Source organism: Phocoena phocoena, chromosome 20 (genome assembly GCF_963924675.1).
Source record: "Phocoena phocoena chromosome 20, mPhoPho1.1, whole genome shotgun sequence".
In the NCBI taxonomy this organism is placed as follows: Eukaryota; Metazoa; Chordata; class Mammalia; order Artiodactyla; family Phocoenidae; genus Phocoena; species Phocoena phocoena.
The window spans coordinates 13359650-13636369 of record NC_089238.1 but is presented as its reverse complement, the minus strand read 5'-3'; the positions used below and the strand labels follow the sequence as shown (position 1 = coordinate 13636369).

The window sequence follows — 276720 nt, the reverse complement described above, 5'->3', positions numbered from 1 at the left end:
AACTGCCCTCCATCCCTAGATGAGCTTTTCCCTCTTCCTCTTTATGCACCTTCAGGCTTCTATACCTGCACAGGATGTATCTGGCACCCTTGCTTGTGAAAAGCCACCCAGTTCTCACCCTTTATACTGTGTTCGCCCTGCTGCATTCTCTGCTGTGGTGTCTGGCAGTTCCCACCTGGCTGGCTTGAGCTTTGTTTGGCCGCTCTCAGGTGTTTGTTTCAGTTGAGACATAATTCACATTCTGTACAGTTGACCCATTTAAAGTGTACAATTACCCCCTCAGGGTTTTTGTTTAAAAGATTGTACATGAAGCTGCTCAGGAAGCAAGGACACAAAGCAGTCAATGATCCCCAGGGCTCTCAGCTTGGCAGGGCATTGGATAGGCTGTTGCCAAACCTCGGCAGCAATGAGGTGCTCCCGCCTTGATGTTGTTTTCAGTTTTGGATCATAAGTGGATCACGTGTGGGTCCTCTCCATCTTGTCTTGTTTTTAGCAGTGCTGCCTCTGGCATTTGACAGCCATGTGGATTGGGCAGAAATATATACCAAAGAACTCTTCTCCTTCTGTGTCTTCCCTGGGCCTTGTTGATTGCGTTTGTTTTGTGACCTTTGCACATTGTCAAAAGTACCTGTTCCAGGTGCACACCCAGCTGGTTCTGGTTGATGTGTTATATGGACAAAAGGTGCCTGGGCCTATTTTAAAAAACTGATTTAGTAAAGTATTTACATACCATAAAATCACTTGTTTTAAGTATACAACCCAGGGCTTCCCTGGTGGCGCAGTGGTTGAGAGTCCGCCTACCGATGCAGGGGACACAGGTTCGTGCCCCGGTCCGGGAGGATCCCACATGCCGCGGAGCGGCTGGGCCCGTGAGCCATGGCCACTGGGCCTGCGCATCTGGAGACTGTGTTCCGCAACGGGAGAGGCCACAACAGTGAGAGGCCCGCGTACCACAGAAAAAAAAAAAGTATACAACCCAATGACTTTTGGTACATTTACAGAGTTGTACAACCATCCCCCCAATCCAATTTTAGAACATTTCTATCATGCCCAAAAGATCCATCCCTGTGCCCACTTGCAGTCGCTCTCCGCTCCACACCCCGAACACCAGGCAAACACTAAACTACTTCCTGTCTCTATTGATTTGCCTTTTCTGAACATATCGTATGATTCCATTCATCTGAAGTATCCAGATAAGGTACTTTTTTTTTTTTTTTGGTTGTGCTGGGTCTTAGTTGCGGCTCATGGACTCCTTAGTTGCGGCAGGTGGGCTCCTTAGTTGTGGCATGCAAACTCTTAGTTGAGGCATGCATGTGGGATCTAGTCGAATCTGGGCCCCCTGCATTGGGAGCGCGGAGTCTTATCCACTGTGCCACCAGGGAGGTCCCCAGAGAAGATACTTTCTAACTGGTGATTTCATTGACGGTTGCTTGCAAATTAACAGAGCATTTTTTTTACTTCAGAGTATGCTTTTTCTGCTGTACTAGTTACCTGTGATTTATTGGTATGTGTGTGAGTTTCTTGGGGTGTTTGTTTTGCATAGCACCAACCTTTTTTGTCCATAGATAGATGTTTTGTGGAACATTTGGTTTCTTGCCCATCGTTGTGAATTATTTTGGGAAACGCAAGAGAAGCACAAATCCTGCTCTCTGTGCTTTCGAAAGGCATCCCCTAGTTGGTGAGGTAAACCTAGCAAACATGAAAACAACTAGGGAGGAGTAAATGACAGCATATAACCAAGTTTTGGGCCCTAGGATGTTTTTATTTGAGATGTTTATGAAGCGCCCTGTGCTAGGCCCAGGGCAGGGTGGAATGCCCTGATGCCAGAAGGCAGAGATGTAGGAGGCCAGGGTGTAGGGAGAGGTGATGTGGACTCGTGGTGCCAGGAGGGGGTGTTATGGTGGTGCAGAGCACACGTTGAATCACATGGTCAGGTTACTCCCTTTCCAAGTTGCTTTCAATCCTCCTGATTCCTCCAGGAGAAAGTCTCATTCTAGTGCAGGTGATACCTCCAGCACTTGTTTATCTGTCCCTTTTTAAGAGAGAGCAGATATCTAGGCCTTCTGCAGGCAGATCTGTCTGGCTGCAATTGTAATATTGTTCTGTTTTCCTTGTCCTAGAGTGGGGCCAGATTTTAGGACACCTTGTAACCCAGCCCATCTTGGTGTGCTCATATTGGGGGAGCCATCATAAGCGCCGAAGCAGAGGAGTGACCTTAGTTGTCTCTGGAAGGTTGGCAGTTGGGGGAACTAACATTAGGGAGCTTCTTTCTGAGGCTCTTGTGGTAATTTGACTATGAAGTGGCCTATCCTGGCAGAGAGTAGACAGGAAAAGTTAGGAAAGGTCCTTCTGTGGGGCGCTAAGAGCACCAGACCGTGTGTTTCCTTCCTGACCATTGCCAGCTCTGGGCTTTCTTTTTTTTTTTTTTTTTTTAATTAATTAATTAATTAATTTGTGGCTGCTTTGGGTCTTCTTTGGTGCATGCAGGCTTCCTCTAGTTGCAGCGAGTGAGGGCTACTCTTTGTTGTGGTGCACGGGCTTCTCATTGTGCTGGCTTCTCTTTTTTTTTTTTTTTGGCGGTACGAGGGCCTCTCACTGTTGTGGCCTCTCCCGTTGCGGAGCACAGGCTCCAGACGCACAGGCTCAGCGGCCATGGCTCACGGGCCCAGCCGCTCCGCAGCATGTGGGATCTTCCCGGACCAGGACTCGAACCCGTGTCCCTTTCATCGGCAGGCGGACTCTTAACCACTGTGCCACCAGGGAAGCCCGCTGGCTTCTCTTTATTGTGGAGCACGGGCTCTAGGCACGTGGGCTTCAGTAGTTGTGGCATGTGGGCTCAGTAGTTGTGACTCGTGGGCTCTAGAGTGCAGGCTCAGTAGTTGTGGTGCACAGGCTTAGTTGCTCCGTGACATGTGGGATCTTCCCAGACCAGGGCTCGAACCCTTGTCCCCTGCGTTGGCAGGTAGATCCTTAACCACTGTGCCACCAGGGAAGTCCCAGCTCTGGCCTTTCAGTGCTAAGCTCCCCTTGGCCCAGTGAGACGGGCACATATCCAGAAGGATCCTGCAGTCTGGTTTTTTGCCTTTGAAAGTCCTTTTTCTATACTGGATGTGTGTGTGTTTGATAATGGGGGCAGGGACCAAATCAACACGCAACTGAAATTCAGTTCAGTCTGGTGGGTTGGTGTCTTTGTTGTTAGATGATGCCTTCCTATACAAAGAAGGAATCACTAGGTAGGCCTGATGGCGACACTTCAGAAACAGCTCACAGAGGAACTGTGCTGAAACTTAAGGCTCTGGTTCTCCTCTTGGGGCTCTGGAAAGCTGTGGGCCTTCTACAGGTCTGTGCATGTTCTGTCTTGCCAGAATTGCCCTGCCAAGCTAACTGGTCTCTGGTTGGTTGTGTTTTAGATTTTTGCCGAGTTTCGAAGAGTGTGGGAAAATGCCGGGCCTCCATCCCTAGGTGGTGGTACAATGTCACTGATGGATCCTGCCAGCAGTTTGTGTATGGAGGCTGTGGAGGGAATGACAATAATTACATGACCAAGGAGGAGTGTCTTGCAAAGTGTGCTGATGTCACAGGTAAGACAGTGCTGTTGGGGAAGTTTTATTATCTAGAGACACTTTATTAATTGGGACATTTATAAAGTTCTTCACTGCTGAAACTGGGAGACGTTTTTAAAAGCAGAAGAAACAGGCACAGTGTGAAGGTCGCCCACACGGTGGTTTCACAGCGGTATCCTCCCTCCTCTTCCCAGAAAGGGGAGAGTAGGCCGCAGACTGGAGCCAGGGGAGGGGTGACAGGACTGCGTCTTCTCCCCAACTTCCCTTCTCCCACTACTGAGAGCAGGTCCCATGCCAGGCCTGGTATGAGCAGAGTCCTCCAGGTCTCCTCGGATGGGCTGCCCTCCTTGCTTCCTGGGCATTTGGGTTATTTTTACCTTTGGGACAAATGACTTGAGGAACTCACCCAGCCAGCCAAGTTATGACTAGTTAAAACTAGTCATAACTAGTTAAAACTAGAACATACTTCTGAAATCCATCCTTCTCTCAGCCTTCGTGAGGGATTCTGTGGAATCAAGATAATGTTGACCCCGAGAGCCTCCCAGTGTAAATGAAAACCTAAAGCCCCACAACAGTGTACACCAGCTCTGAACGGAGCCTCGAGGGACTCCTTGAGACCTGATGGCAGTGCAATATTGGCCCTCTGGGGCCTGATCCTTCCTAGGTGTTCCAGAGACCCGCGGATTGGGCCAGCCAAACTGTCAAAGATTTTCATTGGCGATTTCCTTAACATTGTTCCGGGACTCCTTGCATCCTTTCCTGACAGCTTGGCGGGCAGTGTTTAGACTCTGGATTATGATTCGGTGTCAGAATGTGCTGGTGCCCTCAGCGCTCACCACACTGGCTGTAATCTCTCTTGGCTTTGAACTCTGCATTCAGAAATCAGATAAGCTTATTAAAGTTGTGTGTAAAGAGAGGAAGACAACAGTGGTCTTGGCTGTGAACTGAGGTTTAAAACATAATGCACAGACACACAAGCCCAGCAGTGACTGAGTGCCTTGAGGAACATTTTATTGATCTTTGTGTGCCCAGTGCCCGGAAGGCGCTCAGCAAGTGTTTGGAGAGCCGAGGTGGCTGGTATTAGTTTTGGATTGTACAGATGAGTTCCTCATCTGTTTTGGGGCGGGGGTGGGGGGGCAACTGGCAACCTTACCAGATGGTGATGGAGAAAAATACCGTTTATTGTATGTGGTTTTCCGCCATCAGCTGTGATCCAGTGTCAGGGAAGGAATTAAGGGGAAATGTTTTTTGCTACCTTTTCTGTCCTTTTCCAATCAGGAGTTGACAGTAGCAAATGTACATGCCCTTCTGGTTACTCCTTGGTTTCTCAGGGGGAAAGTTAAATTTCAAGAACACAAGCAGTGGACAGTGGGCATTAAGGCGGGATGTCTCTGCAAGGAGCCACAGGGTGTAGTGTTGTGCTGGGAGAAGGCAGACAGCTATCTTCCTAGAGGTCAAGCCAGAGTCTGGCCCCAGCCTTGACGTCCCAGAAAGCTCATTTGCTGGCACCCGAGCGTGGCTGCACTGCACAGCTCCTGAGGCGTTCTCTTTGCCAACATATTTTCTCCCAGGCAGGCTAGCTCTGTGGAGAACCAAATGATAATGAGAATGCCAGTTTATTAATTAATTATAATGAGAACCAGAACCACCAAAGGGACCAGACACTTCTGTCCCTGTGCCTGCACCCTTAGTTTGTGTAGGCAAACCTCTCAGCGACATTCCCAGAACATTGCTTGTTGAGGGGAGAGGCAGAACTGGAGGAGCTGGTTTGTGATGGGAATGTGTAATGGCATCAGGTTAGGCCAGCCCCACGCCTCTGCACAAGGGAGGGTTCCTCCCTCCTGGACCCTGCCAGCGCTCCCTTTTTTGCACTTGCACCCACGCTCTTAGCTTTGTGTGTGTGCAAGATAAAATATACATAACGTGGGCTTCCCTGGTGGCGCAGTGGTTGAGAGTCCGCCTGCTGATGCAGGGGACACAGGTTCGTGCCCCGGTCCGGGAGGATCCCACATGCTGTGGAGCGGCTGGGCCCATGAGCCATGGCCACTGAGCCTGCGCGTCCGGAGCCTGTGCTCAGCAACGGGAGAGGCCACAACAGTGAGAGGCCCGCGTACCACACACACACACACAAAATATATATATATATATATATATATATATATATATATATATAAAACGTATAATTTCGCATTTAACCATTTTTTTTTTTTTTTTTTTTGCATTTAACCATTTTTAAGTGCACAGTTTAGTAGCATGAAATACATTCACAGTGCTGAGCACACCCTTCACTTTTTAAAAAATATTTATTTATTTGGTTGTGCCGGGTCTTCGTTGCGGCACATGGGCTCCTTAGTTGCAACTGTCAGGCTTCTTTGTTGCGGCAGGTGGGCTTCTTAGTTGTGGCACACGGGCACCTTAGTTGTGGCCTGCGAACTCTTAGTTGCAGCCTGCAAATTCTTAGTTGCAGCATGCAGGTGGGATCGAGTTCCCTGACCAGGGATTGAACCCAGGCCCCCTGCATTGGGAGTGCATAGTCTTTTTTTTTTAACACACCTGCATCTTTTTTAAAAAAATTAATTTATTTATTTATTTTTGGCTGCATTGGGTCCTCATTGCTGCACGGGCTTTCTCTAGTTGTGTCGAGCGGGGGCTACTCTTCATTGCAGTGCGCGGGCTTCTCGTTGCGGTGGCTTCTCTTTGTTGCAGAGCACGGGCTCTAGGCACCCGGACTTCAGTAGTTGTGGCACGCGGGCTCAGTAGTTGTGGCTCACGGGCTCTAGAGTGCAGGCTCAGTAGTTGTGGTGCACGGGCTTAGTTGCTCCGTGGCATGTGGGATCTTCCCAGACCAGGGCTCGAACCTGTGTCCCCTGCATTGGCAGGCGGGTTCTTAACCACTGCGCCACCAGCGAAGTCCCACGCCCTTCACTTTTTTAATTCATTGGGTGAGTTAATACAGTTCCACAGGTTATTTGGCCCTGGAAGCCATTCTGTCTTTTTATAATGTCATTTCACACGTCTTTGCTCGGATTCCCAGCTGGTTGATCTTAAAATTTAACCCACAAGGGCAGTCTTGGTTCCTTATTTTCCAAGTTCTGGCAGGTTTGTGGTCCAGCATGTGCACTGAAGGGCCCACATAAAGGAGAAATGGAAGTCGCTGTGAGAGGCACACAGGACCAAGCCTCCTCAGGGATACAGCTTGTTTTGTTTCACCAGGCAATCTTGGAGGTACACTTTCTCACTGTGCTGTTTATTTGTCCTCTTGTAGTGAACACCATCAATGATCTGTCCAGGAATGGAGCAGATTCCTCTGTCCCAAGTGGTAAGTTCTTAAAAAGACCCAGGATGGAATGAGGGCCATCCAGATGGCTAATGTGAAAGGACATTTTTAATTTGGGCATTGTACAAGGGCTTCCACCTCCTGGTTCTGTTTACTCAGAACTGGCGAACACGGGCTCTGCCTGGGCTGCCAGCTTCTGGCTCCTGGCCAGCATCCTTCCTCTGGGGAGTTCAGCAGACAAGAGGGCTGAGGGATTCTACAGTGCTTCCTGGCTGACCTCAGCTTCCTCCTGGGGGATAAGGGATTGTGGCTACTGCTGCATGTGGCTCAGACCCCTTCCCCCGCTTTGGGCTGGCTTCCAGTCCCCTGGCCTCAGCCTTCGTGCTGTCTTCACTGCCCTGTCCCACGTCCTTGCTTGCTGTATCTCCTTTGCTCCGTGTCATCCTTGCCGTCCATCTCCCTCCCTGTGCTGAGTCCTCTGTCTTCTGCCACCCCCGCCTCCGTTCCCACTGCAGTCCTTGATCTGGAGCTTTGTGTTAGCTTGCTTCGTACTGCTGACAGCAGCTGCCCCGTTCCTCCTTTATGCTTAAAGGGCTCTGCATCAGGAGCCGGGGGTGAATGGTTCAGACGCACTAGTAAGTCCAGTCCAGCTTTCCCAAAGGCCAGTCCCCAGGCAGTGGGTTCTGCTGGGTGAGACCTGCTGTGGAGGGAGAGAGTCCCCCCACACCCCATTTGAGGATGGCCCCCAGTCAGCTACTGGCCACACACTGGTTGCAGTCTTGATTCTGGTCCTTTGACTCTGACATCAGCACCCACGTGAGAGTGAGCATTTATTAGTTCAGTGGATTTGAAGAATGCTGAGAGTTAGGTTAAAGTCACTTTCCAGTTTTGCTAGGCTAGGAATCCTGTGACTGTCCTGACCATTGCTTTGCCTGGGTTCATTGCTTATTCCCAAGCCGGCCTCTGCAAGGTCATCCAGAGCCATGGGGCACTGGCATCGTAACTCTGGTTTCTGTCCTGTTTCAGAAGAAAATTCCCCCAAGAGAATAAGGGACCCTCCTCCCTGTGTCAGAGAGTGGACACCTCTGGTCTTCCTCATCACCCCAGAAACTGTGGCTGGGATTATTTTCCATAGTAACCCCTGAGGTGACAGGCAGGCTTCCCCATCCGGCATTCATTCTGTGTGTGCCGTAGAGCCCATTAGGACTGGGAGGTGATGGAGCAAAGCTGCCCACAGAGGGGGGCTCCACTCCCTTCCAGGTACCTCAGTGGGCCCCTTTAGACTCAGCCCCAGCTAGCCCTGTGTCCATTCCAGCCTCCCTGACATGGATGTTTGTGTTTCAGTTCCCAGAAGGCAGGATTCTGATGACCTGTCCAGTGATATTTTCAACTATGAAGGTATAACTTTTAAAAAACATGTTTTCTTACTTAATTGGGAATTGAGACACACTTGAGGATTTCCATTAAGGGTATTGTAGAGCAGGGCTTCCCGACCTTTCCCAGGTGTTAGGACTCATGAGGATGCCCTGGGGCAGCAGGAAGCAGGATGTGACACAGCACGCCCTTGGGAAGCTTTGCTTGAGAGGCAGCAGTGGCGTGCGGGCTCTGCCTCCCACCAGCTGCGCGCTGTGGGCGGGATACTGTAGCTCTGTCTCAGAGTCCCTGACTATGAAATGAGGGGCCTAGTTCAGACCTCTCTTGAAAGTTCAGAGACCGAGTTAACACATGTAGAGCCTACAACAGTGACTGACATAGAATAACCTCCATAACAGTGTAGTCTGGCCATAAAGAGAAAGATATCTGAAAATGTGGGCCAGAATGGCCATGTCTGTAATGGCCAAGTTTCTTTTGACAGAGAGATGTTTTCCCCATTGGCTGGCAGTCATATGACTGCTTGGGAGCATTCTAGCTCCATTCACCTCTCCTGGGCCCTGCTAATTTGTATCCCTTGGGCTGTCTCACTCCCAGAACACTGCACTGCCAAGGCCATCACTGGGCCTTGCCGCGCATCCTTCCCACGCTGGTACTTTAATGCCGAGAAGAACTCTTGTGATAACTTCATCTACGGCGGATGCCGGGGCAATAAAAACAGCTACCTCTCCAAGGAGGAGTGCATGCAGCGCTGCTTCGGTGAGTCTGCCTGACTCCTAAATCCAAGAAACAACCATGGGCAGATGAACCTTCCCGAGAGGACACTAGTCCCTTTCCTCATCCCTAAAATGAAGGCCTCGGAAATGCTGTCATTTGGACTCTGCCATTAGTCTTCTCTGGCTCCCTGGTGGGGAAGGGGGTGGGCTGTGGCTCCAGCTGTTGGGCACATGTGTCCTAGGTCCCTACTGGGGTGGCAAGGTCTCAGAACCCTCAGAAGAGCTGGAAGAAGCCGTTCAGAAAGAGCGTGAAGGCCCGGGGCTGAGGGGAATCCTCAGGTGGCTGCAGCTGTGAGGGGAGGAGGGCTGAAAGCTGACCTCAGGGTTGTGTGTTTTCTTCCAGGCAAGCAGTTGTATCCTGCCCTGCCCCGCACTAAAGGTAAACGGCCTCTTGGCCCCTCCACCTGCCTGCCTTGACTAAGCTCAGCTGTGTTTTTTGCAGGCTCATGTTGTCTTGGGCCCATCATCCTTCACTGTAAACGTCGTTTTGTTAGAAAGTCGTGTTTCTGCACGAGAACGGCCAGGCAGCTTGGAACATGTGGTGGATGTTTGTCCCATTGTACAGTGTAATAAACGGGTTAAGAGTGAGGCCGTCTCTGCCTAGGCAGCCTGGGGGTGACTGGGGGACACCTCCTACTGTTTGAGGTGTGTGGGATCTGCACGCAGGCCTGGGACTAACTCCAGGTTTTGGGGGGGATCTTTACTGCCATGGGGTGTACAGAGTTGGTCATGGGTGATAACAAAGGAGGGTGGAAAGCCCTTGCCATGTGTGGGTGGAGCATGGCCCCAGCCAGTGCTGTTGTCCCCAAGCAGTCTGGTCTGACAAGGAGGCTAGGCCTCCTCTAGCTTTTGTTTCTGATTCTGAGCCTGAATCATGGATGGTAGTGTTTGCACAAAAGATCTGCCACACTGGTTTGGCCTCTTTCCACCTGTTTCCCTGTTAAGGAGTCCAGGCCTGGCCTGTGTGTCTGCTCTGCTTTAGAAGAGAAATAAAACTGGAACCTGGTTTGCCAGGCATAAGGATCTGGACGGTTGGAGATGGAGAGTGAATTGACCCTGTCCAATTCTGCAGCCAAGTGGGGAGAGGGAGCCGGGTACCTGCCATAGGAGGCCACATTCCTTAGGTGGAGCCCCACCTGAAGAAAAAGCATCTTAACTGACCAGTGGGACTGCAGTGGGGCAACCACTATTAAATCTACCTGGGCAGTTAGGAGCATGAGGGTCCCCTCCCGGCCCTGCTCCGAATACACCCATGCCTCTGCCCTTTCCTCATTCCACAGGCAGCCACCCCAGCCAGCTGCAGGGCCACATCTTTCTCTGTGGCTGGTTGGGGGAGGGGGGTGTGTGTTTGCACACACACACCAGAGATGTGTGCTTTTCCTGTACAGATTGCCGCAGAGAGGTGGCAGGGTAGTACAGAGTTGAAGTGGGGATTTTTTGTTCAAAAAGGAGGAACACAAGTAGCCACTCTGTCCATGTGCACATAGCATAGCATCTCCTTTTTTCAGGAACCTCCTTCTCAAGACTGTAGGGACTCTCCTTGAGGACTTCCTGTTAAGCAGTGTCAGTTCTCCAGAGCCTTCTGGGTTGGGGTGGGGGGACGTCTGGCCCAAGGGCTGCTGGTCTACCTCCCAAGCCCACGTGGACACTCTGGCTATGGCCCGCCTCGTCCTGCTGGTTCTGAGGCCTCTCTCTCATCCACAGTGGTGGTCCTGGCAGGGCTGTTCGTGATGGTCCTGTTCCTCTTGCTGGGAGCCTCCGTGGTCTGCCTGATCAGGGTGGCGCGGAGGAACCAGGAGCGCACCCTCCGTACTGTCTGGAGCTCTGGGGACGACAAGGAGCACCTGGTGAAGAACACTTACGTCCTGTGAACGCCCTGTCGCCAAGGGGCTGCCCTCCTCAACCCCCTGTTAATGAAGAGAATCTGCGAAGGGAGGAGAGACAAGTGTCGAACACGTGTGTGCTTTTTCAAATAGAGTGATTTGTCTGTATTTGCGCGATCATTAGGGCTTTTGGCCTGTTTGTTAATCCAGAAGGTAAGAGGGCTGCTCCCTGGTCTCCCGGGATGGGTTTGCTTTGGAAATTCTCTTAATGAAGGGCTGTGCACGTTGCAGATGTTCTAGCCCTAGATCGGAGTCGGTTCTTCTTCAATTTATTTCTTTGCTCCAGGTATAGTTTTCTTAGCTTATGTTGAATCCTGTTGCCTCCTTTCCCATCACAAAAGTGATGTTTTAATAGTTTCCTTTGTTTGTTTTCTGTTTTTTTTTAAGTAAGCAGAAACATAAGTTTTTTTAATTAGGATTCTGAAAGGAAGAAAGTTAAATGTACAAGTTTAATAAAAACGGCCTTCCCTTTTAAAATAAATTTCAGCATGTGCTTTCTTTCTTTGTGGGACTGCTAATTTAAACTCTACCAAAGTTACCACAGGACACTACATGAGATGTCCCATTCCAGAAACAGACTTCTTAAAAAAACAGCATCTTTCATATCTTCTTTTTTATTTTTTTATTTTTATTTTTTGCGGTACGCGGGCCCCTCACTGGCCTCTCCCATTGCGGAGCACGGGCTCCGGACGCACAGGCCCAGCAGCCATGGCCCACGGGCCCAGCCGCTCCGCAGCATGCAGGATCCCCCCTGGACCGGGGCACGAACCCGCGTCCCCGGCACCAGCAGGCGGACTCCCAACCACTGCGCCACCAGGGAAGCCCTTTTCAGATCTTCTTGAATGAAATACATCTTACATTCCAACTGAGTGCCCATAAAATTTCACCAAACAACACTTAGCCTTACCACCTGTGGTAAGCTCTGATATTTTCTTATTCTATTTCACTTTTTTAAAATTTCGGCCTTAGGGACTTCCCTGGTAGCACAGTGGTTAAGAATCCGCCTGCCAATGCAGGGGACACAGGTTTGTTGATCCCTGCTCCGGGAAGATCCCACATACCATGGAGCAACTAAGCCCAACTAAGCCTGCACCCTAGAGCCCGTGAGCCACAACTACCGAAGCCTGCATGCCTAGAGCCCGTGCTCCGCAACAAGAGAAGCCACCGCAACAAGAAGCCCACGCACCGCAATGAAGAGTAGCCCCTGCTCACCGCAACTAGAGGAAGCCCGCATGCAGCAACGAAGACCCAACACAGCCAAAATAAAATAAAATAAAAAAATTAATTGGGCTTCCCTGGTGGCGCAGTGGTTGAGAGTCCACCTGCTGATGCAGGGGACACGGGTTCGTGCCCCAGTCTGGGAAGATCCCACATGCTGCGGAGCGGCTAGGCCCGTGAGCCATGGCCGCTGAGCCTGCGCGTCCGGAGCCTGTGCTCAGCAACGGGAGAGGCCACAACAGTGAGAGGCCTGCGTACCGCAATAAAAAAAAAAAAAAAAAAAAAAAAAAAAATTAATTAAAAACAAAAAGGGAAAATCGTAAAAAAAAAATTTTGGTCATACCACATTTTTTTTTTAATGACCCACTTTGGCATCCGTGATTTTTTTTTAAATTTATTTAAAAATAAATTGGAACAAAAAGACAATAACCCTCCTTTCCTTGACCCTTCGTAGAAATCCCTTCAGGTCAAAAGGCCACATTCTGTACAGACATACCTCCTGTTACTGCACTTCGCAGATACTGCAGAGGTTTTTTCGGGTTTTGTTTTTTGTTTTTTTACAAATTGAAGGTTTGTGGCAACCCTGTGTTGTCAGATGATGGTTAGCATTTAAAGGTTTTTTGTGTTTTTTTTTTTTAAAGAAGATGTTGGGGGTAGGAGTTTATTAATTTATTTATTTTTGCTGTGTTGGGTCTTCGTTTCTGTGCGAGGGCTTTCTTTAGTTGCGGTGAGCGGGGGCCTCTCACTATTGCGGACTCTCTTGTTGTGGAGCAAAGGCTCCAGATGCGCAGGCTCAGTAGTTGTGGCTCATGGGGCCTAGTTGCTCCACAGCATGTGGGATCCTCCCAGACCAGGGCTCGAACCCGTGTCCTCTGCATTAGCAGGCAGATTCTTAACCACTGTGCCACCAAGGAAGCCCTAAAGTATTTTTAAATTAAGGTATATACATTGTTTTTTTTAGACACAATGCGATTGCACACTTAATAGACTATAGTGTAAACATAAGTGTTATATGCACCGGGAAATCAAAAAGTTCATGTGACTTTATTGTGATATTTGCTTTGTTGTGGTAGTCTGGAACTGAACACACAATATCTTGGAGGGGATGACCATACATTGGGGAAAAGGCTTGTGTCCATTAGGGCTTAGAAATCTATTCCAGAAGCAATTGGGTAAATACCTCATCCAGTTTCCCCCAGCCTCTCTGGTCCATGGTAGACGTTGCTTATGGATTCTGGCATTCTCCCTGCCAAGCCTTCCGGGCAACCTGGTGTTCCCAGGCCCTCACTGTGGTTGACTCAGAGTTGGTGAACAGGTGCCATATCCCAGACAAATTGGGACACCCGCCCCCGTTTCCCAAGCCCCCCACCTCCCCAGTGCTCCGCAAGAGCCTGTGGTCCAGGGAAAGAGGGCCTAGACGTTGGGAAGAGACTCTCCGCCCACCACCCCCCTCCAGGTGTGCAACAGCAGGCAGGTCACTTAACTCCTTCGAACCTCCGGTTTCCTCACCTGTAAGATGGGTGGATGTGAGGATCACATGAGATCATAGATGTCAGGTTGCCCATGGGAAGTGGTGGCCACCTCTGCCCACCTACCTGTGTCGTCGTTCCTCCTTAGTAGTTGGTGGTTCTTCCATACACCCACCCTGCCACCCCACGAGCAACTCTCAGGTCCACTCATGTATCTCTTTGGATTCAGGAACCTCAGACCCACTGATGCCTCTGGCCTTTCTCTACCTGCTTGAACAAGAGTTGTCTCTCCTTCATGTGAAGGAAAAAAGTAGTGTGTTTGGATTTTAAAAGAAACTGTCGGGAATCACTTCACTTTTTTTTGTTTATTTTTGCCGTGCCATGTGTATGTGGGATATGAGTTCCCTGACCAGGGATCGAATTTGCACCCCCTGTATTGGAAGCGCAGAGTCTTAACCACTGGACTGCCAGGGAAGTCTGGGAATCACTTTTAAATAATTCTACTGCCGTAGGAAGATCACGAATTCTCCTAACACCATCAAGGCCAGTCAAGTTTTCGCAGGTTTTTCATAGTGTATATGTTTTTGATGCAGAAGTTACCTCTGTGACTCACTTCTGCCAGAATTTGTCCTGTTCTGTCTTGTGCTTTGGGAGGCCCTGCGTCTCCACTTGCTCCTGGCAGATTGACAGCATGGGGCCTTGCGGCGCTCTTTGTCTGCCAGTGGTGTCTTGTCTCCCTTCTGTACTTTTCTGGGTTATGATGCTGCTGTTCCAGTCTGGGCAGCCACCTCCTGCCATGCCACTATGGCCCTTGAAACTAAACTGCCGTGTTTTCCACTTTCTAGACCATTTAAAGGCTGACGTTGGTCCTCTTTTTCGTTGCAAAAGCTGCCTAACAATAGGCCAGTAGCCAAGGTGTTCAATGGACATTTCATGGCCTTTGTCATCCTCAGACTGCTAGCATCATTCAGAGGTGGAATGGACTTCTAAAAAAATCAACTCAACAAAGATCTCTACCTCTTCCTGGTCCGTACACTTTAGTAAGGTAGTTTGGTCACTGAATGTGTTTGTCACCAGAAAGGATTTATCTCTATCTCCTGGGTAAAGATCAGGTCAAAGGGGTTGGGAGTTATATAGACTATTTCAAAAATTTGGAATTCTACCCTCATCATTCCTGCATATGATGCATCTTTCTTCCCCTTAACAGCAAGCCCAGGTTCACCTGGTTGGTGCACCCTCTGGGTGGCAGCTGACCAAAGGGGGCCTCAGGAATTAATTCTGGTTCAGCCTCCGAGATTCTTTCTTGGATGCCTAGTCCCAGGTCATGAAAACAATCACTGGGTGCCCTGCCTGCCACTTCTCCCTACAGTGGCCCACATGGTCTCTGTAAATTTGTAAAAAATGCTTGTTCCATTTACATCTGACCTTTCCAAACAAAAGGTCTGGGTGTGAGTAGGTGATGATAGAAGAGGTAAAGCTACACCTTCTGGGATGGGAGTCATGCTGATTTCGTGTCCTCGGAGGGAGAATAACAACCTGGCACCTGGCAAGGGAACACCTCAGACCCCAGGAGGTGTGGGGTGTGGGGAAGGAGGGGTGTAATCAGTGCTCTTTGTGCGCTCTAGATCCAACAGTGCAGCCTGCCAATCCATCACCTGGTCCGCCTGAGCCCTGCAGCAGGCAGTGTGGCACACAGACGCAGCCAATCCTGAACCATTCTGCTATACCCAATGCCATCAGCAGCAACGCCTGAACGTGGGCCCCACCCATAGACGTTTACAAACACATGGACCTGCTCAGCTTCGTTCTAATCTGGCTGATAAAAGCACACCCTTCTGATGCCAAGCAGCTCCGGGCTATGCCATGTACGGCAATTGAGGCCGCAGCTACTCATGGCACTGCCCATGTGGCTTCACCAAACCAGTGCAGTGGTGTTCCAAGTCAAGTTTAATAACAAGTCCTGAACTGGAGTGCCTTGTGCCCAGTATTCTGTGTGTTTGCAAGTGGGAAAGAACAAGTCACAATGTCTCTCCATTGGGCATGAGGGCCTGCTCTGGGGCCTTGTAATTATTGGCAGTGACACCAAAGATCAACAGGTCAGTCTGAACTCCCTTGTGGGGTTCCTAATGGATAAGAGACTAGCCTTTGATTACATCCTGGCTGTCTGAAATAAGCCCTGCATGGTCACAGCTTGATGAGTCCAGGACACTGGATGGCAGGTTGGCCTCATCAACAGGAGTCACTGATACTTGGAGTCCTGCTGACAGTAATTAAATGCCGTATGAGACAAACTGTTGTTTGTTTCCCTGTCTCCCTTGCAGCTGGATGTGACCAGGTGTCTAAATCCAGACTGAAGGGGGGATGGGTGCTGCCTCCAGGTCGGGTCCTTAAAAGGAAGTGGTGTGCCCTCCACTTGCCCTTTTCCTTCCTGAGAACCCAATGGTGGGGGCCAGGCTCCCCATAGGCCCAGGGACGACATCCTGGAGGAATGCAGGGCACCCAGACAGAGGGAGCCTGGTCCCTGGATGATCTTGCAGAGTCACCCACTCACCTGCTCTGGACTCCCACCAGCTCAGGTTTTCGTGGGAGAGAAAAGTGAAGCTCTCTTAAGCCTCTGTCATCAGAGTCTCTGAAAGCTGCCACATCCTTAATATAATATAGGAGCGAATAACCGGGGATCTGAAGGACCAGGCCACGGTCTCCCCGGACCCATTCACTCACTCACCCCACAATTTTATTTAGCACAGCAGTGAAGAGCTACTACTTCCTCTTGAGTCTGGAAGGTCTCACACTGCTGTCCCACAACCTACTAGCCCCGTGTCCTACTGTACCTTTTAGGGCTCAACTGCATATAACGTGGGGATCCTATTGCCAGTTTCATAAGGAATCATGAGACTGTGTTTGTGAATCATAATAAAAACTAACACTTATCAAGTATCTATTTACCTTGTCCCAGGCACGCTGTGTGCAAAGCCATGTACCTTATGAGGTAAGTTCCATTTGACAGAGGAGGACAATGAGGGCCAGACTGACTAACTTAATGTCCACAGAACAGTAAGGGGTAGAGCAAGGATTCACCTGTAAGCAGACTGACCTCCAGAACCCAAACTCGTAGCCACTCTAAGCTTGCTCTAACCTGCCGTTGCCACACTGCCCGGCATCAGGTAACCTAATTCACCAAATGATAGGGAGCACCAACTCTGAACCACACCGTTCCAGGCGCTGAGCAAAGCAACGACGCTCCCACCTCCTGAATTTATGTTCTGCCGGGAGAGACAGGCACTTTCTCTCATATCCTGCACACGGTTGTCGGCAAAGCCACAATCACTGTTCACCTCCTCTTCTCACTCAGAGTAAAGACCAAAGATCTTTGATTTACAAGACACTCCACCACCCACCCCAACCATCCCTCCTCTTCTACCTCTCTCCCTCCAGCTCTTCAGATACACAGGTACATTCCTGCCTCAGGGCCTTTGCACTTGCCACTCCCTCTGCCTAGATATGCCTCCGTGTTCTTGCATGGCTTGTTTTCTCACCTTCAGATCTGTACTCAGAAAGGCTTCAGTGAGGCTTCCCTGGTAACTCTCTGAAATCCAGCGTCTCCCAAACATACTACATAGTTATTCCCTGGTCCCCCTTCTTGCTGTATTTCTCTTCTTAACACATAGTACTTTAAAAAAAAAAAAAAAATAGAGTTCATTGAGTTATAAGTTACATAAAACCCATTTCAAATATACAATTCAGTGATTTTTAATAATTTTACCAGGCGGTGCAACTATCACCATAAATCTGTTTTAGAACATTTTCATCCCCTTCCCCCCAGTAAGATCCCTCATGGCCATTTACAGCTAATCGCCATTCCCACACTCAGCTCCCAGCAACCACTAATCTACTTTGTCTCTCTAATTGCCTTTTCTGAATACTTCATGTGAATGATATCGTACAACATGCAGTCTCTTGTGTCTGGCTTCTTTCACCCAGCATAATGTTTTTGAGGTTTATGTAGCTGTAGCGTATGTCAGGAGTTCATTCCTTTTTATTGCTGAGTGGTATTCCATCGTATGGATAGATATATCACATTTTGTGTATCTATTCACCAACTGATGGACAGTTTTGTTTCCAGCTTTTTCTAACATACTCTACATTTTGCCTTGTTCCCGGCACTAGAATGTCGATTCCACGGGGCTGGGATTTTTGCTGGTTTTGTTCAGCTCTGTGTCCCCAGAACTTGAACCGGGCTGGACACATGGTAGGTACTCAGTAAATATATGCTGAAGGAACACGTGAGAATAAAGATAACCTCAGAGAGTGGTAAGCAAGGGCTGTCTACGCTGGCCACGAAGCAGGGGAAAGGGGATGGAGTGACGAGGCTCCGTGGAGCCAGCAGTCAGGGCAGTCTCCTCTAAGGAATGGACTTTGGAGCGGAGACCTGAACGCACAAGGCTGATTACTACACGCTCGTCATCATCCGCAGGCCTCAGCTACCTGCTCCTGCCTAAATGCCAGCCTTGCCTGCCACTCCTGCAGGTCCAGGCAGCCAACCTGGCAGCAGGGCTGGGCTGGAGAGGGACTTGCAAGGACTAGCCTCACAGCCATCGGAACAGATGACGCAGGCCCCAACTCCTCCCTGGGCCTAACCTGGGCCCTGCGCAGTGTGGGGAGGGAAGGCTGGGCTCGCCTGGCTGCCCCTTCTGCTGAGTGACCCCCAGGGTGAGATAAAGGGGTCAGGCACAGCCTTGGACTTGAGCTACACTGCCTGGGTTCGAATCTCAGTTCTAGCCTGTTCACAAGGAGCTAATTTTGTCCGTCATCTTAACTGGTCCCTCAGTTTTCTCATCTGTAAACTAGGGATAGCAACCATAGCTACCTTCTACTTAAAAGCCAAACGTTATTTTATAAGCACTTACTCCTTGTAACTGTGTGCAGGCATGGTTGTGGGAAACTAATCCATTTGATTCTTACAACAGCTCCATATGGTAGCTGTTCTTTACAGATGAGGAAACTGAGGCCCAGAGAGGCAGAGTAACTTTCCCCAGATCACTCTGCTACTAATACAGATGGGCTTCCAATCAGCAGACTGGTTCCAAGCGCGTGCTCTCCACCCCTTCAGACACTGCTTCTCACCAAGCCAAAGGCGTTGTTATAGTGAGTTAATGTATCTGAAGCCCTTGGAACAGCAGCCCAGCACGTAGTAAGTACACAAGGAGTGTCAGTATTATCACAGAGGGCACGGGGAGGCACCCTCCCTCTCATTTCTTCAAAAGCAAGGATCTGACCCTTTTAGGGGAAGCTGGTAACAGCTCTAGCCCCTCAAATCTGCAACTGCCCACACATTCCTCCCCCAGCCCCACCCACCACTCACTTGCCAAGGCTCACTGGGTGGGTGGTGGTGTGGGGGAGACATAAGTTAACTGTCCACCCTCCCCATTTCCCAGAGGACCAGTTGGGCGGTGCCGGGGAGGGGCTGTGAGTCAGGGCTAAGGACTCTGAATAAAGGTCTCGGGGTAGGGCTCCTCAGAACTTCCGGGGCTGGCCCAGTACTGCCTCTCTCCAAGGCCGGTCCCCTGCCTTTGGCCGTGCAGACATACCTTCTCTCAGCACCATGGAGGTCGACCTGTCGGCAGGTGCGCTCCTGGGGAGTGGGGAGCTTGAGGGGCAGGGGGCCAGACTCAAACCTAGGGACTGCCTCCAACGGGGCATTCCCTGCGCTTGCACCAACGCACGCAATTTCTCTTCTCTCTGCAGCCCTGGAGTCCACGTCCAAGAAGCCCCACGGGGCAGGCCAGGTGGGAGACCCCAAGCACGCCCCCCCCGACAAAGTTGAGGGAGCTGCTAACCCGAAGGTAAGTCACTTCATTCTTAGGAGGGTGTTTTTGACCCCAGGACCCCGCTAGGTCTGGGGCCTCCGACATGGGGGGATGGGAACTGGGAAAGGGGTCCCTGGCCTCACTGCCATGCCTCCGACTACCATCAGCACGGCCACGGCCACGGCCACGGCCACGGCCACGGTCACGGCCACGGCCACGGTCACGGCCACGGTCACGGTCACGGCCACGGAAGCACCTCAGGTTCCGGCAGCAGCTCCAGCGACTCAGAAGATGAGGCGAAGGTAAGAGGCTTACCCCTCACTAGCGGGTGCCCGGCGCCCCAGCCCGGAATTCGGGCCGACGTCTCACAGGCGAACCCTCTCTCTCCTCTCCCTCCCCCACCGCCCTCCGCCCCACAGCCCAGCGCTGCCGTTTCCGAGCTGTACAAAAGCGCCCCGGGCAAGGTCAAGAAGCCCAAGGTGAAAAAGGAGAAGAAGAAGGAGGAGAAGAAGGAGAAGAAGGAGGAGAAGAAGGAGGGCAAGAAGAAGGAGGGGAAGAAGGAGGCTTCCCACTGACGGGCCTCTCCGGGGCTCATTAAACCTTCTCTCGGCCTCCAGGTTGCCTTTTGTCCCCCGCCCTTCCCCATCCCCCTTCTCGGACCGGGCCTGCCCCCTGCTGGGCACCGCGCGCCAAGGAGAGGCTGCCCACGCCGTGCCCATTACGGTTTATTGTTTCTGGAAGTGGCCGCACTGCTGGGGGTCGGCCTGTGCAGCTGGAGACCTCAGCACCTCGGCGAGGATGGGGAGGGAGGGACTCGGGCAGCGGGGTGGACCCTGTGGCCGGCAGGTGGCCGGGAGATGAGCGGCGGCAGCGCGGTGGCCACCGGAAGCAGCAGCTGGAGGCGTTGTGGGGCCGCCCTCACCGCACCAGGTGGAAGGTGAGCCAGTACATGAGCAGGGGCTGCGCCGCCGCCACGGCCATGGTCAGGTACATGCGCAGCTGGTTCCGCGCCCCACGCACCGGGATGCCCTCGGCCGCCGCCTCGGCCAGGATCTTCAGCCGCAGCGTCCGGATCTGGGCGGGGGAGGTGTTCACTCGTGAGCCCGCACTCCTTACAGACTCCAGTTTCCCCACCCCTCCGTAGGGCAGCTGGGCTCAAGTCTCTGCTCTTGAGGAACCTTGGTTTCTCCCAAATCTCCTAACACACGTGGAGGACCTGCTCCTCCTCCCAGGCCTTGGGAGAAAATGTGAGGGTTCCAAACTCAAACGCTAGGCGAGGTCTCTTAAGTGAGTGAGGTGAGGAACTTCACTGTGAATACTCCACCTGAGGGGATGGCCAGGCTTGGCCCTTTGGCCGCCACCAGCTTGTGTTGACCCTTGACAATTTTTCAACACGAGCCAGAAATGCCTTCTTTTTCTTTTTAACTTTTTTCCCCCTCCCCACCCCCCCCCCCAGAATTTTAAATAATGACTTTATCTGAGCAGATCTGGCCCACCAGCCACTAGTTTTTGCCCTCTGCTCCTCACACTGAATCCTCCCAGTACCCTGACGTGCAATTATCATCATCCCCATTTTACAGAAGGGGAAGCAGGTTTAAAGAGAGGAAGCCATCTGCCCAGGATCGAGCGAAGCCTGGGTTCAAACCCAGGCCTGGTGGATCCCAGTGCTCTTAACCAGCACCTCCACTCCAGCTGGATGAACTCTCAGAGAAGCTACTTTGAGGATACTTAACTCTTTTCATCCTAAAGGAAATTCTGGTAGGAAGCCCATCATGCAAGGTGAGTGGAGTGAGGGTGAGAGCCCACTCTAGCAGCCTGGCTGGCGCCTCCTCTTCCTTCAGGACCCCGCTTGGACACCCCCTCTTCCAGGAAGCTCTCTGGACCCTCAGGCTAGGGCAGCCACTCCAGGGCTCCTCAGTTCACCAGTGTGGGGCCTCTGGTCTAAACTCCCCACCTGACATCCCCTGCTTGGATGCCTCCAGGGACCCCCAGCTCTGCCCAGGAGGCCTGTGCCCTGAGTCCCATCCTTCCCTGAGCCCCAGCTCACCATGAACACAAAGATGGACACACAGCACCAGCCCAGCACCAGGTAGTAGACAACCTTTCCAAAGAGCAGGCCCATGAGGACCCCACCGATCATCCTGGGGGGAAAGGGGAAGGCTGGTCTGAGGAAGAAGCCCCAGAGCTGGGGGCTGGCGGTGGGAAGGTGGAGGGGGTACTCACCCAACATATTTGTAGCCCAAGAAGGCCACCAGGTCGATAGTGGTGAGGTCTGTGTTGACAGTGACAAGGTAGAGGCTGAGCAGGATGGCCAGCACCTCCAGTGTCAGCCAGGCCAACGCCGAGCTCGCCTGCAGCCCCAGGAGGTCTGGAGAGAACCTGTCAGCACCCAGTCTCTGTCATTCAGTTAGCTGGCTCAGACCCTCCCTAAGCATCTGCTTGGGGACAGCCTGTATGGGGGGGGGCGGGGCATGCTGAAGACCCGGCAGGGGCCAAGATGGATCTGGGCCCTGTCCTGGAAATCCCATCCCCAGTGACAGCCCAGAAAGGTCAGGGCTGGGATGGGGGAAGCACAGGGCAGGGGAGATGTGTGACCCCGTTGGGAGGTGGGTATCAGACACTTGAGCTAAGGCTTGAAGGAGTAAGGAGCTGATTGGGGAAGAAGGACCTTAGTCTCTGCCATATCCCCAGTGCCTCAACAATTAATTGACTCTAATGACAACTGTTTTCCATGCCACAAAGGAAATGAACAGGGGTCTATGAGTGAGAGGTGGGGGCCTGACGCAGGCTGGAGGGTGGAAAGGCTTCCCTGGGGAAGTAACATCGCAGTGGAGACATCATGAGTGAATAGGTGCTCAGCAGGTGATGTAGGGGAGGAACACACTCCCCAGCAAAGGGAACTGATGTGCAAAGGCCCTGGGAAGGCAACCCAGGTCCTCTGAAGAAACAGAAAGAGGACCAGAGTAGCACAGCAGAGTGAGGGAGAGGGGGAGGCAGTGCCAGGCTAAGGAGCTGGGGCTTGGTCTGGGGACAGGGGAGCTAGGGACAGCTTCTGAGCAGGGGGGGACATGGCCAGGCTCACCTCTCAGCCAAGACCTTCCTGCTGGAGTGGGGGTGCAGGGGGTGTGTGGGGGCCGGGCAGCTGGTTAGGAGAGGCCAGGGGAAGGATGGATTTAGTGTCACCCAGCACAGGGTGTGGTGAAGGGCTGCACACGGGTGGGAAAGAGGAAAGGGGCAAGGGTGACCCTGAGGGTGACCGTGCGGGCTCTGTCTTGGGCTAACTGGGAACATGGTGGGGCTCTTCTGAGACAGGGGAACCAAGAGACCTTCCTGACTGCCCCTCAGCTCCCCCAAACCCCACACCACTCTGCCTACTCCAGGCCTCTCTTACCTATCCTGGGTCCCCAGCGCCAGGCCAGCCACCAAGACGTAGGTGATGAAAGCCATGGCTGTGAAAGGGAGACACACAGACACTAGTCAGAAGAAGAAGGACCATCCAGGGCCTCCGGGCACCTAAACCTCTGCCCGAGACAGGCCCACCCAGAGGGAGAAGGGCACCGGGCTGTGGTGGGTAGGGTGAAACCTGGAATGTAGAGGTCCGGAGCGTTGACATCAAAGCGCGGGGCCACTGGTGTGTCCTGCTGGTACTGCACCTCCCAGTCCTGTGGGGAGGGCGGAGGGGGCAGGCAGGACCAGATCTGGGCTCCTGGCCCGCCTACAGGCCCTCTCTCGGCCTATCTTCCTGCCTCTCACGCCTGCCCCAGCCTGACCCACCCCTGTCTACAGGCTGCCACCCCGCTCAGAGGCTCACCTGGTGCAGGTAAGGGAAGAAGAGCAGACCCAGCTTTTTGCCCACATACATGGTGTCCACAGCGAAGTAATACTTGAGCTTGGTGACGGGGATGAAGCGGTCGATCTGGGGAGGCAGAGCGCCAACCTGAAGCCCTGGCCCCAAGGCCCCTACCTGCCCCCACACCCACCAGCCCGGCCCACTCACGTTCTTATCCACCAGCTCCTTGCCCTGCGCGGCTAGGCTGCTCCCGTAGGCCATGGCCATGTTGGAAACAGGATCACCCAGGAAGGCCGACTGGGGCGAGGCGGAGGCTGTAGGGTAGCCCAGGCCGCCAGGCGCCCGCTGGGCCCCATAGCCTCGGCTCTGGGCCGAACTCGTGTCATCAAAAAGCTGGTGGGGGTCAGTCATGCCTGGCTGGGACACAGGTACCCTCCGCTTCGAGGCTGCAGGGGGAGAAGGGTGGGGAGCCTCATTCATTTTGCAGGAGCTCTCCCTCCCACTTCTGCCACAGTGGGGCACTGGTTTTGCTGTCAGATGGGTTGTCTAGTCAGGTTTGGGCGGCCTCTGCCTGCCTGCCATCCATCCATCCATCCAAATAACAATGATGAGGAGGAGGATGACGATGACGGCTACTATGTACTGGGGTTGACTGTGCACAGCCTCTTACAAACAAGGTCTCTCATCCAGCTCCAGCCACACCGGCCTCAGTACTCAGTGAACACACCAGGCACACTCCCACCTCAGGGCCTCTTCACTGGCGGTTCCTCTGCCTGAACGCTCTTGCCCCAGCCATCCTCAGGGCTCCCTCGTCTCCTCGAGGTCTTGGCTCCGTGGGGCCTTCCCCAGCCATCCTGTCGACAACTGCATCTCCCTTCGTGCCATCCCCTCATCCCTCTTCCCCACTTCATTTATATCCACAGAACTCAGCAACAGCTGACATACTAGCCGTTTATTTTATTCACTGTCTGTCTCCCCCACTCAAATTTGAGCCCCCGCCAAGGTGAGGAGCTTTGTCTTGTTTGTGACTGAAGCCCCAGCCCCTAGAACAGGTGCTTGATAAAAACCTGATGTACAAATAAAAATAAATAAATAAAAATAAATAAATTTTTAAAAAGGGCTTCCCTGGTGGTGCAGTGGTTGGGGGTCTGCCTGCCAATGCAGGGGACACGGGTTTGGGCCCTGGTCCGGGAGGATCCCACATGCCGCGGAGCGGCTAGGCCTGTGCGCCGTAACTACTGACCAGTGCTCTGGAGCCTGCGAGCCACAACTATTGAGCCCGCGAGCCTGGAGCCCGTGCTCTGCAACAAGAGAAACCACTGCTCCCCGCAAATGGAGAGGGCCTGCGTGCAGCAATGAAGACCCAACGCAGCCAAAAATAAATAAAAATAAATTTAAAAACCTGATGAATGAATAAACGGCCATGCCCATTTTACAGATGTGGAAACCGAGGCTCAGACAGGCTAAATGACTTGTGCAAAGGGCCAAAATGAGGGCGTGACAGAGCAGGATTCCAGCCCAGTTCACCCTGTTAAATATTGTAATAATTAAACCCCAGCTGAGCACTTAAACCACACACCAGGCCATGTTCTAAACACTGTGGATTAACTCATTTAATCCTCACAACAATCCATTTTGTGTTGGTGAGACTATCATCCCATTTTACAGATGGGAACCGTGAGCCCCAAAGAGGCTCAGGCCCTTGCCCAGAGTCATACAGATGGTGTGAAGCCGGTTTCAAGTTTTCAAAAGATCCCTCCATTTCTTGTGGGGAACAGACTGGGAAGGCGGGGACAAGATGAGGGGAGGGGAGGGGAGGGGAAGGGGGAGGAAGCTGCTGAGGTGGTCCAGGTGGGAGAACAGGATGGGGTGGGCAGGGGTGGGGTGGGGAGGGGAGGGGCTGCCTCTGGCAAATTTTGGAGGTAGGAGAGGCAGGATTGCTGGAGGTGTGCTTGGCTGCGGTAGGGTAAGGAAGATGAAGGAATTCACGCTGTCTTCCCAGATTCTGGTCTGAGTGACCAAGTGGATGGGAGTGCTGTCTACTGAGATGGGGAATATGGAGAGAGCAGATTTGAACCCAGCACTCAGGCTCCAGTACCCTGACCAATAAGCCATGCCACCGCAGCAAACGTTTACTGAGCTCCTCCTCTGTGCCAGGCGCCACAGTGGGAACACGGTGGTAGGATTACAATGGGATGTGGAAGAGGAATCACATAATCCATGTCATGACTTTCTCTGCACCTCAGTTTTCTCCTCTGCAGGATGGTGTCAACACTCCAGGGCAAAGTGACATAAACTCCTCACCCCCTGGCCTGGCCCATAAAAAAGTGGTCAATCCCGTCACCTATTATCAATAACTAGCCCCTCGCCTCTTCCTCTTCATTATTTGTAGCCTGAAAACAGACCCAGGTAGTCCTCTATCCCAGAGCAAGCAGCACTGGCCCCGGCCCACTTGTCCCCAAGCACCACTTCTCTTTTCCCTCTCCCACTTCTGGCCAAAGGGCTGGCTTCCTGAAAGCTTTAGTGTAAGCACTTCCTCCCTCTTTGTTGCCCCCTCAGCCCTTGGCATTTGGGGTTCTGCTCTCACCGGTCCCCTAAATGCCTCTGCATTACCAGGCCAAGGCCGTTATTCCACTCTCCTCAGACTCAAGCTCCTCGGCAGCACTGAGGCCCTTGCTCCAACTGCCAACCTCCAACTCTCTGCTCTCTTGGCTTCTGAGACACTGTACTACCTCTTTCTCTTTCCTGTCGGAGCCCCACAAACATCGACTGAGCACCTCTGTGGGTTAGGCTGTGCTGCGGGTGAGGTGGATACAGCAGTGAACCAAAAGGGAAAAACTCATGGAGCTGATGTTCTGATCGGTCCTTCTCAATCAGTGATTTCTCTCCAGCTCCCTGAATTGTGTGCCCCAAATTTCCACCACCCTTACCCTTGTCTTCTGTCTCTCACCTAGGGCAATCTCACCACACCCATGGCTTTCACAGCCACCCACCCTGTGCCCTGGGCTGTCTCTAGCCACCACTTCCTGCCAAGGCCCCAGGGCCTCTGACATCAGTTCTCACCCACCTGGTCTCAATGTTACCCTCCCTTCTCAGACTCTGTCATCTCGCACCTGACTTAAATGTCCTCCTACCAGCTTCCCCTGTTCATTCTTAGCCCCAACAACCTCCTTTCCAGTCAACAGCCAGAATGATCTTTTTAAATGTAAAAGAGAATATTTCATGCCCTCTGCCTAAGATCGGTGCCCACTGCGCTGAGAATAAAATCCAAATGCCTAGGAGGCCCTGCATGACCCAGCCCTGCCAACCACCCTGGTTTGCTACCTCTCCTGGGACTCACTCCACCAGTCACAAAGGCCTCCTCCTCTCGGGCCCTGACCCTGCCAAGCTCCTTCCCCCCTCAGGCTTTTGAACATACGGTGCTATCACCTTGGAACACCTTCCCACAATTAACACCTGACAACACAGCACTCAGGCCTCAGCTCAAAAGATTCCTCCTCAGAGAGACCTTCCTTACTCCTCAATATAAAGCACTAGCCCCACACTGTTCTTTCTCATAACATCCAGTGGTTCTTTTTTCTCTTCCAAGTACTTGTCACAATTTCTGAATCTATATTCATTTGTCTACTTGCTTGCTCAGCACAGGCCTCCCACGCTTTTCCCTCGCACCATAAATCCCCTTCCCCAGGCTAATTCCTCATCATTCGATGTTACCTCTTCCAGGAAGCTTCACTGACACGCCTGGGCTGGGTCATGTTTCCTAATCTGGGCTAACACAACACCTCCATCCCTGCCATAACCACTCTGATCGTGCTTCCCCCATCCCAGTCCTGACCCCTCTGCCTGCTCTTCTCTTATCACAGCTCCATCACGCTAGACTGTCGCTGTCTTCTGCTCTGTACTGGTAAGCTCCATGAAGACAGGAACCAGGACTGATGGGCACGGCTGTATCCCCAGCACCGCCCACCACAGGGCCAGTCAGGCATCTTACAAAGGTTGAGGGAGGAATGCATGCATCATGTCTTAAGGCTTCCTCAACCCCTAGTCAGTTTCCGGCTTACTCCCTTTACAGTCCTAATCACTCCCGAAATTATCCTGCTGCCTAGTTTGCTTCCAAGTTTAGTGTCTGTCTTCCCACTAAACTCTGAGCTGTAAGTTGCCAAGTTGCTGCTTACTACTGGGTACCCAGATTGCAGCACAGGGCCTGGCACAAGGGAGCTGAAGTAAGATACGCTGGATGAATAAATGAGACGCACTCACACTCCCGGAGATGAAGAGGAACTTAAAGAGAGATACAAATTCACAGACATGGGAAAAGGGGATTAACAGCACAATAAACACAGGTTCAAATCTTAAATGAGGGGTAGACACGGCCCTCTGCGATCACGCAGGGCTATGAACGCCGTCCTAAGGTGCGTGGGCAACAGCCCAAGGCCACGGAAGGGTGGGGAGAGGACAGACGGCTAACTGCAAATGAATGAAAGTCGCGTTGTTCTGCACATCACACAATATCCTGCCCAAACTTGTTTTCTTCTAAAGGAATTTCCTAAAGAAGAATCGAGTCCAACACGCCCCCTACCCGGACCTGGCATCCCTGCGCCGTGCACACCTCGTAGCTCCAGATCCCTGACCTCGTGACCTCCGACCTGCGGCGACCTCGCCAACCGCCGAGGCGGCCCCGCCATGCCCCGCCCTCCTAGCTCCTCGGTCGGCCACGTACGCCACTTACGCTGCCGGGGCGTCCCCGCCGCCGCCAAGCCTGCCGGGTGCATTTTCCGCTGCCGCCGCCGCCACCGCAGCCCCAGCCACGGTTCGAAATGTGCCCGCCCGGCTCCCGTAGCCACGCCTCACCGGCCACACGACAGCCAATGGGCGTCACGATCGCGCAGACGCCACGCCTCCTCACAGAGGCCCAGACAAGCTGGCGGGTAAGAGGCGAAGACTGGAGGCCGGTGACGTTAGGCGAGAGTCAGGCCTGCAGGGCAAGGAGGGCGGAGCCCGGAACAATCGAAGGAGTAGGCGGTGTCGTGCATGATGGGAAATGTAGGTGTCGAGCGAAGAGGGCGATGGGAAATGGAGTTCTCTATAGACAAACGCTCAATTTGGCTCTTGAGAACACTGGGGAGCGAGAGAAGGGTATGGAGCAGGAGAGGAGAGACCCGTTAGTGTTCCCCGGGGGCTAAGCAGAGTTGTGCGGGCTCTAGCGCTTATACAGTTTTGGCAGACTTTAGGTATTAACGTGATTAAATAACCAACAAGTTAGGTGGGAAGAACCAAGTGTCTTTCCTCAAGACGTATTGTTAAAAAACAAAATTAGGGACTTCCTTGACGGTCCAGGGGTTAAGCCTCCGCGCTTCCACTGCAGGGGGCGTGGGTTCCATCCCTGGTTGGGGAACTAAGATCCCACATGCCAGATTGATGCGGCCAAAACCAAAAAAAAAACCCCACAAACAAAACAAACCAAAAAACCCCAAACTAAACCGAGTAAAATTTCTTAAATTAATTTTTTATTGGAGTATAGTTGCTTTACTAAACCGAGTAAATTTGAAGGCCTATGAGATTTATTCAAAAATTTATGGGGGCTTCCCTGGTGGCGCGGTGTTTGGGAGTCCGCCTGCCGATGCAGGGTACACGGGTTCGTGCCCCGGTCCGGGAGGATCTCGCGTGCCGCGGAGCGGCTGGGCCCGTGGGCCGTGGCCGCTGAGCCTGCGCGTCCGGAGCCTGTGCTCCGCAACGGGAGAGGCCACAGCGGTGAGAGGCCCACGTACCCCAAAAAGAAAAAAAAAAAATTATGAATCGGGCGACATCCCATCTAGTAAATAGAACGGAGCTTGAAGGAGTTGTACAAAATGGAGGTTTTTTTATAGAAGGAGGCAAGGAAGTTATTAGCAAAAGAAAAGAAAGAATCATTTCAGGCCAGGTCACCTTCTTTTAGTGGGAGGGTGAGAGTCTATCTTATAGAATACCTCTTCTTCCTTTGCGGGGGTAGGGGTGGGGGCGTGGGGAGTGTAGAAATGGTGAGGTCCCACATGACAGATTACCTCGCTGGTGCTGACCAGGAAATTCCAGACTGGCCGATTAAGATTACCTTCCTGGGGAAGGACAAAATTGCAGTTAGGTCAGATGTTAAAATCTAGGTTTGGTATCATGGGCTTTAGCACGAGTGACGCCATTTGGGGTCTGTGGTTTTCTCTTTAACAACATCTTTAGACATTTTCCCAAAAAGTCATAAAAATGTTCCTGTGTTGCAACCTGGTTTCCCTGGTTTGCCAAAAAACGTTATAACCCCCAGCAAGTGAGCACACACGGGCACACCTGCAAGTGAGGGGCCCTGAACATTAAGCTACCTTAGTGTCTCCTGTCTCTGCCCTCCATCTCCCCCTTTATCTAACCTGTCTCCCCCTCAGCCTCCCCTTTTCTGTCCCTCAGTCTCCTCCAGTTATCTCAGGCAAAGATAATGGTAGAAATGACTTCTGGGGAGTGATAGCCCTCCGGAAGGATGTCAGCAAGTGACCGTGTCACTGTGGCTTTCCCTTTCCTCTTCTGAGACACTGTCTTTTCTGGGGACCTTGAAGACTGTTCTAGTCTCTCAGTTATGACTCCTGGCTGCACAGTCCTCTAGGCTTCACCATCCAAGCCCCTGTCACTCTGCCTGTGCTTCCCTTATCACAGCCCTGACCCTCTGGGCTGTCACTCGGTTGAAGTGCGGGGAGCCCCCCCTCGAGGGCAGGACCCAGGGACTGTCTTGGTCACTGCGTGTCCCCAGCATCACCCAGCAAAGCGCCAGGCACAAATTGAGGGCTGAGCAAAGATTTGGTGAATAGCTAAGGATCCCCACTCTGTGAGGGCACAGGTGACACCTGGCCCTGTGGTGTCCCCTTTGTGAGTTAGACAGGGGTTCCCTCCAGGTGGACGCAGCCCCACTCCAGAACGCACGACCTGGCGCGTGGAGCGAGGGCTGGATTTCAGTTTGTCCCCTTGTCCCCTCAGCCACGCGCCCCGGTGCGGCGCACAACCTTCGCAGCCTTGAGCAATGGCCCTAAGGAGTCGGGGAGCGACTCCTCGGTCCGCGAGCCGAAAACAGACTTAGGATTCTCTCTGGCGTAGGGAGCCGCGGCTCCGGGGAGGAAGCAAAGGAAGGAAGGGGGAGGAAAGGAAGAATACCCCCAACCCAAGCATCCCGCCGGTCTCCTGGGTCCGGGAGCGCTGGTCTCCTCCCTCTCGGTCTTCACACCTGGCTGTGGGGCGTGCCTCAGTTTCCTCCACCCCGCCCCTCCCCTTTTTTCTCTTCTTCCTCTTTGGGGCGCCGGTGGCCGCGCGTCAAGCACTCCCGGAACTGAAGCCGGGCGCCTGGCGGTCGGGAGGCAGGGGCCACGTCAGCGGGGCGGCCGGGAGCTTGGCGGGCCGGCCGGCTGCGCCATGCGGCGGGGAGCGCTCCTGGCGGGCGCCCTGGCGGCGTACATCGCTTACCTGGTGCTGGGCGCGCTGCTGGTGGCGCGGCTGGAGCGGCCGCACGAAGACCGCCTCCGAGCTGAGCTGCAGACTCTGCGCCAGCAGCTGCTGCAGCGCAGCCCTTGTGTGGCTGCCCCCGCCCTAGACGCCTTCGTGGAGCGGATGCTGGCGGCAGGACGGCTGGGGCGCGCAGCACTCGCCAACGCCTCGGGGTCCGCCAACGCCTCGGACCCCGCCTGGGACTTCGCCTCGGCGCTCTTCTTTGCCAGCACGCTGGTCACCACCGTGGGTACGTGGTCGCCCTCCCGAGCCCCCGACCCGGGACCCCCTGGAGCCCCCGCCTCCCTAGGGACCCAGGAGCCTCCACGAAATACCCTGATCCCGGCGGATCATTCCCGATCTCCTCTGAGCCCAGGATCCCCTCAAAACCCCCCAACGAGGACCTGGGACCCACACTCATGGGCTTCTCCACCTTGGGGAGCCTCCATCCATGCCTTTCCTCCCAGTAGGAAATCCACCAGTTCCCTCGGGGACCAGAGCCACCCTCAGAGTACCTTCCGGCGAGCATCTGGGACCTCATTCCTCTGCCTTAACTCCCTTGGAGACCCGGGTCTGTCCAGTCCCCTCTGGGCCTAGAACTACCCTCAGAGACCTCCTGCGAGAACCCCGGACCCTCTGCCTGAGACCCTCGCCCCATCTGGACTGGGACCTCAGCCATGCTGAGCCAGCTGTCTCTGGCTCAGTCCGCCATCCCGTCCAACACTGTCTCCTGGTTCTCCAGATACGTCCTTCTGGGTTGCCCCTTAGGAAGACTTACCCCAATCTCCTCCTGACCCTGGTGCCCCAGTGAGGACCCTGAATCTCCAGACCCTCTCCAGGTGCTATCCCTAAAGACCTTACTGCCAGTAGACATCCCTCAGCCAGAACCTGGGGCCCCTATCCCAGACTTCTAGCCTTCTGGACCTAGACCACTCCCCAGCAAGGGTCCCTGTCCTCCTCCTGACCAAGGACCACCCCCACCCTCATACTCCTCTGCAGGTAGCCCTGACTCCAGACACAGGGCCCCTCTTCACGTACCCCACTCTGTCTTAACATCTTTGTATTGAGGAGCCCTCAGTGCAGGGCTTTCCTCCCAATAGGGACACCCCTGTACCCTCTGAACGTGGGACTTCCAATTCAGCAGCCCCAGCTGTGGAAGTGCGTGAGAAAACTAGAGCATGTTCAGGAAGGGCCGCTGACTTTCCAACCAGAAGCTCCCTAGCCAGGACTCCCACCCCTCCAGTCCCAAAACGGCACCAGCAAAAACCCCTACTGTTTTCCAAGCCAGGGACTCCCCATGGGGACCCCTTTGTTTATTTATGTTGGCCCCCGCATGGATCTTTGTTCCCTGAACACAAACCCATGCCCCCTGCAGTGGAAGTGCGGAGTCCTAACCACTGGACCACCAGGAAATTCTTTGCAGACCTCTTTGAACCCGAGAACCCCTAGCTGAGACTCTCACCACTCTCTGGACCCTGACACCCCTTGTAAGAACCCCAGAACCACCTGAGACCCCAGCGCCCTCCACACACGCTGTCCCTGAGAGCAGAATCGCCCCCCTCCCCAGGATGCCAGTCCAGGGAGCCGGCTCTCTGCACCTGCTACCCCTCCCCCGAGACCCCCTGCCCAACCTGAATTTCCCAAGAAAGGGAACCTCCTGGGGACCTGGGACCCCTTCAGTCTCCTCCAGACCCACAGCTGGGACCTTTCTCTCCACCCCAGCCCTGTTGTAGTCTGCTCTGGACCTGAAGTTCTCCCTCCATCAAGGACACTCCAGGCTCTCTGTACCCCAGACCCCCCCCCCACCACTGTCCACTCAAGACCATTACCACTTTCCACCCTTGACACTCTCAGCCAGAACCTGAGACACACACACCCCTCCCATCCTCCCCGTAGCATTGTCTACCACCATCATGTCCCCTCAGGCATCCTTGGGCTCAGAAGCCCCTTCTGCCTAGGGATTCCCCTTCCAATCCATAAAACACCCACACTGGTGCCTGTCCCCCTTCTTCCTCTGGACCCAGGACCCCAGCCCCAAACCAGGATTCTTTTCAAACCAGGACACTGGCCTCTGATTTCAGATTACTGACTGGACCCCACAGATCCCCTTCTCTGGACCCCTACAGCCTCAGGTGGGACTGACGCCCCCTCCCAGCCCTACCCGGGAAATCTCTCACCTCAGGGCCCCTCAGACCTGGAAAATCCCTTTGTTGTCAGGCTCTGCTGGTCTCCCACAGCCCCGCCCCAGCCCCCAAACTTCCTCTTTGCCTCTTTGCTAGGATTTGGATAGGGGAGGTGGCTGGGGCCTGGCTAGCCCAGACTCCTAACTCCCCTTCACTGCCGGCAATAGCAAGCAGCCTTTGCCTTTTGTGCCCTGTCGTCACTGTGTGGACCAGCAAACCAAGGCCCGGGGCAGCAGGGCTGGATGCTTCTCACAGACTTCCCAGTTGCTGGCTGGGCCTGCACGACCTGCTCCCCGGCTTCACTCTCCCTCTGTCTCCTCCCAGATCCTGGCTTCGGAGAAGTTGTCCCAGGCAAGACAGGTGAAGAAGCCAAACTCAAGGCAGGCACTGTCTGGGTGATCTCTGATTCTCAGTGTCCTCCCTCATCTGTAAAATGGGGATAATAACACTCCCTGCTTCACAGTAATAGCAATACCTGGTAGAGGACTTAACCACATATGGACTTTGACTCACTCAGTACAATAAGCCTTGTGAGGCAGGTACCATTAGCCGTTCTATTTTTCAGCAGTAGAAACTGAGGCCCAGAGAGGTTGGACAACTCGCCCAAGGCCACACAGGTAGGAAGTATAGCGTGCGGTTTTGAACTGAGGCTGTCAGGCCTCAGAGTCCCATGCTGTTAACCGACACACCACACTACCTCTTAGGCTTGCGTGAATGAAGGAGGGTGATGTATGTATACTTAAAAAAAATTATTCTGACATTCGTTAAAAAATGGTAGGTTATTGCGACAGGGGAGAGAGACTGAACTCGATTCCGAATATAGCAAAGACAACTGGAGAGATCTAGAGCTGAGAGCAAAGTGAAGGGGTCAGTGGATGGAAAATTACCAAGAGGAGCATGGAAGGTAGGGAGATTCTTGCTACACTGGCTCAATAGGATTCTTGCTAAATACCGGCCAAGGGCTTCGATATCAGTGGTGGATGGTGAGGAATCTGATCAGATATCAAGAGTGGGGGGATTCTCCCTAAACCAACTGAGGATTCCTGCTAAAACTGGGCTTAGTCAAGAAGAGGGCTCAGGACTTCCCTGGCGGTCCAGTGGTTTAGACTCTGCGCTTCCAATGCAGGGACGCAGGTTCGATCCCTGGTCAGGGAACTAAGATCCCACATGCCACACGGCACAGCTAAAAAAAAAAAGAAAAAAAAGGAAGAGGGCTCAGAGGAGCTGACTAAAATTTGGTCAAGGTGGGGGTCTGTGTCCGTGTGAAGTGCCGGTAATAATAACTGAGACTGACAGAGCCTCAGTTATTATTATTGTTGCTGGTGAAGCCGGGAGCCCTGAATGTATCTGGAGAAATGGAAGACCATTCGTCATTCAGAGGGACCTCTCCCACAGCGTCCCTGGTCTTGTCATAGGCCCTAGTCTTCTGAGGAAGACCTGGGGCCTGGAGCTGGTCCAGGCAGCCTTGCTGTGATTGAGGCCAGGGCTGGAGGAGTCGACTCACCTGCAACTGGGTATAGGGGGAGGGAGCGAGCATTACAGTCATGCTAACACTTTCTATGCCCGTGCTAGGTGCTACACCCTGTCCCAACCTGCATTTGAGGAAGGCATTGTTTATGAGGCCATTTTGCAGTACTCTGAGGAAACTGAGGCTCAGAGAGGAGAAGTCACTTGGCCAAGGTGATGCAGGGACCAAATAACAAAGCACCAATTTGGACTTGGCTCTCTTGGAGGTAGCAAGTTGAGGCTCACAACGCCCATTCTATTCTAACTCTATGATTTTTCTGTTTATGAGGATTTCGTGTCATCTGCAAACCTGTCATTTCAGCTAGGCTGCTGGAGTTTCTCTATCAAAAGCCTTGTATTAATGAAGCTTGGAGCCATAAGTGATAAACCTCAAATAACAGCTGCTTAAATAAGATGGAAGTTTACTTCTTGCTCACATTCAAGGGAGTCAGTCCAAGACCAGGATGGTGCTGCATGGTCCGAGACCTTCGTGTTCCTTCATAACTCCTGGGCACGGTTTCCATTCCCAAGCTCATCTCATGGTCCCAGATGGCTGCTCACCTCCAGCCTTCATATCGGTGTTCCAGGCAGCAGGAGGAGGGAGGAAAGAAGGAAGATAGGCATCTCCCTTTCTCTAAGGACACTTCCTGGAAGTTGCTTGCTTCTTTCATGTATACCTCATTGGCCATAAATTATTCCAGAGCCACACCTAGCTGCACTGGAGGAGGGAATGTCTTTATCCCAGGTGGCCACCTGTCCAGCAAGAACTAGAGGATCCTTTATTTTTCCCTAGTTTTTTTTTTTTTTTTTTTGCGACAAAATACACATAACATAAAATTTTCTATCTTAGCCATTTTTAAGTGTACAGTTCAGTGGTATCACGTACATTCATATTCTGCAACCATCACCACCATCCATCTCCAGAACTCTTCTTATCACACAAAACTGAATCTATACCCTTATGTACTAACTCCCCATTTGCCCCTCTCCTCAGCTACTGGCAGCCATCGTTCTACCTTCTTTTTCTTTTTTCTTTTTTGTCTGTGTTGGGTCTTTGTTGCTGCGCGCGGGTTTTCTCTAGTTGTGGCGAGCGGGGGCTACTCTTCGTTGTGGTGCGCGGGCTTCTCATTGCTGTGGCTTCTCTTGTTGCAGAGCGTGGGCTTTAGGCGCGCAGGCTTCAGTAGCTGTGGCACGCGGGCTCAGTAGTTGTGGCTCACGGGCTCTGGAGCACAGGTTCAGTAGTTGTGGCACATGGGCTTAGTTGCTCCGCGGCACGTGGGCTCTTCCCAGACCAGGGCTCGAACCCGTGTCCCCTGCATTGGCAGGCGGATTCCTAACCACTGCGCCACCAGGGAAGTCCCCGTTCTACTTTCTGCCTCTATGATTTTGACTACACTAGGTACCACATATAAATGGAATCACAGAGGATTTGTCTTTTTGTGACTGACTTATTTCTCTTAGCACAATATCCTTAAGCTTCATCCATGTTGCAGCATGTGTCAGAATTTCCTTCCTTTAAAAGGCTGAATAATATTCCATTGTTTGTATTTACATTTCGTTGATCCGTTCATCCATCTATGGACACTAGGGTTGTTTCCACCTTTTGGCTATTGTGAAGAATGCTGCTATGAACATGGGTGTACAGGTATCTCTTCAAGCCTCTGCTTTCAATTCCTTTGAGTATATAAAAGCCGGGGGATCCTTTTGTCTGGAAGAAGAGCTCAGGGGAAAGCCTGCTCGTATGTGCAATGCTTCCACACTTTCTTACGGGTCACAGGGCTGGATCTGCAGTCTTTTGGGCAAGACATTTTACTGTCAACATAAACCAGGCCCCTTACCACTCCAGTCATATCTCTGACCCTTTGGTTTGCTTTATTTGGGAAATCAAAAGAGATTTTCAATTACATACTGCCAAAGTGATCCAGTTTCACCCACACCTGAATTCCTCTTTATCGTGTTTCTGTTTGCAGAACTCACAGCCACCCTGGCCTTCCTGTGTTCCCACAGTCTCCGGGAGCACAGTGGGGCTTGTCACACCCATTTCAGAGTAGAGGAAACTGAGGCTTTGAGCCAGGGTAAAGCCTGCACCCTTTATTCATTATTTTGACTATCGATCAAGTGCCCACTCTATGCCAGATACCAGGGCTACAGTAGTGAACAAAACAGACAGAAGCCCCTGCCCTCCTGGAGCTGGCACCCTGTGGGGAGCCAGACAGTAACCACATAAATAAACCATACGGTATGCTAGAAGGTGTTCAGTGCTATGAAAGCAAACTAAAAAGAAGAGTTGGGTAGGAGGGTGTAACAATTTAAAGTGGTGAGGGTGTCACTGAGAAGGTGACATTTGAGCAGACCTGAAGGAGGGGAGTAAGGGAGCCACGTGGATACCTGGGGGAAGAGTGTTCCACCAGGAAAGAACAGCCAGTGCAAAGGCCCTGAGGTGGGAGCGTGCTGCCCTCAATTGTGTGGTGCCCCGTGGGTCACCATAAGGACTTTGTCCTTTTACCTGAGTGAGATGGAGCCATGGGGGGATTCTGAGCAGGGCGGGGACATGACCTGACTCACATGTTCACAGGGTCCCTCTGGCTGCGTGAGGGGGGAAGGGAGACCAGGCAGGAGGCTGCTGGGTAGACAGGACCAGGATGGAGCCGTGGGGTGGAGTGGGGCGAGTCGGTGGGTTTTGGATCTGTCTGAAGGTTGAGACAACAGACAGAAACTGGGTGTGAGTGACAAGGGAGTCGAGGATGACACCAGGCTCTTGGCCTGAACAGCAGGAAGGGTGGAGGTGCCATCGCTGGAGATGAGAGATTCTAGGAGAGGTGGGTTCAAGAGTGAAATTAGTCCTTGGTTTAGAGTGGCCACAGACCCCGGAGTGGATGCCGAGTGGGCAGAAGGTTTTCCCCCTCACTCCCACAGGCTACGGGTACACGACGCCGCTGACCGACGGGGGCAAGGCCTTCTCCATCGCCTTTGCGCTCCTGGGCGTGCCGGCCACCATGCTGCTGCTGACCGCCTCGGCCCAGCGCCTGTCCCTGCTGCTCTCCCACGCGCCCCTGTCCTGGCTGAGCCAGCGCTGGGGCTGCCACCCCCCGCAGGCGGCCCGCTGGCACCTGGTGGTCCTGCTGGGGGTCGTGGTGACCATCTGCTTCCTGGTGCCGGCCGCAGTCTTTGCCCACCTTGAGGAGGCCTGGAGCTTCCTGGACGCCTTCTACTTCTGCTTCATCTCTCTGTCCACCATTGGCCTGGGTGACTATGTACCTGGAGAGGCCCCCGGCCAGCCTTACCGGGCCCTCTACAAGGTGCTGGTCACAGGTGAGTGGGGTGGCTGGCCGGGGACCGAGGGCCGGGTCTGAGGGGGACCTGGCCCCAGCCCAGGGGGGAGTTGAAAGTCACTGCCCAATCTTTGGGGGTCCTGTAGCCCCACGGCCATTACCTGGAGGTCTGAGTCCACCCATCGCCCCTCTGCCGTCTCTGCAGTCTACCTCTTCCTGGGCCTGGTCGCCATGGTCCTCGTGCTGCAGACTTTCCGCCGTGTGTCTGACCTTCATGGCCTCACAGAGCTCATCCTGCTGCCCAATCCATGCCCTACCAGCTTCGACGAGGATGGGGACGATCGGGTGGACATTCTGGGCCGCCAGCCAGAGCCACACCAGCAATTCGCCGCCGGCTTGCACCCTGACTACGCCTCCATCCCCAGGTAGCCGGGGCAGGCGCCGCAAGGCTGCGGACCTGGCCTGCGGCTGAGGGGCCCAAGGGACTGGACTGACAGACTAGCACGTCCACAAGCACATGCAAGTGTTCCTGAGGCCCTGCCTCCGCTATCCGTCTGTCCTTTGTCTTACCTGCCTGAGCACCACCCGGATCCAGGAACCAGCATTGCCTAAGTTTCCCCTGCCCCTCCGCTCACCTCCCTGCACACTCTGTGCTCCCCTGGCTTTCCTACCGTCTCTGTCTTTCCCTCTCACCATCTCTTTGTTTCTCATTCTTTTACGCCATCTGCCACTCGCCACCTGCTGATTCTCCCAGGCTCTGGACTCAGACCTCATTTCAGGTGCTAGATCAGTCACTCCACTTTGGCCAAGTGACCGGCCCTCTCAGAGCCTTGATCTCCTCATCTGTCAAGTGGAAAGAGTATATTCACTCATTCAAAACTCCCTCCTCTGTGCCAACCCATGCTGGGCAGTGCTAGGGACATAGTAGTGTTCCAGATGGTCTGGGCCCTGCTCTCATGGGGCTTGCCATCCTGTAAGGTAGACAGACCTGTCCCCACACAGTGACAGTCCATAACAGGCAGGACTTCAGTGGGGGGGGTGAGGGTGGCGGTGGGCAGAGTGGTCAGGGCTAGGGTGGAGGGAGCACAGGGAATGTACCCAATCCACCCTGGAAGGTCAGGGAGGGCTTCCTGGAGGAAGGGGCAACTGAACTCAGACCTGAAATCTGAGGAGTAGTCTGGGGAAGAAGGTGTACCTGACTCATTTTCCTCAAGTGTATCCAGGAAGCAAGACACATTCGGAGACTCCTGGGGTAGGCTTGTGTGATAGAATCTTCTTCAGCAGCCTGGCAGGCAGGAAGCTAAGGCACTGGTCTTCGTGAGACACCATTGTAACAGCTGTTCCCGTTTACCAAGGACTAATTACATTAGGTGCACTGGGCTCTGAAGCCAGCCTGCTTGGGCTCAAATCCCAACTCAGTCCTGCCTGTGTCCTTGGGTGGTCACTTTGCCTCTGTGATTCTTGGTTTCCTCATCAGTAAAATGGCAATAACTAAAGATGATTTCACAGAGCCTGCCATGTTATTCTGTGATGCTTTCTTTGGCCAGGCCCTGTTCTGGGTACTTTACATATGAGGTAGATAATGATAATATTATCAGTGGACATGGGCATATCGTAAGCATCCTTAAAGGACCATCTTGGGAACTTGGCTTCTTTCTTGAGGGCACTAGAGAGCCATGGAAGGGTTTTGAGCAGGAGAGGGCCATGGTTAGGTTTGGGTTTTAGCTGCTGTGTGCAGGGAGACACTGAGGCTGGGTGCCCAGGGGAGGCTGGGGCAGGAGACAGTGGGACTGGGTAGGGCCAAGGGAAGAGGAGGAGGGGGCGAGTCGAGGGATGCTCAGAAGGCCAAGTGGACAGGCCATAAGCCTTACAGACTTGGGAGGGATAAGGCCAGAGAAAGGTCCAAGGTTGGTCAGCTGCCCCTGAGGTGGGAGCCTGGGAGAAAGAACAGATTTGAAGGGAGATGCTGAGGCTTGTTTGGAACATGGTGGCTGTGAAGGGCTAACGGGACACACAGGGGAAGGCATCAGGAGGTTACAGGACCCTCAGGGCAAGGGCTCAGTGGGTGGTTGAGGCTGGAGACAGACAAGGAAACCAAGGCCATGAAGGTGGGTTTGACAGCTCTGGGTGGGAATGAAGAGAGAAGACCAGCCTTGAGAAATCAGCCTTAGGGTATTTATATATTTATATCAGTAAGGAAAGATTTGGGTTGCAAGTAACCAGATCCTGACTGGCACTGGCTGAAACGATGAGATGGTTGTATATTGTACATCACCAGAGCTGGGGACAGCTCCAGGCATGATACAATCCACAGCTCCAAGAGAGTCTTGTGGTCCCAGGTTCCCTCTTTCTCTGCTCTGTTACCCTCAGCTGAAGGCTTGGCTCACGCATGGGCGCTCCTCATGGCCCCAGAGTGGCTGCCACAGATCCAGGCATCACAATCAGACATGTTAATTTTGAGTACAGGAAGTTGGTGGGGTGTGGTGGTGGGGGGCATCTCTTCCCATGGTACCTTTTTGGAAACAAGGAAACCTTTTCCCAGTGTCTCCCAGCAGCCTTCCTCTTCCATCTCATTGGCCAAAATTGGCTCACATGCACATCCTGACCCAATCATTGGCCAGAGTGATGGCATCACCATGATTAGCTTGGATTCCTCAGGATTCCCCCTGCCGCCCAGGTCTGAGGCTGGGGCTGAGGTTTTAGTTTGCAGGCTGGTGAATACTTGAACAAAATTGGGCTTCTATTAGAAAGGCAGAAAGTTGGGAGAATGGGCAGACATCAATAAACTAATCAGCCAAGGCAGTGATGTACAATTATCCAGGTTGAGACCTACATAAGGGATGCCTGGCTGGTAGGGTGGAAACAAATAGGGGCTGAAGTTCATGGCTGAATATGCCCAAAGAGGACTTCTTTTTCTAATTAACATAACAGCCCCATATGGTGAGCAGTGACCCTTCAACCAATGCCCTCCTACCCAAGAGAAGAGCTTACAAAGGAGACAGAAAAGGAGTTCTAGAGAGGAGTAGGAAAACCAGGAGGGTGGGGAGTATTGTAAGAGATGAGAGAATTTTAAGGAGGGAGAAGGCAACATTGTCCAATGATGCTAAGAAGTCACACAAAACTGTTTTAATAACAGTGATAGAAAACACTTATATAGGATTTACTATGGGCCGGGCATTGTTCCAAGCCCCTGATACACAAGAATTTATTTAACCCTCTCAGCAACTCTGTGAGTCAGGTACATTCTCCATATTGCAGATGAGGAAAGGAGGCCCAGAGAGGTTAAATAACTTATCCAAGGTCACACAGGAAATGCAAAACTGGGATTTGGACAAGGTTTTGGTTGGTCACCTTGTCCCACGGAGGCTCAGAAACACCCACTGTCTAGCTCTTTCTCAGTCTCCCAGCCTTCCTGGCTCCTCAGCATGGTCGTTGACCCTGCTGCTAAAGTCACTAGCTGGGTGGAAGGCAGTTGCTTGGGGGAGGTGCCTGTGTGATCTGGTTTCTGCTCCTCACCACTTCTCCTTCCAAATTCCCCCGGAAAAAGAAATCAGGCCCTGCTCAGTTCAAGATATTTAAAAAAAAAAAAAAAAAAGCACATGCTTAAAAATGGAAAAAGTAGAAAAGACTGTACAGTGAAAAGTAAGTCTTCCTCCTGTACTTGGGCTGTGTTGACAGATTTCTCAGGTCTCCTAGGCATGTACCAGCAATATACATGTGTGTGTATATGTGTGTTATTAATTTTTTTCTTTCACTCTACATAAGTGGTACCTAGTACAGTGAGGTGGTTACGATCACAGACTCTGGTGGCAAAGTCCCTGGGTATAAATCTGAACTCTGTCACTTCTAGGCTCTGTGGTTTTAGGCAAGTGATTTCACCTTCCTGTGCCTGAGTTTGCCAATCTGTGAAATGGTATGATAACAGCACCTACCTCATGGACTTGTTGGAGAATGAAGCAATTTAATACTGTAAAGCTCTTAGAACAGTGTCTGGGGCTCAGTAAAATGTCAGCTAATGGTTATTCTCATTTCTGCACCTTTTTCATACTATATGTTTCATATATACATGTATGCTTTTATATGCTTTTCTAATATTCTCTTTTCTGCACCTTGCTTTTTTCACCAACCCAGTGTCACTCGGAGATCATTCAAGAGGCACACAAGTAGGTCTCCTATCCTTTTTTATGTCTGTGGTGCCTCCTCTAGGACCCACATCCAATAAGTTATTTCCACGTTTCATTAACGGACATGTGGGTGGCTGCCAGTCTTTTGCTGTCATAAGTGATGCTGTAGGGTGTACCTTGTGCATCAGGGTAACAGAGGCCCTCCCCTTGGTGGGGCTATATTCCTGAGTGTGGGGGGGTGCCATGAGGACACCCCAGTCTCTCTGCCTCTGTGAGTCTAGAAGGGCTCAGGTACACAGCTGCTGGATTTCTTCCTTCAGATGAAGTCACCCTCCATGGTCTGTGGGGATGGGCTGGAGGGTGGGGAGCACAGACCCCTGTCAGCTCTTCATTTACGTAGAACACCTATAATGTGCTGTGTTGCATAGAGTTGGGAACAAGTGACAGAGAAAGCCCTAGGCCCTACCCTCACGGAGCCTGTGATGCAGTGGGAAACAAAGACCCATTCCCAGATAGACATGGCCTAGCATGGTCAGAGGAAGGATGGGGGCTGCTCACATATCATAGATAAGACCTGAAAGGAGCAAAGTGGTCAGCCGGTGACAAAGTAGGGAATAGCATTCCAGAGGGTGTTACAGCAAATGCACACTCTGGAGGAGAGCAAGCATGCTTGATCAAGGATATTCAAGTCGCTCCGTGTGACTAGGTTTTGGACTACAGAGGGAGAAAAGGTGCCTGGGCTAGGAAGGACTACAGGGATGAGATTATGCAGGGCTCTGGAAAACAATTGAGTTTGAATGTTTCCCTGGGGTCCTGGGGAGTCATGGAAGGTTCCCAGGGTGTTGTCCCCAGACCATTAGTATCAGCATCACCTGGAATCTTGCTGGAAATACAAATTCTCCAGCCCCATCTCAAAACTTACTGAATCAAAACCCCTGGGGGTGGAGCCCAACAACCTGTTTTAACAAGCTCTTTTGGTGAGTCTAATGCATGCTAGAGTTTGAAAACCACTGGGGTTTAGAGTAAAGTCAGCTTTGCAGTTCATCAAAAAATCATGGTCTGGGGAATTCCCTGGCGGTCCAGTGGTTAGGACTCCACACTTTCATTGCAGAGGGCCCAGGTTCAATCCCTGGTCGGGGAACTAGGATTCCCGAAAAAAAAAAAAAAAAAAAAAAAAAGTCATGGTCTGAGTCCTTAACTGTTAGGCATCAGAATACCAATGAAAACTGTTAACTTATTGAATATTTACTTGTGCCAGGCATTCTTCACGTGCTATCTTACTGGCTTCCCAAAACAGCTCTATGAGATGGCTGCCTTTGTCCCTGTTCTGTAGAGAAGGGTGTTAAGCCGCAGTCAGATTAATTCCCACATGGAGACCAAACTGTTTTTCACTAGAATTGTGATATGGGTAGAAAGGCAAGTAGGCGAGAACCACCAATAGGAACTCCTTGAAGGCCTTCCCATCGCAAACGTCGTCCCCAGCACCCTCTGCCGGCCAGGCCCCGCGCTACTGGGTGTTGAGCACCTCCCTCCCTCCGCCCCCCAAGCCGTAGGCGCTGGTTGGGGTGCGCGTTACCATGGAGACAGGCGGGCGAGGCAGGCATGCCTCGAGAAAGGCAGAAGTCGGTTGTGGACGTGTAGGCGGCCATTTTGAGACCGGGCAAGAGGGGCGGGACTGGAGCAGCAGAGTGACGGTTGACCGGTTTAACTTAGAGACTGGTACCACGGGGCGGAGAGAAGAGGGAGGTACCTGGGGTCATGCCTGGGAGGGAAGGGTGGGGAGGGGGCGGGGTTAAGAAGGGGAGGGAGGGGAGGGGGCAGGCGAGGAGGGGAAAGGCTGGGGAAAAGGGGGAGAGTCCAGGGACTGGGCACGGGAGGGGCGGGGCGGAGAAAGGGCGGGGCGAGGAGTCGGGAGAGGCTAAGAGAAGAAGCGGGGCGATGAATAGGGGCGGGGCTAGGAGAGGCGGAGCGTAGAGCCAGGCTGTCCAGGGAAAGGAAAGGGGTGGTGAAAAGGGAGGGGGCGAAAAGGTGTCGGGGTTCAGGGGGAAGGTGAGGATCAAGAAAGTGCTGACTGACAAGGTAGCGCCGACAAGGAACGAGGAGAAGTTGCAGGACGAGGAGAGGGTGCGGAGCGAGGGGAAGGCCAGTGGCGAGGAGAGTTCCCAAGGCAAAGAAAGCGTCTCTAAAGAGAAGGGGCGGGGCCATAGGAGGGGGCGGGGCAAGGAGCTGGCTTGGGAAGAACAGCTCCCCCAGGATGAGGGGGAAGGGTGGGTCTATAAGGGGCGGGACGAGGAGCAGAAGCCGAGCGAGGAGCAAGCTCCAGGCGAGAAACAGGAGCGGGGACAGGGGAAGCGCGGGGCGTGGGGAAGGGGCGGGGAAGGTCCGGAAACAGGATCCGGAGAGGGGCGGGTCTAGAGGCAGGACCCGGTACCTGGGCAGGGCCCGAGCACGGACAATGGGGCGGTGCGAAGAGAAGTGGGGGGCGGGGCAAGAAGTGGGGGCGGAGCCACGTGCAGGTTCGCGACCAGAGGAACTGGGGAAAATAGGTGGGGCGCAGCTAAATCGAGAAACAGAAACCGAGACCGAGTGAAGAGTAGCGGTGGGAGGCAGAGCAGGGGCAAGAGGAAAGAAGTGTGGGGCGAGGTTAAGGGGAGAGACCAGGAGGCCGGGCGAAACCAGGAGTAGGGGCGTGGCCAGGAGCAACAGGAGGGGCGAGACCTGGAGTAGTAGCAGAGGCGGGTCCAGAAGTGTAGTAGATGCAGGGCCTGGGGCAGGGCCGAGTTCTGGAGCAGAGGCGGAGCCAGGAACAAAAGCAAGGGTGGAGCCTGGAGCAAGAGCAGGAGAGGAGCGAGGAGCAAAAGTAGGAGTGGAGCGTCTGAGCAGAGGCGGGGCCAGGAGCAGGGACTGGACGAAGCACCGGAGCGAGGCGGGATCTCAGAAGGCGCCTACCAAGAACAGTCTTGCAGGCTGGTGACCTCCGCATTCTCCAGGTGGAAGCCACGTTATCCACTGCCCCGAGATGTCCCCTGCTGGCCCTGCGTGGCCGAGGCTCCGAGTCCTGCAGGCGCTGTGGGCACTGCTGGTGGTGCTGTTGGCACCGTGGAGGTTGTGGGCGATAAAGAATACCCAGGAGTGCACCTGGCAAGTTGTCCTGAACAACTTTGAGACAGTAGGCAAGAAGGACGCGAGCGATCGTTTCGTCGATCAAGAGCCCTTGTACGCAGTGGACAAAGTGTTCAGCCAGCTAGTGGACGCGCCCATCGACCCGGACGAGGTGAGGGGACTGGTGTCAGGCAAACGGGAGAGGTCCTGGACCTGCACCCCACTGGGCTCTGGACATTTGCCCACCCTCTCCTTGCAGACATACCTGGGCTTTCCTTACTACCTGAAGATCAACTACTCCTGCAAGGGAGAGGTGAGTGGGTGCAGAGGGGGTGGGCTCATTCTGTTGGGGCCTCAGTTTCTCCATCTCTAACATTTGAATAGCGGTGGCACCACCAGACCCTAGGGACCTTAAAGATTCAAGAAAATTCCCAGTATCCCACGAGGCACATAGTTGGTGCTCGCTCAAGTAAGCTTTCTATTTCCATTTTTAAAAATTGACGTATAGGGTCTTCCCTGGCGGTCCAGTGGTTAAGACTCCGCGCTTCCACTGCAGGGGACACGGGTTCCATCCCTGATCCGGGAACTAAGATCTCGCATGCCCTACATCGCGGCCAAACAAAACAAAATAACAGCAACAAAACACTTTCCTCAATAAAGTGAAGAAAATATTTTTCGAAAATTGAGATACAGGGCTTCCCTGGTGGCGCAGTGGTTGAGAGTCTGCCTGCCGATGCAGGGGGCGCGGGTTCGTGCCCCGGTCCGGGAAGATCCCACATGCCGCGGAGCGGCTGGGCCCGTGAGCCATGGCCGCTGAGCCTGTGCGTCCGGAGCCTGTGCTCCGCAATGGGAGAGGCCACAACAGTGAGAGGCCCTCGCACTGCAAAAAAAAAAAAAAATTGAGATATAATTCACATACCATAAATTCACTATTTTAAAATATACAGTTCGGGAATTCCTTGGCGGTTCAGTGGTTAGGACTCCGAGCTTCCACTGCAGGGGACGCGGGTTCGATCCCTGGTTGGGGAAGTAAGATCCTGCAAGCTGTGGGATACAGTTCAATAGTTTTTTGTATATTTACAAAGTTGTGCAACCATCACCACTATCTTGTTCCAGCACATTTTTATCACCTCAAGAGGAAACCCTGTACCCCTATCCCTCCAGCCCCTGGAGACCACTAATCTACTTTTTGCCCCTATGAATTTGCTTATTCTGGACATTTCATATAAACAATGGAATCAGGGGCTTCCCTGGTGGTGCAGTGGTTGAGAGTCTGCCTGCCGATGCAGGGGACACGGGTTCGTGCCCCGGTCTGGGAAGATCCCACATGCCGCAGAGCGGCTAGGCCCGTGAGCCATGGCCGCTGAGCCTGCGCGTCCGGAGCCTGTGCTCCGCAACGGGAGAGGTCACAACAGTGAGGGGCCCGCGTACCGCAAAAAAAAAGGAATGGAATCATACAATATGTGGGCTTTTGTATCTGACTTCTTCTCAAGGCTTATCCATGTTGTAGCATGCATTAGTATTTCCTTTTTATGGCTGAGTAATAATACTCAGTTGTATGGATGTGCTACATTTTGCTTATCCATTCATTAATTGATGGACATTTGGGTTATTTCCACTTTTGAGTGGGGATATTACGAATAATGCTGCTATGAACATGTCTGTACAAGTTTTTGTGTAAACATCTGTTTTCAGTTCTCTTCACTATATACCTAGGAAAGGAATTGCTGGGTCATATGTTAACTCTGTTTCTCTTCTGAGGAACTGCCAGCCTGTTCTCCAAAGCAGCTACACATCATTTTATATTCCCATCAACAATGTATGATGGGTCCAGTTTTTCTATATCCTCACTTGCTCTTGTTCATCTTTTTGATTATAGCCATCTAGTATGTCTAGTATCTAGTATGTGTGAAATGGTATCTCAGTGTGGTTTTGACTTGCATTTGCCTCGTAACTAATGATGTTGAACATCTTTTCATATGCTCATTGGCCATTTATCTTCTTTGGAGAAACGTCTATTCAGCTCCTTTGCCCATTTAAAAACTGGGTTATTTGTCTTTCTACTGTTGCATTGTAAAATTTCTTTTTATATACTGGATACTAGTTCCTTATCAGATATATAATTTGTAAATATTTTTCACATCCCATGTCTTTTCACTATCTTGATGATGTCCTTTAAAGCACAAAAGCTTTATGTTTATTGAGATATAATTCACATATCATACAATAGCACCAAAGTTTTTAATTTTGATAAAGTCCAATTTATCATTTTTTTTCACTTGTTGCTGGTGCTTTTGGTGTTGTCTAAAAAGGCTTTACCTAACCAAAGTCATGAAAATTTACTTCCATGTTTTCTTCTAAGAGTTGTTTGTTTGTTTTAGCTCTTATGTGTAGGCCTATGATCCATTTTGAGTCAGTTTTTGTATATGGTGTGAGGTAGGGGTCCAACTTTTACATGTGAATATCCAGTTATGCCAGTACAATTTGTTGAAAAGATTATTCTTTCCTCATTGAATTGTCTTGGCACCCTTGTCAAAAATCAATTGACCATAAATATAAGGGTTTATTTCTGGGTATAATTCTATTCTGTTGCTCTATATGTCTATCCATATGCCAGTACGACACCGTCTTGATCACTGTAGTTTTGTATTAAGTTTTCAAATTGGGAAGTTTGAGTCCTCCAACTTTGTTCTTCTTTAAGACTGTTTTGGCTCAAGTAAGCTTTCTGAGGACAGTAGAATGTTGTGGTCTAGAACTGAAGTTCTGGAGGCTACAGACCTGGGTTTGAATCTGCCATTAGCTAACATTACTTGGAGGAAGTATAGCATGATAGTGAATCCTTTGGGCTGTGGAGCCAGGCTGCCTGGCTTCAAATCCCAGCTCTGCTACATAATAGCTGTGTGATCTCAGGCAAGTTACTTAACTTCTCTGTACCAAAGTTTCCTCATCCTTAACAAGGGTCCAATAATGATCATACCCACTTCATAAAATGCTTAAATAAGCGTGAAGCACTTAGCACAGTGCCTGGTTCATAGACAGGGCTCAGTGAATGCTAGCAGCAAGTTTCTAGAGTGTGACCCTGGGCAGAGAGTTTACTCCATGAGCCTTCTCTCCTTATCTGTGAATTCCTTTATCTGTTCATGCCACACCTGCTCTGAGTCAGATCCTCTTTTTTTTTTTTTTTTTTCCACAACGGGGTGGGGAAGGCAGTACAATGATAAACAACGTGGCCAGGTTTTTCTTCTGGATGCAGCCCACCAGGGAAACAGACAATTGGCAAGTAAATACATAAAATAATTTATTACAGTAATCAGTGCAAAGATGAAAATAAAATGAGGTGATATGTCAGAAAGGAGGGTGTTAGCTGGGGTGGTTGGGGAAGGTCTCTGAAAAGCTTGAGCAGAGACTGGAATGATGAAAAGGGACACACATGCGGAGAACTGGGGAAAACATCTGGGCTGAGGGAACAGCCAGGACGGAAGCCAGTGTGTATGGGGAACCGACCAGAGGCCTGTGTGGCTGGAGGAGAGTGAGCGAGGGGGAGAGTGGGAGGAGATATTAAGGACCTGGCTTTCCCCCTGAGGGAGGTGGAGCCATGAGAAGGTTCTGAGCAGAGGACAGATGTGATGAGACTCAGGTGTTCACAGGCTGAATGAGGGGCAGGGCAGCAGCAAGGAGCTCAGTCCGGGCAGGAGTTGAGGGTGGACAGCACCAGGGTGGTCATGGCCACTGTAGCCCTGATGGTGAGGAGGCCCACCAGCACCTGCTACCCTGTGATTGGAAACCCTGAGGCAGGGCTGGGGCCGGTGTAGGGGGCAGGATTGAAAGGGCCCCGGCCTAGGCATTCCTCAGGATGAAGGCCTGTGCAAAAGGGGTCAGACCCATTAAATCTCCCACTCGCATCTCACAGCTGCCCCCACACCCCTGCCCACAGTGGCTTGAGCACAGCTGTCTCTTGGGGATGCCTCCAAGCCTTTGCTAGTGCTATTCTAGGGACTTCCCTGGTGGTCCTGTGGGCCCTCCCAGTGCGGGGGGCACGGGTTCAATCCCTGGTTGGGGAACTAAGATCCTGCATGCTGCACGGTGTGGCCCCCCAAAAAATTAATGCTGTTCTATACCCTAGAACACCTATTTTCTCCTTCCATCTCCGCTCAAGCCCTGCCCTCCCTTCTTAGCCCAGCCAGGATCCTGGCATCTCTGGGAGGTTGTCCCTGGCTGCCCCGTCACCCTCTTCCCCAGTTCCTTTCTGTCTAACTGCCCCATCCCACCCTCAGCCCCAGGCCCCAGCCCACAAACCTGGTGGCGATGGCAGAGACTCTAATTTCTCTGGGTAGGGGGTGGGGTAGAAGCCTCAAGAATGAGACTTGAAATCCCTGAAGTGAGGGAAGAGGCTGCTAGTATTTTAGGTGCCAGGCACTCCCACCTTTACGTTTTTGCTTATCCCATGCTGTTTTTTCCCCATGCATTCCCTACATCCAAATTCTGTCTGAGGACCTTGCTCTGGACTCGCCTCCTCCAGGAAGACCTCCTGACTCCCTCCACAGCCCAAAGCACTTCTGCCCATCTCCTAGCCTGGCCCGTCCCCTGCCCCAGCCCCAAACCTAGACCATGTTCTCTGACCTTCCCTCAGTGGAGAGTCTGCTCTCCTGACCCAGCCCCAGGAAGAAGACAGGCTAGTAAAGGTAGGGTCAAGGCAGTGGGACCCACAGGCTATCTTAAGGACACACTTGTGGGGCCATCTCGCCCTCAGTCCTCTGAGGCCCTGGTCCGCAAGGGCCACCTGACGGGGCTGAAGCCGGTGGTGCTGGTCACCTTCCAGTCCCCAGTCAACTTCCATCGCTGGAAGATAGAGCAGCTACAGATCCAGATGGAGGCAGCCCCCTTCCGCAGCAAAGGTGGGCCTGGAGGGCTCCTGGAGGGGTCACAGCATGGCGGGCACGTGGGGGCATTGCCAGGGACCTCAACAGGGTTCATGACCTTGAGGGGAGGCTGGGACCGTCAAAGGGGCCTATGACCTGGTGGGCATGGGGGTTTGTTAGGGGCCTCACAGAGGTGTCTGACCTGGAGGGGGGCCCGGGGAGGCCTCAGCAGGTTCCTTGGCCTAGATGGGACCACACAGAGGCCCCAGTGGGGTCCATGGCTGAGGGGAGGCGTGGGGAGTTGCAGGGGGATCCCAGTGGTCTGTGGCCTGGGGGACTTGCTACTGGAAGGCCCCAGCAGCCTCAGTACCCCCTGCCTGCCAGCAGAGAGGTGTAATGCAGAGGAAGTGTGTCTCATGAGCTGGTACACACCCATGCCCATCAAGAACGGCAGCGTGGTCATGCGCGTGGATGTTAGCAGCAACGGCCTGGGGCCCTTCATTCCCAATAAAAGGTGCCCTTTCCCAAACCTGGGGCGGGGGGTTGTCTCTGGGAAGGGCTTCCTACTCCCCAGATCCCCAAAGAAGACAGGAGGGGCCCAAAGGGAGGGAACAGGACAGGGAGGTGGCAGTGAGCTGTGGCAGGAGCTGGAATGCATGCCCCACACCCACCTCCAGGTTTCGGGTGAATATCAATGGCTTCCTGGAGAGACAGCGAGACAACACACTCCAATTCACTGTGGGAAATGAGGTGAGGGGGGCCCGGATGGTGGGAAGGGTAGAAGAGGGGGTTAAAGACAGTAGGCTGGGGCCCTGATTACTTCCCAAACGAGTGGCAGATTCCATTTACAGAGCATGTACTGTGTGCTGGCCCCCTGGCGACGTGCCCTGCTAAATGCACAATCACATTAGGTCTTGACAGTGACCTGTGAGGGAAGGTACTCTCACATACCCATTTTAAAGAGGAGAAAACTGAGGCCCCAAAAGGGTGGAGCCATTTGCCCACAAGCTCTCGGCATGTACACATGGAACGAGACTTGAGACTGTGTCTGCCTGACTCCTGCACCCATATTCTTAACCACAGTGCACTCATTCATTCAGCAGGCACTTCCTGAGCACACGGTGTGCCATGGGAACATAACAGTGAACACACAGACCCAAACCCCTGTCCTCTCTTAGGGCTGACATTCTAGTGGGAGAGACAGACAGCAAACCAGTACACATGAAATCAGGTAAATTCTGTAGCAGGTTAAAAGGTAGTTAGTGCTCTGGAGAGAATTCAGAGTGAGGGGAACTGGGTCTGTGCAGGACGGGACGGCAGTGTTTAATGGAATGCTCAAGAAAGGCATAACTGGTGGGAATTCCCCAGCAGTCCAGTGGGTAGGACTCTGCCTTCACTTCGGAGGGCCCAGGTTCGATCCCTGGTCGGGGAAATAAGATCCCACAAGACCCCACAAGCCACGTAGCGTGGCCAAAAAAAAGGCGTAATTGAGAAGCTTGGCATTTGAGTAAAGGGAATCACGTGGCTACCAGGGGATACAGAGGGAACAGTCTTCACAAAGGCTCTGAGGAGCGGGAGACCCATGTGGCCGGGAGAGAGTGGGTGAGTGGGAGAGTGCTGGGGGATGAGATCAGAGAGGCGATGGGGCAAATAGACGGAACCGTGGGAGAGGGAAGGGAGGGGCGTGTTGAGTAGCCCTCCTGCCCCTGCCCCTCAGCTCTTCAATCTGATACCCCGGTACTTTGTGAATGTCCCGTCGAGGCCCTTGTGGTACACTGTGGACCAGGCACCTGTGTTCATCCTGGGCGGCATCCCTGAGGAGAAGGCCATCCTGCTGACTGACACAAACTTCAAGGACTTCTTTCTTGTGGAGGTGAGTTGATGTAGGGCAGATGGTGGTCTGGGCCTCAGCTCCTAAAATGGTGGGGGGGGCCTGGGACCAGAGAAAGGTCCCCAAAGACCTACCACCAATGAGAGGCAAATAGCATGAATGAAAGACATCAGACCGCAACCAGACAGCCTGGGTTCAGGTCCTGGTTCTGCCACCTCCTGGCTGTGTGATGTTGGGCAAGTCACGTTACCTGGGCCTCAGATTCCCCATCTGTAAAATGGGAACAATACTTATATTTACCTCACAGAATCATTGCGAAGATGGTATAAATTAACGTCAGCCGGACACAGAATGAGCACCACGTGCGTCAAAGCTATCATTACTTATAGGTCCACCATTTGTAATTCTGAAATCCAAAATCTTTGAAACGGCATTTTCAGAAGTTTAGGGCTAAAATGTATTTGTTGAGAAACTCCGACCTGAGCTAACAGAGGCTACTTTTTTTAGTCTTTATGCATTCCATTTAGTGTTAATATTCAGATGCTGCCCTGCAGAAATATTAAGGGGTTTGATTATGGGGTGTTGCCCCAGACCCCACTGGGGTTTGGATGGTATATATGTGCCATCTTACCTTCTAAACTGGAAAATTCTGAATTTCGATATACATCTGGCCCCTAGGGTTTCAAGTTCAGCATTGTGAGCCTATATTATTCCCAGAACAGGGAAGGAGTGTCTGAAGCAAGGTTCTTTTGGTGTGAATGACAAACACGTTTGGATTAATTGCAGCTGTAGGCAGAGCTCCAAACCAGTTTGGTTCAAGCAGAGAAATGGATTTAGTAGGTGTGCCTAACTGCAAAGCCCAGACACAGCTCAGCCTGCAGGCCTGGCTCGATTCAGGGCTCACACGAGGACTCCAGCTTTTGGTTCCACTTCTTCCGGATTAACTCCATCCTCAGTGTGATTCATATCATCCCAACTCCCAGGCAGAGAGAAAGGGAGCGTCTGTTTCCCAAATAACTTTAAAAAAAGCCCTGAAATTTGTTTGCTTTGTCCTGATTGGCCCAGCTTGAGTCATGTGTCCCAAAAGAATGGAATGTGACATCTGGCTTAGCACAGGTCATGAGATCCATCCTGGTGAGGATGGCATCGGAGACAAGAGGCAGAGAAAGGATGGTTCCCCCAGAGTGAAATCAGGCTAGCTTTGCCGCAGGTTGGGGGGATACGATGCTGGTTGTTCATTGTGTCCAAGGTAACAATTGTGCCCACAGCAGCCCCAAAAGATTGCCTTAGCCTCCTCCCCTTAAGGTTGAAAGCCCCGCGCATGATTTCTCACAACCCCATGGGGATTAATGTTCTCTCAGGTCCCTCTGGCCACGAATTCCGGCTTCTACTGATCTCATTTCATTTACAGTCTCCCTGTCCTGCCTCAGCTCTCTCGGTTCGGGCCCAAGTCTTTCCAGACCTTGCTCAGTTTTCACGCTCCTGACCCAAACACACCCACAGGAAATACGTGGCCGATGTGGATTCTGCTGAAGAGATTTGGAGGACAGAGAAGGGGGTTTATGTCACGAGAATGAAAAGTGCAATTTGAACTTCAGTCATCCTTGTTCTTTTTTTTCTCTTTTTAATTTATCAAGATGAAACTCATAAAATTCACCACTTTTTTTTTTAAAGATTTTTTTTGATGTGGACCATTTTTTTTAAACTCTCTATTGAATTTGTTACAACACTGCCTCTGTTCCATGCCCTGGCCCTTTGGCCTCGAGGCACGTGGGATCCCAGCTCCCCGACCAGGGATCGAACCCACACCCCCTGCACTGGAAGGCGAAGTCCCAACCACTGGACCGCCAGGGAAGTCCCTAAAATTCACCACTTTAAAGTGAACCATTTAGTACCATTGAGTACATTGATACTGGGCAACCACCAACTCGTGTTTCCAAAAAGTTTCCATCGCTCCAAAATCGAAGCCTACTTATACTCATTCTTTAATCATAGGGATTTTTTCCCATATTGTTGTCTCCTCTCTGTTTTCCTTCCTCTTGTTTCACCTCACCACTCCCTTCTAGACGGCCCCTAGGGTCCCATAGGAATCCTCCCCCTACGCGGCTCTCTTCGGCCCTGAGTTGGTCAGGTTTAGATGCTGTAACAGGAGTCCCCTGGTAGCCTAGTGGTTTGGATTCTGGGCTTTCAGTGCCATGGCCTGGGTTCAATCCCTGGTCAGGGAACATCCTGCAAGCTGCGTGGCCAAAAAGAAAAAAAACCTGTAACAGAGAGACTCCTGAGAGAAAATAGCTTAAATAGTCACTGTGGCTCATTCCCCGAACAGTTCAGAAGTGAGAAACCTCAGTCCCTTCTATTTTCCTTCTTCACCATCCTCTAGGCCCCAGGTGTTGATCTCATCAGTGTGATCAGAGCTGGGTCATGCCTACATCCATATTCCAGCCAATTGGGAAGGAGAAGGAGCAGAAATGAAGGGCAAGCTATTTTTTCTTAAGCAAGTTTCACTTCCACTCACATTCCATTACTGAGGAATTAGTTGCTTGGCTACATCCAACTGCAAAGGAGGCTGGGGAGTATAATTTCTGTCTGGGTGGCACATACCCTGCTAAAACTCAGTTACCAAAGAATATGGGAGAAAGGGATTTGGGAGCCCAACTAGCCACCTGCCAAAAATGGAAGAGGAAATTTGTAAGTGTAACCAAAAAATTCAGGACGTCAGGTCCGGCTTGACCCAGGATTTCAAACAATGTCACCAAGACTGAGTTGCTCTCTCTCCATCTCTCGGACCTGGTTCCTCTGTATTGACTTTATGCTCAAACATCTCTGTCCTTGGAATTGCAAAGGCTGCATCTCAGGCCCACATCCAGTGGGAAAGATCTTTCCCATTACCCTCTAACCCCCAAATCCCAAGATTCCTTCCACTTGGTGTGACTCACCATTTGCTCACCTTGACTCAATCACTGTGGCCAGAGACACCCACCATGCTGCTTTTTGAGTTAAATGAGTCAGAACTCTCAAGCTCTGCTCAAATAAGAAATCCAACTGACTCACAGCTTTTCTCTTTCTCACGTATGTGGGAGAAGGGAGATGTGATGATCCTTTTCTGGTTTAACAAAGAAAATTTCCAAGTATTTCTTCCAGAAAACAGAGGCAGCACTTTAAATATTAACAGGGCAATAGATGAAGTATGACAACCAATCAAAATGACACATTGAGAGGGTACAGGTTAGTTTCACCGGGCACAGCAACAATGTCTGTAGTCTGTAGAAATCTCTTATGTGCTGAATAGGGTAGGGAAGTGAGAATGTACTTGTTACCCTTAACTTGATGAAATTTCCCTCAGCATCAGAACTTAGAGTGTTACTTTGATATATGCTTTTTATTGGAAAAGTTAGTGAAAAATTCCACTTTTCAGTGGACAATTTCAATCAGACACAGAAGTAGAGAATTGTATAATGAACCCAGCTTCAATAATTAACATTTTGCCTTTTTTTTTAATCCCACTATTTTTTTTTTCCTGGAATATTTTAAAGAAAATTCCAGCCATCATACCATTCACCTGTAAATTCTGGAAATAACTGAGGAAGTATCTCTAACACATGAGAACTTTTCTTGGGGCTTCTCACTGTTGTGGCCTCTCCCGTTGCGGAGCACAGGCTCCGGACGCTCACGGACACAGCCGCTCTGCGGCATGTGGGATCTTCCCAGACCGGGGCACGAACCCGTGTCCCCTGCATCGGCAGGCGGACTCTCAACCACTGCGCCACCAGGGAAGCCCCACATGAGAACTTTTAAGAAATAAAACTACAATGCCATTATAATGCCCAGCAAAATTAACAGTAACCCCTTAATAGCATCTAACCCAGTCATAGTCAATTTTCCCCAATGATCTAAAAATGTGTTTTACAGTTGGTTTGTTTGAATCAGGACCCACACGTTGCATTTGGTTGTTACGTCTTTTAATACCCTACATTTTTTCAGGCAATTTAAGAAACCAGGCCTTTTGTCCCATAGAATTTGGCTGTTTGCTTCTTCACAAAATCGATTACAGCTTGTTCCTCTGACCCTATGTATTAGTCTGCTCAGGCCGCCGTAATAAAATACCATAGACTGGGTGGCTTAAACAACAGAAATTTATATTCTCATAGTTCTGGAGGCTGGAAGTCCAAGATCAAGGTGTCAGCAGGGTTGGTTTCTCTCCTGGGCTTGCAGAAAGTACCTTCTCACTGTGTCCTCACATGGCCTTTTCTCTGTGGGCATGAGTGGAGAGAGAGATCTCAGGTGTCTCTTTCTCTTTTTATAAGGACACCAGTCCGATAGGATTAGGGCCCCACGCTTATGACCTTGTTGAACCTTAATTATCTCCTTAAAGACCCAAATACAGTCATGATGGGGGCTAGGGCTTCAACATATAAATTCTGTCCATAACACCCTATATTGCCTATAAACTGGTAGTGAACTCTAGAAGCTTGGTTAAACTTAGACTCAAAAAAAAAAAAAGAGGGCTTCCCTGGTGGCGCAGTGGTTGAGAGTCCGCCTGCCGATGCAGGGGACACGGGTTCGTGCCCCGGTCCGGGAAGATCCCACATGCCGCAGAGCGGCTGGGCCCGTGAGCCATGGCCGCTGAGCCTGTGCATCCGGAGCCTGTGCTCCGCAACGGGAGAGGCCACAACAGTGAGAGGCCCGCGTACCGCAAAAAAAAAAAAAAAAACCAGGGAATTCCCTGGCGGTCCAGTGGTTAGGACTCCATGCTTCCACTGCAGGGGGCCCAGTTCGATCCTGGGTAGACTCAATCTTTTAGGCCCTTCATTGGTGGTGCTTTCCCACTGTTAGTGATATTGCCAGTGCTGGTGATTGGTCATAAGTTCAGAGAGTGTCAGCCTGACAGCCAATTGTGTTCAAGATAGAATAGGATTATTAAAAGTGTGCCTTGGGCAAACTTAGAATCTTTTGGATCCACATGAGTACAGCCCTGACTGTGGCCTGGGGAAGCGGGACTGCTGAGCACTGTTGAGTATGCCGTGTACTGCCCAACTCTAGGGAGCACAGAACGCCCCAACTGGCTCTGGCCTGGGTCACCTGCTTGCGGGGGAAGTTTGGCCACCGAGATGCTGCTGCAGCGTGAGCAGGGAGGGGACCCTGGGGGCAGCCGCATGTGTTCATTCCAAGCAGTTGTCAGAGCTGGTGCCTCGAGGCAAGGGAGGACACAGGGGCTGAGACCAAGGCCACCTGCTCACCACTGGCTCTACTCCCTTGCAGTTGAGCATTGACAGTTGCTGGGTAGGCTCCTTCTACTGCCCCCCGACCAGCTTCACTGCTACCATCTATGATGCCATCGCCACCGAGAGCACCCTCTTCATTCGGCAGAACCAGCTCATCTACTATTTCACGGGCACCTATACCACACTCCATGAAAGCAACCGTGGCAGCGGTGAGGGGGCCCTGGCCGGATCACATACCCGTGTGTCCTTGGCATCTTAGGCAAGGGGACCTGCCTGTTGGAGCCCCAGGGACGGCGCCTCAGTGAATCCCTCACTGGAGACGCCTGGGAATGGAACTGCCGTGAGCGGGGAGGGGGATGTCGGAGGGACTTCCCAAGCTCCTGAAGCATCGCTGCCACCCTGCAGGGGCCTCCTCCTACCCTCTATATGCTGGGGTGAGGCTTTCATCCAGACCTTCCCAGGAGTTGTGAACCGACTAAGGGCAGAGAGAGGTGTGAGAGTGAAGGGAGGGAGCAGAGAGCAAGACACAAGGGTGCACGCGCTCTCACACGTGCAGAGAGAGAAAGACAAACCGGAGAGAGATGCATACAAGCGAGAAATGTGTGGGGTTGGGGAGTGGCAGAGAGTCAGATAAAAGACATACAAAGAGAGAAACAGAGATGGGCCGTTGGAGAGGCAGTGCCGTGAGGGAGATTGATCAGAGAGGAAAAAGAGAGACTTTTGATTCAGCCTCATCTGTTAAATGATACCAAAGCCCTAGTTCTTCTCACCTTCTGCCCCTGCCCTATCTCAATGAAAGATGTCAACTTATAGAGTCACAGAAACTTGTACTGTAACCCATATCCCATTAGGTAGTGAGTGTTCCCAACAGCTTTATTTTTCTCCCTTTCTTTCTTAGGGCACTTGGACAGTGGGAAGGACCAAGTTAAAAGAGATTTAAGTCAGAGACGGGTGTTTATTGGCTCAGATAGCATGTTGTTTTCAGGCACAGCTGGATCTAGGGGCTCACTGCAGCTGTTAGGCCCGTCTTTGTGGTACTGCCCCCACTCCATCCAGCAACGGCAGGCTTTTATGCCGGGGGTGGAGGTGGGGGGCAGGAAAGAATATCTCTTTGTTAGTGGTTGCAGGCTGAGAACTGTCTCTGATTTGCCCAGCTTGGTCACATGCCCAGCTCAGAATCCATCCTCTGGCCAGGGGAATAGAAGAGTGGGGTCAGCCCAATCTGAACCTTGTGGGCAGAGTGTGAGCGGGGGTGGGGGGATTTTCTCAAAGGCAGCTGGGGCCCTATACCAAGGGCCCCTCAGACGCCACACTGAACAGTCACTGCAGTGGGAGAAGACAGATAACGGGCTCATTAAGGCCTGGAAAATGTGGATGGGGGCCCAGGTGCCAGGCTCAAATGTCTATGCTGGCCCCCACAGAGAGATGGGTCCGTGTCCTGGCTAACGAGTGCATCAAGAAGTTGTGCCCTGTGCATTTCCATAGCAATGGCTCCGAGTATGTCATGGCCCTCACCACCGGCAAGCATGAAGGTTACGTCCACTTTGGGACCATCACGGGTAAGGTTGGTACCTGGTACCTCCGTACCCTCTCACTTCTAAGAATTCTGGCCCCAGGCCCTCACCCCTCACCATAGTCCTTCAGGAGGGGTCCCAGGCTGGAGGTTCTCCCTGTGAGTCGATATGGGTTTACGCCTTTGTAGGGGCAGGGCTTGGGGTGTGTTATGTATCTTTTACAATGTGTTTGGTTTCAAAGGGTAGAAGCCCAATTCAAAAATCACTTAAGCAGGGACTTCCCTGGCAGTCCAGTGGTTAAGACTCTGGGCTCCCACTGCAGGGGGTGCAGGTTCGATCTCTGGTTGGGGAAATAAGATCCTCACATACTGCGTGGTATGGCCAAAAATTTTTTTAAAAATCGTCTAAGCATAAAAAATGTGTAGACATATAAATGAAAAGACCAGGATCCAATGTCAGGCACAGCTGCATCCAGGGGCTTACAGGGTGTATCCTCAGGACTCTGTCTCTTGGCAAGGTAGTATAGCATAGGGATTATAGCACGGGTTCTGGAGAGAGACTGCTCTAACACACCAACTCAAGTCACTGGCGGCTTTGGATAGGTGACTTAACCTCTCTTTTTGGTCTCATATCCTCATTTGCAAAATGGGGCTGATAGTACTAACTAGTACCTGCCTCATCGTGTCGATATAAAAATTAAATAGACATATATAGGGTCTTAGGAGAGTGCTAGGGACATGGTACTATTCAAGGGTTTATCATTGTTAGCCCTGAGATTTGGCTTCATGTTCAGATAGATACTCCCCTCACGAGGGTTAGAGATGGCCTCCAGGAACTTGGGGCTCACATCTCCCACCAGTCTGAGTCACCCCGAGAGAGTGAGAGTGGACTCTTCCCCACTGGCTCTAGCACAAATCCCAGGGTGCACTCTGATTGGCCCATTCTGGGTCACATGCTCAGACCTGAGCCAATTACTGTGACCAGAGACAGACATATTCTCTTTTTCTTAACTTTTTTAAAGAATTTATTTAGGGCTTCCCTGGTGGTGCAGTGGTTGGGAGTCCGCCTGCAGAAGCAGGGGACACGGGTTCGTTGGCCCGGTCCGGGAGGATCTCACATACCGCAGAGCTGCTGAGCCTGCGCGTCTGGAGCCTGGGCTCCGCAACGGGAGAGGCCACAACAGTGAGAGGCCCGCGTACCGCAAAAAAAAAAAAAAAAAGAATTTATTCATTTATTTGTTCTTGGCTGCGTTGGGTCTTCATTCCTGCGTGCGGGTTTTCTCTAGTTGCAGCGAGTGGGGCTACTCTTCGTTGCAGTGTGTGGGCTTCTCATTGCAGTGGCTTCTTTTGTTGTGGAGCATGGGCTTCAGCAGTTGCAGCACACAGGCTCAGTAGTTGCGGCTCGTGGGCTCTAGAGCACAGGCTCAGTAGTTGTGGCGCATGGGCTTAGTTGCTCGGTGGCATGTGGGATCTTCCCTGACCAGGGCTCGAACCCGTGTCCCCTGCATTGGCAGGTGGATTCTTAACCACTGCGCCACCAGGGAAGCCTGGCAGACATTTTCTGATAGGCCAGTTGTGAATGACTGAAAGGCCAGTTGGATGAGAGCTGCCCCAGGGAATCCTGGGACTAAGAAGGAGGCACAGGCATAATTGGAGAGCTGGTGTGGTGGGGTGCCAGACAGGCTGGGAAGGGCCTGAGCTTTGACCTACCCTGCTCTGCAGATGGCCGCGTGTCCTTCGAGTTGCTGCCCAGGCAGCGGTCCGTGTGCAATGGGATACTAGGTACCCAGCTCCCAGATGGGTCTGCAGTGGGCAGGGGGTGGGGTGGGTTTGGGGGGGTTGAGGGGGAATCGAAGGTGTGGGAGAGCAGGGAAGGGTGGGAGAGGTCATAGGACAGGATGGGCAATTTCTTGGGGATGGGTGGAGAGTCACTGGGATAGATGTGGCAGTCACAGAGACCATGGAGAAGGACGGGATCTGGGGGCTGCTCTGGACTTCTGCCTTCCCTACCAGTTGTCAACTGCTCCATAACCTGGGCCGTATTCATTGCTGGTGACTACAATCTACTGCTGCTGGTGGAGATCGAAGACCCCTCCACCAGGAAGTATTTCCAGGTGGTCAGCTATGACCTGGGTAAATGGGGCGCCATGGGGCAGGGGGGCTGAGCAGGAAGGGGCAGGAGCTCGGAGTGTGAACTGCGGGCCCATCCTTTGGGATCTGTGCCCAGCAGACAGCTGGAAGGGGACGTTGCTCGTGCCACTGCTAGGTAAGGGGCAGTGGTGGAGAACAGGCCATCTGGGCTGAAGAGCCTGAGAGGAAGTCAGTGAGACTAGAACAGAGGGGAAAGGGGAGGAGGGAGATTGGAGATGTGGGCAGACGCCAGAGCTGGAAGGGCCTTGCGGCTCACAGTGAGGAGATTTGATTTGATTTGATGAAGTGAGAATAGGGCTGCCGTGTACAGCTGTTGAGGCTGTGCCTGGTGCTCCCCAGCCAAGGAGTCCGAGGAGGGAGGCAAGTCCTCTGCCCTAACAGGACTGTATCCTCTCAGAGGAAGTGTCTTTTTATTATTCACATAAAGAAATTCTAAAGATTAATGGGCCCAAATGGGAAACTGTTGGAGGGTTTGGGGAGGGGTTGGGGAACTGGGGACCTGCTCAGTTTCAGGTCTTGAAAGCTCAGGGCCTCAGGAGATATTTGCTGTGTTTTCCCCACCTGTAGTCAGTGATTACCTGGTTGTCCTCTACACCATCCCGGAATTCATCCCTGACGGTAGGAGGGGAGGGAAGAGGGGGCTGAAAAAGTGGGGGGGGGGCTAGGAGGGGCCCAAGTGACCCCATCTCACTGCTGTGTCCTCTCTGCCTCTGCCCCTGCCAGCTCGAGGCCTGGAGTTCCTGATGGTCCTAGGGACAGAGTCTTACACCAACTTCCCGATGGTGCCCAAGGGCATGTCCTACAACCCGTATAACAACCTGCTGTTCATCTGGGGCAACTTCCTCCTGCAGAGGTATGGGGCCGGGTACAATTTGGCCTCCCCAACCCCGCTAGGGTGGGGGTCCTTTCTGAAGTCACCACGTTTTCAGAGTATGCGCAAGTCCACAAGTTACCAGGACTGTGATGGGGGAAAAATGGGCTGGGGTGGGCAGAGATGGGATGGGGGAAGCTGATAGTTTAAAGCTGGGAGCCCTTTCTTAGATGAAACCTGATATGAGGACCTAACCTATGTGAGCAATAGAACGGCATTGTCCGGGGAAAGGTAAGGATGCTTTTCACCCCTCAGGAATCCAGGGGTCCCAGAGCCAACTCCATGGGCTGTTGGCAAACTGCCAGTTTGGTTGAACCTTCCTGCTCACTGATGGGCAGGTCAGCCAGAGGGTTTGGAGTGTGGCGCAGAAACTAGAGTCCCAGGCCTCCTTTGCGTGTTCTCACAAGGCTGGTGGAGAACTGAGTAAATGGTTCCTGCATCGTGTCAGGCCTATTTGGGGAAGCAGATATTCCCCAGGGCCTTGCCTGGTGCCCCTACCTCCCACCTCTGCCCCTGCAGCTATAACAGTGAAAACTTCATCTACCTGGCGGACTTCCCCAAGGAGCTGTCCATCAAGTACCTGGTCAACTCGTTCTATGGGGACACGGCTATTGTCACAGAGACTGAGGAGGTGGGCTGCCCTGCCCCTCTCCCCACTTCCTTTATGCCCACCCCCAAATCCCAAGGGTTTCCCTTCTTCCCCTGTCAGGGTAAAGGGGCCCAGGAGAGGGAACGTCCTCAGGGACCCAGGGGAAGGGCGACGAAAGCTCCATTTATAGCTGAGAACCCTCAAACTCAAAAAGGATACGTACCTTTCCAAAGTCACTCAGCAGGGTGAAAAACCTGTGCTGAGTCATGATGTCATTTCCAGAGGGGGTCCTCTTTCATTCCATCATGCAGTTCAGTTCATAAATATTGAGGACTTAGTGTATGTTTGATCCAGTGCTGGAGACACAGTGGCCAATGAATCAGTCCTGGGCCCTGCCCTCACAGGGTCCCAGTCCGCTTGGGAAGATGGACTCATTCCCAGACTGTGACGGTTCAGAGCAGCCAGGGCTGCAATGCAGAAACAGCATCTATGGAAGTTCAGACCCGGTCTGGGGGTGTGTGTGTCAGTGAGGGCTTCACAGAGGAGGCCACATGGAGGGGGGACATGCTGGAGGCTGGAGGGGATCCTCCAGGTCGAAGCTAAGGAGGAGGTGAGATCTAGAGCAAAATGTGTTGGGGGATGAGACGGTGGGCAATAGTGCAGAGATGGGAAACTGAGGCCAAGGGGAGGGTGCAAAGAGTGAGAAGGAAAAACGAGGGCTCATTCCTTGGATCCCAGGCCTCCAGGGAGTGTATATATTAGGAATGGTTACATTGCAAGTAATAGAAACTCAAGCAGACTAAAACACTGAAGAAATTTATCATGGCGAGTGAGGGCTGTAAGCACCGGTGTTTGGGTCTGGGAAGTAGAGAGATGGCTTACCCGATCCCAGTTGGAGGTGAACTCCCAGGCTTCACCCCTCAGGGAATGGGGCCCTCACACTCGGCAGAGCGAGAGGTGGGGGTCACAGGGCCCATGGCCCTCACACACACACACCCAGCTGTCTCACCCCCAGATCTGGTACCTCCTGGAGGGTAGCTACCAGGTGTACAAGCTGTTCCCATCCAAGGGCTGGGAGGTGCACGTCAGCCTACAGGTGATGCAGCAGTCCTCTCTCTACGCCCCCAATGAGACCATGGTCACCCTCTTCTACGAAGACCACAGACTATACCAGGTGCTAAGCGGGGGGCTATGGGGGAGACATGGGGAAGCTGCAGGGCCGCTCATGTGGCCCTGCCTTCTCGCTGCAGCTGGTGTACCTTATAGACAACCAGCAGGGCAGGCTCGTCAAGAGGCTTGTGCCTGTGGAGCAGCTTCTGATGTACCAGCAGATCAGCACCGACTACCTCTTGGAGCGGCAGGGGTGAGAAGATACTGGACCACAGCAGCAGTCAGAGCCTTAGGCGCTGCCTGTGGGAAGCTCCCATTCGGGGGGTGGGGATGGGGTGGAGATCAAGCCATCCCCAGTGACAACCGCTGGGCTGAAAGGAGGGGTCTGACCCAGCCTGGGGACAGGGTGCATCAGGGAGGGCTTCGAGGAGGAAGAGGTGCATGAGCTGTGACCTGAAGGGTGAGGAAGAATTGACCAGGTGATAGCATGGGGCAGGGTGTTTCAGACAGGGGGAACCACATGTGCCAAGGCCCCCGGGAGGAAAGGAGATTGCCTGATCAAAGAACTGAGAGAATGCGGTGCTGTTAGAGTGCAGTGGTGGCGGGGTGGACAAGGTGAGCCTGGTGGTCACAGGGAGGAATTTGGACTTCATCTGGAGGGGCCTGGGGAACCACCATGGGACTAAGGAGAGGGGCTCCACGGTCAGATTTTACTGTGTTCAGCAGTGATCCTTTTGCTCACCTGCAGAGGAGCCCAGGGAGGCAGCGGGGGGAGGGGGGAGGGGGGAGGACACTTTGGAGGTTGAGTACCGTGGAGGGGGTGGGGGAGAGTCTAGGATGAGGTCCAGGACTCTGGCCTGTGCGGCCGAGGGCCGACCACGTGAGCGTGTGCAGGGGCACCAGGGGCTGAGGCTGAGGGGGAAGGGCAGGGATGGATTAGCCTTGAGTAGTCAGCAGCGCAGGGGTGGTAAGGGGGCCTGCGGAGGCTCCTGGTGCACGCACGGAAAAGTCAGCCGCCGTCCTCCACTACCGCCGCTCAGGAGCCACCTGACGCTCTCCTTCACCAACTTCTGCCCCTTCACGGTGATGCGTCTGCGGGACCTGCCCAACCCGCAGATCTACACGCGCCAGGAGCGCTACCGGGCGCAGCCGCCGCGTGTCTTGGAGCCCGGGGGCTTCCACAGCGACAACTCGCTCGCTGTCTATCAGGGCCTCGTCTACTACCTGCTTTGGCTGCACTCGAAGTACGACAAGGTGGGCGCCTGGCGGCGGCCGGGGCCATCCGGGCCGGGTCTTGTGTGAGGCGGGACCGCAAAGGCGTAAAAGGCAAGGCCTGCGTGGCCGGGAGAACCGCCGCGGAGGGCGGAGCAGAGCAGAGCCGCCCCTGTGCGTCCGAGGCTAAGGCGGGCTGGAGAGGGGGTCGAGCACGGCTCGGGGGGATGGCTTTGGGGGTGTGGCAGTCGGGCTGAAAGCGGGGCTTGGGGCGGCTTTCAGGGTCAGGGGCTGGGACTGAGGCTAGGAAGGGCTCGGAGGGTACTGCCTGCCTGGGCACGCCCCTTGGCCCCCCTCAAGGTGCCGGCGGTCCTCACAGCCATATGCGGACCCGGTGCACGACCCCACCTGGCGCTGGTGGAAGAACAAGAAGCAGGACCAGGTGCGTGGAGAGGGTGGCGAATCGGTGGGAGGGCCGAGCCCGGATCCCCCATCACCGTCCCCGTGTCCGGGCACTGTCTTTGCCCCGCATCCCGTCCCCCAGGATTACTACTTCTACCTGGCCAGCAACTGGCGGAGCGCTGGCAGTGTGCACGTTGACATGGCCAGCTACGAAAAGATCTACGACCTTAAGGCTGAGAACGAGCTGCCCGAGCGCATCTTCCTGGACAAGGGCACCAGCTACCGCTTCTCGGTCTTCCTGACGGCCGGGGAGCCGGAGCCTCTCCGCACGGTCTGTGGGCGGGGCCGGGTGGAGCCTTAGGGGCGGGGCTTCTGTCGGGTGCGGCGCCCTGACCCCTCCCTCTGCTCCAAGCAGGCCCCTCCTTCCAGGTGCAGAGCAAGGTGGGCCTGGCTGTGGTGCTGGCCGACCCGGAATGCATCGAGGCGGTGGTGAAGGAGAAGGTCCTTGTTAATCGCAACTCGGTGCTTTTCTGGGTGAGACCAGGCGGAGGGGAGGAGCTGAGGTGACGGCGGAGCTACTGAGGCAGTGGACCTGTTAGAAGCCCGCGGTTATTTGAACTGTCCCTGGGTCCTCCCGCTGGGCCGCTGACCCCTTCATTTCTGCCCCCACCCCCAGGTTACGCTCAGTGATAAAAGGTTTTGCTTTGATCAGGGCATTAGTGGACATCACCTCATGAAGACCTCCATGCTCCTCAAGGTGCGGTCCAAGCCTGGAGGGGAGGGATGCGGATGAGGGAAAAGACTGGGCCCGTGGGGTCCACCAGTCATCATCTCCTACTCACAGGTGGTGGGCTCGTCCGGGCACTGCTTCCAGAACACGCACCAGGGGCCCCGCATGCAAGTACTGGACTTGGGGTACTGGGCCCTGTGCTGGGAGGGAAGGGGTTGGGTCGAGTCTCAACAGGGCAGAACCCGAGGGCTCCTTCTGGGAATCCCTTCCTAATTTCTTCTTTCTCGTTCATTTTCATCATTCACCCGCCCAGCCACCCACTCCCTCCTTTAATCCATTCGTGTTTTCAGAAAGGGCTGCTTAGTGTAGCTTGCACACAAGCTTGTATGTCCTTCTGATACTTTTCTGCAGGGAGAAGTAAAGTATCTGCCACACAGGGCTTCTTTTTCCAATTGGCACAAAGGTGGCACGTGGGCCAGCTTGGCCCTTCCTTCATACCTCGCTCTTCCTTTGCCTGTTCACATGTGTCTTGTTCAAGCCTTTGGGTCCTTGGTTCTTCACTTGGTTACACATGCAGTATCCCCTTTGCATAGAGGCAAACACTGTGGCTCAGAGAGATGAAGACATAATGCTCAGAGTAACCCTGGGAGCTAATAAGTGGTAGAGGAAGCCTTGTTCTCACCCACTTCCCTGCCCACTCTCCAGGAGACAGACCCTGGTGCTTCTTCCTCCTGGGTTGGTATGACCCAGGGCAGTTAAAAAAAGGGGCTTGTCGGGCTTCCCTGGTGGCGCAGTGGTTGAGAGTCCACCTGCCAATGCAGGGGACACAGGTTCGTGCCCCAGTCCGGGAGGATCCCACATGCCGCGGAGTGGCTGGGCCTGTGAGCCATGGCCGCTGAGCCTGCGCGTCCGGAGCCTGTGGTCCGCAACGTGAGAGGCCCGCGTACCGCAAAAAAAAAAAAAAAAAAAAAAGCGGGGGGGGGGGGGCTTGTAACAACTCCCAACTCCTTGGATTACATGGAATATTTGGGGTCAAATTCAAGGAAGAGTGACTGACCTCAGCCCAATAACAATTTCCTTCTATCCTTAGTGATATGCATTATTTTTAAGGTTTTACCTTAACCCCAGAAAGTCAAAGTTAACATCTCCATTTTTTTTTTTTTTTTTTTTTTTTGCGGTACGCGGGCCTCTGCAGGTTCTGAGGGAGAATCTGTTCTGTGCTCTCTCCTAGCTTCTGGTGGTCGTTGACAGCCCCTGACATTCATTGGCTTGTAGATGCATCACTCCAATCTCTGTCTCCATCTTCACGAGGCCTCCTTCCTATGCGTCTGTGTCCAAATTTCCCTCTTCTTATAAGGACACTGGTCATTGGACTAGGGTCCACCCTAATCCAGTGTGACCTCATCTTAACTTGATTACATCTGTAAAGACCCTCTTCCAAATTAGGTCACATGGGCAGGTACCAGGGAATTAGGACTTCCCTGGTCCTAATATCTTTTTGGGACACACAATTCAACCCAGAACAGAGAGTCAGATAATAAGCAAGAGAAATAAAAGATATTGTATGTTAAGGGCAATGAGTGCTAGGAGAAAACAGTAGTGAGCAAGGGGCCTGGGGTAGGTTAGCATTTTCCATAGGATGGTTCAAGGAAGACCTGGCCGAGGAGGAAACATTTGAGCAAACACTCGAAGGAGGGGAGGAAGTGAGCATGCAGTTGTGCCGGAAAGCATGTCAGCGAGGGGACAGATGGCAGAGGCCTGGAGGCAGGAGTATGTTTCATGTGTTAGACTAAAGGAACAGTGGGGAGCAGGCATGGCTGGATCAGGGCTAGCAAGGAGGACCATGGAGAGAGATGAGGTCAAAGCGGTGATGGGCAGGTCACATGGGTGGCATCTGAGCAGAGGAGCAACTCAGGTGTTCACAGAGTCCCTCTGGCTTCATGTGGGAGACAGCCTGGGGGGAGGGGCGGGAGCAGGGAGGAAATGGGCCAGCCAGGGTGGAGCAGAGGAGTTGGGGGTTTGGGGAAGGGAATAGCTCTATTTTGAAGTTTAGAGACAACGGTATTTCTGGATGGACTGCATGTGGGGGTGAGAGAAAGAGAGGTTTCCAGGATGAGGCCAAGGCTTTTTAGCCTGAACTTGCAGGGATGAGGTGCCATAAACAGAGGTGGCCTGTGGATAGATTGAATCTGAGACACCCATTAGACCTCCCAGTGATTCAGTGGCTGATAGGTGTAAAGTCTTTGGCTCAGGCGAGCATGGGAACTGCTTAATCTGTGGCCACGACGCCTCTCCGCGGTAGACATCAAGCCCAGCCCACAGTCTCCAGATGTCCATATCCTTCTGACAATTGGGTGAAATCCTTGGGCCCTACCCCCAGAATGGGCCAGAAGCCTTTCATTCCCAATGACAATGTCACGGGAGTTCCCAGATCCCTAATCCCCATCCTGGGCTCTACTTCCCTCATATACCCCATGCTTCCCCCAGCTCTACTGTCTGAGAATTCAGTCTCAACCTCAGCCCTTTATTTTATTTTATTTTTTAAAAATTAATTTTTTTTGCCATGCTGCAAGGCTTGCGGGATCTTAGTTCCTCGACCAGGGAGTGAACCTGGAGTCATGGCAGTGAAAACCCGGAGTCCCAGCCACTGAACTGCCAGGGAATTCCCTCAACCTTGCAAGTCCTTGCTTCATAGGTGCAGGTGTTAGTGGTTTTGTATGTCTTATTCTGGAGGCAGTTGGAAGCAACCTGTCTCAGTTTGAATCCCAGCTCTACCACTTACCAGCTGTGTGGCTTTGGATAATTAATAAGTGACTTGACCTCTCTGTGCTTCCCTTTTGCCATCTCTAAAATGGAGATATTAATGGTCTGTATCATACAAGGTTGTTTTGAGGATTAAATAAATTTGAAGATGTAAGGCACTGAGGCCATTCCTCAGTGCCTTGTGCATAGCAAGAGCTACTTAAGTGTTTGCAGTTATTATTGTTTTAACGATCATAATAATAATCTCCTTGCCCTCTCGTGAGGGTGAGCCTGGCAGGTAGGGGTGGTGTGTGTGGGAGGAGGGGCATCTTCCCTGCCCCACCCCTAGAGCCAGGCTTTTCTCCTCCCATTCAGGGCAACCTGATGGTGCCAGTACTTATCGGCTGCCCCCCAGGCAAGCGCCTTGCCTTTGACATCACCTACACGCTGGAGTACAACCGCCTGCAGAACAAACACTACTTTGACTGCGTGCACGTCGACCCCGAGATGCCCTGTTTCCTCTTCCGCGACAGTGCGTGTCCAGCCCCCTCCTCTCAATGTTCAGTGTCCTCTGCCCCCACTACTTTGCCCTCCCAGGCCTTTCCTCCCCGCCCGCTCACTGCCCCAGCACCCTCTGCTCTTCCCCTTGGACCACTCGTCTCTCCTTCTTCCCCTCTCCATCCTCCACTTCCGAGCTAATTTCTCCTCCCCGCCTCAACTCCTCCGACCCCACAGTCTTCTACCCATTCTTCTTGATCCAAGATTTGGTGACGGGAGATTCTGGCAGTTTTCAGGGCAGGTAAAGTCGTGGCCAAGCCAGCGGCTGACAGGAGTGAGGTGGGGAGTCGGGGGGGGGTGGGGTGGGGGAGGAAGGGGGGGAAGGAAGTGGGGGTGGAGGTGGTAGAGGTGATGCAGGACTCCGGACAGTCCATGCGCACCTCTGCTCCCGGCAGCTACGTGCTGAAGGTGGTGGGCGGCGGGCCCACCCTGGACACCATCAAGGAATACAGCGAGGAGGATATCTACCGCTTCAACAGCCCCCTGGACAAGTAATCCCTGTGGGACCGGGCCCATAATCGGCCTTTCTTCCCCTGCAGGCCCCTCCATCTTCCCAGCCACAGACCAACCCTGGGCTGCAAACCCCGCCCATCTTGGTGTCTCAGGCCCCACCCACAGCCCAGGCTCCTAGCATCCCACATACTCGGCCCCGCCCACGGCAGGAGGCTCCGCTCTCCCAATCCCCCCCACTGCCGCCGCTCCCTTTGGGGCCTCTGCCCGCTGAGGCCCCGGCCCCACTGAGGTTACCCCTTCCTGCACAGGACTGGCAGCCTCATCTGGACCACAAGAAACACAACGACCACCGAGGACTCAGCCTTCAACATTTTGTCCCACAACAGTTTAGGCATTGAGTGAGTGCCGGGCCGACTGCACGCCCCCTTCTCCCCCACAGTCTGTTGGGCCTGTCCATCCCTTCTGCCTCTGGGAGACCTCCTGGTCCTCAAGCTACACTGACTGCCTTTGCGGTCCTCAAATGAGACCGATCTCTACACAAGCTGGACCCTCTGTCTGCAGGACTGGTCCCTCTTAATCTTTCTTCAGGCCTTAGTTCAGATGCCACTTCAACCAGGAGGACTTTTCTGACTGTTCTAGATGGGACAGTTTTGCTCTCATGTCCTCTTGTACGTTCCCCATTCTCACCTGACCACTCTGCCTGTGCTTCCTCCTTCCCAGCCCTTACCCCTCTGAGCTGTCACTGTCTCCTGTGGGGTCTGTCTCCCTTATAGTCCAGGTCCAGAATAGACAAATAATATTTGTTGAATGAGATAATGAACAAGTTACTTCATCCATGGTAGACATATATTGACATTTGAATGGAGGTATTACTGAATGAATTAAAACAATGAAGGAATAAGTTAGTATAGGGGGAATTCTCTGGTGGTCCAGTGGTTAGGACTCAGTGCTTCCACTGCTGCGGGGGCCTGGGTTCAATCCCTGGTCGGGGAACTAAGATCCCGCAAGCTGTGAGGCACCGCCAAAAAAAAAAAAAAAAAAAAAGCATGTAGGGCCTCAATAACTGGCCCTATAATAATGAAAGGAAGAAAATGATGCCGTGACCAAATGAATGAATGAACAAGGGAGCCAACTTGCACCTATTCAGTATTCGACCTGCGTTTACTGAATATATGAACGAAGGTGTGACTTTGTACCTAGTAGCTGCTCCAGATTCACTTGTGGGATGAAGGAATAAAGGTAGCAAAGAATAAATGAGGAGGTGGCACATAATAGGTATACAATCCATAATCTAGATGAATGCATAGTAACAGAGGAATTGACAGCTGGAGATGTAAAGACATGAGGACATGAATGAGTAACCAAACAGCCTGTCACCCGGTAGGGGTTCAGTCAGCCTTATTGGCTAAAGTGGGCGAAGGAGTGAATCAGGGAGAAAGGTAGGAGATCGCACCTAGTTAGTGCTCACCCAGCGTCTGTGGGGTAGAGGGGAAGGTCAGGGATTGGCACGTGCTAGGCATGATTTGTACTACAAGTGCCTGAACTTGGGCCCCCAGGTGGCTCTGTATGGAGAACTCCCCATGCCATGACACCATTCCACACAGCATCTTTGCCTCCGAGTTCTTCTTCAAGGTGTTGGTGAGCAATAGGTGAGCCAGACACATGGCCCAGGTGGGCTCGGGGGCTTCCTGTGGGGTGACCACCTCCTCCCCCGATCCTGAACCCCATCCCCCAACAGAGGTGTGGACAAGAGCACATACTGCGACTACCAGCTCACCTTCCAGCTGCACATCCACGGGCTCCCACTCAGTGCCAGGCGGGCCTTCCTCATCCTCATGGTGAGTGGCTGCCCTGGAGCTGCCCTGCTGCGTGGATGGGGGCCCCCAGGCTGCCCACCCATGCCTGTTGTGTGGTGCCTGCAGGTGTCAGCCAGCCTGATTGTTGGTCTGGTGATCCTCTACGTCATCTCCTGCCTCCTGTCGCCCTATGTGGTGAAGGTCTGCAACGTCCTCTGCTGGAAGATCAACAACATCGTCGCCTGGGAATCTTACATCTACAGTGTCGCCTCCGACACCAGGGCCTTCAGCAACACCTCTGGGACCAAATCTGGGGAGAGCTCTGGGGGCATCTCCAGAGTTGTCTCCATGGTGGCAGGGGAGAACAAGACTGACACTAAGGAAACCTTGAGGAAGAAGCCAATATCCTGAGCCTCTTACCTGCCCCAACTGCCACCCACCCTCATCCCTCGTTTCCTGGGCCACTTTGAACATGCAACCTGTCGCTCGCTCATCCCAGGCCTTTCTCCCTGTTTTGCTTGAATTTTCACTTCGCATTTCAACACCAGCTGTGGGACCTTGTAAGGACTCATGTTCAATTAGTTTGTACCACTCAGCCACATAAGTTATAAAATATCAAAATCCTTCTGTGCCAAACTGGTAAATACTGGCTTCTCTGTGTGCCTGCCTACTCAGCCCCTCCCCAGAGTGCCCCTGACCTCCCGACAGTCCAGCAGGATCCTCCATGACCCAGGCCCGTTGCTATGACCTGCAGTCTGTTCTGATTGTTCAGTGCCCAGGTTTAACACTAGTTGTTAAATATTTTGAATGGCAACACGTATCTAGTGTCTGTCTCAAGCAGGGGGCTCTGGAGAGGTTAGAATTTTTGTTTTGGTTGCAAGTAGCAAAAATTCCACTCAGTGGTCCATATGGAAATGGTAATTTATGAACTTTGTTAATATAGGCTTCAGGTACAGTTTGATCCAGAAGTCCTCAATGTCCATAGGATTCTGGCTCCATTTGTCTACCTTTCCCTGCTCCGCCCTTCTCTGAGGGTGGTCTCTGACCTCAGACCAGCCCACTTCACCGTCTGAGGCTTCACATCCACATGTCTTACTGTCCAGAGAAAAAAGGAGCTGAAGTCCAACATTCCCAGGCAAAAGTCCTGTCAGTCACTCTGACTGGGTGGGGTTGGGTCATAAGCTCACTACTTTACCACTCACTCTGCCAGACAGATGGGACCTTGATTGGGTTAAGCCCTTCAGAGCCCACCCCTGGAGCTGAGGGTTGTCAATCCCTCCCTAATCTCTTGCTTATGTGTGGGGAAAGGCAGCTCTTGTAAGGAACATGTGTGTCAAGAAGGGGAAAAGGACAGACCGAAAGGCCAAAAGCAAATGTGCCTTTGTACTCCACTCCCTGTCCACCCAATAGGCTCAACTCCAGCCCCTCCCCAGAGGTCTTGGGTGAAGGGACTATGCAGGTCCTCTGAAGCAGAGGCCTCAGTGTAGAAGCAGAGGCCCAGGGGACACACCCTCTGAGGGAACACCAGGGCAGACAGTTGGACCAGTTTGTCCGTGATGAGGCAGCATAGCTCCGGAGCAGGCAAGGCCACTGAGGTCACATTATAGAGCTTAGGAATTATCAGAAGAGCTGAGAAGCTGAAGGACATGTTCAGATGTAGAAAGGTGCTCTGGCTGCCCTGTGGAGGATGGCTCAGGACTCGAGGCAGTAGGCCAGGGACCTGGGCAGGAGGGGATGGTGCTGGACCAAAGCCTGGTGTGGGAAGGAGAAGAAGGGACAGGCGGGAGGGATGCTTAGGAGGCCAAGTGAACAGGCTGTGAAGCTGACAGGCCATGGAAGGAGTGGGAGCAAGGGGGGCATTTAGGAAAAGGTCCAGGACTCTGCCCTGGGGACTGGGGGACAAAGAGGCTGTCCCTGAGATGAGGACTGGGGAGAAGGAACAGGTTTGGGGGAGACACTTAGGCCATTTGGGGTCATGGTTGGTGTGGGAGGTCTGACAGTCTTCTAGAGGAGCCTGTCCAGGAGGCTGTGGGAACCTCAGGTCTGGGGCTCAGGAGGAAGGTCAGCGATGGCCAAGCAATACACACAACAGTCAGTGGTACAGAGACATCAACGCACTTCATTGTATTGATGTGATTAAGGAGAATGTGATGAGATAACATCCTGGGTTTTTTTGTTTGTTTTTTTGGGGTTTTTTTGTGTGGTATGCAGGCCTCTCACTGTTGTGGCCTCTCCCGTTGCGGAGCACAGGTTCCGGACGCACAGGCTCAGTGGCCATGGCTCACGGGCCCAGCCGCTCCGCGGCATGTGGGATCTTCCCGGACCGGGACACGAACCCGTGTCCCCTGCATCGGCAGGCGGACTCTCAACCACTGCGCCACCAGGGAAGCCCAACATCCTGTTTTGACCTAAGTCCATTCAGGCTGCTGTAACGGAAGACCACAGACTGGGTGGCTTACAAACAACAGAAATTTCTCAGAGTTCTGGAGGCTGGGAAGTCCAAGACCAATGTGCTGGCAGATTCGGTGTCAGGTGTGGAAACATGTATGATTACATGAATAGGTACCAGAAAAAGCTTTTTATAAAATTCAACATCCATTCCTTATATTAATTCTAAGTCAAATAGAAATAGAAGGAAACCGTTTGAGCAAGATTATCAAATTACCTGATTACCAAAGACACATGGGACTTCCCTAGTGGCGCAGCGGTTGGGAATCCGCCTGCCGATGCAGGGGACACCGGTTCGAGCCCTGGTCCGGGAAGATCCCACATGCCGCGGAGCAGCTAAGCTTGTGCGCCACAACTACTGAGACTACACTGTAGAGCCTGCGAGCCACAACTACTGAGCCCACACGCCTAGAGCCTGTGCTCCACAGCAAAGCCACCACAATGAGAAGCACGTGCACTGCAACAAAGAGTAGCCCCCGCTCACGGTAACTAGAGAAAGCCCACGCGCAGCAACGAAGACCCAGCGCAGCCAAAAATAAATAAATAAACAAACAAGAAAAACAAAGACAGATGGCGTATGGCATATGGCAGTTAAATGCCAAAGCCATTTTCATTAAAATTTTATAGGTAGAGTCCACACGTATGAAAAACTAGAGCTAATAAATGCGGTCAGCAAAGTTGCAGTACACAAAATCAACACACAAAAATTGGTCGCATTTCTATACACCAGCAATGAATACTCTGAAAAGGAAATTTTTTTAAAAAAATCCTATTTACAACATCAACAACAAAAAGAATAAAAGTTTTAAGAATAAATTTATAGGGACCTCCCTGGTGGTCTAGCAGTTAAGACTCTATGCTCCCAGTGCAGGGGGCCCGGGTTTGATCCCTGGTCAGGGAGTTAGATCCCGCATGCTGCAACTAAGGATCCCGCGGGCCACAACTAAGACCCGGCGCAGCCAAATAAATAAATAAATAACGATTTAAAAAATAAATTTACGCAAGGAGGAAAAAGACTTGTATAGTGAAAGCTATAAAACATTGCTGAAAGAAATTAAAGAAGACTTAAATAAATGGAAGAATATCCCATGTTCATGAATTAATATCGTCGACAGTACTATCTGAATTAGTTTGCTAGGGCTGCCATATGGAAATATCACAGACTGGATAGCTTAAACAACAGAAATTTATTTTCTCACAATTCTGGCCAGAAACTTAAGATCACAGTGTCAGCGGGTTTGGTTTCTGAGGCCTCTCTTCTTGGCTTGCTGATGGCTGCCCTCTTGCGGTGTCCCCACTGTCTTTCCTCTGTGTGGTCACATCACTGGTGTCTCTTTGTGTGTCCAAAGTGCTCCTCTTATAAAGACTCCTTTCAGATTGGATTAGGGCCCACTGAGCCTCATTTTAAAGTAACCACATTTGGGGACTTCCCTGGAGGTCCAGAGGTTGACTCCACGCTTCCACTGCAGGGGGCGCAGGTTTGATCCCTGGTTGGGGAACTAAGATCCCACATGCCATGCGTGGGGAGTGGCAGAAAGAAAGAAAGAGAAAGTAATCACCTTTTAAAAGGCCCTATCTCCAAATACAGTCCTGTTCTGAGGTACTGGGACTTCGGGCTTCAACATATACATTTTAGGGGAACACCATTTAGCCCATAACATGACCCAAAGTGAAATACAGATTCAGTGCAATCTCTATCAAAATCCCAATGGCAATTTTGCATACATATCCTAAAACTCATATGGAACTCCAAATAGCCAACACTGTCTTGAAACAGAAGAACAAAGTTGGTGTACTCATACTTTCTAATCTCAAAACTGCAAAGCTGCAGTAATCAAAACAGTGTCTTACTGGCATAAAGACAGACATACAGACCAATGTAATAGAATAGAGAGCTCAGAATAAACTCTCACATATATAGGCAACTGATTTTTGACCAGGTGCCAAGGCCATCCAAGGAGAAGAGACACTCTTAACAACAAATGGTACTGGGAAAACTGGATGTCCACATGTAAAAGAAAAAGTTGGACCCTTACCTTATACCGTGTACAAAAATTAACCAAAACCAGATCAGATTCCTAAATTTAAGGGTGAAAACTATACTGGGAATTCCCTGGTGGTCCAGTGGTTAAGACTCAGCACTTTCACTGCCATGGGCCCAGGTTCGATCCGTGTCAGGGAACTAAGATCCCACAAGCCACGCAGGGTGGCCAAAAACAAAAACAAAGACAGTTAAAACTACAAAACATAGGGGGAAATCTTGACCTTTGATTTGTCAGTGATTTCTTAACTATGATACCAAAAGTACAGGCAAAAAAAGAAAAAACAGATAAATTGAACCTCATCAAAATTAAAAACTTTTGTGAATCAAAGGATACCATCAAGAGAATGAAAAGCCAACCCATAGAGTGGGAGAAAATATTTGTAAATCATATATCTGATAAAGACTAGTATATAGAAAATGAAGAACTCCTATAACTCAACAACAAAAAACCACAGGCAACTCAACTTAAAATGGCAAAGGACTTGAACAGACATTTCTCCAAAATAGATATGTAAAATAACCAGTAAGCACATGAAAAGATTGTTCAACATCATTAGTTATCAGGGAAATGCAAGTCAAAACCACAGTGAGATATCACTTCACATACATTAGGATAGCTATAATAATTAAAAAACAACAGCAAATACAAGTGTTGGCAAGGATGTAGAGAATTGGAACCTTTGTATATTGCTGGTGGGAATGTAAAATTGTTCAGATGTCATGGAAAACAGTTTGGTCATTCCTCAAAAGGTTAAACATAGAATTACTGTAGGGGCTTCCCTGGTGGCGCAGTGGTTGAGAGTCCGCCTGCCAATGCAGGGGACACACGTTCGTGCCCCGGTCCGGGAAGATCCCACATGGCACGGAGCGGCGGAGCCCGTGAGCCATGGCCGCTGAGCCTGCGCGTCCGGAACCTATGCTCCGCAGCGGGAGAGGCCACAACAGTGAAAGGCCCACGTACCGCAAAAAAAAAAAAAAAAGAATTACTGTATCATTCAGCAGTTCCACTCCAGGGTATATTACCCAGAAGAATTGAAAACGTATTCTACAACAAGTACATGTACGTGCATGTTCATATCAGCAGTATTCACAAAACCAAAAGGTGAAAACAGCCCAACTGTCCATCAGTGGATGAATAAACAAATGTATATCCATACAATAATACAATAGTATTCAGCCATAAAAAGGCATGAAGTACTGAAATACTCTGTAACATCTATGAACCTCAAAACCAATATGCTAAGTGAAAGGAGCCAGACGTCTAAGGTCACATATTTTATGATACCATTTATATGAAATACCCAGAATAGGTAAATGCAGAGAGACAGAATGCAGATTGGTGGTTACTAGGGGCAGGGAGAAAGGAAGGAATGTAAGGCAACAGCTTAAGGGAAATGGGTTTCCTTCTGTGATGATGAAGATGTTTTGGAGGTAGATAGAGGTGGTATTTGCACAACAGTATGGGTGTAATAAATGCCACTGAATTGTTCACTTTAGGATGATTAATTTTATTTCCGTTTCACCTCAACATAAAAAAAATATATATGTATATAAAAAACAGTACGGTATTTACCAAGAATAAATATTTAAAAACAGTGTGGGGACTTCCCTGGTGGTCCAGTGGTTAAAAATCTGCCTTCCAATGCAGGGGATGCAGGTTCGATCCCTAATCGGGTAACTAAGATCCCGCATGCTGTGGGGCAACTAAGCCCACACGCTGCAACTACTGAGCACGCAAACCACAACTAGAGAGACTGCGTGCCACAACTACAGAGCCGACATGCTCTGGAGTCCGCATGTGGCAACTAAGACCCAATGCAGCCAAAAATAAAAATTTTTTAAAAATAAATATTAAAAAAACAGTATGGTATTTACCAATAATAAATATAGACCAGTAGAATACAGTAGGTGACTTAAAATACGTGTGATTATTGAAGAGATTTAATATGATACAAATGTTTTTCACTTTGGTGAGAAAGTGATAGTTTAATAAATGTTTCTGATAAAACTGACTGTGAGGATAAAATCGAATTTAGATCACTACTTCACACCATATGCAAAAATTAATTCAAGATTAATAATAAAAATCACATGTGGAAAAACACAAATACTTTACCAAAAAGTTTTGGAGACTATTTGTTTTACTTTGGCATGGGGAGAATTTCCTAAGCAAAAGGGAAAGAGAAAGTTACATAAATTTGACTATGTAATAATTAAAATTTGGGGGGCTTCCCTGGTGGCGCAGTGGTTGAGAATCTGCCTGCTAATGCAGGGGACACCGGTTCGAGCCCTGGTTTGGGAAGATCCCACATGCCGCGGAGCAACTACGCCCGTGAGCCACAACTGCTGAGCCTGCGTATCTGGAGCCTGTGCTCCACATCAAGAGAGGCCGCGCTAGTGAGAGGCCCGCGCACCGCGATGAAGAGTGGCCCCCACTTGCCACAACTAGAGAAAGCCCTCGCACAGAAACGAAGACACAACACAGCAAAAATAAATTAATTAATTAATAAACTCCTACCCCCAACATCTTCTAAAAAAAAAATTAAAATTTTGCATGGCAAAAGATGAATAAATTATAAATGTATATGTGTATATATATTCAGAAAATAAACACTAGACCAAAGAAAATAGTTGCAACATATATGATAAAACGTTTTATCTCCAATATGCACAAGTACCTAAAAATTTATAGAAAAAGGCAATAACCCCACAGAAAATTTCAGAGACGAGGAAATCCAAATGTTCAATAAACACAGGAAAGGATGCTCAACCTCATTAGTACAGAAATCCAAACTAAAGCAACAAAAAATTAGTGCTCGTCCCCTATCAGACTGGTAAAAGGAAAAAGCAGAAGCTATATAGCCCAATAGCAGTGATGCTGTCAGCACTTTCATTGCTGGTGGAACTGTGAACTGCTACAACTTTGGAAAGCAATCTTATGTGTCTATTAAAATGAAACGAATATGCTTATCTCAACTCAGTAATCTTAATTCCTATGATCTGTCCCTTAGAAATAAAAAACTGTATTCAAAGAAATGCATTTAAGGATTTTTTTACACCGTCCCCCCCACCCCCAGTTTTACTGAGAAATAATTAACATACATCACTGTAAGTTTAAAAATGATGGTTTGATTTGCAGGTAATGTGAAGCGATTACCACAACAGGTCCAGCTTAAATCCATCTCTCATATAGATACAATAAAAAGAAAGAAAAAAGGCAAAAAATTTCTCCTTGTGATGAGAACTCATAAGATGTACTCTCTTATCAACTTCCCTATATATCATACAGCAGGGTTAGCTGTAGTCATCAAGTTGTACATTACATCCCAATTATTTATCCTATAACTGGAAATTTGTACCTTTTGACCACCTTCCTCCAATTCCCCCTCCCCTCCCCTTAAGGATCTTTACTGCAGCATTGTTAGAAGCGGCAAACAAGTAAACAAAAATAACACAAACATCAATATGGGCACCATTACATGAATTGTATATTCATGCTGTGGGATATTATGCAGCCGTTTTTGTTAAAGTGTCAGAAATATGCCCACTGATCTCCAGAGATGTCTTTAGTGTATTGCTAAAAAGCACTGTGCTTTTTAGAAAATATGTATAGTACGATGCAGTTTTTCTTTAAAAACTTTTTTTGAAGACACAACTTCGGAATTCCCTGGCGGTGCAGTGGTTAGGACTCTGGGCTTTCACTGCTATGGCCCCAGGGTTCAATTCCTGGTGGGGGAATTAAGATCCCCGCAAGCCACCGGTGCAGCTTGGGGGGTGGGGCTGGGGAAGACACAACTTGTTTACACACCCACTCATTCAACAAATATTCATTGACTGTCTACCTCGTGCTGGGAATACAGCAGTAAAGAAAACCGATAAATATCCCTTCTCTCATGGAGCTGACATTCTAAATGATGGAGACAAGAGAATTGAGAAAAAGTGGAGATGTTAAATAGGCGGGTGTGATATAAATGGAAGAATCGGGGGTAGGGATAAAAAAAATTGGGAATCCTCCGCATATATGGTGGCATTTAAAGTCATTAAGACTGGATGATTATTGTAAAGTTTGTGCGTATTCGTACAAGCTCGGAGAAAGTGTGGAAGGATGCACTGAGAGACTAGAGAGAAAGACCTAAGGTCAAATCTCAGCCGTTAGTCTCTTGAAGGTTTACCCAGCCTCTCAAAGCCTGTCTGTAACATGGGAGAATAACACAGCTATCCAAATGGCTCCACCACCGCCACCTCTTGGTTTAGAAAAGCTGCCACGCAGGTGTAATCTCCAATACAGAAACGTAGCATCTCGAAAGCCCAGGCTGAAGCTAGGCGGGGAGGCGTTCCCACCGCTGCCATTTTCAGTTAGGGCAGGTGGCGACTTCCGGTCGCCATCTTGAGTGACAGCAGAGGCGGAGCTCTGACTAACATGTTCCTCAAGAGCCGGGCTCCGAGGGCACCTCCCCGAGAGCGACTGAACGCTAACCCTGGCAGGCGGAGGCGAACAGTCGCAGCCCCGCCCCCGGCTTTGGGCTCCACCTCTCGGCCCCACTTCTGCCGGGCGAGGTGCAGTAGGCGTCGCTGCCGTAAATCGGGCGGGCGATTTGCCGCATCACGGAAGATGGCGGCCGCGGCGGTGAACGGGGTGGCGGGATCCTCGAGCTCGGGGCCTGCGGCGGCCTCGGGCGCAGTCCTGCAGGCCGCGGCCGGCATGTACGAGCAACTCAAGGGCGAATGGAACCGTAAAAGCCCCAATCTTAGCAAGTGCGGGGAAGAGCTCGGCCGTCTCAAGGTAGGGATCGGCCGGGGGTGCTTCGAGGGGTTCAGACCCAGCCGAGTTCCGGGCGCGGGGGGAGGCCGCAGCGCCGACACGACTAGGACGGGCTGGGTGATCCAATAGGGTGAAGGATTCGGAACAGCCAAAGTGCGGGCTTGGAGGAATGAAAACGTGAGAGGGGCCTGGAATGGACCAAACGCGGCCCCACGGTGGGGGGAGACGGAAAGAGTGTTTCTGGCACAGACGAGTGAGAAGTTAAAATTTTGGTGCTTGGAGACCTAGCTGGCTGGAGTGGCAGGATGGGGCTGTCAGAGTTTTTCTGATGGAGGGTTCTGGACGACACCAAGTGGGGAATGAGGACTGGACAGGGTGATGGAAGAAGGAGGCTGAGATGATGGGGTTCGTGGTTAGGATCAGGTCAAGTTAGGGTCTGAGAAATCTGGGGCTTAGGGATGCGTCTGTGGGGAGAGGGGCCCAGCCAAGTTGTGAGGGCAAGACTGAACTTAGGAAATATATTCTCACAGTAGAGGACCAGAATGGGGCTCGGGTTGCTTCAGGCCAGGTGTGTTTGGGAGAGAGTACAAATACAGTGGGCTGGACCAAGTTGCTGAGGGGGGTGTATCTGATAAGGGAAGAGGTTAGCCCCCTTTCCTCCCTGGTGTAGATGGAGGGGGATAGCTGGGCCCAACCCACCAAAGTATGGGAAAAGATTGCCGAAGAATTGAAGGTGCTAGTGTCTCCCCACCCCTTGATTCCATTGGGTCAGGCATGGAGTGGCTTTACTGTTTCTCGAGTGGATCTGTTAATACTTGTAATATGAGGTCATCTTAACTGAGCCCTCATCATGTTCCCAGGCCCTGATCTGAGGGCTTTATGAGGACTGACTCCTTTAATACTCATAACAACCTTATGAGTCAGGGATGATGATTAGCTCCATTTTCTAGGAGGGAAAACCAAGACCTAGAAAAAGGTAAGTAATCTGTACTTGAAGTCCCATCTTCTTTCCTTCCTTCCCCTGCCCTCCTCGTCAGCTGGTTCTGTTGGAGCTCAACTTCCTGCCAACCACAGGGACCAAACTGACCAAACAGCAGCTCATTCTGGCCCGTGAGTGTCACTGGGGTTGGTGGGGTGGGGGTGGGGGTTATGGGCTGTGGTCATGGCAGGACTGGCGGCAGTGGTGGTCAGAGTCGGACCACAGTCACCTCCTGAGAGCTTCCCCTGTTACCCACAGGTGACATACTGGAGATAGGCGCCCAGTGGAGTATCCTACGCAAGGACATCCCTTCCTTCGAGCGGTACATGGCCCAGCTCAAATGCTATTACTTCGATTACAAGTGAGGATGGGCCCTGCCCCTAATTTGGGGTGTGTGTGTGTGTGTGTGTGTGTGTGTGTGTGTGTGTGCGCGCGGGGTTGTTACTTGGCAGCTTTTTATCCTTGTTGCTCTAGCCACTTGAGACATCTTCCTTCACTTTGGAATTACCCCTTTGCATAGCTGTGCCGCCAGAAGCCTCAGGGTTAGGGGTTGGCCTGGAGGTCCTGAGTCTGGGATTATACCATCCAGTCTCTGTTGCGCTCCAGTCTGTCTCCCCCTTCACGTTCCCACTCTAAATTTCCACTCCCCAATGTTGCCACTATCCCCTTCTACCTGCCTTGGCCCCAGCCTTGTCCCCTCAGATTCATCCCCCCATGGTAGCCAGTAGGTTCTTTGTGACACTAAAATTTGACCATGTTTATCATCAGCTTAGAACCGTCCTGGCTCCCCATAGCCTTCAGGTTTCAGACCAAGCTCTTTCCTGTGGCCTCCAATGCTGTATCAGCCCTGGCCCGTCTGTCTGTGTCTCCCCATCCCAGCCCTGTCTCTCCCACTGGACTGTGAGTCTTCTATAAGCAGAAGGGTCTTAGTCACTGCTGTGTCCCAGCACTGCCTAGCATGGAGCCGGGCCCAGAGCAGGGACTCACTGGCTGTGTGTTGAATATGAAACTGAATGGCTTCATAACTGAATGGGGCTTGCATGGACTAATGATTAAGAATTTGACATCAGAAGCCAGACGAACCTGAGTTTGAAACTAATTTTGCCGCTTCCTGATTATATCGTCTTGGGCAAATGACTTTACTTCCCTAATCCTCAGTTTCTCCCCAAAACTGAGGGTGATGATTCTTAATATCATAATCATAATTAACACTTATATAGTATTTATTTGGGCCAGATACTGTTCTAATCACTACCTGTATTAAATCATTTAATAACTTAACCCCTTATTTATTTAACCCACCTCTATCAGATGGGTACTGTGGTGATACCCATTTTACAGTTGGGGAAACTGAGGCTAAGTCACTTTACTGGTGTGAGATCACTTTCTAGGGCCCATATGATTGTGACTTCTTCATGTCTCTTTGGGCCTTAGTTTCCTCTGAAAACCCAGGACCCGATACCCCTCCAAGGAGAGAGCACTGGGCAGTCAGGGTCCCTGAAGCCTGGAGTGGGGGGCTTGGTCGGTACCTAAGCCCTCCTTACCTTGGTGTCCCACCCTGGTCCACAGGGAGCAGCTCCCAGAGTCAGCCTACATGCACCAGCTCTTGGGCCTCAACCTTCTCTTCCTGCTGTCCCAGAACCGGGTGGCTGAGTTCCACACAGAGTTGGAGCGGCTGCCTGCCAAGGACATCCAGACCAATGTATACATCAAGCATCCGGTGTCCCTCGAGCAAGTGAGGCTGAGGAAGGGGGAGGGGAGGGCCTGGCTAAAGGGAGTGGTACAGGGACAGACATTCGGGAGAGTTTCCTCCCAAATGAGAGGGTTCACCCATCTTTCAGCCTATGGACTCCTTTGTCCAACAGATATTGAGCCCCAGCCCTGTACCAGGCACTGTGGTTGGTTTTCAGACTCAACAGTGAACAAAACAGTTAGAATCTCGATTTTGTGAGGATGACATTCAGGTGAGGAAGTGGACAATAAACAAAAAGATTAAATCACCTGTATATGGTCTGTCAGATGTGAAATGCTGTGGAGAAAAATAAAGCAGGAAGGAGAGTGGAGGGGCAGGGGCAGAGTGGTCAGGGAATGCCTTGCTGAAAAGATGAAACTTGAGAAATACGTTAAAGGGGTGAAGAACCCAACCACGTGGTCATCTGGGGGGAAAATGGTCCAGGTAGAGGGAGCAGCCAGTCCAAGGGTCCCAAGGCAGAAACATGCCTGGTGTGTTTGAGGGGCAGCAAAGAGGACAGTTTCTGGAACAAGGTGAGCAGAATCAAGGAAGAGCTGTAGTACCTAAGGTTAAGAAGTAGTTCTTAGAGCTGGGGTTTCATGGGAGGATTTCGCTGTGGGGAGAGGATGGGAGAGAGGGCATTTATGGCAGGGGCAGCACAGCTTGGGCGAAGATGTAGAGGAATGAGCTTGGGGTGGCTCCAGCTCTGTCTCCCTCCTGGAAAATAGATAATTAGATACTAACCAAGGGCAGGCTTGGAGGGAGAGAGAGAGAGAGAGAGAGAGAGAGAGAGGGCTTCCGGGAAGAGTAGGACCCAGTCTGCATGGGGAATAGGTGACTGTATTGCAGAGAGTGTCCTAGTAGAGTGTGGGTTATGGAGGCACTGGGAGTATGGTGAGGCCTCAGCGGGTAGGCCCCTGTGCTGCCTCTTCCTCACCCTCTCTTCTTCCTCACCCCTGTCCTCTACAGTACCTGATGGAGGGCAGCTACAACAAGGTGTTCCTGGCCAAAGGCAACATCCCTGCTGAGAGCTATACCTTCTTCATCGATATCTTGCTTGACACTATCAGGTGTGTGGGGGGCCAGGGCTGTGTGGAGTTTAGAAAGAGCCTGGACTCTGGAGTCAGACAGCTCTGTGTTTAAATCTCATTCTGGCCACTTGTGATCTGGGGAAGCTGGGCACATCAGTTCTCCTTTTCTGTGAACTGGAACTGGTCATGAGATGGGGGTAAGAGCCCTCATCTCACTATGGGCTGTGTATGTGTGTGCCTGTGGACATCAGACCCTGAGCATGGACTTGGCACCCAGACAGCACTCAGCAGACAGAGACCCTGCTGCCTCTCATGGAAGTGCTCCACGAGTCATATGGCTTCACCTCAGAGTGTGGGCCCAGGAGTCCCAGAGGTCTGAGTGTGGACCCTACTGTGGCCCTAGCTTTGCAACTCTAGTCAAGCTACTGTCCCCTGAGCCTTGATTGGTTGAACAGGGCAGGTAACACATTCCAGCCATCAGTACTGAACTGAAGGGTCTGGCCTGAGAGGACAGGGCCTAGAGAGTTGTCTGTGCTCAGTAATGAGAATCTCGTCTTCCCCCAGGGATGAGATTGCTGGGTGCATCGAGAAGGCCTATGAAAAAATCCTCTTCACTGAGGCCACCCGGATCCTCTTCTTCAACACACCCAAAAAGATGACAGACTACGCCAAGAAGGTGGCTGGGGTGGAGGGCAGGGGACCATGGGGCCAGCGAGCCAAGGGGTGCACTCACTAACAGCAGGGTGGGGTGGCCTGGAGGGACACTGGAGCAAGACTGCCCAGGTTTAAATCCAGCTGTGTGACCTCAGGCAAGTTGCCGAACTTCTCCGAACTTCAAGTTCCCTACGTGTAGAAAGGGGCTAGAGTTTAATATGTGGGATGAGCTTAGCCCAGCACCTGGCTCCAGGTGCAGGTGGAGGCTTAGCATATGTTGGTTGCTGGGCTTATCAGAATTCCTTGGAGGTTGCAGCTTTTCCCCACAAGACTTTGCTTCATTTGGTCTGGGGTATTTGTGTGGGAGCAGTGCCCCTGGAGATGCTGATGCATGGGGTGCAATAGCCCTGGTGACTGAGGAGGGTCAAGATCAGACTGGAAGAGGTGAAATTGAACTTGAGTGATTGTGACAGCTGATACTTAGTGATCATTTACTCTGGTCCAAACACTGTTGGGAGACAGTTTCCCCAAACATGGAGAAACTGAGGCACAGAGAGGTGAAGTTACTTGCCTAGGGTTGTGCAAGGTAGAGTAGGGTTGGTGAGGAAAGCGAGCCAGGGCCCACATGGGTAAGGGGAGGGTGCCTGTGTGATCACCCCACCCATCTCTCATCTCTCCCTTCTTGCAGCGAGGGTGGGTCCTGGGCCTCAACAACTACTACAGCTTTGCCAGCCAGCAGCAGAAGCCGGAAGATACCACCATCCCCTCCACGGAGCTGGCCAAGCAGGTCATCGAGTATGCCCGGCAGCTGGAGATGATCGTCTGAGCCCACCAGGCACTGGGGTGGAGCAGAGCTTGCATTGTTTAAGGCAGTTGCAGTGCAGGGTTTCCCCCAATAAAGGTGGATTGACATTTTCTCTCTTAGGCCCTTGTCTCCCCGAGTGGAATGGTAGGGACATAAGTTCTTATCTCTGAAGAACTTGGAGGTTTGGGGGCCCTAGGAGGTCTGAGGTAACCCTGGGCCAGCCTCTGTCCTGTGGCCATTGCTCAAGGTCTTAAACACAGATGTCCACTGTGGGGGCCCAGTGGCACAGCGGGGAGAGCACAGGCCCCGGGTAGAGGGACTGTTGCAGCCAGCTGTGGACACACAGAAAGGCCAGACCAACGTACCAGAGTGTTTCAGTGAAGGGGGCGAAGTGTCCTGATTTTGAAAAATGTTTGCAATGAATTAAACCAGTTTTTTAAAATGACATGCTGAATGGACCTCTGTGGAACAAAAGGCATGGGCCTTGGCATGGGCTTGCCTTGGTTCCCACTCTTCTGAGTCAGTGCTGTGACTTATGACCTCCTGCACCTCCCAGCCTGTTTCCTGCCTTGAAGTCCTCAAGAAGGTGTTTAAGGCAGAGTCCAAATCTGGCTGAGCCATTTGTGGTTTATGGGATTTTCAAGAAAGTCTTCTAGAGTCGGTTTCCCCAGCTGCAGAGAGGGAATGATCATTCCTGCTTTCCAGAATGATTTGCACTGAACCCCTGAGCTTGGCACCAGATCGGCTTGGAAATGGGGCTGATGGTATTAAGGGGAATGTGAACATCTCACCCCTGGGTGCATCAGTCCGCATGCTGGATGAATGGAACCTCCCTTATTGCTAGTCTGAGTCCAGCCTCCTGTTGCCAGGTTGTGGTGCTTTCATGGAGACCTCTGCCCCGCCCCACCCCTTCAACCCTTAGCCAGTGACTGACAGGCATCTAGGCATCTGGATGGTTATTTTATTGTCAAGGAGGGGAAGGCAGAGGGCATTGAGCAGACTGCACTCAGTTGGAATGGGTAGCCTGCAAGTCGTAGTGCTCCAGCCCAGCTACCAGGGAGCCGGCCAGCTTGATGGTGGTGACCCAGGGTGGCTCACTCAGGTGGTTGGTGGGTGTGCTTAGCCTAGGGAGAAGGTAGAATCTTCAGGACCTGGCTATGTGGCCAGGCCCTTACCCCTTCTAGGCTCCACTTTCTCCATCTGTATAAGGGACCATGTCTGAATATCCCAAAGGTAGTTTAGGGCCGGGCTGTATCCACTTAAACTTAGTAGGAAAGGGGGCTGAGGGTTGGTGATAGTAGTTCTCCCAACTCCCCCTTCAGGTCCCAGCTGAGCCCCAGAGGTACCAGGGAAGAGGGTCTCCCAGTTATTCAGGTTCCTCAGGAGCCAGGGTCAGACAGACCCTGATGACCAGATCCTGAGATTTAGGGGTGAAGGAGAGGTAACCGCAGGATGCAGTGTCTCCCCTGAATCTATGGAATCAGGAGTAACCTCTGCAGCACAAGGACTGGGATATCAGTGCCCTCTGGCGGTCAAAGTCTTGGGTCCGTCGGGAGAAGGTGCTAAAGGCTGGAGCGGTAAGGAGTCTGGGGGGCTAGGCCTGGGGCTTCCTTTGGAGGCCTGCATTTATACCCGTTTGGTTCCAGAAGACCATCATCTCCCATCCCATCCCTGAAGAGCCTGGGATGTGGTCCTTGATGTCACCAGGGACAGGGTCAATGCAGTGAATAGGGTCAGGCCAGCTGGGACCAGTTTTCCCTCCCTGATGGCTCCAGAGAGTAATAAGAGGGCCAAGGGTCATGTTGGAGGTCTGGATACTAAGGAGCGGGGTCAAGGTGTTCTCTGTCAGGGATCAGCATGATATCAAGGCTCCTCTTGGTTCTGAAGGGTTGGAGCTCAGCTGGGTTTGAGATGCAGCCAAGGGGAGGGTCTAGGGTCAGCTGGGGTCAGGACGCCAAAGGTTGAATGGGGCACTCCAGGAAAGTCGGGTTCAGGACTTGGAAGGGTATAACTCCACTCCCTACTCCCCGACCGCCCCTCACCAGGCAGACACGTTGCGTGGCAGGCGGCGCTGACGTGGCTGGTGGCGGCAGTAACACTTGAAGGGACAAGACTTAAGCACCTGGAAGGGTGGCCAGTGGCGCGTGGCGCCCGAGTTAACCGTCCCCGCTGGAGGAGCCCCGCTGCCACCACCCCCTCCACCACCGCTGTCAGTCACAGTAGTTGCAGTACATTCGCGAGGACCATCTCCAGGCGCGCCATCCTCACGCGGGGCGGCCCGGGCTGCGCGGGGACCCCTGTTTCGGCGCGTGCGGACCTTGACGGGCGCGGGCGCAGGTGGCGATGGCTCAGCCACGGTGGGAGCTGGAGCCGGGAGTGAGGCCGGGCCTGGGGCCCGGTCAGCGGCCAAGGCGAGGGGCAGAGCGGGAGCCGGGGCGGGAGCCACGGCCGACTCCAAGTGGCCAGGGCTTGGGGTGGGCGGGAGCGCCACGGGCAGCCGCGTTGGCTGGAGTACTGGCGGCTGCGGCGCGGGAGGCGGCGTGGGTGGTGGCGTGGGCGGCGGCGGCGGCGCTGGCGGCGGCGGCAGCAACTCCTGCGGGCTGGGAGGCCCGGGGCGCGCAGTCTCGCCATTGGTGGGCGCCGAGAAGATGAACACAGGCGGCGCCAGCAAGGCGGGTGCGGGCCTCCGGGGCCTGGGAGCTGGATGCATCCGCCCTGCCGGAGGCGGCGGGGAGCCCCTGGGCCCTGAGAGCGCGACTGCGCGCCGTCGGGGCGCCCCGACGCCTCCGCCAGCTCCACTGAAGCGAAATTGGCGTTCAGGGCCATCAGGGGGGCTCACCCAGTCAAATTTGGGCTTTGAGCCTACAAAGGTGGTGTAGTATGGAGGAGTAAGGGTCCGGGAGTGGGACGCAGGCGCCGAGGGTGGTCCAGAACACCCCTCGCCGTCTCCATCACCGCCCTCTGCTTCATGAGTTCCCCGAGGGAACTCGCCCGAGGGGCGAGAGGCCCCAGGAGCCAGGGGTCCCTGCTTCAGGACCTCAGCGTAGGAGATGGCGCCCGAGGCGGCGGAGAAGAGTCCTCCTCCACCGCCGCCCCCGAGAGAGGCTTTGGCCGCTAAGGAACTCGACGCTGCCGCAGGGGACAGCTGGGGCCCCGACTTGAAGGTGACTTTACACAACAGGCTCAGGCCGGGCTCGGAGGCCACAGGCCGGGCCATTTCGCCCTCGCCTGCTTGGGGAGGTGCCCCTCTGCCGGTCATCTGGCCCTCACTACCGTGCCTGGCCTGGCTTTCTGTAGGGGTTGCGGCGGACGTGGCCAAAGCAGGAGTGCTTCTGCGTTCTGGGGGCTGCGGGTCGGAAGGTGTCGGTAGTGGCGGCTCCAAGGGCGGCGGAGTCGGGGATGGGGCCCTCGGGACAGGGTCGGGGTCCTCTCCGGTTAGTTGCCGGGGCGGCGGCGGCAGCGGGCGGAGGTTGGGAGGGCCGCCCTGGCTGCGATGGCTCGCCTCCAGCAGACCGCGGATCCGGGGCACCGAAGTGCCTGTGGGTTTTCGCCACTTAGACGGCGCGGGCAGCAGGGTTCCCACGGGGGGCGGGGGTGGTGTGGAGACCGCGGCCGCAGTCGCCTCCTCTGAAGGGGGCGTCACTGGCGAGGGCAGTTCTAAGGTCAGGGGCAGGGGTGAGGGTGAGGCCTGGGGCTCTGGGGGTACCAGGAGGCCCGGGGACGCGGAGCTGCCAGGGAACCAGACGCCCAGCCCGCGAGCCAGGCGCATGGCCGGGGAGGAGGGGGTCCCCTTGGGCTCCAACAGTGATGTCCGGCGGGAGTCGGAGGACGGGTCCAAGGCCTGCTCTTTTCGGGAGCCCCCGCCCGCGGACGACTCCGACTGCACGTTCCCCATTTCTGACGGAGGTCAGGGACTGTGGTCAGAAAAACTTCCGCCAGTCAATCTGCCAGGGCTGTGGGAACCCCACGAGGCTGGCTGTACTTTGTCCTATCCGTCAGCGCCAACCCCGCCCTTGTCCTCCAAGATCCACTCAGGCAACTAGTCTCTCCCCGCATTCCTGTTCCGTGACTCTTGATGTTCACATCTTCTTCCCCGTGGCCCCATACAGTTGCTGTTCAGATACTTAGTCCTCCATCCTCCTAGTGTACTAAGGTTGGGTCCCTGTCTCCCTGGCTGGTCCCTCATATCACATCCCTACACTTTGACCACGTCTGAGGTCTCTAAGCTCCAAGACACAGGTCTTGCCCGCTTTCCTGTCAGTCACTCAGGCCATATCACTCATGATGGTTGTGCTCTGTAGCCTATAAGGCCTACAAAGAGTTCAAGCTTTTCTCCCTGGACTCGTAACTAGGCTCCAGAGGCCCAGGCCCCGCCCCCGCCCTGTGGTCCCGCCCCGATTGTCAGAGAATCTGGCCTTCACAACACCCCCCCGCCCCAGGTCTGGCCCCGCCTCCGCTTAACAAATTCCCGGTATTCTTGTCAGGCTAACCGCTCAGTCACCACCTCTAACCCTCAGATCTCTCTCTCTGTGTTGATCATTTGGTCCTGCCCTCTTCCCAGGCTTTAGTCCTAAATTTCTTTTCCCGCTCCTGGTCTAGCTGCAGGCCTCACTCTCAGGCCCCACCCCTTTACCCAAGCTCCGTCCTGGCTACTCCTTCGCTCAGAGGATCCCACTCACCGACTCCTCCAGCTGACCAAAGTTCAGACCGCGGCCCCCTGGGCCCAGGGCAGGGCGGGGAACGGCCGTAGCAGAAAATAACCGAAAAGAACGGGGTTGCGGGTGAAGGCAAGTGGGCGAGACTGCGAGGGCGGACCCCGAGATCTAGGCCACGCCCCCGGGCTCGAGGCCCCGCCCTCCGTGAGCCAGCTTGGGCACGGCCCCTTACGAACCCGGTTTTCCCTTTGAAATACTCGGGAGTCTTCTTCCCCGCCCCCAAGCCTTGTAGTCCTAGGCCCCACCCCTATAGAACGTTTTAAGCCCCTCCCCTTTATAATGCCCCGCCCCTCTCCGTTAGTCTCTCTCCCGAAGCCCCGCCCATTACAAACACTGCTACGTAGCTCCTCCCTTTTGGAGCTCTCCGTCGTCCAGCCCCTAAAGACAATTTACTTATAAGCTCCGCCCCCTTAGGACTTGGAAACCTCTCTTCCCTAGACCCTCTCCTTGCTCGGGCCCGCCCAGAAGGTCCTTCCTCCGTGGACCCGCCCCTTTCTTGACGCACGCGCTTGTCCGCGCCTTCGGCGTCCTCACCCTCTCCTTCCCCCTCTCCTTCCCCCAGGTCCTCCGACCCCGCCTCCTTGCAAATGCTCCCTTCTTGCCCCACCCCTTTTCGAACCTAGCCAGGCACCCAGCCCCTCCCATTTAGAACCCAAAACGTAGACCCTCGCCTCTTTAGAACCTTGAGACCAGGCTCCGTCCCGGACCCCTTCCTCATATCCTCAGGGACCAATGGCGCGGATGGGTGGGAAAGTAGGGGATCCTCTCTGGATGCTGAGAAAATGCGGGCTGGGGGGCTGTTCGCAGGAGCCAGTGCCGGGCTCTAGGACCCAGCGGGCAAGTGCGCCTGCCTCGCGCTTACCCCTCCCCCAAGCCGCCCCCTCCCCCCCACCCATCTTTCAGGTTCCCCCTCCCTCCCCCCTCGCCCCGGCTCCCGGTGCCCGTCTCTAGCGCCGCCGGAGCCAGCGAGGGAGCCGGAGCGAACAGGAGGAGGAGGAGGAGGAGGAGGAGGCCACGTCGCCACCGCTCGGAGCCCGGCCGGAGCCTCCCAGGCAGGTGCAGAGGGGGGCGAGGGGGCGGGGGCTGACAGACCGCCTGTCACGGTGAGGGGGCAGTCAGCACCGCGCTGCGCCTCCTGCCCACCGGGGCGCCCCCCCGGACCCTAGCTGGGAGGACAAGGGGGTGGGGGCCCCCAAACTGCGCGGCAGCCATTTGGGGTACCAGTGTCCATTTGGGGGCCGTGGACTTCCTCGGAGGACGCCCCATTCATAAAATTCCGTACTGGACCCTCACCGTTGGGGAACTCAGGGGACCACTCCCCCCGGGAAACAGATGTGTGGGGAGCGTAGGGCATCCAGAAAGCCCGGCGTCCCATCCCAGTAGGCCCTGGTGCGGCGGGGGGGGACCCCTGCCCTCTTTCTCTGCTTCACCTGTTGTCGGGGGAGGCGGGCGGACAAAGGAAGCAGCGTCACGTGACTGCTCATTCACAAAATCCCATCCCATTGAGAAAAGGGGGCTGGGGGCGCTGCGGCCGCCCCTTCCCCTCCCCAAGGGCTGGGGAAACCCGGCAGCCTGCAGGTGGGGGAAGGGGCTAGACCTCGTTGCTGGGGTCCCTAAGGCTGGGGCGCCAAGGTCCCTGCGCTCGGCGGTAGTGAGGGGTTGGACGCTGATCCCGATTACTGGGCGAAGGGCTACGTCCCTTGAGCTGGGGGGCGGGGTAAGATGGTTCTGAAAGATGCTGGGGCGGGGAGGGAGAGGAGGAGGGATCAATTCCCCCCGCCCCCCACCCCCCGCAATCTCTGCCCCTTGCCTTTCCTCGGCAGGGGCCTGAGAGAGCAGGCTTGATTTTTGTGAATGAAATGCTCTCTGGATGTGTCTCGGTCGCCCGTTTCTGGCTTCCTCTGCCTCCATCTCCCTTTCGGCCTGTCTCTGGCCATTTCTGGTTCTCTCCCTGCTCCCTGCCCATCTCCCGTTGCTGGGTGACTCAGTGAGCTTTGCATCCGGTCTCATTCATAAATCCGGGAAGGGGTGGGGGGGAAGAGAGCCTGGGTTTCTCACCCAGCCAGTGGCCTGGGCGGCAGGGTGCGGAGGCAGTGTAGGGGGGACTGGAGCTGAGTTGATGGGCTGTAAGAAAATACATATGCGCAGGCACCCAGCTGTGAGGGGGACGATGGGTGGGGCCGTGGGTACGTGCTGAGGGAGGAGAAGGAGACAGGGTTGATAGGGGATGAGCAGGAGGAGGAAGGGAAGTGGAAGAGCAAAGCTATGGGGGTGAGGATGGGAAAGATGGGGAAAGGGAGGAAAGGTGGGTATGGAGAAAAAAGGTAGATATGGAGAAGAAGGTAGGCATGGGAGAAAAGAGATGGCAAGAGGAAGAAAGAAGCCATGCTGGAAGAAGGTGGGCATAAGAGAGGTGACGGATATGGGGAGACAGTGGGCCTAGGGGAGGAGGTGGGTGTGGAAGGTAAGGTGAGTAGGGGTGGCTAAGGGTGCAGTAGATCCAGCTGTGAGGGATGAAGAGCAGAGATGAGGGTTGGGGGAACACTGAATTGGAGAGCAGGATTGACGCTCACTGACCCTGTTGTCCCTGTCCCCCCACCTCCTCCAGGTACATGGTTCGGGTCCGAGCCGTGGTGATGGCCCGAGATGACTCCAGTGGGGGCTGGCTGCCTGTGGGGGGCGGGGGCCTCAGCCAGGTGAGCGTATGTCGGGTCCGAGGGGCCAGGCCCGAGGGGGGGGCCCGCCAGGGGCACTACGTCATCCACGGGGAGCGCCTCCGGGACCAGAAAGTGAGCCACCCTGGGGCGTGGGGGTAGGGTGAGGGTGTGGGGAAGTAGGGGAATGGGACTGGGGATGTAGAGGTGAGGTCAGGTCATCTCGCAGCACCGGGGTGTGGGATGGAGTTGGAAGCATATCTGTCCTCTGTCTGAGAGTGGGGAGTTTGGGGACTACTGGGGGTATTAAGCAGGTCCTGTCCACTGCCGTTGCCTGCTGGACTGTCACAGCAGCCTCGCACTGGTCTCTTTGCCCTTCTGCTGCTCCCTCCCCCAACCTCAGTCTGTTCAAAAGGGGCTGGGCTAACACCTGACTCAGATCCTATCCCTCCTCGGCTCGGAACCCTCCCCGTGGCTCCATCTTGCTCAGAGATTCTCACCACGAGGATTTTACACCACTGGCCCCTGTCTGCCCTAAGTGTATGGAGGCATTTGGTGGGGGGACCGTCTGGAAGTGTCCAATAGGGTTTACAATCCTAATGTGGGTTCAGCAGGAATGTTCTGGGCTGTCTGGCCTGAAATGGAAAGAGAATGTTGACGTTGCAGCTGGGGGTGTAGTAGAAAGGTTTGGATCGTTTGAAAAGGCTTGGAGTAAGGGTTGAATTTCAGAGCAAGGATCGGAAGGAACAATGTAGGGGGGTTCGACATGGTGTGGAAGAATATAGTGTTGTTGGGCAAAAAGATGAGGGAACTTCTAGGGTGTTGACCAGCATCTGAGGGGAAATATGTGGGAGTTTGTTAAGAATTTGGGGATAATATTTGGGGAGCTTATTGGGGCATCAGAAGGGGATTAACAATAACATTTTGAGATGTTCAGTAAAACTTGGGGAGTATGATTGAGTCACATGGGGGATATTGGCTCTCAGAAAGAGGTTGACTCATTTTTTGAGGCATTCAATAAAATTTGGGATTCCTATTGAGATATGGGGCGGGGGGGGTGGTTAGGAAAATGTAGGGATCAAGGGGTTTGAGGGAAATATTGGAGTATCAGAGGTGTGCTCAGTAAAGTTGGGGAGTGGTATTGGGGTGTTGATCAGGGTTCAAGGGTACACCTAGGGTTGAGAAATGAGGTTTGTGGGATGCTCTGGTATAGAGTCTGGGGAAGTCACAGGCATGGCTGGAAGGGGGGATATCTGACCTGGCCCCTTCCTGCCCCCCTCAGACCACCTTGGAGTGTACCCTGCGGCCAGGCTTGGTTTACAACAAGGTGAACCCCATCTTCCATCACTGGAGCCTGGGTGACTGCAAGTTTGGGCTGACGTTTCAGAGTCCGGCAGAGGCTGACGAGTTCCAGAAGAGCCTGCTGGCAGCACTGGCTGCACTGGGTCGAGGTGAGTGGCGCAGGTGGTGGGCATTGGTGGGGGGGGGGGGGGCCTGGGGTGGAGGGTGGGAGAAGCCGGGGCCCAGGGAACTCACTCTCTGCCTTTCTCCCCGCCCCAGGCTCGCTCACCCCCTCCTCCTCCTCCTCCTCTTCCTCCTCCCCTTCCCAGGATACCGCAGACACTCCCTGCCCTCTGACGGTGAGTCTCCAGGATGCAGCTCTGCTGGGAGGGCAGGGGTTTCTTTCTATGCTACAAACATTCTTGAGCACCTACTGTGTATCCAGCACCATGCCACGTGCTGGGCACACGAATTGGGGCCCAAACAATAGTGTCAATTTTGATCCCAGTTATTCTAGTTTTTCTGTTCTATCCTGATTTATATGTTCATTCAAGGGTATTTATTGAACACCTTGAATAAGAAGTGTTTTAAGCACTGGGGATACATCAGTGAACAAAACAAAGTCCCTTTCCTCGAGGAGCTTCTTTTCTAGTGTGGAAAGGCAGAAAAAATATTAAGGTACACTATAAAAATGAGTAAATATTAAAAGCAAATGGATGAACAAATTAATGGGAAATCCATCCTTCTCAGGGGTACAAACCTTGGAGTCATCCTTGCCTCCTCTCCTCTTTTACGCCCCTCATCTAATCTGTCAGCAAATATTGGCTCCACTTTTTTTCTTTCTTTTTTAAGTTGGCCGCACTGCATGGCATGTGGGATCTTAGTTCCCAGACTGGGGATTGAACCCAGGCCCTGGCAGTGAAAGCACTGAATCCTAACCACTGGATTTCCAGGGAATTCCCTGGTTCCACTTTCAAAATGATCGGAGTGTGCCTCTAACCCGGTTACTGTTCAACCTCATCTCCCCACTGGACCATCTCATCAACTGCCCCCTCCCCACCATCTCCTTTCCCCACACACAGCCAGAGGGACCCTATCGACATCTAAGTCAAATCATGGCTATCTCCCACTTACAACCCTACCCAGGCTCCATCTCACTCGTGGTAAAGGACAAAGTCCTCACGGTGGCACATAAGATCCCACACAATCTGGCCTCCTCTTACTCTCCCTCATGCTCACTTGGCTCCAGCCACACTGGCCTCCTACTGGTACTCCGAAAAGGCAGGCACATTCCTGTCTCAGCGCCTTTGCACTCGCCGTTCCTCTGTCTTAGAACACTCTTCCCCAAATTTCCACATGGCTTATTCCCTTATTTCCTTCAGGGCTTTACACACACATCACCTTAGTGAGGCCCTCCCTGAGTAACCTGTTTAGAATCTCCCAGTGCTCCTTACCCTACTCTTTATCCCCATCTTCTAAGATATTTTTCGTATTTCCTCTCCCCATAGACAGTTTTCTTATCAGTGACTTTACTGTCCATCTCTCATGCTAGCATGTCAGCTCCAGGAGGGCAAGGATCTTTTGTTGCTTTCTTGCTGCATCTTCAATGCTTAAAACAGTGCCTGGTAGACAGTAAGTGTTCAGTAAATATGTGTTGAATAAATTGATTGAATGAATAAATGCACATAATGTCGGATTCGATTTGGCACTTGCTGGGGTACAGTGGGAGTTGCTCGAGAACACTTGGAAGAACAAAACTGGTTCCCTGGGCAGAAAAGGGAGATTCCCAGGGTAATGGGAGATGCAGGTGGGTCTACAAAGTCACACAGACAGGTCCCACTTATTGAGCACTTACTCAGGAAAGATGCTGTGCTCTCCATGCTCCATCTCACACCCTCCCGATGGCCTTTGTGAGCCTGGCATGTCGTGGGTGCTCAATGAATGTTTATTGAAGATAGGAATCGGATGAGGTGGGAATTATTCCCAAGTTACAGAAAGGAAACCAAGGGTCTGAGAAGCTCGTAAAGGACAGAGCTTGGTTTGGATGGGAAGGAACACATTCCAGGTGGGTGGAACTGCCCCAGTAAAGGTGTGGTGGTGGGAAGGAGGCAGGAAGGCAGCTGACAGCCAAGGGAGAGGGCTTCTGAGAAGGGACGTTGGTTTGATGTTCTGTAGGTTGGTGAGCTGAGCAGATAAGAAGAGAAAGTCAAATAATAATAACCATTTCCAGCTCTTCCTGTACTTCAGGCATGTTTATGCCCTTTACAGTGGGTCCTAACCACATCGTTACGAATAGACAATATTATGATCCCCATTTTACAGAAGAGGAAACTGAGGCTCAAAGAGCTGAGCTCACTTGCCGGAGGTCACACAACCAGTCAGTGGCAGAGCCGGGGCTTGAACCCAGGCCTGTCTGGCCGCAGAGCCCTCGCTCACAATGGGAGGGGGTCTATGTAAGGGCATCGGCTGTGCCAGGGGTCCCGGCTCTGAGGCCGCCAATCTCCCCCAGTCCCACGTGGACAGCGACTCCTCCTCCAGTCACAGCCACCAGGAGACGCCTCCCACCGCAGCGGCGGCCCCCATCGTCACCGTGGAGTCAGCTTCTGGCTTCGGGCCGGCCACGCCCCCCCAGCGCCGCCGCTCGTCAGCTCAGGTGCGACCTCCGACCCCCGGTGAAATAAGGCCGGGCGCTGGGGTCCCGAAAGTGGGCGGGAACTGAGGCCGCAGAGGGGCAAGAAACCACAGATTCTAAGGGATGGCTGACCCGACTTATGGCGGGGGAGCTTAGGCCTGGGTTCCTCGGAAGGTTGGGTGAGGGCTTCCTGCGTCTCCTGCGCTCTTGGAGACTGGAAAGTTCTGAATTCCACAGAGGTTTAGGGGACGACTCGGACAATGACTATATTAGGAAGTTGGTGGTACTCGTGGAAGGAGACCTTTAGTGCTTAATTCACGAGGGGTAGGGCTCAGTATCCAAGGGGTAAAAGGGACCTGGGGACCAGACTCCTGCGTCCTGAAGGAGGAGACGGCTGGGGTCCAGGAGTCTTGAATCTGAGAGTAGAGGGGGCTGGGTACTGGGACCCCGGATCTTGAGAGAGGGCAGGACTGAGAGCCTGGACCACTGAGTCCTTAAGGTGTGGGTTTGGTGCCCGGAGTCTTCTGTCGGTCCCTAGATGTCCTCTGTCCCTGGGAGGGGAGTGGGCTGAGGACTTACAAGTCTGAGTACCGGACCCAGGCAGTCAGGATACCAGGGCAGGATCCTAGGATGAATGACGCCTGTGGCTGGGTCTGTGGATTCTCGAGTCTTCTAAGGCCGGGATGGATTGTGGTGGGATGTGGGGCATCACAGACCCCGCTAACTTCTTCTCCTTTGTCTTCGTCCCGCAGAGCTACCCTCCGCTCCTACCGTTCACGGGGATTCCGGAGCCTTCAGAGCCCCTGGCCGGGACAGGGGGGCTGGGCTGGGGCGGCCGCGGCTATGAGGATTACCGGCGAGCTGGGCCACCCGCACCCCTCGCCCTATCCACCTGCGTCGTGCGCTTCGCCAAGACCGGCGCGTTGAGGGGCGCAGCCCTGGGGCCCCCCACAGCCCTGCCCGCCCCTCTCACCGAGGCTACGCCTCCAGCACCCCCGGTTCGCCCACCCCCGGGCCCCAGCCCGGCCCCTGCACCTACCAAGGCCTCCCCGGAGGCGGAGGAGGCGGCGCGCTGCGTGCACTGCCGCGCGCTCTTCCGCCGTCGCGCTGACGGGCGTGGCGGCCGCTGCGCCGAGGCCCCGGACCCGGGTCGCCGGCTGGTGCGCCGTCTCAGCTGCCTGTGGTGCGCCGAGAGCTTGCTCTACCACTGCCTGTCGGATGCCGAGGGCGACTTCTCGGACCCGTGCGCCTGCGAGCCGGGCCACCCGCGCCCCGCCGCGCGCTGGGCCGCGCTGGCCGCACTCTCCCTCGCCGTGCCCTGCCTCTGCTGCTACGCGCCCCTGCGCGCATGCCACTGGGTCGCAGCGCGATGCGGCTGCGCAGGCTGCGGGGGTCGCCACGAGGAGGCGGCGCGGTGAGGACGGCCTGGTGGGTCCGGTAGCCGGACCGAGGACCCAAAATTGAGGGTCCAGGACCGCGGACTCCGTTCGGACCCCAAACCCAAACCTAGACACACCCGGAACTTGGAGCTTGAGTTTGGATTGAGAGACCCCAGACCTGGAACCTGGACCCCAAATGTAGGACTGAGAGACCCCAGAACCAGCTTCATTGGGATGTCTGTCCAAGAGGTCCTAGGTATCCTGAGTTCTGGCGTCCCCGTTCTCCATCCCCACAACGCCCCGCTCTGGCCTAGACTGAGCAGATTCCAGGGATGCCCAGACTCTTCACCTCAGGCAGGCAGGGGAGCACACGGATCCCTGAGAATCGGGCTCTGAATCCTGACTCACTGTTCAAATTACCAATCTAGACCCAGTCATGCCTGGCACCATGAACCCTCAAATTACAACCCCAGAATTAGGAGTTGCCGGTACCTGACCCTGCCTGTATACAATTACTCCCAGATCTTGAGACCCTAAGACCCAGAATCACCCTCAAATCGTTCCTGAATGCTCACCTAAAACTCGGAGCACCTGTATCTGAGATGTTCTTGTAGCCCCAGGACTTCTTAGATACCGAATCCTCTTAAGATACTCTGAGACCTTGGATGTGCTCAAACGGATGTTCTCTGACCCAAATGACTTGGGAGACCCATCTCAGAGCCCCCCTCCCCACACGCACACTGCCCAAGATCCAGAATTAAGACTCCAAGATGCTCTGTGAGCCAGGAATCAAAGAAGTCTGTAGACCACCAACACCAAGCCTGTGTTCCCAGGAGCTTTCGACTTCATATGTAGGACTCTGAGATGCCTAGTCCCGCAGGTGTAAGACTGGAGGCAACCAACACCTCAGGGCCCAACACATTGGTCCCAACCCCTCAGATAGCCCTCTTCCAATCCTCCTTGGACTTGCATTTCAAGCCCCAGAATGTCCTGGAATCTTTGGCTTCTTCGTACCCACAAATTCCCCAATCCACTAAAGGCTGGGAGCCCAGCTACCACAAGATGGGATGTTCATGGCAACTCAGACCTCTGACCCCTTGCCCCTGAGTGACCCCAAGGTGCTTTAGGAGCACTAGATCCAAGACCCCAAGGTGCCATTGACCCCCAAATTCAGCACTCAAGCCTACACAATATTGGGATCGTCCCTGACCCAAGACCTTGGTCCCTCCATACCAGAGACAAATCTGAGGCTCCCTGGGACCCTAGCACCTTCAGTTCCCAGATTTCTTTGGACCCAAACCTCTCTAGCCTGATATTTCCCAGGCCCAGCTTGTGCATCCCCTGAGACCTGCTGCCCGTTGAATCCTGCCATCCATACGCCCCTGAAACCCCAAGTTCCCAGACACTGGAATTCTAGTCCCAAGGGCTCCAGCCCAAGCTCTCAGTATCCCACAGAACTACCCCTTTACCCTAAGGGGAAAAAAACATTTTGAGGTAATGTTCCTGGATTCCAGGACCACCCAAGAGCACCCCTGCTCCCATCTCTAGGACCCAGCATTAATGTAGATGATTGTGCAAGCTGTTCATGAAGCAGAGGCACACAGCCAAGGTGGCGAGTGGGGCTGGCCATGCTGTGCCCTCAGAGGAAGGTGGGCATTGCACAAAGGCAACTAGATATGGCTCTATTGGCACAAAGGCCACACACACACACACACACACACACACACACACACGCCAGCCTTGCAGACTCTCTTCCATGCCCAACTTTGAGTCCTAGCCCTAGTCCAAGCCTTTTATGATCTGCCCCTCTGTTAACTCCTTCTCTTCCATTTCAGAGTTGGGGGTTGTTTCGGAAAGTTTGAAAGCGTGGTTCATGGCCCATTGAGAGTCCTCTTCTGGGGAAGGGGGATTCCAAGGTCACTTTCCCCTGAGTGGAATGGGAATTCTAGTGTACCACAGATCTGATGGCCTCCTGCTTGGGGGGGGGGGCGGGTATCACGGTCTTGGAGCAACACAAACTCAATGTTGTACGGGCTTGGGACCTGCATCTGGTCCCGAGCACCTTGAAATGTGCACTTACCTTTCCTCATTACCCAGACTTGGATAGCCTTGTGGGGGTTCAAGGGATAGGTCAAGGGGGCCAGAGGGGTGGATCCTCCTGTCACTTCCTTTAAATTATTAACTATTTATTATATCCGGAACCTGTGAGATTCAGCTCTCTCAAGCAGACCCTGGGATGGGTGAGAGAAAAGGGGGGTGTCCCTCCCATCCCCACTCTGCCCAGCTCTCATCACTGTCAGACCCACCAGAGCTGAGGGCGGAGGGACTGGAGGCTGGGGCAGCCTGGGTCCCCATCCCCCTCTCTGTGCCTCGGTCTCCTCCCTTCCGTGGTGGGCGGGGGGAAGCTCCATTCTTAACCTACCTCGTTTTGGGGAGGGGTGGGACGGGGGACCAGAGTGCTGTAAGGTGCTTCGGGATCTGCGGATGAAGTGGGGGGCTGGGGGACGGTTCCCTGGCTCCCACCTCCCAGCACCGCCTCTCCCAGGTCTCCCAGTCCTGCTCCCTGCTGATACCCACCTCTGATCCATGATTACTCTTCATCACCCCTAGATCAGGGGTGCATGGAGGGATGACCCTGGGAGCCAGGAAGACCTCAGACCCTGGAGCCCCCAGGCCCAATTTCCCAGCTGCTTGCCCCTCAGATTGGATGCTTGGCCCCCATACTCGGGAGAGGCACCCCGACATTTATCTTCCTGATCTTGATTCTAAGCCAGTCTGTGACCTCAATGTTGTTATCAGGGCAGGCTGAAGTAGTGGGGGATGATGCGGGCCGAAGACCCAGCCTTGTCATCGGGGGAGGGGGCATGAGATATCGGCTCCAAGAAATGTCTGTGACAAAGTCTCAGCCTGTGTTCTTTATTTGCATTGATGCACCCCATCCATTCACCTTCCTGAACCACCAGACCAGTCCCCTACCCAAATCCTCCTTTCCCCTTCCCATCCTTTAGTCCCAAGCAGATCCTCCAGCTGAATTTATACCTCCAGTCACTCTACATTTATTGGACACCCTTTTTATTGGCGCTGGGGATAAGGCAGTGAACAGAACAGACAAAAATTGGGGAATTCCCTGGCGGTCCAGTGGTTAGGACTCCACATCACTTTCACTGCCAAGGGTGCAGTTTCAATCCCTGGTTGGGAAACTAAGATCCCTCAAGCCACGAGGCCAGAACAGACAAAATCCTTTCCCACAAGGAACTTATGAGCCTTATAGTGAAGGAGACAACATATTAGAAATGATACATACTATAAAGAAAAAATAAAGTGGAGATGGGGGATACAGGCAGTTGTAGCTGGGGTGGTCAGGGAGTCCCCACTAAGGAGCTGGTGTTTGAATAAAGTCCTGAAGGAGGTGAGGGAGTCTTGTGGATGTCTGCAGGAAGAGCACTCCAGGTAAAGGGGACAGTTGTGCGAGGCCCTGAGGGAGAAGCATGCCTGGTAAGTCTGAGGGACATCAAGGGAGCTGGACGGGGGGGAAGCAAGCAGGAGTGCTTAGGAGATGAAGGCTGAAAGGTGACAGGGAGGATCTGTGGGGCCTTGCAAGCTACTGCATGGACTTTTCTGCTCACCCGGAGTGAGGTGGAGCTACAGGAAGGCTCCAAGCATGGGAGGGATGTAAACTGACTCAGGTATTCATAGGTTCCCATTTGCTGCCTGTGGGGGACAGATATTGGGGAGGAGGGGCCATGGAGACATGGTGAAGGCTGCTGGGATGGTCCAGGGGGGACAGTGGTGCACAGGACGAGGGTGAGAGCAGTGGAGGCGGGGAGAAGTGGCCAAGATACTGGATCCGTTTTGAAGGTCAAGTTCACCAATTTAGATATGGAGTACACTATAAAGAGTAGAGTCAAGGTTATGACTACAAGGCTTTGGCCTGATCAATTTTTAGTATTTTATTAAGGTCAACAAATGCCCCCTGAGTACCCAGCCTTGGGGTACGCAGGACTATGGAGGAACCAGATTAAGGGTAGGCTCTGCCCTGGAGAAACAGGTTCTGGCCCTTTTCTTCCCTGAGGCTCTACTCCCAGTTCACTCCCACTCCCAGTAGAACTACAGAAACTACAGGAGACCAGGATAGAGTCGGGAAGAGAGTAAACCTGGAACAATAATTTTAACAACAGCTACAAAAACAAGAGCAGTAATAACAATAGTAATAGGTTAAGTGGTTAAAAGCACGGACTTTGGAATCAGATTTGAATTTGGAGTCCTGGCACCACCATGCATTCACTCTGTGATTCATCCTCTCTGCATCACAGTTTTCTCTTCCATAAAATAGAGATAAGATACTTAGCCGAGTAGCACACACGAAATGCTTAATATATGTTAGTCATTTTTAATAGAGTACCCCGTAGATGTCTGCTAAGCACTAATCCTCACAAACAACTGTAAAATGTAGGCGTTATTACCCTCATTACACAGATGTCAAGAAATTTGGCAGGAACACGATGGTGGTGAATGGTGGAGTCAAATCCTAACCTTTGCCTGCAGACAAGATTGCACTCTTAGGGTGCAATCTCTTAATCACCATAATCTATTGCACCTGCTCCCTCTCTCCAAGCCTCAGGGGGGCAGAGGGGTGAAGGTCCAACGGACTAACTCGGTTTTGTGTCTGTGTGTGTGTGTGTGTGTGTGTAGCTGGGATTCCTGGGTCCCTGACAGAATTCCAACTCTAAGTAGGAAAGGAGGGAAAGAGTTTCTGGACTTGGAGAGGAGCTGGGAGAACAACACTTGGTCAAAGTTGCTTTAAAAGCAGAGGGCATTTGAGGGAGGCTGAGGAAAAGGAAGCCGAAGTTGCTTCTACGTCGCAGCAGTAGCGACATCGCTGGTCTGTCGCGACAGCCGGGATTCAGAACGCCCGCTGGGGGTTTCCAGTGTCCTGACTGCTTACCCGAAGGGCGGTGCTCTACTGCTCGGCTCTGGAGGCGAGCCCGGGGGCGTGTTCTGCCTCCTTCTGCACCAATTGAAATGACGAAGGCCCTTAGCAAGAAGAGGCTGATTGGTCAGTTACGGGGGGTGGGGGTGGGGGGGGGGTGCACGCCATTCCTGGGGCGGAGCTTCCCACCGACCGGCAGGGGGAGCGCGCGCCGGGCGAAGGGGCTGCAGTTTCATGGAGGGGGCGGAGGCGGAGGAGAGGGAGTGGGCCGCGGTGGCCCGGGACCTGCTGGCGCTGGGGTAAGGGGAGCGGGCTGTGGCTGGGGGTGCAGAAAGGGGCAGGTTTGCCCTCAGAAATTCCTACTAACCTCCCCCACCCCCTCCCGCTGCCTCGGCCGCGCCGCAGGTATGAGGGTTTTTCGGGGTCGGCGTCGCTGGGAACCTCGTGCCCAGACTTCAGGGCTCTGTGCGCGCGGCTGGCGGCGGAGCTGGCGACTCTGGGTGCCCTGGAGCGGCAGCGAGAGGAGGGCACGGAGGCGCTGAGCGCCGGCGACGGTACGCATGGAGCGGGAGGCTGGGAGTGTCGGAGCCATGGGTGGCGCCGCCACGCCCTGACATCTACCGCCTCCGGCAGGTTCTGTTCCCGAGGAGGAATTCCTGCGACAGTTGGCCGGCCTGTTGCGGGAGTTGCACTGCCCAGACCGCAAGCTCTGCGGCGGGAACTGCGGGACCTCGCTGCGGGAGCCCGGCGTGCGCCTGCGCCTGCTGCGTGAGGAGGGGGCTGGCCGGAATGCGGAAGTGGGCGAGGCTACAGCCTCGAGGGGGGCGGGCTCTGCGCGTTGAGGTGGAGCCCGGGATCCCTAGGGGGCGTGGTCAGAATTTTGAGACCAGCGAGAGGGCCGGACGGAGGTGGGTGGGGTCCGAACACTGGGCTAGGCTAAGGGCTCTGCGATGGGCGGGGTTAGTATTTTGATGGTGGGTCTTGAAGCTCACATGGGTTGGGTTAGACGGAGCGGGACAGGAGGTTCCGAAGTGGGCAGGGTTTGAAAAATCTGCAGAGGGAGCTGGGTCTCGAAGTGAGTGGGGCTTATTCTGGAGGTAGAAGCAGGATTCTAGGTGGGCGGAACTAGGAGGCGGGAGGTTTTGAAGCCGCTTGAACTTTTTGACCCCGGTAGGTGGGGTGGCAGCCCTCTTTGATTGCACTGCTCCTTTTCCCTACTTTTAGGCTTTCTCTGCTCGGAGGTCCAGGCTGCTCGCCTCCTCCGCCTGCAGTCCCGTCTGGATCCCAGCCCTGAGCAGTCCGGTGTGGAGGGAGCAGAGGAGGGATCTGGCCTGGTCCAGGAAATGGTCCTTACTCTCCAAGCCCTGGGGCTGCCTAGACCCATGCCGGGGACCGCAGCCAGCCAGCTGCTTCGAGACTTGCATGCCAAGGTAGAGGGCTGGAGCCCCCCCCGCACCCGGCTCACCTCACTCTCCTCGTAGGGGGGACAGCCCCCTCTTCAAAAGTGGCTCTGGGAGGAGTGCACAGCCACGGATGTTTCCTACAACTGTGACTGCCATTCTTGGTTCTGTGGCCGGGGTCCTCAGGGTCGTGGGGAACTGGGGTCCACGGTGGAGTCTATCCGATTTCTGCCCGGTCAACCCCAGCCTCCTTCTTCTCTCATCAGATCGTGGAGCTGCTGCCTTCCCTGCCCGCAGGGTCCCTAAAGCCTCTCCTCAGCTACCCGCTGGATGCACCTAGATGGGTAAGGCTGTGTATGGCTGTATGTATGTGAAAAGAAATGGGAGTGAGGGGGGGGCCCCTGGCATGACTGAGACCTTTTCCCCCAGGAAGCATTGGAGTCTCTGTACCAAAGCCTGCGAGATCAGTACTGCTGCCGCCGCTGCCTCCTCCTCAAGCGCCTGGACCTCACAACATCTGCTTTCCACTGGAGTGATCGGGCAGAGGTGTGGGCAGAAGACCAAGGCAGGAGCAGTTGTGAGGGCTGCAGCTGCAGGGAGGAGACATGAGGGCCAGGGATATGACCCTCTTGCTGGTTCTGAGGCCCAGGACATTTTAGAATCTTGTGAGGTTTGGGGGTCTGGAATCTCAGGGCCCCCAGGGCATTCTAGAATTCCCTGGTCTGATCTGGGAGTGTATTTAGAGCAATACTCCTTACTAAAAGATGTGGGAAGTGCACAACATTGTAAATCAACTATACTTCGATAAAGCAAACAAACAAGAAACATAATGAAATATTAAAAAAGAAAAAAAGATGTGGGAAGTGAGGCCCTGAGACAGGAAGAGATGCTTTCAAGATTACAGATCCCATCTGGGGAGGTCTCGTGGGCACGTTCTCCATGTCTACTCCTACTCACTAGGCCCAAGGAGAGGCCATGAAGGCAGTGCTGATCCCAATTCGAGAGGCTCTGACCCCAGAATCGGATGTCTCCATTGCACACGTCCTGGCTGCTCGAGCTGACCTGTCACGCCTTGTCCCAGCCACCAGCAAGACTGCCCGCCGAGGGACCTGCTGTGCTATCCACAAGGTGAGTACCTGGGGATGGGGAAGGGCCCCAGCATCCTTGGCCTTCAAACTGGCCTTTTAGCCTTTGCTTGTACAAACCTTGTCCTCTTCTGCCTGGGCTCCTGCTCTCGCCTTCTCCTTGGGTTCCTGGCCTCTGGACTCACAACCTCTAATCTGCCCCCTCCACATGGCAGTTAGAAGGATGTTTCTAACTCAAACATCTGACCATGTCCCTCCCTAGCTCAAAACCCTTCTATGGCTCCCCAGTGCCTTCAGAACAAAGTCCACCTATTTACTGAGGCCCTGCCCTCCTCTCCTGCTTTGGCTTAGAATCCTCTCCCACCACTCACCCTGTCCGCTGTATTGGGTTTTAACCATTTTTAAAGCAAAACTACCCTCTGTTCAAATGATTACATATTTAGCCTGCATTGGGAGTAAGGAGTGTTAACCACTGGACCACCAAGGAAGTCCCAGCATCTGCCCTTCCTTTTTCAGCCTCATGCTGTTCTCTTGGCTCTCTAGCCCCCTTGTCCAAGATATTTTTCTTCTCTGCAACTCAAGTCTAATCACCTCTCAGGTGCTTATGGGCAGCGTTCCAGACCGGGGGGGCCGCCCAAATGAGCTGGAGGCTCCCATGCCCAGCTGGCAGAGCAGAAGAGAGGACAGAGGCGGGCGGAAGGCAGGCCACCAGTGCTGGGGCCGTAAGAAGAAGAAGTAAAGGGGGACTGGTGGTTGGAGGGGGGTCCTTCATGAGGTGCTGACATTGATAATCTCTGAGGAGTCACTGTGAGGGTTTCTCTTGGCACCTGGCACCCCAGCCCCATATCCTCTGTTCCTCAGGTCCCAAATGTCCTCCCCACATCTACCATTCAACACCAAGGACCATGTTCTCTGGAAAATAAATTTAATTAATTAATTAATTTTTAAAAATTTATTTATTTGTTTATTTTTTGTTGTGTTAGGTCTTTGTTGCTGCACGTGGCCTTCTCACTGCGGTGGCTTCTCTTATTGCAGAGCATGGGCTCTAGGTGCACGGGCTTCAGTAGTTGTGGCACTCGGGCTCAGTAGTTGTGGCTTGTGGGCTCTAGAGCGCAGGCTCAGTAGTTGTGGCGCACAGGCTTAGTTGCTCCCGCGGCATGTGGGATCTTCCCAGACCAGGGATCGAACCCGTGTCCCCTGCATTGGCAGGCGGATTCTTAACCACTGCGCCACCAGGGAAGTCCTAAATTTAATTTATGACAGCCCTAGGAACTATCTCTGTGGGGGCCGGGTCAGGGGTGCTCAGGTTTGAGGAAAGGTAGGGGGTCTCTGTCCCCTGGGTCTGAACAGGCCCCTGCTGCTCTGACCTTTAAAGCCCTTTGCTCTTCAGCAACATCTTTCCCTCCCAGTGGGCATGGGGGAGGAGACATGCAGGCATTGGGCAAACATCTGTCAGGTACCCACCATGTGCCAGCCCTGTGCTAGGCATTGGGGTTACAGATAATAATAACCCCTGGTCTCCCGGAGCTGACCTTTCTGGTGAGGAAGGGCAGACAAGAAAGTTTAGTTTGTCAGATGGGGAAAGGGCTTTGGAGAGAAATAAAGCAGGAAGGCAGGATTGAGACCATGGCAGGATTGCAACTTTATGCATGATCAGGGGAGGCCTCACTGAGAAGGTGGGTACCTGAGCTGAGTCCCAAAGAGGGAGCCATGTGGACCTCTGGGGAAGAGCCTTCCCTTCCTGACAGAGGGAGTGTCCAGTGCAAAGGCCCTGAGGTAGGAGTATTTTGGGGCATGATCAGGGACCATTGGAGGCCAGTGTAGCTGAAGCAGGATGAGTGAGGGGGTGAGTGGTGGGAGGGGAGGTGGGAGAGGTGATGGGGGCAGACCATGTGGGGTGGGCCACAGTGAGAACTCTGGCTTTTCCCCTGAGTGAGATGAAGCCATGGGAGGGCTCTGAGCAGAGGAGGGATGTGATTGGACTCAGGCTACCTCCCTGTTCCACCCTTTCTCTGGCCTTCTCTCCCATCTCTGGAACTCCAGAGTTTGGAACTTTACCCACCCCGTACCGTCCCCCTCCTGACCCATGCTGACATCAGTGTAGCATATTGGTCAGTAGCTTCCATTTTAGAGGCAGGCAAACCTGGGTGTGAGTCCTGTCTCCAGCACTTAGGAGTTCTGCCACCTTGGGTGAGCAGTTTAACTTCACTGAGCCTGTTTCCTCGTCTGTAAAATGGAGATTTAAGGAGGTGGCGAGATGATGCCTAGGTCTAAATGTATCCAGCACAGAGCTGGATATTAAATGCAAGAAAAGGGAGTACGATTAATAGCCACTCTGATGCAAAAGAAGAAAGTAACTTTCTTTCGGAGTAAGAGATGACGGATGCTTCAACAAAGGCAGTGTGGATGGGAAGGAGGCGATGCCTTTGGGGGGTTCTGCTGGAGGCCGAATAATAGGACTCGAGACTGACTCTGGTGGAGGGAGTGGGGAGAGAGCAGACCAAGGCAACGTCTAGGAACTCAGCTTGGAGGACTGGGTGGGTGATGGGGCCGTCGCTGGCAGAGGGACCTGGAAGGAGGAAGACACTGGGTGATGTGGGAAATGTACGATGTCCAGGAGACGGTTCACTGCAGGGGGAGAGCCTCACCCAGACTTGTGAAAGTGGATGGATGAATGTCCCCTCTGGATTTTCTTTTAGCTCAATCTGAGAGTCCCCACTTTCGAATCGTGGCATTTACTCCACCATTAGTGTCTGATATATTTGGCATTATTCTAGCCATCTTATAGTTGTCTTTCTTTTTTTCTTCCTAAACTCCCTTTTCTTTTCTACTAGTGGCTACCCCTTCCCCTCCCCACAACATACTGTAATTCCTATTTTTCTATCAACACATTAAAAATTAACCATTATCTATGCCCTCCTACCCAAGCAACTGAGGACTTTTGCATATTTTAACTTTCCTATGCTTCCCCAAATCTGTCTGGGCTCCCCCAGGCAAATAGGCTGGTCTCCCTGTATCCAGTTGTGGGTAGGGGCAGCTCCTCCTCACCGTCTCTGGTTCCCAGGAGGGATGTGAGGGCTCTGTCTGGGTCCAAGCATGGCAAACGTGCCACCCAGTCTCAGGTTCCAGGGATAGCGTGTAGGAGAAATTGTCCTCGGAGCCTGTTCGTGGGGTTGTGGATGGGAGGGATGTGGGTGCGGTAGAAAAGACCTCATGACCTTGGAGTTAATCCCCATCCATCCACCAGACCCCCTTCCCAGGACTGCTACACCCTGGGTCTTACCACAGCCGGCATGGGGAACTGGTGTGGGTGGGACAGGGGCTTCTAGGGGGCTCACGTTGCCCTTGGCCCCTGGCCTCTTCTTACACTCCACCTTCACTTGGTCTCTGCAGTGTTTGTGGCAACACAGCCCACAGTCTGGGGGAAATTCAGAGGTTAGTGCCAGAGGCCCAGTCTGTGTCCTCTATTCTTCCAGCCCGCGGGTCCTGGATTCCCTCCCCCTACCCATGCCCCGCTCACCCCGACAGCGGTAGCCTTGCTTGGTGACACCCCAAAGCTGGGAAGAGAAAGCAGAATAGGTTACCTAGGCTAGGGGAAGGAGGGCTGTGATTGGGGTGGGGCTGGGGTCTGTCTGGAGGAAACAATTCAGGTTTTGGAAGTTTTCAAGGCTAGAGGCTTATGTGGGATCTGGGAGACTAAAGGAATTAGGAGGTTATCTCAGGTTTGGAAAGTCATCTGTGATATGAGAATTGGACAAAATTTGGAATTAATAAAGCATAAATTCTATGGGCAGGGATTGTGTCTGTTCTGTTTCCTCCTGTGCTCCCACCCACCCAGAGCCTATAACTGTGCCGGGCACACAGCAGGTGCCCAGTATATATTTACGAATGAAAAAATGAATGAAAAAGTAAATTCGGAAAGTAATCCAAGGTTTGTGAATTGCTCTTGGTTTGAGATTGAGAGATTTGTCCATTATACAGAGTTTGAGGATACCCTGAATTTGGAAATTATCCAGGGTTTGAATTATCTGGGGTCTAGAGACTTGGAGATTGATTCCGCTTGGAGATAATCTACTCGTGTTTGTAGATTCTCCAGGGTTTGGCAATTATCCAGGATGGAGGTTGGGAATCGAGCAGTATCTAGACTTCAGAATTATCCAAAATGTAGGGAATATCCATTGTTTAGCGTTGCTGTGAAATACAGGGATTATTTGAGGCTAGAGGCTTTTGTGGAATTTGGGGATTATCCTGGGCTTGGTGACCGTGCGCGCTCCAGGGCAGGGCTGGCTTTTCCAGCCCAGGCTGTGAGGAGTTAGGGCGCTCCAGGGGTCCCTCAGGGTGACAGCGGGCGGAGTGCTCACGAAGCCACTGCAGATGCCACAGAAGGTGGGCTTGCGGAAGGTGACCTCCTGGAAGGTGTGCAGGAAGGCCAGGCCCAGCTTGGAGCAGATGGCGCTGGCCTGGAGCAGGTACCCTGTCAGCTCCTCTCGGCTGAAGGAGCCACTCCTGGGGGAGAGACTGCGCTTCAGCAGGACTGGCCCATTTCTCCCAGACCGAGGAGTCCTGGATACCCCAGGTCCTCGTCTTAAGGGAACCCAGGAGTCGGGAGCACCTACCCCTGGCGGGGGGGTGGGTGAAGCCCGTGGCAGGCGAAGGGGAAGTTGCCTGAGAGTCGCTCAAAGTCCTCCTGAGAGATGGTGCCTCGGCCTTCGGGGTCATAGTTCTTGAACACAGACTTCAGAGGAGCGTGGGAAGGGGAGAGTCAGGCCGAGTCAGAGGCCCCGGGGCCTTAGATCCCTCCTCCCGCCCAGGGCTCCTCCTCACCTCCACCAGCTGCTCCACATGCCGACCCAGCGTGACCCTGTCGGGCTTGGGCGTCACGCCAGGTGCCCACTGCACCACCAGGGGCACCTGGAAGGGGGAGGGTGGCTGGGGCAGGGACAGAGGGTCGCAGTTAGTCATTGCAGAGGCTTGGGCTGGAGGTCAGAGGTCAGGGCTGGGGTCTCACCAGACTCTTGGGACAGCGGGGCTCCCGGGCATAAGAAAGCTCATAGATCTCGTCCTCCGTGTAGAAGAGATCCAGGGAAAGCTGGAGGATGGGCAGGGCGTTACGGACCCTCCTTGTCTCTGTCCTCCTACCTACAGCCCATGCCCGCCTGGACCCCCAATCTCCTCCTCTTTCCAAAGCCCCTCTTCCCTGGGACCCCCATGGTCCTCTCTCCCACTGAGCCCCACTTCGCTCTGCACACCGCTGGTCCCCTAGACCAGAAACACCATCTTGTCACCGAGGCTCTTTTGATCCTATTTAAAATTGCAAACCCCTGTCACTTTCCATGCCTGTTTCTGCTTTAATTTTCTCTATAGCACTTTTTATCTAGAAGACCATATGATTTACTTATTTACTTTTTTCACTGGCTATCTCCCCCACTAGGAAGTCAGCCCCACAAGACAGCAATTTTTTTCTGATGTTGCACACGGCTGTGAGCCTAAGTGCCTAAAGTAGTGCCTGGCTCACAGCAGGTGCTCAATAAATATTTGGGCTGATGGCCTCTTAGGGTCAGCATAGCATAGCAGCTCAGGCACCAATCATTCTGGGGCAGGACCAGCTTCACAGGCAGGCCCCACACTTAGAGGGGCCTCCACTTCATTTAATGCCCTGCTGTCACCATCTTGAAATTCTTAATAATTTCAAACAAGGAGCCCCACATTTTCAATTTGCAGGTGGTCCTGTCTTAGGATCTGAAAGTCAGCTTTTCGGTCTTAGACTACCTGGTCCTCAGAATCCCAGTCTCTCTCAATTTATAGCTCTTTAGAATGAAATATATATATCTCTACCTCTCTATCTCTATTATCTATCTATCATCTATCTACCTATCTATCTGTCTATGTAAAATAAAATATAGCCAGAATCTCACACTTGCAGTCTTAGGACATAGTGTGACAGTTAATACATGTTCTGAAGCTGGCCTGCTGTGGGACAGGGGGCAAGTGACCTCACCTCTGTGGGTCTCAGTTTCTCAGTCTGTAGAATGGACACAATAAGGGTCCCCTCCTCGTAGGGTTGTGAGGATGGAATGAAGTGCTCTCTGGGGACTGTTAAACATGGCGCCTGGCACATAATAAGTGGTCAATAACTGTTATTAGCTTTTTGCTTAGATTCCTGGATATGTTAAAGCTTGGAATTTTGGACTAGTGGCATGAGAAGCTCAGAACCTTGGAGTTCAGGAGTGCAAAAGCCGGAAGCAATTCTGGAGCTCAGATCAATGGATACTTGAGTTGCTGGGGGAACTGGGGGAAAAACGCATTACTTATATAGAGCTCACTGTGTTCCAGATACTATTTTAAGTACTTTATGTGAATTATATGAATGATATTTATATGAATTATATTACTGATTCTTTTCAACCACTCTCTGAAGTAGGTCCTATTTGTATTCCCATTTTGTAGTTAAGGAAACTGAGGCTGAGGGGTTAAGTGACTTGCCCAAGACCACACAGAAAAAAAACAAAAACAAAAACACCCCTAGAAGCTCTGGCTTCAAAGCCCATGCATTCCAGTGCTATTCTACTATTCTATCCTGACCCTCACCCACCCAGGACCCTAAATCTCAGTACCCCGCAGGTGCGGCCTCTGGGAGCTCAGCCTGGGCAGCTCAGGGCAGCTCACCGTGAGCAGATGCAGTAGGTCCTCCTTGGCACTGCAGGGGGGGTGTTGCCTCTGGAGGGCTGCCAGCTCCTGCAGCCGCAGGTAGAGGCTGTTGAGCTTGGGTAGGTGCAGGCGGCCGTCAGGCAACCTGTCAGGCTGTGCCTCGTGCAGGGACACCAGATCCTTGAGATGCACACCCAGTACAGGCAGCCGGAAGCCGGTGCAGCCAGCCCAGGTGCGGCGGTAACAGGCGTAGTTGTTGTGGGCAGCAAGGAGCTCAGTCAGCTCCAGCAGGGCCTGTGTGGGAGGGGCATGGGTTTTTTTGGGCGGGGAGCAGCATGTAATCGGGGAGGCCAGTTCTGTTCCCCTAGCTCCTTGAAGGGGAGTATCTAGCAGCGTCCTGTGTGGCTCTGGACCCCCCAGGGGCCCAATGACATTTTGGACCTCTCCCCAAGCCCCTCCGTGTCCCACATTGGCTTCAGCATCTCCCCAGACTGCTCTTCCACTTGGGCCCCCATCTCAGAAAGGCCCCACTGTCTCCCATTCCCCAGGCTAGAGTGATTTTTCAAAAACCCAAATCTGATCATGGGTGCTCTCAGCATTCCCAAACGCTTCCTAGCTCCCCACTGCCCTCTAGGTAAAGCCCAGACACCTTAGTTGAGCTTGCAAAAGGCTCAACAGGATCTCCCCCCGCCCCCTGCCCCGGCATCTCCAGCCCAATATCCTGCCACATCCTGACCTCAGGCACACACCAGACTCATGAATGACTCACTCTCCTTAGACACTTTCAGGACACCACCAACCCATGCTCCTCCCATGGGTGGCCCAAATGTTGGCATCCCTGGGGGCATCATTTCACTCCCCACCTGGACTACAAATTCTCTGCTAGCATCTCTTATCTGCCTCCCTCCAGTCCTGCTCAGGACCAGACACACAGTAGAGAGAGGTCAGCACCACGGATGAGGAGGGAGGAAGAATGACAGAGGAGGACAAAGCCTGGGGGGTCTGTCAGATTTGGAGGGGCAAAAGGTCTCTGGGTGGCTCCAGAGCCCCTGAGAAGGGACGGAGGGGGCTGGGGAAAAGTGTGTGGGTTCAGGATAATTGACCACTGGAACTTTGGGGAGGGCAGTGGGACTTCACCTTGGTGCTGTCAGGGCTCAGGTGGGTGTGAGAGTCCTTGAGTCTGGAGATGGCGCTATGACACAGGCCCCCAGTGACTGCCATCAGCGTGTTGAAATTCTGCAGCTGGAGGAGCCTCTAGGAAGGGAGGGTGATGCAGAAGTGGTGGGCACCACATGGAGGACAGGCAAATTGGGGGTTCAAATGACAGCATCCCTATTGAGTTGGGGTCTCAGGCATGTGTGGGGATGGGCCAGTGCAGGCATCAGACAGGTGAGATGTGTCAGGCAGGAGTGGGCCACAAGCAGGTATGTGGGCATCACACGGAGGTCAGGCAGATGATAGACTAATGTTAGGTCAGACAGAAGTGGGGGGAGTCAGGGACTTCCCTGGCGGTCCAGTGGTTAGGACTCAGCGTGTACTTCTCCTGCCGGGGCATGAGCTGGAGCTCTGGTGGGAGAACTATTATCCCACATGCCACGTGGTATGGCCAAAAAAAAAGTGGGGAGAGTCAGGCAAGTATGGGGTGTTGGACGGGTTTGGGGACTCAACAGGTCTGTGTCAGGCAGGTGTGGAGGTTGCAGACAGATGTTAGGGTGTCAGACAACTAGGCGGCCTCTGCACTGGGAGCCAGCCAGGTGAGGGGAGATCAGAAGGCCTGAGTTCTGGGCAGGAGTTGGGAGCTGGGCAGAGGTGAAATCGTCCAGAGTGATACGGAGGGGTCAGGTAGATATAAGAGACAGGTGTGGGGTCAGCCCTCCCCTTTCTCAAGTTTGAAGAGCGGAGGTTGCTGGGGGAGAAGGTTGTTGGGGGCCAGGGAGGAATGGAAGACGCTCAGACCGGGGAGACCCCATGTAGATGCCAGAACACCCTGGTCTGTCGTGCGGGACAGGGGAAGCAAGGAGATGGAAGACGCCAGAGGCAGGGCGTGGTCTGCGAGGAAGTACGCAAAGGGGCGTGGCCACGCTGGGGGAAGGCGGGCTTCCCTTTTCTCCAGAAGGGAGGGAACATAGCTGGAAAGGAGGGGGAAGGGGAGGGGGGAAGGGAAAGGGGGGAAGGTGAAGAGAAAGGGCGGGCCAAGGGAGACCTGAAGTGATGGGGTCGGATGCTGTCACTGTCCTAAAGGGACAGCTGGGGCCTAGGGACGGGGTAGAGTTTGACGCAAAGGTGCGGGCAAGAAAGAGTCTCCTCTTTCATTGCCCTGCGGATAGAATATTCGGGCATTGGGCTTGTGAGACGGGGTCAGGAGGAAAGTCGTCAACTGCCACGGCTGGGACCAAGGAGTGGGGCCAGGGCGGGTTGGACGTGGTGAAATCAAGGCCAGGGAAGAAGTGCCGTCACAGTCCCGGGTTAAAACGACAGGACTGGGGCCGCGGGGACGCGGCCAGGGTGGGGCGTGATGCGTTCGGGAGGGGCCACGATATGGTGACGTCACCGCCCGGGAGCCCCGCGGGGCAGGTGCTCAGAAAGTGGGCAGAGCGACGGGGCGGACCTCACCTGTGCCACGTGGATGAACTTGTCCAGCACCTGCCCGCGCTGTGCAGGCCCGGGACGGCTCAGCACCATGACCTGCACCCAGCGGGACACGCTGTTGCTGAGACCTACGGATCCCTCCAGGGCCGGGCAGCCCCGCACGGAGCCCTGCAAAACGTAGCCCCGCAGGTCCTGGGGCTGGGGGTGAGGTGGGTGTCAGGGTGGGCCCTCGCGCTCAGGTTCTGCCCCTCACACGCCATCCCCCAAGCAGTCACGACCTCTGACGTCCTAGCCCGGCCATCACATGTCCCTGAGGTCACCATGGCCCTCTCCCATCTGAGGAGAAATGTTTAAAGAAAGTTGGGTACTATTCTGAGACCTTCCTCATAGCCTCACAAGTCTATGAAGTGAACACTATATTATTCCCATTTTAGAGATGAGGTCATTGAGGCACAGAGAGGCTAAGTAATTTGCCCAGGGTCACACAGGCCCGAGTCAGGGAGGGAACCCAGTCTATTGCTCTTAACTGTATACCTGACTGGTATATAGTCAGCAAAGGGAAGGGTGGTGAAGAGGACACGAAACTAACTTCTATTTGTTCTGCTCAAGGAGTCAACATTACATACCCACATCTACTGCACTGTGTGTGTGTGTGTGTGTGTGTGTGTGTGTGTGTGTGTACAATCAGGAAATTTTCCCATTAAGGAAGCAGATCCCCAACTACCCTCAAAACGATGATGGCAAGATGGCAATAGCTAAACACTTATATATAGGTTGAAGCATTTGAAATTACAATTTGGGTAGGTTAAATATGTCAAAACATGGCAATTTCAAATGGTTCAACTATAGAGCATTTACTCTGGACGAGGCGCTGATCCTATGGGGCAGGAACTAAGTCCCCCTTTTACAGATAACGGGCTGAGGCACAGTGAATTTAAATGCTTCTCAAATAAATGAACAATTAATAAAATATTTTGAGCACTTACTATGTGCCAGGCACTGTGACGAGCATTTTTAAATGGACATATTAATTTCCCCAACCAGCCAATGAAACATTATGACCTCCTTTTTACACATGAGAAAACTGAGTCCCAGAGAGGTTGAGAAACTAGTTCAAAATTACACAGGTAGGAAGGGGCTGATGGGATTTGAACCCGGGGCTCTGTGCTCAGCCAGCTTAACTCATTTTCCTGGACCCTCTAGCACCCAAGTTTGACAGTTTGGGTCCTCTCAGTCCTGCCTGGCCCCAGCCACACCTCAGCCCACCCCAAGCCCTCCCCAGCTGGGAGGAGGGGCGTCCTTACCGTGATAGCCTGGAAGGACCGGAACTCCAGGTAAGTGAGGTGCTCTGCCAGCTCCTCGGTCTCCAGGTGGTCGAAAAGCAAGGACACTTTGCGCTTTTTGCCCAGGCCTGGGCTGCTTATGGGGGGAGGGGGGCCAGGGCCACCAGGGCTCAGCCTGGGGGCAAAGAGAGGCAGGGGGAGGAGCTGGGGTGGATGGTGTGGGAGTGTGGAGGCAGAAGGCAGAGTGGGGGTGGGAGGGAAGGGGAAGGGACTGACTCACAGGTTCGCGGAGTCTCCCAGGCTCCGCTGGGTTGCGTTACCCTCCTGTTCCACAGTGGCCCAGAAGCGACCTATAACCTCTTCTAACTGGGGCTCCTGATGCACTGTCTCAGGGTGTTGGGTCAGCCAGTACCTGAGGGTGGTTTAGAGATGGTGGAATGAGGCTGGGGGTGAGGCAGGTCTCTGAAAGGGGTCTCTTGGGCTGGGGGATCTCTAGGTGCTGGGCTTGGGGACGTCTCTAAATGTGTGCAGGGGGGTCTCTGGAAGGCCAGGGTTCAGAGAGCCACCAGGCTGGGAGGATCTCTGGGAGTAGGACTGGGGGCCTCTTAACACAGGCTGAGGGATCTATGGCAGATGCACTGGGCAATCTCTTGGAAGTGGGATGGCTAGGAAGCAGGGTAGTGGGCATGGGTCTCAGGAGCTAGGTTGGGGGCCTCTAGGGGTGAGATTTTGGGGGAACAGGGTGAGGGGGGTCTTAGAAACTAGGCTGGGGTATATGGGAGGTCGGGGTTTTAGGAATCTGAGCTGGACGTCTTGGGGTACCAGCTGGGAGAGGGTCCATAGGATCTGGTCAGGGGTCTCTAAGAGGTGAGGGTTCTAAGGAAGAGAACTGAGAGGTTTTAGGGACCAAGCCAGGGGATTCTCAGAGTGGGATTTGCAGGAGCAGGACTGGGTAGTCTCTGGGAAGTGGTTTATTTTTTTGGGGGGGCAGTAGGGTGAGGATCTTGGGTCATGGGAGTGTAGGTCTTGGCCCAGGCCTACCTGACCAGGTGACAGATCTGCAGCCTCCTCAGCTCCTGTGTGCTCCCTGTGGCCTCCTGGTACTTAAGTTCCAGTCAAGGTTCTGTTATCCAGCATCTCAGACCTGCCTGCTCACCCCGTCCCCACCAGGCTCTCTCATCTCCGCCCTCCGTCCTCCACCCACTGCTCATGGCCCCGGGAGGATATAACGTCAGCAGACGGGCAGCAAGGTGGGCAGAAGGCAGCACCCAGTTGTGCATGGCAAGTACCATGTTGAGAATGTGGTCCCCACGGCGCAGGCTGCCAGCCGAGTCTGAAGGCAGGAGAAGGGGACACTGTGTCAGAATGGCCGCTGGGCAATGGACTGCACAGCTTCCAGAGCCGGTTGGACAGCCTGGCTCAAACCCCAGCTCTACCAGTGACTCCATGTATGAACTTGGGCAAACAACCTGGCCTCCTTGTGCTCCAGTTTCCTTGTCTGTACCGTGCACGGACCAGCACCGTCCCTGGCAAGTCATACTGAAGATGGAAATAGTATCAGACCCCTCCCCCCGTGGTTCAGGAAACAGAAGCGCAGGTAGGTGTCTCTCTTACTCCTACTGTAGTGATTGAGAGTCATTCCACATACGCCTGCCTCTATTTTATACCCCTCAAGTTGAGCCCAGAGAGAGGTGGGTGCTTGGCCCAACCTCAGGACTGGGGAGGCTGGCCAGGGAGGGGACACTCACCGAAAGACTGAATGCATCTCTCCAGCAGGTCATCTTCGCTGCAGCCGCCCTCATTCAGCATACCCAGAGCCATGGAAGCCATGACCTTGCTGATTTCCCGGGGGCTGGGGCACGTCTTGTGGCGGCGGGCCTGTCGGGCCCGGCCCCGGCCCCCTGTCTTCCCCGGGCATTCCTGGTGGGACTTCCTGTGGACACATTTCCTGGGGAATCATGGGAGCCCCTTCCTTGAGGCAGACCCCCAGAATTCTTGACCCCAAAGCCCCAAGGCATTCTAAAGGCAAGGTCCTAGCATTAGTCCTGACCTACCGTGGTTCCATAGGAGAAAACCCCAGGAGTAGTCCAGATCATGGGAGGCTTCTCCTACAAGAAAACTCCAAGGGTCACGCCTGTCCTGAATCAGGGGGGAAAACCCTAGGACTACCCTGAACCACTGCCCCCAGCGAATCACGGGAGAAGAGCCCCAGGACTACTAAAGACCCCCCAGGAATCATAAGAACTCTTTCCTCCAGGCATTGTCCCCCAATTCCCCTTGACTGTATGGTCCCAAGACATCATGGGAGAGGCTTCCTGTTGGCAGATGGGTTACTCCTGACCTCCCAGGGAATCATAGGAGAAGACCCCCAGAATTATTCTTATCCTCCCCAGGGGGAATCATGGGAGGTTCTGCCTTCAGGGATACTCCTCAGAATTCCCCTTTGCTTTCCAACACCTACCCCTCCTCCCCCCAGCCCTCATGAGAGAAGCAGACCCCTGAGATTCCATCTCTCCCTCCTCCCCGACCTTGACCGCCACTAAGGTGACAGACCCCTCCCCCAAGCCAGCCTTTCGGTGGGACTGGAGTCTTAGCTGCAAGCCTGGGTCCCTAGATTTGGAGCCTGGAGAGAAGATACAGGTGCAAAGTAGCCTCACCAGAGCCCTTCAGAGCTGGGTGCGGTTCCTGGGGCTGAGGCAGCTTCAAGGAAAGTTTAAAAATAACCCTCACTCTGCCCTGTGCCTCCCCAAGGCTCCTGTTCCAGTTGGGGAAAGAGGGTAATGGAGAGACAGGGATGGTAGAGGAAGGAGGGAGCAGAATCCAGGCAGAAGGCCTTGGCTTCCACAAGAGTCAGACAGAACTGGGTTGGAGAAATTTATGCTGGCTGGTGAGACTTTGTGTTAATCACATAATTTCTTTGGACCTCAGTTTCCTCATGTGAAAAATGAGGGTTGTCTTCAGACCTTCCCCAAGAATTTATTATGAACATTCAATGCCTTGCTCTTCAAAAGTGCTAACTAAGGGATTTAGTTTGCTTAGGCCCTTAAGTGGCCAGAGGTGAGAAAGTTAAATTTGAGATGCAGAGAAAGAATGTGATGGAGCAAACTAGAAGCAAGGCCTGGGGAATGGGGGTGAAACCAGAAATCGGGAGACCCCCATAACAAGGGCACTGCCATGTCCCTGGTGCATCCTAAAAGCTCCGTAATCATTTTGAATGTTGTTGAGTAACAGCTGGCATTACTGAGCACTGGATGTGTACCGGGCAGAGGGTTGAGCATCTATCTAGTTTAGGGGTTCCCAAAACATGGTCCTCAACCAATCCCAACAGCATCACCTGGGAACTTGAGAGAAATACAAATTCTTAGGCCCCACCCCAGACCTACAGAATCAGACACCTTGAAGGTGGGCCAGCAGCCTGTGTTTTAGAAGCCCTCCAGGTGGTCCTGATGTGTGCCCAAGCTTGAGAACCACAGGTCTAGACTGTACCATCGAGGACTCATGCGTCCCTCTGAGGAGGGACTATGATTATTTTATTGACAGAAGAAGAAACTGAGGCACAGAGTGGGTAAGTGACTTACCTAAGGTCACACAGCCAGAAAATGAGGCAGCCAGGTCTCCACCAGTAAACTCCTGGAGATTATAGGGAGGGGACACTTTGCCTATCAAAGACATGCTGGGGGAGGCAGAAGGAGCTGCCTAGGCTATGGACCCAGCCACCATGGCCCCTGTGAGGACAGGAAGGCAGAACCTGCTGGTATAGCCAGCTGCTAAGCCCTTACCTTCGGACTCTCTGCCCCCTGCAGCGTCTGGAGCAGCCAGGAGTTACTTAAGACGCCGCCGGGGAGCCGCCTTGCCCTGCATCACACTCCCCTCCCCTGGGGCAGGGCCCTGCGGGAGTCTGGAGTTTCCAGTTCTGGGGGCAGCCAAGAAGACCCCAGGGAGGACAGAGACACCCAGCCTACAGAATTAGGATGGGGGCGTGAAGGGCGCGGGGAGAATGGGATCAGAGCAGCTCAAATTCCAGAAGAGCAAGGATAAGACACAGACACCCAAGCAAACAGCCCCAGCCTAAGCTGGCTCTGGACTCCCTGAAGCATCTTTCCACCTGGCGCCCCCTGCTCCTGCTGCTGCCCCGAGAGTAGCCTGATACCCTATGCCCCTGGTTAGAACCTCCCCAAACTTCCCATGCAGCCCAAGCGAGACCCAGGGGCGCAGGGCGCTCCTGGTCTCTTGGAGAAGGGTCCCCTCACCTCTTGCTGTCTTTCCTGTTCATGCTTCCTTGAGGGGAAGGGGTCTTTTAAGAGTGTGGCTCAGCTCCTCCCCCCCTCACCAATGCTCCAGCTTCTTAGCCCCTTGGGAGCTGGGGCCTCCTCTGTGCTTGGGAAGGAAAGAGGAACTGCCCCTCCCCACCCAGCCCCAGGCCAGGGGGAAGGAAGAGGCTGGGGAGAGACCAAAGGTCCCTCCTCCCCCCACACGGGGATCCCTTCAGGCTGAGGTTTCCGGTGCTGCGGGCCCCCACCCCCAATCACCCAGCGGGCTCTCTCTCTATCTCCCCCATCTTTCGGTCTCCAGACCCGTGATTCTCTGTTCTGTCACTGTCAAGCTTCAATAAGAGCAGTTTTTTAAAAAAAGTATGCCTAATATGACACATTTATGTAAACACACTCAAAAGAAAAGTCTATATTTCTATGAGGACATATCCATGTATAATGCACAGCAGTTTGATTGGAAAGTCACAAGACATAATATTTTGTATATTTCTTATGTTTCTTTTATTTCTAGCTTAGTTTTAATAATACCATTTATACCCCAGAAAACATTTTCACTTTATTCCTTTTATTGTAAGAAAACCTTATGTAGCACCTACTGTTCTAAGGGCTCTTAACATATTAACTCATTTAATTCTCACACAAACTTTTTTTTTTTTTTGGCTGTGTTGGGGTCTTCATTGCTGCGCATGGGCTGTCTCTAGTTGGTGGCAAGAGGGGGCTACTCTTCGTTGCGGGGCTCTAGAGTGCAGGCTCAGTAGTTGTGGCGCACGGGCTTATTTGCTCTGTGGCATGTGGGATCTTCCTGGACCAGGGATCGAACCTGTGTTCCCTGCATTGGCAGGCGGATTCTTAACCACTGTGCCGCCAGGGAAGTCCTCACATAATCTTAAAGACTGTTATCTTAGTATAAAAACATTGCAGATGGGAGTTAACCCTTGGGGAGTCCCCTCCCCATCCCACTGTCCCTGTTAGGCAGGGGTGACCAATATCATACATGGTTGGGTTTCATCTGATCTGTTGGCTCTGCTTTTAAGTACATGGACACATGCTCATAGAAACACAGACTTTTCTTTTGAGTGTGCATGCTTGTTTTCGCTTACCTAAATGTGTCATGCTTGACATTTTTTTTGACACATTTTTAAATTGAAGTACAAAAAAGAGTCAAATCATAAGTGTTTAGGTTGTTGAATGGTGACAAACAGAATATGCCCCTGTGACATTCACAGAAATCAAGAAATAGAACATTTCCATTCCCCATAAGCCCCCTTGTGTTCCTTCCCAGTGCTATCTCCCCAAAGTTACCAGTAACCTGATTTCTAACAGAGTAGTTTTGCCTGGTTTTGAGCTGTATATAAATGGAAACAACTATCTGGCTTCATTTTTTTTAAAATTATTTATTTATTTAGGCTGCTCCAGGTCTCAGTTGCGGTGTGCAGGACCTTTAGCGGTGGCATGCAGGATCGTTTATTGCAGTATGCGAACTCTTAATTTGCTACATGCATGTGGGATCTAGTTCCCTGACCAGGGATCGAACCCAGGCCCCCTGCACTGGAAGTGCGGAGTCTTAGCCACTGGACCACCAGGGAAGTCCCTGGCTTCTTTCATTCAACATCATGTCTTTGTGATGCTTCCATGTTATATTTAGCTGTAGCTCATTCCTTTGGTTGTTGTATTGTCTTCCATCATGTGATTAGTCCATGATTTATTGATTGATTTTCCTGTGATGGACATTTGAGTTGTTTCCAGTTTGGGGCTGCTGTGAAATGCTGCTGCTGTTATGCTAGCCCCTGACTTGCGGTGAACACTGTGGTGTGCGGTTCTGTAGGGTAGATACCCGAGAGTGGATTAATGGTCACAGTATTTAGTATGATTCTGCCAAACCTAGTACGTGAGTCCATTCAACCAAAGCTCTTTTAGAAGTCTATTTTTGCACAGAAAGAAGTCACCATGGATTTTTTTTTCAGGCCAAAACATTTAGACAAGCACAGAGCCCATTCTCTTTAGCTTTTCCATTCCATGCCATGCCGTATGGTTGCAGACCCTCTCCATGTTTTCCTCCACCTGCCTTTTCTCTTCTCTCTCCTTTGATCTCAAGAGTGCTCTCTGTGATGTGCTGTCTGTCTGACTCTCAGCCTATCTCCTCGGCACCTGCTTTACAAGAGGTGATGTAACAGCCCTGGCTGAGACCAGCTTATAGTGGGAGAGTGTCTCCAGGCCCCCAGGACTCAGAGAAGCCTCAGAGAGGGAGACGGGCAAAGGTCCCTGGCACTGGTATAAATGTGTGCTGCCCTCATGGCCCTCGGGGATGGTTAATACCAACAATAACACCAACAACCGCAAAGGAAAAGACTGCTTAAGCAAACCACAAAAACTCATGAGGCAGAAACAGGATGCATTTGATAACATAAAATAAAGATTTCTTTTAATGAGGACACCATGGAACAAATATCAGATGACAGAGAGGAAAAACAGTATTTAAAGTGTGTAAAATCGGGACTTCCCTGGCAGTCCAGTGGTTAAGACTCCGAGCTTCCACTGCAGGGGGTGCGGGTTTGAGCCCTGGTCGGGGAACTAAGATCCTGCCTGACTCGTGGTGTGGCCAAAAAAAAACAAAAAAAGAGAAAGTTTAAAATCAAGGAGAGATTAATATCTAGAATGGAAAAGGGACAGCTGCAAGTCAACAAGAGAAAAAGACAGCCGCTCTGATAGAAAAATGGGCAAAGAGGATGAGGGTGAGGAAGAGACTCCAAAACTCTCTAGACAGGCACCTGAGAAGGTGCTAGAAATTATTGGTAGGAGATCAGGGAAGTGCAAATTGAAACGACAGTGAGCCATCCTATTTGTCTGGCAAAAACTAGAAGCTGGAAAAATGCCAAGTGGAGGTTGGGGCCTTGGGGACGGAGGAGCCCTTATGTACTGATAGGGGACAGCCCTTCCTGAGGACCGCTTGGCGCTGCAGTCAAATTAAATGTGTGCGTGGAGCTGTGACCCCACGGTTAGCTCCTGGGTGTTCATACCGAGACCTTCTCCCTCAGTTCCACGTGGGGGCATATACAAGGAAGTTCACTGCAATGTTATTTTGGGGGAGGTGGGGGCAGCCTGGGTGTCACCTCCGCAGGCGGGAGAGGGAATAAACAGAAGAGGACAGTCACCAGGGAGGCCTGCAAACCTCCGGCAGCCACAGACCAGGTGTCCACAGAGCAACATGGGTAGGTCCTAAAACACATAATGATGACTGACAGAAAAAGGAAACGCTATTAATATCTTATGATGTAATGCACAATGACACAGAATAATTTTCTGTTATACATACAACTCTGAGGGAAAACTTCATATTTAACATGCAAGTGTGCATTATATAGTGTATGACAGATAAACATATAGTTGTGTTACATAATTATATTAGCCTAAATATCTAATTATATAATTACACATTATATACTCTAATGATATGGTACAAACGTATGTGCCATTACAGTTGTATCAATAAATCAATATTTAACTATGTAACACATAGCAATCTATTATACCTTAACATTTTGTGTATAATTTTATTGAACTGCAAGATATTGTTTTGTATAACTTATTAGATACCATTACATGTTAATAATTTTTCTTTTGGCCACACCGCGCGGCATGTGGGAATTTAGCTCCCCAACCAGGGATCGAACCTGTGCCCCCTGCAGTGGAAGCGTGGAATTCTAACCACTGGAGCACCAGGGAGGTTCCAATAATAATTTTAATAGATCCCTGTATCAATCCGTTACCATGTGGTAGGCGCTAATTGGTTTCCTCATGGAATCTTCTCCACAACCCCAAGAGGTTTAGGGAATATCCTAAATTAGTCTAGTTGACAGATGAGGAAACTGAGGCCTAGAGGCATGAAGCTACCTGCCTGGCAGGAGGTCCAGGTGTGTGTGGCATCCTGTGTTGGGCCTCTAGTCCCCAGAGCTGCCAGTTTTAGGGAACTACAGAGGCCCTTTGCCTCAGACCCCCAGATCCCAAGCCTCTTCCAGCACCGCCTCCCCCCAGGTGGCCAGGAACAGGAAGGAGCTGGTTGCCCCTCTCAGTGCTCCCTTACTTACAAAGACCAGGGTGCTCATCTGCATAAGGGTGGCCCAGCTAGTGGCCCTCATTGGCTCAGGCAGCCTCTGGGGAGACAGAGGATTAGAATTCTGAGGGAGTGTAGCCTGGCCCTGGTGAAGTGGCTTTTTGTTGTAACTGGGAGATTTTATGCAAATATAGAGACAGTATAGTCGAATGGTTAAGAACCTTGGCTCTGGGTTCAAATCCCTGGCTCAGCCTCTGTGTGACCTTGGGCAAGTTACTTCACCTCTCTGTCCTCAGCTTTCCTCATCTGGAAAATGAGCACCATACAAGTACTGACTTCACAAGATTACTGTGAGAACTACAGTCATCCCTCAGCATCCACAGGGGTTTGGTTCCAGGACCCCCTTGGATACCAAAATCTGTGGATGTTCAAGTCCCTTATATAAAATGGTGTAGTATTTGCATTAACCTACGCACATCCTCTGGTAAAATTTACATCATCTTTAGATTACTTATAATACCTATTACAATGTAAATGCTATGGGAATAGTTGTACATACAATGTAAATGCTATGGAAATAGTTGTACACACAATGCAAATGCTATGGAAATAGTTGTGGGCCTGTGGCAAATTCAAGTTTTGCCTTTTGGAAATTTCTGGAATTAAAAAAAAATTTGTTTTTGAGCCGCAGTTGGTTGAATCTGCAAATGGAAAATCCACAGATATCTGTGGGGGGCGGCTGTACCTCATTTATTCAGGTCGTGTCCTTAAAACCATGCGTGGCAAGGACCATACATTTTTATTTTCTCCTCTAAACAATGTAAATAATAGCAGGATTGTTGTGAGAGCTAATGAGATGCAGTGAAAAGGTCGTAGCCCAGAGACTGAAATGTGACAGGCACGCAAAAGACTGTAGATATTAGATACTATGCCTATTACTCCTGCCTCATAAGTTTTTGTAATAATGATGATGATGACGAAGACCATGATGACGCTAGCAACACTTACTTAACATTTTCTATGTGTAGGTAGCTTTTTAAATTATTACTAATTAATTTATTTATTTTGGGCTGCGTTGGGCCTTCGTTGCTCCACGCAGGCTTTCTCTAGTTGCGGTGAGCGGGGTCTACTCTTCGTTGCGGTGCACGGGCTTCTCATTGCGGTGGCTTCTCTTGTTGCGGAGCACGGGCTCTAGAGCGCAGGCTCAGTTGTTATGGCTCTCGGGCTTAGTTGCTCCGTGGCATGTGGAATCTTCCTGGACCAGGGATCGAACCCGTGTCCCCTGCATTGGCAGGCGGATTCTTAACCACTGCGCCACCAGGCAAGCCCTGTATACGTAGTTTTTAAATACAATTTTTAAAGGTTACTTTTCAGTTATTACAAAATATTGGCTATATTCCCCGTGTTGTATAGCATGTCCTTGAGCCTATAGTTTGTACCTCCCTAGTAGTTTGTACCTCCTAGTACCCCTAGTTTGTACCTCCCACTCCCCCTCCCCTTTATGACTCCTTCCCGGCCACCCCCCCGCCCCCACTGGTAACCACTAATTTGTTCTCTATTTCTGTGAATCTGCTTCTTTTCTGTTATATTCTCTAGTTTGTTGTATTTTTTAGATTCCACATGTAAGTGATATCATACAGTATTTGTCTTTCTCTGTCTGACTTATTTCATTCAGCATAATGCCCTGCAAGTCCATCCATGTTGCTGCAAAGGGCAAAATTTCGTTCTTTTTTTATGAGTAGTATTCCATTGTATATATGTACCACATCTTCTTTATACATTCATCTGCTGATGGATATTTAGGATGCTTCCATCTCTTGGCAATTGTAAATAATGCTGCTATGAATATTGGGTGCATGTATCTATTTGAATTAGTGTTTTGGTTTTTTTTTTTTCGGATACATACCCAGGAGTGGAATTGCTGGGTCATATGGTAGTTCTATTTTTAGTTTTTTTGAGAAACTTCCATACTGTTTTCCACAGTGGTTGCACCTGTATTGGTACAGTTTTAAGTGCTGCAAATAATCTAATTTAATCCTTGCAGCAGCCCTGTGAGGTAGGTACTATTAATATCCTCCTTACCAGTTGAGGAAACTGAGGCACAGAGAGGCGAAGTGACTTGTTCAAGGTCACACAAAGGAGTGGCAAGACAGGGATTTGGATCCAGTCTGTCTCAGAGTCCATATTTTTTTTTTTATAAAACAGAGTCCATATTTTTAATCACTGTGTATGGTGCTTTTTAAAGCCAGGAGACCTAGTGCGCATCCCTTCTCTGTTGTATGACATCAAGCAGGGGCTTCCTCATTCAGAGCCTCAGTTTGCTCTCTGTGAAACAGGAGAATGATGGCATCTTCCTTATCGCGAAGGGGGAGAGAGGGTAGCTGCCTTAAAGACACCCCCCTAAGCCCGCCCACCCCAAGCGCACCTTCGGCCAAGGTTTGGGGTTTGTAGGCGGGGCTCCGTCAAAGGGGCGTGGCCTTGGCCGTCCTGCTCCAATGGGGACCCGGGGGCGGGGACCTCCTCCCAGCTCTGTCCAGCACACGAGTCCTCCACGCAGTTCCATCTACGCCGCGGGTGCCTCTGTCGTCCCCAGAGGTCTCCGACCCCAACTCGCCCCCAGCCCACCCGTCCAGCCTTCGGCCCCCTCCTCTTAGCCACCGACCTCAGCCCCAGCACCTCTGGCCTCGACATCATGGGTGACGGAGGAGAGGGCGAGGATGAGGTCCAGTTTCTGCGGACGGTGCGTATCTCTGTGTTGGAGTCTCTGGGACTATCTCTCTGGTCTGAGTGTCTCTCTGTCTCCGATGTCTTTGTCCTGATTGCTGGTGGTCTCTGAGACTCTGGGGTCTCTCCTCTGTCCCTTTGGGTGACTGTCACTCCGTCTTTCTCCGTTTCTGTCTCTCTTAGTCTCCCCCATCTTTCTCGTCAGAGAATTAGCAGAATCCTGGACTACAGAATGGGGAGGAGGATCCTCCCTCCTCCACCCTCTCTTCTGACACTAGCGATTTGTCCCAGAGAAGGGGGCCGCTGAGAGAGCACCCCCTCCCACCACTCTGGAAGCAGGCACTTGGGGAAGGTGGTTCTAATTCCTGAGCTTAATTTAGCTGTCCCCTCCCCCACCCCCCACTTAGCCCTAATTCTCTTTTTGCTCCAGACTCTGACCTATTTAAATTCTTGGGAAGAGGGCTGTGGTGGGCTAAAGGACACAACTCCTTTGAACTCCCAGCCCTTGAGGGTCTCCTGAGGGTCCCCCTGTTTCTGGGTCTTCTTTCTTTCCCCACTTGATTTTGGAGAGGATGGTCAGATATGGCTGCTAATGGTCTTTGGGTGGTGTCTCTCCCTAGCTGTCTCTTTGGGTTGTCTGTGTCTCTGTCTCTTTCCATCTCTGTCTCCCTGTCTCTGTCTCTGGCTTTGTTCTTCGGCTTCAGGCCCTCTGTGTTTCTCACTGTGTCTTCAAGTCTGTCTCTCTCTGCATCTCTGACCCTCGGCAGGCGGGGGGCAGGGATGGGAATTGGAACAACAGGTGTCCCTCCCAGAATAGTCCACTTTTCTGGGGCCTGGGCAGGGGACAGGGAGAGGTTGGGGGGGAGGGGCTGCCCATCTCGAAGTCCTTCCTACTTTTCCCTCCCAGTGGTTCTACCAGGTGTGGGGCTGTGAATATGGGAGGGGATATTCTCTTTTCTGGGCCAGGTCTGCTGATCCTGCACTAGCCCCTCCCCACCCCCTCCAGGCCCTGGGAAATGCTGACACAGCATTCCGGCCCCAGAATAGGACCCTGGTGAGCCGGCTCTGGTTTCCTGGGAGGGAGGAATGGACAGCTGGGGCTGGTAGTGAAGGATAGGGACAGCTGGACATTCGGCCATGGGAGGAGGCCTAGCTTCACCCTAGACTCTTGCACTGGCTCCAGTCCCTTAGCAGACACCATGGGTTGGGCTCTCCCCTCCTCCCAAGCCCTAATAAGACCGTGGCCATGGCCTTGAGCCCCTGAGCAGCCACTCTACGTCAGACCCCATGCCCAGGGCCTCAGGATAATTATATCCTTGCTGCCCTATCTTCTGAGGTAGGGCCCTATCTTTATCTCCCTGGGAGTTTTGAGGGAAACCGAGGCCTGAGTGGGAGTCACTGACCAAGGTTAAGGCCAGGAAGTGTCATCTCTGGATGCCCCTGGGGGCCAGCCCTCCTGCTTTCATAAGAGGAAAACTGGGCTCAGACTTGCCTGGCTAGCCAGTGTTGGATTCTAGAGGCCTGGCCTTGACATCTCTTGGCCCCAGACTGGGTCCGTTTTCCTGAACTTTACTGAGGTTATGTGGTGGTTTTCTCAAACTTTTTGGATCTCATCCCACTGGTAAGAAATATATTTTATATTGCAACCCAGTACATGCATATATTCACATATGTTATAAAAAGTCAACTTTATTGAGCTATAATTGACATACAATAAATTGTACCCCTTTTAGGTGTTACAGTTGACAAGCTGTACACACCCATGTAACCACCATCATAATCAATAGAACATTTCCTTTAGCCCAGAAAGTTCCCTTTGGCTCTTTGCAGGAATCACCCTGCCCTTCTGCTTTATGTCACCAGAGATTCCATAAGTCACTAACTAGTGTTTCATATAAAATATATGCTCATTTGTCCTGCTTCTTTTGCACACCGTAACATTTTTGACATGAATCCATGTAGTGTGTATCAAGAATTCATTTCTTTTTGTTGCTAAGTAGTATTCCATTGTGTGAATACGCTACAATTTGTTTATCAGTTCACCTGCTGATGGACATTTGGGTTGCCTCCAATTCATGCTATTATGCTCAAATTAGGTGCATCCACACACAACTTTTTTTTTTTTTTTTTTTTTTTTTGTGGTACACGGGCCTCTCACTGTTGTGGCCTCTCCCGTTGCGGAGCACAGGCTCTGGACGCGCAGGCTCAGCGGCCATGGCTCACGGGCCCAGCCGCTCCGCGGCATGTGGGATCTTCCCGGACCGGGGCACGAACTCGTGTCCCCTGCATCGGCAGGCGGACTCTCAGCCACTGCGCCACCAGGGAAGCCACACACACAACTATTTTTAACTGAAACAAGTTTCATGAAATGTAGGTAGCCCTTAGAACACAAGGGGCATGCTGCTATTTTCTGTTCTTGCTCTACTTTTATTTCACTTTTTAAGCATGATGGGCATAGCCCCCAAGTTCATTTCATTTCCTTTTGATGGGTGGCAACATCCAGCCCTGCCCAGGCTGGGCTTCCTCAAAGCATGGCCCATGTCAAAACCTCCTGGGGGCTGGTTAATGGTCCAGATTCCCTGCTGACCCCAGATCTACTGAATCAGGCTCTTGGTGTTGAGGGGGAGACTGGGGCAGCAAGGAAGTTGCATTTTTAACCAGGCTACCCCCCTTCATTCGGATGCAGGAGAAAGTTAGAGAATCATTGGTGTAGGGATTAGGCTCCCTGTCCCTGGTTTATATCTTGGTTTTGCCATTTGCACTCCTAACTTTGGGCAAGTGATTTTTATTTTTCTCTCTGAGCCTCAGTTTCCCAATCTGGAAAATGGGGACAAAAATATGTACCATAAGGATTCAATGGGTCCATGCAAATATCTCTCTGGGCTCGTCTCCTCCCACTTTCTCCCTTGCTCCTGATGGCAGCAGCGCCAGGTTGTCTCCCTTGCTTTTTCTGAATACCCATGGCCCCAGGCCTTTGCACAGGCAGACTCCTCTTCCGGGAACTTTCTTCCTCCAGAGATGATCGGGCCTGATTCCTTCTTGTTATTCAGACAAGGCTCAGCTCAAATGTCACCTCCTTGGAGAGGCTGTCACTTCACCCCCCTCACTGATGTCATCTCTACCCCAAACTCTTACATCACCCTGGGTTATTTTTTCCATAACACTTATCACTGAAATTAACATTATAAATTGATTCACCTGTTCATTGCATTTCCCCCCACAAGGATGTCAGCTCCACAAGGACAGGGAATTTGTCTGCTTTATTCGCTGCTCTACATCCAGTGCCTAGATCAGTGCCTGGCACATAGCAGATGCTTAATCAGTGTCTATGAGATGAATGTAAAGCCCTGAGCATGAGGTGTAGCTGAGAGTATGTACTTAATAAATGCAAGCTGTATGATCCCTGTGAATACACGGCATATGCCAAGATGTCGGGGTTGGGGGTAATAGGACAGAGCAGTCCTGGGGCCTCCGGCCGACAGGATGAATCTCTCTCCCTCCTCCCAGGCTGACAGAAAGAATGAGGGCTGCCTGTGTGGGGTGAAGCCCAGGATTTGCTGGAAGGGCTGGAGTCTGTGTGACTTCAGGCAGAACGCCTAGCCTCCTTGAACCTGTTTCCTTTGCTGTAAAATGGAATAATCACTGTCTTAATTGTGGTTAATCACTGCAGTCTCCATCTATTTTTTTTTCCCATCAATTTTGATTGAAACCTCTATCAGTAAAAATGTGGAGCAAGCCCCCACATACATTTATATTAGTTATGAATGTAATATGGGCTATTCTACTAACATATCAAGAGGTGGTCTAGCGTTCTAAAAGTGGCATATTGGGACTTCCCTGGTGGTCCAGTGTTTAAGACTCCACACTTCCACTGCAGGGGGTGTGGGCTCGATCCCTGGTCGGGAAACTAAGACCCTGCAAGGGAAACTAAGATCCCACAAGCTCCGCCGGCTGTGTGACCTCAGGCAAATCACTTCACCTCTCTAGGCCTCTGTTTCCACAGGTTCACATACTAGGACTTACCTCAGAAGGTTGTTTATTTTACTTAAAATTTTAATTTATACCCTCGAGATTATTTCAAACTTAGAGAAAAGTTGCAAGGTTAGCTCAGAGAACTCCCATGTGGCCTTCAGTCATTTCCCCCAAATGTTAGGATGTAGCATGTCTGCTTTATCATTCCCTCCATCTCTCCCTCCCTCTCTCTCCCTATTTTTTTCCTAAGCTGTTTGAGAGTTAGCTGTGGACATGATACCCTTAACCCCTAAATCCTTCAGTGTCTGTTTCCTAAAAAAACAAGGGATGTCTCTCAGAAAACCACAGCACAGTTATCAAAATCGGGAGATTTCGTATGGCTATGATACCATCATCTAATTCAGTCTGTTTCACCTTTCACCACTTATCTCTATACCATCTTTTATGGCATTTCCCCTCCATCCAGGATCCAGTCCAGACTCTGGCACTGCATTCAGGAGTCATTAGACAGCACTCCTTAAATGAGAGCTACTATTAAAATAAAACACAAAAGAAGAATTAGATAAGGCTGAACTTAAAAGCCATTTAACTTGAGGCGCTCATATCTTCCACCCTCCAGTGACTCACCTTGTGGACCCCCACCTGGGAGTCCTCTGGAGTCAGTTGGACGGGGGTTCAGATCCCAGCTGCTTCTCTTATGAGCCGTGTGGCCTTGGACAAGCCATGTCCCCTCATTGAGCCTCAGTTTCCCCATTTTAACATGGGGATGCCACTGGCTTGGATCTCATGGGGATGTTAGAAGCATGTACAGTGCTCAACACGGGCCCCTACTTGATAAATGGCGAGGGTGGCTATTATTAGTCACATCTTTTTCACGAGGAGAAAGGGCCAGGTGGGCGGCCCACGGTACAGTGTCTGCGGGATGCGGGTGGGATGCGGGCGCCCACCCTGACCCTCTGCCCGTCCCCAGGACGACGAGATGGTCCTGCAGTGCAGCGCCATGGTGCTCAAGGAGCAGCTCAAGCTCTGCCTGGCCGCCGAGGGCTTCGGCAACCGCCTCTGCTTCCTGGAGCCCACCAGCAACGCCCAGGTCTGTGCAGGATGGAAGGAAGAGGGGGCCTGAGGGGCAGAGAGCCTGGGGCCCAAAGAAGAGGGGTCTGGGAGTCTGGAGAGGGGATGCTGACAGGAGGGGGAATAGGGAGGGGGGCTAAGAGGGAAAGGGGGCTGGAGGTCTGAGGAGGGGAGCTGGGGTCCTGGGGGAAGAGGGAGGGGGTCTAAGGAGATAGAAGGTCTTGAGTTCAAAGAAGAGGGGATCTGAAGGGGGTGCTGAGAGAAAATGGGAGGGGGCTTACAGGGGAAAGGGGCAGGGGTCTGAGGGGGCAGAGGGTCTTCAATCCAAAGCAGAACAGCCTGGAGGGTCAGGGGGTGCCTGCAGGGGGCTGACTGGGGAGGGGGTTGGAGGCTGAGAGGTGGGGGGAGCCTGGGGTCTGAGGCTGAGGTGAACTCAGGCTCTGAGGGAGGAGGTGACCTGGGGGGATGGGGCGGAGGCTGGGAGAGGGAGGAGACCTGGAGTTTGATGGGGGAGGAGGCCAGGGGCCTGAGGTGGGCAGAGAGTCTTGGGTCCAAGGGGGAGGGTGTCTAAGTGCTTGAGGTGCCTGGGTGGGAGCCTGAGGCAGGAGGTGTGAGGTGGGGCCTTGCTCCTGGGACTTTGAAGCAGTGTTCACAGGTGTCTGAGGGAGAGGGCAGGAGCTGGGACTGTCTGCTTGTTACAGCAGGAGCTGGGGCTTCCTTTGGGGTTGGAGAGATTTGCGTTTTCTGCCGGGAGGGCAAGAAGGGGGCTCCGGGAGTCGGATGGGTGGAATGCGTCTGACAGGGGCTGAGGCTTCCTATGGGATTAGGTGTGCTGTGGAAACTTCTGTGAGGTTCGGGTGGGGTACAGGGGTATGAGGGAGGAGGCAGAGCAGAGGTGTCTTCTGGGATGTTGGTGCGAATTCAGGGTGTTTGAAGCGGGAGGCAGAGGGCAGGGCTTCTTGGAGGGTTGGGGTCGGGTCTGGGTCTCTAAGGGGTGTAGGTATTTAGACTAGGGGCAAGGCGTGCACCAGCACTCTGGAGCCTTCAGGTCCACCATTCACATCTCCCCACCCCCCAGAATGTGCCCCCCGATCTGGCCATCTGTTGCTTCGTCCTGGAGCAGTCCCTGTCCGTCCGAGCCCTGCAGGAGATGCTGGCCAACACCGTGGAGGCCGGCGTGGAGGTGAGGCTCCCACCCAGGTGGGATGGGTGGCAGGGACGGGTGGGAGGACCTGGGGGTCATTTACCATCTGTTCTTCTTCCTCTCTCTGCCCTGCCCCCCACAGGCCCTCAATTTGGATAAGTGGGTAGGTCTGGCCTTGGGTGTCATCTGTCCTTGCCACCTCTCCTGACCCCAGGTGGCCCTCTTGGGTCCACACCCTGCACACAGGGACTGGGGGTTCTTCCCCACCCCGGTTGTCAGGGTCTGTGGAACCCAGAACAGGCCAGGCAGGAAGGAAGGAAGGGAGTGGGGGCTTTTGAGCCCCTGTTCTCCCACCTGCTCCTTTCTCCTCTTTTCCATCCTTTCCTCCGACCCTCCTAGCTCTTCTCCGCATGGGACCTCTCCCCTCATCCCCTCCCTCCATCCCAAGTGTGAGTCCCCTCTGGACCCACATGGTGGGTCCACCATGTGATCACACGGCCCCATCACATGGCCCCCTCAGAGCATGGGCATGTGAGAGCTGGGATGGGGGGCATGATGCCATCGAGTGCTGGGTGTACCCACCCACTCCCAAGAGGCGCAGAGTCTTCTTGGGCCCGGGGGTGTGCGGCAGTACAGGGCAGGTCCCTGCGGGTGATGCTCCAATGTTTAACAGCTGGTAGGACAGTACCGGTGCACAGCTGTGTTATGACAGGTGAGAGCAGAGGGAGCTAAAGTCTGTGGAACACGAGATACGGGGGCTTCCCTGAGTGACCCCAGGTATCTGAACCTCTGGAAGAGGGGTTCAGCCCCCTGAGAGACTCTGGGGCCTCTTGAAGGACAGAGTGGGCTTTGGGGAATAGAAAACACCCCACCCACAGGCTTCTCAGAGACACAGACCTTGCTTCCCCTGGAAGCAGGGAAACTGAGGCAGAGACTCTGTTGTGGGTCTGAGCTGAGGCTTCTTCGCATCCAGGCCTGAGCATGGTGTCTTCTGGGAAGTGTATTCCCACCTGAGATAGGCCAGATGTTTCAGGGGGGTCTATTCTCACTCTCTGTCCTCCCCTGCCCCCTGCAGTCATCCCAGGGTGGGGGACACAGGACACTCCTGTATGGCCATGCCATCCTGCTCCGGCACTCGCACAGCGGCATGGTAAGTGCGTCCGGGAGGGGCCGGGGCCAGGGAGTGCAACGCCCACCGGGTGGCTGACTCCCCTCTACAACCCTAGTACCTGAGCTGCCTCACCACCTCCCGCTCCATGACTGACAAGCTGGCCTTCGACGTGGGACTGCAGGAGGACGCAACAGGTGCAGGGGCTGGAGGGAGGGGCTACGATGGGGACGCCGCAGGCAGGGAGTTGGGATGCAGAAGGTCTGCAGAACCCCGGGAGCGGGCATGGGGATGTTCCAGGGGCAAAGATGGGGGGCTTTGGGGCTGAGAGTCTGGGGGTGTGGATGAATACATTCTGGACAGAGAGACTCGGGCAAGCAGGCAGAGAGTCTGAGGACAGGAACCGGGGACTGTGAGGCAGAGAGCTGGGGGCAGTAAGAGGAGAGCTTGGGACGGAGGGCTTGGGAGCCTCCGTGGCTGGGAATGCCTTGGGGAAGAGCGTTCTGGGCAGCCCTCACCCCGCCCCCACCCATAGGAGAGGCCTGTTGGTGGACGACACACCCCGCCTCCAAGCAGAGGTCAGAAGGAGAGAAGGTCCGAGTTGGGGATGACCTCATCCTTGTCAGCGTCTCCTCTGAGCGCTACCTGGTGAGTAGCACCTCCCTCACCACAGCTCCTACTGCCCCCGGGGCTGGGGGCACACGGGATCCACCCCATCTCCTCCTCATTGGTTTGCCTGGTCTCTGGTCCCAACGTCCTGCCTCCCAATTTCCAGTTTCCATCCAATTTCTGGTTTCTGACGCCCCATTTCCTGACTTGATCTCGGTTTCTTTTCTTTTTTTTTTTTTTTTTGCGGTACGCGGGCCTCTCACTGTTGTGGCCTCTCCCGTTGTGGAGCACAGGCTCCGGACGCGCAGGCTCAGTGGCCATGGCTCACGGTCCCAGCCGCTCCGCGGCATGTGGGATCTTCCCGGACCGGGGCACAAACCCGTGTCCCCTGCATCGGCAGGCGGACTCTCAACCACTGCGCCACCAGGGAAGCCCGATCTCTGTTTCTTGATCTGTGACCTGTAATTTCTGGTCTCCTGTCTTCTGGTTTCCTGGCTTCCACCCTTGGTTTCTGACTCACTCTGGAACTATTGCTCACCCCCCATTATCTCTGACCACCACATCCTGGTTGCCCACAGCACCTGTCAACGGCCAGTGGGGAGCTCCAGGTTGACGCCTCCTTCATGCAGACACTGTGGAACATGAACCCCATCTGCTCTGGCTGCGAAGAGGGTGAGGACCCCAGACCTCTGACCCCTAACCTAAGACCCCCAAAACAGACCTTCAACATTGCCCCTCAGACCCCAAACCAAGATCTGCAAATTATGACCCTCATACTTAGATCTCCAACTGACCACCAATCTGGAACCCTAGAGCTCAGACCTCGAAACCTAAAACTCAGTATCAGACTCCTAATTCAGACCCCAAAGCTCGCATGCCAAACTCAGGTCCTGGAGGTCAGACCCCTAAACTCAGACCCAAAGCTTAGAACATCGAATCTGTAGCTTATCCCTCAGACCCCAAGCCTCAGATGACAAGCACATGTGACCTCAGCCCCCCAAATTCAAACTCAGATCCCCAAACTAAGAACCCTAATTCAGACCCCAAACCTCAGCCAATCAACTTCACACCTCCAACTTTAACCTCAAATCTCCAAAATCATCTCCCAGTTTGTAGACCCTCATGCTGAGACCCTAAAGCATGAACCCAAAACTTTGAACCCAATTCTCACACCCCAAACCTCAGAGCCCTAAGCCAGACCCAAGCTGAGATGCAAGCCACAAATCTCAAAACTCAGGCCTTAATCTCAGACCCCGAAACTCAGACCCACCAACTTCTAACTACTACAAAGCTCACATCTCCCCAGACTCAGACCCCAGAGCTAAGCCTTCCAAACCTCAGACCTCAGACCTCAGATACCAGCCTCAGACCTCCAAAATAACACTCAAAATTCAGACCCTGACTTCAGACTCAACCATCATACCTCTAAACCCAGACCCCCATATCAAGCCCTGGAGCTCAAACCTCAGAATCAGGGAACATTAGACCCAAATCTCTAATGACATTCTCTGAAGCCAACCTCGAAAATCCAAACTGAGACCTTTAAACCCCAGACCCACAAACCTCCCAGCCTCAGCCCTGCACACCCAGACCCCCAACATTAGATCCCCAACCTCAGACCCCAAATCTCATGCCCCTACTTCAGGCCTCAATCTGAGCCCAAATCTCAGACTACAACTTTGTACCTTGAAACTCAGATCTCCAGCTGCAGACCCCCAAACCCAGCCCCCAGCTTCCCACAGGGCAGAAGCAGGGCCTGCAAACTCCACTATGGCTCCCAGGCCTTTCTGGGGCTCCAGCTTTCCAATGACCACTTTCCTTTGCTCCTGTCCAGGGTATGTGACCGGGGGCCATGTTCTCCGCCTCTTTCATGGACACATGGATGAATGTCTGACCATTTCCCCTGCTGACAGTGATGACCAGCGCAGGTCTGGGCTTGGGGACAAGAGGGTCTGGCGTCTTCGGGCCAGAAGGGGGATGGCAAAGGTTGGCTAGGGGGGCCTGGAACCCTAGGATTAGGGATCAGATTCTGGGGGGCTGGAGCCTGAACTGTTGACCTCACTCTCTTCCATGTACCCAGACTTGTCTACTATGAGGGGGGATCTGTGTGCACCCACGCCCGCTCCCTCTGGAGACTGGAGCCACTGAGAATCAGGTAGGGGTCAGGGGCAGAGGAGGCAGGCTGGGGGAGGGGCTAGGGGTTCCTGGGGGCCCTGGGAGGAGAAGAGTGTCTTGAAGGAAGAACTGAGGAAGAGACTGGAGGGTTTTGAGGGAAAATCTGGGGAGCCTAAGAGAGCAATAAAGGTCCCCAGGGTCCTAGAATCCTGGAGGAAAAAGAGGTCTTGGGGGTAGTGGAGGTTCCTGAGGGAGAGATCAGGGTCTCGAGTGAAATTGTGGGGAAAGGAGGGGAGAAAATGACAGATCTGGGAAAACTGGAGACACTGAAATCATCTGGGCAGCTCTGAGGAAGTGGTGAGGGCCTGAGAGAAGATTGGGGCTCTTAAAGGAAGGCTGGGGGTCCTAAGAAGGATTTGAGGGCTCCAAGGAAGATTTGGGCACCCTGGAACAGGGCTGAGGGCTTGAGGAGGTTTCAACCAAGATTGTGGTGTCCATGGGAGAACTGGGGGGCCTCTGACCTCTCCCTCGTCCTCACCCTCTGCAGCTGGAGTGGGAGCCACCTGCGCTGGGGCCAGCCACTCCGCATCCGGCATGTCACCACCGGGCGGTACTTGGCACTCGTTGAGGACCAGGGCCTAGTGGTGGTTGACGCCAGCAAGGCCCACACCAAGGCCACTTCCTTCTGCTTCCGAATCTCCAAGGTCGGTGGGGTCAGGATACCCTCCCTCAGCTGGAGCCCCAAATCCCGCCCCAGCCCCCCACCACTCTGCAGTCTCTTGGGGGGGGATCCCCCATTAAATGCACAAGCAGAGGAGGCTGACCTCTGTCCCCTGCCCCTGTAGGAGAAGCTGGATACGGCCCCCAAGCGGGATGTGGAGGGCATGGGCCCCCCTGAAATCAAATATGGGGAGTCCCTGTGCTTTGTGCAGCACGTGGCCTCAGGCCTGTGGCTCACCTATGCTGCTCCGGACCCCAAGGCCCTGCGGCTCGGCGTGCTCAAGAAGAAGGTGGGCACCTGGCAGAGGGAAGGGGTGGGGTACAGGCTGGGGCAGGAAGGGGGCTGGGGGTGATGATGCTTGAGCCTTTAGGAGTTTGAGGTTGGGATTGAGAGAAAGACAAAGACTGAGAGAGAAACTGAGATTGAGAGAGACAGGAAAAAAGAAAGAATACATATATGAAGAGAAAGAGAGAAGTCTAGACAGACATGGGGACAGACAAATAGAGAAAGACAGAGACAGAGAGACAGAAATAAGAAAGACAGAGGTAGAGAGAAAAAGATGAATACTAACAGAGTGAGAATACCATTCAACCAATTATCGAGTACCCCAGGTGTTGTGGATGTATGTGTGGACAAATATCTGAGCTATACAGACCTGTTCCCTGCCTTCCCTGTGCTCAGACACTGTGACCAAACCCTCTCTAATGAAGTACACAGTTTTACAACCAAACAGTGGGAAAGCTACTTTTGACAGAGGGAACACCAGGTGCAAAGGCCCTGAAGTTGGGATGAGGTTGGTCTGTTGCAATCACTGAAAGGAGATCTAGTTTGGTTGGAGGAGAGTGAGCGAGGGGTGAGTCGTGGGAGATGAGGACAGAGAGGGGACGGGAAGAGATCAGGTAGAGCCTTGTGGGCCACTGGGGAGGGTCCTGGCTTTTACTCCGGATGAGATGGAACCACAAGATAGTCTTGAGCAGGCCAGGGCACGGGGGGTGGTGCCCTGATTCAGGTTCACAGGGTTCTTGAGCTGCTTATGGGAACAGATTATGGGGGTGGGCAGAGCTGGAGAAGGAAGACCAGGGCAGGTCTGCACTGGTACAGGTGGAGGATGACAGTGGACAGCACCAGGGTGGGGACTGTGGAGTGAGGAAAGGGGGCAGAGTCTGGTTGTATTCTGAGGGCAGAGCCAACAGGATTTTCTGACAGATTGGATATCAGGGTGAGAGGGAGAGGGACTGAGGATGAGACCATGATTTTTGTCCTTTTCTGCCCTGAGCAGATGGAAGGAGGGAAGTGCCATTAACTGAGTCAGGGACAGCCAAGTATCAGCTCAGGAGGACGGGCCCCAATGCCTAGAACAGAGCCACTCAATAGACTTGCTGAGTGAATCAGTGAGAAGACTAGGGCGGCACCTGTTTGTGAAAATTGAAGCTGAAGTTGGATACAACAGCAGAGGATGTAGAGATGGGCCTGGGCCAGAGAGGGCAATGTGGGAGTCGTCAGCAGGTGGATGGTATTTACAGCTGCTGGACGGGATGGGGTCCTGGGGAGGTCAGCTCAGGGGCAAGCCGGCAGCCACGATGGTCTCACCTCCCAGAAAGGTGTTCAGGCGTTCTGTCTGGGACATGTTAAGTTTGGGATGCCATTAGAGCTTTCTGGTGGGGGGATGTTAAGTCAGTAGTAGATACAAATGGAGAGGGTCTGGCCTGGAGAAAGACAAGATAGAGAGAGACAGAGAGGGAGAGACAGGGAGAATCGAAGAGGGACAGGGAAAGAGAGAAAGAAAGAGAATAGATCGCTAGTGGGAAGCAGCCACATAGCACAGGGAGATCAGCTCGGTGGTTTGTGACCACCGAGAGGGGTGGGATAGGGAGGGTGGGAGGGAGGGAGACGCAAGAGGGAAGAGATATGGGAACATATGTTTATGTATAACTAATTCACTTTGTTATAAAGCAGAAACTAACACACCATTGTACAGCAATTATACTCCAATAAACATGTTAAAAAAAAAAAAGGAAAGACAGAGGTAGAGAGAGAGATGGACATAGCGACAGAGAGGGAGAGACAGAGCATGGGATAGGCATGAGAGAGACAGAGACAGAGACAAAGACAGACAGACAGAAACAAAGAGGACAGAGACAGAGTGAGAGGAGAGACCTAGAGGGGGGGAAAAAGAGAGAGGGGTTGAGAATGAAAGACACAGGGACAGATGAAGAGGGACGAGGGGCGGAGCTGGCAGAGAGATTCCGTAGAGGATGGGGGCAATTTGGGGGCTAGAGTCTGGGTGGAGGTCTGGGGAGCATGGCCCTGGCTGGCTGAGCCCCTCCTGACGTCTCTCTCCCACCACTGTCAGGCCATTCTGCACCAGGAAGGCCACATGGACGACGCGCTGTCACTGACCCGCTGTCAGCAGGAGGAGTCCCAGGCCGCCCGCATGATCTACAGCACTGGCGGCCTCTACAACCACTTCATCAAGTGAGCCACCCGGCCCGCTCGCCCTGGGGGCCAGGCGACACCTTGACCCCACGCTCCTGGTGTTCATGCACCAGTCCATTTAATCTCTACCTCTGACATTCACACCTCTCACATACACAGACTCCTGACCTCTACATACTTGACCCCTAATCTGACCTCGACAGCTATGACTTTGACTTCACACCCCTGACACCCTCGACCCTGGACCTCCCTAGCCCTGACCTCTGCTTTCATGACCTGTCCCTACACAGGCGTGGGTCCCAGGCCCAGCTCTGCCCTTGGCCACTGGGTCACCTCGGGCCAATCAATGCCCTTCTCTCTCTGCGTCTCACTCTCTCTCTCTGTTAAATAGGTGTGTCTGTGGGAGTCTGGCAGGGACCGGGGGTGGGTGGGGGCGGGACCCTCACAGTGTCACGGACCCTCACTGATGAGTGCGCGGTCTCCGCAGGGGCCTGGACAGCTTCAGCGGAAAGCCGAGGGGCTCGGGGTCTCCGGCTGGCACAGCACTGCCTCTCGAGGGCGTCATCCTGAGCCTGCAGGACCTCATCGGCTACTTCGAGCCACCCTCCGAGGAGCTGCAGCACGAGGAGAAGCAGGGCAAGCTGCGCAGCCTGCGCAACCGCCAGAGCCTCTTCCAGGAGGAGGTGAGGCCGCGACCCGGGATGGCGGGGTCTGTGGGCGGGGTCGGAGCCTTCAGAGGGGCGGAGCCTGCCGGACCCTGGGAAGCGGTGGTCTGAGAGGGGGCGGGGCAGGTGGCGGGGCAGGAGGAAGTTCCTGGCCTGGGTGAACAGGGCGGGGAGGCGGGTCGTAGGGGACACGCGAAGGGGCGGAGCCTTGAAGCGGGTCCGGAGTGGGTTGGTGGGCGAGGCTTTGGTGAGGGGCGGGGCCTGTGAGAGCAAAGGGGAACCGGAGCCTGAAGTTGGGGGCAGGACTTGTTCCCTCTCCTGGGAGGACGGGGCGGGGTGAAGGTAAGCTCTGGGCCAAAGCAAGTCCCTGGAGGAAAGGCCTGGGAAGAAGTCCGAGGCTGAGTTACTAGACTCAGGAGGCGGTGACTGTAGGGGTAGGGCCTGCGGAGTGGGAGGATAGAACCAGAGTGGGGCATGGTGGGGGGCAGGGCCAGAGAGGTGGGCTTTTGGGTGGGAGGATAGTGTAGGGGCGCGACCTCAGCTTGGGTCAGAGGCCGGGGGTCTGTGTGTTATGAGAGGAGACGTGGTGGGCTCCGCTCAGCACGGAGTCTGAGTGCGAGGGGCCGAGAGGGGTGGAAAACTGGGGCTGTACAAAGGTCCGGGGTCTGCTGTCTCCTCAGGGTGATTGGGGAGCATGTTCATTTAAAGTCTTACAAGTTGGCCCTGCCCCTCTCCAGGGGCTCCCATTGTGATGGGGGTGGCAGACCTAGAAATGATGATAGTAACAACAACAAAACTTACTAATGGAGTGGGATTAGTATATGCAAAGTGTTTAGAACAGTAGCAGCACAGAGTAGATGCTATGTAAGTGTCAGTGGTTATTGTTACTTTGAATTTAGCCCTTACTGTGTGTTATGGGTGTTATATACCTGACATCCTCCCCATAACCCCATGGGGGCTTGTAATTCCTATATTACAGATGGGTCACTGGTGCGCAGAGAGATTAAGTAACAGCCATTGCTGAACAAATATACCAGGGGGGATATAGCTGTCAAGAAAACAGACAAAAATCCCTGTCCTTGTGGAGTTGACGTGGGGCGGGAGGATAAATGAGCAATAAAATAGGACGATTATGTGGTATATTAGATGATGATAAGGAGAAAAATAAAGCAGGGCAGGAACTTCCCTGGTGGTCCAGTGGTTAAGAATCCACCTTCCAAAGCAGGGGACGCAGGTTCGATCCCTGGTGGGGGAACTGAGATCCCATATGCCGCGGGGCAACTAAGCCTGTGCGCTCTAGCGCCCACGTGCCGTAACTACTGAGCCTGTGCGCTCTGGAGCCCGCGTGCCACAACTAGAGAGAAGCCCACATGCCACAACGAAAGATCCTGCATGCTGCAACAAAGATCCTGCAACTGGGTCCCGCAACTAAGACCCTACGCAGCCAAATAAATAAATTTTTTTTTTTTTTTAGAAAAAGCAGGGCAGCGGTAGGGAGTGCCGGGGTTGTTGCAGTTTAAAATACAGCAGTCAGGGAGGGTCACGTGAATGAAGAGAGGCAGCCATGTGTACACCTGAGGGAGGGACAGAGAGTAGACAGAGCAAGTACACGGACCATGAAGTGGGAGTGTGCCTGGCAGCTTCCAGAATAGCGAGGAGGCCGGGATGACTGGAACTGGGTGAGCTGGGGGAGGAGTGGGAGGAGATGAGCACAGAGAGGTGACAAAGGCCAGGCCAGGGTGAGGACTTGCGGTTTGGGAGCCACAGAAGAGTTAGGTCTTTGAAAGTCACAACAAGTTAGGGGCAGAGCCACTGTGTGTGACTCCAACTGGTTGTGCTCTCTACCACAATGCACTGCATCTCTTACTACGGGCCCAGGATATAGATACAACAATTATCATAGCAGCCCAGTTGTCCACCACCACTAGAATGAATCCACAAATGTGGCATATCCGTATGATGGCTATGGATACTACTCAGCAATGAAAATGAGCAAATGACAACCCCATGAAACAATGCTCTTAATCTTAAAGCGTAATATTGAGAGAATTCCCTGGTGGTCAAGTGGTTGGGACTCGGCGCTTTCACCGCCAAGGTCTCGGTTCCATCCCTAGTCGGGGAACTGAGATCCTGCAAGCCGCTCAGTGCGGCCAAATAAATAAATAGAAAAAAAAATTTGTTTTAAAGTAATGTTGAGCAAAAGAATCCATGTACAAAAGAATATTTACTGTACATCTCAAGTTCAAAAACAGGCAGAATTTTACTAGACTGTTTATGAATGCATGCATAGGTAGTAAAAATAGAAAAACAAGGAAAGGATTTCCATAAAAGTCAGGATAACGGTTATCCCTAGCAGAGAGGGTTGTGTAACAGGAGGGGCATCGAGGTGACTTCTGGGTGGCTAGCAATGCTCTCTTTCTTGACCTGGGTCATGGTTACACAAGTGTTCTTTCATATTTATTTGTTAAGCCATATACATTTGATCTTTATTATTTCCAGATTCTGTATCTGCAAATATGCCTACTTGCTAAAATTTATTTGTAACCTCCAAATCGATGCTTGCAGAATATCTGTAGTCATTTGTGGACATGTGCAGAGAGGCAAAAAATTTAAGTCATTTGATGTTGTGTTTCCAGTTGAGGTTGGACAAGGCAACGATCTGCCTTGTTATTTCAACTCTCACCTGTAAGCAAGTGTCCTTTTCGTGGTGTATTTAGTGCCACGCTTTTCACATTTTTGTGCTTTTTGTTAATTTCACTGATTAAAATGGCCCCTAAGCACAGCGGCGAAGCGCTGTCTACTGTTCCTAAGTGCAAGAAGGCTGTGATGTGCCTTACTGAGAAAATATGTGTTAAAGAAAAGCTTCACTGAAGCATGAGTTACAGTGCTGTTGGTTGTGAGTTTAATGTTAATGAATCAACAACATCTATTAAATTAGTGTCTTTAAACAGAAACGCACATAAAACGAGAGTGTGTATTGATTGATTGATGAAAATGTTGTGCTCAGAGACTCAGAGAAAGCCCCTGTGTTTCCCCTGGGAGCCTTGGTTCTCAGGATTCACTCAGTGCTCACGCGACTTTACAGAACCTAACTACTACAAAAAGCAAGAATAGACTGTATATGTTTCTTTGTTTTTTTGGGGGTTTTTTTGCGGTACACATGCCTCTCACTGCTGTGGCCTCTCCCGTTGCGGAGCACAGGCTCCGGACGCGCAGGCTCAGCGGCTGTGGCTCATGGGCCTAGCCGCTCCGCGACATGTGGGATCTTCCCGGACCGGGGCACTAACCCGTGTCCCCTCTATCGGCATGCAGACTCTCAACCACTGCGCCACCAGGGAAACCCTAGACCGTATATGTTTTATGTGCTTTTCTGTATGTCTGTTATAATTCAAAATAAAAGAAGACAAAAGGTTAAAATGTTTTTTAAAAAAAGAGACAGAAGGCAAAAATCTCTCTGATGGTTGGTGTGGAAAGTGAGCTGGGCCAATGGGACCAGGAGTAGGGTCCTTGGAGGTGGAAAGGAAGGAAAGAAAATACTGGAAGGAGAAACACAGATTCAGTCCAGATGTTAATAGGGATGTATTATGTTGGGGACAGAGGCAGAGTGCGACAAGGCCAGGTCTGGAGAGCCGAGGAGGAAAGGAGGGAGTTGGGAGTGAAGGTGCACACAGATGGCTCTGGTTTCGATCTGCGGACACCCAGTCACTAGGTGTTGAAGGAATATGAATTAGCAAGTCCAAGAAAGGCAAGGAAGGGAGGGCCTGGGATTCCTGTGACGAAACCCCCTCTTTTCTCTACCCCAGGGGATGCTCTCCCTGGTCCTGAACTGCATCGACCGCCTAAATGTTTACACCACTGCTGCCCACTTTGCCGAATTTGCCGGGGAGGAGGCAGCCGAGTCCTGGAAAGAGATTGTGAACCTGCTCTATGAAATCCTGGGTGAGGGGCCTCAGACTTGACTCCCCCTAGAGCACCCGAGGTTCCCAGTCCTACTGGGTCTGACCCCTCTCTCCACCCTCAGCCTCTCTGATCCGTGGCAATCGTGCCAACTGTGCCCTCTTCTCCAACAACCTGGATTGGCTGGTCAGCAAGCTGGATCGGCTGGAGGCCTCCTCAGGTAGGAGAACCCAGGCGGAGGGGATGGGGACTTGCGGGGACGGGAGGGCTGCAGCCACTTCACCTCTCACTCTGATCCCTATGCAGGGATCCTGGAGGTGCTGTACTGTGTCCTGATTGAGAGTCCCGAGGTCCTGAACATCATCCAGGAGAACCACATCAAGTCCATCATCTCCCTCCTGGACAAGCATGGGAGGAACCACAAGGTTGGCCTCTCATCCCTGACCTCTTATCCCCTGAATGCTGAACCCTGACCTTTCCCCATGGCCCTCGAATTACCCCCATTTCCCCATCTTATCTCTTACCTGGACTCCTCTACCACAAGCTTCCATCTCAACACAAAGGTCTCAAACTCATGGTTCTTAAATGGGTTCTGGGCCACAGATGTGCTTCATTAGCTCTTTGAAGTATTTTTTCAATTTCTAATTTTGTAGCCTTTAGGGGGGCTGCATAGACACTCTCCAGTTTGCCCCAAGTGCTACTGGTTTCCACTGCATTATTTCTAACCACTTCACATATTTACATTATCTACCTGGCCCCTGAAGACGCAAGTTTGCAACCTCCACTGATCTAAACCTCATCTTTATCCCTGTGCTCTCTCCCTGACCGACCCTTTCACTCTTCCCACTGACTTCTGACCTTTTACCCCAGTCTTTTTTTTTTTTTGGCCAAGCCATGTGGCTTGCAGGATCTTAGTTCCCCAACCAACGATCGAACCCAGGGAAGCTCAGAGTCCTAACCACTGGACCGCCAGGGAATTCCTTAGTCTCTCTTTTCTTACATTGCTGATGTCTTATCCCAGCTCATACGGCCCCCGCCTCTTTCCTGATATTTCTCTTTGACTCCGATCTCTCTCTGTGACCCCTGACCTCCCACTTTCACCACCTCTTCTCAGTCAAAAGCTCTATCTCCCATCCTGGCATATCATCCTTCTGGTTTCCCACTCTGGGTCTTCCATGGACAACCCGCACCCCACCCCCCCCCCCCCCGCCCAGGTACCCTCACACCCTGACCTCTGACCTTGACCTCCAGGTGCTGGATGTGCTGTGTTCCCTGTGTGTGTGCAATGGCGTGGCCGTGCGCTCCAACCAAGATCTCATTACTGAGAACTTGCTCCCTGGCCGCGAGCTTCTGCTGCAGACAAACCTCATCAACTTTGTCACCAGGTCTGGCCCCTAACCCCTGACCCCAGAACTCAGAACCTCGCAATCCCCTCCCTGACTCAGACTCCACACCCAGGTGGATGGGCCTTCCTCCATCTCCCACCCCGGTCCCCACAGCTGTCCCCAGCTCACCCCTGGCTTCTCATTCCTCTTGTCCTCTCTCCCTGCTCCATTTCTGCCTCTGTCTCTTCCTCCCTCTTTCTTTCTGTGTTTGCTCTTTTTGTCTTCATCTGTCTGTCTCTATTTCTCCTCCATCTCTTTTTCCTGGTCTCTCTCCCATCTCTCTCTTCTCTGTCCTTTGATGCCTCTCTGTCCGTCTCTGTCTCTGCTTTCTCTCTCTGTTTCTGTGTCTCTGCTTTTCTGTTTTTCTTGTGTATGTATATCTTTGTCTTTCTCCCTTCCTCTCCCACCCCCCACTAGCCTGGGTCTCCTCGCCATCTCTCCTTCATCCTCCTCTCCTGTCCTGTCTCTCCTACAGCATCCGCCCCAACATTTTTGTGGGCCGAGCAGAGGGCTCCACGCAGTACCTCAAATGGTACTTTGAGGTGATGGTGGACGAGGTGGCTCCATTCCTGACAGCTCAGGCCACCCACCTGCGGGTGGGCTGGGCCCTCACTGAGGGCTACAGCCCGTACCCTGGGGGCGGCGAGGGCTGGGGCGGCAACGGGGTCGGCGATGACCTCTATTCCTACGGCTTTGATGGGCTACATCTCTGGACAGGTACCTGGACCCTTCTAGGGGACCCTCAACCCTGACCATTGACCCAGGGTTTCTAGGCTCTCACCACATGCCTTGGGGTTCTTGGGATCCTGACCCCCAAACAGGCTAACTTTGACCCCTTACTCCTCATTTCCTAAGACCCTAACCCTAGAGCTTTCAGAATCTTGGCTCGAACCTGTTTCTTCATAGCCTCCAGAACTCTGACCCCAGAGGATGTCAGATCTCTGACCCTAGAGAGCCCAGAGAACTGCCCCGGTTATTATGATCTCTGATCTTTGACTTATGCCCCCAAAGGTTTTATAGAATCCTAACTCCAAGATGACTTTAATCTTTGACCCCCACACCTCTCAGGAACCTAACATCAGGGGAAACTTGACTTCTGCCTCTAATCTCTCAGGAACACTTGACCTTAGAGTTGCTAGGGTCCAGACCCTATAGGATCCTCTAATACCTGCCCTTGTCTCTTGAGACCATTGGTTCCATTGGACCTCTGACTTCTCCCTGGTGATCCTGGTGCAGGACACGTGCCACGCCTGGTGACTTCCCCGGGGCAGCACCTCCTGGCCCCTGAGGACGTGGTCAGCTGCTGCCTGGACCTCAGCGTGCCGTCCATCTCCTTCCGCATCAATGGCTGTCCTGTGCAGGGTGTCTTCGAGGCCTTCAACCTTGATGGGCTCTTCTTCCCCGTTGTCAGCTTCTCAGCTGGTGTCAAGTAAGGACTTGCCCCAGCCCCCTGGCCAGTCCCCAGACCTGGGACTGTCCTGAGACAGCTTCTGCAAGCACGCCATGGCCTTCTATGGGGCCAGGACCCAGCAGCCTTCTCTCAGGACTGACAGGCCAGACCTCTACACGAAGGTCCCAGTGACCTCTACATGATCCCAGACACTCTCAGTGTCCTCCCAATGACCCAGACCCTCCCAATGCTGTCAGCTTCACCCCAAGTGTCCCCCAAATTTCACAATGACCTTCTAATGATTAATAAGTTTCTTCCAGTGACCTCCCAGATGACCTCTGACTCTCCCAATGATTCTATGCCATTCCAGTGACCTCCAGATGATTCCAGAATCTGACAGTGATCTTCCAATGACCACAAAGCCTCCCAGTGACTCCATGCTCTTAACTTCCCAATGACCCCAGCGTCTCCCAACGATATTCTAGTAGTTCCATAATTTCCCAGTGACTTCTCAACGACCACAGTTATTTCAAAGACCTCTCAGTAGCCCAATCTTTTCCCAGTGACCCCAACCTCTGTGAATGACTTACTCACCATTTCAGTGGCGATTATGATTTTCTCAAGGTTACACCAGACTCTCAGTGACTTCCAAGTGACCTTCTTCTTGGTCTCCCACAAACCTTCTGGTATCTCTAGATGTTCTGTTGATCCAGGACCTCCTCCAAAGGACTTTCCCATGACCTTGGATTAACTCCCCAGTGACCTGACCCCCACTTTCCTTTTTTGGTTTTCCAAAGATTCCTATTGACCTCCAGCATTTTCTTTGACCTTAGAGTTTCCTGACTCCTAAATGACCTCCATGACCCTATGACTGTCCAGTGACTTCAGGTCTCCCCAGAACCTTCCACTGATCCCAAGATTGCTCCCTTCCCCCCACTGAGTACAGACTCTCCTCTGTATACTGCCCTCACTAGTGACCCCCACTCTCCCACCTAGGGTGCGGTTCCTCCTTGGTGGCCGCCATGGCGAATTCAAGTTCCTCCCTCCGCCTGGCTATGCCCCTTGTCATGAGGCTGTGCTCCCGCGAGAGCGACTCCATCTGGAGCCCATCAAGGAGTATCGGCGGGAAGGGCCCCGGGGGCCTCACCTGGTGGGCCCCAGCCGCTGCCTCTCACACACCGACTTTGTGCCCTGCCCTGTGGACACTGTCCAGGTACTGCCTGCTCTGCAAGGGTTTCTTGGAGAGGCAGACTCCCTTAGGAGCCAGGGAGATGGGGAGCTGAGCTGGAAGCTGGAGACCCTGTTGTTTAACAGGTGGGGAAGCTGAGGCAGAGAGGAGGCAAAGGATTCTCTCAAGGCAGAATCTCGGTTTCAGGGGGTCCTCGGTATGGTCCCCTAAAATAAGACTATTATTTATTTATTTAATTTTTAAAAAGTATTTATTTGCTGCTCCGAGTGGCTTGTGGGATCTTAGCTCCCCGACCAGGGATTGAACCTGGGCCCTCAGCAGTGAAAGCACGGAGTCCTAGTCACTGGACCGCCAGGGAATTCCCTAAAAAGGACTATTATTGCCCCCAATATACAGCTGAGGAAAGTGAGGCCCAGAGAGGTTAAGCAGCCTGTGCACGTCACACAGCATTTGAGCCCAGGCAGTCTGATCCCAAAGCCTGTGCCTGTGATCTTACCCACCACAATTTGTTGGGCATCTTTTCTATTCCACGCCTCTCTCACTCCTATCCCAATCTGAGCTCCCCACCTTTCCTCCAGGCGTGTCCCTATAGGAGGGAGTATAAGTCCTGTTTAAGAGGCTGGTCACAAGGGTTTGACTTTCAGCATGTCACCGCGGGCATGCGGCTTCACTTCTCTGTGCCTCAGTTCCCTGACCTGTGAGGAAAACGGGGGAACGAGAGAACCTCCCTCTAGCATTGTTGTGAAGGTTAGATGAATTAATATGTGTGAAGCGCTTAGCATGGGCCTGAGGAAACAGTCAGTACTCAGTAGAGTTACTGTCATCATTGGTAGTAGTAATGTTATTGCAGGGGTGACCTTGCCATCCCCCTGTAGCCAGGCCAGAGCCCTGGGCCTCCTCCTGGATGGCTCCCTTCCCCTCCCCCACCCACCTGGCAGCCTCAGGGGTTGTCCACTCCACCTCTCCCAATCCCTTCTCCCCCCTCACATCCCACCCTGGTCCAACCATCATTATCTCTGCCTGCAGAACAGCAACAATCTAAACATGACTAGGCACCTACCACGTGCCACGCATTTAAAGAAACTATGCGGGAGGGTTAGGGGCACAGTCGCAAGTCCCAGCACTGCTCTCTCTGTCTTAAAAACAAAGGAATTGGTAAACGACACACCCTAGGGCAGGAAGCTAAAATAGTTTGGATAGAATCAGGACTCAAGCCCTAGTTCTTTTGATTCCGCATCTTGTGATCTCTAATCAAACACAAGCTTTTCCCCACACTTAGTTAACTTAAAGATCTGTAAAATGAAAATACAGGTACTATTTATGTTTATTGAAAAAAAATCCGCGCAGTTCAAGCTCACATTGTTTGAGGGTCCACTGTATATAGCATTTAGTAGTTTATGTAAATGATTTCACTGAACCCTTATAAAGTAAGTGTCATGAGTTAATATCGTTCTGATTCTCATTGTACAGAGAAGGAAAGAGACTCATCCATTCATTGAGCAAACATTTCACAAGCATCCCCTTCTGGGCTGGACAGGGCTGGGAAAATGCTGGAGACAGAGACAGCCCCAGCCCTGCCTTCACGGAGCTCGCAGTCCACAGGGGGAGACAGACCCATTCCCAGATAGTTCCTTAATTCTGAGGATGCTAAGTCCTTACGCAGCTGGACGTCAACCCTGGAGGCAGGGTGAGGTGATGGGGAGCAAGGCTCGGCAGTAGGAAAGGTCAAAGCTCTCTGGGGAACTGCTCAGGGCTCGCACGTGTTCTCGGGAAGAGGGGTCATGACGCAGACTGGAGGGGATGCAGGGACCTCACAAATGTCACCTGCCCCCAGATTGTCCTGCCTCCCCATCTGGAGGGTATTCGGGAGAAGCTGGCGGAGAACATCCATGAACTCTGGGCGCTGACTCGCATTGAGCAGGGCTGGACCTACGGCCCGGTGAGGGGGCTGCCTGCAGCGCGGGGCGGGCGGGGGGAGAGGCTAGGCTGGCTGTGGTGGAGTGACAACTGCTCACTAACTGGGAGGGGCTGGGGGCTGGGGGAAGCGACTTTGGGAAGGGGCTCCTTGGGTGGCAGAACGGGTTGGGGAGGCCAGGGGTCACAGTCTGGGAGTGCTGGGGAGGGAAGGGGAACCGAGGAGTTGACTCTGGAGTTTCTCCAGGTTCGGGATGACAATAAGAGGCTGCACCCGTGTCTCGTGGACTTCCACAGCCTACCGGAGCCTGAGAGGAATTACAACCTGCAGATGTCGGGGGAGACGCTCAAGTGAGGGGCGGACCAGGGAGCAGGGGCCCGGGCCTGACCGCTGGGCGGGGGGCAAGGAGAGACAGGGGGAGCGAGACCGAGACTGAGAGAGACAGAGAGGGAGAGACAAAAGGGAGGCAGAGAGAGAGAGGGAGACTGGGATTGTGAGGCTGAAACTGACAGGGGGCAAGTAAGAGACAGAGGCATAAAGAGAGATGCTCAGGGCTTCCCTGGTGGCGCAGTGGTTGAGAGTCCGCCTGCCGATGCAGGGGACACGGGTTCGTGCCCCGGTCCGGGAAGATCCCACATGCTGCGGAGCGGCTGAGCCCGTGAGCCATGGCCGCTGAGCCTGCATGTCCGAAGCCTGTGCTCCACAGCGGGAGAGGCCACAACAGTGAGAGGAGGCCCGCGTACCGCAAAAAAAAAAAAAAAGAGATGCTCAGCAGGTGAAAGAGAGAGAAAGAGACAAGGAAAGAAGCAGACAGGAAAAGACAAGCACAGTCAAAGAGATACAGCGACAGAGAAACAGGGAGAGTCAGGAGCCAGAGAGACACAGACACCAAGACCAAGAGAGACGGGACAGACGCCCAGAAAACCAGAACAAGAGAGGTGGAGAGAGCTAGTGACCCAGAGACAGAACTGACGGGCTGGGGGATGAGGGGAGCTGGGCTGTGGGGAGAGGATGCCAGCGGCAGGGAGGCCACGTGGGGTGACCCTGTCCCCCTGCCTCCACCCCCCGCCCCAGGACGCTGCTGGCGCTGGGCTGCCACGTGGGCATGGCGGACGAGAAGGCGGAAGACAACCTGAAGAAGACAAAACTCCCAAAGACGTGAGTGTGGGCGGCCCGGGCCCCACCTGGGGAAGAGAGTAGGGGGCCGGGGATGCCGTGGTGAGGGCTGGAGCAACTGAGGGCCAGTGGGAGGAGGCTGAGGTCAGAAACCAAGGGGCTGTGGGTTAGGGTGGAGGTCATAGGACCAGGGGTCGGGGCTCTGGAGTCAGTGGTGAGTGTCCTGGGGAGGTGTCAGGAATGCGGAGTTAGGCATTCTAGAGTGAGAGTGGGAGTGAGTCGGACCCAGGGTCAGAGTCTGCCATGGAGTCCGGGAAAATGAGAGAACAGAGGTAATATCTCTGAGTTAGAGGTGAGGGGTCAATGGAAAGAGGTGAGAAATTGTTAGAGTTGTAAGTAAGGGATCCTAAAATTATAGATGAGAGATCAGAGGTCCTGGGGATAGATGCCAAGGTTCAAAGGTCAAGGACTCCAAAGCCAGGAGTTTAGAATGATAGGGTCCTGGGATCAGAGGTAAGAAGCCTCAAAGTTAGAAGTGAGGGGTCAGAGAGTTCCAGCGTGAGAAATGAGGCTCCCAAAATCAAGATGAAGAAGGGGTCACAGAGGCCAGAGGTCAGTGAAGTCAAAGCCCTTGCTACGGTCACAGGATCCTGGGGTCAGAAGTCAAGTATATCAAAGCTTATTTAAGGGAGTCGTAGAACCCTGATGTCAGAGACCAAAGGTCAGAAATTTCAAAGCTCAAGGCTAAAGATCATGGAATCTGAAGGACAAGGGTCAGAAGTCAGGGAGCCCATAGCACAGAGCCTAGAAGTGGAGGTGAGGGTCTTGTCCCACCGAACCCCGCCACACCCGCAGGTACATGATGAGCAATGGGTACAAGCCAGCGCCTCTGGACCTGAGCCACGTGAGACTGACGCCCGCGCAGACGATGCTGGTGGACCGGCTGGCGGAGAACGGACACAATGTGTGGGCACGAGACAGAGTGGCCCAGGGCTGGACCTACAGCTCTGTGCAGGACATCCCTGCACGCCGGAACCCTCGCCTTGTGCCCTACCGCCTGCTGGACGAGGCCACCAAGCGCAGCAACCGGGACAGCCTCTGCCAGGCCGTGCGCACCCTGCTGGGCTACGGCTACAACATTGAGCCGCCGGACCAGGAGCCCAGTGAGTGCTGACCACAGGCCCCTGACCCTGAGTCCTACCCTGACCCTAACCCCGGCCCTTGACTCCTGATCTCTGACCCAACTCGCCTCTCAATGGGCTACATCTACAGCACTGACCCTCTCCCCCCCAGCCCTGACACTCTGTCCCTGACCCTGAACCTGATCTTGACCACTGACCTTGACCTGACTCAAGCCCTGCCTGGGCTACGGCTACAACACTGAACAGCCAGACCAGGAACCAGTGAGCGCTAACCCTGACCCTGACTCCAATTCCTGACCCCCAGCTACGACCCCTAACTCCTAACCTCTGGACTATAGCTATAACATGGAGCCACCCAACCAAGGACTTAAAGAGCCTCTAATCCCTACTCCTAACTTGACTCCTGACCTATCACTGAGCCCCCAATCCCAGCCTCAACCCTCAACCCTGACTGTGGTCCTCAACTTTCAATTTCTTAACCCCTGACCCCAGCCGCAATTTCTATCCCCTCCCTGACCCTGACTCTCTCTTCCTGATCTTACTCTCAACCCTTGATTCTTACCATTGACCTTAATCTTGACCCTTCACCCCAGACCATGACTGTGACTGACCCGACTTTCTTCCTCAATGCCTCTGTCACTAGTTCCTCTGTGAAGCTCTGACTGCAAAGGGATGGAGGAGAAGTCTCAGTAGGTCCCTCCTGCCTCTCTGAGATTCCCCAGGTCTTCCCTAACACCAAGAATTGTCCCTTTCCTCCCAGCCCCGCAAAGCCCTTACCTTTCCTGGTCTCTCCCACCAACCCAGCCTCTCTGACTCTGCCCGGCCCCATTTGTAGGTCATGTGGAGAGCCAGTCTCGCTGGGACCGGGTGCGCATCTTCAGGGCAGAGAAATCCTATGTGGTGCAGAGCGGCCGCTGGTACTTCGAGTTTGAGGCAGTCACCACCGGCGAGATGCGAGTGGGCTGGGCGAGGCCTGAGCTGCGGCCTGACGTGGAGCTGGGAGCTGATGAGCTGGCCTATGTCTTCAATGGGCACCGCGTGGGTAGCTCCCTGGGCTCCACTCTACCAGACTCTGTGGTCCTTCCCACAGCTCATACACTCCAGCCCTGCCTCTACCTGTGCCTCACTCTGTCCGCCCATCTCTGACTCTACCTTCCCACTCATCTACCCATTCTTCCATGTATCCTTCCCTCTCTCTGTCCACGCATATGTCCATCCATCATCCATCTCTCTATCCAACCATCTGTCTGTCCATTCATCCATCCTTCTCATCTGTCCAAAGAATCATTTAGTCATCCACGTTGCCATCTATTCATGTAGTTGTTAGTTCCTCAATTCACCTGTTCAGTCAATTTGTGATTTCATTTATCCATTCATCTATCCAATAATTTAATGCATAAGTACATCATCTATTTATCCATCCACCCATCCATCTACCTATGTGTCTGTCTACACTTTCTTCCCTCCCTGCATCAACCCAGGTAGACTCTCAGCTTTCATTTCGTTCTTCCATCCAGCCATATACCCTGCTTCCTATCCATCCATCTCATTATCCATTTATCTATTCCGGGGGCATATGGGTATATTTGGGTCCATATGGGGGACATTGACAGGTTAGTTTTTCCTTTCCATCCCTCTACTTGCTGCTGTCCCCAACCCTCCACTAGCACTTTGGTGGTCTGTATAACCCCAGCCCCAGTCATGGAAACAATAGAGAACCCAGGCAGAAGGGATGAGATACAGAGATTAGTGGGAGGGGAAAGCCTGAAAGCTTATCCTTTAAGGATCATGGATGCAAACGTGGGGTGAGATGGGGGCCACCGTGGGGGTGAGCCCTCTTCTGTCCCACATGCCCTGGAGCTGACACTTGTATCTTTACGTCTCCCCTTGCTTCTGTATCTCCCCGTTCCTCTGTGTGTCTCCCCTGCACCACGTCTCCCGTTGCTTCTGTATCTCCCCGTTCCTCTGTGTGTCTCCCCTGCACCACGTCTCCCGTTGCTTCTGTATCTCCCCGTTCCTCTGTGTGTCTCTCCTGCACCACGTCCCCCGTTGCTTCTGTATCTCCCCATTCCTCTGTGTGTCTGTCCTGCACCACGTCTCCCGTTGCTTCTGTACCTCCCCGTTCCTCTGTGTGTCTCTCCTGCACCACGTCTCCCGTTGCGCCCTCACAGGGTCAGCGCTGGCACTTGGGCAGTGAACCGTTTGGGCGTCCCTGGCAGTCAGGTGATGTCGTGGGCTGCATGATCGACCTCACAGAGAACACCATTATCTTCACCCTCAACGGCGAGGTCCTCATGTCCGATTCAGGCTCTGAAACAGCCTTCCGGGATATTGAGATTGGGGATGGTGAGGGCTGGCCTTGTGGCCCCTTTCTGGTTTTCTTCCATCTCACCTGACCCTACTTTCCACAGTACCTCCTTCCCCATGGCTGCCCCTGCCCTGCCCATCTATCCTCACCCCTGCCCATCTATCCCCTCCCACTAGGCTTCCTGCCCGTCTGCAGCTTGGGACCTGGCCAGGTGGGTCACCTGAACCTGGGCCAGGATGTGAGCTCCCTGCGGTTCTTTACCATCTGTGGCCTCCAGGAAGGTTTTGAGCCATTTGCCATCAACATGCAGCGCCCGGTCACTACCTGGTTCAGCAAGAGCCTTCCCCAGTTTCAGGCCACGCCCCCTGAGCATCCCCACTATGAGGTGAGGACCGACCCCACTCAGCACGCTCTGATCTGCTTCCAAACCTCATTCTCCCCACAGTTCTCTTCCCCAAGCTTCTCTTTGGCTTCTTTGTTAGCCCACAAACCGTGTAGAAGTGGGTGTCAGGATCATGGGCTCCCAGGGCTGCCTTGTAGGGTATAACCTTGGCAAACTACACCTTTCTGGGCTCCAGGTACCGTGCCTACAAAATGGGGGAAGGGAGAAAAGAGAAGCTGGATTAAGTGACCCCAGTGGACATTTCCAGCCCTTATAACTATCTAATCCTACAACAAGGTTTAAAGAAATATAAATCACTGGGTACATTTCGGCACCTTCCTTACTAACTGTTACCTGTGGTGGTATTTTGGGGGTTTGTTTGTTTATTTATTTATTGCCGGCCACAAAGCACGGCAGCAAGCTTGTGGGATCTTAGTTCCCCGGGTCCTTGGCAGTGAGAGCAAGGAGTGCTAACCACTGGACTGCCAGGGAATTCCCATGGGTTTGTTTATTTTTAGTAACTCGTCATTAATCTGGTATCCTAATTTTTAGACCCTAGTGCCTTTCTTTCCCAAGGTTAAACTCAGGGTCAGATTCTGACAATAAATCAAAGTGATACAGTCTTTTTCTCAACCTGGGAAGAACTTGAATTCCACGTGGCTAAGCTTCAGCTGGTACTTTAGAATCAGACCTGGAGTTGGCCTTTTACCTGCTGTATGACCTGGGCCTGTGACTGTCTCCTCCTGAGCCTCAGTTTTCCCATCCTAGGCATCGTTCAGATCTCCTTCTCTCTCACATTCTCTCTCTCTTTCTCTTTTCTGAATTATTTAGGTAAGTTGGAGACATCATGCCTCTTTATCCCTAAATATTTCAATGTGCATTTCTTCAGAACAGGCTGTGCTCTTACAGAGCTGCAGTTATGAAAATCAGGGAATTTTACATTGATACATACTGTTACCTAATTTACAACCCATATTCAAATTTCGTTAATCGTGGCAATGATGTCTCCTTTTTATTTTTCTGGTCCAAAATCCAATCCGCAGTTACACATTGCAGTTAGTTGTTATGTCTCTTTAGTCTTCAATGTAGAATATTTCTGAGTGTTTGTCTGTCATGATGCTGACATTTTTGAAGAGTACAGACCAGTTATTTTGCAGAATATTCCTCATGTATTTGGCACGAATACCATAGCAAAGAGGTTGTGTTCTTCTTGATGCAGAATATCAGGGCGGCACATCATGTCATTATGTCTTATTACTGATTACATTAACTTTGACTGTTTGGTTATAGTGGAGTCTGCCAAGTTTCTCCACCATCAAGTTACTATTTTTCTCTTTATAATTAATAAATAATTTGTGGGAAGGCATTTTAAGGCTAGGTAAAAATGGAAGGGTTTTAAACCGGGGAATGTCCAGTCTAGATCTGAGTTTTGGAACGGTCTCTATTGACAGTGGATTGGAGGAGGCGAGAATGGGAGCGCAAAGACCAGAGAGGTGCCTGGGGCGGGAGAGGATGGTGGGGAAGACGTGAACCTCCCTATCCCTGCCACTGCCAGATGGTGTTCTCAACCCAAATAACAGCATGCTAGACAGCAGTGAAAATGAATAAACTAACCTACCCACAACCACATGGACGAGTCTCTCAGACATAATGTTGAATGAAAGAAGCCGGACACAAAAGAGCACATACTGTAGGATCCCATTCACAGAAAGTTCAAGAATGGGCAAAGCTAACCTGTGATGTGCTAAGTCAGAAGGGCGTTAACTGTGAACGAATAATCAGACATTAAGTTACTTTGCATACATATCACAGGAAGGAGATGGTCAGTAGGCTTGCCAAGGAGCAGAGGTAGAACAGGATTTATAAGAGAGGTGGGAGAGAGGGGAGAAAAAGACCCTGCAGACAGTCTTGGTTGCACGGTTTTGGGGTGAATTCATTGGCTGGTGAAGAGCACAGAGGTCTCTCTTGGCAATTGGTCCTTGAGGAGGTCACCTTGAGGTAGGGCATCAAAGAAAGGGAACTGCTCCAGTTGTCAATGGAGTCTCCAGAAAACTTGAGAGTCTGTCTTTGGAGCGCACAGGCCGGGCACCTGTCCCTCTCTCAGCTCCTGCCCTTTATTTAGGCCAGGTCGGTGCATTTCCCTCATCAGAATCCCTCACTATCTTTGAGTGTAGTGACTAAACGGGCACTGAGGGGACCCCCAGGGGGACTGGTGGTGTTCCATTTCTCCATCTGAGTGCTGGGTACATAGGCGTGGTCCCTCCAAAACCTCATTGTGCTGTGCACTTATGATGTGTGCATTCTTCTGAGTGTTATATTTCCACAACCAACAAGTCTAACAGAAATTCCTCTGGGGAGCCTTTAAAAAAATCTGACCCTTCTGGGCTGCTCTCCCCAAGAGAGCAGGAGGGCAGAGGCCTTGTTCTGTTCACTGATGTGTTCCCAGCACTTGGAACAGTGCCTGGCACACAGTAGGTGCTCAGTAAATATTTGTGTAGTGTTAGATGGATGGATGGGTAAATGGATGGATGGATGGATTGGTGGGTGGAAGGATGGAAGAATGAATGGGTGGATGGGTGGATGACCTGGTCTGGAGTGAGCCGTGTGCGCAGGAAGGTTTTGAAAGCTCCCCAGGTGATTCCAGTGTCTGATCAGGGCTGCCCACTCTACAAAGGTGTCCAGACAAAGGTAGACAGAAGGCTGAATGCACCCCACGGCCAAGCTGTGTGTCCCATGGGAGTTCGTACGCTCGGAGGAGTGAGTCTTTGGCTAATTCTCACACGGTGCTCTAAGGCCTAGTGGTGACTCTGTGTGTAATAAGGTTTAGGACCAATGGCCTAGCTCACCCTCCTGGCTCAGTGCTTCCTGCCTCACCCCCACAGGTGACTCGTGTGGACGGCACCGTGGACACACCCCCCTGCCTGCGCCTGACCCACCGCACGTGGGGCTCCCAGAACAGTCTGGTGGAGATGCTCTTTCTCCGGCTGAGCCTTCCGGTCCAGTTCCACCAGCACTTCCGCTGCACCGCAGGGGCCACCCCTCTGGCACCCCCTGGCCTGCAGCCTCCCGCTGAGGATGAGGCCCGGGCAGCGGAGCCTGATCCCGACTATGAAAACCTGCGCCGCTCAGCTGGGCACTGGGGCGAGGCTGAGGGGGGCAAAGAAGGAACTGCCAAGGAAGGGTCATCCGGGGGCACCGCCCAGGCTGGGGTAGAGGCCCAGCCTCCCCGGGCAGAGAATGAGAAGGATGCTACCACGGAGAAGAACAAGAAGAGAGGGTGAGTCAAGGGTGGGGCAGGGTGGGGTTTGGGGGGCTGTCCTGGGACCCCCAATTAGGCAACCTCAGTAACTTGAGAAATCCCACTGTATCCCAAAGTGGGCCCATATATGCTAAGTGGGGTCAGATTACTGAGGGATCCTGTTATGTCTCGAGTGAACGCTATTATTTCCCTGGGCTGCTCTAATTTCCCTGAGAATGTAAAATCGGGATGCCCCACTATATCTATGGAGAGCTCCACGGTCCTTGGGGTACCAAAGCTTTTCATCCAGTGGACTTCATTATCTGTGAACACTAAAGGGGACCTCAGAATCTTGGGAAAGTTGACTGTACCCCAAGGTATCCCAGTGAATATCATTGGTCTTCTAAATTGGGGTCACTCCTGTGTCTCAAATGTACCCCCAAAAAACTAACTTCAGGGGAGACCCTCAAAGGGCATTCAATGTGAAATGAAACTAAATCTGCTTTTCCCCTACTGTGGCAGTAGTTTTCAGTGGGATTTAGTTCTGTGTCTCTTGAGGGGATGTTTGGAAATGATGGGAGATTTTTAGTTATCACAGTTTTGGGGGGAGGTACTGCATGCTGGGGACTCCAGGGATTCTACATGTCTTCAATGCACAAGGCAGTGCCCAATGAAGAATTGTCCTTTCCCAAATGCCTTTAGCACCCATATGAGACATGGTGACTTAGGGGACCATTGTGTGCTCCCCAAGGGAACCTCCATGTTCCCGGAGGCACCTTTAAATCTGGGTAACCCGGAATTTGAAAGCACACAGCTCCTCCACGGTGGGCTATGCTGGTGCAGTTGGGAATTTCATCCCTCTAGAGGCGAGGCCTTGGGTATTAGAAACGAGGTTTATTTAGGATGGATGTGGAGGCACGAACGTTGTGATGGAGAGGGCTGGGGAGCTGGGCTTGAGAGTGAGTCTCATGACAGCCTCTCCTCTCCACCACCAGGTTCTTGTTCAAGGCCAAGAAGGCCGCCATGATGACCCAGCCACCAGCCACCCCCACTCTGCCCCGACTCCCTCGCGAGGTGGTGCCTGCTGACGACCGTGATGACCCTGAGATCATCCTCAATACCACCACGGTGGGAACCGGGGACCCTCAACTTCAGGCCTTCCCCTCCAGATTTCCAAATTTCATGCTGTAATCCCCAGTAATTGCCCTTATCTGGGGACACCGCGATATATACAGGAGACCACAAAATACAGTGCACATCAATTTAACCCTTTGAACCCCTAAATCCATATAGCTAAGGGGCCTAAAAATTGCAGGGAACACAATGAAGCCATGGGGCACACTGATAGAACTCCCAGGGCCCCCCAAATCCCAGGGATAAACCAACAGAGACTTGGCACCCCAACGTTTGGGTTCACCCATATAAACTCAACACCCCAAACTTAGTAGCTATTCTAGTATATTCCTGGGAACCAGAATTCACAAGTATTCCAATACAGTTTGGGGATTCACCAAATCTGGAATATTTTCTGAGACAAGCAGCCTAGTGGTTAGGATCACGGGCTACCTGGGCGTCACTTCACGGCTCTATGTCTTCTCTGCTGTGGAAGCGCTATGGTTTCCCCATCAGTAAAATGGAGATAAAAAGTGTATCCGCTTGATGTAAGGATTGAAGTGAGTTCATTTGTGAGCTATTATTTATTTATAACATTGCTGTATAACCTGGGGAGGGACCCAAATTTGGGTGTATCACAAAACAGTCCCAAAGGATTCCCGAATCTAGGAATACATCAGTAAATACAGAAACAGAAGGACACAGACCCAGGGGGTCTCAAATCCAGCAACTTCTTGTTAAAATCCCAGAGAACACTGAGAATCCAGAGAAGTCAACTCAGAGTCTCAGGGAAGCCCACTGACCACCGGTCCCCCCTTTGCCTCTTCAGTACTATTACTCTGTGAGGGTCTTCGCCGGCCAGGAGCCCAGCTGCGTGTGGGTGGGCTGGGTCACCCCCGACTACCATCAGCACGACATGAACTTCGACCTCAGCAAGGTCCGGGTGGTGACGGTGACCATGGGGGATGAGCAAGGCAACATCCACAGCAGGTGCGGGCAGGGGCGGGGGCCGTTGGAGACCGGAGGTCAGCGCTGGGCACCTCCTCCTCCTTTCCTCCTCTCTTTTTTTTTTTTGCGGTACGCGGACCTCTCACTGCTGGGGCCTCTCCCGTTGTGGAGCACAGGCTCCGGACGCGCAGACGCAGCCGGTCCGCGGCATGTGGGATCTTCCCGGACCGGGGCATGAACCCATGTCCCCTGCATTGGCAGGTGGACTCTCAACCACTGCGCCACCAGGGAAGCCCCTCCTCTCTTCCTGCTTGTCTTCCTCCCATGGATCCTGCTCTGTGTTTTCCCTCCTCTTCTTCGTCCATTTCTTTTCCATTTTCTCCTCCTCTTCCATCTTGCCGTCCTCTTTCTAGTTTACCTCCTTTTTCTATCCTCTCGTCCTGCTCCGCTTCTCCTTCTCCTCGTTCTGGAACCCCTCCTTCCCCCCACCAGCTTCTAAGAATTCTAGCCCCGAGGGGCTCAGGGTCTGGGGTGAGGGGTTTCAGCACTCAGGTCTGCAGGTGGCGGGCGTTTGGGGGTGGGGCTCTGAGTCATGGTATTCCGGGAGCTCAGGGAAGGGGGTGTCCAGGGTCCAGAGCGCCTCGGCTGACGATCCGGGCACTGATCACTCCTGTGTCCTCTAGCCTCAAGTGCAGCAACTGCTACATGGTGTGGGGTGGAGACTTCGTGAGCCCCGGGCAGCAGGGCCGGATCAGCCACACGGACCTCATCATTGGCTGCCTGGTGGACTTGGCCACTGGCCTAATGACCTTTACCGCCAACGGCAAAGAGAGCAACACCTTTTTCCAGGTAAGCCCAGCCCTCATTCAGCAACCTAGCAATAGCGTCCTCGTGTCTCAGCATCCCGGGACCCCTCCCAGACACCCTCTGAGGGCAGACCCCAGAGAGACAGGATAAAACAGCCTCAGGACAGGCCAGAGCTGGGAGGTTCCTGGGAGACCACCTAGGTGCACCATTCCTCGAACTGACATCCAGAAAGAGGGAGACAGAACAGAGCCTTGACCTTGGAGAGAGGTCCATATCCCTCTTGGGCTGGGTGATACCAGTCGCCACCTTTTCACCAATCAGGGCACATCCTGGGATGGGCCAAAATTCTAAGGTAGGATTTTCCTTTTCATCACTTTATTATGAAAGATTTCAAGCATACAGCAAAATTGAAGGAATTGTATCATGAATGCCCATATACCTACTACCACGAATCTGCTATCCATCCATTAATCCATCTAACTTTATTTATTTTATAAAACTTTATTTTAAATGGAAAAATTTTTAAATACACAAAAATAGAACAGCATAATGAACCTCCATGTCTCCATTACACAGCTCCAACTAGTACCCACTCACGGCTAACCTTGGTTCATCTTTATCCACACCCACTGGAGTATGGTTTGTCTCAGATATACGATAGTTTGTCTCTTTTCAGTATGTATCTCTAAAAGATGAGGATTCTTTTAAAAAACATAGCCACAATACCACTGTTGTCTTAAAAAAACCCCAAGAATTCTTAGATATCACCAAATATCCAGCCCATGGTCAAACTTCTCTGGTTGTCTCCAAAATGTCTTTTTACTGTTTGTTTGAATCAGAATCTAAATAAGGAGATATGTTTTGGTTGGTTGCTAAGTCCCTTCAGTCTCTTTTCATATGTAGATTTCCCTTCCATTTTTTTTCTTTTTTTCCCCTTTGAAATGTATTCACTGAAGAAATCAGCTGTCTGTCTGGTAGAACTTTGCTCCTCAAAGTGTGGTCCCTGGACCAGCAGGTTCTGCATCACCTGGGAGCCTGTTAGAAATGCAGAATCTCAGGCTCTTACCCAGACCTGCCCAATCAGAATCTGATTTTTTTTTTTTAAGAGGGCTTGAATTTTAGCTCAGTTTTTTTTATTATTTATTTATTTATTTATGGCTGTGTTGGGTCTCCGTTTCTGTGCGAGGGCTTTCTCCAGTTGCGGCGAGAGGGGGCCACTCTTCATCGCGGTGCGCAGGCCTCTCACTATCGCGGCCTCTCTTGCTGCGGAACACAGGCTCCAGATGCGCAGGCTCAGCAGTTGTGGCTCACGGGCCTAGTTGCTCCGCGGCATCTGGGATCCTCCCAGACCGGGGCTCGAACCCGTGTCCCCTGCATTAGCAGGCAGATTCTCAACCACTGCGCCACCAGGGAAGCCCCAGAATCTGATTTTTAAAATAAATCTCAGGGCATTCGTGTGCATGCTACCATCTGAAGAGTGCTGGCCTCGTTTCCCACAGGCTGAATCTGGCTGATGCACACCTGAGGTGTCATTTAAAGATTTTCCTCTGTCCCCTGTATTTTCTTGTAAACTGGGAGATGGGTCCAGATTAGATTGGATTAGGTTCAGGTTTGACAAGACTGCTTCCCAGATAGTGGTGTTTGTTGTGTTAGAGCCTGGGTGGGTTTCTCTTCAAAGATCAGAGGGGCTGCAGGGAAAGGCAGTCAGAGGATGCTTTTTGAACTTTGAAGAATAAATAAGTGCTTGGGAGAGAAACAGGAATGGCATTCGTGGGTGGGGGTGGGCACAACGTGCGCAAAGACCCAGACCACAGGTTGCCCTGGGGGAGGTGGAGGAGGTTGGCCTCATTGGATCAGAGGAGGTGCAGCCCGTGAGCCACTTCAGGGCTCTTGCGGAGCCTCCAGTGCCTGAGTTTGGATCTGTAGACACCAACAGCATCAGGCTGGGGCAGCTGGCTCCCGAGTTGGGGGTCCAGAGTCAGTACCACCTCCAGTTCATCTCCTTCCTCACCCTGCCCTCTTCTCCCTTTCCAGGTGGAACCCAATACAAAGCTGTTTCCTGCCGTCTTTGTCCTGCCGACACACCAGAACGTCATCCAGTTTGAGCTGGGGAAGCAGAAGGTCAGGTTGCAGTGGTGGGGCGCTAATGGGGGCAGGCTGAGGACAGAGGTGTGGGAGGTCAGGCTGGCAGAGCGGCTGAAGTGGGGGGAGAAATCCGGGAGGTCTTCCTGGAAACAGAGTGGCGAGAGGGAAAGGGTGGGGGGTCCTGATACGTGCATACCCCTGTGTCCCCAGAACATCATGCCGCTGTCGGCCGCCATGTTTCTGAGCGAGCGCAAGAACCCCAGCCCACAGTGCCCGCCGCGGCTCGAGGTTCAGATGCTCATGCCCGTGTCGTGGAGCCGCATGCCCAACCGCTTCCTGCAGGTGGACACGCGGCGTGCGGGCGAGCGGCTGGGCTGGTCCGTGCAGTGCCAGGAGCCGCTGACCATGATGGCGCTGCACATCCCCGAGGAGAACCGGTCAGGGACAGCCCCGGCGCCCAGGGGTGGGGCGGATACTGCAAGCGCTCTGGGGTCTGGATCCCACCCGGTGCCCCTCCCCACTACCCCGGGACTCCAGACAACACCCCAGGGAGCCCCGGACCTCCCTTACCATCCCCAGATAACACTCCAGGGGGCTCTAAATCCCTTTCAGCAGTCTCAGACCCACCTCAGGGGACCCAGACTCAGCCCAGTCATCCCCAGCTAACACCCCAGTGGACTCCAGACTCACCTACGGGGCTCCAAACCCATCGCAGGGAGTCCAGATCCACATCAAGGAGACCACACAGCATCCCAGGGGCTTCAAGTGCACCTCAGAGAGTCTTGCACATTATTCAGAGAGGCCTGGAGGCACCCCAGGTTCTCTTGGACATACCCAGGAGACTTTAGAGGTATCCCTTGGAGATATCTAACCCGCTCCAGGGGACCCAGGCACACCGGGCTAAAGAGTATTCACATGGATGACAGGAAAGCTTTTAAGGACTCTAAATGTGGCCAGGATCCCAGACTCACCCGAGGAAGATGCTTCATCTTTCCTTTATTCACTGATTCGACAAATAGCTCTGAGCTCTTCCTGTGTGACAGCAGAATTCTAGCCTGGAGACACCAAACTCTTGTGAACGGACATTCTAGTAATGCTCTTGTATAACTCAGGAGACTCAGACCTGCCCAGGAGGACTCAGACACATCCCCAGGGGCCTCAGACGTACCCATTTATTCATTTGTTCCTACAACAAATATTTATTGAGCACATACTATTTGCTAAGTCCTTTATTTATTTATTTTTGGCTGTGTTGAGTCTTCGTTGCTGCACGTGGGCTTTCTGTAGTTGCAGCGAGCGGGGGCGACTCTTCGTTGCAGTGCCCAGGCTTCTCATTGCGGTGGCTTCTCTTGTTGCGGAGCACGGGTTATAGGCGCGTGGGCTTCAGTAGTTGCGGCATGCAGGCTCAGTAGTTGTGGCTCGCGGGCTCTAGAGCACAGTCTGGGTAGTTGTGAGACTGGGTAGTTGTGAGACTCAGAACAACTCACTTAGTTGTTCTGCGGCATGTGGGATCTTCCCGGACCAGGGCTCCAACCCATGTCCCCTGTACTGGCAGGTGGATTCTTAACCACTGCGCCACCAGGGAAGCCCGCTAAGTCCTTTTTAGGTGCTGGGAATATAGCAAACAAACAAACAAAAGAGGCAGAAATGTCCTGTACTGGCGGAGTTTACATTCTGGTGGTGCTCAAATATAACCAGGGTACTCAGACCTGCCAGAGGGGGATTCAGACCCAACCTAGGATCCTAGATACATCTCAGGGTCACCAGATATTTCCCATGGACTCTTAGATCCCCAGAGTACCAGACCATCCCATGGATCCCAGATATATGTCAGGGAGCCCTCAGACCACTGAGGGACTTCCAGAACCATTAAAAGACTTCTAGACTCAGCTCCACAGACCTCACAGCACCTTGACCCAGCAGAACACTGGGATTCGCTGCTGGGGCCACCAACACTCCCCTGAGCACCTCTTTGCCTCTCTGTGGTCTGTGTCTCTGTCTCCCACCTCCTCTGCCTGCTGAGTCCCTGAATGTGGCCCATCTCCACTGCAGATGCATGGACATCCTGGAGCTGTCGGAGCGCTTGGACCTGCAGCGCTTCCACTCGCACACCCTCCGCCTCTACTGCGCTGTGTGCGCCCTGGGCAACAACCGTGTGGCACACGCTCTGTGCAGCCACGTGGACCAGGCACAGCTGCTGCACGCCCTGGAAGACGCACACCTGCCCGGCCCCCTGCGTGCAGGCTACTACGACCTCCTCATCAGCATCCATCTCGAAAGTGCCTGCCGCAGCCGCCGCTCCATGCTCTCTGAGTACATTGTGCCCCTCACTCCTGAGACCCGTGCCATCACCCTCTTCCCGCCTGGAAAAAGGGCAGATAATGGTCCCCGCCGCTACAGCCTTCCTGGTGTCGGCGTCACCACCTCGCTGCGGCCTCCGCACCATTTCTTAGCTCCCTGTTTTGTGGCTGCCCTGCCAGCTGCTGGGGCGGCAGAAGCTCCATCCCGTCTCAGCCCCAGCATCCCTCTGGAGGCTCTTCGGGACAAAGCACTAAGAATGCTGGGGGAGGCAGTGCGAGACGGTGGGCAGCACGCACGCGACCCTGTCGGGGGCTCCGTGGAGTTCCAGTTTGTGCCCGTGCTCAAGCTTGTGTCCACCCTGCTGGTAATGGCTTCCTCCTGCTTCCCTCTGGCCTGTTCTTTCACATTCCAAATCATCCATCCATCTGTACATACATACCTCCATATGTTCCCCTCCCATTTATACATCCAACTACCCATTCATCTCTCTGTCCATATACCCTTCACCTTCCAACTTATCCTTCTGTCATCTACTCATTCACTTTTCCTTCCATCCATTCGTCTGCCATCTATTCATCTGTTCAGTAATCACTTCCTTCTTTCCATTCATCCATCCAACCAACCGTCATTCATCCATCCTCCACCAACCTTTCCATCCATCCACCTATTCATTCAAACATACCCCCATCTTTCCATCCAAATGTTCCTCATCTATTTATCCTTCCAGTCTCCACCCAATTATCCATCCATACATACATGTATCCATCTAACTTTCAATCTAGTTGTCCATTCATTCACACATCATTACATCCACCATTTCATCTATTCATCCATCCCCCTACCCATTTATTTATTAATCTATCTTTCCCTTCATGCATTCAACCATCAACCTCCTTCCACCTGTGCATCCACTCATCCACCCATCCACAGATTCATCCATTTCTCCATCTTCCACCTATCTGTCCATCAATCCATGCATCTCTCTATCCATATATATTAAGACCCATCCACGTACCCACAAATCCATCCAACCATCTACACCCTTTAATTCACCCATTCTCCATCCTTCTACCCCTTCTTCATTTCATGTACCCTTTCATTCACATAACCATCTAATGACTCATCCATATATCCATCCATCCATCCAATTTTTCATACACAAACCTATCCACCCATCCACATATCCATCCTACCCCAGTGCCTGGTTATTTACCCATTTATCTATTTGCCCATCTACTCATTTACTTACTTATGCATCTGTCAAACCATCTATCCACCCACCTATCTATACATCATTTATCCTGTCATCCATCTACCCACCATCTCTTCTTCCACCTTCACCTTCATCTCTCAGTTCATCATCCACCCATCCATCCATCTCCCCATCAAACCTCTACTATTCCATTTATTAATTCATCCACCCAGTCACCCAGTCCTCCGCCTGTTCATTCATCTCTCGCTCTTTCCCCACTATTTTTCCCTTTTATCTACCTACTCTCCTTCCATCTGATAGCATCTTCATTATGTTGACTGAGAGCTAGCATATGCTGGGAGCTATGAGGGCCTCAGGTGTAGGGTGTGTCCTGTTACAGAGTAACAAATGCTCAAGCTTGGGAAAACGGACACTTGTGAAGGGAGAGGTGCTCGTGTTTGGCTATGTAGTCTGGCCCATGTACGTGGGACACAGGGTGTGGATCTGGGGGGATCTTAAGGAGGATGGATGGCAGGGCGTGGGGTGTGTGTGCCTTTCCTGCTTGTAAGAGGAGCCATATACAGCCAGTGCAGGAATGAATCTGGCCTGTGCGGGAGAAACAGATCTGGGGAGTGAGGCTGGGTCTTGATTATGGAAGCCTTGCAGGCCACAGTGACAGAACCGGGCTTTGTCCCATAGGTGATGGGTATCTTTGGCGATGAGGATGTGAAACAGATCTTGAAGATGATTGAGCCTGAAGTATTCACTGAGGAAGAAGAGGACGAGGAGGACGAGGAGGACGAGGAGGAGAAGGAGGAGGACGAGGAGGAAGAGGCACAGGAGAAGGAAGATGCAGAACAAGAGGAAGAGGAGGCGGCAGAAGGGGACAAAGAAGAAGACTTGGAGGAGGGGCTGCTACAGATGAAGCTGCCGGAGTCTGTTAAGTTACAGGTGGGCTGATTCTTCCTGTTTCCCAGCCTCCATCCCTCCGGGCTAGTACACACAGGGTCTGGTGGGGCTTGAGTCTGGACTTTGTCCCAAGGCACTGGGGAGCTGTGGAAGGGCATAAAGCGGTGGAGTGCTGCTGGCTTTGAATGAGCTATCTGGTTTCCACGTGGGAGGTGAATTAGAGGGATGAGACCGTGGAGATGGCCGGCTTGAGGATCCAGGCGGGAGACAGTGGTGGCTCGACCAGAGCAGGGCTACGGAGTGGGGAGAGAAAGCAAGAAAAGTTTCAAGGAAGTCCTGATGGTCTCACCACCATCCCTCCTACTGCATGGCTGTCATCCCCCAGATGTGTCACCTGCTGGAGTATTTCTGTGACCAAGAGCTGCAGCACCGTGTAGAGTCTCTTGCAGCCTTTGCAGAGCGCTACGTGGACAAGCTCCAGGCCAACCAGAGGGACCGCTACAGCATCCTCGTGAAAGCCTTCACCATGACCGCAGCAGAGACTGCCCGACGCACTCGCGAGTTCCGCTCCCCACCCCAGGAGCAGGTCCTCTGACCCCTGACCCCAGCTGGCCTTGCTGTCTAAACCCAACCTCTACCTCTCCCCTTACTCCGATCACTGACGATGCTCACTTAACCTCTAAATCTGAGCTTGACCTCTGACCCTATCCATATACTTAGCTGTTACTCTTCTACCTCTCTCTGAACCAGACTTCTGAGTCACCGCAGACTGACCCTCACTCCTTTCGAACCTTTAGTCGCCCAGATATTCTTCGCTAATGACCTTAGACAAGAACTCACGATAGGGTCTTTGATCCTTGACTTCAGAGTTCCTGCTCTGGGGTCTCTGACCCTCATTCTAGTCTTTGACCTTCCCCTAGATCAACATGCTGTTGCACTTCAAAGATGCTGACGACGAGGAAGAGTGTCCTGTCCCTGAAGAGATCCGACAGGATTTGCTCGAATTTCACCAAGACCTGCTGACACACTGTGGTAAGAGAGGAGATCAGAGAATCCTCCTCCCGAACTTGCTCTTGAGACCTGTCTCGAAGTTTCCTAAGATTTCCTGATCTTAAATATCTACAGTATTTGTGCAGTGACTGTTGGTAAAATGAATGAGTGACTGAATGAATGAGCATGTCAGTGAACAGGTAGATGACGAGTGGAAGGATATGTTTTTATGGGTATTTGGGTGGATGTATACGTGGACACGTGGCCATAGGCTATAGCTGGATGGAAGAGTGTGTGAAGTGATGGAGAGAAGGATGGCCGAATAAAGAAATGCGTGAAGAGACGGCTGACTGGTTGGATGAATGAAAAGAAGGATGGCTGGAGGGATGGATGGCTGACCTCTATTTTTTCTCGTAAGTTAGCTGATAATCTTACTGAGATTTTCTTATATGTGGTGAGTCGTTTTTCCCTGGCTGGCTTTCAAGATTTCTCTTTACCTTTGCCTTTAGGCGGTTTGAGTATGATCTACCTAGGTGTGGAGCTCAATGAATTTATCCTACTTGAGCTCTTTTTGTTTTTTGCCACACCATGAGGTTTGTGGGATCTCAGTTCCCCAACAAGGGATCGAACCCAGGCCACGGCAGTGAAAGCCAGGAACCCTAACCACTAGGCCACCTAGTTTCTTGGATGTGTAGATTAATATTTTTCATCAAATTTGGGACTTTGAGGCCATTATTTTTCCAAATATTTTTCTGCTCCTTTCTCATCTCTCCTTCTAGGACTCCCATTATGCATCTGTTGGTACACTAGATGGTGTCCCACAGGTCTCTGAGGCTCTGTTAGTTTTTCTTCAGACTGGATAACCTCTGTTGTTCTACCTTCAAGTTCATTGATTCTTTCTCCTACCAGCTCAAGTATGCTGTTGTACCCCTCTAGTGTTTTTTAAATTTCAGTCTTTGTACTTTTCAACTCTATATGGTTATTTTGTATATTATCTACCTCTATTAATATTCTCTGTTTGATGAGCCATTGTCATCATAATTCTCTTTAATACTTTAGACTTGATTTCCTTTAGTTCTTTGAAGATACTTGCAATAGTTGATTTAAAAGACAAATGATCCAAGGAATGAATAAATGAACAAACATGAACATATAAAGAAACAAATGGAAACCCCCATGAATGCACACATGAATGAGAAATGAGTGAGTGGACACATGAATGAGTAACGAAGTAAATGATAGAGCAGATTCATAAGCAAACAGATGAATGACACGTTCTCTCTTCTTGACCACCTCCAGGAATTCAGCTGGCGGGGGAGGAGGAAGAACCAGAGGAAGAAGCCACCCTGGGCAGCCGCCTGATGAGCCTGTTGGAGAAGGTACGGCTGCTGAAGAAGAAGGAGGAGAAACCGGAGGAGGAGCCACCTGCTGAGGAGCACAAACCCCGTGAGGACTGGGGCCACCAGGGATGGCACAGGGGTGGGCCAAGCAGCCCTGCGCTTGGGGAGTTTCTGGGTCCAAGAAAGGCCACCAGGAGTAGCCCAAGGGACGGGTGGATGGGTATTAATGAGAGAGGAGGAGTGGAGAGAGGGGTGAGAGGGGAGGCATGCTGGAGGCGTGGCCCCAAAGTTGGGGCTGCACGGTGTGTGTGTTGGAACAGTGTGGTGCGTGGCTGCCAGAGCAGAGGCATACATCCAACCTTGGGATGGGGCAACTCCTGCACCACCATGGCTTCCACGTACTTGTGGCTTTTCTTTGTTTTTCCCTTATTTCTTGGTGAAATGATTCCTATGCTGAGGGGTTAGGAAAGCAGTCATGATAAATGTTGGGCCCGTGGGTCATTAGGCAAACTATATATTAACACCATATAACAAGGACAGAGTCCCTAACATTGGTGGAGGGTTTATTCTATAACATTCAAGAAATTTTATTGGGCCAACTCCGGGCCAGGCACTGTTGGTAGGGCCAGGGAATGTAATAGGGGGAAGAGTCAAAGCCCCTGCCTTCAAGGAGTTTAGAATATTACAAAAGATACCAATATACATGTACCATAATGTCAGATGGCCACACATATTAAGAAGAAAACTAAAGCTGAGTGAGAGGAGAGAGAGGGACAAAGATGGAGAGGTTGGAGTGGGGGAGTGAGGTATGCAAAGATCTGGGGAAAGATGATTGGTACCATAATGTCAGATGGCCACACATATTAAGAAGAAAACTAAAGCTGAGTGAGAGGAGAGAGGGGGACAAAGATGGAGAGGTTGGAGTGGGGGAGTGAGGTATGCAAAGATCTGGGGAAAGATGATTGGTACAGAGGGAACAGCCAGTGCAAAGGCCCTGAGGCAGGAAGATGCTTGGTGCGTTTAGAGACCAGTGTGGCTGGAGCAGAGTGAGCCGGAGGAGAGGTACAGAATATGAAGTCAGAAGTGATGGGTCCAGATCGTGTAGAGCAGACGGAAGGAAGGTAGGACATGTCACAGGTCATGAACTGACACCATCATTCAGTGCCAGTGCAGGAAGGTTTCTCCTGACCCTGAGACACAGGAGACATCTGTCTTCTCTCCCAGAAATCCTGGGAAGAAAAAGTATTGGGAGAGAAAGAGAGACAGGGAGAGAAATGGATGCTGGATATAGGAGAAGAGAGTCCTGGGGACATCGCCAGGGAAAATAAAAGAGTTCATTTTTGACATAATTTTCAGATGACACCAAAGTCTTCACAGTTTTTCTTTGTGTCTGTTGTCTCCCATGATGAAAAATCAGCAGTGTTTTTACAGAACAATTGGAATTACCACTTGCACTTTCAAAGGTGCTCAGAATAATGCCTTGGTACTTTGCAGTGATACAAATGCTTTTTCCTCTTAAAGCTTTTAGGGGGACACTTACGGTCTGGGTATAGGGTGAAGAGGATAGAGAGACTCCTAGAGCCACAGAACAAAATCTGCCAGAATCTGCCCCCTCCTGGCAGGGGGAGGGCGGGGGGTGGGTGGTTAGTAACTGAGAAGCCGTCTGGAAAGAGGGGCGCCCTCTGTACCGTTTTCGCTCAAGGCCCTGGCCAGGAAGAGTGCTCCTACCCTTGTGTCCCCTTCCCAGAGTCGCTGCAGGAGCTGGTGTCCCACACAGTGGTGCGTTGGGCCCAAGAGGACTTCGTGCAGAGCCCCGAGCTGGTACGGGCCATGTTCAGCCTCCTGCACCGGCAGTACGATGGGCTTGGGGAGCTGCTGCGTGCCCTGCCCCGGGCCTATACTATCTCACCCTCCTCCGTGGAGGACACCATGAGCCTGCTTGAGTGCCTTGGCCAGATCCGGTCCCTGCTCATCGTGCAGATGGGCCTCCAGGAGGAAAACCTCATGATCCAGAGCATTGGGTGAGGCCCCGCCCCTCCCCTGACGCTGCAGTCCCCGGGGAAGGGAGGGGAGACCTTCCGGCTCAAGCTTGTCTGGATGCAATAATGTGTCCTTCCCCACTTCTGCCCCATCCTCAGGGGGGTGTGCTCCTCCCTGATGAGCAGCTAGCCCATCTCCCTAGGTAATGTCCACCCCCCGCCCCGTTACCTCTCCACCCACCCCTGGGTAACAGCTCCTACTCACCTGTGACTCTTGGCTCAAGATTTACCCTCTTTGAACTTCGGTTTCTTCATCTCTAAACTGGGGAAGAGCCACGCTTATCTTGAAGAGTTGTGGTGCGGCTTCAGTGAGCTCATGTAGCGGTAATAACGGTAATAATAACGATAACAATAGTCGTGAGCACTCAGTGCCCAGTGAGCCTCATTCATTCATTCACTCAGCAAACATCTGCTGAGCACCTGCTGCGTGCCAGGCCCTTTCTAGGCACTTGGGGTTACAACATGCAACGTGATAGAGATCTCCGCCCCAGGGGAGCCTGCCTTGGATCCTCTGGTTTCCTTGTCTGTGAGAGAGGGACAATTCTAGTTCCCGCCTCCCAGAGTGGACATAAGGATTGAATGAGTTCAGATCTGTAAAGGGAGCGGTGCCGGGCACAGACTAGGAGTTCAGTAGATGTTAACTTTTACCACAGTGGTGGTGATGGCTCCTGCAAGGGTCTGGAGGCTCTCCCTAGACTTGCCTCCGTGCACTCTACCTGTCCACAGGAACATCATGAACAACAAAGTCTTCTACCAACACCCGAACCTGATGCGGGCGCTGGGCATGCATGAGACAGTCATGGAGGTCATGGTGAATGTCCTTGGGGGTGGCGAATCCAAGGTAAGGGGGCTGCGTGGGCCGGGGAGCTCAGGGGAGGGGGCCCCGGAGGGCAGGCACTGACCACCAGCCCACCCTGCTTGCCCAGGAGATCCGCTTCCCCAAGATGGTGACCAGCTGCTGCCGCTTCCTCTGCTACTTCTGCCGCATCAGCCGGCAGAACCAGCGCTCCATGTTTGACCACCTGAGCTACCTGCTAGAGAACAGCGGCATCGGCCTGGGTGAGGAACCCCGAGCCCACTCGTGGCGGTCCACCCAGGCTGGCCCCACTCTCTGCTGGCTCACTTAGTCATTTAACAAATACTCACTCTTAACTCACCCTGGATCTGGACCTGTAATGAGCAGTGCTGGGGATACCCAGACAGCCCTGGCCCTGGCCCAAATGGGGTTCACAGTGGAGTGGGGTAGACAAACCCATCCCAGACAGTGTCAGCCTGGACTGGTCAGGCCTGGGATGGAGAAGCACAGTCAGAGGAGGCACCTGACCCAGGCTGGAAAAGGGGTGGTCAAGGAGGGCTTCCTGGAGGAGGTGAGGCAAGCAAAAGTGAGACAGTCAGCTAGGCACCTCCGAAGAGCATTTTCACCGCCTCTCACCCCCACAGGCATGCAGGGCTCCACGCCCCTGGACGTGGCAGCTGCCTCCGTCATCGACAACAACGAGCTGGCCTTGGCGTTGCAGGAGCAGGATCTGGAGAAGGTGTGGAGGGAGAAGGCCTGGCCCATACCTGGCCCCTTGGGGCACCTGCTGATTTGGGTCCCACTCTATGGGTGCCATTGTGCATGGTCCAGAACTGAATCAGAAGGGGAATAATTTGCAGCAAAGGGACAGGACCCAGTCACTCGCTCACAGGGCTGAGTGAAAATCCACACCCACCCTCCCCAGCCACGTGGGCTTGGCACGTTTCTTGGCCCTCTGTGCTCCCTGCTTCTGTGTGTAGCAGTGAAAGGCATGGGCTCTGGAGCTCAGCAACTTAGATTCAACTCCCCGCCCCTACTCCCGGCCCCACTCTCTTGCTCTGTGGCCTTGGACAAGTGGCTTAAATTCTCCAGGCCTCCATCTCCTCATTTGTAGAATGAATATAATAGAAACAATTTCACACAGTTGTTCTGAGGATTAAACAAGTTAACTCACGAAAGCATTTACAAAGCAGTAAGCACTCTCTAACAGTTATCTACCATTATAGTATTATTTATTTAACAAATGTTTTTGAGCATCTACTATGTGTCAGGACCCATCCAAGGCAGTAGGGGTATGACAGTGATTGAGAGTCAAAAATCCTTGTCCTTGTGAAGCTGACATTCTAGTTGGGAGGATGGATAATAAACAAGTAAAATATGTGGTGTATTAGCTAGTGACGAGCGTTAAGGAAGAGAAAACGTGAGCAGGGGAGAGAGAAATATCAAGTGTCGGGAGGGCGTCTGAGTTTAGACACAAGTGGTCAGAGAAAGCCTCACTGAGAAAGTGACCTTCAGGTAAAGCTCTGAAGGAGATGGGGGCCATATGGACATGAGGGGGAAGAGCATTCCAAGCTGGGAAGCAGCCAGTGCAAAGGCCCTGAGGCAGGAGTGAACCTGATGAGTCCGAGGAACAGCAGAGAGAGCAGTGTGCTTGGAGCAGAGGGAGACAGGGTGAGTGCTAGGATGTGAGGGCAGGGAGTTGACAAGGGCAGATTGTGTGGAGGGTCTGTAGGCCACAGCGAGGGCTCTGGCTTTAGTCCTAAGTGAGACAGTAGGGGTCTCTCTGACTGTGTGGGGGACAGACTAGGGGTTGAAGGGAACAGTGAGCCCAGGGAGGAGGTGGCTGCGATGGTCCAGGTGGGAAATGATGGTGGAGGATGAGGGTTATTGTTTGCTGAGGGATCCAAATTGGATTGTGGAGCTCCAGGGATGGGCAAGGACTTGAGCCTTGGGGAGGAAGGTGGTGTGGGTATAGTCTCTGGCTGAGCCTCCTGTGCCCCCAGGTGGTGTCCTACCTGGCAGGCTGTGGCCTCCAAAGCTGCCCCATACTCCTGGCCAAAGGGTACCCAGACATCGGCTGGAACCCCTGCGGCGGCGAGCGCTACCTGGACTTCCTGCGCTTCGCCGTCTTCGTCAACGGTGAGGCAAGGGGTGACGGTAATAGGGCGGGAGGCTGGGGGTCACTGGCCAAAGCCTCCCTCGGGTGTGGCCCACATCCTGGGCCACAGGCCTGGCCTGGGCAGGGATGCCTCCAAGTGGGCGCGGGGCAGGGTCTGGAGGTCAACGGGGGCCTGACGTTCACCCCTGAAGTGCCAGGTCAGGGGCTGTCCAGGCAGGACCCTGGGCAGTGGCTCATGAGGCCTCCTGACCCCGCGAGCCGCCAGGTGAGAGCGTGGAGGAGAATGCCAACGTGGTGGTGCGTCTGCTGATCCGCAAGCCTGAGTGCTTCGGGCCTGCCCTGCGGGGCGAGGGCAGCTCGGGGCTGCTGGCCACCATCGAAGAGGCCATCCGCATCTCCGAGGACCCCGCGAGGGATGGCCCAGGAGTCCGCAGGGACCGGCGGCGTGAGCTGTGAGTCTCCTGCCCCTTCCTCGACAGAACCACCACCCTCCCCAAGCCCCTCGCTGCCTCCTCACACCACCCGCCTTCCCCTGCAGCTTCGGGGAGGAGCCCCCCGAGGAAAACCGGGTGCACCTTGGACATGCCATCATGTCCTTCTACGCTGCCTTGATCGACCTGCTGGGACGCTGTGCACCAGAGATGCATGTGAGACCTGAAGGCTGGGCTGGGGGGCGGGCACAGCCAACCTTGAACCTCTTCATTCAGACATTCAACAGCATTGATGTAGCTCTTGCTATGCGTGTGGTCCTGGGCTAGGCAATGCTGGGGACACACCAGTGGCTGAGAGAGTCCCTGGCCCCGCTCTCACAGAGCTCTCAGTCCAGTGCGCGAGATCAGGCAATGAAAGCCAGTGGTAGTCAGGGCTGCAGGGAGAAGCACAGGCAGAGGGGTCAGGGCTGGGAATTCCAGAGTTAGCCCCACGAGACGGAGTCTTTACCTGCCAGTGGGCTGGGAAGGGATGGAATGGGGGAATGACCGTATGGGGCAGGGGATGCCTGATGACATGCCCACCTCCCCTCTCCAGCTAATCCAAGCCGGCAAAGGCGAGGCCCTGCGGATCCGCGCCATCCTGCGCTCCCTCGTGCCCCTGGATGACCTCGTGGGCATCATCAGCCTCCCACTGCAGATCCCCACCCTGGGCAAAGGTGCGGAGGGGCGGGACTCAGCAAGGGAGTGATGCTGGGGAGGAAGGAGAGGGGCCCCAAGGGCAGCCCTGACCCCGCTCTCCTGCCCACAGATGGGGCACTGGTACAGCCAAAGATGTCGGCATCCTTTGTGCCGGACCACAAGGCGTCGATGGTGCTCTTCCTGGACCGCGTGTACGGCATCGAGAACCAGGAGTTCTTGCTGCATGTGCTAGATGTGGGTTTCCTGCCCGACATGCGGGCGGCCGCCTCGCTGGACACGGTGAGCAGTCTGGCCACTCTCCCGGCCCCCAGAGTGGGATGTGTCAGGGGAATAGTGGCAGCACTTTTGTCTGTTCTGAACTTGTGTACATATCATAATCCTCCCTCCCCCACCATCAAGATAGAAAACAAAAACCAAGAAAAACTCTGAGTTCTGGGAAAGGGTGGGTGGAAATCTCCAACACCTCAGGTTATAAAAAAGAATTCTCAGTGATGGCTCAGCACCGTGGAGGTACAAAGACCCATGCACAACAACAAGGACAATAATAATAGAAGGTGACAATGCCAAGGTAAGATGAAGACTGATAACTCACCATTGGTTTGGCCAAATGGAGGAAGCAGTTTCAGTGAGGTGGTGGGGCTAAAGCCTTATGGGAAAGGGTTTAGGAGAGCCTGGGAGGACTTCCCTGGCGGTCCAGTGGTTAAGACTCCACGCTTCCACTGCAGGGGGCGCAGTGGAAGTTTGCCCCCTGGTCAGGGAACTAAGAGCCCATATGCCATGCAGTGCAGCCAAAAAAAGAGAGAGAGAGAGTGAGCCCCTCTCAGAGAGAGGCTGAGAGGTGAGGTGTTGGAGACAGCGAGTGTTGACAGTCTACACAAGTTGGTGACAGAAGAGGCAGGGAAATGGCGATGTGCTGCCTGGGTGAACTTGGTCAAGAGAAGGCTCTTCTTAAGATGGGAGAAATGACTGTTCCCTATTGGGAAAGGGAACCCCGGAACTTGAATCTATAACTACCAGTCTATCAGAAATACAGGGGGCAGAGGAACAAGTTAACTGACACCACTGGGAAGCAACCAACCAAGGCCAAAATGTAGGAAATTCCATTGGACCCATGACTCAGTTTCTTCAGCAAATAAATAGCCTTAAAAAGGGGGGGGGGCGCGGAGGAAAAGGAACAGTTGCTGATGGAGAGACCTGTCAGCCAAGTACAGTATGGGGTTCTTCCTGGGGCCCTGATCCAAACAATCGCAGCTAAATGCAAAGCCATTTTTGAGACAATTAGAGAAAGCTGATCATGATTATTAAGAGATTTCGTTAATTCTGTGAGGTGTGATAATGGCAGCATGCAATGTTAAATAGAAGTATTGATACTTGTCTGAATGGAGATACATATTGAAGTATCTTTGGATAAAATGATATATGGCTGGGGGTTGCATGAAATATTACGGGAAAAAAGGCGAGGGTAGAGAGGAAAAGCATGCAGAAGGTGGGTGTCTGCAGAACAGCCTAATCTGGGTAATGAGGGTTCATTCATTGGCTCCTGGACTTTTGCGTGTATTTGAAATTTTGCATAGTCCAAAGTACTAAGGGTAGTGGAGTCTGGGAGAAGCAGGTTTCAGGGGAAGATCAGAAGCCCGGGTCGTTTGCCCAGAGTTATCCTGGGCGGGTGTCAGGGCTTGATGTCCCCACCCTGCGCCCCAGGCCACTTTCAGCACCACGGAGATGGCGCTGGCGCTGAACCGTTACCTGTGCCTGGCGGTGCTGCCGCTCATCACCAAGTGTGCGCCACTCTTTGCGGGAACCGAGCATCGCGCCATCATGGTGGACTCCATGCTTCACACAGTGTACCGCCTGTCCCGCGGCCGCTCGCTCACCAAGGCGCAGCGCGACGTCATCGAGGAATGCCTGATGGCGCTCTGCAGGTGGGGCGGGACCCTGGTGGGCGGGGCTACGGGTGGGGCGGGCCTCAGGGTGAGATAACCCCGCCCCGTGCATGTCCCCGCAGGTACATCCGCCCGTCCATGCTGCAGCACCTGCTGCGGCGCCTGGTGTTCGACGTGCCCATCCTTAACGAGTTCGCCAAGATGCCGCTCAAGGTGAGGGCAAGCCCTCTTCAGCTTGCGTATTTCCATGCTCCACCCACCATCTTGCTCCACCCACCGGCTTGCTCCGCCCTCGGACTATGGGGCTCATTTGTATCACACCGCCTAGGCCAGTTAACCTGAAAACGCGCGGGCAGCGGGCCCCATGGAAACCTCTTTAACATTCACTTTGCGTCATTGGTGCCTCTAACACTCCCTAATTAGCGTTTAATTCGCATAACAGTGAGCCAACCCCCACCTTAATTAGCATATATTTGCGTGGGGCACACTTTTTCTAATTAGCATGCTTATTTGCATGCTTAGGCCACCGGCCTTCCACTATTCAAATGACTGCATTTATATGAGTAAATAGTACCACAGCTATCCTGAATATTTGCACACTGTCTCTCCTATTATATTTTCATTTGCATGCTAGTTTGCATAAGGAGATACCCCCAACTCAGATATTTTAACTATTTTGCATAATACATCTAAATCAGCCCCCATTTCAAATTTGCATATTGGCTGGTGGAGGCTCTCTTCCCAGCTACCACGTGTTTGCATGGGGTGCTGCCTATGTTTCTATTTGCCGTGTTAATTCACATAAGCACAGATCACTTCATCCGTATGCCCATTTGCACATAACCCTACCCATGGATTAATATCTGCATGCTTATTTGTATAAAGAACACCAGACAAATCCAGCTCTGATTTAATGCCCATCCTGACTCTGAATTAGAGTGCCAAATTTACATAATAAACTGTCCAGGACCACTTCCCAATATGCATGCCTTTCCCCCTTTATTAGCATATCATTTGCATAATCCACACCTCCTTCATAATTTAAAAGCACTGCCACCCCCCACCCCCACCCCAGGGCCTCCCAGGGCCTCCCAGGGCCTTCGTTCGCCTGCCACCTGTTTATGTGCCCCTCATTTGTGTGTCCCCCCCTTGTTCCCACCCAGCTCCTCACCAACCACTATGAGCGTTGTTGGAAGTACTACTGCCTCCCCACAGGCTGGGCCAACTATGGGGTCACCTCGGAGGAAGAGCTGCACCTCACCCGTAAACTCTTCTGGGGCATCTTTGACTCTCTGGCCCATAAGGTCTGGGCACCCAAGGGCCCTAAAAGAAGCCTGTTTGGAGGGTCTGGGGCCCGAAGTCAGGGATCCAGAATGAAATCCTCAAAGTTGGGGGTTCAGGGAGGGAGGCAGTTCCGCAGGTTTGGATCTAGGAGAATCTATGAGTTGGGTCTCTGGTTTGAACATTATGGAAGAGGGAATGGGCGTCTAGTTTGGGGGCTTGGAGGGGGTAGCACAGGGGTGGTTTGAGAGTCCAGGTGGGTCTGAGGTTTGGGTTTCAGGGAGAGAGACCATACTTCATGTCTGAGGGCTCAAGAAAGAGGGGTGATGATTGGAGGGGTGAGTTTGAAGTCCTGGTGCTCCAGGATTTGAAGGCTCCGTCAGGCCTGCAGTGACCCCCCCCCCGCCCTGACCTCCCCAGAAATATGACCCAGAGCTGTACCGCATGGCTATGCCCTGCCTGTGTGCCATCGCAGGGGCCCTGCCCCCCGACTACGTGGACGCCTCATATTCATCCAAGGCTGAGAAAAGGGCCACGGTGGACGCCGAAGGCAACTTTGATCCTAGGCCTGTGGAGACCCTCAAGTGAGGCCTGGGGGCAGGAGGGGGGCCTGGGGGCTGGGAGAAGGAGAGGTTTCAGAGGTGGAAGGAGGGGCCACAGCCCTGACATCTGCTGACCCCACCCTACTAATAGTGTGATCATCCCAGAGAAGCTGGACTCCTTCATTAACAAGTTTGCGGAGTACACACACGAGAAGTGGGCCTTCGACAAGGTTGGCGTCATGGTCCTCCCCTCCCCAGGAACCCCCACCCCTGCCAGCCTTCCTCAAGACCCCAGCTTTCCCCCAGACCCAGATTCTCCCGGAGGGCCCCAGATTTCCCTGAGACCCATAACTCTTCCTGGGATTCACAGCCTCCTCTGGAACCCTCAGCCCCTCCAGGGTTCCCTCTCAGTGTGTGTCCACACCTCATCCTGCTCCCATGCCCCGCTCCATAGTGACACTGCCCCCACCTGTCCCCTCTCCACCTCCAGATCCAGAACAACTGGTCCTATGGGGAGAACATAGATGAGGAACTGAAGACCCATCCCATGCTGAGGCCCTACAAGACATTTTCAGAGAAGGTGACCAAGCCTTGGCGCCCAAGGTGGGGGTCCAAAATTTGGGGGATCAGGGAGGGGTGAGGCAGCTTCATGGGCTTGGATCTAGCTGGATCTGCGGGTTAAGGCTCCCCATCCATGGACTTTGCCTTCCCTCAAACTTGGCTGCCTCCCCTAGACCCCAGACTCCTAGTGTCCCTTCTCTTAGAGTTGGAGAGACTGGGTTTGATTCCTTGACCATACAACTTAACTTCTCTGAGTCTCACGTATAAAAGGGGATAATGAGAGTTTGGGAAGCTCTGTTACAGAACAGGTAAGACACCTGGATTGAATTCAGACTGGACCACTTCCTAGCCACATGGTCAGGGCTTTCCCCTTTTGGGACACTGGAGGCCAGTGAGGCTGAGCCAGGGGCTCCTACCTCCACCTCCCTCTCACCCCATTCCACCAACTCCACTCCTTCCTGTCCACCCCAGGACAAAGAGATTTACCGCTGGCCCATCAAGGAGTCCTTGAAGGCCATGATTGCCTGGGAATGGACGATAGAGAAAGCCAGGGAGGGTGAGGAGGAGAAGACGGAGAAGAAAAAAACCCGGAAGATATCCCAAAGTGCCCAGGTGGAGGCGGGGCTGGGACAGGGGGCGGGGTCATGAGGGGGTGGTGAGCGGCTGGAATAAGGGGCAGGGCCAGGAGAGGGTGGGGCCAGGCAGGAGGTGGGGTCGAGAGGGGGATAAGGGCCACGGGGAAAAAGGTGGGGTCAGCAGAAGGGGGAAGGCCAGGAGGGGGTGCAGGAGAAGGCTGAGAGATCTGGGAAGGGAGAGGGCATGGGTCTGAAGAACTGCAAAGGGCAGAAGAGAGGAGGGTGGCTTAGAGACAGGGACTTAAGGAGAGGGCACAGAGGAGGGGTGTAGGGCCAGGTAGGGGGGATAAATTGGCTTGGGGGCTGGGCTTCCCGCTAGTCCGTCCATCTTTCCCTTGTCTCCCCAGACCTATGATCCACGGGAAGGCTACAACCCCCAGCCTCCCGACCTCACCGGAGTTACCCTGTCCCGGGAGCTGCAGGTGAGTCTTCTGATCCTTTATTCGGGGACTGGAGGTGTCTGTTGGGAGAGGAAGACATCCTCTGAATGTGGGCTTTGACCCTTTGCATCCTCTCCCAGGCCATGGCAGAACAACTGGCGGAAAATTACCACAACACATGGGGACGGAAGAAGAAACAGGAGCTGGAAGCCAAGGGTGAGGCACCCACCCCACGCCGCACAGACTCCCCCTTCGCCGTAGTCCCCTAGTCACAGGCTCCGGAGTCATAAGGGCCTGGGTTAGAGTTGTGTGAGTTTGAACAGTCGCTTTCACCCCACTGAACCTTCGTTTCTGTGTCTCTACAATGGGGATAATCACAGCATTTACTCCTTATGGGCTGTGGTGAGGATGTGAGGAGCCTCTCTGAAAGCAATGTTTGGTTATTCTTATCTCTGTCTTTATTACTATAATTATGCACACCCTGAACTTCAGGAACCACTTCAATGAGCGGCCTGGGTCCCCCCCACTCCCCTGATTTCTGGTCTTTGCTGCGCCAGGTGGTGGGACCCACCCCCTGCTGGTTCCCTACGACACGCTCACGGCCAAGGAGAAGGCACGAGATAGAGAGAAGGCCCAGGAGCTGCTGAAGTTCCTGCAGATGAACGGCTACGCGGTCACCAGGCAAGCGGGCTGGAAGACTGTCCCGGGACGGGTAGGGAAAGTGGGCGGAACCCCGGCAAAAGCTGGGATAGGTGAGTCCTAGGTAGCGGAGGCGGAGACAGAGAGAGGAAGATGATGGGGGAGGGGCCTGGGAGCAGAGGCAGGGCCATAGAGGGGTGGGGCCTGGGGCAGAGGTGGGGCCAGAGAGGGGAGGAGCCTAAGAAGGGTGGGGCCTAGAAAGCGGAGGCAGGGCCTGGGGGAATCCAGGCCGAACTGGAAAAAGGCGGGAAACACGGCGGCTCTGCGTCTGGGCTGACCTCTCGTTCTGCCTGCACGCAGGGGCCTTAAGGACATGGAACTGGACACGTCTTCCATTGAGAAACGGTTCGCCTTCGGCTTCCTGCAGCAGTTGCTCCGCTGGATGGACATTTCTCAGGAGTTTATCGCCCATCTGGGTACGGAGAATTCCCTCCCCGTCCCCGCCCTAGCTGCAGTTTCACAAAGGCACCCAGTTCATTCATTTCTCCTTCCTCCCCTCATCTAATCATTGTGCCAGACATTGTTCTAGGGGTTGACAATAAGACAGTGAACAAGAAGACAAAGATCCCTGTCGTCCTGCAGCTTATATTCCTGTGGTGGATTCAGCCATTTAAAGTCGGAAATAAGGAGATCACTGAGTGTGTCAGAAAGCGATTAGTGTTGTGGGAAGAGGAATACACTAGAGCTAGCTAAAGAGGGTTGGGAGTGGGGGCCGGTTGTAATTTTAAACGGAGTGTTCCAGGACTTCTTGGTGGTCCCGTGGGTTCAGATGCTGCACTTCCACTGCAGGGGTCATGGGTTTGATCCCTGGTCGGGGAACTAAGATCCCACGTGCCCTGCTGTGCGGTCAAATAAATAAATAGAGTATTCCAGGAAGCTGGGGAGAGAGCTGTGTGGTCATCTGGGGAGAGTATTTTAGGGAGAGGAACAACCAGTGCAGAGGTCGCTGATGTGCGTGCGTATCAGGAGGCCCATGTGGCTGAAGCAGAGCGACAGAGGGGAAGAGTGAGAGGAAATGGGGTCAGTGACAGGCAGATCATGACAGGCTTTGCAGGCCATGGTGAGGACTGTGGCTTTTTGCTGTGAGTGAGATGGTGCCACGGGAGCATTCTAAGCAGGAGAGGGCCCTGATCTGCCTTGGGTGTTCACAGGCTCCCTCTGGCTGCCTGTGGGAGCAGACTGAGGGGGGCAGGAGCAGAAGAGAGTGAGAACTGGGCAGATTCTGGATCTATTTTGAAGGCTGAGGCTGTTGGGATGCCCCACAGATGCCTCTTATATATCACTAAGAATCACAGCTGGGGCCCCTATGATCCCTTCCTGCTTCCCCTAGAGAGCCCCAGCATTCCCCTTAAGAGCCACCCAGGAACCCCCAAATTCCCTTCAGGTGAGTGAGTGGCCCAGCAGGATTCACTCATACATCTCACCCCAAATCCCACGTGAGCCAGACCTCCATGCTGCACAGCCTCCTGGCAATTCCCTCTCCTCCCTGAACCTCAGTTTGCTCATCTGTGAAAGGGGGATTCTGTTCACCATAACCAGCTACAGTTCTGTCACTTATTTGCTGAGTGACCTGGAGTGAGCTATTTCACCTCACTTTCCTCATCTGTAAAATGGGAATGAAGGACCAAGTATACAGGCCTCCAGGTTGGGAGGAGATTGTGCAAGAACATGTCTCACAGTGCCAGGGGACATAGCGAGTGTTTAGTAATTGGAGCCTCATTTATTATTATTATTATTATTTTAATAGTACTATTAGTTTAATAATATGAATTGTTACCGTCACTACGATGATGATGATGATGACTGAAACAGATTTCCACTTTAAAGTTGAATCTAATCTGTCTACATTGACTTCTTGTTTCATTCATTCATTCCACATCTACTTAGTGCCAGACATTGAAGTTCAGAAAGAAAAGGACTTGTGATTGGTGAGGAGGGCGATGTTCCATGGCCTTACCCCATCCCAGTTTGTCCTCCTCCCCATTTTCAGCCTCAGGAAGGGTTTGATCAAGGAGTTAGGGGGATCAGATGAAAGATAGGGGAGAGAGGTTTACCTCAAAGCCAATACAAGTGACTTCATACCAGGAGGCAATCTCCTATCATATCCCAACTCTGCCCCCTCAGAAAACCCTGAGTTCCCTAGCCTTGAAGCCACCATGACCCCTATTTGCCTTCCCCCACCAGAGGCTGTGGTCAGCAGTGGACGAGTGGAAAAGTCCCCTCACGAACAGGAGATTAAATTCTTTGCCAAGGTGAGAGGCGGGCTCAGAAGCTGGAGGAGGCTGGGGACTGGTGGGCTCTCCTCTCTCTTCACCCAATCCCCTTCGTCTCTTCCCCACGCCCCCAGATCCTGCTGCCTTTGATCAACCAGTACTTCACCAACCACTGCCTCTATTTCCTGTCCACACCAGCCAAATTGCTGGGCAGTGGTGGCCACGCCTCCAACAAGGAGAAGGAAATGATCACCAGGTGCGCCCCCCTGGGACCTGTGACTCACACCCCTGACCTCACGGCATTGTAATCCTGGATCTTTTCCTCCCACCCTTGGACCTTAGAGGCTCTGTCCTAGGTGCTGGGCACTGATCAGTCTACCTGCAGAGGTGATGGAAGGGCTATAGGGTGACCAACCGTCCTGGTGTGCCCCAGGACATGGGACTTTCAGGCAACCTGGGACTAATTGGTCACCCTGTCAGAATGGCAGACCGGACTCCCCACCCCCAGCATACCAGTTACTGCTTGTGACTTTCAAGCCGGTTCATCTCTCTGCCCCTCTGCACCCCCTCTGTCTCCTTCGTTTTCTCCCCCATCATCCTTTCTCCTCCTGGCTCTGTCTTCTGTCCCTCTCCCCCGTCTTCCCTGTCCCTCCTCCTCTCATTGTGTCCCCTTGGTGTCCTCGCTCCCTGTTTCTCCTGTCCTGTTTCTTTCTCTTTCTTCAGCCTCTTCTGCAAGCTTGCCGCTCTTGTCCGTCACCGAGTCTCTCTCTTTGGTAAGTAGCTCTGCTCCCGAGCCCTTCTCCCCAATCTTCCCTCTCTTCCCCTCTTCACAACCTCGCCCTGAAGAAATACGGCCCCGGTTCATGCCTTAATCTGAACAACTTTCACTGTGTTCTTCCTCTGGACTTGCACGTGGAGTGGGTGGTCCTGGGGACAGAGCAGTGATGGGATAGTCCTGGGCCCTGCCGTCATGGAACTCTCAGACTCATCACCAGACGGTGACGGCCCAGAGGTCAGGGCCAGGATGGGGGAGGGACAGGCAGAGGGATCACAGCCAGGATGAGGGAAGGACAGGGGCCTATGGGAGTCTAGGTGGGGTGGGGATGGATGAAGAGAGATCAGCTGAGTTGGCTGTAGAGGGAGGTACTGTCCCCATAACCCTTTCTTCACCCAAGCCCAACTTCCTCCCTCAGGGACGGATGCCCCAGCTGTGGTCAACTGTCTTCATATCCTGGCACGCTCCCTGGATGCCAGGTGGGGCTAAGGGTCGTGGTGCCCACTCCCATTCTAAGTGTGCTCCCACCCCCAACCCCTGTGCTCCTAGACTCCCCTCAATCTTGAATCTCAGATTCTGGAGCTGGTTTGCCCCCACTTCCCTGTTAGGACCGTGATGAAGTCTGGCCCCGAGATCGTGAAGGCTGGCCTCCGTTCCTTCTTTGAGAGTGCCTCGGAGGACATCGAGAAGATGGTGGAGAACCTGCGGCTAGGCAAGGTGTCGCAGACACGCACGCAGGTGAAGGGTGTGGGCCAGAACCTCACCTACACCACCGTGGCCCTGCTGCCTGTGCTCACCACCCTCTTCCAGCACATCGCCCAGCACCAGTTTGGAGACGATGTTATCTGTAAGGGCTCCTGATCCCAAGGGCAGTTGTTGTTGGGGGGGGAGGTGTCAGTTCAACCAACACCACCCATCCCAGTGTGCCTGATAGAATCTGCAGGTGTTTCAGTGTTATATTTATTGAGAGGATACATTGCCATAAGCAAAGTGTGCATTCATTTCAGAAAATTGGTAGGTAAGAGAATGAGTTAATCAGAGCATTAATTCCACAGCTCTAACAAAAGAACCTAAATCACAGTAGCTTAAACAAGTGACAGATATATTTCTTTTTCATGTAACAGTCTACTGGTAGGTTGATCATGATGTCAGAAGCCCCGATTCCTTCCATCTTGTTGCTCTGCCATCCCTGAAATGTTGCCTTTATCCATATGGTCCAAGAGGGTGCACCATCACCTTCTCATTCTAGCCAGTAGGAGACAAGAGAAAACAGAGGAGGGCACCTCAGTTCTTTTAAAGGAACAACGTAGAAACGGCCCACATCACTTCTGCTCACATTTATCCTATTGGCCGGAACTTAGCATATGGCCACATGTCACTGTAAGGAAGGCTAGGATGGTAGACTTTATTCATGTATTGAGCTAAGTATGGAGGTCTCTTACCAGGAAGAAGAGGAGAGCAGGAAGAAGGTAAGAGCAGGTACTGGGAGTCAATCGGCAGTGTCTGCTGTATTTATCCTACCAAATGGCACCTACAGTGTGTGACCCAGCCGGGATCTTGTGTGTAACATAGTGCTGTTAATGAGGCACGGGCAAGATAAAGCACCCAGTAGGGGGTGAAGACGTTGTATGTTCAGGTACTCAAAAAGCCCTACAAGAGGTAGAGCATGGCAGAGGCAGGAAAGGACAGGAAGGGCTGGTGGGAGAGATGTCTTGGAGGCCGAGGAGATAGGCTCTAGAGAGGAGGCATCCAGATTGAGGCCCTGGCCTGGGGACCTGGGGACAGTGGGGCCTCCATGAGACAAGTTGGAAGAAATAACAAGTTTGAGGGAGATGCCAAGGTCAGTTTGGGGTTCGGTGGTTGTGAGGGGCCCAGGGGGTCGGAGGCATCCAGGATGGGCTGTGAGGACTGAGGGGTAGGGAAAGCCTGTCTCAGCTCACTGCTGATTTGACATTGACAAAAATTTTTAAAGAAGTAGCACTTGGATGGGGTTCTTTCCCGGCTCCAACATTTTTTTTTCGGCCGCGCCATGGGGCACGCGGGATCTTAGTTCCCCAACCAGGGATTGAACCCGAGCCCTTGGCAGTGAGAGCAAGGGGTCCGAACCACTGGACTGCCAGGGAATCCCTCCAACATTTTATTCTGAAAATTTTAAAACATACAGTAAAGTAGAAGAGAATTGTTAACAATCTGCCCCATTTGTTTTACCTTTCACTTTATGAGTGAAAGTATTTCCAAACTTTTTGTTGAACTTTTTGTTTTTAAATTTATTTTAATTTATTTTTGGCTGCATTGGGTCTTTGCTGCTGCATGCGGGCTTTCTCTAGTTGCGGCGAGCGGGGGCTACTCTTCGTTGCTGTGCGCGGGCTTCTCATCGCGGTGACTTTTCTTGTTGCAGAGCACGGGCCCTAGGCACGCGGGCTTCAGTAGTTGTGGCACACGGGCTCAGTAATTGTGGCTTGTGGGCTCTAGAGTGCAGGCCAGTAGTTGTGGTGCATGGGCTTAGTTGCTCTGTGGCATGTGGGATCTTCCCAGACCGGGGTTCGAACCCGTGTCCCCTGCATTGGCAGGCAGACTCTTAACCACTGCGCCACCAGGGAAGCCCTTGTTGAACTTTTGAATGTGAGTTGCACACACACAGTGACACCTCATCCCTAAATACTCAGCCTGCAACACCTGAATGTTACAGAACGTTCTCTCGTGTACCCACAATATCAGTATCACACCTAACCTGACTACAGTTAAATTTCCCTATTACCCTCAAAATGTCTTTGATTTTTTTTTTTTAATTCAGAATTCAGTGAAGTTTCTCTCATTGCATTTGGTTGTTATGTCTCTGTCGTCTCTTTTCAATCTAGAACAGTCCCCCTGCCCTCTTTTTGCCTCATGACATTTAGGAAGTTGATGAGGTTCTTAACCTGGCCTTCTGGGGTGGGGGGTATGTGGATAACCAATATTGAAGTCACAATTGGATGTCTGTTTGCATTTGCTGGAGAGAGTGTCCATCACTATCATCAAGAGATCCGTGACTCCTCTCCAAGAACAGCTAGCCTTCATTGAGTGCCTCCTGTGTGCCCTGTTCCAGTTGCTTTCTGAGTATTGACTCATTTAATCAATCACAACAACCCCATGAGGAAGATACTATAATTATCCACATTTTACAGAGAGGGAAACTAAGGCCGCGAGAGAGCTGGTACTTGCTCAAGTAACAAAACTTGTAAATGGCAGGCTGGCTCTACAACCCCTGCTCTTACCCGTCATTTGGAGACAAGGGAGGGGGTTAGAGAAGAACCGGTACGGACCCTCACCCTCCCTCTTTCCCTCAGTGGATGATGTCCAGGTCTCTTGCTACCGAACCCTGTGCAGTATCTACTCTCTGGGAACCACCAAGAACCCTTACGTGGAAAAGTAAGGAGAGACAGCCATAGTTTGGGGCTGGGGTGGATACTGTGGGGGCCCAGGGAGGGGAGGGCACAGGAGAATGTGGGGGTGATTGAAAAGCCGGGAAATGGTCAAAGTCTTCAAAAGACGTCCGCATCGTGGCCACTGCAGTTCCTCAGGATGGCCACGTGAGGGCGCACGGAGGAAGGCCAGTGAAGAAAGTGGAGGCCACTGGTTGGGGGCCAGGTGGGCACAGGCGCTTGGCGGCCGGGATGGCAGGTTGTTCTGGGCTGGCAGGGGGTACGCAGAAACCCTGGCGGCCCACAGGAGCCAGGCATGCTGGGGGCACTGGAGAGGGCCGCTGGCAGTGCCAGAATCACCGGTAGAGCAAAAGGGCACTCAGGAAACCCAGGGAGCCGGCCGCATTGGTGACCACCAGTGAATGGCATCTCTGCCCCAAAGTGTCCTGGGGAGAGGCACTTCTGTGGAGGAAGGGACTGGGATCCAGGACAGGGCGGCGGGGGCGTGGGAGCTGAGCACAGCCTCGTCTTCCAGGCTTCGGCCAGCCCTGGGCGAGTGCCTCGCCTGCCTGGCAGCGGCCATGCCGGTGGCGTTCCTGGAACCTCAGCTGAACGAGTATAACGCCTGCTCAGTGTACACCACCAAATCTCCCCGGGAGCGGGCCAGTAAGTCGGGCGGGGCTGGGGCAGCCGTTCAGGGTTATACTCCACCTGCACCGGTTCCAGGGAGACCCACTGTGGGTAGTGTGGCCCAGTCGGGGCTCTGAGGGGCTGAGGATTTCTCAGGTTGGGGGCGCTCCAGATTGGGGAACCCCAGAGTTTGTGGGTGCTCTGGGTTATGGTGTGGACACTGAGGTCTGGGCACGATGGGTTGGCATGCCCTGACCCCCTCCCCACACCCCAGTCTTGGGGCTCCCCAGTAGCGTGGAGGAGATGTGTCCTGACATCCCGGTGCTGGAGCGGCTCATGGCAGACATCGGGGGGCTGGCTGAGTCGGGGGCCCGCTACACAGAGATGCCGCACGTCATCGAGATCACGCTGCCCATGCTGTGCAGCTACCTGCCCCGCTGGTGGGAGCGCGGACCCGAGGCACCCCCGCCTGCCCTGCCTGCAGGGGCCCCTCCACCCTGCACAGCCATCACCTCCGACCATCTCAACTCCCTGCTGGGGAACATCCTGCGGATCATCGTCAACAACCTGGGCATCGACGAGGCCTCGTGGATGAAGCGGCTGGCTGGTGGGTCCGGCGGGCCTGGGGCTCCGGTCCCTGGACCTGATGGTCTCAGAGGGAGATCTCAGAGGGTCCATGGTTTTCTGGGAGTGGGGAGGAGTCAGAGCTCAGTTTTCTCGGGGTCACAAGGCCAGAGGTCATCCTAAGGGGTCAGAATCTCAGGCTGAGGTGGAGTCCTCCAGGCTGGAGTCTGAATTTCTGGAGCCTTGAAGAGGGTTAGGTCATGGGTTAGAAACTGGGTCAGAAGGCTGAGTTCCTTATACAAAGGGTCAGAGGACCAGGTCAAATACCAGGGTCCCCGATATGGACAGTTAGGGTTCTGGGTCAGGGGTCAAGAAATGAATCTTTAAAAGATTGGGGCTCCTGGTTCAGAAGTTCCATGTCAGGGGACTTCTCTGGCGGTCCAGTGGTTGGGACTCACTGTAGGGGCCTGGGTTCAATCCCTGGTCGGGGAACTAGGATCCCACAAGCCACGCGGCATGGCCAAAAAAAAAAAAAATCATGACTTGTAAGTTCCTTGTCAGGAGTTAAGTTTTGGATCAGGGCCAAGCTAGAGAATCAGGGCTGAGGTCAGAGGCCAGGGTCAGAGGTCAGAGGCTGTGGTAAGAAACCAGGGTCATAGTCAGAAATCATGTGGTGAGGTATGTCGGGGTATAGACCAGGTCAGCGGTTAAAGACTGGGGTGAGGTGTCATAGGCTAGGGTAAGATATCAGGTTAGGATTCAGTTGTTGGAGTCAGAAGTCAAGCACTTGTGTCGGGCTGAGGGGTCACAGTTTCAGGTCAAGGGTTAGGGTTGGGATCCAGGATCAGGGGCTATGTCAGAGGTCACAGCCCGAGGTCAGGAGTGGGATCAGAGGTAGAGGCTGGGGTCGATGACAGCTGCTGGGTCAGAGGTACAGGTCGGAAGTCGTGGGATGGGAACAGAGGTCAGGGGTGGGATCAGAGGTCTTAGGTCAGGTGCTGGAGTCAGTGGCCGGCCAGCAGCACCTGCGCCCCCTCTGGTTCTGCAGTGTTTGCCCAGCCCATCGTGAGCCGGGCCCGGCCTGAGCTCCTGCACTCACACTTCATCCCCACCATCGGGCGGCTGCGCAAGCGGGCAGGGAAGGTGGTGTCCGAGGAGGAGCAGCTGCGCCTAGAGGCCAAGGCGGAAGCCGAGGAGGGCGAGCTCCTGGTGCGGGATGAGTTCTCTGTACTCTGCCGGGACCTGTACGCCCTCTATCCGCTGCTCATCCGCTACGTGGACAACAACAGGTCAGCATGTCCCCAGCCGTCCCCCCACACACCCCAGCCTGACCCCTGGCTTCCTTGGACCCCATCTGACCTCTCGCCTCTGACTTGCTATAAACTTCTTGCAATTCTCACTCAGTCCTACCCAACCTTCTGACCCCCAGCCCCTGTTGCTTACAGACCAACCAAAGCCAGCCTGTGTTTTCTCCCCTTCTGCTCCTTTCAACCTCCTGAATCTGAGGCCCTGTGGGGGCTGCACTATCAGCCATAAGGAGCCGTACTTCTCTCCCCCAGCACTGCGTCTTCAGGCTTGGGTAGACAGGGTGCCTGATTTGTGCAGTGAAGTCCAATGGTCAGGCCCTCCTCCATCACTGAGAGAAGAAAGGAAGGTAGTCCAGATCCGGCCAGACTAACTTCCCCCAGAAACATAGGTCTTTATAAAAGGGCAAGCGCAGGTATCAACCAATTGCTAACATCTCCCTAAAATCAGAAGCAACGTTTAAAGAATTATTGAGTCTTAGGTGCAGCCAAATCCAGGGATAGTGAGCAAGATTCAACTCCAAGTTCCCTCTGGGTTGAAAAAGATTTTAAGGTCGCATCAGGGCTTTGTGAGAAAGGGAGCTTGGATTGATTAGCTATGTCTGTCATGGGAGCTGAAGCAGAAAGCAGTGGTATGCATGCTGTATATATACATCCTTGTACACCCATCTTTGTGCTCATGAGTGGGTATCGCTATAGGGTAGATTCCTAGGAGTTAGGAGTGTTGCGTCAAAAAGTTTGGGCAAGTAAAGTGAGGTATACTCACACAGTGGAATACTACACGGCAATGTTGCAACACCCAGCAACATGGATGAATCTCTCAAACATCAGGTTGAATGAAAGAAACGAGGAAATTTTAAATAGAGTACATATTGTATCGTCTATTTATGTAACATTCAAGAACAGACCAAACTAATTCATGGGCTAGGGGACTTCCCTGGTGTTCCAGTGCTTAAGACTTTGCCTTCCGATGCAGGGGGTGCAGGTTCGATCCCCGGTCGGGGAGCTAATCCCACATGACTCGCGGCCAAAAAAACCAAAACATAAAACAGAAGCGATATTGTAACAAATTCAATAAAGACTTTAAAAATGGTCCCCATCAAAAAAATCTTTAGGGTCTTCCCTGGTCGCCAGTGGCTAAGAATCCGCCTGCCAATGCGGTGGACATGGGTTCGAGCCCTGGTCTGGGAAGATCCCACATGCCGCGGAACAACTAAGCGCATGTGCCACAACTACTGAGCCTGCGCTCTAGAGCCCGCGAGCCACAACTACTGAGCCCGCGTGCCACAACTACTGAGCCCGCGCGCCTAGAGCCCGTGCTCTGCAACAAGAGAAACCACTGCAATGAGAAGCCCGTGCACCGCAGCTAGAGTAGCTCCCGCTCACCGCAACTAGAGAAAGCACGCATGCAGCAGCGAAGACCCAATGCAGCCAAAAATAAATAAATAAAATTATTTTTAAATCTTAAAAAAAATTTTTTTTAATCTTAGAAACAAAATTTTTTTAAATCTTAAAAAAGAAATTCATGGTCTAGAAGTCTGGATAAGGGCATCTTTCAGACCGGGGACTGGAAATGTTCTATTTCTTGATTTGGGTGGCAGTTACACACGTGTGTTCACCTGGTGATAATTCATCAAGTTGAAACTTTGTATGTAATACTTCAGTAAGAAGGTTAGAGAAAGAAAAAACAATTTTTAAGGAAAGGTCATTGATAATTTTTAAATCATCTGAATGGCCAGATTACCCTAGAAAGCTCTATCCCTCCCATTGGAGTCTCCGATCCCCTCCCCTGAGGTCTCTCCATGTGGCCCCCTTCTGTGGGGGTCCCTGCCCTCATCCCTCACCAGCCCCTTCCCCTGCCTGCCCAGGGCACACTGGCTGACCGAGCCCAATCCCAATGCGGAGGAGCTGTTCAGGATGGTGGGCGAGATCTTCATCTACTGGTCCAAGTCCCACGTGAGTCCCCACCCACCCTGCCTCTCCTCTCTATAAGCAGAGAAGCTGCTGCCCAAAGATGCCCTCCCCCACCCTGTCTGATCCCCAACACTGCCTCCCCGCACCCCCAGAACTTTAAGCGCGAAGAGCAGAACTTTGTGGTCCAGAATGAGATCAACAACATGTCATTTCTGACTGCAGACAGCAAGAGCAAAATGGCCAAGGTGGGTGCTTTGCTCTGGGAAGAGGACTTCGCAGGGAGGGAGGGAACCGCTTCCTGGGCTTCCTACCTGGGCCCTCCTCACCCCGCCAGCCTGCCCTGTCCTAGTCACATTCCCTGCAGCCCTCATAGCAGCCCCATCTCCCTCCTCCTTCCTCCCCACCTCCCCCTTCTCTCATCCCCACCTCCTCCCTCCCGTCCTTTTCCTTCCCCCCATTTCCCTCCTCTTTCCCATCTCCTCCCTCCTCCCTACATGCTTTCTCCTCCCCGTCACCCTCCTCCCCATCTTCCTCCCCATGTTCCTCCGCCATCCCAATTTCCTCCTCTCCTTTCACCCACTTCTTTCCTTCTATCCCATTATCCCACACCTCCCCCTTTCCTCTCCCCTTATCCTTCCCAGAACTGCCCTCTAAAGGATAGGGTCTAAAGAACAAACCCACCACCCTGAGTGAGGTCTGGAAATGCCCAGCTGGGGGATTTGCATCAGGATGGGGCAGAGGAGCTGTGCTTAGGGCTGACTTGGAGGGGGCCTGGGGTTCTCGGAGGGACTGGGGTAACACTTCTTGTCTCTGTCTGCAACCTGATGAAGCAGATGGGAGATGTACAGGTCAGCCCCACGTCTGGGACCTTCCGCATGGCTCTTGGCTAATACCCTCTACCCGGCTCCCAACCCCAGCCTCTGCTCTGCCTCCAGAAAGCCCCTGCCCCTGTTCCCCAGCCCTCGTCCTCTTTCTCTTCCTCCACCCCACCTCCCACCAACCATTCCCTTCCCGGCCCTCAACTTTTGGCTGTTGAATTTTTTTTAACTTTTGTTTAAAAAAAAAAAAACCAACTCCCCTCTCAGCTTTCCCCAAAGCTTCAAAGCATTTTGGGCTGAGGTCCCAGGGGATGGGAATGGGGGTGGGAAAGGCACGTGCACGGTTGGGTTTAAGGCCTGGGCTCTGGAATCAGATGGACCTGGGTTAGAATCCTGACTCTTGGCAGTTAGCTATGTGACCTTGGACAAGTGTATTAACCTTTTGAGCTTTGGAGGGCATCCAGTCAGTGGCCCCCCAGCCCCAGGGCTCTGTGAGGACCCAGTGAGACGCTGCATGTGCTGGCACATGGGTCATGCTCCATATCACAAGCTGGCGTGGTTGTGGCTCCGGCCAAAGCTTGTCACCGGGGCTTCTCATTGGCGTGACTGGGGTGGCCCAGGCCATGGGTCTGCACCCAAGGCTCCAGAACATGGCTGTGGGACTCTGTGCTCTGTGATTCTGCTTCCAGATCTTTCTGGATCTTTCTTGCATCTTCTATCTCCTTGTCTGTCTCAGTCTCTCAGTGTCTCTCTCTCGCTTTTTCTTCCAACTTCTCTCGTCTCTTGGGACTCTTTACGGTTCTACATCTTCATTTCACTCTTGGGAACTCTGTCTTGGGCTCTGAAGGGGGGGTTGTAAGTGTTGTGTAGGGGCAGGAGGGGTGTCCTACTGAAAGTTCTGGGGGGATTCTGAGAGAAGACTGCTAGAAGTTGAGAAAGCCTGGAATGGAGGGAAATCTGGAAGGATTTGGGATAGAAGTTGGAATTTGGGATAGAGGCTTGGATCTGGGAGGGTCTAGGGTCAGGGCTGGGGGTCTGAAGTGAAAGATTAGCAAGGTCTGGTGTGGAAACTGGGATGGGTCGGGGCTGCCTAGTATTCAGGCGGGGGCTGGAGTGTGGACAATGGTAGCTGGTTGGGGCTGGAGCAGGGGCCAGGCTGAGACTCAGGCTGGCGCTGAGCCCCACCGTGTCCCCACAGTCAGGTGGCTCAGACCAGGAACGCACCAAGAAGAAGCGCCGGGGGGACCGGTACTCCGTGCAGACATCGCTGATTGTGGCCACGCTCAAGAAGATGCTGCCCATCGGCCTGAACATGTGTGCACCCACTGACCAGGAACTCATTACACTGGCCAAGACCCGCTATGCCCTGGTGCCTGCTCAGCCCCTTTCTGAGAACCTACCAGGATCCCACTCAGCACTCCCACTAAGCCCCTGGGACCCTACTGAGCCCCCAGGATCCCACTAAAGGCCCTCCCTTAGGACCCTACTGAGTCCTTCTCCAGGAGCCTGAGGATCCACTGGGCCTCCTAGGATGCCCTGAGCCTTCCCACAGGACGCTGAGAACCCTACTTGGGATGCTGTCAGAACTCTGGGACCAAAGGACCCTAACTGGGACCCCACTGGAAACTGGAAAGGCCACTGAGACCCTTGGGACCGAAGGACCACACTGAGCCTTCAGGGACCCTTCTGAGCACCACACCCCTGCCATGCCAGACCCGCTAGGAACCTGAGGGCCCCAGCTGAGACACCATGAGCCCCCCTGAAACTCCAAGCCCTCTACCAGGACCTCCCCAAGTCCCTCGGGACCCACTGAGCCCCTCGTGACCCCATTGCCCCCCCCGAACCTCTGGGTTCCCACTGACCTCTCCAGCTCACCACATCTTTCCTCAGGACCCTGCTGACCCCTCCCCTGGGACTCTGTTGACACCCAACTGAGCCCCCAAAGACTCTCAGGGGCCCAATGAGCACCCTATGACCCTAAGTAGCCCCCAGGATCCTAATGGCTTCTTCCCCATGACCACACTGAAACCTTAGAGGTCTCAAGGGTGATTGGGGTCAATTGACCCTGCCCCTGAATCCTTCTAAGCCCTCTGGGGTTCCAAAGAGGCCTCCCGGGACCCCTTTTATCCATTGTATGGGATAACAACCCCCCTCCCTGATTCTTTTTGGCCTCAGGGACCCAAGAAGCCCTCCCAGGACTCTGCCCCAAGACCCCTAGAACCCCAGGACCCTGCAAAGCACCCTGACAATCTAACCAGAGGCCCTGAAGACCACTGACTCTCCCCTGATATCACAAGCACCCCCTTTCTCCTCCTAGGACCTGTTGAGTACTGCTGAGATCCCTACGGGCCCTCCTGGGCCCCTCTGCCCACTTAACTTCGTCATGAGGGCCCCCTCTCCTGGGACCCTAAGGAAACCCCACCCTACTGATCCCTCCCTTAGCCTCCGTGTAAACCCCACCAGTGACTTCGGTGATCTGCCTGACCCCCTATGACCTCTGCTGACCTTATCATCTCCTTCTAATCCCCCTCGCCCACCTCTAATCTTCAGAAACTCCCTGCCCGTCTCCCACTTACTCCCAGCCCCACTCTGACCCTCTTCTGACCTTTTTTGACCTTTGGGGATAGCCTCATGTCACCCCCTACTTCCTCTCACACCCCCAACGAGGCCCCTCTAATCCTGTCTCTTCAAGGTGCCTCTATGGCCTCTGATGCCCTCTAGGACTCCTCTCTGACCACTCTTGACCTGTGGATCCTTTCAGTTTCTCTCAGATCTTCCCCACACAAGCCTCTCACCAGTTGCTGGGGTGATGGGGCTGGAAGGGAAAGGGTTGTAGGTCAAGGAGGACGCTTGGCCCTCCAGAGTGACCCAGCCTGTCATGTCTCCCCAGAAAGACACAGATGAGGAGGTCCGGGAATTTCTACAAAACAACCTTCACCTTCAGGGAAAGGTACGCCTCCTCCTCCTCCTCGTGCAACCGAAACGGGCATGTCAGGTTAACACCAAGAGTAACAGCCGACGTTTGAGCACTTACTATGTATCAGGCATCGAAAGAGGGACCTTGTATTCAGCACCCCAGTGAATCATCACAGCATTGAATGGGGGGCGGAGCGGCCGGAGAAGCCCACTCTGCGCAGAGGGGCGCTTCGAGAAGCCCGGCTGAGAGAGGAGGGAGCGGGCAGGGGAGGGGCCTCATACGGACCGTCCTTCCTCCTCTCAGGTCGAAGGCTCCCCTTCTCTACGCTGGCAGATGGCCTTGTACCGGGGCCTCCCGGGCCGCGAGGAGGACGCTGACGACCCGGAGAAAATCGTGCGCAGAGTCCAGGAAGTGTCTGCAGTGCTCTATCATCTGGAGCAGGTGTCTTACTACTGAGTTGCCGAAGCTTGCGTCTCTGGGCGGGGCCGGGGGCGGTCCTTGAGCCTGTGGGCGGGGCCTGCGGGTGAACCTTGGGACTCTGAGCGCGGCAAGGGGCGGGCCTTTAATCTGTTGGGTGTGGTGACAGTTGAGTTTAAAGCGAGACTTGGAATGGAAACTTTGATCTGGGGGGTAGGACCTGGCGCTAAATCTTGGGCCTGGGAACGGCGACAGGGGCAGAACTTTGGGTCTGCGAGTCAGGCCCAGTGAAGACGCCTTGACTGCGGGCAGTGCCTTGGGCGGGTCTGGGTAGTGGCCCCGGGTCTGCGGGCGGGGCGTAGGAGGGAAATTTCAGTCTGATAGCAGAGTAGTACAGGTCAGAACCTTGACTCTGTGGGTGGAGCCAGGGTGTTTCTTCGGCCCTGTGAGTCGGGCCTGAATTTGGACGTGGGCACTGATGGGCAGTTTCACTCGGGGCTGGAAGTGAGAATCAGACCAGGGGCAGAGTCTGGAGACGTGACAGATAATCCCGCCTCCAGATCGAGCACCCTTATAAGTCCAAGAAGGCCGTGTGGCACAAGCTCTTGTCCAAGCAGCGCCGGAGGGCGGTCGTCGCCTGTTTCCGCATGACCCCCCTGTACAACCTGCCCACGTAAGACATCCCCCCCCACCCATGGAGGAGGGAACCTCTAGGGGCCTTGGAGAAAGAGTGGCTGAAGAGGCAAGAGGATGGAGTGTCAACCCCAGTGGGGTTTTGGGGCGTGGTTAGGGGAGGAGATATGTGGGAGGACAGAGAGGCGTGGATTGGGAGGTCTCGGCGACACCGCACATCTTTCCCCCAAAGGCAACGGGCCTGTAACATGTTTGTGGAGAGCTACAAGGCGGCGTGGATCCTGACTGAAGACCACAGTTTCGAGGGCCGCATGATAGATGACCTTTCAGTGAGCTGGGGCCTGCCTGGGAGTGTCGGGGCACAGTGGGATAGGACTGGGGCCCAGCCGTCCATTGTACACCTCCAGGGGTGGGTCGCCCTTCGCACTGGGGGGTATGGGGACCAAGGCCGGGTGAAGGATGTGGGGGGAGAGAAAAAAAAAAAAACAGCCCAGGGCTTCCCTGGTGGCGCAGTGGTTGGGAGTCCGCCTGTCGATGCAAGGGACACGGGTTCATGCCCCGGTCCAGGAATATCCCATATGCCGCGGAGCGGCTGTGCCCGTGAGCCATGGCCGCTGAGCCTGCGCGTCCGGAGCCTGTGCTCCGCAACAGGAGAGGCCACAGCAGTGACAGGCCCGCGTACCGCAAAAAAACAAACAAACAAAAACAGCCCAGCAGGGCTAGGGGGGAGACAGGTGGGGACCCTAGAAGCCCCTCCCCCAAGCCCCACACCTCCCTCCAGAAAGCTGGTGAGCAGGAAGAGGAGGAGGAAGAGGTGGAGGAGAAGAAGCCAGACCCCCTGCACCAGCTCGTCCTTCACTTCAGCCGTACCGCCCTGACTGAGAAGAGGTGAGGGCCCTTCCTAGGTCCCAGAGAGAAAGCCGCGACCTCTGCCCACTCCCGCAACCTCCCCGTCACTCAAGAGAGACCTTCTGTGTGGGAGCCCCATAGCGGATCTGCTAATATCATTTTACTAGGACAGGCAGAGCTCCCACGTACTCAGTCCATACTGAGCACTTCGCAAGGGCATCTCCTTTGAAGTGTTCACGTCACAGGCAATAGTGATTTAGGCTTTTTCTAGAAGAAAATGTCTTGCTCAAACAAAATCAATGTACTACAGTATATTATAGGGAGAAAATCAGAATATTATGACAAATTTCCAACAGATGGCAGTGAGGAAGGAGGGCCTTTGTCCGTTTCACACAAAAGCTTCGTGTGGGCTAGTGGCAGTCATGGGAATAAATAGCAGTGTTTATTAAATTTTTTTTATGTGTCAAGCGTCATGCTAAACACTTGACATATAGATCCTCTCCCTTAATCGTCACACTATGAGATAGATATTATTATCAACGTTTTTTGTGTGGATGAGGAAATAGAGGCACAGAGATTTGTTTTTCTTATGTAATATCAAGTCAGGAGGTGGAGAGTCCAGGGCTGGGCAGTGGCACAATGACACTGACAGGGACCCAGGCTCGTTCAGGATTTCTGCCCTGTCATTCTGAGCTGTTGCCTGGTGGTTACAAGATGGATGCTGACATCCAGGCATCATGACCACATGTCAGGCAGAAAGAAGGGGAAAGGCTTTCCCTTAAGCAAGACCAAAATCTTTTTGTCCAAGGAAAGCTCTCCCTGGTGGGCTTCTGTATGTGTTTCATTGGCCAGAATTCTGACATCAGGCCACCATCAGTTGCAAGGGAGACTGGGAAACTGAGTATTCTGTTTTCTATCCTCTGGGACGGCAATGACCCTGGAGTTAGACTATCCAGGTTTGAATCCCAGTACGAGCTCTATGGTTTGAATCCCAGTACAAGCTCTATGACCAGTACAAGCTCTATGACCCTGGCGAAGAAGGATCTTTGTGCCTCAGTTTCCCTCGTCTGTAAAATGGGGCTAGTAATCCAATTGACCCTTGAACAATGCAGGGGTTAGGGATACTGCCCCTCCATGTGGTCAAAAGTCCAGGTATAACTCTATAGTTGGCCCTCCATATCTGCGGTACTACATCCATGGATTCAACCAACCATGGATTGTGTAGTACTATAGCAGTATTTCTTCTTAAAATGCACATATAAGTGGACCTGTGCCGTTCAAAACTATATTGTTCAAGGGTTAACTATATATCTACCTAATTGAATTACTGTGAGAATTAATTTGTTGTTATATACAAAGCGCTTAGAACAGAAACCACCCTAGAGTAAACTCAGTGGGTGTTGGCCATTACTTCTGCTGTTATTAGTATTATTATTATAGAGGAGACCTAAGGAGGTGGTTGGTCATAGTTGTCAGGTGAGCCAACCAGTTGTCAGGTGGCAAGATGGCCCAGGAAGCTCCAGGCTTCCATCACACCATCACAGCAACCCCAGTGGAAAGGGAGCAGCTCTATCAGTAGCTTCAGCAAAACTCCCAGAATGAATTCCAGTGGACCAGAGTGGATCACATGACCATCTCTTACCTATTATTGTAGCCAAGCAGATAGAAAGTACTGATTGGCTCAGCCTTGATCACATGCCCAGTCTGGCAATGGAGAGTCCTACCCCATCTAAACCATACAGCCTGAGCATGGGGAGGGGTGGCTCTCCAAAGGAAAACTGGAAGCTGTTATAAGATGGGGTTCCTCTCTACTGGGTCCTGACTGTCTCCCCACTTACTTCCTCAGCAAACTGGAAGAAGATTACTTGTATATAGCATATGCCGATATCATGGCAAAGGTGAGGCCCTGCCCCCATTTAGGGCAGGTTCCCTTTCCCCTCAGCTGCAATGCCTGTCCACTGAAAGGGCTGGAACTGGCCTGGGGTATCTCTTCTGTTCACCATCATCTCTAACTGATGCCCTATCCCCAGAGCTGCCACCTGGAGGAGGGAGGGGAGAATGGCGAAGCTGAAGAAGAGGAGATTGAGCTTTCCTTTGAGGTAGGTGGGATCAAGTAGTCCCTGAAGAAAGGGATGGGGGATCCTGACTTCATTATCCCCCATTCAGATAGCATGTGTTCACAGAGCAATGCTCTGGGCCCGGCCCTAGGCTGGATGATGTTGGGCACATAGCAGCGGCCAAGCCAGTCTACTGGGGAGACAGCTACACCAAGCAGACAGTAACAGCACAGAGTATCCACCGTGGTGATGAGGGGAGCTCCAGCAAAATGGTCAGGGCGGGAATGGGGAGGCACGGGCAGAGGGGTCAGGGCGGGGGAAGCCAGGGAAGCTCAGGGGGGTCATGCGGGCCCAGTCAAGACGCCTGATCCAGCCCGGGGGGGAAGGGTTTCAGGGAGGGTTTCTCGGAGGAAGGGATGTCTGAGCAGAAGGATAAAAGGAATGTGCCAGTTGAAGAAAAAGGGAAAGGTGTTCCAGGTAGGGGCACAGCCTACGCAAAGGCCAGGCAGGGAGAGAGAGCTAGTAAATGCAGTTAACCCATCCTTTCACTCATTAAGGTGATCAGCAAGCATTTCCCCAAGTTTCTCCACCTTTTTTGTGGCAGGGTCCCCTTTGGCATCGTATGAACCCTTTCTCAGAATCCTGTACTTAAATGTATAAAACGGATCCATAGCAGAGGAAACAAGCATATTGAAATAGTTGTCAAAATATTGCTTTAAAAATTTGTGACACAGTAATAGTTGTACTTCTCTATTAATCTACCAAATAACAAGAACTAACAGTGGATCCAGGAGCTACTGTAATTGATAAGTAGTGATGAACATAAGTGATATTTCAAGGGAATTCCCTGGTGGTCCAGTGGTTAAGACTCGGTGCTTTCAATGCCGGGGGCCCGGGCTCAATCCCGCAAGCTGCGCAGTGCGGCCCAAAATAAAAAGGTGAGGTTTTGAGATGTCTTCAAAAATGATGTGATACGGAAACATCTGTGATTGGTACGGATGACACAACCACGGATTCTGCTAATGTTGCTGTGATTTACGGCCTCATCCATAATGGAAGGAAATGCTACATTTCAGATGGAGGATGGGAAATATAAAAGTATAACTTTTTTCCCCATCCATGTTCACAGACCCCTGGGATTCTATCCATTGACCCCTTGGAGGTGCATGGGGCCAGCTTACGATTGCTCCATGCCCAGCCCTGTGTAGGTGCAGGAGGCAAATCGCAGACTGAAGTCCCAGGGGATAGAAGGAGCTTACAGTTGAAGGGATGAGCCAGGGGATGTGGCTGGAGCAGGAAGGCAGCGGTGAGGGCAAGGCTGTGAGGGGGAAAGGCTGGGCTGGTGAGCCTGGACTCACCCAGCTCCGTGGGCCGGGCTCTGCTGCAGGAGAAAGAGATGGAGAAGCAGAGGCTCCTGTACCAGCAGGCGCGGCTGCACAACCGGGGCACCGCGGAGATGGTGCTTCAGATGATCAGTGCCTGCAAAGGTGCCCTGCGCGTGCATTCAGCTCCTCCTGAGTGAACCCCACCTGTCCCCAGCCCACTCATCCCCTGTGGGCCCAGCGGGCACATTCTCCCACCCCTCATGCACGTGGATTGCACTCACGCACTTGCCTTGCAATTCCTCACCAATTCCTCAGTCCTGATCACCCCTGCATACACGCCCTTGCACTCCCCTCTGCCCCATTCTCTGACGTCCCCGGGGATGGCTGTTTTCTGGTGAGTGAAGAACACTGCTCCCAAACTGAGTGGACCATCCGTTGCCTGCCCCGCCCCCCAACCCATCCCCTCCAGGAGAGACGGGCGCCATGGTGTCCTCCACCCTGAAGCTGGGCATCTCCATCCTGAATGGAGGCAATGCCGATGTGCAGCAGGTAATGGGCGAAGGCACTTGGGAGGGGAGCTGGGAGGGGTGGGAGGTTCCTGTGCGACCCCCAGGTCCCCCTCCACTCCCACCCCCTCTGCAGAAAATGCTGGATTACCTGAAGGACAAGAAGGAAGTTGGCTTCTTCCAGAGTATCCAGGCGCTGATGCAAACCTGCAGGTGGGCTCTAGTGCACATCTTTAGTGAAGCCGCTTGGTGTAGCTGAGCCCCCAGTCCTCGTACCACCTCCGGTTCCAGGTCTGTTCTCTTGGTTCCAGGAACAGAGACACACTCAGACCAGCTCAAATAATAGGGAGTTTATTATAAGGATTCACATGGAACGATAAGGGAGGCAAAATGCCACAGACTTTAAGAACGAGTTGTATTAAGGATCCAGACAGCTGGAACCGGAAGGTTGTTGAGTCTTCAAGGGACACTCAGGCAGCAGGGACTTGGGGCTCTTTCCGATGACCCCTGTTCGTGTGGCTGCACTGCCGTCTGCCTTTGTTCTCCTCTTGCGGTTGACTGACTTTCGCTGCCACTCTGAAGCTTTTGCTAATTGATGGTTTCTGTTTCCTTCTGATTTCAACTTTTATACATTTCATCCTTGCCCCACCTGACCTCACAGCTGCCACTGCATAGCTTCTATCAGCTCTTGGTTTCTGCTTCCTCTTTTTTTTTTTTTTTTTGTTTAAGATGTTGGGGGTAGGAGTTTATTAATTAATTAATTTATTTATGGCTGTGTTGGGTCTTCGTTTCTGTGCGAGGGCTTTCTCTAGCTGTGGCAAGCGGGGGCCACTCATCATCACGGTGCGCGGGCCTCTCACTATCGCGGCCTCTCTTGTTGCGGAGCACGGGCTCCAGACGCACAGGCTCAGCAGTTGTGGCTCACGGGCCTAGTTGTTCCGCGGCATCTGGGATCCTCCCAGACCAGGGCTCGAACCCGTGTCCCCTGCATTAGCAGGCAGATCCTCAACCACTGCGCCACCAGGGAAGCCCTCTGCTTCCTCTTGATTTCAGCTCACTCATGGTTTACGACGGCTCACCACCCTCCACCGTGGGGAAGCTACCAGGCTCTGGAAGAGAGGAGGGCAGAGGCCTCAGCACGTCTTCACCATCTTTCCTTTCTTTCCCTCAGTGTCCTGGATCTCAATGCCTTCGAGAGACAGAACAAGGCAGAGGGGCTGGGCATGGTGAACGAGGATGGAACTGGTGAGGCCTTCTTGGGCTTCCCTCTCCCTGGGGCATCCCCTTCTTTCAGGATCCACCCCCTCCCCCCCCAGTTGCCCAGAGCTCCCTTCCACCAAGACACCTTCCCTCCCCAAGAGCATGCCCAGGTTTCCTCCCTGCAGTGGTCCCCAGTCCTGCCTCCCCCCCATTCCTCCAGAGTCTCCCTCGCCGTGGTCCCACCCCTGGGTGTCCTTCTGTTTTCTCTCACCCATCACCACATGGACCCCACCCTCCACGTGCCCCAAGTCTCCAGCCCTGGTTGCTGTTCTCTCATTAATGTCCCTAATCCGAGTTAATCGAGTCTCCTCTTTGCCGTGTTGTGACGTGCCTAACCTTTCTGCCCTGATCCTCGCCTCCTGCCTCTTCACCTGTACCTACCCGTCTCTCTCTCTCTCTCCCCTCTTCTTTCTTCCTCTCTGCTTTTACCCTCTTCTTGTTCTCTTCTTTGCTTCCTTGCTCCTTGTCGCTCTTCCTCTCTGTGGGTTGTTCCTCGCTCTGTCTGTGCCTTCATGCCTGACCATGTCACTGTGTGTGTGTTTCTGTCCGTCTCTCTGTCCCCTTCTGCCTCCTTTTCCCCTCTTTTCTTCTGCTTCTTCCTCTCATCCTGTCGGCTGCCCCAGTCATCAACCGCCAGAACGGTAATTCCCCTAGTCCGTTTCCCGCGCTACGCTACTGCCACCCCTTCCTTCTAACCCCGACCCATCCCCTCCACCTGGGGGCTGAGGATCTGGGTCATCCAGGGGAGGGAGGGTCCATGCCCGAGGAAAGTCTCGAGATCAGGGGTCCAGAGACCAAGATTCGGTTCCCAGATTAGCCACTAACAACACATGGGACGCTTACCTTCCGTAAGCCTCAGTTTCCCCATGTGTAAAACAGAAGCTAGAGACGATGGCAAAGATCCCTTTCCAGATGGATGTTCTCGGACTTCCAGACCCAGATTCGCAGTCCCGAGGTGGGGTGAACCCCTCTCCCACCTACCCTGCTCTCTGCGCCCGCCACCCCATGTTGATCGAGTCTGGGGCTCCCATCCACCAACCAGATTGGTTGCCCCCAAGCAGCCACTCTGATTGGTGTGCGTGCCTCCTCTACGCCTGCTCTGGTTGGCCCGAACCTTTGCTATCTAGCCTTCCCTGCCCTACAGCCCACAGTGATTGGCTTCTTTCAGATGCCCGTTCTGATTGGCGCATGTTTACATGCCTCCCCCTCTGCTTTTCCTGGATTGGCTGCTTTCAAGGCATCTGAGCCAATTGGCTGGCTTTGGATTCCCATCCCCCTGCTCAATCCCCTCCTGCTCAGAGCCTTTGCGTGAAAGTGACTCTGACCCCCGTAATCCATTAACCGCCCCACACTGTCCTGGAGGGGGGCTGAGGGAGGTAACAGCAGCCCGAGTCTCTGCTAGGTCGACAGACACTCCCAGCTGTCACACAGATGGTGACATCAAAGGGATAATGATATTGTAGACAGATACTTGAGGCCCCAGCTTCATGACTCAGGGCACCTCAGTTTCCATCTGCTGACGTCCTAGACTCTGGTGTCATGGATGCCCGTGGCCCTCATGCTGTCTTTAAAGTGGTGGCTGCTCCTCCCTGCGCGTCCCATGCTTTCTGCACGCGTGTGCAGTGTGCATGGGCCACGTGCATGCGTGCTGTGTCCTGGCGCATCTGATCCCTCTGGCCCCTTCCCCCCTCTTCCACCCAGGAGAGAAGGTCATGGCAGATGATGAATTCACCCAAGACCTGTTCCGATTCCTGCAGTTGCTCTGCGAGGGGCACAATAATGGTGAGGAGGAGGGGTGGGTGACAGAGAGAGAAGGCCAAGGTTTGGGGTCGGTCTGGAAGGGTTGCCTGAGTTAATCTCCAGTCTCCTCTTCCCCTTATCAGGGGTGGCCTCAATGCCCCCACCCAGGCCTTGTCCTCAATCCCATTGTCGTTCATTCTTTACTTCCAGCCAGTGTGAAGTGCTACCTGCCCACCTTCCTGAATCTCTCTTGCATGTCTGGAGCCTAGCCGCCTTGCTTCCCTTTCACCTCCTCTAGCCGGTCCAATTCCCCAAAAGCAATCTGCCAAAACCCAGTTTGGCCCCAAATCAATTTTCACAAATGAGCCGTTTGCCACATGCCATTTTTCCACAGGCATTTCGCAGCAGCCGCCGAAGTTCAGTAAATGTGGTAGATTGCCATAGCCTGGGTCTGTAGAGGGAAAAACTGCCTGGCATTTTTAAACGAATCTATTAGAACCACCTATTAATTTTGCTTATAACATACTTGGCCACGAGGAAGGCCTACAGACTCTTTCCTAACTTAAACAAGTTTGAGTTTTCACAACTTTTGTTCTGGTTCTGGCAATATAACCAGATCAAGGATGACACAGCAAGTTAATTAAATCCATCACTGGTGAGAAAACACAACCTCGTGTGGCACACAGCTTACAACGTTAAAGGAATAGTTGAAATTCTGAACAGTAAACATCGTACCCAGCGCAGTTTCCTATGACAAACACGTACAGTCTCAAGGTTGTGGTTGTAACACTTAGTGGGTGATAAGAAACCACGGACTGCCCAGAAGTTAACCTTCACGATAAGAATGGGAGGAATTATAAATCTAACCTCCATAGAACCCACACCCCACTGGGCTAGTGTTCTTTAAGGTAAACATCTTTAATCTTCACTTTTTTCTTTTCAACAAGGGATAAAGCATGATCCATTGTTTTGTATTATCATAAGCTCTTAGGTCCACAGCTAGTTTTTCTTCAAGGTTTATTAAATACCTTTGTGCCATGTGACTGGGGTTTTCTTTCTTCAACAAAGGTGGCATCAGTCTTTGGGTCTTAGAATGAATTTTATTCCCTGGGTCTATGACTTTTTGGAAATGAGAATGTTCTTATGGTGGGATTTCTGTCTCCCACCAAATTTGCAATCTGGTCCTCTGCCCAAATTTGTGGATTCATTAACCAGCCCAGTCGAATAAATATTTGAAATACCTTTCAAATCGCAGATGCCTTGCAGGTCTTGAGTATTCAGTGCCATTCAGAGCAGACAAAAGCCGGGGAGCCGTATTAACCATTTAGGCATACAGTCTGATTTAAATGAACACAGAAAAAGGAATTAGAAAACAGGGTTGATGGGAAAGCCTGTCCATTTGCTTATAAAATCTTGAATATTTGAGTATACTTTTCGTCTGTAACGTGAAACCAGGCAAAATGGACATTCAGCCTGATATAGTGATTGTGAAGTGGCTATAGGGAAATCAGGTGGAAGTAAGACTTTGGGAGAAAAAAACTTTCAAGGGCTGTTGAAGCCATCCTGGGCAACGTGACATTGCTGTAACATCAGAAGGATTTCACTGAAGCTTGTTTTCATTGCCTTGATAATTTGATGAATTGGTCATTTGGCAAATGGGTCTACAGAGGTTGTTCTCAAACTCAAGCGTACCTAAGAATCACCAGGAGGCCTTGTTAAACTAGGCTTCTGGACCCCATCCCAGATTTTCTGATTTAGTAATTCTGGGGCGGAGCCCAGGAATTTGCATTTCTAACAGGTTTCCTTCCGGAAGATGCTGACGCTGCTGGTCTGGGCCCATGTTTTGAGAGTCACTGCTCCAAAGTGCAGCTCTTAACCTCAGCACTCTCTTTAAGGCCCTTCAAGAACAGCTATTGTTTATTGAGCGCTTATGTACCAGGTTCTGTCCTCAGTTCATTGTATATGCTAAAGCATTAAAACCTCACCAAAGCTCTTTAAAGTAGGGCCTATTGTGACCACCGTGTTACATATGGGGGAACCGAGGCACAGTCTGCCACACAGAGAGGTTCAGTAACTTGCCTGAGGTTACACAGCGAGGAATTTGCGCAGCCAACTCCTACTCATCTTTTAGGCCATAGCTCAGAGGTTCCCCCCCTCCAAGAAGCCCTCCCTGACCACCTTGTCTGGGTCAGGCATCTCCTCTGGGTTCCTCCAACCGCCTGAGCTTCCCCCATCACAACCTTTATCATCATCATCATTATTATTCCAGAACTTCTCAACCACACCCTGAAGTAGAGGGAATGGTATAATAAGCCCCCAAGAAGCCATCACTCAGCTCTAACAGTTATCAGCTTTCTGCCATAGAACAATGTTTTTCAAATAGTGGGAACCAACTCACCAGAGGGTCGTGAATCAAGTTTATCGCAGAGGTTCTCATTCCTAATTGCGCATTGGTATGCCTGGGGAGCTTTACTTGACACTAAAGCTCAGGTTTCACTCAGACATTCTAATTTAATTGGTCTGGGATGGGGTCTGAGCATCCCAGACCAATTAAAATCCTCCAGGTAGTTCTAATGTGCAGCCAGGGTTGGGAGGTTGAGAACTACACATTTAGTGGGTTGAGTTCAGAATGCATTGGTGGTTAACTAGACTAGTACAGGACAGAAAATAGCAGAACGTATGGCACATAGTAAGGGTATGTGAAACTTCTGTTTCAGGTATATGTGGATGTAATTTCAGATTAGACACGCGTACTGGGTCTCAGTGTAAATATGTACTGGATTTCCTACTGTAGGTTGCAGTTAGAAAAGACTGAAAAATTACTACATGATAATATAAACTTCACAAGGGCAGGGACTTTGTCTTCTTCTACTGCTGTATCTCCAGGGCACATAATAAATGCTCAGGAAATTTGTAGTATCAAAGTATGTGACCAGTCTTCATCTCCCGTTAGCATATAGTATATGCTCCATAAATATATATTGAATAAATGAACAAATAAATAACAAATGCTTATCTCCTCTGGTTCTTGGTAGGTGCTCAATAAATATTTTTTGGATAAATGAATGAATAAATAGCCAATCTCCGATCTCCCCAGCACATAGCAGGCATTCAGTAAAAAACTTTTGTGAACAAATGAAGGCTGAATCTCCATTTCCCCCTGCTACATTGTAGGTGCTCAATAAATACTTTGGGGGAAAAAATGAGTAAATGACTGGCCCTCCACCACATCTGGCACATAGTAGGCCCTCAATAAATATTTATTAGACAAATGGATAAATGATCCTCCATCTTCCCCTAACACATAGTAGGTACTGATAAAGAGTTATTAAGTAAACTGATGATTATATGCCTTCCGGCATACAATAGGCCCTCAATAAACATTTATTGCATAAAAGAATAAAGGACTCACTGTCCACCTCCCCTAGCACATGGTAGATGCTCAATAAATGAGTGACTTTTCATCTCCCTAGATTTCCAAAACTACCTACGGACACAGACAGGGAATACAACCACTATTAACATCATCATCTGTACTGTGGACTACCTCCTGCGGCTTCAGGTGAGGATGTGAGGCCGTCCAGGTGTGACCCGGGTCGGGGTCTGTTGGGCCATGGTTGGCACCAGCAGCCCCTCACACTGTGTCTGCCCCCCAGGAATCCATCAGCGACTTCTACTGGTACTACTCGGGCAAGGATGTCATTGAGGAGCAGGGCAAGAGGAACTTTTCCAAGGCCATGTCCGTGGCTAAACAGGTGTTCAACAGCCTCACCGAATACATTCAGGTAGGGCTCGCCCGCTGCGGCGGGGCGGGGCAGTTCCGCATCCCGCGCCCTGCCTCGCGCTCACGTAGAACCTCTCTCTGCCCCACAGGGGCCCTGCACCGGGAACCAGCAGAGTCTAGCGCACAGCCGCCTCTGGGACGCCGTGGTGGGATTCCTGCACGTGTTTGCCCACATGATGATGAAGCTCGCTCAGGTTCGGGCCTCTCTGTTTTTCATCCAACTGCTTCCAGGCATCCCCCAACTGGCACGTTTCCAAGTTTTGCTCCATCGGTCCGTGTCGCACCCCAGTGCTCCCGGCAGGTTGCAGACTGGTCCCTCTCCGTGGCCAAATCCATCTTTCTTCTGGATTGGCTCTCTCCATGACCCCGCCTCCTCCTCTGCCACCGCCAATCGGCTGGTTATCCATCTACAGTTCCCTTGGACTGACGTTTGGGGCCCGCCCGCTCTGGTCCAGAGCTCCTCTATGATTGGTTGGTGTTCTTTCCCCTCTGATGAGGTCACCCAGCTTCGGACAGGACTAGGGATAGGATGAGGGCAGGCTTCTAGATCTGGGCCTGGGGCTGAAGGGGTGTTTTGCTTCTTTATTCTGCTTGCGGCAGATGACACCTATCCAGGGCATCCATGATGTAAGGTCCCTGTCGAGCCTCGTCTCCCATCTCTAGCATCTTCGTGCTCCCCTTTTCCCCACCACCCCCGCCCCTTTGCAGCCTTGTCAATGCCTCACAAACACCGTATCCATTTGTTCTGCTTCTGTCTGGTAAACATATTCAAGGCTGCCATATGCGCTGCAGCAGGGCCCAGCATCCGAAACGGCACCATCCACATCCTAGACATCATACATATATCGGTGTATTTATTACAATAGTTTTCCAGCAGATGGCAATATTCTGTATATTATCATTTCCCAACAGGAAAGAGTCTTGAAGAAGGGAAGCCTTTTTCTCATTTGCTCAAAGGCACCACAGGGGCTGGCAGAAACCCTGTCTGGTGTCATCTGACCTTTTGAAAGGAGCTGAACTTAAGAATGCAATTTCTTAGTGTCAGTGAGTTCAAGTGGGGCTGTTGATGTAATCTTAAAATTCTAGAGGATATTGGTATCTTAGTGTAGAGTTCCAAATCCTGCAGAATTAATTCCTCAGCCACAGTCTAGGTTAAATTGCAAGGGCTAGAAATCCAATGCAAAGTGGTAGCTTACAAAAAAAGAATTTATCAGTTCACATCACAGATCAGATCCAGGGCCTATAGTGCTGTTAGTAGAAATGTCCCTCTCCTCTCTAGCTTCATTCTCAAGCAGGTGCTCCCCATGGGCTGGGAAAATGATGCTCTGGGCTTTCATGAGCTCCACTAACAGCTCCAGAGGGAAGAGAACACCTCTTTAGATCCAGGAAAAGATCTACCATATTCTCTTATTCGACTACTAGGTCACATGCTCATTCCTGAACCAATCACCCTGGCCAGGGGAAAGAAAGCTCTGATTGGCCAGTCCTGGTTATATACCCACCCCTACAACCCAGAAGATGGGGTTAGTCCCATATGCTCTGAGAGCGGGATTGTTGAGAGAATCAAGGGGCTACATCATGGACAGGCACACACCACAGGACTCACCCATCTTAGGATCTTGAGATCCTGGAATGTTGGAATCTTAGAGTCAGAATACAGAGCCTTTGGAGCTGTGGAAATGTGTTAGGATTAGAATCAGCAACTCTAGAACTAGCATGGGGTAGAAGGAGCCTTACATCCCATTTATCTGGTACCCTTCCCCTTCCTCCATTTCATTAGGTAGAACCATATAAAATTACCACTTTGTTGGTGAGAAATGACTGAAGACTAGCAATTTTATGTAGCTCAACCTAATACAAATAGGGACCAGGGGGCAGAACTTTGACCATGTTGGAGACTTCTGTGGACCCTACATGAGACACTGTGACAGGAGAGCCATTCTTCCCAAATGGCTTACCAGAAAGCACATAGCTGTGTCCCACGGCTTTCTTCCTGAACCCAGAGTCCCACTTTTTCGATCACACATTCATTCAACAAACATGTGTCAAGCACCCACCATAGGCCAGGTGCGGTGCTGAACTCTCATCTCTTCCCAGATCTGTGTCACTGTCCCCAGTATTTGCCCCTGTCTGTCTCTGTCTCTCTTGGCTCCAAGCATCTGCTCTCAAGTCCCCATACACCTCCCAGTCCTCCTTGTCTGCCAGCCCTTGTCCTTACACGTCACCTGTTGGGCCCACTTCTCCCAAAGTGCCAATCCCACCCCACAGTCTTGTCTCTCTGCCTTTTCCCCTGCTTCCGAGGAACATGTCTGGACTCGGGTCCCCTCGGAGGTAAGAGGGGGAAAGAAAAGGGGTCTTAGGCCCTGCTGGGTGGGTGGAAGCAGCTGGAGGTGGGGGAGGCGTCTCTGCTGAGAAGAGCCCTCACAGAGCTGGGATGTGGGGTCTCTAGGACTCGAGCCAGATCGAGCTGTTGAAGGAGCTGCTGGATCTACAGAAGGACATGGTGGTGATGTTGCTGTCACTACTAGAAGGTAAACTCCTAGTGGGTGGAGGTAAGGGGAGGGTATAAATGTTCAGATGATCCTAAAAATGGCCCTCTGAGACCCAGGAGAGCCTAACCTTCAACCCCATCTGATATCACGTGAGGGTCATTGCATTTAAGTTGCTATAAGAAGCTCAGCAAACACTTATTGGGCACTTATTATGTGCCAGGTCCTGACTGTAGATATAGTAATTTATCGGATCGCCAGAGAAATCTTAATTAGGTGGGTGGCCTGGACACTTTTTAAAATTTACGCACTGAATATTTATTTGCTGAATATGTCGTTTAGCTCTTGCTGCCTAACAACTATACCCAAAACGTAGTGATTTAAAACAACCATAATTTATTACTAATTAATAAAATTATTTAACTTGTAGACAAAGACTTTTTCCTATAGAGGTTCACAACAGCATCCTCATTCTTTTATATGGCTGCATAGTACTAATTGCATGGGGATACAGTGTTTCGTTTAACCACACCCCATCAATGGACATTCAAGGTTCTTAATTAAAAAATATTTTGCTATTACAAACCATGTTGCAATGAATAATCCTCCTACAATGTTTTAAATTTTTGGTAACTAGTCATCAGCTTTTAAAAATCAGATGTAAAGGGACTTCCCTGGCGGCACAGTGGTTAAGAATCCACCTGCCAATGCAGGGGACACGGGTTCGAGCCCTGGTCCGGGAAGATCCCACATGCCGCGGAGCGACTGAGCCCGTGCGCCACAACTACTGAGCCTGCGCTCTAGAGCCCGCGAGCCACAACTGCTGAGCCCGTGCACCTAGAGCCCGTGCTCCGCAACAGAAGAAGCCACCGCAAGGAAGAGTAGCCCCCGCTCACCGCAACTAGAGAAAGCCCGCCCACAGCAACAAAGACCCAAAGCAGCCAAAAATAATCAATTAATTTTTTAAAAAATCAGATTTAACAATCAAAAATCCCTTTAAACATTTTTCTTGAAAAATTGAAAGATTCAGTGACCATGCGTCCACATTCTCACACGGGAAAAATCAGCTGAACTGGATTAAATAACTGTCATACCGATGTTCAATCTGATTTTGATGACTGCACTATGATTATATAAGAGAATGTCCTCGTCTTTAAGAATATATATGTGGAAATGTTTAGGGGTAAAAAGGCCTCATGTCTACAGCTTAGTCCTTAATGGTTCGGTGAAAAAAATAGAGAGGGAGAGGTATTATAAAGCAAACATGGCAAAATGTAAACAATTGATGAATCTGGAATACATGAGGGTTCCCTTGCACTATTCTTGTGAACTACCTGTAAATTTGAAATTATATGAAAATTGAAAGGTACAAAAAGAAGCTGGAGCCAGTTTGGGGAGTTCCCTGGCAGTCCAGTGGTTAGGATTTGGGGTTTTCACTGCTGTGGCCCGGGTTCAGTCCCTGGTGGCAGAACTAAGATCCCGCAAGCTGTGTGGCACAGCCAAAAAATAAATGAATAAATATAAATATAAATAAAATTCTGTTAATAAAAAAAGGTGGAGCCAGTTTGCTTTAGAGGGGGTGTGGGGTCCCAGTTTACCACAGTCTCCACCTCTCCCTGTTGTCTTGTCTTTGGCCTACCTCACTCATCTGTGGACCTGCCTGGCCTCTGTGGGCTAGTGGAAGGCTTAGGTGGTGTGAGCTCTGAGGTCATGCAGCTCTGGGTTCAAGTCCTCCCCACGCCCTTTACTGGCTGTGTAACCCTGAGTTTGAGACTTTCTCTGAGTCTGTTTCCTCATCTATAGAAATGAATAGTGACACACGTTCCTTACAAAGATGAGGTCGTGTCAGTGCAGCACCTGGCATGGCATCTGGACCCGCCATTAGTTTATGCCATTGTTATCTTTGTTGATGACTCCCCCAGCTATCGGGGGAGGAGGACATAGACAGAATCAGCCAGGTTCACACCTGATGCTGAGGCAGATCAGAAAGTGACCCTTGCCCTCTGAGGGGAGGTACAGGAGCTGGCCAGGGAAGCTTCCACCAGCACAGTGGATCCTGGTGGCTCCTGAGCTGGAGAGGGAGGCAAGCCCAATGGGGATCCAGAAAGGAGGCTCTGTTGAGCCACACTGACTTGGGGCTGCCTGCAGGGAACGTGGTGAACGGCATGATTGCCCGGCAGATGGTGGACATGCTTGTGGAATCCTCATCCAACGTGGAGATGATCCTCAAGTTCTTCGACATGTTCCTGAAACTCAAGGACATTGTGGGCTCTGAGGCCTTCCAGGACTACGTCACTGATCCCCGTGGCCTCATCTCCAAGAAGGACTTCCAGAAGGTGAGTACTGGAAGGCGGATGGGTGGGGTGCCAAGTACCAGTCATGCCCTTCCTGGCTGCCTGCTGTAGGCAAGAGACTTCTCTGGATGCCTCAGTTTCCTTATCTGTAAAACGGGGATAAAATTATCATCCTTGGACTTGTTTTGAAGACGAAATGCATCAACACAAATGAGAACCTTATTTCTATTATCATTATTAACAGTCACAATATTATCTTTATTATAAATAGAGGTCAGTTATTCAGTTGATAACCATCTATTGGGTTTCTCCTCTGTGTTGGGCTCTGTGCTGATACCGTGGACACAGCAATGATTGAGACAGACACAGCCCTGCCTTCATGGGGCTTATAGACTCACGGGAGAGGCAGTCACTAATGACCACTGCAGGTCTAAATAATGAGGCTGTTAGGAGGGAAATGCAGGAACCAGCTCTGTCCAGGAGCCCACTCCTCTGCCACTACCAACTCTTTCACCCCAGGTAAGCCACTCATCCGCTCTAAGCCTCAGGCTCCTCTGTGAAATGGGGCTAAGATAATAACATGAACTGTTTCACAGGACTGCTTTGAGGTTAGGCAGTGGGTGAACAGAGCCTGGGCAGTGCCTGGAACACAGGAGAGTACAAGAGATGTCACCTGTTATTATTACTGCCAGATCTTTTCCATCACCATTTTGTTAAATTTTTCCTTTGAAATAACTTCAGTCTTATGGAGGAGTTGCAGGAACAGTACATAAAATTTCTGAATACCTTTTCACCCGGATTGCCCAAATGTTAACTTTTTATTTATTTATTTATTTATTTGTTTGTTTGTTTGGCTGTGCTGGGTCTTAGTTGCAGCACAAGGGGGGTCTTCGTTGCGGTGTGCGGGATCTTTTAGTTGCAGCATATGGGATCTTTAATTGCGGCATGCGTGGTCTTAGTTGCGGCGTGTGGGATCTAGTTCCCTGACCAGGGCCCCCTGCATTGGGAGCTCGGAGTCTCAGCCACTGGACCACCGGGGAAGTCCCCCAAATATTAACTTTTTACCTCATTTGCTCTATCATAATTCCTCTTTACCTCTCAATACTTCAGTGTGTATCTCCTGAGAACAAGTTCATTCCCTTACATAACCACAAAACAATTATGCAAATCAGGAAATCAACATCGAGACAATCCTGCTATCTACAGACTTTATTCAGTTTTTGCTCTTGAAGAAATTCTTTTCCTTGTCAAGGATCCAGTCCAGGATCAGGGATTGCATTTAGGCATCCTGTCTCTTTAGCTCCCTTCAATCTGGAACCCTTCCTTGATCTGTCTTTGCCTCTTATGATCTTGATAGTTTTGAAAAATAGAGGCCAGTTGTTTTATAGGATGGCCCTCAGTGTGGGTCTGTCTGAGTTTTCCTTGTGATTCGATTCAGGTTATACGCCTTTGGCAGGAGTATCAGAGGAGGGCTGTGTCTTTCTCAGTGCGTTGTATCGGGAGGCATGGGATGTTGGTTCTTCCCGTTACAGTTGGTGTTAGCTTGGTCACATGGTGAAGGTGGTGTTTACCAGAGTCTCCACTGTACTGACACTATCGTTCCCCTTGGTATCTTGTGAAGATGTGCTTTGAGGCTATGTAAATAACCTGCGCACCCTCTCAGGGTTAGCATCTATCAGTGATACTTGTCTCAACGATTATTACTATGGCAGTCGACAAATGGTGGTTTTCTAATTTCCCTGTACCCTTTACCTTTACTAGGTACCTTTTTTCATTTTATTGCAGTATGGTTGACTTACCATATTGCAATAAAATGTTGTGTTAATTTCTACAGTATAGCAAAGTGATTTGGTTATACATATATATATACATATATATATATATATTCTTTTTCACATTCTTTTCCATTATGGTTGATCACCGCAGGTTACTGAGTATAGTTCCCTGTGCTGTAGAGTAGGACCTTGTTGTTTATCCATCCTACACGTAATAGTTTGGATCTGCTAATCCCAAACTCCCAATCCTTCCCTCCCCCACCTCCCCCTCTCCCTTGGCAACCATGAGTCTGTTCTCTATGTCTGTGAGTCTGTTTCTGTTTCACAGATGTGTTCATTTGTGTCATATTTTAGATGCACACATAAGTGCTGTCATGTGGTACTTGCCTTTCTCTTTCTGACTTAGTTTGCTTGGTATGATCATCTCTAGGTCCATCCACGTTGCTGCAAATGGCATTATTTTATTCTTTTTTACGACTGAGTAATATTCCACTGTATATTTGGACCACATCTTCTTTATCCATTCATCTGTCAATGAACATTTAGGTTGTTTCCATGTCCTGGCTATTGTAAATAGTGCCGCTATGAATATAGGGGTGCATGTATCTTTTTGAAATATAGTTTTCTCTGGGTGTATGCCCAGGAGTAGGATTGCTGGATCATATGGCAACTCTATTTTTAGTTTTTTGAGGATCCTCCATACTGTTTTCCATAGTGGCTGCACCAATTTACATTCCCACCAACGGTGTAAGAGGGTTCCCTTTTCTCCACACATTAGGTACGATTTTAGTGTAAGGAAGAGTTTTTCCCTTCTCCTCCATTTATTTATTTGTTTGTTTGTTCGTTCATTCATTCATTCGTTCATTTGTATGGGTATAGACTCATGACTTCTTATTTTATTCTAGGGATTGCAATCACTGTTGTCCGTCAGCATTTAAATAAACCCAGGGTCTCCTGAGTTGCATACAAAGTGCCCCATGCCTCCCAGTTGCCTTCTGAGAGCCTCCCTGCCTCTCTGTCTCCCCGCTTCTCAGCCACGCCTCCCAAGAGCTATCTACCCTCACTCACTCCTTTCTCACCTTCCACTCCTTCCCTGATTCGGGGCTTCTGTCCCTGTCACTCTCCTGAAACTACGCCAGCTAAGATCATCAGTGACCTCTTCACCCTAAATCTCTCCTCTGACTTGTCATCTTGGCAGCGTTTGCCACAGTCGGCCATTTCCTCCCCCTCGCAATGCCTTGCTCCCCTGGGCGTCTGTGCCACGCATTCCTGGGACCCCCACCTTCCCTGCCAATCTCTCGCAGCCTCTTTTTTTTAATATCTTTATTGGAGTATAATTGCTTTACAGTGGTGTGGTGGTTTCTGCTTTATAACAAAGTGAATCAGTTATACATATGTTCCCATATCTCCTCCCTCTTGCATCTCCCTCCCCACCACCCTCCCTATCCCACCCCTCTAGGTGGTCACAAAGCACCGAGCTGATCTCCCTGTGCTATGTGGCTGCTTCCCACTAGCTATCTATTTTACATTTGGTAGTGTATATATGTCCATGCTACTCTCTCACTTCGTCCCAGCTTACCCTTCCCCTTCCCCGTGTCCTCAAGTCCATTCTCTAGTAGGTCTGCGTCTTTATTCTTGTTGCCCTCGCAGCCTCTTAAACATCACTGTCCCTGAGCCCTGCACCTTCAGGAAGAAGAGCTAATATGTATCATGTTCTCACTCTGCCAGGTCCTGTGTGTAAATGAATGTTAATTTACAGTAACCCTTAGGTAGTAAGGACTTTTTTTTTTTTTGGCTGCGTTGTGTCTTCGTTGCTGTGTGTGGGCTTTCTTTAGTTGCAGTGAGCGGGGGCTACTCTTTGTTGAGGGGTGCGGGCTTCTCACTGTGGTGGCTTCTCTTGTTGTGGACCACAGGCTCTAGGCATGTGGGCTTCAGTAGTTGCGGCTCATGGGCTCTAGAGCGCACGCTCAGTAGTTGTGGCACACGGGCTTAGTTGCTCTGCGACATGTGGGATCTTCCTGAACCAGGGCTCAAACCCGTGTCCCCTGCATTGGTGAATTCTTAACCACTGGACCACCAGGGAAGTCCCAGTAAGGACTATTTTTTATTCCCATTTTGCAGAAGTGGAAACTGAGGCACAGGAAGGTTAAAGTGCTGTGCTTAAGGTCACACAACTGATAAGTAACAAAGCTGGGATTAGAACTCAGGCAGTCTGGTTCCAGAGTACACTGCCTCCAGATTCATCCACTAATCTAGCCTAATAAACAGTCAGTGAGCACCTCCTGGGTGCCAGGCCCTCTCTGGGGAGTCCCAGCTCGACTCTCAAGACAGGCAAGTTAGGGTGAGAGTCTCAGTAGGGACTGCAAGAGAACCAAAAAGGACGATGCAGGAGCTAAAGTCACATCATTTATAATTTTAAAATGACTCTACTCAGCAAAGGAAACCATCAACAAAAAAAAAGACAACTGGGCTTCCCTGGTGGCACAGTGGTTGAGAGTCCGCCTGCCGTTGCAGGGGACACGGGTTCATGCCCCGGTCCAGGAAGATCCCACATGCTGCAGAGCGGCTGGGCCCGTGAGCCGTGGCCGCTGAGCCTGCGCGTCCAGAGCCTGTGCTCCACAATGGGAGAGGCCACAACAGTGAGAGGCCCGTGTACTGCAAAAAAACGAGGCAACTTATGGAATGGAAGAAAATATTTGCCAACCACATATTTAATACGGGGTTAATATCCAAAATATACAAAGAAGTCATTATAGCTCAAAAGCAATAAAACCAATAACCCAATTTAAAAATGGGCAAAGGACCTGAATAGACATTTTTCCAAAGAAGACATACAAATGGCCAACAGGTACAAGAAAGAGTGCTCAATATCACTAATCATCAGGAAAGGGCAAATCAAAACCACAGTGAGATATCACCTCACACCTGTTAGGATGGGTGTTATCGAAAAAACAAGAGATAACAAGTGTGGCAAGGATGTAGAGAAAAGGGTATCTTTGTCCATTGTTGGTGGGAATGTAAACTGGTGCAACCACTATGGAAAACAGAATGGAAGTTCCTCAGGAAATTAAAAACAGAACTACAGTAGGACCCAGGAATCCCATTTCTGGGTATCTATGCAAAGGAAATGAAACTATAACTGCAAATCAATGTTTGCAGTCTCACATTCACTGCAGCATTACTCACAATAGCCAAGGTGTGAAAACAACCTAAGTATCTGTCTATGGATGAATGGATAAAGAAGATGTGGTATGTGTGTATGTGTGTGTGTGAAATATCATTCAGCCTTGGTTAAGGCTGGAAATCTTGTCATTTGCAGCAACATGGATGAACCTGGAGGGCATTATATTAAGTGAAATAAGCCAGCCAGAGAAAGACAGATACTGCATGGTATCACATATGTGGAATCTAAAAATAAAAGTCAAACTCAGAAACAGAGAGTAGAAAAGTGAGTGGTTTCCATAAGCTGGGAGGTGGTGGAAAAAGGGAGAGGTTGGTGAAAGGGTACAAACTTTCAGTTATAAGGTGAATTTTTAAAAAATGGGTAAAGATCCCTCCTGACGATTCAGGGTTTCACAAATCACAAGATTTGATGTCATGTACACAACATTTTGTAGCTCAATATCTGTTTCACAAAGTTACAATCTGTAACTTTAAAAGTGCATTGGCTTTATTTTTTGAATAAATAATACATTCACATAATTTTTAAAGTAAAGAATAACAAAGTATGAAGTGTGAGAAGTCTCATTCCTGCCCCTTTCTCAACCTACGCTTCCTTCACCCCCACTGCTCTGAGTAAGCATTAGTTCCTTTTGTGTCCTTCTATCATTTTCTCCAGATATTATTTTCCTCTTTTCTTACATAATAGGTCATAAGCTATATACATTGGCCTGTATCACTTAACAATATATTCTAGAGATATAGGGAGTGTCCTGATTATTTTTTATAGGTATCCAGTACTCCAGTTTGTGTATATATTATGGTTTATTTGATTATTCCCTGTCGATGGGCACTCACTTTTTCCCAGTCTTTTGCCATTACAACACATGCTGTCATTAGGGCGGCCATGGATAGTTGTGCAAGTTGTGCACTGTACAAAGGTGCCGTTTATAGGACAGATATTGTACATTTGTACTGCTGATTTCCAGTAAGAGTGTTGAGGAAGGCTCCATATGGGCCACTAGCAATGCTGGCTAGAACAATTACCTTTGTATGTACATCACTTTGTACGTGCAGTTGTATCTAAAGGTAAACTTCCAAAAGTGGGATTGCTGGGTTAAAGGGTAAATTCATTTGTCATTTGGACGGATCTTGCCCTGCATTTTTCCTTCTCATTAGCAAAATGTGAGACTGCCTGTTTTCCCACAGCCTTACCACCAGACCACATTGTCAAATATTTGGATTTTTGCCAATCTGATAGGTGAAAAAGGGTATTGAGTGAAGTTTTAATTCACATTTCTCCTGTTACGAGTGCAATTAGGCATCTTTTCATGTTACTTCTTTTGTATTACTTGTTCAGTGAACTGACCATGTCTTTGGCTTACTTTTCTATTGGAATGTTGGTATTTTTCTTCTTGATTTCTGTATTTGGCTGATTATAACTTTGTTAGTGATATGAGGTGTACTTCTTTTTTCTAGTTCAGCATTTGTCTTTTGACTTTGCTTATGGTGGTTTGTTTTGTTGGTTGGTTGGTTGGTTGGCTTTGGGGGGAGAGGGCTGGCCATGCATAAGACTTGATTTTTATGTAAAAATTATTTAAAATATTTTATTAATTTTTAACAGAATAGATAATACAGGGATACAGTCCTTTTGTAGAGAAATTCAGAACTTATAGCTATGGTTAAGGTTACCTTTGGTCCCCATACCCAACCCTACTCTCATCCTGCCTCTTCAAAGGCTGCCACAGTTATCCTCTGGATGTTCATACCTCTGGACATTTATTTCTGCATTTCCGTTCATATGTAAATCTGCACTGAAAAATATATAGAGGGCTTCCCTGGTGGCGCAGTGGTTAAGAATCTGTCTGACAATGCAGGGGACACTGGTTTGATCTCTGGTCCGGGAATATCCCACATGCCGCGGCGTAACTAAGTCCGTGTGCCACAACTACTGAAGCCCGTGCGCCTAGAGACTGTGCTCCGCAACAGGAGAAGCCACCGCAATGAGAAGCCCGCGCACCACAACAAAGAGTAGGCCCCGCTGCCAGCAACTAGAGAAAATCCACGTGCAGCAGCGAAGACCCAATGCAGCCAAAAATTAAATAAATGAATGAATAAATAAATTTATTTAAAAAAGAAAAATATATGGAATCATTTTAGGGCTTCCCAAGTTCTTCATGGTTGACAGTGTTCTTGACAGTTTGCAAAACATGTCTCCAATGATAAGTACTTTGCAGATTCCAAAACATCTACTACAGTTTGGAAAACCCTTCCTGGTGGGTGAAGACACATTTCAGGCTATTAATTTATTCTTAGTTAGTACTATTTTGTGGTTTCCTTTATTGTTTTTTATTAGCAAATGTTTTTGTACCTATCTCTAAATTAAAAGACTTCCTTTTAAAAAACATCTTTATTGAGATATAATTCATATGCTATAAAATTCACCCATTTAAAAGGTACAACTTAATGTTTTTTTGATATATTCACAGAATTGTGCAACCATCACTACAATCTAATTAGAACATTTTAATCACCCCAGAAAGAAACCCCATACCCTTTAGCGGTCACTTCCATTTCCCCCACTCAGGCCCTTGGCAGCTAATCTACTTTCTGTCTCTATAGATTTGCCTGTTTTGGACACTTCATATAAATGGAACTATACAATATACGGTCTTAAAAAGCTTTCCTTCTATTTAACGAACCACAATGTCATTATCACTCCTAACTAAAAACAAAGCAATAAAGACAAAATTAAAAAGATCCATAGTTCATTAAATCATCAAATGTCTGGCCAATGTTCACATTTCCGGATCTTCTAAAGACCACATATAATTTTTTGTAATTTCTTTGAAGCAGGATCCAAACAAGGCCACCCAGTGCTGTTGGTTGCTATTTCTTAAATTCTCCTTTTAAAAAAAAAAAAATTATCTACTTATTTATTCTTGGCTGTGTTGGGTCTTCGTTGCTATGCATGGGCTTTCTCCAGTTGCGGAGAGCGGGGGCTACTCTTTGTTGCGGTGTGCAGGCTCCAGTAGTTGTGGCACATGGGCTTAGTTGCTCCACAACATGTGGGATCTTCCCAGACCAGGGTTCAAACCTGTGTCCCCTGAATAGGAAGGCAGATTCTTAACGACTGCACTACCAGGGAAGTCCCTGGTTGCTGTTTCTTTAAACCTCCTTTTATCTACTGCTGCCCCTCCATCACTTTTCCCTTACCTGGCAGTTTATCTGATGGATACCTGGGTTGCTGGTCCTGTAGAGCAGCACTGCCTGATAGAAATATAATGAGAGCAACACATATAATTAAGAAATTTCTGGGACTTCCCTGGTGGTCCAGTGGTTAAGAATCCACCTTCCAATGCAGGGGACGCGGGTTTGATCCCTGGTCGGGGGAACTAAGATCCCGTATGCCACGGGGCAACTAAGCCCGCACACTGCAACTACTGAGTCCACGTGCTCTGGAGCTCTTGCACCAGTAGAGAGAAGCCCATGCGCCACAACGAAGAGCCCGTGCACTGCAAGGAAAGATCCCGCGTGCCGTAACTAATACCCAACACAGCCAAAAATAAGTAAATAAATACTAAAAAAAAAAAAGAAATTTCTAATACCTACACTTAAAAAAAGAAGTAAAAAGAGGGCTTCCCTGGTGGCGCAGTGGTTGAGAGTCCGCCTGCCGATGCAGGGGACATGGGTTCGTGTCCCCGTCCGGGAAGATCCCACATGCCGCAGAGTGGCTGAGCCTGTGTGTCCAGAGCCTGTGCTCTGCAACAGTAGAGGCCACAACAGTGACAGACCTGCGTACCGCAAAAAAAAAAAAAAGAAGTAAAAAGAAACACGTGAAATTATTTTTAACAATGTTTTATTTAACCTACTCTACCAAAATAATATTTCAACATATAGTCAATGTAAAAATTATCAGATATTAAATTTTTTTTATACTAAGTTTTTTTTTTTAAGGAACATTTATTTATTTATTGGCTGTATTGGGTCTTCGTTGTTGCATGCAGGCTTCCTCTAGTTGCGGCAGGCGGTGGCTTCTCTTGTTGCGGAGCATGGGCTCTAGGCGCGCGGGCTTCAGTAGTTGTGGCTCGCAGGCTCTAGAGGGCAGGCTCAGTAGTTGTGATGTACGGGCTTAGTTGCTCTGTGGCATGTGGGATCTTCCCGGACCAGGAATTGAACCCACGTCCCCTGAATTGGCAGGTGGATTCTTAAGCACTGTGCCACCAGAGAAGTCCTATGCTGAGTCTTTAAAATCCATATGTATTTTACAGTGTCAGCACACCTCACTTTGCACCAGCCATGATTCAAGGGCTCAGTAGCCACATGTGGCTCGTAGCTGTCATTAGTGCTCTCCTAGTTGTAGAGTTTCCCACAGTTTTGATCTGGCTGATGCAACTTTGTGGTGTCATTTAACGTGTTCCTCTGTCCCCTGCATTTCCTGTAAACTGGGACTTGGGTCAAGAAGCTCAATCAGATTCAGGTTTGGAGTTTTTGTTTTTATTTTTCACCAACACCTTCCTTTGTGGTGCTTCATACGTCCATGAAGAGGCACATCCTGTCCCGTCATCTCTCCTTTTGTGATGTCAGCAATCACTGATATTCAATGCCCAGACACATTAGTTCATTAGAGGTTGCAAAATGGCAATATTCTCATTTCTAAATGTTTAACCTTTACCAAACATCATATGGTTTCCCAAACCCAAAGCATCATATGATTCCCAGACTCTTTACAAATCTTTGTATTTTACAATATGCTTTTCAATTTTTTTATGGTTTAAAAGAACAAGGTTAGGTTTTTTTTTAAGGACTTCTTAATTTTCAAAAAGTATAACAAAGTTAAAAAGTCTTTTCAGTTTTCAAGATGCTTAATTCATTTCACAAATATGCATTAAGCACGTACTGTGTGTAGCAGTGAACAAAACAGAGACTGACAGCCCAGTGGCTGTCAGATGAAAATAAGTAAAGAAACAAAATAATTTCAGGTTATAATCTGTGGTCTGAAGGAAGTGAGCAGGGTGGTGTGCAAGAGAGCATGTGTAGAGTAAGCCCTGTAAATTGGGTGGTCAGGGAAGGTCTTTCTAGAAGAGGACATTGAAGCCAAGAGCTGAAAGCTACCCTGTGAAGGTAGGGGAGGTTGTGGCATCCCCAGGACAAGGGACAACAAGTGTAAAGGCTGAAAAGTGGGAATAAGAGGGATGCAAAGGAGGCCAGTATGGCTGGAGAGGGCTGTTGGGGGTGGGGAGAGGAAAACTTTAAGTCTGAGCGGTGAGGGGGGCAGATGTGCTGACACTGGTTGGCTGCAGGGAGGACTCTGACTTTTGACCTGAATGAGATGGAGCTATGGGAGGATTCTGAGCAGGGGAGGAATGTGACCTGACTCAGATGTTCACAGGATCCCTCCAACTGTGGGTGGGGGAAAGAGACTGTGGGGATAGAAGAGGAGAAGGGAGACCAGGGAGAAGGTTGCTGTGAGGGTCCAATGGGGGACAAAACCAGGGTAGGGGCCATGGACGGGGCAGAAGTGTGTGTGTCCTAGATCTTTTGAAAGTAGAGCTGACAGATTTGCTGATGGATTAGGTGTGGGTAGTGAGATAAAAGAAAGGAATCAAGGATGACTCAAAGATTTTAACTTAAGCACCTGGGTGGGTGATGATGCGATTCCGGATTTGGGTAAGACTGTGGGAGGAGAGGTTTTGAAATCAAGAGGTCAGTTTTGGCCATTTCCACAAAGAGATGTCAGATAAGGCTTCCACTGTTAAGTGTATGGATTCTGGGGAGCAGTCAGGGCCGGGACGTAGACTTTACCATCATTGGCATGGGATGGCTTTCAGAGGATCAGGCCTCAATGACATCTCCATGACGAGTGTATATCTCAAGAAAAGCATGTAAATTCCAGGCCTGGAGCCCCTCCAACCTTTAGAGGTCTGGAAGAGAAGGAGACTCCAGCCAAGGAAACTGACAACAGTCAGAGAAAAAGGTATTTCAAAAGAAGGGGATAGGCAAATGCACAACGTGGAGTATGGTTGGGGGGGTGGTGTCAGATTTTAAGAGGGACAGTGTCACACTGTATCACAAGGGAAGGAGTCAGGTTGATGGCGTGACGGTAGAAGGCGAAGAGTTCCTGTGTGATTATGTCTCCATGCTTTGTGGTTTCTAGAGCCCTTCATGATTTGCAAAGCATGTTACTCATTTAGAAAGCATTTTGCAAAGTTCTTGGCTACAAAGCATTTTTTAGAGCCAGAAAATTTCGCTTCTGTTCATACCCCAGAGCAGTGTTTCTCAAACCACGTTGCAACCCATCTGTTGGTCATGAAATTTAGTTAAGTCATGACCAGCATCTTTAAAAACAAAATAGAATAGGACATTGCAGAGTGTGTTACATAGCGAAAGTCAGAATTGTGTCGTGAAAACTTTTTTTTTTTGAGTCACATTATAAAATGCATTCTTACTATAGGTGTGGTCAAAACATTTGGAAGGCTGCCCCAGAGAACCTCTTGCAAAGAGTGCATTGAAGATCAGTACAAGAACGTTTAATGAAAATGTCTGTAAAGTTAAAAACTGGAAATAAACTAAATGTCTGTCATCAGGATTATACATAGTGTTCTGTTTATAAAACAGGAATACTACACAGCAGTGAAAATGCATTCATTTGATCTATATATCAACATGGATAGATCTTGAAAACGTACAGCTGAGTAAAAAAAGCAAGTTTCAAATTACATGATTATAATTATAATATTCTTTAAATCAAAATAATGCAGAGGATACCCAACTTTTTGTGTGAGAAAATGACAGAATATAAGTAGTAGAAGTACTGACACATCTTTTTTTATTGAAGTATAGTTGATTTACAACATTATATTAGTTTCAGGTGTACAACATAGTGATTCAATATTTTTATAGATTATACTCCATTTAAAGTTATCATAAAATATTGGCTATGGGCTTCCCTGGTGGCGCAGTGGTTGGGAGTCCGCCTGCCGATGCAGGTGACACGGGTTCGTGCCCCGGTCCGGGAAGATCCCACATGCCGCGGAGCGGCTGGGCCCATGAGCCATGGCCGCTGAGCCTGTGCATCCGGAGCCTGTGCTCCACAATGGGAGAGGCCACAACAGTGAGAAGCCCGCGTAACGAAAAAAATATATATATTGGCTATATTCTCTGTGCTGTACAATATGTCCTTGTAGCTTATTTATTTTATTCATAGTAGTTTGTGTCTCTTAATCTCCTATCCCTATCTTGCCCCTCCCCCCATGCCCTCTCCTCACTGGTTTGTTCTAATTTGTTCTCTATATCTGTGAGTCTGTTTCTGTTTTGTTATATTCATTCATTCGTTTTATTTTTTAGATTCCACATATAAGTGATAACATACAGTATTTGTCTTTGACTTATTTCACTAAGCATAATACCCGCTAGGTCCATCCACGTTACACATAGTTCTTTGGAAGGATACACCAACTCCTTGGTGGATACCTTGAGGGAGGGTGGGGTTAATGGAGCAGGAGAAAGGTACACAGAGGGCTCCAATCATACCTGTCGTGTTATAGTTCTTACATATATAGTAGCTGAAAATATGTTCTGGGGTGATGGGCATACGACTTTATTCCCAGTTGAAATTTGGAGGCCTCCATGGTGTCCGGTGCCAGTTATTTAGTTGCTGGAAATGGTAGGATGGGGGACCAAAGGGCCTTGGGGAAGGGGCAGAGGTGGTGGCATGTATCAGTCAGGGCGCTAGCTGTAAGGGGGCTGGCCTGGAGGAAAGTGTAATTATCGAACTCAGAGACAGAAGGAGCTGTGTGGACAGGACGGCAGAACTGACCTTTGGCAGAGAGATACAGCCAGCACAGGGAGGGAGCCGAGGACAGAAATGCCACAAGTCCATTCTCCTGCTGCTCCCCGACCTCAGCTGGACAGGCCCCAGCTGCAGCCAGAGGGTCAGGAAAGCCTCTGGTACAGACCACAGGTGTCATCATGTGGGGGGAGGATGGGTGGAGAGCAGGCCTGCGGGGACTCACCAGGATGGCAGGCAGGGAGCTTGGGGCAGCATCTCTTTACCAGCTGCTACACAAGTGCTGAGTTTCATCAATTCACATCTTACCATCTCTGAAAATGGACTTTATCTGACAGTGGATGGTTGCTCAGCTTTGTGGAAATGCAGCATGCAGTATTTTTTTAAATAAATAAATTTATTTATTTACTTTTGGCTGCATTGGGTCTTCATTGCTGTGCGCGGCCTCTCTCTAGTTGCGGCGAGCGGGGGCTACTCTTCGTTGCAGTGCGCGGGCTTCTCATTGCAGTGGCTTCTCTTGTTGGGGAGCACGGGCTCTAGGCGTGCGGGCTTCAATAGTTGTGGCACGTGGGCTCAGTAGCTGTGGCTCGCGGGCTCTAGAGCACAGGCTCAGTAGTTGTGGCGCACGGGCTTATTTGCTCCGCGGCATGTGGAATCTTCACGGACCAGGGCTCGAACCCGTATCCCCTGCATTGGCAGGCAGATTCCTAACCACTGCGCCACCAGGGAAGTCCCAAAACATTTAGTGTTTTAATAGCTGGTACAGCCTCACCCATACCAACCTGCTGGGCGTCAGCCTTGGGTGCTGGTTATATGATTCTGGATTTTTCTCTCCTTATGAAAAGTCCATAGTTCTTTCGGGAAGGGCATTGGGGCTCCCTAGGCCACCCCTCTGACCTCCCCCGCTCACCCCTGCCCACCCTCCAGGCCATGGACAGCCAGAAGCAGTTCACTGGTCCAGAAATCCAATTCCTGCTTTCATGCTCCGAAGCGGATGAGAACGAGATGATCGACTGCGAGGAGTTTGCCAACCGCTTCCAGGAGCCAGCCCGCGACATCGGCTTCAACGTGGCCGTGCTGCTCACCAACCTGTCGGAGCACGTGCCTCACGACCCGCGCCTGCGCAACTTCCTCGAGCTGGCCGAGAGCATCCTCGAGTACTTCCGGCCCTACCTGGGCCGCATCGAGATCATGGGCGCCTCCCGCCGCATCGAGCGTATCTACTTCGAGATCTCGGAGACCAACCGCGCGCAGTGGGAGATGCCCCAGGTCGGTGGCCCCGCACACGCGCATGCTTGCCTCCCGGGGCTTCGGGGCATGCTCCTGGCATGCCTGGACCACACATGGGTCTGTGCACACTTCGCACATCCGCTCTGCAGACCCTGGTGTGCCCCTGCTCCGCTCGTGCAAGCCCATGCCCACCCTTCTGCACACGTTGTATGGGTGCCGCTGTGCCCTTGCGCACCCCTGGTTCTCCCATGCCCACCTCGTGCAGACTCGGCATGGACATATACCCTTATACATGCAGCAGCGTCTGTGGGCCCTCACTGTGGCTGCTCGCACACCACGCCTGCCACTTGCACACTCACCCCGGGAGCCCTTATCCTGATGCGACCACACCCACACTCTTGTACTTGAACCCACGTGGTTACACACACCTTGCTCACCTTACCAGCAGCCCCTGGTATGCCCTCTCTCGGCCCTGGCCTGCCCATGCCCACTCTTTTGCACACGCACCGTGGGGGCTCTAGGGTGCCCTGATGACTGGCATTTCGTGCCCCCAAATGCCCTCTGAGTTCCTAGCACACAATACCCTTCCCACTTATGCTGGGCCCACGTGTGCGTGCACCTCTCTTGCACACTCACTCTGAGGATGCCAGTGTGCATTCCTGCAGCCCTGGCATGCCATATGGTTGCCCGACCTCACTCATTCACCCACACATGTCCTGGCACACCCATGCTCATTCATGAGCACTTGGACAACCCTCACCAACTCACCCACAAGAGCCCCTGCGTGTCCTTGGTGGCCAGGCCTACTCCTTGACCTGATGTGCCCTGAATATGCCCAGCCTACCAGTGTTTGAATGCCCCTTACACACTCACTTGCTCCAAAGTACGCTCACGTAGCCCTGGCACACCCCCAGCCCACCTCACACACTTAGCCTGCATGTGGTTCCCGTCCCCCATTCTCTCACCCTCCCATGTGCCCCTCACGCACGCTCGGCCCCTGGCCCTGCCCCTGCTGTCCAGGTGGCCCTCCTGCCCGCACTTACGGTGCACGCCGAGCCTGCGTGCTCCTTACCTGCCCCTTGCACTCCCACTTCCCTTTTACTCCTCAGATGCCCCCAGGCACCTGCACACTCCCCCCACTTGCTCTTGCACACCCTTCCCACCTTAACACTCACAGTTCATGAGACTTGCACTCCCATCATCTCCTCAACACCTGGGCCCCTTGAGTCTCCTCCTCAGTGACACCTGGCTCACGCACGCCCGGGCTTGTGCCCTACCCTGAGCCCTGCCCTCACGTTCTGGGCCCTCTTACACTGACTCCCGGGTCCTCTTGCACACTCATCCTGCCGCACATGCACTGACCATATGAATTGCAGACCCCTCCCACGTTTACACTCCCCACCCGCGGTTTCACCCAGGCCCTTGCATGCCTCTGCCCCATACGCCCATGTCCGCCGAGCACTGAGCCGGGCACAGTCACATTCTCCCCATGTCCTCCCATGCCGCCACGCCCTCCTCACACCCGATTCCTCCCTTAGTCCTGGTGCCCTCTCACAAGGCTCTTGCACGTCGGCCCTTTCACATACTCCACCGGAACTCCCAAGGTTTTGCACACTCACCTGTGTCCCTCGGGGCACCACCGTATACCCATCCTCCTCTGCAATCTGGCGTAAAAGCCGTTGCATCGTCCTTGCACCCGGGACGTCTGCACGTCCCTGCATCTGCAGGAAGCCCTGGTTCACCACTGGCCCTTCACACTCTAGTACACCCTGTGGGAGCTCCGCCCCTCACGTGCACCCCACGTGCACACTCTTTCTGTTAGTGTTATTCCTCCAAACACCCACTTCCTCCTGCTCACTCCTTCCCATTCCCACGTTCTCCTACCGGTCCGGAGTCCATGTCTGCCTGCGTGGCCCTCTAGCGCTCACGCTGCAGTACCACAACAGCAGGCACTATATGGCGTTTGGTAGGTGCCAGGCACTGTTCTAATCACTCAGCATCTATTAACTCATTTAATCCTCACGCCAGCCCTTTTATGCGTGGGTCCTACTATTACTCCCCGATTTACATAAGGGGAAACCGAAGCCCAGAGCGTTAAGTCTAACTCAGTGGCAGAATTGGCGTTCGAACCCAGGCAGGCTGGCTGCAGAACCTTTGCCCTCAACCACTATGCTCAGTCTGTCGAAGCCAAGAACATCGATCCTGGAACCAGCTTCCTGGGAGTTCGAATCCTACACCTGCCACCTCTCAGCTGCATCACCCCGGACACGTGACTTTCTGGGCTTCCATTTCCTCATCTGTAAAATGGGGATATCGGCCCCTACTTCTAGGATGGTTTGTGCGGATTTAATGAGATACCATACATAAAATGCTGGATACAGGGCCTAGCCTTGCTGAGGTTCTTACAAGTGCACCTACAGCGAGCGCTATATAGGTTCGCTTTCAAAAATAAAAAAGACGATGCTTAGAACAGCGGCGAACACGCGTGGCTGCCACCGCTGTTGTCCCAAGTCCCCGCTGACGGCGCCCCCATCACTTCCCCTCCGCCCCGCGCTGCAGGTGAAGGAGTCGAAGCGTCAGTTCATCTTCGACGTGGTGAACGAGGGCGGCGAGTCGGAGAAGATGGAGCTCTTCGTGAGCTTCTGCGAGGACACCATCTTCGAGATGCAGATCGCCGCGCAGATCTCGGAGACCGAGGGCGGGCCGGGGGAGGACGACGACGAGGGCGCGGGCGCGGCGGAGGCTGGCGCCGAGGGCGCAGAGGAGGCCGCGGTGGGGCCCGAGGGCGTGGCGGGGACGGCGGCGGCGGGCGCGACGGCGCGGCTGGCGGCGGCGGCGGGTCGGGCCCTGCGGGGCCTCAGCTACCGCAGCCTGCGGCGGCGCGTGCGGCGGCTGCGGCGGCTGACGGCGCGCGAGGCCGCGACGGCCGTGGCCGCGCTGCTCTGGGGGGCGCTGGCGCGCGCGGGGTCGGCGGCGGCGGGGGCGGCGGCGGGCGCGCTGCGCCTGCTCTGGGGCTCGCTCTTCGGCGGCGGCCTGGTGGAGGGCGCCAAGAAGGTGACGATGACCGAGCTCCTGGCGGGCATGCCCGACCCCACGGGCGACGAGGTGCACGGCGAGCAGCCGGCCGGGCCCGGAGGCGACGTGGACGGCGAAGGTGCGGGCGAAGGCGCGGGCGACTCCGCGGAGGGCGCGGGCGACGAGGAGGCGGCGGCGCAGGAGGTCGGCCCAGGAGGCCCCGACGGGACTGTGGCCGTGGCCGAGGATGGTCCCTTCCGGCCCGAAGGGGCCGGCGGCCTCGGGGACATGGGTGACACGACGCCGGCGGAGCCGCCCACGCCCGAGGGCTCCCCCATCATCAAGAGGAAGCTGGGGGTGAGAGCGCGGGCTGGGGCTTCAGGGTTTTGGAGAGATTGGGGTAGGAGGCAGGGTGAGAGAGGGAAAGAGAGACAAATAGAGGTTGGAGAGCGGTGCACAGAGAGAGGAAAAGGGCGGAGAGAGGGCCTGAGAGATACGCAGAGACAAAGAGAGACACACTGAGAGATGGACGCAGAGATGGAGACCTGGAGGAAGTCTCCCGGTGAAGAGGGTAGTGATTCTGGGAGAGACAGGAAAAAGTGTCTGGAGCCAGAAAGAGCAAGAGACCCAGAGACCAAATTAGAGGAGAAGCAGGACCAAGAACTAAAAAGACCCAAGATAGGGTCAGAGACACTGGGAAAGACCCTCAGAGATACAGGCGGTTGTAGGGAATTAAGTAGTCCACGTGACAGAGGCCCCTAAAGCATCCTCAGGCCCTCAGTGCAATAAGTGCCATGGGGGTGCGGTTGTCAAGGTGATGGAAGGTTGTCAAGGTGATGGAAGGCCATGAGGGGAGAAGAGCTCCACTTGGAGCCAGCCTGACTCTGCACGGTGCTTTAGCCAAGGCACTCCACTTCTCTGAGCCTCAGTTTCCCCTCTGTAAAATGAGAATTATGATCCCTCTTCTGGGGGGTGGGGTGGGGGAGTAAAACTTAGATTGCCCAGGAGAAAGGGCCAGAAAGGGACACAGAGAGGAATAGGCAGGTCTGAGAGGCGCTTGGGGTGCAGGCTCAGCCCTGATACTTGCCCTGCCGCCAGGTGGATGGAGAGGAAGAGGAGGTGCCTCCAGAGCCGGAGCCTGAGAAAGCCGAGTGAGTGGCCTTGGGTCCAAGGGGCCCAGCCCCTATTACTGCCTCCCTCCTGGACTAGAAGCCTCCTGAGGTCAGGGCCTGAGGATGTCCTGTTCACTCTGGGACCTCAGCATCACCCATCCCAGGCCCAGGCCCAGAGGAGGGCCTCTGTGAAAGGCAGTAGAGAAATGAACGCTCCTCTCTTAACCTGCAAGCCTTTCTACCAGCCGTTCCCTCCGCCTGTAAAACCTTCTCCTGCGCTTCGTCTCAGCCTTCCTCCTCCTTCCCATCTTGGCTCACATGGCTCCTTCTCTGGGAAGCCGACCTTGACATGTCCCCTAAGTTGAAGAGGTGTCTCCTCTGGGCTCCCATAAGCCCCTGAGCTACCCTCGTCCCCACCCCCCGACCACTCCGGGCTGCCACTGTCTGGTGACGGGTCTGTACCCCCATTGGACTGGAGCCCCATGGGGACAGGGCTGGAAGTTGTCTCACCACTGTGTCCCCAGCACCATCTAGACCTGGACCAGGCATGGGGTGGGCCCCTGCTCATGGCTTTGAATGAATGAATGAATGAATGCATTTCCCAGGTACCTGCTCACTCTTTTTGTGTCCTGCCCTGCAGTGCTGAGAATGGGGAGAAGAAAGAAGTCCCCGAACCCCCACCAGAACCCCCCAAGAAGACAGCTCCTCCTCTCCCCCCTCCAAAGAAGGAGGGGGCTGGAGGCGGGGACCTGGAATTCTGGGGAGAACTGGAAGTACAGAGGGTGAAGTTCTTGGTGAGGACCCAGCAAGGGCACCTTGAAGCCTCCTCTCCCAGAAAACATTCACACCACGTCTCCCCTAACCCTGTCCTTGAGCCCACCTGGGCCAGGCTCATCTCTGTGGGGAAGTCGATATGGGCAGACAGCAGAGACGTCCCCAGACAGAGCAGGACCTGGGCACAGGGCAGCATTTTCAGGTGGTCCCCACTTGGCTCCTCGGCCTCTCCCTGCTCACAGTCCTTATTCCAGCCTCCCCGCGTTTGCGCACCTGGGGCCACCGGCCTCAGCTTCCCACCCCCATCCTCTATCCAGAGCTAAATCCTACTGAGGCCATGGCTCTGTTCCTCCCACCGTGGCCAATTTCTTGGCTCTCAGCCTTCAGGAAGGAGCTGCCACACCAGCCCCAGTTCCTCCTGTGGGGGGAGAATTCATCTCCTCATCCAGGCCCGGAAGAAGGGAGTTCGGGGTCCATGGCTCCATCTGTCCTATCTCCTCTCCAGGCCAGCCTGACATGAGGGGCTGAGGGAAACATGTTGGACAGAGGGTGGTTTAGTGAGGATTTGGGGAAAGCATGGGGGATGGAGAGAAAAAGAGGAAGGGAGAGGTGGAAGTAGATGTCTTCTGCCTGGGATAAAGCAGACAGGGTACCCTCACCCGGGAAGCAGCATGGCAGAATGGTTGGGAGTGTGGACTCTGTAGCTGGACCGCCTGGCTTCAAAGCCCAGGTCTGCCACTTCTTGGCTACGTAACCTTGGACAAGACAGCTCACCACCCTGAACCTCCATTTCCTCATCCAGAAAGTGGACATATCAGCAGTACCTACTTCATAGGGTTGTGGTGAGAATTAAACAGTTTCACGTATATAAAGCTCTTAGCCCAGGCCTTGGTATACAATAAGCACTCAATAAATGGGAGATTGTGGGACCAGATATTAAGGACCCCGGTGCTTGGGTTGTGGGTGAATGTTGGGATAAATTCTCCCGGGAAGCAAGTGGACCGTGAGCTCTGTCTTTTTCTTTCTCTCCTCATCTTAGAACTACCTCTCCCGGAACTTTTACACTCTGCGATTCCTTGCCCTCTTCTTGGCATTTGCCATCAACTTCATCCTGCTGTTTTATAAGGTGCTGATCAAGAGGGGCTGGGAGGATCAGGCGCTTACCTGGGCTGTGGGGCGGCAGGCTCAGCCCCTAACGGGTTCCCAGGGCCCTTGCAGTTCACCAGGGACAAGGTGTTGGGCTCAGGGTCCCCAGGAAGGTTCAGGCTGAACACCTGGAGCTTAAGACCCCTGTGGTGGTGAGTATGTGTGTCTGGGTCCATCTGGAACAGATGCCTGAGTGCCCTGTGGGAGTTAGTGCAGGGAATCAGTCCTGGGTTCCACGCTCAGCTCTGCCACTGGCCAGCCCTGTGCCCCTGGGTGCAGGCCTTCCCCTCTCTGCAACACCCGCTGATTCGGTTACATCTCTTTGTTCTCACATAAGCTAAAGAGAAATTTGTGGGGAGGAGGAAATGGGCAGCTCATGGAAGAGGAGGAGAGGGCTATGAAGCAGGCCTCCCAAAGGACAAAGGGACCCTCGGGGTCTTGCGCGAGACCTAGATAACAGGACAGAGGGGCAGTCTAGCAGAATGGTCAGAGCATGGCTTCTGTAGGATCAGAGTCTGGCTCCACCACTCACTGGCTGCATGATGTTAGGCAAAGTTCTTAACCTTTCTGTGCCTTAATTTCCTCGTCTGTAATATGGGATAATAACAGAGCCTACATCTTAGAGCTGTGGGAATTAGAAGAGGATTAACATGAGGAATTCCCTGGCGGTCCAGTGGTTAGGACTCCACGCTTTCACTGCTGAAGGCGCGGATTCAGTCCCTAATCAGGGAACTAAGATCCTGCAAGATGTGCGAGGCCCAGCCAAAAAAAAAAAAAAGAGGACTGATGTATGTAAAGCACTCAGAATAGTACCTGACAAAAAAAGGTGCTGTATAAATAAATGACAGCTACTACTAATTTTAGTATTAGTGTTAAAAGTAGTCTCTTTAGGGCTGCACTATCAAGACGAATCAACTCTGTTTTCAGTCCTCCTGTCACTCGGTTCAATAGCCAGATTCCCAGGACAGAATCTGATTTGCTAGCTAGGGTCCTGGGCCCACCCCTTGATCTTGATGGACAGTCCTGCAGAGACTGTATCTGACGAGGGCCCAGTTTTGGGTGTGGCAGACCAGGTACCGGGACACCGGGTCCCCACCCTGTCTGACGTCTGTCCCCCTTTAGGTCTCAGACTCTCCACCGGGGGAGGATGAGATGGAGAGCTCAGCAGCTGGGGACCTGTCAGGAGCAGGGTCAGGTGGAGGCTCTGGCTGGGGCTCGGGGGCCGGAGAGGAAGCAGAGGGCGACGAGGATGAGAACATGGTGTACTACTTCCTGGAGGAGAGCACGGGCTACATGGAACCTGCCTTGCGTTGCTTAAGCCTTCTGCATACGCTGGTGGCCTTTCTCTGCATCATTGGCTACAACTGTCTCAAGGTGGGCCATGACCACAGCCTTGGGGCTGGGGCATGTGTATGTGCGCGTGCACGCGTGTGCCCGTGTGTGTGTGTGTGGAGGGGATGTGTGCCGGGGCACTGGCTGAGAGGACCTGGGGCAGGGGCTGGGGCATCTAACACAGTGATTAGGACAGAGGGGCGTCTAGGGTTGGGGTAAGGCTGGGGGACAGAGTACAGGATTGGGGTCTTTAGCAAGGGTGATATTCAAACTGGGAACTGATACAGGTTGCAGCTGAGGAGATGGGTCCTGTGACGATGTTAATTTCTGCATCAAGAAGCAAAATTTGTCATTTGGGAATATTTATTTTCTGCATGTTGGTCAGTTGGTGAATTAATATCTGGGAGGGTCTGTGGGCCTCAGACATAACACGGGTGCCAACAGGGGGATGTGGATTCTGACATCAACTATGCCTGAAGCTTGTGATGGCCCGTAAGGTGTATTACGAAAACTTCAGTATGGGTTCCATGAGAACTGACTGTTCAGCAAATCTTGATACTTTACAATTGGACGAACAGAGCTCTTTTGGCTTAGAACTTTTACAAGTGCTGTCCCCTCTGCCTGGAATGCTCTGCCCCACTTCCACCTCCTTTCACCTGCCTGTTTTATTCCTCCTCCTTCCCTTGGGAGGCCCCAGGCTGCAGCAGGTGCCCGTTCTGGGCTCTCCCGGGTTTTTTCCTCATCCCAGCCCTGACCCTCTGACCGCATTTTCCCACTACTACCCTGATTACTCTGGGAAAGCTCCTCTGATGTGGGGTCTCACAAAGGCTCCAGCAAGATGTCCTAGCTCCTGCCGAGGCTGTGGTCTCCTGACACCCACCCCTTTGCCTCCCTGCATGATCTAGGTGCCCCTGGTGATCTTTAAGCGGGAGAAGGAACTGGCCCGGAAGCTGGAGTTTGACGGCCTCTACATCACGGAGCAGCCTGAAGACGATGACGTGAAGGGGCAGTGGGACCGGCTGGTGCTCAACACTCCGTAAGGGCCCAGCCCCAGCTTCGTGGTGGGTTGGGGACGCAGAGCTGGGTTTCCACTCCAGTCCCAGCCCAGGCCTCAAAAGGCCGGAGTTCCAGTCACTGCCCGTCCTGACTCATTCTCCCCAAGCCTTTGTCTTCCTCTTAGTAATACAGACAAATTTCCCCTGCATTAAAGGACCTCTGGGGGTGCTGCTGACACATGGGGATTCCTGGGCCCCATCCCTGGGGATTCTGGTTCAGTGAATCTGAGGTGGCACCCAGGAACCTGCATTTTAAACTCTGTCCCCACGCGGGATTCTCACCAGGTGCCATGAGTGGGAAATATATGAAATCACTTGGTTTTCAAACTGAGCCCAGAGAGGAAATGAGGGTTGTGAGGGCAACGTGGTGGGACTCTGGACCCCCAAAGTACACTCCCAGCCCATTCCGTTTTCCCCCAGGTCAAGTCCCATCTTATTTGTTCATACAGCGGGGCTGCATCCTTAGAGGGAGGCATGTCTAGAGTAAGAACACCAGGTCAGGTTGGAACCCTGGGTTGGCCACACTGTAGCTGGGAATTCTTGGTCCAGTCACTTGGCCTCTCTGTGCCTCAGTTTCCTTATCTGTAAAGTGGGGATATATAATAGCATCGACCTCACAAGGACCTTGTGACAATGAAATGAGTTAATGTAGTTTCTGGGGCAGTGTAAGCTCTAGGTAAGGGTTGGAAGTCATTTTCTTTTTTCTTTTAATGAAGACACTTTTTTTTTTTTTTTCGCATCAGGTCTTAGCTGCGGCATGCAGAATCTTTGTTGAGGTACACATGCAGGATCTTTTGTTTCCGAGAGCAGGCTTTTCCTTGTGGCGCACGGGCTCCAGGGCGCGAGGGCTCGGTAGTTTGTGGCATGCAGGCTCTCTCGTTGAGGCGCACGGGTTCAGTAGCTGTGGCTTGCGGGCTTAGCTGTGGCGTGCGGGCTTAGTTGCCCCGTGGCATGTGGGATCTTCCCGGACCAGGGATAGAACCCACGTCCCCTGCATTGGAAGGCGGATTCTTTACCACTGAACCACCAGGGAAGTCCCGGAAGTTATTTTCTTATGGGGTCCTGCCTAGTGAAGTGGTGCAAGGAGAGAGAGAGGCCATACCAGGGACATCCTGTACTCTCATCGTCACCATCAAAGACACATTTAACCTACACACATTCAAGTACACATGCTTAAGAGAGAGAGAGAGACACCTATTTAAAATGGTGTCTGCCCAAGACCTTGAATTCTAAATACCATTTCCCGTGACAAGGAACCAAACTCCTTAGAGAAGTGGCAGATTTTTCAGGGCTGGGTCGGGGAAGTGTAAGATGAGCCTGGATTATCTTGTTATGTCAGAAAGCAAGGGTGTGCTCACTGAAAAATGGTGACATGCTGAAAGGACCCTGCTGCCAGCTTAGAAGGGGCTCCCCGTGGACAAATCAAGGACAGTTTGAGCGTTGATAAGGATAGGAAGTGCCACAAATTGAAACACACATCAAATAGGCCTAAATCCATGGATTCATAATAAATCTCCACTTCACCCCCGACCCCCCCCCAGCAAAACTCATTGGCCCACCTTTGCAGGATGTTGGAACATCAACTCATCAATTAGAAAACTGGTAAATAAAGGGCCAGAATCATCAAATAAAATTAAACAGTGTGAGGAAGCACCCTGGAACCGGAGCAGGGCCAGGCTGCTGGTCCCGACTCCTCCCCACCTGAGTGCAGTTCTGGGGTCTTTGCACATCCCAGCTCCGAATGCGAGCCGCCTGCCTCACCTGGGCTCCAACAACAACAGCAGCCGGGGAGGGCGGGGTAAGAGTTGACCTTGGGCAAAAGTCACCTGGCCTGAAGTCTTTAGAGTCTGACCCTGAGTGAGATGTGACCCCCCCTGTCTCCTGTGAGAAAAGCATTGGAATTCCAACCCCCCCCCCCCCCCCCCCCGCCCCGGCCTGGCTGGTGGCTCCTGTTCCCTCCTACCCTGATGTCTTGTGGCTTCTTTCTCTTGGCAGGTCTTTCCCCAGCAACTACTGGGACAAATTTGTCAAGCGGAAGGTGAGAGGACGTGGATGGGGAGGTGGAAGGGCCTCCTGGGCTGGGTTCCTTGCTGCCACCAGGCCATCCAAACCCCGTCAAGCACTTGCTTCATGTGTGACCTTGGGCAAGAGGCTTTGACTGTCTGAGGAGCACCTCCGATTACCAGTCTGGAAGTGAGCATGCCAGTCACCCCTCCCGCTCTGTAACGAGACGACACGTGTAACAAGCACAGCACGGTGCCTGGCGCAGAGTAAATACTCTGAATATTAGTTTTGAGGGAGGAAGTAAGGCATCCTATTTTCAGCACACAGACTCTGGTGCTCGATTGTCTGCTTTTCTATTCCTAGTGGGGTCAACCTTTCTGTGCCTCAGTTTCCCTCATATTCAAAGTGAAGTAATAAGGGCCAACCCCACCAGGTTGTTGTAAAGGTTATATGACCTACTACATGAGCAGTATCTGGCACATAGGAAAACATTCAGTTACAATCATTCAGTCACTCAACAAATGTTTCTTGAGCACCTACTGTGTGCCAGGACCTGTTTTAGGGACCTGGAATCCAAGGAGTAAACACATTTGCACCCTCTAGTTGGAAAGACAGAGGAGGAACACATTTATAGCATTCAGGTGGTGATAAGTGCTGTAGAAGAAAAAAGCCCCGCGGAGGGGTGGGGAGTGCATGGGTGTTGGCCCAGACAGGTTGCTCTTTCGTGCAGGGTGATCAGGAGGTGAGGGAGTGAGGCAGGTGGGAATCTGGGGGAAGGGTGTCCTGGGCAGGGGGAACGGCCAGTGCAAAGGTCCTGGGGGAGGAATGTGCCTGGTATATTTGAGGAGCTGTGAGGAGGCCAGTGTGGCTGGAGCAGAGTGAGTGAGGGGGTGAGTGGGAGGAGATGAATTCATAGACGATGGGTTGGGGACGCCAGTTATATAGGATTCCTTGCCTACCTGCCTAATAATAATAAATTATCCCAATTAATTTGGCTACTGAGTAAACTGGACCTTTATCACTTTGGGACCTTCCCCCTGAGGATCTGAAGAAAGCTCTGGCCCTTCTCCCCAGAAAAATGCACCCCCAATCTCTCACACAAAGTTCAGAGTGTCCCCAGACACCCCCAACCATGCAGGCTATGACCTTCCCCACCCTAGTTGTGTCTACACGGCCCTATGCTCCCCTGCGTAGGTCTTGGACAAGCACGGGGACATCTTTGGGAGGGAGCGGATCGCCGAGCTCCTGGGCATGGATCTGGCCACGCTGGAGATCACAGCCCACAATGAGCGCAAGCCTGAACCACCACCGGGGCTGCTCACCTGGTGAGCCAGGGGTGACCCTGCACAGGCCTGGGACAGGCAGGGGAGGTGGCCAGGGTCTGACCCCCCAGCATCTGGCCATCCCTCTTCCCTCCACCCTACAGGCTCATGTCCATCGATATCAAGTACCAGATCTGGAAGTTTGGGGTCATCTTCACAGACAATGTGAGGGGGGCCCTGTGGGGGGGGGAGGGGCCTGCAGGAGAAGGGCCCGAGGGTGTCGGGTGCCCCACCCCAGGTATCCCTGACCAGGGGCTGACTCCTGACCCCTGTGCACCTCTGACCCGCCCAAGGCTCCTTACCACCCAGAACACTCTTGAATTCCCAGACTATGTCCTTCTGTGGAGGGTTCCCCAACTCCCTGCAGAATGGCTTCCCACCCAGAGTGCTCCGTTGTTTTAGAGTTGTTCCTGATCCTTCAAATAATCCCTAGCCAGAGATGGCCCCCTGACCCCCAGAGCGTGCCCAACACTCTCAACTGTTCCCTGGTGCCCAGAGTACTCCTTGACCCTCATGAACGCACGCTGACCCCGGCTCTGTGTGCCCACAGTCTTTCCTGTATCTGGGCTGGTACATGGTGATGTCGCTCCTGGGTCACTACAACAACTTCTTCTTTGCCGCCCACCTCCTGGACATTGCCATGGGGGTCAAGACATTGCGCACCATCCTCTCCTCTGTCACCCACAATGGGAAACAGGTGTGGAGGGGACCTATCTGAGGGCAGTGAGCCTGGAGGGACGAGTCTGGCAGTCTGATGAGGGGTGGAGGGTGAGGGCTGGGCAGGTAGGGTGAGGAGGGGCAAGGCTGGGCGGGCTGAGCCAGGGCGGGTGTGGGTGGTGAGACCCCAGGGGGAAGGCCACCTGGGCCGAACTGGGGCAAGGATAGAGAAGGCTGGGGACTTCCCTGGTGGTCCAGCAGTTAAGGCTCTGCGCTCCCCGTGCAGGGGGCCTGAGTTTGGTCTCTGGTCAGGGAACTAGATCCCACATGCTGCAACTAAAGATCACACATGCCTCAACTATAGAGCCCGCGTGCTGCAACTAAGACCCAGCGCAGCCAAATAAGTAAATAAATATTTAAAAAAAAAAAAAAGGATAGAGAAGGCTGGGCATGGGGGAGGGGCAAGCCCAGAGCAGAGCTGACCAGCCCATTGCCCGTCCCCAGCTGGTGATGACCGTGGGCCTCCTGGCGGTGGTGGTCTACCTGTACACCGTGGTGGCCTTCAACTTCTTCCGCAAGTTCTACAACAAGAGTGAGGATGAGGACGAGCCTGATATGAAGTGTGACGACATGATGACGGTAAGCCCCTCCCCCCAACACTCTTGGAACAAGCTACTGACCATCCCTGACCCTTAGTTTTCCCATCTGTAAAGGGGGTTAGTAATAGAACCTACCTGTAGACTTACTGTGAGGGTTCAGTGAGCTGACACTTGTGAGGTACTTAGAACAATGCTCAATAAATGGTAGCCACTGTTGTAATAGTACTTGAGTTTTTCAAGCTATCCTTATCGGAAGGGTTCTCAGGCATGGTGCCTGACTTACAAGCCATGTGATTTGGGGTTGGCTGCTCAACCTCTCCATCCTCTGGTGTCCTCACCTGTGAAATGGGTGTATAATAACAGTGCCTACATCTTCGGGTTGCTTTTAGGACTCAGTGATGCTCCCTGATCATCTAAGATTTAAAAGTCTTAGAATAGTGCCTGGCAGGTATTAAGGATTCCATAGATGTGAGCTACTATCATCATTATAACGAAGAGTGTCACCCAAAGCATGCTATCCGTGTTTTTATTTTCTCTTCTATTCTAGGAGTGGTGGTCATAACCCAAACTGAGTTGTTGTTTTTTTTTCTAAACTCCATTTTTTTTTTTTTTTTTGCCCTTACCGCACGGCTTGTAGGATCTTAGTTCCCTGACCAGGGATCGAACCTAGACCCTCGGCAGTGAAACCGCAGAGTCCTAACCACTGGACCGCTAGGGAATTCCCCCCAAATTAAGTTTAACCTACTATAGGCATGGGCCACAGTGGAAAGAATCATCCCAGGGCTTTATCTCAGAGATGGCCTGTAATCTGGCACTGTGCTCGCAGGATCCACTCAGGCTGACATTTGAGGCCCCACCAGACCTGGTCTTGCCACTCAGCCTTGTTCCCATCAGTCACTGGTCTTAGCTCTTACCCAAGAGAACTGGGTTCTCTCACTTCCCAGGGACACAGAAAGAACAGTGTAAAGTCTTTCCCAAGTGCCAGGCAGACCACGTCCCTCCCTCTGCTCAGAACCTTCTTGTGGTTTCCCGATTCCTTCACCATGGCTTACAAAGCCAGGGAAAAACCAGCCTGGCCTGAGTCTAACCAGAGTCCTTCTTGCTTTTTGCTCTCTGGCTGCCTGGTCCGCCTTCAGTTCCCCTAAGATCATGTGTTTCCTCCCAACCCAAGCCCTTTGCATCTGACATTCTCTCTTCCTCCCTTCCCTGGCCCTATGTACACACACCCCTTCACTTGATGCTTCACCTTCAACTTAAATGCTGCCTCCTACAGGAAGCCCTCCATTACCATTGGCTGGACCTCATTTATCTCCCTGCTCTTGCCCACAGGAACTCTATTTTCCAGCTTCACTGAACCTCTTTCAGTTCCTCACAAGAGCAAGATGCATTCTTTCCTCCCCAAATGGTGATGAAGCACATGTGGTTTTCTCTGCCTGGAACTCTCTCTCCCACCTAACATTTTCTTCACGTTCCAGCTCACACATGTCCCCTCTTCTAGGAAGCCTTGCCCCATCACCGCAGGCTGGGTCAGGCTTTCAAAGCTTCAACGCTTCCTGTGCTTCCCCCATCTCACCCCTGATTACACTGTGCTTTCACTGTCCTGGCCCTGAGCCCTCCCTGTCACAGCCCTGATCATTTCTGGGCTGTCATTGTCTGATGCCAAGTTTGTGAGCCCTGTGAGAGGAAGGTTCAGGGCTGTCTCAGTCATTGCCATGTGTGCCCTGCTGCAACTAGCCCAGGGCCCTGTAGGTAGTGGGTGAATGTCGAATGATTGAATGCATGACTAATGTGCTTCTCACCCTGCCCCCGCAGTGTTACCTGTTTCACATGTATGTGGGTGTCCGAGCTGGTGGGGGTATTGGGGACGAGATTGAGGACCCAGCAGGCGATGAATACGAGCTGTACCGGGTGGTCTTCGACATCACCTTCTTCTTCTTTGTCATCGTCATCCTGTTGGCCATCATCCAGGGTCAGTGCTTGTCGGGGGTGTGGGAGTGGGGGCTCTGTGCCCAGAGGCAGACTAGCTCATTTAAGAGTGCAGGCCCAGGATCACATCAGCCTGGATTCATATCCTGGCTCTGCCTCTCCCTACTGTGAGACTTTGGGCAAGTCACCACTCTGAGCCTCAGTTTCTCCATCTGTAAAATGGGGGGGTTTAATTATACTAGCCTCATCGGGTTGTTGTGAGAATTCAATCAATTCATAGGTGGTAAATGTCTGGCTCATGATAAGTGCTCAATAAATGCTGGGTATTATTATTTTTAGGAAACAGGGTGTGATTAGGGGGATGAGGGTGGGAGGCAGGACTCAGAGGTAGGTAGCCAGAAGAGGAGGGAGTCTGAACTCGGTCAGAGGTTGGGCACTGACTTGCGCCCTGCCACCCCAGGTCTGATCATTGACGCTTTTGGTGAGCTCCGAGACCAACAAGAGCAAGTGAAGGAAGATATGGAGGTAGGTCACATCTGGGGGGCGACCCAGAGGGATCATGGGACCCTGGGGGGTTGAATGGGCCTTGACTCTGATGTCTCCTGCCATGCACAGACCAAGTGCTTCATCTGTGGTATCGGCAGCGATTACTTTGATTCAACACCGCATGGGTTCGAGACTCACACACTAGAGGAGCACAACCTGGCCAATTACATGTGAGTGTGGGCCCACTGGCCAATCAGGAGGGTGGGGGCGTGGCTGCCGCCAGCCAGGCCGAGATACTGGCCAGTTAGGGGAGGGGGGATGGTGTCCATGTGGGTGGATTCCCAGCCAGCCAATCAGGAGCAAGTAAGGGTGATTGCGACCTGTCTACCGCTGCCTCCCATCCCCAGGTTTTTCCTGATGTATCTGATAAACAAGGACGAGACCGAACACACGGGTCAGGTAAGGGTGTGTTAATGGGACGACAGTGGGCAGAGACATGGTGAATTTTAATATAAGGTCCATCAGCAGGTGACAGTAAAAAGCTCACATCAATATGAAGCATTTGAAGGTGTGACCAACCAACCCTTCCCCATCCCCCACCCCTAGGAGTCTTACGTCTGGAAGATGTACCAAGAGAGATGTTGGGATTTCTTCCCGGCTGGCGATTGTTTCCGCAAGCAGTATGAGGACCAGCTTAGCTGAGACACCCCCAGCTGGCCCTTCACCCCCACCTCGAAGGTCCTTATTCTCACAGCAAGACCCTTAGCCCCCAAATCCCTCCCCGCAAGGCAGCTGGGGGAGGGTGACCATGTACTGGCAAAATAAAGTCTGTGCTACGCCCCTGACATCATTGTGCTGGATTGTTGACATTGGGGGGTAGGTGGGCATACAGGAATTCTGCCCTCCTCTCCCCCGCCAACCCAAGAAAACCAAGACAGCAGCAGAGACTGAAGTCATGTTTATTCAGAGACAGGGGCATGTCGTGATCACTAATGTGTGTCCGCCGGGGAGGGAGGTGTGGGGACTGGTTCCTAACACCCCGTCAGGGACTCATTCCTGGATGTAGAGGTTGCTGGGGGCAGTAGGATCATCTGCTGGGCGTGTCTCCACCACCACAGGCCTGGGGAAGGAAGAGAGAAGTCAGTTCATTCATGCATTTGTTCATTCCTTCATCTGCAGAGGCGTTTATAGAGTCTTTGCCAGCACGGTGCTGGGCTATAGCAGTGAATGAGCACACATGGCCCCTGCCCTCGGGGAGCTCAATCTAGAGCAGGAGACCAACATGAATCAGTGAATCAGATGAATGCCAAGAAGCATGAGGCACATGACAGGGAAACCTAGCCCAAGGGGTCAGCCAGGGTGCCCCCAAAGAATGGATGGTGGAGCCTGAAAGAGGCTCAGGAGGGAACTTGGTGAAAAGGCAGGGAAGAGTGTTCTGGGCAGAGAGAACAGCCTGTGCAAAGGCCTTGAGGTGGGAGAGAGCCTGGGGTTTGACTGCAGAAGTCATGGTTTGTGAGCTATGACCAGGATTTGGTATTTATCCTGAGGTCACGGGAAGGATTTAAGCAGGTGGAGAGTGACACAATCAGATCTGGATTTTAAAAGACCTCTCTGGGCTTCCCTGGTGGCACAGTGGTTAAGAATCCTCCTGCCAATGCAGAGGACACAGGTTCGAGCCCTGGTCCGGGAAGATCCCACATGCCATGGAGCAACTAAGCCCGTGTGCCACAACTACTGAGCCTGCGCTCTAGAGGCCGTGAGCCACACTACTGAGCCCATGCACCACAACTACTAGAGCCCGTGCTCCGCAACAAGAGAAGCCACCGCAATGAGAGGCCCACGCAGTGCAACCAAGAGTAGCCCCCACTCGCCGCAACTAGAGAAAGCCTGCGCGCAGCAACGAAAACCCAACACAGCCAAAAATAAAGAAAGAAAAAAAAGATAACATCACCAGTAATGGGACAAAACATGTGCTTCCTGATCTGATGCAGTGAAAGGACACATCATCATTTCTGTGGTATTCCTGCCCCAAACTCTTAACCTGGAAACCTCAAACCCAGTTGAGGGACATTCTGTAAAACAAATTTCCTGTACTCTTCAAAAGTGTCAAGGTTATGAAAAGCCAGGAAAGTCTGAAGAATTGTCCTAGGCTCAAGACTAAAGAAACATTACTCCAAAATGCAGCCCATCATCCTGGATTACATTCTGGACAAGAAAAATAGTATTATTTTTTGGTTATGAAGAACAAGAGCATCATTGGAACAACGCGTGTGAATTAGAAGGTAGTGATATTTCACTGTTATTTTCTTGATTTTGACAGCTGTATTGTGGTTTGTAAGAGTATGTCCTGGCCTTCATTCAGGAAACATACACTGAAGTATTTCGGGGTAAATTGGCATCACGTCTGCAATTCACATGCAAATAGAAAAAAAATTATACATATATGAAAGGGAAGAATAAAGCAAATGTGGCTAAAACATAATATATGGGGAATCTGGGTGAAGGGGATACACAATTTTTAAATTTATTTTTGCAACTTCTCTGAGAGTCTAAAATTATGTCAAAATAAAAATTTACGATAAAAATTAAAAAATGAAAATTCCACTTTGGCTGCTGTGTGGGGAATGGACTATAGGGGGCAGAGATGGAAGCAGGAAGACCAGGTGAGAGGATGTCCAGGCCACAGATACAGGTGGCTGGGGATACCTCCAGATGCCCTCTCCACATCAGAAGCCCCCTGTTCCCGAGTTCATACCTGGGGGAGCCAAGCAGACGGAAGGTGAGGGTGGGGTCTCTCAGCTCCTGCAGCAGCTGGGGGAAAAGGTGCTGTGTCAGTGTCTCTCCTTTAAAGAGAGCAGGGGACGAGGTCTCTGAACTCCTCAGGTCCAGAAATAATCATTCTTGCTAACACCGCTCATCAGCTGTGTGACGTCAGGCGAGTTACTTAACCTCTCTGCACCTCGGAGTACTAACCTTTGAAATCATAGTACCTACCTGATAGGCAATCACGAAGATGAAGTAAAATACAAAACTGTAAGGGCAGAGCCTGACACATGGTGTTCTGTGAGGTAAGCACCATTTTTCACTCCATTTTCCGGATGAGAAAAGTGAGGCACAGGAAGATTAAGTCATTTGCCTAAGGTCATTCAGCTGGATTCCAACCCAGGCAGTCTGGGCCATGCTCTTAACCCACATATCTCTACAGTGACCCTGGATGAGGTCTGGACCTAAGCGACACTGGGGTAGAGAAGGGGACCCGTCTGAACTGAGCCTAGAGAAAGCTTCTCCTCCAGGACTTCACACCCTGACTCAGTTCTCCCAGTCCATCTGATGAATGAGATGACTGACATGGGAGGGGCTGGGTTGCGGGGGCTGGGATGGAGGAGCTTACCTGGTCCGAGCCTAGAGCCCACACCTGCACTCCATGCTTCCAGAAGGCCTGGAGCCGACCCCCGACCATAGCTGGGAGGAAAGCAGTGCCTGTTACCCTTGGCTTTCCCTTAAGCCTCCAACCTGGACCCCGGACCCTATCATCCCGGCACATACCCACGGCCTCCACTGCTTCAGTCATGGGGATCTCTGGAGTTCGAAGCCCCCTGACTGGGGCCCCCTCTGGGGTCACCAGCTTCAGAGACCCTAGAAGGAGGTAGAGCAGGGTCTTTAAGAGCAGCAAGCGGGACTTAGAAGCTTATGGAGGGACCAGACAATAAATTCAGCGTGAGAAGCAAAGCAGGATGGACAAGGACTGGAGGGGCTCAGCGTTTCTGAGAGAGGTACAGGTTCTGGGGTTCGGAGATCTAGGAATAGTGGGGGAAAGGGAGGGAGGAAGGTTCTTACCGTCCATCAACACCATCACCTTGTCTTCCTCGACCTGAGTCACCTGTACTGGTCCCTTGTGCTCTGCTTGAGAGGCGGGGGTTCAAGGACCAATTCCACCTCACTTCGCCTTTCCCAAGCAAGCGGGCTAGGCACCCTCTCCATTCCCAAGCAAAAGGGCTAAAGCTCGCCCATCATAGAGTTCCCCAGTCCCCTATCATCAATCTCACCAATTATATATACCCAATGTTCTCCCGTCCCCTCTCGTTTCAACCCCTTTCTCAATTACGCCTCAGGCTAAGCACCGCCCAGCCACCCAGACCCAACCCTCCCAAACTGATAAGCCCCACCCCTCCCAGAGCCTGCACCTGTGCTCATCTCGCCCAGCCAGCAGGAGAGCGCGCCGAAGCGCACGGTGTGGAAGAGCACCGACTTCGCAGGCCGCCCGGTGCTCACGCCGATGCACACGGCGGGCAGCTCGGAGCCTGGACCGGTCAGCAGTGCAAACACCGGCAGAGGCGTAGGTAGCGGGAACAGCACCTGCTGCGGAACGCGCAGGGAGGGGCTCAGAGAAGGCTTGGGCCGGGGCCTGAGAGGGGGCGGTGTCTTGGAGGACAGTGGGCGTGGGGCTTCCGAAGTATTTCCTAAGTATTCCCCTGCCAAGAAACTTTAGGGGGTGAAGCCTCAGAGGGCTTAGAAATTGACGGATGTGCCCTCAGAGTGGGCGTGGCTTCCGTTTTGGGGCGTGCCGCCTTGGCGACAGAGAGGCAGGGCCCCCGGGGGCTGTGGCCCCAAAGGCAGCAAAGTCTCCTTAGAGACTCAAAGAACCTGAATGGGGTCTCCTTAGAGGTGGGGGGAGGGGCATAGGGCCTGAAGAATAATTAGGCCAGGGGTGAGGAGCGGAGCTGAGAGATCAGTGAGGAGCCTCCAGGTGGGCGGGGCCTTGGGGAGATTGGGGCGGGGCCTCGGGTGGAAGGCCGGATTCGTGGAGCTCTCAACAGAAGCGTAGAGTGGATGGCCCTGGCCACCCAATCTGACAAAGTCCCCAGCGTCTGCAGGCTCCCTACCCGGACCAGCAGGAACTTGTTCATGGGCTGGTACCACTGAAGCAGGACCACGGATGTCTCCAATGCCCCACACAGGAACGGGCCCCCGGAGCTCGCGCCCTCTGCTGTGGAGGTAAGGATACATCTTTCCCCGGGCTCTGTTCACCCTGCCTTAACTCTGCAATCCTCTCGGATCGAGAGGGAGTCCAAGTCCCGTCCCTGGTCCCGCCCCCTCTCTGCACACCCATGGGGTTTTCTCTCACCCACACAGCACGCCCGGCAGCCTTTGGTGTCCTGGATCTTAGTGGAGACCATGTTCTTCCTGCAGAAGAAGGGAGGCGTGAATGAGGGGAGGGACGGCAGAAATGAGGCATCTTAGAGGGGTCAGAGGTGCCACTGCGGGCTGGTACCTTGCCAGTAGCCGGTGGGGGCTAATGTGAGCGATGGGGCTTCCTGTTCTGGCCTCTTTCCGTTCCAGTAGGCCCAAGATGCTATGAGAATACAGGTGGGGGGTCTTTCCTGCAGTGTGTGTATGTAGGGGAAGCAGGCAGTTATAGGACACTGCACACTCCCACCTTTTCCCTATCCCATCACTTGGCCCCATCCCTTTAAAATGCCCAACCCCTCCAGTCTCAAGCACCTTTATTTACTCATTTTTCATGCAACATATTTTAAATGCCCACTGTAGGCCAGGCACTGTGCTTGGCTCTGGTGAACCATTAATGGTGAGTAAAATAATTACGTTCCCTACCCTCATGGTGCTTGTAGCCACATGACAAATGATGGACACTTAACCAGTCAGATGAAGTTACACACATTACAAAATTTAAGAAAAAACATATCTACAAATTCTGCAAAAGTCTGTCATCACAAACTTTTGGCTTGGGGTCTCCTCATAAATTAGAAATTCTTTTACACAAAGTGTTTATAAAACAATGACACATAATTTTAATCTACAACCTGCTCGCTCTATTTTAGTAAAGCATGGAACAAGTACTAACTGTCATCTGAACATCAAAGAAATGTAAAGACTGACTTCTTGTGGAAATTACCTCAAAACTGACTTGAGAGGTGGGCACTACTGTGAGCCCCATTTTACAGATGGGGAAACTGAGGCTCAGGGAGAAGTCTCTTGCCCCAAGTCCCACAGTGGAAAAGTGGCTGGAATTTGAACTGTAGGCTCTGTGAAGGGGGAGCCTAATTTTTTTTTTTCAGCCATGCCCAGCTGTCTCCCAACCCCTTGACTCCTTAAGTTCTGACTCCCCACCCTCCCACCCAGCCATAACCAGACCTGAGAGAGACATGAGGACATTGTTGATAGAGTATACCCAGGTAGTCCGGCTAGAAAAAAGCTGCAGAGGAAGGGGAGATGGCTCCTGTAAGACCCCAGCAACCCCAACTCCAGCCCCCACCCTTGGCCCATCCTAGGTGCTGCCCCTCACCATCTCCAGTGTGGCCTCCTGATCATTTCGGTTCAGGATGAAAATGCCTTCCTCGGCCCCCAGGAGCAGGTGCTGGTCTGGGGAGCACAGACATGAGGATGCTGGGACCTGCCTCATAGTGGGGGACTTCCCAGAACCCCCTATGGCCCCAAACACTGGTACTCTGTTCGCCAGCCCTGACCCTCAATTCTCTGCTCTCCCTCCAAACTGACACTTCCGGCCTCTGTTTCCCCAAATCTGAACTCAAACCCTGACCAGTTCCCCTGAGCTGATCTCACTCTCACCAGCCTCTGACCACCACTGGTTCTGGTGGTTCTTCCATCCCTGACTCGCAAGTCCTGACCCTCTGTCCCCTCAATTCTGCCCCCAACATTAGATGTGACTCCCCGAATAGCCCTCTAAATTCTTTCCCTCTTTCTCCCCAGTTCTGGTCCCTGAATGCTAATCCTATCTCAACACTGATCCTCAAATTCAGACAGCCCTCCATATGGCTTTTTCTGTCCAGTGTGACCCCGAAAACTCTAATACTGTTTCCTTAACATGTATCCCTCACTGACCTTGTCTCCACATCTTTGATCCCCAAACTCTCTCCCCTTCTGCTACATTCTAATCCCCAAAACTCCTGGCCCCCAAATCCTGATCCCAGTCTCTCTACCATTAACCTACAACCGAGGTTAATGGGGTCCAACTGTCCTGGATCTTGTACCCCAAACTCTGACCTTTCTGCTATATCTGACACTCCTTTTTAAAAATTTGTTTATTTTTTATTTTGGCCACACCGCACAGCATGTGGGACCTTAGTTCCCCGACCAGGGATCAAACCCCTGCCCCCTGCGGTGGAAGAGCAGAGTCTTAACCACTGGACCCCTGGGGAAGTCCCATATCTGACACTCCCGGCCTCCAAACTCTAATTTTCCTAGTCTTCACTCTCAAACCCATCTTCACTCTACCCATCTTTGATCCCTCAACTCCACCTGTAACTCCTGGCTGTGCCCCTGCCTCAGCTCTGCCAGTCCCTCCCCTCCCCTGTCCCTGCCTTTGTGCCTTCCATTAAGGGCCCTCCCCGTCCCCACCACATTCTCCATGACCCTCCTGAATGCTCACCCTTGGTGGAGGGGTGCGTCCAGGCTGCCGTGCTGTGGATCCGGAGGGGGCAGCCATTGAATAACTTTACAAGAAGGGCACATCCCTGGGTGGGCCATGGGGGCGGGGCAACAGCAGATCCAGCAAAAGGGAGGAGGGGACAGGAAGGCGTGGTGGTTAAGATTTGGAAGCAAGAGTGCCAAGGTTCAAATCCTGCCTCTGCTTCCTCAAAGGTTTATACCTTGGAAAGCTACTTACCTCTCTGTGCCTCAGTTTCCCCAGTTTGAAATGGGGGATAACACCTATCTCTACGACATCTACCTCTTTCTGTGAAGGTATACACCTTGTAAAGACACGAGATCAGTGTCTGGCACAGAGGAACTGCTCAACGTATGTCACCTGTTATATTATTAGTCTTCCCAGCCCAATCCCCCCACTCCCACCATGCATCCCCAGCCCCATCCAGAGGTGTGAGTCCTCAGCACGGCTGGCCTCACCTTTCTCTTCATCTTTTCCTTCTTGGGGGGCAACAGTGGGGGCTGGTCAGGCTCCCAGGGGGCTGGGTTCCAGAGTGAGGGTTCTGAGATGGGGTGGGGAAAATCAGCCCCCAAACCCCCCTAACCCTGCCACACCCCACCTCCGCCCACCTCCCACCCCAGCCTGCCCTGTCACCTGAGTGGGCAGTTAGGTGGGGGCTTCGCGTGGCTGGGGGAGGCCCAAGATGTGGGGTGCGTGGGGGAGGCCCACTGGCACATCGGACCAGCACCCCCGGGCTCAGCTGTCCCTCATCCCCAGTTTCCCCAGGACCCTCGTCCGATGGAGAACGGAACTTGGGCTTTGGAGAGAGAGAAGGACGGTGGGGGAATACATTAGATGATCTGAGAGAGAGGGCGCCCTTCAATCTGCCTCCACCAGAACTGACAGTAGGTCATGGCTCTGACCTTCCCCGTGATGTCCGACCACCACTCCAGCCTTCCCCTCTAACCCACGCCCAACATCGACACATGCCAGCAACTAAAGGGTGAGTGCTGGGTGCAGCAGGCGTTTCCAAGGACCAGCTACTGACCAGTGTCCATCGGGCTAAATATTCTGAGTCCCACCCCTAGGGTCGGGGTTACTACTTCCAGATCCCAATGTGCTTATCGTCCCAGTCTTCCCAGAATTCAAAGGACCCGGCATCCCAGACTCCAGCCCTAGAGGGCTCAGTATCCCAGCATCTATGGACTCTGGTCTCCTGGCCCCGTGGCCCCCAGCTCTGACCCAGGGCCTTACCTTGGGGGGCAGCGGAGGAGGTGTGTCTTCTGCAGGGGTGGGGCTGGAACACAATGATGGGGTAAGCAGGTGTGGGTGTGGGGAACAAGCACTGGGGAGGGTTGGGGCCAGAGGTCTGAGCTCAGGAGGCTCAGAGGGCGACGCGGTCTGTGCTGGGGCCGAGGGCTAAAGGACTGATAACCATGTCAACAGGAACAGCAACTCTTGGATATCGAGTGCTGACAATGCGTCAAGTCTCTGCATCTTCACGCCCGCCTAGGAACACAGATCACGTGAGCTCCTGGGGGTCAGGTTCTCACTTGGTGCCGGGCGCGCTGCCTGTGAGCCCATGACAGACAAGACGTGTGGGATGGACGGGTGGGCCCTGAGGCTGACACAGGCCTGGGGCTGAGGGAGATGGGGGCCTGGGCCGACTGCTGGGGCTGAGGCCCTGACATGGGGGAAAGGTTCAGCCTGAGGCTGGGTGAGATGAAGAAAGATGAGGGCCGGGGGTTGAGGGTCAGGACTGCAGTTGAGATCTGGGGGTGGGAGCAACCTCTGGCCGGAGCCGGGGACTGAGATGTAGCAGGGGGCCCAGGGTTGAGTTGGGGTGGGGTTGAGGGTCAGGGGTCCGGCGTGAAGGAAGGTGGGGGCATTGAGGGTCCAGTCAGGGGTCAGGGGTCAGCGCTGAGTGGTAGAAGGAAAGCAGGGGCTGAGGCTGGGGTCGGGGTGGAAGGAAGGCGGGGTCGTAGGAAGGTGGGAGCTGGGTGGGGGCCTGTGGAGCTGTCTTACATGTCCACGTCGTCGTAGTCATCATCAGACTCCGACAGGTGCCTCCTGAGGAGGGACAGGTGTGAGCCTCGGGTGGTCCCCACATGTAGCCCAGCCTGCCTCCCACCCTGAGGGTCCCTGACCTAGGACTGCTGCTCTTGAAGTCTCCAGGGGGCTGTAAGCGAGCCTGCGGGATAGTAAAGGGTCAGCAGTGGCCCAGTGGGAGGGAAGGGGGGGGGCGGCTGGGCGGCAGGGGAGGCATCTCACCGTGTCGGCTGTGGGTCTGGACTCCATGCCTCTGAGCTTCCTGAACTCCATGTGCCGCCCTGCGGGTAACACACAGTGAGCTGGGGACGTGGATTTGGGAACAAAAAGAGTAGAATTGGGGGTGGGGTCTGGGATCAGGGTCTTAGGACTGGAGCTGTCGCTACAGGGGAGGGATCTTGGTTTACAGGGGTCTCATTTGGGGGTCAGGGTTTGAGATCAGAGAGCTGGGGGGCTCAGAATGGTTACAGAGTGTTTGTTTTGAGGTTCCACCTGGGTACCAAGGATCAGACAAAGATTTCTGAGGTCTCTGGGAGTCCTGGTGGTTGTGGGAAGTCTCAGGGGGTCTGTCTGCAGGACAGAGAGGTAGGGGTCTCTAGAGTCACTTTGTAGATCAGGTGGTGATGAGGTTTTCTCTGGGGTCTCCTGTGGGGTCAGATGGTGATGGGGGTTCTCTGGGGCCTCTGGCCATCTGATGAGGGGGCATCTCTTGGCTTATAGGGTCAGGTGTCCCCGGACGTAGGGATTCTCTACTCACGACAGCAATCCGCGTCTGGGATCCCCAGAGAGCTGGAGCGATGGGTGGATCTGATCCGCCGAGGGATGGCGGGGGGGAGCTGGGCAGAGCGGTGGCTGCATCAGGACCATGCCCTCTAGCAGCCCTCACCACCCTGTGGGCCCAGCTTGGAGCCCTTGGTCCTCCCATAACCTCTGTGCCTCCAGCCCTGCGCCAAGCTCCCCATCCTCACTGGCTTTTTTCCTTCTAAGACGGGCAGCAAGGGGGTGCTCCAGGCAGGGGAACAGCGTGAGCGAAGTGGGGGGGCGGGTCCCTCACCTCAGGCTCCTCATCTTCAATCTCGCCAACAGGGGCCCCCTTCCCTGGGTTCCTCAGTTTGTCAAGAAGATCTACGATCAGGCCTCTGTTTAGCCCAGGCTGGGACACCAGTTGATGCTGGGGGAGGGGAGGAGGGTGTCAGCAGACAGAGGGCTGGGCTGGAGAGAGAGGGTTGGGACGAGGGGCTGGAGAACCCATCTAAGGGAATCTGGTGGGGAAGTCGCCAACAGAGGAAGACGCAGGGAACGCTGGGGACCTGGGGGATTCTGAGGAGTCTGACGGGATTAGATAAACTTAGGGTAGGGGACTTCCCTGGCGGTCCAGCGGTTAAGAGTCCCCGCTTCCACTACAGGGGGCACGGGCCCGATCGCTACTCAAGGAAATAAGATCCCACATGCACGCATCGTGGCCAAAAAGGAAAAGAGAAAAAATAGGGTAGCTGGAGAATTCCAAAGGTGTCTTAGAGGGGACTCGAGTTCCCCTGGAATTCCAAAGCACACTCAGGAATGGGTCCTGAAGCCCTTGGGCATTTGTGAGTTTTAAGAACTCAGCGTATCTTGGAAAAAGGTCTGGGATACAATTTGCAGAGTCTTGGGGATCCCTGGGGAATTCGGAGGGACTAGGGACTTTGAAAGGGCCATGGGGGTTCTGTGGAATGAAATGATCCACGTTCTAGGGAGCTGTGGGAGGCCCTGGGGGATTCCGGGGGTGAGTCTGGGAAGGCTTCTCTGGGAGGGGAGGTTTACAGTGAGCATCTTGGTGGCGCCGGGTCGTTTCTTGGGGCTCTTAGTGAGGGTGACTTTGACAAAGTTGTGGAAGGCAGCCGACCTTGGGAGGAAGAAGGCAAGTTCTGCAGTGAGGGCACCAGAGACCTTCCCATCAGACCATCGCCCCTGGCTCCACCCTCCCTCTCCCTCCTTCCCATCAACCTCTCCTACCATTTCCCTTTTTCCTTTAGCCTTGGGGGCTGGTAGCCACTCTTGGTCATGAGGAAGAGAACTCTGTAAGAGTAGGACAGAATATGGGAATCAGACTTTCCAGCGGAGGTCAGACCTCGTGGCTCAAGGGAATCCCGATAGCACTAAGATCAGCAGAGAGCCAAGTGGGGGACAGAATGAGAACGAGGGTTAGGATTTACAAGGCATGGGATGCCACTTCTAGGGGATACTGCTTATCGCATTACAGAGCTCCTGCAGTCTCACAGGGAGCCTCGAGATGGCGCTCCCCGTGTCGGGGGCTCCTGGTGTGGAGGGCTGGAGAAAAGGCTTTCTGGGCTCAGGGGAGCCTGAGGGTCTCGGATGGAGCTCAGAGCAAGGGGGTGTCTCCTGTAGGGGGTCTCGTGGTGGGGAAGCAGGTTGGGGGCTGATGTCCAGGGTCAGAGTTGAGTGGGGTCTCTGGGACTAGGGGGACATGCCCACATCTGCCTACCTGAGAGGGTGCACGTCAAAGAGCGGTGGTTGTAGCTCGGCTAATTCGATGGCTGTGACGCCCAGGGACCAGATGTCACACAGCTCATTGTATCCCCCCTTCAGGGCCACGGCCGCCACCTCTGGAGCCATCCTGGGGGCAGAGACCCTCAGAGAGCCAGGGCTGACACAGGAGGACGAGGGGAGACTTTTGTGGGGGGCGGGGGTAGGAGAGAGACAAGGAGAACGGGGCATACAGAGAGACAGATGCAGAGAGAAACATAAAGATGGAGAGAGACAGACATAAAGACAGAGCGAGGTAAAGGCAGAGAGACAGAGACAGAGAGAGAGAGAGGGAGGCAAACGTGGACAGATATGGAAAGACAGAGAGATCAGGATAAAAATCAACACAAACACTGAGAGGAACAGGTGGAGGGGGCACAGAGAGCCCTAGGTAAATGAAAAACTCAAAAGGGAGCCCAAGAGAAGACAGAACATTCAACAGAACAAGGTAGAGGCAGAGCAAAAAGCCAGGATGGAAATTCCCAGAGATCCAGGCTGGGAAAAGCTGCTGCCCCCTGTACCACCCCCAGCTGCCAGCCAGGCACCCCTCACCAGTAGGGTGTCCCAATGAAAGAGAGGCGTCGAGCCAGCGTTGCCCCGATCTGGGCCGAGATACCAAAGTCAGCTGGAGGCAGAGGGAGAGATATAGTGACCTCTCCTGTCCCCTTGGGCCCCCAGCCAGTCCCCCTCCAGAGCCCCACCAGCCACACTCACCCAGTCTGACCTCCCCAGCATCATTGATGAGGATGTTGGCTCCCTGGGGAAGAGGGGGCAATTAGAGGCTGTCAGAGATACCCCCCAAGTCAAATGCTGCCGCCACTCCCTGGTCCCACACCACCCCGAGCCCTCCAAGCACCACTCCCATATCCTGGGCTCCCCACCCACCAAGGCCACCTTTCTGCCCCTAGACCACCTTGATGTCCCGGTGTATCTTCTTCTGTGAGTGGAGATAGGCCAGTCCCTGGGGAGGAGGGTGGACACGGGGGCTGTAAGTGTCCGGGGGCTGGAGCAGGGTCCTGCCCCTACCCAAGCCCACAGAGCATCTCCTCACCTGGAGCACTTCCCGGCAGACATAGCTGATCTGGAGCTCTGACAGGGGGCCTGTCACTGCAAAGGTCACCCCGGTGCGGTGTTGGGTGCGTGCCAGGCCCCTGGCCGCCACCCACACCAGCTGAGAGGGTGCCACATAGGGAGGGGGAAACAGGATGGGACAAGTAGGGGGAGGAGGCAAAGGGGTGGTCAGCAACAGAGAGAGGGGCAGCGATGCAGGGAACCAGAGGCCGGAGGGAGAGAGATTCGTTCAACAGATATTTACCATGTGTCTACTGTGTGCCAGCCACCGTGGCAGGCACCGGGGATACAGCTGTGGACAAAAGAGGCAGAGATCCCTGCCCTCATGGAGAGAACATTCCGGTGGGGGAGATGGACAGTAAACAAGATAAACAGGTAAGATATACAGTACGTGAGATGCTAATAAATAGTAAGAAGGAAAATAAAGCAAGAAAAGACAACAGGAAATATGTGTGGGAAGGGGTATGACATTTTACACAGGGTGATCATCCCTGAGAAGGTGACGGGGGTGAAGATGGGAGCAGCAAGTGCAAAGGCCCGGAGGCAGGAGAGCGCCTGGTGTGTCTGGAAAGCAGTAAAGTGGATGGAGCGGAGATGAGGTGTGTCCGCTTGGGGTGTGCCAGTGGGGGTCAGACTTGCCGGCTGTGATGAGAAATTTGGGCTTGGCTTTGGAGGGAACTGGAAGGTATGGAAGGGCTCTGAGCAGGGGGTGATGTCACTTTGTAAAATGAGGAAAGGCAGAGAGAGACAGGGAGGGAGACAGAGAGAAAGAGAATCAGGAACAGACCCAAATTGAGGCAGAGAAAGAAAGACATGGTCAGAGAGCAAAAAGTGGGAAAACAGACATGGTGAGAAAGAGAGACACAAAGGGGTGAAGAGGATACACTAGAGAGAGACAGTAGGCAGAGGGGTTAGGGACCATGTCTGACGGGCTGGCAGGGTGAGTCACTTCCTCTCTGTGGGCCTCAGTTTCCCCCTCTGAGGACTTCTTAATGAAGTCCTTCCTTCCTGGCATTTGAGGTGTGAGGCCGGAGCGAGACCGGGAGATGGTCGAAGATAGAGGTGCGCAAGAGAAATCTCGAAGTGATCAGAGGCCCACCCCACCCACACCCTCCAATGCTCCAAGAGAGTGAAAAGCAGACTAAGAGAATCAGAAATGCATTCACTATTAAATGAACATGTGGGCACTGAGGACGAGCCAGAAATGCAGAAATACTCAAACGCATGAATACACCTTGGTGAGAAAATGCAGACACGGGGAAGATGGGGCGGGGGAAGTAGAGGGGATCATTGCATGCAGAAAGACTGGGGCTGGACTCTCAGGTCCTGGAGGACAGGGTTCGGTGCCCACTCGGTCACCACAGTATCCCCAGCATCATACAGGCCAGGCCAGGCCCAGAGGAGGGGCTGGCTTACTGTGTGAAATATGGACCGTAAAGACAGTCCCAGGAGACACAAAGGCAGAGAGACAGGACAGGCGAATTGGGGGGAATTGGGCTACCTGGATCCCCGTGCCCTTCCTCTCACCTTGGTAGATGTCCTGGAGAGAACCAGCCCCACAGAATTCCATGCAGATCCAGAGCTTCTGCAGCCTATAACAGTTCAAAAGCAATACTAATAACAGCAGTAATAAATGATTATAGGATACCTCCTGGCTCACTGCCCATCTTATTCTAGTTCAACAAGAACTTTAATGTAAGAGCTGTCATCTCTCTATTGCCCACTACAGTGAGAGCATCCCATTTTATAGATGGGGAAGTTGAGGCTCAGAGAGGAAATATATGTTTAGGGTTAACTGGAGTGGAACCTAGGTCTTTGGGCTCCTGACCCATGGCATCCTCTGTCGTCCCATGCTAACCTAGGAGACAGGGTAGAGACCTCACAGGTTGTGGAAGTTCGGAGGGGACAGAGGAGCTAGGATACTAGGTCTGGGGGACAGAGGACATTATTGGGGCATCTGGGATCTTAATCTGGGGGTCAGGGAATTTAGGGGTTCGTATTAAAGGAAATGAAAGTGAAACTAGGGGACCCGAAGGGCAAGATGATGAAAGATTAGTTTTAGGGGACTTGGTTTCAGGTTTGGTTACTCTGAAGGGGTCAGTTTGGTGGACCCCTAGTCAGAAATGGGAGTTATTTATTGGAGATTAGATTTGGGGGTGCTCTGGTCAAAAAAGTGGGACTTTGGGCTGGGGATCAAGTTAGGAGTGCCCCAGTTAAAAATGGGGGTCCAGGATTAGAGGTCAGGTTAGGGGGTACCCTGGTCAGGAATGGGAGCTCGCAGGTAGGGGCTGGGCTGGGTGTCAGGGCAGGTCTGAGGCTCATCACCAGAGATAACTCCCATGGTAGGCAACGATGTTGGGGTGCCGACAAGTTTTCAAGATGAGGATTTCCTTCTGAAGTGTGGAAACATCATCGTCTGCAAGGAGGGACAGAGAGAAAAGGCTGCTACAGGGAGGGAGTATGGGGGAGATCCCAGTGTCCCAGGAGGTGGGCATGTGGGGAAGAAGCTCCTGAGGTCCTCTCCTCACCAGGCTCCATCTTCACCATCTTCAACGCCACCAGGTCCCCCGTCACCTTGTCTCGAGCCTTGTAAAGGGGAAGTTGGCAGTCAGGAGGGCTCCATTCGCCTGAGTTCCTTCTCAGCATCCCTGAACCAAAGCCAAGGACTGGGACCCTCTCACATCCCCTTCCCTTCTTGGGCCTCACCCCAAAGGTCACCGGTTTGAGGGTGACGGAGAATGAGGGGGTTCCTCACCTTGAAGACTTCCCCATAGGTGCCACCACCCAGCCGCTGTAGCAGGTCATAGTGGTCCCGGGGATCCCTATTAAAGATGTCAGGGTCCACGAGGTCCATTCCTGGGGCCCGGAGCTGGGCCTGCGCCCAGTGGCCAGCAGGGCCTCAGGGCTCGGAGTGCTGTCACCTCCCTCCCTCCCCACACGCCCTGCACCCGCCTTGCCTCCGCCGGCTGTGGCCTCCCCCCTCCCCACTCTCGCTTCCTGCCCCAGCACAGAGCTGTGCAGCCGGCTCCACCCCCTGTCCCCTGGGCCCTAAGAGCCTGTGAGGGGCAGCTTGCCTTGGGACCCAGGGGACACCCCCTCCACTTCCAGGGCTCTGGGCTGCATGTAAACCAGATGCAAACTATCTTAATTGTGACCTGGAGGGGTGCCCTAACACTCCCTCCCCCGTTCTGGGCAGCGGCTAAAAACTACAGCTGAACCTCTGCTGAGTGCTTGAGTGCTGGGCCACAACTCAGAGATGGCAGGTCTGCACAGAGACGGCCATGCAATGTATATCACTGCTCACCGGGGGCACATACATGCACTTAGTGGTAACCTGTGCGGTGCGAAGACCAGTCGACATGCAAATGCCTGGATATCCGTGTGCACATATGTGGATGTACCCAGAGCATATACATAAGTGACACATGCATGTGTATCCATGCCTGCAGTGTGCAGAATCTGTTCACACATCTCATGACGGCACACACGGGGCACTCGCTTTCACCCACAAAACGAGCCGGAGGGGTCCAGGAACCCCCTCACCCCGCCCCTGCCGGGCAGACAACAACGGCTTTGCGGGCCGCAACCCCCGGCGTTAGAATGGAGTGCGAGGAGCTCAAGATCCTGCCTCAGGGGCCGAGGCCTGGGCCAAAAGGGGACCTCAGAGAGCACCTTCCTCGGGACTTGGCCACGGCCCAAAAGGAATCTGTCTAACACGTGCATCCCAACACAGTTTTGAGTTCACGGCCGCGCGCAATGCGACGTGGGTGCAAGCCGCCAGTAAACAGTCTCCTTCACTGGGAGTTCCCGCGCACTTCCCAAGGCCTGGAACTAGATACGCGAGGCCCCGGAAAACCTTAGCCCCGCCTCCTCGCCTCTAGAGGCGCCTGCGCACTGGGCTAGACTAGGTCTTTTCTCGCGCCGTTGGTTCTGCTCGGGTAGAGCGTATGCGCACGCGCTAACTGCGCCGCTGGGAAGAAGTCACGCGGCAGCCGGAAAGCGTGGCAGTAGCCTCCAGAGCTTCCCCACACCTTCACCGCCACTCGGGCTGGAGAGAAAACAAAGACGTAGTTTCCGTTTCCACCAGCTCTTCCTCTTCCAGTTCTCGGGGACGCAGTGCCGGCCGGGACGTCGGCCGTAGCCCTGGTGTGGGAGGCGACAACAGTCATGGCGATGTTCGAGCAGATGAGAGCGAACGTGGGCAAGTTGCTTAAGGGGATCGACAGGTCTGAGCCTGGTCGGAGGGAGCGCTTCTGCCCAAGAGGGGTGGAGGAGAGGGTTTTCTGGAGACAGCAAGGGGTGGGATTTTTCAGTCATGCTGGAGGACATGTTTAAGGAAAGCACTGTAAAGGCCTAAAGGCAGGAGGTAGCCTTGCCTACCGCTCAGTCTCCCCCTCTTTAATTGCTTTAAGCCCGCCCTCTCTGCTCCTCAGCTTTCCCTCTATCAGCCCCTCAGTTTCCTCTCTCTGTTCCTCAGTCTCACTGTGTCTCTCAGTGCCTCTTTATTGCTCTCCCTTTTTTTCCTCATGTCATTCATTGAACACATGTTTACTAAAATCTACTCGGTCAGTTCTGGGTAATGCTGCGGACCAGAGGTGACCAAAAACAGTCAAAGGTCATGCTTTCATGCAGTTCCTAGTTCAGAATCCAGGCAGACCAGACAACAGACAGTGATAGCCAGGAGTGGTCAGAGCGGTGATGGGGGAAGCACAGGTAGATTGGTCGGGGCTGGGATGAGGGAAGCTAGGCAGGAGACGATGGGGCTAGACCACAGTGGGGTTTGGGGACAGAAGGAAGGGGTGGGTGGCGAAGATGTCCAGGGGACCAGGTATACAGGCTGCAAGGGCTGGTTGACTGAGAGATTGAGGAGGCATCCTAGAAAAGACTCCAGGGTTCTGATGGGGTTTAGAGGTTACGCTTAGGCCTGGGATGTGGATAAGCTTCAGTAGAGGTTATAGAGGTGATTCAGTATTTGAGTAGAGCAAATGGCCAGTGACAGATGTAGAGGGAGGGAAGAAAGGAAGAGGGAGGAGCAGGCTACAGTGCCCTCCACCCCCCACCGGGTTCCATAGAGTGACGGGCCTCAGCTCTTGTCTCCTCTTTGCTTACCCATCTTGTTTCTCCTCTACTCTAGGTACAATCCTGAGAATCTGGCCACCCTGGAGCGCTATGTGGAGACACAAGCCAAGGAGAATGCCTATGATCTGGAAGCCAACCTGGCTGTCCTGAAGCTGTGAGTGTCTGCCTCCATTCCCACCCCCATGCCAGTAGCCAGCACTCCCAGCACTGGGTGGGGTGGGAGTTGGGGGTGGCCTGCAGGATGTGGCTTCTCTCTCTTTTTCAGAGTTGAAGTATAGTTGATTTACAATGTTGTATTAGTTTCAGGTGTACAACATAGTGTTTGGATATTTTTATAGATTATGCTCCGTTTAAAGTTATTATAAAATATTGGTTATATTCTCTGTGTTGTACATTACATCCTTGTATCTTATTTATTTTATACATTGTAGTTTGTACCTCTTAATCCCCTATCTTCCCCTATTTTGCCACTCCCCCACCCCACTCCCCTCTGTTAACCACTAGCTTGTTCTCTGTACCTATGAGTCTGTTTGTTTTGTTGTATTCATTCATTTGTTTTATTTTTTAGATTGCACGTAGACGTGAAAACATATGGTATTTGCCTTTCCTTGTCTGACTTACATCACTAAGCATGATATCCTCTAGGTCCAACCATGTTGTTGCAAATGGCAAATTTCCATCCTTTTTTTCTTTTTCTTTAAGTGGATGAGTAATATTCCATTGTGTGTATGTGTTTATATGTACCACATTTTCTTTATCCATTCATCTGTTGATGGACAGTTAGGTTGCTTCCAGATCTTGGCTGTTGTAAATGGTGCTGCTCTGAACATTGGGGTGCATGTATCTTTCGAATTAGTGTTTTTATTTTCTTCAGATATATACCCAGGAGTGGAATTGCTGGATCATATGGTAGTTCCATTTTTAATTTTGGGGGGAAGCTCCATACTGTTTTCCATAGTGACTGCACCAATTTACATCACACTAACAACCTACGAGAGTTCTCTCTTCTCCACATCCTCCCCAATGCTCTGTTATTTGGTTTTTTTTGATGATAGCCATTTTGACAGATGTGAAGTGATATCTCATTGTGGTTTTGATTTGCGTTTTCCTGATGATTAGCAATGTTGAGCCTCTCTTCATGTGCCTGTTGGCCATCTGTATGTCTTCTTTGGAAAAACGTCTATTCAGGTCTTCTGCCCATTTTTGAATAGGGCTGTTTGTTTGTTGGTATTGAGTTGTATGAGCTCTTTATATATTGATATTTTGGATAGGATGTGGTTTCTCTTAATGTGCAAGACTAGGAAGCCAGAGAAGTTGGGGCTGGAGGAGGGATGGCTTTTAAATAAAAACACACATACAGGCTAGTACATAAAACGAATGTATAGTTTAACAAGCGATTATAAATGAACACCTATGTAATCACCATCCAAATTGAAAAACTGAGTGTTGCTAGCGCCCCTGGTCCTTTGCCCCATATGCTTTGTGCCAACCACCCTGACCCTGGTAGCCACTCTCGTGGTGTGCTCTCACGGCCTGGCTTTATGTGAATTCACCGCATGTGCACGTACACAGGCACACATACACATGCATCCTGATTAGCTTAGTTCAGGTTTGCCTGTTTTGACCTTGACATAAGTGTAATTATACAGCTGGAGCTCTTCTGCGTCTGGCATCTTCCACTTGGCCCTGGGTTTGTGAGCTCCATCCTTTTTCTGTGTGGCTGCAGTTTGTTTGCTGTCATTGCTGTATAGTGTTCCACGTGTGTCTGTGTCTTAATTATCTGTTCTCCTGTTAGTGGGCGTTTGGGTTCTTCCTCCTCAGTGCTTTATTGACATACTACCGGCTGTGTAATTTTTTTTTTTTTTTGCGGTACGCGGGCCTCTCACTGTTGTGGCCTCTCCCGTTGTGGAGCACAGACTCCGGACGCGCAGGCTCAGCGGCCGTGGCTCACGGGCCCAGCCGCTCCGCGGCATGTGGGATCTTCCCGGACCGGAGCATGAACCCGCATCCCCTGCATCGGCAGGCAGACTCTCAACCACTGCGCCACCAGGGAAGCCCCAGCTGTGTAATTTTTATAGCTCGCATAGCCTCGGTTTTGCCATCGATAAAATGGAGATAACAACACTTGTATTTGTGAGGTTGTTTGGGTTGTTATTGGTGATAACCACTGCTTAGTGAGTGCTCCCCATGTGGCAGCTGCTGTGCTGGAAGCTTTGTGTGTATTAACTCACTTAGATGTGAGGTAATTGTGAGCTCACTTGCCCTTGAGAGCTAGATATGGTTGTTATTGTCCCGTCTTGCAAGGGAGGAAACCTATGCACAGAGCATTTAAAATAAGTAGTCCGGGCTTCCCTGGTGGCGCAGTGGTTGAGAGTCCGCCTGCCGATGCAGGGAACACGGGTTCGTGCCCTGGTCTGGGAGGATCCCACATGCCACGGAGCGGCTGGGCCCGTGAGCCATGACCGCCGAGCCTCTGCTCCGCAACGGGAGAGGCCACAATAGTGAGAGGCCCACATACCGCAAAAATAAAATTAAATAAATAAAAATAAAATAAGTAGTCCGCTAGTCCCCACCAAACAAATATAAATAAGTAGTCCAAGTTCACTCAGCACTGAAGTTTAAACCCAGGCACTTGCCTCCAGAGCCTTGACCACTACTGCAGACTGCCTCTTATGTACTCATTCGTTTGTGAACCACTCAACACTGTCTGCCTTACTGCATGATGGTGAGGATTAACTGTCCCCATCTACAGGGCAGGAAAGTAGGGTCAAGGAGGTTAAGGTCACACAGCCAGAGAGTGGTGTGGTTGGGATCGGAGCCCAGGTGTGTCCAGCTCCCAGACTCTGGGCCGAAGCGGTGGGCAGCCTATCTGGCACCTGGTGAGGCCCAGGGACGTGGAGACAGCACTGCTACTGTGTCTCTTGTTCCCCTTCTCAGGTACCAGTTCAACCCAGCCTTCTTCCAGACCACAGTCACCGCCCAGATCCTGCTAAAGGCCCTCACCAACCTGCCCCACACCGACTTCACGCTCTGCAAGTGCATGATCGACCAGGCCCATGTATCCTTCCCATTTCCCGGGCCGGGTGTGTGGGAGGGGGCGGGGCAGGGTAGCTGAATTCATGGGGAAGTGGCCTGAGTTCAGCCACAGACACTGAGCTCTGAGCTTGGCCCGGTGCTGGCTGGGACTGAAGCGCTGCGGAGGCTGAGGAAGGCCTGGCCCCCTGCCCTCACGGAGCTCACAGTCTAGTGGGGGAGACCTGTCCTGTCGGTGACAGCCTGAAATAGTCAGGGCTTGGGGTTAGAGAGCAAGAGGCACCTGGACCTGCCTGGATGCTAGGAAGGCTTACTGGAGGAGGGAACATATGAAAGGTGAGGAATTAGGTGAAGCGGTAGGGAAGGGTGGTCCAGGCCAAGGGAATAGTATGTAGGGAAAGGAGGAGGAGAAGAGCTCAGTGCTGGTTTTCAGAGGCAGTAGAGGAAGTTTGGCATAGCTGCGCCACAGAATCGGTCAAACTCAGAAAGGGCACTGGGGGAGCCGTAGAAGGCTTTAAAGCTGCAGAGCGATATGGGTAGATTTATGCTTTAGAAAGATTCCCATGAGGCTTCCTAGCTGAGTAAAGACCACCAGGCAAAAGGCAGGAGCCGTGAAGAGCTAGATTGTCAGCTGAACTTCATCGTATGTAACCTCAGGGCCTGGCACAGTGTCTGGCACAGTGCTGGTCTTCAGTGAAGAAATACTGAGTGAAAAATCAATAAACTGGCCTGCTCACTGGTGGCGGGGCTGAGAAGTGTCTTCCTCATTGAACCTGCTCTGCCAGGTGTGTCCATGGGAGCACCTGCCTTCTGAGAGACTGTCCACCTTCCCCAGAGGTCCGTTCCAGTGGCTTAAAAAAGGCACGTTGTCCACTTTTCAAAGTACAAGAAAGTGTACAGTGAAAAAGCCAAGGCTTCCTCCCTCCCCATCCCACAGCCACCTACTCCCCTCCCCGAAGACAGCAGTTGTTTGCAGTTCTTGGCTACCTTTTCACAGATACCCTACTGGTACATAAGTACAGGTGTTTATAGACACATATCCCTCCCCAACCAGATGGTGGGCTGTTACACACATCGTTCTGCATCTTGCTTTTTTCTTATCACAGTGTGTCTCATCGCTTTCTCCATGTCACTTCTATAAGAGGTGACTCGATCTCAGTGTGTGGAGTGGCCACAGTTGAATCGTCCCCATCACTGGGTCACTAGGGTGGTTCTCACTTTTGCCATTACGAGCGTGCTGTGGTGCACAGAAGGTGGGCGGGCTGGTCTAGGGTCAGCAGCAGCCGCCTCGGGCTCCAAGGCCTTTTGCCCTTAATGCTTCCTCCCAGCAAGAAGAACGGCCCATCCGGCAGATTCTGTACCTCGGAGACTTGCTGGAGACATGCCACTTCCAGGCCTTCTGGGTAACTTCTCTTGGGTCCGTGGGCAGGGTGGTGACTGGGCCGCGTGGAAAAGACTGCTAAAAGTCATGGCCAGGGCTTCCCTGGTGGCGCAGTGGTTGAGAGTCAGCCTCAACCACACGGATTCATGCCCTGGTCCGGGAGGATCCCACATACCGTGGAGCAGCTGGGCCCGTGAGCCATGGCCGCTGAGCCTGCGCGTCTGGAGCCTGTGCTCGGCAACAGGAGAGGCCACAACAGTGAGAGGCCTGCGTACCAAAAAAAAAAAAAAAAAATAGTCACGGCTATGCACATTTGTTGGCTGCCTCCGTGGCAGTGGGCCCTGTGCTCAGAGCTTTGCGTGTGTGGTCACATGGAATGGTCATCCTCACCCGGAGCCAGGACTCCCAGGTCCTCTCCTCTGCCCGCAAAGCTCAGGAGCGGAGCGTGCGCATGCGGGCCGGCTCCCCTCCCCCTCCCCCCTCCCCCTCCCCTCCCCCTCCCCTCCCCCTCCCCCTCCCCCTCCCCTCCCCTCCCTCTCCCCTCCCCCTCCCCCTCCCTCTCCCCCTCCCTCTCTCCTCCCCTCCCCCCACGTTCTTCCAGTAAAAGTCCTCCATCCTCTAAATACTCTTCCCCCCTTTCCTTGTTCTAACTGAGCCTGGCCTCCCACTCCTGCAGCTTCCCAAGTGGGAGGCCAGGTGGCCTCCTAGCTTCTCACTGCCACTCTCAGACCCATCTCCCCTCCCCCAGCCCCCAGCCCCGAAGCGCCTGTGATAGCACTTCCTGCCCCACTTTGTTGGTATCAGCAACCCCCTGCCCGCCCCCCATGACTGCTCCTCATTTTTGTGAAGAATTTAGCTCACTGCCACTCTTTACCAGTGCTTTCTTCTCAGATACTTGAAAGGGCAGATCCGTCATCCTTCCACCACCCTGACTTCTCAGTTTCCGGATTTCTTGTCCTACCTGTGTCCCGAGCCCCTCACATCCTAGACCAGCTCTCAGCACATTGGACCCCTGAGGAATTAAAAAAACAAATACGAACACGTGAATCCTGCCTTCACAGAATCTGATGTAATTGGTCCAGGTGTGGTCTAGGCTTAGGGATTTTAAACACTTATCCTTGGTGATTCTGATCACCGGCTAAGGCTGGGAACCACCGGCCTGTACTCAATTGCCTCCTCTTCTGCCCATTTATGTCAAACGTTTCCACCCTCCGACCACTCCCTCCTCGCTTCCCAGCTCGCCCCCATGAGGTCAAGCCTCCGAGCCGACATTCTTGGGCCTGGCCAGCAGCCCCAGTCCTCTGTTCTGCTTCCTCCTTCAGCTCAAGGTGTGCGCTTCTCCCCTCGACACCTGTGTCTGAGGGGATGCTCCAGGCTGGAGAAGACCCAGCAAGCGCCCCAGACCCACTCTTCAGCTCCTCCTGGCCTGGGGCCTTGCTTCCCTCCCCCTCGCCTGGACAGCTCTTCACAGCTGCCCATCACCACCACTTTCTCCCCACCTCAGCTTACAATCGGGCTTCTCATTTCATGGGAAAATAGAAGCAGCCAAAGCAGAACTTCCTGCCCCTGGCCCGACGTCTACCGGCAGCTGACAGAGCACTTTTCTGTCTTTGTGGGCGACCTGTCCCTCCTCCCGTCACAGGCACCCCTGCTCCGGTGCACCAACCCCCTTCCCCCTGGCCCACTCAGCAGCATCACCCAAGCCGTTCTCCCCAGTCTCTGATAGCGGCAAACTTGGCCTTCCCGCACCGTTTCTGTCACCACGGAACACGTCCACCCCGCAGTGAGTTCTAGCCTAAAAAAGAGAATGCTCCCTGGACCTCCACACTCCCCACCAGCTCTGCCTCTCGCCCGCTCCCTCTGCTCCCCTTGCAGCCATGCTCCCGCCTGGGGCACTGGCTGGCCCAGTTTGCCCAGGGCTTTTCTGGTTTTCAAGCTGAAAGTCTCACATCCCAGGAAACCCTCAGTCTCAGGTGAATCGGGACTGTCGGTCGGCCCGCCCCTGGGCCAGGTTGCCTGTGCTCAGCCTCCCCTCTCCCCCTGCTCACATGAACTCAACGCCGTTCAGTGCATTCAGGCTTTTATGACCAAGCCTCTGCCCCCCCAACCCACACGCAGGCCGTGGAACCGCTCTTGTTGAGACCCACAGTGATGTCCCCATTGCTAGGTCCAGTAGGAAGTTCTCAGGCCCCGGCTCAGCTGCCTGGCCAGCGTCTCTTGGCCTCCGGGACAGCTGCTCTCCTGGCTTTCCTCCCGCTGCACCGGCTGCTCCTTCCCGTTGTCCTTGCAGGTTCCTCGTTTCTCACACTGAGGTTGGGGGGCGCCCTGGCTGGGAAGGTGGCATTTGAGCAGAGGCCCGAAGGAGGTGGGAGTGGTAGCCGTGGGGGAAGAGAGTTCCAGCCCCCAAGGCAGCCAGCGCAGAGACCTTGAGGTGGGCGGGTGTCTGGAATTTCTAAGGGGCAGTGAGGAGCCCCAGTGGCTGGAGTGAGGGGGTGAGTGGGAAGAGGTGGCGGGCAGATCCTGGGGGGCCTCGTGGGCTGTGGTAGGACCGTTGCCCTTTTCTCGGAGATGGGAGCCAAGAGGAGGTAGGTGAGTGTAGGTAGCTAATCTGTATCTGTCTCCTCTCTTGGGACTGTGGTTTCTGCCTGCCAGGTTCAAACCCCAGCTCTGTGACTTTGGGCAAATCACTTAGCTGCTCTGAGCTTTGATTTCCTCATCTCTAAAATGGGCAAGGGACTTCCCTGGCGGTCGAGTGGTTAAGACTCTGTACTTCCACTACAGGGGGTGCGGGTTCGAACCCTGGTCAGGGAACTAAGATCCCACATGCTGTGCGGTGCAGCCAGAGAGAAAAATAAAATGGGCCAAAAAACAGCAACTGTTCCATCATAAGGTTGCACACAGAAGAAGGGCTGGCACGTGAGGTGAATGCTGGGGTGTTCGCTTCTGCTATTGTCAGTGTTAATATTCTTGACATTATTGATGTTAATGTTATTTCAACATTGTAAATCCCCTCACAGCAAGCCCTGGATGAAAACATGGACCTCTTGGAAGGTATAACTGGCTTTGAAGACTCTGTCCGAAAATGTAAGTTCCTCTCTGAGCTTGGGCTCCCTGCTGCGGGGGAGGGAGTGGCAGCAGGGTCTTGGGGGTGGCCCTTCATCATCTTTGTCCCTAATTTCCACAGTTATCTGCCATGTTGTGGGCATTACTTATCAGCACATTGATCGCTGGCTGCTGGCCGAGATGCTCGGGGATCTGACAGGTAAGGCCCCCTCTGGGTCCCTAGCGCCCGTTTAGGAGGTTGGGAGTGAGGAGGGCGGTGGGCCTCAGCCAGCTTCTCAGATGGGCCCACCCCTGCCTCACCAGCTCATTATTGAAGGCCCAGGGAGGGAATAAGGAATTAGTATAAAATGTTCCCTTCTTTGGCGGGGATCCTATGGCATTCATTCATTTATTCTGCGTAAATTAATTCAACGCCTATTCTGTGTTCAAGGCCCTGGGGCCACAGCAGTGAACAACACAGAATGACTCAGATTCGTTCTTGTGGAGTTGGCAAAGCAGATGACAAATGAAGATGTACATGTCCAGTGGGAATTCATGCATGACAGCCCCTAGAGAGGGCTGGCGTGGGCGAGGGGCGGGGGGACAGGAGGCACATGGAAGTGAGGAGGTGCAGCATCTGAACGGTTACAGCCTGAGGGCAGAGCCAATGTGAGGATCCTGTGTCCTCACACAGCAGCCAGGAAGCCCTAGGCTGGAGCAGGGTGAGTGAGGGGGCGTAGCTGAGGGCAGAGAGATGGTGGTGGGAGGGGCTTCAGATACTGAGGAGTCTCCTGCCTGAGGACTTTGTCCTTTACCCTGAGTGAGATGGAGCCACTGGAGGATCTGAGCAGAGAGGGACCTGATCAGATTTATGTTTTTAAAGATCCCTCCAAGGGCTTCCCTGGTGGCGCAGTGGTTGAGAGTCCGCCTGCCGATATAGGGGACACGGGTTCATGCCCCGGTCCGGGAAGATCCCACATGCCGTGGAGCGGCTGGGCCTGTGAGCCATGGCCGCTGGGCCTGTGCGTCTGGAGCCTGTGCTCCGCAACGGGAGAGGCCACAACAGTGAGAGGCCCATGTACCGCAAAAAAAAAAAAGATCCCTCCAAAAAGAAAAAAAAAAAGTGTGTGTATTTGCTCATTTTGCAAAAAGAAACGCAAGAAGGAAAAATAAAAGAACTAAGGAAAATGGTTACTCCCTGGGGGCCAGAAGTGAGAACAGGGAGGAGAGTGGTGGGTTGGGGGAGAGATTTCTCTAAGTACCGTCTTGGGTAGTTTTGCCTTTTGAGCCAGGTGGGTTTTTGGTGGGATGTATGTTTGTTTTCAGTGAAAGCTAACTTTTAGTGGGCACTTTGAGTCAGGCACTATACTAAGTGCTTTACCTCGGATAGATGTTTTACATATTTAAAAGTGAAATTAAATCAAAAGGGGATGAAACAACCCTTAGAATTGAATGTAAAGAGAAACAGATGAATAATAGTCATACAGAAAAGAGTTATTTCAAGGAACAGAACACTTCTCTGGCTGGACAACCTTACAGGCATATTTTCTAAAGGCAAAAAACAGTTGCAAAGAAATGCTTAAACCTGGTGCCATAAGCTTATTGTTAGTGGTAATGATGACATCCTAATTTTGAAGCCATTTCATGTAGATTGTGGGGAAGGGCAGGTAAGTACACTGCTGTCATTAGGAGCCGAGCTTCGAACTGGGAGAGGTAAATAGAAAATGAAAGGAGGCTAAGACAAAAGTCCTGTAATGGGCAGGATGAGAAGGCTAAAAGGCTCCCTCTGGCTGCTGTTCGGAGAATGAACTATAGAAGCACCAGGCCGGCAGCAGGAGGGCAGCAGGAGACCAGGTCGGCTGAAGGCAGGGAAGGAGGACACCTTGGCCCCCCGGTGCTGTGGGATCAGAGTGCGCAAAGCCCCTGTGCTGCTGTGTCCCCTGCAGACAGCCAGCTAAAGGTGTGGATGAGCAAGTACGGCTGGAGCACCGATGAGTCGGGCCAGATCTTCATCTGTAGCCAGGAAGAGAGCATTAAGCCCAAGAATATCGTGGAGAAGATCGACTTTGACAGTGAGTGGTGGCCTGAGGCCTCAGGCTGTAGGCCTGAGGAGGTGCCCTTTGACAGACCAGGGCTGGGGCCCCAAAGGACCCAGGTCAATAGGTTCTGGTTCAAGGCCAGGAAATTGGCATCTGCCAGACTCCCCTGACCTCTTCCGTCCCAGGCCGCCTGCCCAGGGAGGGATGGCAGAGAATGCTGGGTGTCCTCCCCTGGAATTCTGGGTACTATATCCTGCCCTGAAGCACTCAGTAAGACTTCCCGGGGTCTGGAGGGGCCTTGCAGGGTGTCCCCGCACCTTCACTGATCCCAGGGCTCTCGGGGCCTCAGCCCCGCATCTGCTAAAACCCAGCAAAACACCACCCAGGAAGTGCAGGCTCTGCAGTCCGGCTAGCTGGGTGGGGTCTTGGCTCTTTATTTCATAGCTGTGTAACTTTGGGCAAGAGGTTTTTACCTCTCTGTGCCTCGGTTTTCTCACGTATAAAGGGGGGATGATGGCACCAATGATTATAACAAACACTGTGTAGTTCTTTACACTTTTTTAAGTCATTGGTCCTCAGGTCACCCCCGTAAGGTAGGTGCCATTATTGTAAGTAACTGAACACCACCACGATAGGCACCTCATGGAGGTGTACACGAGTGTGAAGTGAAGCAATCCACGTGCACCACTTAGCAAGGAACCAGTCCCACAGCTCACTGAAGGTTACCCTTGTCACCATCACGTACACATTACCTAACACAGGCTCCACTGGCTGCTCAACTGGAGCAAACTTGCTGTTCCACTAGCACGCGCTCTCTCAGCTTTGCGCTGCATGGATGTCTTGGAGTGAGAGAGAACTGGGGGACAGGGAAGGGCTGCTTCCTTAGGCCCTGGGTCTCGAGTGTGATTCTGGTGTTTGAAAGATACGGACTGGTGTGGTGTAGCCTCTGAGTACAAACCAAGTTGCTACTTAATCGAGAAACGAGATTGAGCGGGCAGTCATCTCCACATTTGGGGGCTGTGGACTCTCACTCTAAATGGGATGTGCCCACTGGGTGGGGTTCTCTGAGAGAACTCACTGGAGCAAAGGGTTCTGCAGTGAGGAGATGGAAGTTCAGTGCTCAAGAGTGTCTTGCAAACAGTACGTAATAAATGTTACTATGACGGTGATGATGATAGCGAGCCACACTTACTTAGTAACAGGCATTGTTCTAAGGCCATCATTTAATCCCATAGGGTCGATGGTTCTTATAGGTGGGAAACTGATGTTTAGCGACTTGCTTGAGGTCACCCCCCCCCACCCTGCCCCCGGTACAGGGTGGAGCCGCGACCTGAACCTAGGCCTCCTTGTTCCAGACTCCAGACTTTTAACTCTACTGCCTTTGTGATGGTGACTGAGGGGGTCTGTGATCATCTGCCCCTAAACAATCATGGGCGCTGTGGTTGGTGGCTAGAGGTTCGTCTCCCATTCTGCTCACGTTGACGCTGGCCTTCCCTTTCAACAGGTGTGTCCAGCATCATGGCCTCCTCCCAGTAACTTTGCAGGCGTTTAATAAAGACTTGTTGACTTCTTAGCCCTGTTATCTTCTTGTTGGCTTCCTGACTCTGCCCCTCTCCCGCCGGGGGAGCAGGCCTCGCATGGCCCTGTGCTGGGGCCACCTCTGTTCTGGCTGCCCACACCCACGTCCACCAGCAGCCAAGCTTCCTTTGATCTCCTCCTCTGCCCGGACCCAGCAACTGACCTCCATCACCACCTTCCTGACCTGTCAGGTCACAAGGAGAGCACGCAGCCATGAATCAGCAAGGAGGGTGTGAATGGGCTGTGGGTGAGTCAGCAAGGAGGAGGGTGTGAATGGGATGTAGGAGCCCAGCCCTGCACCTGGGACCAGCTTGGGCTCTTCTGTCCTCTTGAAAACCTAGGCGAACAGGTGTGGCCACTGGGTTCCTGGTGAGGGAGAGGCACCGGTTGCCCTTGGCCCTCACACATGCAGCCACTGATGGCCCTGAGGCAGTTGGTGGGGGGGCGGTATTCTGGCTGCTTGCTCAAGAGGTTTTGTGTCCTTGCTTTCTGTTCCTCAGTTTCCTCATCTGTGAAAGGGGGAGAATAATGCACCCTTGTCAGAATCAGGAGGATTCTGTGAGCTCTGGCTGGTAAATTCCTCAGATCAGGACCTAGCCTGATTTTGGCGCTTAGAAAACTGGAGTCGTTAATTTCAGAGTCAGAAGAGTTTGTCCCCAGTGTTGCAAACTAGTCCCCAGCACTCTTCTGTTTGGTGAGACTTTATAAGAAAATTGGGATTTGAGGCCAGGCCATTCCACCCCTACCCCATGCCAAGTCCCAGCCTACAGTGGCCAGGAGGCCTAGCACACGTCACATGATCCTTAGTTGGGTTGGTTATTCGCATTTTACAAAGTATTCCAGACATTCTGGCAGAGTGACCTTAGGTTGGTTATTTGCATTTTATAAGGTATTCCAGACTTTCAGGCGGAGTGACTCTGGGCTGGTGTCTTCACCTGTGAGCCTGTTGCCTGCAGGAAGAGGGAGTGGGGACAGCATTGACTGGGGAAAATGGAGGAAATCAAATGCCACAATAGATGCACATCCCTTTACATAGACTGCTGGTGCCCCTGAGGGAGCGCCTCATTCTCAAATGACCATATGTGTGGACTCTGCCCACGGAAAGGGCAGGTGAGCCTGAGCTGCCAGCCTTCCCAGCCCTCCCCACTTGCCAGCACTCACACCCATCGTTCTCTGAGGGCCCTGACTTGGGGAGCCAGGGCCGGACGGGACACCCTTTGCCCTGGGATCAGACCTGAGCAGGATCCAGGAACTAGGGCATACCCAAACTCTGGGGACAAAGGGTGCTTTTGCAGCTCAGGAGTTGGGAGCTAGCTCTAAGCGGGGTAGAAGGAGGGGAGACTGGGATGCTGTTACCCACCCATTTGGTTGTGTGAGTCAGCAAAAGGCACCCGTTCTGGGTGGGCACACTCCCACTCACCCACGTAACATTGCCCTTGTGTAGGGTACAATGGGCCATGGCCACCCTGCAGGGGAGGAGGAAATGACCTTTATCTGTTTTGGAAGCCACAACTTGTCCGGCTTTGCCAACCTGCTTTTACTCCAGGAGGATCATCCTTTGAGCAGCTAAGAGGCCTGGCTCTGCGGAACGACTGAGTTCAAACACCAGCCTAGTGACCTTTGGGTGTGTTAGTCAACCCCTCTGTGCCTCAGTTTTACAGCTGGGGAGAGTACCCACTTCAGTCATTGCTGTGAGTTAATGCACTCAGCTTGTCACCTGTCATGGTGGCTCGGGCTTAGGGCTGCTGTTTCGGGTGCTTCCACAGTCACCTCTAGACATCCCAGGACCTGTTCATGTTCCTACCCTGAGAGGATGCAGCCCTCTCTCCTTTGTTTCATCTAAGTAGCATTAATAATGGGATACAGCATTTATTTGTTTTAATCCAACACTTATTTATTTAATTTACTTTTTTGACCGTGAGGCTTGTGGGATCTTAGTTCCCTGACTAGGGATTGAACCTGGACCACAGCCATGAAAGCGCTGCACCCTAACCATTAGGCTGCCGGGGATTTCCCAGTAATGGGAGACAGCATTTAGTAAGTTCTGACTGCAGTCTCGAGAGCTCCAAGAAATGGTGATGTGGAAATGGTGAGCCTAATGCCAGGGCCCACTGGCCATACCCTTTCACTCAGGGATCTCTCCCTGCCCCCTCTTCTTGCCTGCTGCACCTTGACCCTCCATAAACAGTAGCTATTACTACTGCACTGTCCATGGATGGCTGCTGGGAAGTGGCCTCAAAGCTGGCAATTAAAGGGAGACTTTAATTTAAACCTCATTGGCTGGGGACGTCGACATCCACTTCATCTCTGAGCCCTTGGTCTGGGAGGTTTCTCAGTGTCAACCGGGAGCACACAGGGAGGGGCAGATGGCCCATTGTTTGAGTGGCCTTTCCCTGCCCAGCGAGCCCAGCACAAGAGTCCTGGGCTTGTTCTGCAGGTTAGGCAGGAAGAGGGTGCTTTGCCCCAAGCCAGACCCAGCCCAGCCCAGCCCAGCTTTGGAAACAGCCAACACCCGTGTCTTTGGCCAGGTTACGGCATTACCTGGGAAAGTGGGCTGCCACCTAGGCATCATCCCCTTCCTTTGCTTGCCCTTGGATCTCTTCTAGTGCCTTTGAGAGAGGAGAGGAGAGATCCTGGTAGCTCCCATAACCTGGAGAAGCTGTGTCTTTTAATCCCCATCCCCAGCAGATGACTGCAACACAGTCCTTTTGTATTGCCGGTCAGGCTCTGCTTCAGTCAAACCCTTACCTTCTTACCTTCCCTAACACCCACCCATTCCCCTCAAGGTTGCTCTAGGTCCAAAACCTAGAGCCATCTTGAGTCTTGATTCTTTGCTCTTTGCCGCCCCTGCCTCCCACCCCCATCAAATTCATGACACTAAGTCTTGGAGGCTCCACTTTCCCGCATCCTCCCCCTGCCTCTCCTCAGCACTCTCCTCCTTCACCCTCTGTCTGTCCAGCCTCGTCAGGACCATCGCGGCAGCCTCCCCGCTGGGCTCCCTGAACTCACTCCACCTTCTACAGTTTGTTCCCCTTGTGTGGCCAGACAGACCCTATGGACAGTTGAATCAGACCCCACCCCTGCTTGCAGTCCTCTCCTAACTTACCATTGCACTTAGAATAAAATTCATTATATGTCCGCACTGCACTTAGAATAAAATCAAAACTTCTTTTCAGGCAAAAAATAGTAAAAAAAAAAAAAACCCCAAAAAACTCCTCAGATTCTTCAGTATGGTTTTAAGTCTGTTCATTCATCTGGGATTTATTAAGCTTCTGTCTTGTGCCAGACACTGCTTCAGGGGCTAGAGATACAGCAGTGACCAAAGCAAAAGATCCTCATCATTCATGGGCTGACATTGTTGGGAAGGAGACAAATAAACATGATAAATAAACCAGTCATGTAGTATATTAAATGGTGATCAGTATTCTGGAAAGAATAAAGCTGGGAAGGTGTGGGATGCTATTTATGAAAAGGTGGTCAGGGGAGGTCTCACGAGGTGATACTTCCGCTGATCTGCAGGAGAGGAGGCTATGAGCCCTGGGGATCCAGTATCTGGGGAAAGTGTTCCAAACAGTGGTAACAGGTATCACCGTATACAAAGGCCCTGAGGCTGGAGCATACCCGGTGTGTTGGAGGAACAGCTAGGAGGCCAGCAGTGTGGCGGGAGCTCAGAGAGGAGGGGCAGAGTGGGAGGTGAGCTGGGATAAGAATGGGGACCAGGATGACCA

At 52.6% G+C, this 276720-nt stretch overlaps 13 protein-coding genes across 19 annotated transcripts; 9 read left to right on the top strand and 4 right to left on the bottom strand.

The window, feature by feature from the left end:
- Positions 1–3415: 3415 nt before the first annotated feature.
- Positions 3416–11351, top strand: SPINT2 (serine peptidase inhibitor, Kunitz type 2). Its single transcript, XM_065899325.1, has 6 exons — positions 3416–3581; positions 6829–6882; positions 8185–8238; positions 8809–8970; positions 9331–9366; positions 10692–11351. Exons 1-6 carry the CDS (start codon positions 3539–3541, stop codon positions 10856–10858), a joined length of 516 nt encoding a protein of 171 aa, XP_065755397.1. The 5' UTR covers positions 3416–3538; the 3' UTR covers positions 10859–11351.
- Positions 11352–19159: 7808 nt separating this feature from the next.
- On the top strand, positions 19160–19939 carry C20H19orf33 (chromosome 20 C19orf33 homolog). Its single transcript, XM_065898329.1, has 4 exons — positions 19160–19181; positions 19303–19411; positions 19591–19666; positions 19784–19939. Exons 1-4 carry the CDS (start codon positions 19160–19162, stop codon positions 19937–19939), a joined length of 363 nt encoding a protein of 120 aa, XP_065754401.1.
- Positions 19940–20071: 132 nt separating this feature from the next.
- On the bottom strand, positions 20072–27972 carry YIF1B (Yip1 interacting factor homolog B, membrane trafficking protein). Of its 2 annotated transcripts, none has more exons than XM_065898812.1 (8): positions 27884–27972; positions 23362–23600; positions 23176–23280; positions 22948–23026; positions 22756–22813; positions 21588–21743; positions 21412–21505; positions 20072–20438 (listed from the first exon to the last, which is right to left on the bottom strand). In XM_065898812.1, exons 1-8 carry the CDS (start codon positions 27924–27926, stop codon positions 20283–20285), a joined length of 930 nt encoding a protein of 309 aa, XP_065754884.1. In that variant the 5' UTR covers positions 27927–27972; the 3' UTR covers positions 20072–20282. The 2 variants fall into 2 exon arrangements, with proteins under 2 accessions (XP_065754884.1, XP_065754883.1); XM_065898811.1 differs by having other exon boundaries at positions 20283–20438; positions 27875–27926.
- A 2601-nt stretch (positions 27973–30573) lies between these two features.
- Positions 30574–38035, top strand: KCNK6 (potassium two pore domain channel subfamily K member 6). The gene is made up of 3 exons (XM_065899523.1): positions 30574–30895; positions 37251–37646; positions 37812–38035. The coding sequence occupies exons 1-3, from the start codon at positions 30574–30576 to the stop codon at positions 38033–38035; spliced, it is 942 nt and encodes a 313-aa protein (XP_065755595.1).
- Positions 38036–44761: 6726 nt separating this feature from the next.
- On the top strand, positions 44762–71282 carry CATSPERG (cation channel sperm associated auxiliary subunit gamma). The gene is made up of 28 exons (XM_065898328.1): positions 44762–45004; positions 45092–45145; positions 49583–49727; positions 50079–50205; positions 50369–50441; positions 51409–51564; positions 56782–56953; positions 58166–58303; positions 59980–60039; positions 60271–60390; positions 60976–61026; positions 61132–61261; positions 61799–61910; positions 62884–63042; positions 63119–63231; positions 64019–64232; positions 64570–64632; positions 64735–64927; positions 65005–65126; positions 65269–65349; positions 65437–65493; positions 68440–68596; positions 68800–68863; positions 69018–69113; positions 69384–69473; positions 70632–70724; positions 70814–70913; positions 70998–71282. The coding sequence occupies exons 3-28, from the start codon at positions 49700–49702 to the stop codon at positions 71280–71282; spliced, it is 3054 nt and encodes a 1017-aa protein (XP_065754400.1). The 5' UTR covers positions 44762–45004; positions 45092–45145; positions 49583–49699.
- An 8454-nt stretch (positions 71283–79736) lies between these two features.
- On the top strand, positions 79737–85763 carry PSMD8 (proteasome 26S subunit, non-ATPase 8). Its single transcript, XM_065899079.1, has 7 exons — positions 79737–80146; positions 81163–81235; positions 81363–81465; positions 82674–82839; positions 83806–83906; positions 84432–84543; positions 85210–85763. Exons 1-7 carry the CDS (start codon positions 79784–79786, stop codon positions 85345–85347), a joined length of 1056 nt encoding a protein of 351 aa, XP_065755151.1. The 5' UTR covers positions 79737–79783; the 3' UTR covers positions 85348–85763.
- A 569-nt stretch (positions 85764–86332) lies between these two features.
- GGN (gametogenetin) lies at positions 86333–89266 on the bottom strand. The gene is made up of 2 exons (XM_065899534.1): positions 87369–89266; positions 86333–86450 (listed from the first exon to the last, which is right to left on the bottom strand). Exons 1-2 carry the CDS (start codon positions 89219–89221, stop codon positions 86333–86335), a joined length of 1971 nt encoding a protein of 656 aa, XP_065755606.1. The 5' UTR covers positions 89222–89266.
- A 3387-nt stretch (positions 89267–92653) lies between these two features.
- On the top strand, positions 92654–98026 carry SPRED3 (sprouty related EVH1 domain containing 3). Of its 2 annotated transcripts, XM_065899482.1 has the most exons (5): positions 92654–92830; positions 93978–94146; positions 94256–94335; positions 96486–96629; positions 97361–98026. In XM_065899482.1, the coding sequence occupies exons 1-5, from the start codon at positions 92654–92656 to the stop codon at positions 98024–98026; spliced, it is 1236 nt and encodes a 411-aa protein (XP_065755554.1). The 2 variants fall into 2 exon arrangements, with proteins under 2 accessions (XP_065755554.1, XP_065755555.1); XM_065899483.1 differs by lacking the exon at positions 96486–96629.
- A 5125-nt stretch (positions 98027–103151) lies between these two features.
- Positions 103152–106141, top strand: FAM98C (family with sequence similarity 98 member C). Of its 2 annotated transcripts, XM_065899543.1 has the most exons (8): positions 103152–103216; positions 103323–103471; positions 103551–103685; positions 104142–104347; positions 104584–104661; positions 104747–104863; positions 105278–105445; positions 106001–106141. In XM_065899543.1, the coding sequence occupies exons 1-8, from the start codon at positions 103152–103154 to the stop codon at positions 106139–106141; spliced, it is 1059 nt and encodes a 352-aa protein (XP_065755615.1). The 2 variants fall into 2 exon arrangements, with proteins under 2 accessions (XP_065755615.1, XP_065755616.1); XM_065899544.1 differs by lacking the exons at positions 104584–104661; positions 105278–105445.
- A 1773-nt stretch (positions 106142–107914) lies between these two features.
- Positions 107915–120195, bottom strand: RASGRP4 (RAS guanyl releasing protein 4). The gene is made up of 18 exons (XM_065898485.1): positions 120173–120195; positions 117671–117855; positions 117153–117255; positions 117090–117093; positions 116964–117025; positions 116203–116334; positions 115944–116097; positions 114664–114837; positions 113188–113304; positions 112069–112344; positions 110411–110491; positions 110227–110331; positions 110019–110137; positions 109764–109908; positions 108923–108959; positions 108686–108820; positions 108451–108563; positions 107915–107971 (listed from the first exon to the last, which is right to left on the bottom strand). Exons 1-18 carry the CDS (start codon positions 120193–120195, stop codon positions 107915–107917), a joined length of 2022 nt encoding a protein of 673 aa, XP_065754557.1.
- A 6741-nt stretch (positions 120196–126936) lies between these two features.
- RYR1 (ryanodine receptor 1) lies at positions 126937–244630 on the top strand. Of its 2 annotated transcripts, XM_065899309.1 has the most exons (106): positions 126937–126984; positions 131911–132030; positions 133090–133194; positions 134231–134305; positions 134382–134460; positions 134799–134911; positions 135451–135544; positions 136707–136800; positions 136953–137027; positions 137535–137691; positions 137833–137997; positions 140062–140183; positions 140632–140827; positions 144613–144748; positions 144831–144926; positions 145013–145131; positions 145958–146091; positions 146567–146808; positions 147328–147520; positions 148478–148694; positions 150505–150609; positions 150832–150935; positions 151660–151743; positions 152557–152864; positions 153679–153881; positions 155015–155189; positions 155328–155536; positions 158416–158810; positions 159767–159899; positions 160714–160874; positions 161516–161681; positions 163674–163760; positions 163935–164161; positions 165777–166389; positions 167917–168168; positions 168512–168712; positions 169047–169158; positions 170416–170562; positions 172204–172477; positions 173222–173336; positions 173422–173554; positions 173936–174030; positions 175295–175430; positions 175676–175862; positions 175949–176057; positions 176437–176557; positions 176650–176819; positions 178242–178462; positions 178546–178636; positions 179587–179727; positions 180125–180288; positions 180398–180476; positions 180737–180826; positions 181279–181419; positions 181790–181864; positions 181963–182038; positions 182380–182503; positions 182822–182937; positions 184706–184773; positions 184869–184990; positions 185458–185507; positions 185928–185988; positions 186118–186356; positions 188836–188917; positions 189446–189576; positions 189815–190147; positions 191153–191393; positions 193277–193364; positions 193475–193567; positions 194156–194170; positions 195339–195509; positions 197031–197090; positions 197361–197498; positions 198035–198147; positions 198340–198436; positions 198889–198995; positions 200803–200854; positions 200987–201055; positions 202401–202500; positions 202808–202887; positions 202981–203057; positions 204016–204089; positions 204728–204745; positions 205806–205886; positions 209318–209406; positions 209501–209629; positions 209718–209822; positions 212078–212159; positions 214266–214453; positions 228062–228403; positions 230924–231736; positions 232478–232530; positions 233132–233285; positions 234305–234391; positions 235534–235785; positions 236649–236779; positions 238794–238836; positions 239997–240127; positions 240229–240289; positions 240675–240821; positions 241286–241420; positions 243193–243349; positions 243767–243831; positions 243922–244022; positions 244200–244251; positions 244399–244630. In XM_065899309.1, the coding sequence occupies exons 1-106, from the start codon at positions 126937–126939 to the stop codon at positions 244492–244494; spliced, it is 15093 nt and encodes a 5030-aa protein (XP_065755381.1). In that variant the 3' UTR covers positions 244495–244630. The 2 variants fall into 2 exon arrangements, with proteins under 2 accessions (XP_065755381.1, XP_065755382.1); XM_065899310.1 differs by lacking the exon at positions 194156–194170.
- A 107-nt stretch (positions 244631–244737) lies between these two features.
- Positions 244738–259766, bottom strand: MAP4K1 (mitogen-activated protein kinase kinase kinase kinase 1). Its single transcript, XM_065899281.1, has 31 exons — positions 259596–259766; positions 259369–259426; positions 259166–259256; positions 258368–258432; positions 256821–256876; positions 256683–256730; positions 256484–256526; positions 256322–256394; positions 255729–255860; positions 255239–255301; positions 255047–255128; positions 254301–254417; positions 254004–254082; positions 253469–253527; positions 253345–253388; positions 253223–253267; positions 252452–252494; positions 251852–252014; positions 251677–251759; positions 251201–251285; positions 250097–250173; positions 249946–250006; positions 249065–249173; positions 248918–248976; positions 248676–248779; positions 247977–248151; positions 247630–247692; positions 247339–247428; positions 247184–247254; positions 246548–246603; positions 244738–244912 (listed from the first exon to the last, which is right to left on the bottom strand). The coding sequence occupies exons 1-31, from the start codon at positions 259692–259694 to the stop codon at positions 244843–244845; spliced, it is 2463 nt and encodes an 820-aa protein (XP_065755353.1). The 5' UTR covers positions 259695–259766; the 3' UTR covers positions 244738–244842.
- A 1160-nt stretch (positions 259767–260926) lies between these two features.
- EIF3K (eukaryotic translation initiation factor 3 subunit K) lies at positions 260927–272987 on the top strand. 3 transcript variants are annotated; one of them, XM_065899282.1, is made up of 8 exons: positions 260927–261066; positions 261975–262073; positions 264857–264977; positions 266281–266355; positions 269351–269417; positions 269518–269595; positions 271322–271447; positions 272919–272987. In XM_065899282.1, the coding sequence occupies exons 1-8, from the start codon at positions 261008–261010 to the stop codon at positions 272948–272950; spliced, it is 657 nt and encodes a 218-aa protein (XP_065755354.1). In that variant the 5' UTR covers positions 260927–261007; the 3' UTR covers positions 272951–272987. The 3 variants fall into 3 exon arrangements, with proteins under 3 accessions (XP_065755354.1, XP_065755356.1, XP_065755355.1); XM_065899284.1 differs by lacking the exon at positions 261975–262073 and having other exon boundaries at positions 261008–261066; XM_065899283.1 differs by lacking the exon at positions 269518–269595 and having other exon boundaries at positions 261008–261066.
- Positions 272988–276720: the final 3733 nt, after the last annotated feature.

Excerpts from the sequence above, each read along its gene's own strand:
- EIF3K (XM_065899282.1), top strand. The coding sequence starts at position 261,008 with ATGGCGATGTTCGAGCAGATGAGAGCGAACGTGGGCAAGTTGCTTAAG. Across the intron at positions 261,067-261,974 it reads TTGCTTAAGGGGATCGACAG|GTACAATCCTGAGAATCTGG; the intron begins GTCTGAGCCTGG and ends CCTCTACTCTAG. Across the intron at positions 262,074-264,856 it reads AACCTGGCTGTCCTGAAGCT|GTACCAGTTCAACCCAGCCT; the intron begins GTGAGTGTCTGC and ends TCCCCTTCTCAG.
- GGN (XM_065899534.1), bottom strand. The coding sequence starts at position 89,221 with ATGGGGAACGTGCAGTCGGAGTCGTCCGCGGGCGGGGGCTCCCGAAAA. Across the intron at positions 86,451-87,368 it reads CCACGCAACGTGTCTGCCTG|GCTAAGCACACCCACCAACC; the intron begins GTGAGGGGCGGT and ends CCTTCTCCCTAG.
- YIF1B (XM_065898811.1), bottom strand. The coding sequence starts at position 27,926 with ATGCACCCGGCAGGCTTGGCGGCGGCGGGGACGCCCCGGCAGCGTAAG. Across the intron at positions 23,027-23,175 it reads TCTTCCCTTACCTGCACCAG|GACTGGGAGGTGCAGTACCA; the intron begins GTGAGCCTCTGA and ends CCCTCCCCACAG. Across the intron at positions 21,506-21,587 it reads TTGGGCTACAAATATGTTGG|GATGATCGGTGGGGTCCTCA; the intron begins GTGAGTACCCCC and ends CTTTCCCCCCAG.
- SPRED3 (XM_065899482.1), top strand. The coding sequence starts at position 92,654 with ATGGTTCGGGTCCGAGCCGTGGTGATGGCCCGAGATGACTCCAGTGGG. Across the intron at positions 92,831-93,977 it reads AGCGCCTCCGGGACCAGAAA|ACCACCTTGGAGTGTACCCT; the intron begins GTGAGCCACCCT and ends TGCCCCCCTCAG. Across the intron at positions 96,630-97,360 it reads GCCGCCGCTCGTCAGCTCAG|AGCTACCCTCCGCTCCTACC; the intron begins GTGCGACCTCCG and ends TTCGTCCCGCAG.
- KCNK6 (XM_065899523.1), top strand. The coding sequence starts at position 30,574 with ATGCGGCGGGGAGCGCTCCTGGCGGGCGCCCTGGCGGCGTACATCGCT. Across the intron at positions 30,896-37,250 it reads CACGCTGGTCACCACCGTGG|GCTACGGGTACACGACGCCG; the intron begins GTACGTGGTCGC and ends TCACTCCCACAG. Across the intron at positions 37,647-37,811 it reads CTACAAGGTGCTGGTCACAG|TCTACCTCTTCCTGGGCCTG; the intron begins GTGAGTGGGGTG and ends CCGTCTCTGCAG.
- CATSPERG (XM_065898328.1), top strand. The coding sequence starts at position 49,700 with ATGGAGGCAGCCCCCTTCCGCAGCAAAG. Across the intron at positions 61,262-61,798 it reads GGCAACTTCCTCCTGCAGAG|CTATAACAGTGAAAACTTCA; the intron begins GTATGGGGCCGG and ends CTGCCCCTGCAG. Across the intron at positions 68,864-69,017 it reads TCTGGCAGTTTTCAGGGCAG|CTACGTGCTGAAGGTGGTGG; the intron begins GTAAAGTCGTGG and ends TGCTCCCGGCAG.
- C20H19orf33 (XM_065898329.1), top strand. The coding sequence starts at position 19,160 with ATGGAGGTCGACCTGTCGGCAG. Across the intron at positions 19,182-19,302 it reads GGAGGTCGACCTGTCGGCAG|CCCTGGAGTCCACGTCCAAG; the intron begins GTGCGCTCCTGG and ends TTCTCTCTGCAG. Across the intron at positions 19,412-19,590 it reads AACCCGAAGGTAAGTCACTT|CCACGGTCACGGTCACGGCC; the intron begins CATTCTTAGGAG and ends CCACGGTCACGG.
- SPINT2 (XM_065899325.1), top strand. The coding sequence starts at position 3,539 with ATGACCAAGGAGGAGTGTCTTGCAAAGTGTGCTGATGTCACAG. Across the intron at positions 6,883-8,184 it reads AGATTCCTCTGTCCCAAGTG|TTCCCAGAAGGCAGGATTCT; the intron begins GTAAGTTCTTAA and ends TTTGTGTTTCAG. Across the intron at positions 9,367-10,691 it reads TGCCCTGCCCCGCACTAAAG|TGGTGGTCCTGGCAGGGCTG; the intron begins GTAAACGGCCTC and ends TCTCATCCACAG.
- PSMD8 (XM_065899079.1), top strand. The coding sequence starts at position 79,784 with ATGTTCCTCAAGAGCCGGGCTCCGAGGGCACCTCCCCGAGAGCGACTG. Across the intron at positions 80,147-81,162 it reads AAGAGCTCGGCCGTCTCAAG|CTGGTTCTGTTGGAGCTCAA; the intron begins GTAGGGATCGGC and ends CCTCCTCGTCAG. Across the intron at positions 83,907-84,431 it reads ATCTTGCTTGACACTATCAG|GGATGAGATTGCTGGGTGCA; the intron begins GTGTGTGGGGGG and ends GTCTTCCCCCAG.
- MAP4K1 (XM_065899281.1), bottom strand. The coding sequence starts at position 259,694 with ATGGACCTCGTGGACCCTGACATCTTTAATAGGGATCCCCGGGACCAC. Across the intron at positions 255,302-255,728 it reads TTTGACGTGCACCCTCTCAG|AGTTCTCTTCCTCATGACCA; the intron begins GTAGGCAGATGT and ends CTACTCTTACAG. Across the intron at positions 248,977-249,064 it reads CCCCACCGGCTACTGGCAAG|GAAGAACATGGTCTCCACTA; the intron begins GTACCAGCCCGC and ends CTTCTTCTGCAG.
- RASGRP4 (XM_065898485.1), bottom strand. The coding sequence starts at position 120,195 with ATGAACAGGAAAGACAGCAAGAG. Across the intron at positions 108,960-109,763 it reads GTGGCATCTGCAGTGGCTTC|CTTTGGGGTGTCACCAAGCA; the intron begins GTGAGCACTCCG and ends TTCTCTTCCCAG. Across the intron at positions 107,972-108,450 it reads CCTCCTGGGAACCAGAGACG|GTCCCTCTGCCAGCGACGGC; the intron begins GTGAGGAGGAGC and ends TCCTCCTTCCAG.
- FAM98C (XM_065899543.1), top strand. The coding sequence starts at position 103,152 with ATGGAGGGGGCGGAGGCGGAGGAGAGGGAGTGGGCCGCGGTGGCCCGG. Across the intron at positions 103,472-103,550 it reads GGCGCTGAGCGCCGGCGACG|GTTCTGTTCCCGAGGAGGAA; the intron begins GTACGCATGGAG and ends CGCCTCCGGCAG. Across the intron at positions 104,662-104,746 it reads CGCTGGATGCACCTAGATGG|GAAGCATTGGAGTCTCTGTA; the intron begins GTAAGGCTGTGT and ends CTTTTCCCCCAG.
- RYR1 (XM_065899309.1), top strand. The coding sequence starts at position 126,937 with ATGGGTGACGGAGGAGAGGGCGAGGATGAGGTCCAGTTTCTGCGGACG. Across the intron at positions 169,159-170,415 it reads AGACCTGCTGACACACTGTG|GAATTCAGCTGGCGGGGGAG; the intron begins GTAAGAGAGGAG and ends GACCACCTCCAG. Across the intron at positions 203,058-204,015 it reads GCGCTGATGCAAACCTGCAG|TGTCCTGGATCTCAATGCCT; the intron begins GTGGGCTCTAGT and ends TCTTTCCCTCAG.